General features: G+C 40.5%; 3 protein-coding genes across 8 annotated transcripts; 2 read left to right on the forward strand and 1 right to left on the reverse strand.

Moving 5' to 3' along the window:
* The first annotated feature begins 30,861 nt into the window (after window positions 1-30,861).
* Window positions 30,862-149,541, forward strand: GAB1 (GRB2 associated binding protein 1). 5 transcript variants are annotated; one of them, XM_070415233.1, is made up of 12 exons: window positions 30,880-31,911; window positions 116,857-117,151; window positions 123,765-123,984; window positions 124,351-124,431; window positions 128,070-128,671; window positions 130,069-130,154; window positions 130,349-130,652; window positions 139,248-139,337; window positions 140,999-141,092; window positions 143,734-143,857; window positions 146,290-146,412; window positions 148,553-149,541. In XM_070415233.1, the coding sequence occupies exons 1-12, from the start codon at window positions 31,840-31,842 to the stop codon at window positions 148,709-148,711; spliced, it is 2,250 nt and encodes a 749-aa protein (XP_070271334.1). In that variant the 5' UTR covers window positions 30,880-31,839; the 3' UTR covers window positions 148,712-149,541. The 5 variants fall into 5 exon arrangements, with proteins under 5 accessions (XP_070271338.1, XP_070271334.1, XP_070271336.1 ...); XM_070415235.1 differs by lacking the exon at window positions 139,248-139,337 and having other exon boundaries at window positions 30,882-31,911; XM_070415234.1 differs by lacking the exon at window positions 124,351-124,431 and having other exon boundaries at window positions 30,893-31,911.
* A 15,893-nt stretch (window positions 149,542-165,434) lies between these two features.
* SMARCA5 (SNF2 related chromatin remodeling ATPase 5) lies at window positions 165,435-202,785 on the forward strand. Its single transcript, XM_070415238.1, has 24 exons — window positions 165,435-165,846; window positions 169,730-169,804; window positions 172,488-172,654; window positions 174,920-175,020; window positions 176,754-176,854; window positions 177,584-177,763; window positions 178,894-179,049; window positions 179,137-179,268; window positions 180,358-180,426; window positions 184,624-184,733; window positions 187,363-187,589; window positions 189,284-189,405; window positions 189,490-189,642; window positions 190,983-191,115; window positions 194,059-194,207; window positions 194,396-194,515; window positions 195,011-195,121; window positions 195,663-195,776; window positions 195,975-196,097; window positions 197,201-197,333; window positions 197,912-198,030; window positions 198,408-198,620; window positions 200,329-200,436; window positions 201,548-202,785. Exons 1-24 carry the CDS (start codon window positions 165,670-165,672, stop codon window positions 201,611-201,613), a joined length of 3,159 nt encoding a protein of 1,052 aa, XP_070271339.1. The 5' UTR covers window positions 165,435-165,669; the 3' UTR covers window positions 201,614-202,785.
* A 13,581-nt stretch (window positions 202,786-216,366) lies between these two features.
* On the reverse strand, window positions 216,367-237,881 carry GYPA (glycophorin A (MNS blood group)). Of its 2 annotated transcripts, XM_070415239.1 has the most exons (7): window positions 237,778-237,881; window positions 234,142-234,207; window positions 227,551-227,640; window positions 222,857-222,895; window positions 221,160-221,245; window positions 219,251-219,329; window positions 216,367-216,786 (listed from the first exon to the last, which is right to left on the reverse strand). In XM_070415239.1, the coding sequence occupies exons 1-7, from the start codon at window positions 237,812-237,814 to the stop codon at window positions 216,779-216,781; spliced, it is 405 nt and encodes a 134-aa protein (XP_070271340.1). In that variant the 5' UTR covers window positions 237,815-237,881; the 3' UTR covers window positions 216,367-216,778. The 2 variants fall into 2 exon arrangements, with proteins under 2 accessions (XP_070271340.1, XP_070271341.1); XM_070415240.1 differs by lacking the exons at window positions 234,142-234,207; window positions 237,778-237,881 and adding an exon at window positions 227,991-228,098.
* Window positions 237,882-288,358: the final 50,477 nt, after the last annotated feature.

Below are 288,358 nucleotides of genomic sequence, written 5' to 3' on the forward strand. Positions count from 1 at the left end.
CTGAACGGGTCCAGTGTCCTGAAGTGTTCACCGCTGGACTGTCTTAGGCCTCAAAATTTTCACCCTGCCATCAGCCCACCAGAAAAATTAAAAATTATTAATTTCAAGAGCAAACTGGATTGGACGGGATATTAACCAATTAACTTGGGGGAAAACATCCTGACAGATACTTCAGTCCAAAGAGTATACAGGTGGCAACGTGAGGGCAATGGAGACCAGGAAAAAAATGGCCTCATGGCAAAGGTCAACCCAACTGTTGGACCTACAAGCATTCCCCATCTGATGCATGGAGAATGGCTTATAAAAGATCTTTCAACAAAGCAGTGCTTAACTGATCATATGGCTCAGAGACCCCAGCTGCTAGTACAGAACATATATTTGCAAGAGAGGGCTAGTATCTATATTGTGTCTTCAAGAAGTAAATTGAGTCAAAATCCTGATTCCTCAGCCACAAACTGCTGCTGTACCAAAAGGACATATAGAGTCATCGTATGCCCAGGTACTTTGTCACCCACTGAGGTTCCGACCCCAGATCTCTCTTCCTTTGTTGAGCTGGGTAGGCACAGCAGCCTCCAGCTTAATTAAGGCTTAGCCTAGAAGTAGGCAGAACTTTCTGAAGCCAGGGTACTAGCAAAAACCTTGAATTAGCAAAACCTTGAGTGCTCATTAAAACCTGGGTTGATTCCTAGGCTGCACCCTCAGAAGTTCTTATTCAGTAGATCTGGGGTGGGGCTGAGAATCTTGAATCTCTGGGGCTGGACCTGGGAATTTGCATGCCAAACTCTCTGGTGATGCTGAGGCAGCTGGTCTGGGAACCGCATTTTGAGAATCGCTATCAGAGATGCACACTCAGACTTGGTTCCCAGGGTCCTCCATCTCCAAAAGCCGAAGGAGACAAGACACATGCAAGGAAAGAGCACCAGGACAAGGACAGCTGGCTAGTGGCCCCTTTCCCAGAGCGCTACTCAGTCTTTTCTAGGACTACTTCAGTCCCACTTTTCTTTGAACCAACCACAGGGGAAGAAAAAGAAAAACAAAATTTAAGAAAACAATCTGAAGAGCAAAATAAGTTCTCCTCCCCTCTCAAAGGAATAGGAGAAAATGCTAACCTTGCTCCTGCCCAAGAAACTCCACTCCTTATCACAATGACCCAGCTATTGGTCTTCCTTTTAGTGGGGGAGCCCTAACAAGGTTTACAGTCACAGGCCGTATCAGAGGAACTACATTTTGCAGACAATTACCCTAAAATAAAGGAATTGACACATCTACTAAAAATATCCCACCAGAAATGGTTTTTGACCATTCCAGAGGTGCCTGCACTAAAATGAATCAACACACCAACACATGGTAACTCCTCAATTATTTTTTCTCTCTTTAGACCAATGGTTTCTGGAAGTAATTCAACCCAGCAAATTAGAGAGGCTGGAGTTAATTCTATAATGTATTAGGCCATTGCTGGGATCACTATTGATTCTTTTTCACCTCAAATGACTCAATTAGGGAACATGTACAATAAATTATCACTTCTTCAAGCTTGAATGGTAATTTATTACATCTTAGGGGTTAGGACCTGTAAAATATATTTAGCTTGGAAGATGTGTTACAGGCTGGAATGTTTGTGGGAAATATTCTCTACATGAAGAATTCCTGCTCCAAAATGCCTGGATTAATGAACATAAACAGCTTTGAGGAAAAAGGGAGCAGCATCTCACGTCTGGCAGGACCCTGGCAGGGTTCACTGGAAACTCTAATGCAAGCCAAGCACAGCGGAACCAGGCCTCTTCCATTCAGGGCTGGTCCAGCTCCAGGGAAATGCCCTAGGCTTGGGACAGTTCTAGAAAGGCTCTGCTCTAGTTGGCAGTGAACCAAAGTCCGTTTCTTCTTCTGCTCCCAGGTCTCCTGGCAGAATGAGTCAGCTTCAGGGCCCTGAAGGTGTGTGCTGCAGCAGAGGAGACCTGCAAGATCCTATCAAGAACAGCCCCAATGACCTGCCTGTTCTTCCCTGGGAGACTGCCCTTCCAGAATTCCAAAAAGGAATGGAGCATTATGGGAAAGAAAAGTAGTATGTACTATAATTATCCAGCTGAGCTTTTAAAGCATACATTATTTTATTTAGTTCTCACATTAACCCTGAAAGACAGGAATTATTGCCTCTTCTCTTATACATGGGGAAAGAGGAGGTGCTCAGAGATATTAAGTAATATGCCCAGCATCACACAGCACATTGATGACAGAACTAAGATAAGGACCAGAGCCTGTTTCATCCAAAGTAACCATGTCTACCAGGTCCTTCTAATTAACTATAGGAAGGGGAAAATTTCAGAACAGCTCAACAATATTTATTTTAAGCCATCCAGACAGAGTGGGGAACAAGTAATTTGCAGGTGTTTATCAATGTCAAGGAGTGATTCCCACCACCAGGCCTTGGGCAACATTTCAAAGTAGGTAATGTTGGTTTTACAACTTTGCCATCTCCCAACATCCGTTTCCCACCACGCAGGACCTGCATTATCCTCTCTGTCAGAGATCTCCTCCAGCTTCTAAAGTTTTCCAAAATCCTGATGAGGCCTTCTGTCCTTGGACCTTTGCTGAAGCTGTTTCTTCCTCCAGCACACACTCACCCAACCCTCATTCTTCCTCCCACTAATTAAATGTTATTCATTTCTCAAGGCCCATTTCAAATGTTATTTTCTTCTCAGTGTCTTTCCCAATCCTTCCCAACAGGGGCACGTTTCTCCCTGTTTGAGCCTCTCAAGCACTATCTTTGTATTTACCAAAAGGGCTTTGTATTACAGTTGTTTGTGCTACATACTTGTCATATTTCTCCTACTAGAACTCTCATCAGAAAGGGCTGTTCATCCTTGTATTTTTAGCAATGCTGGGCACAATTTCTTGAGCACAGGAGATATTCAATACATGTTTTTTAATGGAAGTGAAAAGAAAACTGTAGAAGCGTAAAGAAAATAAATGATCCTAGAATAGTCCCGTCTTTCTTTCTTGGAAAAGCAAAGAAGGGCACTTCTTAAACTCTGTCCATCCTCTTGGAGTCTTGTGCCGCTTTGCTTTGAATATGAAATTCAGGTTATTGTTCTTGCACTTTTCCTTCAGGCAGCTGTGATCCAGCCCAGAGATGAGAGTATTTGTCGAGGGATGAGTGGGCATAGGCTAGTGCTCACCAATCAGAAAAGGAAGTAATAGGAGACCCGATTTCAGATAAGCAGAATTGTTTGCTCATCTTCCATACTGAACTTGCTTGCCAATGTCTATAATAAAGCTTTATATTAGTTTTTAAAAAATGTTTTAAAATAGTTCGTTATTTTTTTCACGTCTGGGGCCTCCAACAACAGACTAGTAGCCTGTGGCTTTGTAGTCCTCTCCTAGCAACAGTGTAGACCAGCCTGATTTTTAAACCCCAACCAAAATGTTGGTTTAGGTAGCAATTAGGAAAGATTCTGTATGCTAAATTCTTTATTGTTGCCTGATCGCCCTTAGGGCATTTTAATTCTACGAACTTAGTAGTTCATGTTACAGCAAGGGTAGCGTCACCATGCCGGAGAGGCCTTTTTCCCACACCACCGCTGCCCGTCGGGGCCCGGGGCCCGGGGCCCGGCCTTCGGTACAGAGGGACAGTGCTCCCAAACGGCCTGACCTGCTGACAAGGAGGAGAAGTCCATCGGGGGCAGTGTGCACAGTTTCCAGGAGACTCTGGCCACTCTCCAGGGATGGTGTGAGGTTAAGGAGAGGCTAGCCCTGGGCTCCCATGCTTCTATCCTGAAGAGTTCTGTGAAGTATGTTCCCACACAGCTTCCCCCCTCTTCCTTCCCATCTATCCTGCTCACTCTGCCAACCTTGGTTCCAGCCAGGTAACTCTTCTAGTTCACCTTTGTTAAAAGCATAAACTCCATGGCAATCTAGTCCCATTATCCAAGGTCCCCCTTGGCAGTATAAAACTGAAGAGTACCTGTTTCTTCTTTAGCTTCCTCACTAAGTAGTCAGACTTTGGTTTGGCCCAAAACCTTTTCTTTTTTTAAAAAAAAAAAAAAATATTTTTATTGATTTCAGAGAGGAAGGGAGAGGGAGAGAGAGATAGAAATATCAATGATGAGAGAGAACCATTGATTGGCTGCCTCCCGCACGACCCCTACTGGGGATCAAGCCCGCAACCCAGACATGTGCCCTTGACTGGAATCGAACCTGGGACCCTTCAGTCCGCAGGCCGACACTCTATCCACTGAGCCAAACCGGCTAGGGCTTGCCCACAACCTCCTGATTTTCCCAGGGAAGAGACCAGTTAGAGGCTCAGGGAGCAGAGCTGAGACTCAGATGATATGATTAGTGCTGTTGGACCAGAAGATGAATCCTTCTCCAACCGGGTGTCCCTGGGGGCACCTCCTAGATGAATCAGACCTGAGAAAAGAGAAATAGGTTTCTTTTTAGGTAGCTTGCACACCTGCCTCTCTTGCAAACCTGCAACCCCACCCTCCTATCCTCAACACACACCTGGATCAGGCTCTGAACCTCCCGGCCTTCCCTATGAGACCCTCTTCCTGTATGCCCCCACCTCTGTTACCTAGCCACAAAAGCCTGTACAGCAAACTGCAGCCACTTATCTACAGATCAGTGAGAAGACACCCAAGCCCCCCATGTCAATGTGCTTTCATCTATGAAAAGAGTGGAGCTACCCACGTGATAATAGAGAATGAAAGAGAACTAACAATGTCTATCTGCTTTCTAGTTTTTCCTGGGGCCACCCTACATAATCCTCAACAATTATCTTCCACTCTTATCCAATAAAAAAAGCTGTTTCCAGAGGTGCTATCCCAAGCACATCCCATCACAGGTCAGTGGGCACACTGGCTAGCATGCACGGGGTTCCAATGTCTTAAAGACCCTCAGACACATCTCCTGGGAATTTTTCCCTAGGAGAGGGGGAAGGATCGTGGATCACTTCCCCATCCATTTTCTAATCCTATTTTCTTTGGCAAATTCTCAAATCCATGGGAGAGGATAAGTGTAGTAGTGAAGTACAAGGTCTTGAAGCCAGAATTGACTGGGTTCCAATCGTGAATCTGCAATTTGGGTTTTATGGCTTTGAGCAGATTACTCTGGCTTTTTTGGCCTTTGTTTCCTCAGGTAAATACCGGAGACCACATTGAACTTGCCAGGTGCTGTGAAGATAATACACTTCCTTAGCACAGTGAGGACGCAACAAAGGCAGGACTGCCAGTATTGCGTGAGCACTCAGGGCCACTTGGGGACATGTATGAATGGCACACCCTGGAACTGCTTAGTGTGACGCCCAGAGGGACATATTATCCTATATTTCTCGGAAAATGTTAAGTACAAAGGAGGACCTTTCAAATCCACATGAAGCAGAAGTCAGTCAGCTAGTGGGAGGTTCTCAGCAGCAGCCATTGCATTTTCAATGTTTCCTAAGTGCAAAGCTGGTTCAGGACAATTCTGCAGCCAAAGAGGAGGTCAACACTTTTTTAGTATTTTTTTTTTTCTGTAGTTCCTGTCAGGAAACACTAGAATTTCTGAGTAAGTAATGGGGCATTAGGCAGGAACAAGAGGGATGCTATGCAGATTAGATGTAATTAGACATAACAATAAGACTTAATTGTTACCATTGAGGAGCTTCTAGTATAAAGAGCAGGGATTCTTAATCCTGAATGAGCCTTGGAGGACCCACGAACCTCCTGAAATTGTATACAATTATGTGTATGTTTGTGGGCAATTTCTGGTCAGAAGGTCCAGAGCTTTGCTCAAATCCTCAAAGGGATCCAACAAAAAGTGTGTGTAATAGGGAATAGGGGGTGCTGGGTTGGGGTGGGGGGTAAGAATCAAGACTAAAGAATCATTTCATTGTAATTTTTCTATGGAATGCTACAAAAATAGACGATTCACAGTCATCTAATTCTGGGTTTCTCACACTGGTTTAGATAAAGGACAAGCTTAATTCTTGGCCTGCTGAATTTAAAGATAGCCTTGAGTCTTTCATTCCTCTGTAAACATGTGATCTTTCAATACATTTGGATTTCTCAGAAACCGCTCACAAAACCCGTGCCGAGATCTATGGGTCCCTCGGTATTACATTTGGGCTGCCTTGAGCCACACAGTAATTTATAACTAGCCCGCTGCGTTGAGCCCTCCTCCCTGTATGACTAACAGGAAGAGAAGTTTGGCAGCGACACAGCCTTAATGAATGAAAAATGCAAACCTTGCAAATCCCTCTGCATTTAAGTCCCCAAGAGTCCTGAGGCAGACACATTTCCAAAAAGCCTGCCTTTCCAAGATGCAATTTACTGCCCTTAGAGGTTTGTTGTAGGCTCCCCCAAAGTACATTGGCCCTATTAAAACAGATTTTAGCAGCCAAGCACAGACAGTGATTTTTTTTTTCTGTATGATAAAATGGGGACATTTGTTGAAATGAGGAGCTTCAGTGAGAATGACAAGTCACATATTATCACTGCACAGTCCAGGCTGATCTGCACACAAGCCAGGAGAGAGACAGCTGACCTCTGAGTCCACGCCGCCCCGCTGCATTCCACCACAGTTTCTCGAAGCAGGAAGGTGACTCCCAGCTAGTTGTGCCTTTGTCCAGGGTTTCCTCATAAAAACAAATGGGGCCTAGGAAGAAGCTCCCACTGAATTCTCACAGGGTGTAGCCAGCAATTTCTCCTCTTTTGTGGGCTTGAATTTAGTGAGGTACCGACTCTAGGGAGGTGCTGGATAGAGAAAGGCTGCTTCCTTGTTAGCATATGGAACACATGCTCTCCTGAATATTGTCAGTTAAGGCACTTTCACCCTAGGAATGGGATTTCATTACCCCAGGCAGGATGCAAATTATAGTACAGATCCAAGATCCATTATTCGAAACCCATCAGGCCAGATGTATTTCAGAATTTGGAATCGTTCTGATTTTTAAAAATTCATTATTTTTGTTTTGCTTTGTTAATCCTCACCCAAGGCTATTTTTCCATTGCTTTTTACAGAGAGTAGAAGGAAGGGGGAGAGACACGGGAGAGAAACATCCCTTGTGAGAGAGACACATTGGATTGGTTGCCTCCCGCACGCACCCCAACCAGAGCCAGGGATTGAACCTGCAACCGGGGTACATACCCTTGACTGGAATTGAACCTGGGACTCTTCAGTCCATTGGCTGACACTCTATTCCCTGAGTCAAACTGGCTAGGCCTCTTTCAGATTTTTAAAAGGTTAACATGGAGCATATACTGTACTACTCAGAGAGGATGAGGCAGCACACCATATTCAAACAGACTCCATTTTTATTGTCCTCCAACATTAAAGTGTTGATCATGTCTCCCGACATGGTCATCGTCCCAAGGGCGTATAATAACTACATGAGTATTGTTCTCGTGCAATGACAATGAAGAACAGAGAGAGAGGGACATGGCTTTCTCTCTTTGTCATCACAGAGAATGGTGCTTTCCTAGAAGCCCCAAGGAGACTTTCCCCAGGCACCATTACCCAGACATAATCTAATATGAATTCCAGGTGAAAAGTCATTCCCTGCAGTGGGAGGGGGATACCCTCCCGGAACACACTGCTGCCATAGCTGAACAAAAAAGCAAGAGCTCTTATTCAAGGAATAAGGGAGGAATATTGTTAGTTAACTAGTGGCAAATACCACCACTACCTAGATTGTATCAGAGTCAAGGCAGTGTCCTAGTTCGTAGGGAAGAAGCAGCAGAAATGGCCTAAATCCATGGTCAGCAAACCGCAGCTTGTGAGCCACATGCGGTTCTTTGGCCCCTTGAGTGTGGCTCTTCCACAAAATACCACATGCGGGCGAACACGTACAGTGTGATTGAAACTTCATGGCCCATGAGCAGAAGTCGGTATTTTGTGGAAGAGCCACACTCAAGGGGCCAAAGAGCCACATGTGGCTCACGAGCCGCGGTTTGCCGAGCCGCAGTTTGCCGACCACTGGTAAATGATGTCTGATTAAAGTATTAACCACCTGGGACCTTAATCTATCTGCCTCCTCGAAGAAGCCCCTGTGGACACTGAAACTTAGACTTGTTACTCAAGTACAACGACTAAGTTCTATTGTTATAACCGGCGGTAATTAGTGTCTATCTTAGGATTTGATATCAAGGCATGTTGCTTTACTCTCAGCAATATAAGGGAAAGGGATGAGAGCGGAGACGGGAGTAAGAGAGTGGAAGATTAAGCAATAAAGACACGAGTTATAGACTAGACCAGGGGTTATCAAGCTGTGGCCCATAAAGATATACTGGTGCACAAGTAATGCCCATTGGTTACACTTTGTCTCCGGTTGCCTGTGTGTACAAATAGTAGAACTGAATAATTGCAACATAGACCATAGGACCTGCAAATTGTAAACATTTGTTATGTAGCCCTTTAAGGAAAGTTTGCTGATCCCTGAGCTGGACCAACTGGACAAAGCAAGGTGATAAGTGAACAAATACAAGATGACACTCTCTGTCCTCAGATCAAGGGAGGATCCCAGAGGAATTAACAGGAATCCCAAAAGATAAACTAGCATAGCAACAGGGAATCTAGGTTAAATGCCCTAAAATCTAGGCACAAGGCGAGAGGCATGTGGGAACTTGCACGGCCATGGCCACTAGGAAGAAGGAAATAGCCACACAAGGCCAGATCCCAGAACTCACTGCAGGACTACAGGATTAAGGAATGTGTTGGATGGGAATTCAAAATGAAACCCAAAGTAGATGCACGGTTCTTGCAAATGGGCTTATGAATCAGGGAGTGGGGAAGGATGTGTGTGTGTGTGCATATAAATTCAAAAATTTGAAGGTAAAACCCCATAATTGGGGTGAGAGCCCCACACATGACAAATCATGAAACTTGGTGGTCAGCACAGCACAGATTTGTAGCACAGAACCAGAGTTTGGGTATAGTATATGCGATAAACTTGCACTGGTTTGAGGGAACCCGAGGCTATTGAAATGATTCCTGCCTTAAGTCAGAATTGTTCTGGGAAGCAACTGGAACTGAGCCACATGGAGGGAGAGATCAGCGGCTTATCTGAGTCCCTGAGGGCAGTAGAGGCAGGGACACTGGGTGGCTGAAAAATAACTATTTTCATTGGAAGTAAATACCGGAGACTGTTGATCTAGAATCACCACCCTCTACCTTAAATAACATCCCCCCCCCCTAAAAAAAACCACCCCACATTATTTTCCAACTCTCTTTTTTCAAGATTCCTTTTCATTTGTTTAAGTACAAGTACATCAGCTATCTCCCCCTTCCCCGCTCTGTACTTTAGTGATGTTACTGTAACATGATGCCAGATTAGATTTTTGGTTAATATTTCCTGGTGGCAGCTGGAAAGGAACCTTAACATCAATGTTCAACATACGTGAAAATTGAATTGTGAGATGGGCTTCCTGTAGACAGTGAATCCACCCCACAGAGTGAGGATTCTTGCAGCTCCGTTAAAGAGGGCGTTCCCTTCCGGGAGGCAGTGCCCTTGTCGTTTCCTGTTCTTCTACAGCCGAGCTCTTATGAACAAGTCTCCCTAACCCTTGGAGATTTAGGTAAACTTGGTTTGAATTCCCAGAATTACAGCTTGTATGAGCCCAGGGCCTCCTAACATTTTCCCAAGAATTCTTGGCCTTTTAACCTCCTAATCTATCTTTGCTCTTACATCTGTTTCTATAATCTGGTTTTCATCCTGTTGTCGGTTGAATGATGGCTCCCAGGAATGACATGTTGAAGTTCTCACCCCTAGAACCCTCAGAATGTGATCTTATTTGGATCTAGGGTCTTTGTAGATGAAGTCATAAAGATGGGCCATAATCCAGTATGACTGAATTATTTCTAAAAAGGGGAAATGTGGACACAGAGAAAGACATGCACAGAGGGAAGATGGTGAAGAGACAGAAGGGGAAGATAGCCATCTACATAAAAGGAACCCTTAAGGTTACCAGAAGCTAGGAGAGACCCTTCCCTGGTGCCTTCAGAGGAAGAATAAACCTGCTGACACCTTAAATTTGGGTTTCTGGGCTCTGTACCTGTGAGACTATACATTTCCTTTGTTCTACTAAGCCAGTGATGGCGAACCTATGACAGGCGTGTCAGAGGTGACACGCGAACTCATTTTTTTGGTTGATTTTTCTTTGTTAAATGGCATTTAAATATATAAAATAAATATCAAAAATAAAAGTCTTTGTTTTACTATGGTTGCAAAGATCAAAAAATTTCTATATGTGACACGGCACCAGAGTTAAGTTAGGGTTTTTCAAAATGCTGACACGCCGAGCTCAAAAGGTTCACCATCACTGTGCTAAGCCATCTAATTTGCGGTATTTTGTTACAGCCCTAGGAAACGAATACATGTGCCCTACAGGCATGGGCTCAAAAGTCGGTACCTTATCCAGGGAACACCAACAAATCTGCTCATGTCAGGCCTCTCCTGAGATGAGCACTTAGGGTTCCCCCAGCAGTGACTGCACAACCTCCGCACCGCCGCCTCGGCCTGCCTCAGCCTCCCCCTCACGCTCCACCTTCAGGGACAACTCACACTCCATGAAGCCTCCTGGGAAGTACAGCTGGGCCCCTGACCAGGCGCACCTGCCCTCCCCCAAACTACTGCAGTTCTAGAAAGCAAAATTTCTCCAATTCGTTTTTCTAACCTAATGTTAATTCCTGGGGTTCAGGTTGCTGATGAGACTTGCACCTTCAGGCCTTTCTCCACTTTCTCCACCAAAGAGCAGCAAGCAAGAAGATCTAGCTGTTACCATCACAAGGTGGGAAAAGGGGAAAGGCTGGGCCTTTTCTTTAACTCAGGACCTCAGAGACATAGCACATTGGCTTGAGCATGGCAGATCCAGGGGCTGGTCCTCAGCTTTCCACACAGTAAACATTCAGCACGATCAGGTGGGTATAATCTTGAAACCAAAGTGCTAATCTAAGCGATCTACTTAATTCTCAATATGAAATATAATTGCCAGACCTACTGAAATACTCACGTCCTCCCTAAAAAAAAGAAGGAAAGAAAGGTGTTTTATTTTTCTTCTCTAAGTAAAAGTGCATTGAGACAGAGCAAACAATATTATGATTTGGACTACTGATAAATATCAAATCAGGATAACAGCAGCTAGCATACCCTGGTACGGAGATAAAAAAGCATCACCTCTAGCCCTTATGAACAAGCCTCCCTAGCTGGTTTGGCTCAGTGACAGAGCGTCGGCCTGTGGACCAAAGGTCCCCGGGTTTGATTCTGGTCAAGGGCACATCCCTTGGTTGCAGGCTCCTCCCCGGCCAGGCTTAAAAAAAATAAAGTATGAGTTCTAGAGGCAGACAGAATTGGATTTGAATCACAGCTCTACCACTTATTGGCTATATAACCTTGGGCAAGTTACATAGCCTCAGTTTCTTCATCTGTAAAATGAAAATAATAATGGTTAACTCATAAGATTATTCTAAGAATTACATGAGTTGATGTAAAGTGCTTAGCAGAGGTCTATCTAATTCTTCAATAAATTACCTATTTTTTTAAAAAAATTTTTGGTTAATCCTCACCCAAGGATATTTTTCCATTGATTTTTAGGGAGAGTAGAAGAGAGAGGGAAAGACAGAGAGAAGCATCAATGTTAGAGAAACACTTCGATTGGGCTGCAGTGGAGCCTGCAACCAAGGTACGTGCCCTTGACTGGAATGGAACTCAGGACCATTTGTCTGCAGGCCAATGCTCTAGCCACTGAGGCAAACCCACTAAGGCCATAAGTTACCTATCCTATATAATAAAAGCCTAATATATGCAAAGTGTCCGGTCATTCAGTCATCCGTTCAACAAATCAAAGCGTAATATGCTAATGCTATGCTAAGGCCGCTCAACCACTCGCTATGACATGCACTGACCACCAGGGGGAAGACGCTCTGACCAGTAGGTTAGCTTGCTGCTGGGGTCCAGCCAATTGGGACTGAGCAAGATGGGCTGGACACGCCCTGGAACTCTCCTTCAGTCCCTCCTTGGCTGGCCAACCTCCTGCGTCCCTCCCCGGCCCCAATGGTGCACCAGTGGGGTCCCTTGGCCTGGCCTGTGCCCTCTGGCAATCCTAGACCCCTTGGGGGTGTCAAAGAGCTGGTTTCAGCCCAACGGTGGAACTACCAGTTGCTATGATGCACACTGACCACCAAGGGGCAGACACTCAATGCAGGAGCTGCCCCCTGGTGGTCAGTGTGCTCCCACAGGGGAGCACTGATCAGCTAGAAGTCAGGCTAACAACTGGCAAGTGCAGAGGTGGTGCAGAGTTAAGGATGTCTGACTGATGGCTTAGGCCCGCTCCACGCCGTTAGTCAGACATCCCCGAGGGCTCCTGGACTGCAAGAGGGCGCAGGCCAAGTTGAGGGAACCTCCCCCCCTCCCCCTGCAATGCATGAATTTCGTGCACCGGGCCTCTAGTTAGTTGTATAAAAAGATCAGCTGTCTGATTGGAAGGAAGGAGAGTGGCATCTGCAAGCTATTGCCAGGAACTACATTTGGTTGCTGATAATAGGGATTTGAAATACTACAGTTTAAACAAAATAGAATATTTTTTCTCCCTCTCCTCCCTCTCTCTTTCTCATTCTCTCTCTCCCTTCCCCCCATTTCTTTCTCTGAAAAGCAATGGGTAGCCAGGAAAGGTATTATGACTCATGGTCTAAGGGACCCAGGATCCTTATTCCTCTTTGCTCAGGCCTCTTTATCATGTTGCTTCTTTCCTCAAGTTCACTTCATAGTATAAGATGGAGCTCCAGCCATTACATCTGAACCAGACAGCTATCCATCTCGTTTAGAAATCTTCCCAGAAGAATCTCAACTAAAACCTCCTGTTTACATTTCACTAACCAGAATATAATCATATGGCCACACCTAACTGTAAGGTGGGCTGGGAAAGTAGCTTTTATCTGGGTACTTTGCTTTTCCAGATAAAATTACAGTAGCAGCCCATTATCTCAGTGGAATACGTTCCAAGATCCCCAGTGGATGCCTGAAACCATGGATAGTACTAAACCATATACTGTATATGCTGTTTTCCCCTATGCATGCATACCTATGATAAAGTTTAATTTAAAAATTAGGCACTGTGGGAGGTTAACGATAGCCAATAAATAAAATAGGACAATTATAATAATACTAGAGGCCCAGTGCACGAATTCGTGCATGGGTGGGGTCCGGCTGGCCAGGCCTCAATCAGGGCAAATCAGGGCTGGGCCTGTCAGGAGGAGGAGATGGCAGGAGGTTGGCTGGCCGCTGCATGGCCTGCCCCAGTTGGACCGGATCAGGGCTGGCTGGGGGAAGGGCTGTGGGTGATTGGCTGGTAGGCCCCACCCCCGATTAAGGTTGGGGGGCCGGTTGGGGGCAGGGCTGGCCATGGGGAGGGGCTGTGGGCAGTGGGCCAGCCAGCCTTGAGCCCGAATGGGGTGGGGGGGCTGATCTGGAGTGGGGCTGGGCAGGGGCAGAGGCTGCAAGAGATTGGCTGGCTGGCCCCGCCCCCTATTGGGGTGGGGGGGTGCGATTAGGGGAGGGGTGGCCTGGGGGAATGGAGGGGGTGTTTGGCCAGCTGACCCACTCTTGATGGGGGTGGAAGAGTCCCATCAGGGGCAGGCCGGCAGGGAGGGGGGGCCGTGAGGTTGGGCGGCCAGCCCCACCCCCTGATCGGTGGTTCACTGGCCACAGTGGGCGTCATAGCAACTGGTCATTACAGTCATTATGGCCGTTAAGGTTGCTGGCTTTTTATATATATAGATGCTATAATAAAAGCTATGTGAATTGTGGTCTCTCTCTGTCAAAATATCTAATGATACTGTACTCACCTTTTCACTTAAGGAAGCACTTTACAGTTTCTCTTTGGGAGATCCTGATTGCCAGCATCACTACTAAAGCACGTTGGGGCCATTAAGTAAAATTAGGGTGAATTGAACACAGGCACTGTGATACCAGGATAGTCAAAGAAGGTTAGTAAATGACTAATTGTAGGAAGTGTCTACAGTGTCTTACTCAAAACGGTGTGAAATTTAAAACTTATGAATTGTTTATTTCTGGAATTTCCCACATAATATTTTTGGGCCCTGGTTGACTGTAGGTAACTGAACCCCAGAACACAAAATGCAGGTAACGAGGGAGAGGGAACTACTATGGAGTTCTCTTACTGAGAAAGAAGAGGAAAATGGATTTTGACAGGCACTTTGTTCTCTGGAACAAGAACCTTTGTTTTCTAATTTAATCTTCATGTGGGCTTAGAGCTGTAAAGGACTTGAGGTTCTGAGGTCCAGAGAGAAAAAAAGGGGTCAAACTGAAGGGCCAAAAAGAGCTGAATCTAGGAGACCAGCCAGGATCTCTTTGGCCTAAACAGGTTATTTCTAGAGACAGAAAGGGAAGAGGACCGGGACGAAAGGAAGACCCTGATTTGACAGAGGTGTTCAACATTTTAGAGAATAAAACTTGAACACGTTTCAGTGTTACTGCCCATTAGGAGTTGGTGATTTTTTAATGCCTGTAGGGAAAATATTGTAAAATAAACCCTGGACAAGGAAACCTGGGTCTGAGAACTGGTGCCTTCAGGGTGGGGCTTTGACAATGTCACTCTCCTCCTAAAGGGAGGCAGGAAAAGGAAGTTACATTTACAAAATGCCTATTTTAAAGAAGATTTATGTACTGTCCTAACAGTTGTGAGGTAGATATTCTGAACTGCGGGTATAGAAGAATAAACTGAGGGTCAGAGAGGTTAGATAACTTACCCAGGGTCACTCAGCCAGGACTGAAGTCAAGGTCTACCTCACTCTGTAGCCTCAACTCTTACCTGCTCCATCCTCTTCAGCTGGTCCCTGGATGAGGCAAAAATGAGCCTGACTCATCGGAGGGTGAATGAATACAAAGGACCAGAAGCATCAACTAACTTGGTAATCACCTGGGATTCTTTCTCTACCAGTTTTGCTCAGCATCCTCTCTTCTATTTTCTGGTAGGTCTGTTGTCTCGGCCACCATTTTAGTTGATGTCGATGTTGATGTTGTTGTTGATGATGATGATAAGAGACAATGATGATGCCTTGCACCGTTGTTTATTCTCTTGAGAAAACAAAAAGGAGGGGGGTTATTCTGCCTTTAGAAAACATTGCACATTATACCCACTTCCTTGATCCTCTCTGTGCATAAAATCTTGTAGTAAATAACTTAGTTTAATCTTGCACGGTTTAAAATATTCCCTATTTCAGTTAGTGGCATTATTTTAGCTTCCATCCAATTACCCATATAAGAAACTGTCAGATACACTGCTCACTCCTCCCCCACCCCCACACACACTGAAGGACCTAAAGGGCCTATGCAGATCTTTTAGGAATGAAGGACATCCTAGTGGCACTCTATGTAAAAAAAACACACAACTAAAACAGTGGATGCCACATGACCAGATGATTCCAGGAACAGATGGATCCTTTCCCAACAACTTAGACAAACTGGAGATTAACCCTACTAGACTATAAGCTTCTTGATGGCAGAGCTTTCACAGAATTTCCTTTTAGTATTGCCTCACACAGGGGTGTCTATTACAAGAAATGCAAACAAGTAACTGAGTAAGTCCTGTTTCCTAGAAGGAAATTCCAGTTCTCAAACTGGAGTCTACAAAAGAAATATATGCCTCTAGGTCAGGGGTGGGGAACCTCCAGCCTGTGGGCCATGTAAGGCCCATGAAATCATTTGGTCTGGCCCTGCCAAGGCATTAGGGGTGAGTTAATGAAATGTCTAACCAGATCTAGCAGGCTAATTTTTAAGCTAATAATTCTGTATGGCCCTCGAATGATGCTATAAATATCCAAATGGCCCTGGGCAGAAAAAAGGTTCCCCACCCTTGCAAGACAACTGGTAATGTCCTAAACTCTATGTTACTGCACATAGCATATGGGAACTGGGGGAGGGGGGGGGGGGCGGGAGGAACACAACATACTTCATCCCACTGTGGAGGAAAAAAAAGGATCATTAGCACCTAAAAGGCCCACTGTTTGCTGTACGAACAGCGGCTGGTGAATGGGTTTCTGAGGGCCACATCTCACCTTCTCCTGGTTGTGCCTTCATTATGGTATCAACCATAAAACAAAAGACAACTAGGTATTCTGTCACCAAAAAGGATTTTTATTTGGGAACAAGAAAGGATTGCAATCTGGTACGTGCAGTCATGGCAAGCCTTGCGAACAAACTGAACAACGATGGAGGAAGCACTTTATAGAGGGGAAGAGAAAGTCAAGGGAAGGGGCTGTTACAACCTTAGAGCCAGGCTGAAAGCAGAGAGTCCTTCCTGTAGGACCCTGGTGATGACAGAGCATGGGAACTCCCACAGGTCCGAGCTCCTCCCACAGGCCTGCCAATTTCTGTCCTGGTTAAGGTCTCTGTTATAAATTTTTACAATGGACGGAGGCCATTGCTCTTTGTGGTGACAACCATCTCCAGTAGGCCTCAGAGACCCTACTTCTCTTAGAGGCACCAGAGGAGGTGTCTTTGTTGGCTGTTCTCTATCTTTCTATCCTGTTGGTATTCAGGCATCTAAATGCCAAGATTTTTTTTTTTTTAAGGGTCATTTTTGGAATATATTAGTGCTTAAGTTTAAATGACCTCAGAAAAATATTTATTTTTTTAAAAATATATTTTATTGATTTTTTACAGAGAGAAAGGAAGAGGGATAGAGAGTTAGAAACATTGATGAGAGAGAAACATTGATCAGCTGCCTCCTGCACACTCCCTACTGGGGATGTGTCCGCAACCAAGGTACATGCCCCTGACCAGAATCGAACCCGGGACCCTTGAGCCCGCAGGCTGATGCTCTATCCACTGAGCCAAACCAGTTAGGGCTCAGAAAAATATTTAAAAAGAAATTCTGAGAACGTATGAACAGGTAATAATAGTTTTCTAATCCACTACAAAATATGATGTCTTTGTTTAATAATTGCATAAAAAACCTTTTGAAATAATCAAAACTATACTAGAAAGCAATATCATTTTTTGGAAATCACAGTAGTGTACACATTTTAAACATATTAACGTCCTTTTTATTGAACCCAAATGGCTCACTATTGTAATAAGATAATAACTATGGTTTTTGTTTTATTCTTTGCTCATTGCCAGCTTTAACTTTTTGTTAGGCAACTCACAATCTGAAAATAATTAATCACTTACCCAGGAATTCAAAGATGTAAGTATTTCCAGATAAATACATCAATGTTTTCCAATGAGGAAATCTCTGGATTTAACATTTTATAAAAAGAAAGAAAAGAGAACCTGCAGTGAAACATGTGACTAAATCATCAGCTACAAGTTGAGCAAAATAACTTTTACGATGAACACAGACAGTGAGTTCAGGAAACCATCCTTTTCAAACCAGGAGTTGGGGGTGAGGGTGTTGAAAGTCTGAGGTGAAGGAGCTGGCACTCAGTGTCTCCATTACAGCCAAAGACTCTCGGGGTCTCCTGTGCCCACTTCTCAGACTTGAACCTTGGATTCTCATTCCTATTTAGATTCAGCATCTCCTTTTCTCTCATGTTGCTCACCCTCAGCTCTTTGTAGATTTCTAGGTCTAGCAAAATCCAGGTTTTAGTGGTTTTGTCTTTGATGCTGTCCTGGTCAGTGTTTTTATCAAACAACTTGGAGGAATACCGAGGTGAGGGAAAGGGCCAAGTCAGTGTGGCCAATGAGGCAACGAAGGTCATTCACTCACATAGACAACAGCAGTTCTGGGCTGAGACCTCTATCAGCATAACTGGGCTCCCTATCCTTCCCTGCTGGATTATTGCAACTCATACTTACAATTGTTTCCAATATGTGTTATTCCATTTGGTTTCCAATTCAGCTTGTCCCTGGCTGCAGATTTCTGACACCTCCTAAAACCCATCTCAGTGCCTCTCACAAAAATACCTGTTGCCAGCTCAGCTGTCTGACCACAGTCCAGCCTTCTAGATATTAGGCAACATCTAATACCCAGTTGAGACTCCAGTCACTGACTGAGTATGCCCCCAGACTGGGTTTCAGACAAGCCTAATCATGCTAGGGTGCAATCGAGCAAAGTTTTCGCATCTGTGGGTGACACAAAGCTAGGAGAGATGGCTATTATGATCTCAAAGCTCTTAAGAGGTTGGAACGCTGATTCAAAATCAACAGAATGAGATTTAATAGCCCTAAGTTTGCGTTCCAAATACCACCGCATAAATACAGGTGATGGAAAGAAATGGTTTGACTATTTTATGTGAAAAGACTGGGGTGGTTTTGTTGATCATAAGTTCAGTGTGATGTGACTTAGCTGCCTTAAAAGCTAATCCTCTTGTGGGCTGCATTAATAGGATCCTATCCAAATCACGCAAGGCAATAATCTCAGTAGACTCACCTTCAATGGGTCAGGCAACAGCTGACTACTCAGTTGTGACCTCCCCATTCTAGAAGAGGGTCATTCACAACCACAGGCAATTCAGAGGAAAGCAGACTAAGAGATCTGGGCTCACCACTGCACAGGGAGCGTTGGGGCATTGTTAACATTGTTGGGACAACTGTTTAGCCAGAGCAATTGAAACGCCTTTGGTTCAACAGAAAACTCAGCTAGTTTAGGCAAAGAGGGGGTTATGAATCCTAATGATATAGACAGGGAAGCCATTCAGATGAGATGCATAGGTTTGGCTGAACTAGTTGTTTATCTCTAGCATCTGCTCTGATTCATTGGTTCTCATAGAGTTCTGGCTTTATTGATTTATTTTTTAATAATATATCTTAAAATATTTATTTATATTTTAATTTTTTTGAGGTGACATTGGTTAACAAAATTATATAGGTTTTAGGTGTACAATTCTATAATACATCATCTGTATATTGCACCCCAAGTCAAGTCTCCTTCTACCACCACTTATCCCCCCTTGATCCTCTTCTACCTCCCCTCACCCCCATTCTTTCTAGTAATCACTATGCTATTGTCTGTGTCTATGAGTTTTGGGTTTGTTTGTTTTCCTTAATCCTTTCCCGAAACCCCCATCCCTTCTGACAGCTGTCAATTTGTTCTCTACCTATGAGTCTGTTTCTATTTTCTTTGTTAGTTTATCTTGTTCCTTAGATTGCACATATAAGTGAACTCATATAGAGTACTGGCCTTAAATATTTTGAATATCACCCCTGGAAACAGGAGTGCCTCAGGATCCAAGGGTTAGAGCGAGGACATGGACTGTCACTGGGATATATATATTGGCTCTCTGCTTCTTCCTTCTTCTTCATTATTTTCTCTGTGTGCGACAGCTTTCTCTAATCCCTAATCCACTTGACAGAAACTGGCTTTCTCATGATCCCAGATCCAGGTCCCCGGTAGAAAGAATTCTGCTTAGTAGAATGGGTCAAGTGCCTACTATCCCTATCAACAGTGACCAAGTGAATGGAGAAGTTTAGACAAATATGGTTGCTAGAAATCCACCCCTATAAATTAAGATAGAAATGATTAATGAATCATTCTGTGGCAAATAAATACCCAAAAAGTTTTGTATCAGTTTCTTAACTTTCTTTGATGTCACAGGCCCCTTTGAAAAGTTGGGGAAACTTATGTTTTTCTTTTTTTATAATTTTTTTTTGCTAGAAGCCTTTTGTTTTATTTTTTAATATATTTTTATTGATTTCAGAGAGGAAGGGAGATGGAGAGAGATAGAAACATATATGATGAGAGAGAATCATTGATCAGCTGACTCCTACATGCCTCCTACTGGGGATTGAGCTTGCAACCTGGGCATGTGCCCTGACCTGGTTCATAGGTCAACACTCAACCACTGAGTGATTTTGGCTGGGTGAAATTTATGTTTTTCTTTACACAAAACCACTCTTATGTTTTCAAGAGGTTCCTAAAATCTTGGAATATACCCATGAATCCCTAAATAAGAAACCCTGGCCTAGAAAATGAAATACTCAGGGGAGAAAATACGAATATCTGCCTTTAAATAGCTAAAGAATTGTTGGAGAAGGGTATTAAAATATGTAGATGTATGCATAATAAAAAGATTAGAATGCTATATAAAACTGAAAATGTATTTCTTTAGAGGTGGTATAATGGATGGTTCTTACTTTTTCCTGTATTTTTCAACTATCCTACCAGGAACATATACAGCTAGTTTTATAATCAGATAAAGCATTTTTCAAAAGCAAAAGTAATTAAGGTTTCAAATACTTTAGACTGAGTTTAGAATAATGTATGAAATTGACAAGAACACAGATTTTGACTCAATGGTGTGGGATAATCACAAGGTCCCTGAATCTATCCTTCCTTTCCCTTCTGTAATCTGTTCTCACGCTAGGAGCCAGTTGTGGTAAAACATAAGTCACAGTATGTCTCTCTGCTCAGAACCTCGTGATGGCTCCCCAGCTCACCGAGCGTAATGGCTACAGTCCTTGCATTGGCCTAAGAGGCTCCACATGAACTGGCCCCTGTTATGCTTCCCACCTCATCATCTCCTACAACTTTCCCTCCAGCTCAGTCTGATTCCTCAGTTCCTTAAATTCCATCACCTCCTTAAGTCCCTGCAAATGGCATGTTCTCAGTGAGGCCCACCCTGTTTTAAATTGCATTTCCCCTACCCCATCACCACTGTTACTCTCCACGCTCCTTACCCTACTCACTTTCTTTTTTTCTCAGAGGACTTATCACCTTCTAACATACTATATAAACTACTTATGCTCTTTTCTATTATCTGTTTCTCCGTACTTGAATATAAGCTCCATGAAGGCAGAGGATTTTGTCTTTGATTTTTCTGTCTGGTTTGCTTAATCCTAAGCATCCAGAACAGTGCCTGGCTAATAATTTGTTGAGGGAAGAAAAGAAGAAAAGCAGGGAGGAGGGAAAAAAGATTTGAAATGGTCAAGCAAAGATGAAGTGGCTAACTCACAAAATAAATTTTTGAAATGGGGGAAAAGTTTGGTTTGAAAACTTCAAAGTTTTATTGCAAACCTAAGATTCTACATGATAGGATTCTTCCTTTCTTCCACCATAACCCAGATTTTTACTTTGATTTTTTTACTTGCCACTTTTTTTTTTTTTTTTTTTTTTTTTTTTTTTTAGGCAGGAAGTATTTGGATGCAAAGAATAGAAACCACCCAGGTTACATTAAATTAAAAGGGACGTTTAACCCGGCCAGTGTGGCCCAGTGGTTGAGCATCAATCTATGAACCTAGAGGTTATGGTTTGATTCCTTGTCAGGGCACATGCTTGGGTTGCAGGCTCGATCCCCAGTGTGGGGCATGCAGGAGGCAGCCAATCAATGATTCTCTCTCATCATTGATGTTTCTATCTCTCTCTCCCTCTCCCTTTCTCTCTAAAATCAATAAAAATATTTTTTAAACAATAAAATAAAAAGGGAAGTTTTGATTTAGTGCATGGGATCTCATGGATCCCAAGGGCAAGAATTCCAGGGTGGCCCTTTTAGAGGTTGAAACCAGTATTGCCTCTCTGCCTTTCTGGTATTTTTTGAACATTCAGCTCTCTTTCCCTCAGCAGACATCTCATTTCTCCTTATAGGAGAACTTTAAGACCTCCCAGCTCCATGGCCCATCACTAACCAATTAGAGTCTCAGTCTCAAATTCTTTAAGAGTGAATCCAATTGGCTTGGAACAGCTTATCAATTGTTTTCCCATATGTCAAGTGGTATCACTAGAGACAATAGCATTAAAGAATGCAACTATGACCAAAGAATCCACACTGGTGGGCTTGAGAAGGGAAGAAGCACTTGAGCGGATCAGGCAAATTGGCTAGCACACCAAGGCACCACCCCACTAGAATCTAACTGCTTTAACATTCTGAACAATCTAGTTTCATTTCCCTAGCAATTTCCTGTCTGGAAGAGGTTGCTGATGTCTTTGAAGCTAAAATAGGCACATCCTTCACTTATAAAAATAATAAACAGCTTTCTGAGAAACTTCTGAGAAAATTTTTTTACCACCTGGAAAAGCACAGTGAGAGGATTCATCTCCCAAAATAAAAGTGGCGGAGACTTTATTCTGAAACAGAGCCAAGATGTCACAAAATTCTGCACCATGACAAATGTATATATAATTGTTTTTTTTAATAATAAATAAGCTTTTTAAAAATTGAAGTATAACATAAATGCAGAAATATGAACAAATCATAAATGTTCACTTGTACAATTCTTCTGCCCATTTTAATTAGGTTATTTTCCTATTATTGTGTTCTGATAGTTCTTTATATTACCTGGATACAAGTCCTATATCAAAAATTTTATTTGGAAATATGGCCTCCCAGTTTGTGGCTTCTCTTTTCACCCCCAACAGTGCCTTTCAAACAGTAGAGAGTCTTAATTTTGATAAAGTCCAATTTATCTTTTTTTTTTCTTTCATGGGTTATACTTTGGGTGTCATATTTAAAAGATCTTTACCTACGTCAGAGTCACATAGATTTTTCTCCTGTTTTCTTCCAGAAGTTTTATTTCTATTGGGTTTTACATGTAGGTCTATGATCCATTGTGAGTGCATTCGTGCCTGTGCTGCAGTGTGCATAGAAGTTGTTTTTTTGTTTTTGTTTTGTTTTGTCTTGTTTTAGAGTTTTGATATCCAATTGCTTTGGCATCAATTATTGAAAAGACCATTCTTTCTTCTTCGAATTGCCTGTGCACCTCTGTCAAAAATCAATTGACCATATAAGTGTGAGTCTATTTCTGGACTCTCTATTCTGTTCCATCAATCCATTTGTCTATCTTGATATCAATACTACACTGTCTTTATTATTGTGGCTTTATATACCTCTTGAAGTCAGATCATATAAGTTATTTAACTTTGTTGTTTTTAGTTAGCTTAAGTCCTTTGCATGCATTTCCATATAACTTTTAGAATTAATTTACCAATTAAAAAAAAAAGCTTGCTTAAGAATTGATTGGAATTGTGTTGAATTTATAGATCAAAGTGAGGTAAAACTGACAACTTAATGATATTGTCTTGTGATTTATGAGCTCAGTATATCTTATCCCAGTAATGTTGTGTCTTGAATGTATAGATTTACAGTTGCAACAAATTTGGATGACTTTTGGCTATTATCTCTTCAAATATTTTTCTATGCCCCACCCCTCCTTTGGAGACTCCAGTTACATGAATATTTTTTTAAGTTGCAATGTAAGCCGTTTATTGGGTACAGTTACATGAATATTGGGCCACTAAAAATGAGCACATTTTTATTGATGCTCTGTTCATTATTTCCAATCTTTTGTTCTCTGTTTCATATTGTTATATGTTCAAATTCAGTAAACTTTTCTTCTGCACTGCCTAATTTGTTGTTAATTGCATATAGTATATTTTTCATGTCATTCCTTGTTTTTTTCATCTCTAGAAGTTTCATTTAGGTCTTTGTAATATTTTTCACATCTCTGCTTAATACGTTAAGTCATTCCTCTAGTTTTTTGAACATGGGATATATAGTTAAAACAACTGTTCTAATTTTGTTAACTAATTTTATCTTCTGTGTCATTTCTGGGCTGGCTTCAATTGATTTTTCTCCTTATTTGGGGGTCATACTTACCTGCTCCCTTTAAATTTCTGATTGGATGTCAAACATTGCACATTTTATTTTGCTGGGCATTGGGTATTTTTGTTTCCCTATAAATATACTGAGCTCCTGTTTAGGAAATGGTTACGTTACTTGGAAACAAAAATCCTTTGGGGTGTTGCTGTTAAGTTTTCTTAGGAAAGACCACAACAGCATTTAGTCTAGGGCTAATTTTGTCACACTATTGAGACAAAAGTACTTTATAGTGCTTTGTGAATGATGATGTTTTCATTCTCGCTGGGAGAACAGGAACTATTTCTACCCTGTGTGATTCTCTGGTGATTTTTCCTTGTAATCCTTCCCAGTGGTTCTTTCCCCATTTTTAAGTAGTTTCTTCACCTGCTTCTGCTGAGCAATATTCAGCTGAAGACTTGAAGGGACCACTTGAGGGGGGATCGCCAGAGCTCTGATCTGAGAGCTGAGGAGGAGAGCATGATTCTAATTTTGTTGATTCTATAGAACCAAGTGGCATAAAAAGAGGGCAATTGGATTTATAAGTTAGTTGCTCAGGAGAGAGAACTAGGCTGGGGATAGAAATTAGTGAAGTGTCTATATATAGACAGAGACAAGATCTCACTATATGTGAGAAAGTACAGAATGAGAAGAGAGGTGGGCTAGACCTCAGAACGCTAAGGCCAGTAAAAGAAGAGCCTGCCGAGAAATCTGCAGGCTCAGATTCAGCATACCACAATGTCTAAGAGACCAAGAGTAAGACCGTTTTTTAAAAAAACGTTTTTATTGATTTTTTCAGAGAGAGAAAGGGAGAGGGATAGAGAGATAGAAACATCGATGTGAGAGCCCGGCTGGTGTGGCTCAGTGGTTGAGCGTCAACCTATGAACCAGGAGGTCACGGTTCAATTCCCAGTCAGGGCACATGCCCAGGCTGCGGGGCTTGATCCCCAGTGTGGGGCGTGCAGGAGGCAGCAGATCAATGATTCTCTCTCATCATTGATGTTTCTATCTCTCTCTCTCTCCCTCTCCCTTTCACTCTGAAATCAATTAAAAAATGGGTCCACGCTCAAGCACTGAGCCATACCGCCTGGGCAAAGGACAGAGAGTTCTGACCTTGGCAAGTATAGAGAGAAATTGGGATGGTATCCAGAATGAGACAGATGGAGAAGGGATGGAAGATGAACTAGGAATAGAAACTATGGTCTGGATGTGAAAGAAAAGTAAAAAGCTGAAAAGGAATATAAATGTCAGGAGTTTTTCATATGGTTTATTTTAGCAGAAGAGATGAGTGTACGTTGAAAATGATACTTTTAACAATAGAGGTATATGTTTAAAATGTTATGGATCATTTAATTTATTTTAAATTAAAACTGAAAAGAACTGGAATCTGTTGCCTATAATCCTTTTGTCATATACAAGGCAGCCAACTTTCATTTTCATTATTTGGTAGTTTATTTAGAAGAATAATGCTACCATTAGGGAAGAATTAAATAATCTGCAACTGCATGTTATCAGCAACTTCATATAAGATTCCCCCTCACAACAGCTACTTTAAAAGGCATCACAATGGTTCGCTTCCATTTTTTTAAAATGTGGTGCATGTGTGAATTACACCCAATCAGATCATGGTGGTGTAAAGCAAAATTTGGCAAACTATGGCCCCTAGCCAGATCTGGCTCATCACTTGTTATAAATAAAGTTCTATTGGAACACACACACATAAAGGTGATGGAAATAATTACATTGAGAGTAGAGTAGGTATATAGATAAGAGATCATTTGTAGGGTAAAGTTCATATATATATATTTTTAATTGATTTCAGAGAGGAAGGGAGAGTGAGAGAGAGATAGAAACATCAATGATGAGAGAGAATCATTGATCGGCTGCCTTTTGCAGACCCCCCACTGGGGATCGAGCCTGCAACCCGGGCATATGCCCGTGACCAGAATCAAACCCTGGACCCTTCAGTCCACAGGCTGATGCTCTATCCACTGAGCCAAACCGGCCAGGGCAAGGCTAAGGTTCTTGAGAAGGTGCAATGGGATGAAATCTAAAGCATAGGTGGAGTGATTGGCCTTTCATAGGAGGAAAGCATGTCCTCTATTTGCTGTAGGAAGGAGGGAGAGAAGGAGTGAAGATAGTATGCAGGTTTGCAGGTTTGATGTTTGAAGGCTAAAGGTCAAAGGAGTTTCCATTTGAGCACGTTTGTTTTCTGATGAAGCTATAAGAAAGATGATCGGGGAAGGTGGAGAGTTTGAAAATTTGAGAAATCTGAAGAAGGTTTAAGAGTTATTGTAAGCATCCTATATAATAAAGAGGTAATATACAAATTGACCCTTACCCCATCATGTCACCACAAGATGGCTGTGCCCACAGCAGAGGCAGGGTTCCCCTAACAAGTCATAAGGAGCGATCAGCAGGAACCTGAGGCTGTGTGGCGCTGGGCCGGGGTGGGGGAACCTCAGGCGTGCCCCCCACCCCGGCGCCGGGCCAGGGGACCTGAGGGTGCACTGGGGGACCTGAGGCTGCGCCCTCCGCCCAGCACTGGGCCAGGGGACCTGAGGCTGCGCCCCTCACCCAGCGGGGCTTGATGAGGGACCTGAGGCTGCACCCCGCCTGGTGGGGCTTGATGGGGGTGGGGCCAGCTGGGTCTGGATCTCACCCAATGGGGGTGGGGCCGGCTGGCTCTGGGTCTCGTGCGATTTCGAGGTGCACGTGGGTGGGTGAGGACTTGACTCTGGGTCCCGCAGCATGCCTCAGACTCTGACAGGAGGAAGATTTTCATATACATTTTACTAATTTTCTTTCATCTCTGACACTTCTGTTATAGAGAAAGGGCAAATAGCAATAATAAAATATTTACTCTAATTAATTCCCTTTTAATGTGTACAAACTTCGTGCACCGGGCCACTAGTTATTCATAATAGCCAGAAAGTCAAAACAATCTAAATGTTCATCAACTGATAGATGGGTAAACAAAATGTGATATATCCACACAATGGAATATCCTTTAACACTAGAAATGAAGTACTGATACATGCCACAACATGAGTAAACCTTGACAAAAAGTGAAAAAAATTAGGCACAAAAGGTCACAAATTGTATGATTCCATTTATATGAAGTGACCCAAAGAGGCAAATCCCATAGAAACAGAGAGATTAGTGGTTGTCAGGGGCTGAGGGGGATGGGGAAATGGGGAGTGACTACAAATGCAAATGGGGTTTCTATTTGGGACAATGAAATATTCTGATATTAACCAGTGTTGAAGATGAAGAATTTTGTAAATATACTAAAAACCACAAAATTATGCACTTGAAAAATGTGAATTTTATGATATGTGAATTAAATCTCAATAAAGCTGTTATTTAAAAAAAGAAAGTTATTGCAGAGAGTAGACTGTCCAGATAAAGTAGACTGTCCAGATATCTCCAAGGCTCCAGTAATTTGTTATTTTCTCATTCTAAATACATATTCACCCTAGTTTTATATTTGTGATTGTATATTCTTTTTCTTTAAAAGGACTCCCCAAACCATATAAGCTCCAGAAAACCAAGATCTGCCCCTGCAGATAGCTGAGGATCTATTTGAGGTAATTAAACATGAATATTTAGTGGATCACGCATTCTTTTGTATAACTTGCTCCAACATCACTTGGCTGCAGGGATGCAGAAGAACATGGAGTTGGGTTCATTCAGAGTTGGGCTTTTGTGAATTGGGAGCATGTAGTAAAAATGTGGACCATAAAATTTAAACTGGGTAAGAGGGAGAATAAAGAAAGAAGAGGTCTAATGGATCATGAGAAAATGGAGGTACCAACAGACTACAAAAGCTGTTGAGAAGAAAGATCACTTAGGAAGAACTTGAAAGATCAAGTTAGAAGATATATAAAGTGGGATGCTAGAGGTAAATGATAAAGGCCATATGGGTATTTGAAAGTCACTGGAGATAACATGGCCATTTGCGCTAAGGAAATGTCTGAACTCTGAGATTATCTCCATGGATCTGCACATTCTTTCCCTGGCCTGCCTCTAGAACCTCGCCTTGTCACCCAGTGACCCTCTCACTCACCTCACTGCTGCCTTCTTCATTCAGTACTTGGTTGCTCCTTCTGAGGAGACAGAAGAAAGCTAGGTAGATAGGGGAGGGATCACGGGAAGGGAAAGTAAAACCCAAGAACTCAACTAGGTGGAGTTACTAAGACACCCCAACTAGGCACGGAAGAAAGGGTGCACATAAGAGACATGAACTTTATATTATCTTTTTAAAAATATATTTTATTGACTCTTTTACAGAGAGGAAGGGAGAGGGATAGAGAATTTGAAACATCATTGAGAGAGAAACATTGATCGGCTGCCTCCTGCACACCCCCTCCTGGGGATGTGCCCACAACCAAGGTACATGCCCTTGACCAGAATCGAACCTGGGACCCTTCAGGACGACACTCTATCCACTGAGCCAAACCGATTAGGGCAGAGACATGAACTTTAAAATGTATGGATATTGCTAAGACAGACAGCATGCAGATAACCAATCAGGAGCTGTCTCCACCCCCTGAATTAAAAGGCTAGCGCTTCCTTTCGCCCTCCCTCTTCTCCCCTACATGCAATGAGTTCCTGAAGTTTCTTCCTGTGGTATGGGAGTGTTCCATGGCCATTAGCCATATGGACCTCCACACATAATGAACTTCAATTAGCTTGGATGCTGAACTACTACTGACTGTAACAGGAAAAGGAAGTTCTTGGACACTGGGCTACTCCTGGAAACCCAGCTACACCTTTTCCAGGACTGGCTTCTCCCAATAAAGCTCGGTCCTGCTGTTTTAGTCTGTGACTTCATTAGGACTCAACATCCCACATTTTGGGTTTCACTTCCAGCCTGAGGACTTGCATAGTTTCTCTTCTATCTGAAATACTCTTCTCCACTATTTGGCCAGGCCAACTTCTACTCATCCTGAGGACCTCAATGTAAAGTCTTTCCCAAAGGAAGTCTTTCCCAACCTGTCCATTCTCCTTCTAGGGGGTAGGTCCTGGTATACACCCAAATGAGATTCTGTTTTCTTTCACTGTATTGTGGAAGTTAAGGGGTTAATCACCTGTATGGTGTTTTTCTGCAGGATAGAGTAGTCCCAGAACACGTCGGACTTTTCCTCCCTACAGTATCTGGGGTCTTCAGGGACTTGATCATCCTAGGACATTTCATAAATATTTGTTGTATAAATGAAATTTAAGGTACTTATATTTAGTAGCTTTTTCCAGCATATCTTTTAAAAATGTATACATATTTTTTATTGATTTCAGAGAGGAAGTGAGAGGGAGAGATAGAAACATCAATGATGAGAGAGAATCATTGATCGGCTGCCTCCTGCACGCCCCAAACTGGGGATTGAGCCCGCAGTCTGGACATATGCCCTGACTGCAATTGAACCGTGACCTCCAAGTTCATAGGTTGATGGGCAACCACTGAGCCAAACTGGCCGGGCACCAGCATCCTTTTACGGTATAAAGGTATAAAATCTAAAATGGCATGTAATGTAAAAATAATGCAAATTTCCTTTCTAAAATACATACATAGAAACATATCTATTTTCAACCTCTCCTCAACTTTTATTTGAGCTCTAGAAATACTAATCTAAAACAATAGTCAATGGGAAAAATACTTAAAGATTTCTTATAAAGAAATGAGATGATTGAATCGTTTACTTGAAATATTAAAAAATATATTGGAACTTCCAAAAGCTAAACATATAAGATATATTACAAATTTTCATTGAAATGAATTTTATAACAGGAATGAGAGAGTGGTAAATTTTTGAAAGCCAACAGTGAACTGCCCAACAATGGACTAATCTTACTAATTCTAATTATAAATACTTTTGACTCAGTATGCTGACACATTACTTATGGGATAATAAGCAAAAAAACCAAATTTGATGACCTATTTTCATTTGGACACCTTGTGGCAAATTTGTATTCACCTTCTTAAAAAGAATTGCTTTGGTTTATCAGCTCTCATAAAAATGACCCTCACTTGTTTTCTAAAAAGCCTCTACAACAAACCCCCTTGCTGCTTCTTTCTTTTGCAGTCATCCTTGTGGTTATGCCTTTTATTCTTCCTCAAAACAAGTCTGCTTCTCCTCCCTTACATCTTTCAAATATCTGGCTAAATGCCTCTTCGAGGAATACTTCCCTCTTTTTCTATCTGACCTAGTCCTACTTCTTTATTCTTTCAATTTACTGTGTTTATTTCCCCAGGGCATATTTTTCACAATCTGTACTATGTAGACCTTATATTTGCTTACTATCCTATGTCACCATCGGAATGTTATCTCAGCGCAGGGACCTTTGTATGACACCACTCCCAGCATCTAATTTCCTGCTATAGTTGTACATTTTCAAACTCAGAGGAACTCCTGGATATGAACGTGTTAATAAGAAAATGCCTAAGATAATTGTTTCCAGAAATATTCATTTATTTCCTAATACTTATAGCAGTTTTATCTATTCTATTACCTTCTACATTTTCTTTTAGGGCTTTGTCTTTCATAAATACGTTTGAAAAGCTATTTCTGTTACAGGATCGTGTTAAACCCAGGATCAGGCACCATCATTGTAAAACACACACAAGTAGGCACACAGAACATCCAGTAAGTTTCCCTTTTCTAGTCCAACTTCTCAAGAGTCGATTTTTAAACAAATACAATCAAGCAGAAGAAACTGGGTACAAAGAGACAGCGTGAGGCTTTAGACTGTCCCAAAGGTAGACTCAAATCAAATCCTTTGGCCCCACCATATCCCGTGCGTTCCCAGCACACTGGCAGGGCTGCTCCGGGGACCATCCAACTCGAGCCCGGGGGGTTCGCCCCTCCAGGCCGGTATCAATGGCGCTCATCCCCGCGCCCTGCGCTCCCGGTCCCTGCCCTCCGGTTTCCGGGGCAGCCTCCCTCCCTCAAGGCCGGCTTGCCTTGCAGGCTGTCAAGTAGAGAAAACTCCGCAAACTTCAGATCTCGTGCACAGTACAGACTCCGAACAAACCCTATGCTCCAAGACTGCAAACCCGACAGAACATGCTGACGTTCCTCACTCCACCCAGCGCCCAAGCCCGGGCCGCGATGCCCGCGCCTCGGCCTCGGCCGCCTTCCTTCGAGGAACCGGCTGGGGGCTCAGCCGCCGCCGCCCCGCGGCCGAGGACCCCGCTCCAGCTTCCCGAACTACAAATCCCAGGGTGCCTCGAGGGCGCCGGCTCCCTCCCTCGCTCGCTCCCTCCTCCGCCAGGCGCCTCCTCCCCAGTCCTTGTTGTTTTGGCTGGGAGCGCTCGGGCGGAGTTTCAGAGAAAGTCTGGGCTGACACCGGAGCCGGCCCGAACGTGGGAAGGGGAGGAGGAAAGGGAGGAAGAGGGAACCCAGAGGCCGGGAGAGGGAGGGATCGGGCCGGGGGCCGGGCGGCTCAGAACCTGCCGCGCGCCCCGGGTGGGGGAGGCGGCGCGGGAGGAGCGCGAGGGCGCGGGACAGTGGGACCCATCCCCGGAGCCGAGCAGCCGAGCGCCTCGTTCCTCCGCCGCTCCCCGCCCTCCTCCGCGGCCGCGAGCACGAACCCACCCTTCGGCGGGACCGGCTCCCTGCCCAGCGCCCGCCGCCCGGCGACGCCCCGCGCTTCGCCGCGGACCCGAGACCTGCCCTGTGCCCGCTGTCCACGGGACGCTCGCGGCTTCCCCTTTCCTCCGGGCTTCCCGGGAGTGCGGGGAAGTGACCCACCCTCCCCCGGGGAGGGGGAGGAATAGGATCGCCCGGGGCGCACCCGAAACCGAGAGCGGGAGAGCCGGAGTGGGCGCCGCGCTGGGCATTGTGTGCGTGTGAGAGTGTGTGTGAGAGCGTGCGTGTGTCGGTGTGCGCGCGTGCAGCGTAGTGTCCGCTTCGGAAAACGCTCTGAGGAGGTGCTGTCCTTAGGGGGCGGAGCGCAGGGGGACCGAGGCCCCGGCTCGGCGCCGGGGCAGAGTCCCGCGGAGCCCGATCGCTGCTAAGGGCCGGCGGGACCGGGCGCCTGGCGGCGAGGCGGACGCACTGAAGGGAGGCCGAAGTGCCCTGGACGGGCGGCGGCCCCGGCTCCGAGGTGTCGGCCTCGGGGGCACAGCCCGCTTCTGTTCCCGTCCGCCGACCTGCGGAGAAGAGGCTCGGACGCGGAGCCGCGCCGCGAAGCCAGCCCACCCCGCCCACCCCGTCGGACTGGGGTGCAAAGCCGGAGCGCGAGGTCCCCAGCGCCGCTCTGCCCGCCGGCGTCGGCTGTGTCTGGAGCGCGCCAGCCTGCCCCTCGGCTGCCCGGGCCGGAGCCCGAGGAGCGCGCACCATGAGCGGCGGCGAAGTGGTCTGCTCGGGATGGCTCCGCAAGTCCCCCCCGGAGAAAAAGTTGAAGCGTTATGTAAGTAGAGCTCCAGGGGCTCCGCGAGCCTGAGCGCCGGCCCCTCTCCCCGGCCGGCCGGCTGGCTCGCCGGTGGCTGCCGCTGGCCGCGCGCGGGGCTGGTTAGTCCCCGTCTCCTTCCCCTCGGCCCCTTTGGGACCGATCTGTGCACGCACGCCCAGACCTCCACTTTGCTGGGTAACTCTCTTCGTCCAGGTTCCAGGCGCCTTGCTTTGCGGGCCCCAGCGGCCCAGAAGAGGGCCCGGGATTTCCAGCTAAACGCCCGCTGACTTTTATGACTTCTTGTAGCAGGGCCGGGGAGAAGAGCATTCTCCTTCCTTTACATTTGCATCGAATCGCCGTGGGGCTGCTGTGTACTAAATTCCCCGCAGCAGGAAAACCGCAGAGGGTGTCATAAGTCACCATCTCTCTGGTCCGCACACCCTCTTGCTTTCTCCTGATGTGGGTTCCGGGAAGAGGGCTGTGGACCTGGGAAGTTGGCATTCGACACAAGTATCTCAAATCTGCAAAAGGAGAAAGAATGAGAAGTGATTACGCGCCCTACCGTTTGCTTAGCAGGGTTCACATTTTCGCGGTTTGAATCCAGCGACTTTGGAGTTTGGCCCAAGAGCCTTGGCAGTTTGCTGCGGGAGGAAGGCGCTGGGGGGAGCCTAGTGGCTGGTGTTTGGGCGCCTGGGGCACGCCGTCGAGCCCCGCAGGAGGGGACAGCTGAGGCTCGTAAGGATTTCTGTGGTCTTTTCCCAGGCCACCGGAGTTGCTTAAATGGTGTTTGTGTAATTGGTACAAGATGCCGATTATGTGTTAAACCGTTTTAACTGTTAGGAAAAATATTCCTTGAAAGAACCAACCTACTTTGGTGGAAATCTGTGTCTTTTTCAGGGGTCTGGGATCTCCTCCCTCCTTGTTTCTTTGGTCATTGCTCCCCACCCTCCACCCCCCCTTGCAAAGGAAAGAAATGGCACTTCTGCCCTGGCATATGGAGCAAAATTTTCCTAGTAAAATACATTTCAAAAGCAAAATTTATGCCCCCTTAATTATAAATTTACTACCCAGGGGCCAACACTTTTAAAGGAACGTGTTCCTTGTTGAAGGATATCTATACCCTGTATCAGAATGAAGTTAATCCTTTTAGTAACTGCTTGCTTGCACAAAACGGGGTGAAGTGCAATACTTAGCTTCACTGACAACTGGCCAGTGAGTTTCTTACTCTCTGCCAGGATTTGTTATAGACACGTAATTCTCATTTAAGGACTTGATGCCACACATCCTAAGAAAGTTCTCCAGATATTTTTAATCCTTCTAAATTCTGTCTCTTCACCCATCACCTATTACAGTTTGCCTTAATATCCTGGTAGAGAGTCTAACTTTATTCCAAAAATGTAAGAGAGGCAGTGGGTATCCCCCACCCCCATCCCGTGCAAGAAGAGGGGGTAGAGAGATAAAGAGATGTATTTGTTTTGAGAAGGCACATTTAGGAAACACCTACGACGAAGTGAGTGGGTTCTTGGGGGAACTAACAAACTATACGTTTGCTGAAATTGGTAGTGATAATAGAAGTTTGATGCATTCTTTCACATGGTTGGTCTATGGCTCTCTCAAAAGATGCTGTGCACTGGACTAGGCACCGTAAGACCAGGAAACACAGTAAAAGTAAAGCCTGCCTTTTGGGCTTGCAGTTGAATGTAATATAAACCAGGAAGAAAATCGTCCAGAAAGATTGCCTTCACAGGAACCCCCCCAAAAAAGGAAAGTCCAAAAATTTTTAAAAGTTATTATTTCATTTGATCATTCCAACAGTTCTATGAGGGAGCTTTATTTCTGTTTTACAGATAAGAAAACAGTCTACATGACTAGAATGTGCCAGAGGCAGAATTTGAACCTGGATCTGCCTCACTGATTGGTTAATTCAGATTAGACCATCTCTAAAGGTCCTTTCAGATGATAATTTTCTAGGAGTCCATGTGAATATGAGCTCAGAGTGCAATGAAGAGGTGGAGTGTGGCGCAGGCGAGCATAGCTAGAGGAGCAAGACCCTTCAGGTGGCTTTCCGAGTCTACGGGAAGATGAGACAAGTATAGTGAGCAGACCACGCAGAGTGATTTTTGACTGTGTGCCCAAGCTGAGTGCAGTTGTTGTTTTTTTAAGAGCTGTTTGGAGGGAAAAGCTCAGTGTAGTCTGAAACCCTGGGAATACTTTAGAGACAGTGGGCTCCCTAAATTGTGTTTTCAACAGGGGGAACAATCTGCCTAACAGCTGGAGGGAGGCTGAGTTTTTCTTGCCTGGTGGAATATTAGTGTTTTCTTTTTTCAAAACATATTTTATTGATTTCATAGAGGAAGGGAGAGGGAGAGAGAAACATCAGTGATGACAGAGATTCATTGATCGGCTGCCTCCTGCACGCCCCCTACTGGGGATCGAGTCTGCAACCCGAACCCGGGCACGTGCCCTTGACTGGAATCAAACCTGGGACCCTTCAGTCCACAGGCTGATGCTCTATCCACTGAGCCAAACCGGCTGGGGCTAGTAGTGTTTTCTTTTCACACTAGCGAAGTACCTGGAGATGGCCCAGGAAGACAGTGGGTAGGCTGGCTGTCAGAATTGAGGGGTCCAAGAGGGTGACTAGGGTGTTACAAGTTAAAATGAAGCTTATGTGTGTATTTTAGCTGTCAAGTTTGTTGCCCAGAATATTTTGAAAATCTCAGATTATGGATCTTCTGGCTTTGGTATCCAGTTTAGATTGCTTTTGCTAAAGCAGCTTTGATCCTCACAGATATAGGCATGCATTTATGCATTTCCTATGCTTGTTTTCTTTTCGTGTGAAATCTTTGTTTTCTGGTTAGAAGGAAACCTTGTTGGCTACCGAACAAGTAAACAGTTGCTTAATAATGTTTTTTTTTTTTTTTTTTTTACTCCTCAGCCAATGATATGTTTATTGATTTTGAGGGGAGTGGGTGGGAAGAGATATGTGAGAGAGAAACACGATTGATTGCTGGGATTGAACCCACAACCTAGGTATGTGCACTGACCTGGAATCAAACCTGCAACCTTTTGGTGTCCTGAACAAAGCTCCAACCAACTGAGCTACCCAGCTGGGGTTTGATAATGGTTTTTAATGAATGGATTTGCTGTGAAAAGATACTAGGATGCATGGTACTGTAATTGTTAAATGAGATTTCAGGGAGTTTGAGTTTGAGCATTGATCCTTTTGGGAAACGTTTGGCCCATGGGACTTTTGACAGTTGTCTTGTTGTTTATAATATTTATAGGGTAGTCCCAACATTAAGATGATCTGAAAGGGCTGTGAAGTGACAGTTTTATCTTTAAAGTCATCTCAAGTTATGGCCCCAATGCATTCCATTTACAACTTCATTTTATGTTCACTGTTGACACTCAGGCAGCATTGTTTTTGCATACTGGTGTGTTCAACTGATAAGGAAGCTTTTCGTGAATTTCCTAAACTAAGTGAAAGTGGCATAAAAGGAAGTGAGAGAAAGCCTGGAGTCCTTATAGATTCCTTAGCCTTTTTGTCTCTTTGTAACCTTTTCTATCTTTATTTGAAAAAGCTCAAGAATCTCTTATATGTGTTTTATTCTCTCTGAATTTTTCAGAGTTTAAGATGGAGGTGAAATTTTACATGCTTTTTTTTTTTCAGTTTTGCTGCTACTGTGTTGTTTTTGTCCTGCATTATATATTAAACAGCTGCTTTTTTACTTTTAAGGACCTGAGTGGAATCATATACAGATCACCACCACTCAGGGTTACAGAAGACAAACTCTTGGTAGTATGCATTCAACAGATATGCTCAGATTTTTAAAGAGTTATTTAAAGGCAAATCAGCCATTTGCCTGGCTGGTATAGCTCAGTGATTAAGCATGGACCCATGAACCAGGAGGTCATAGTTTGATTCCCAGTCAGGGCATATGCCTCGGTGGTGGGCTCGACCCCCAGAAGGGGGCGTGCAAGAGGCAGCTGATCCATGATTCTCTCTCATTGATATTTCGATCTCTCCCTCTTCCTTTCCCTCTGAAATCAATAAAAATGTACTTTTTTAAAAAAAAAGTCATAAATAAAGACAAACCAGCCACTTGAAATAATGATGGACTTTTCGTCAGAACTTGAAATTTTAGCTGAGATAAAATGTAAGTCTGGAAACAAAGGACTGATTCACGCCAGCTGGCTATCACCATCTCTCTGCAGGAGGAGCTGCCCTCTGGCCTGCCTTAAGCCTGGACACCACGTTTGGGCTCCTCCATGGCCCAGCTGTCAGCATTGGGCAGGTGTGCAATCTCAGCAGGAGAACCTGCTTCTGAGGCCTGGACAAGGTGGCCTGTTAGCTGCCAGCCAGCCTGGGAGCAAGAACTCAGCCAGTTCTCGGGTATATAATCTGCACTGAGCTTGGCTTCTGCTGCTCTTCACTGTCATTTAAGAGGATGGTTCTTGTCTGGTCTTCCAAAACATATCCCCTCTCGCCCCAGTACTGGAAATGGGCCTAGAAACAGAAATAGCCTCTTCCTCTGTTTGGCACCTGACATCTTACACGGAGAGGGACATGGGCAGCCAGAGTAGCAACATCTCTTTGTTCAAGGACAACCTGGGACCTGTGCTAAGCATTAAGTCTCTGTTCGGTAGTGTCACTACAGCCAAGATGTCTGGAAGCCCTTCCTGCCCCTTTTGGTGGTTAACAGAAGCAGTCAATGGATTCTGAAACTTTTGCTTACAGTGAGTGAGGAACAAAATGATTCCGTTGAAGAAAATTTTTTTTCTTGCAATCCCCATGTTAGTAAACATTCCATTAAAATTCCAAATGTGTTGTTTTTGTTTTTACCTTTTCCATTGTGGCCGGAACATTGTTTCTATTAACAAAGATCAACAACTACCAATTGCGTTAAGCCTTTATGATAGTTAATGATAGCTCATTCTTTCATTGTGCCCGGGCTTAACGATGAGTACAAAACTCCTTGTGAAACTGGCTGAGTTCCTAAGTCTGCTTGTCATTTGGGATTCAAAATTACCATGAGGAAGGTGTATCCATTTGGAAGGTAGCTTTAGAGTTCTGCTGTTCTAAAAATTTGTTTTTAAATTTTTAAAAAAGATCATCTTTGAACAAAACATAATATGGCAAGAGTGTAGGATAATCTGGCTGACAGCTGAATTGGTTCTTTCAGTGTTTTGTTATTATAAGTCTGCTTTAAAAATCTGAAGGAAATATAATAACAAAGCACTTTTTAAGGCCAAATAAAATTCCACCTTTTGGAGTCAACATGAAGAATATAAATGAGGTCTTGACAGTTTGCAGATTGAGGAATTTTAAGAGGTGATAGGTTCAAAACATTAAGTGCCGGCACTCTAATTTTCTTACAGGTATTAATACAGGAGAAAGGAGGCAACGGGTAGACTTTATTTTCAACGGTTTTGGGTAAATTGTGCTACCGTGTAAGAAACCCCGGACTGAGTGTCAGGACCCAGAATTTGACTTGACTTTGCCACTGCCCAGGTGATCTTTTGCCCCGTCTAATCCTCAGTTTCCTGTTCTATAAAATGGGGAGGGGTCGGTCATAGATCTACATTCTAAACTCTTGCAGGTTTTACATTCGTCTTGTCAGATATTTCCTTGGGAGATAGAGGCAGATGAGGAGCTTCTCAATAGGCCTTTTGGGGAAATAAATATTATTTATTGTTCCTTTTAAATAGTTTGGTAACTCTATTAGGAACTGCTCAAGCAGAGGTTCTTTGGGGACTCTGGGTGTTTTGCTTAATAGAAATGCAGGCTCACTGAGCACCAGGCAAGCAGTTTCTGTGCTGGGTGCTGAGCACCAGGTAAGCTCAACAAATCTCTGTTGACTGAATAAATAAATGAACAAGTATTTCTGGAGCTTTTGCGCTGTGCCGTGTGTGGAATACAATGGAGGGAAAGGCCCACTCCCTGCCCTTAAGGAGTTTCTAATCTGTTTTGAAGACAAACTGTAATTAATGCACGTACATATAAATCATTTTATAAGACATGTTATAAAGCCATATATGATTAACCACCAAATGAAACAATACAGATAATAATTGCTTAACAGTTCAGGCTGAGGGGGTAAGGGGTGGGAGGCTGACAGGGAAACTTCAGAAATGAATTTCAGGCTCAGTTCTAGGAAGAATTGAGATACTGCTGGTAGAAATGGCAAAATCATAAGCAAAATCTGATTTTCAAGGAAGAATGAAGAATTTGTGTTGAGATCAGATACGCTCATGAGGAGAACGGCTTCAGGACCCCTCAGGTTCATACATGGGGTTTGGACAGGGCTGTACTTGTGGTTCCAGAAGTTTCTGTTTCTGCTGTGGTGACCTAATGCTCCTGATGAGATCCGGACCGCAAGTGAATTTTATGTCTCGACTAGAAACAAACAAAGCATCGTGTTTGGTCACCTGAACTCATTAACATGCCAAGGGACATGTGTTAGTTAAGATTTCTTTATGTCTGTTTTGAGCTAAATAATTCATTCTGGCAAGCGTTTAGTTTGCAACAGAGAGGGAGCATGTTCTGGTGGGAGGGAGAATAAAAGAGCCTTTGATTCATTTGCTTCTGAGTTCCAGCAGGAGGGCCAGCGCCCGCCTTGGGCTAGCCTCTTATTTTGGACTTTGGAAGCCATCTTAGCCCAGCTGTGGGAGTGCCAGCTAGTGCTGGAGGAAAGAGAATAACCCCATTGGATCACATTAAACCCCCAGCTGACTGTGGATGGAGGGGTTTCTCTCATTTCACATTCCTTGCATTAACACGGTGGCTAATTTCCACGAAGTTAGAGCTCCATTTGAATTTGCCATTTGAACTTGAATTGCAGTCACCACATTTTCGTGACTCCTTTTATCTCTGTCCACTAGAAAAAAAGGAAACTTATCAAGTCCCAGGTCCCCCTCTCCCCCGGGTCTGCTACAAGCACAAATAACGTTAGCATTCTTTTCTTCTTTCGATTACTCCTGGGGGAAAGTGCCTCTTTGTACTGATTTCTACATCTATTAAATAAGTAGCCTCTTCAGTTGCCAATGTAGTGGCTGAGGAACCATAATGAATTGTAGTTGGAATTGAAGCCTGTGGAATTACTGGGAAAAGTCACTCCATGAACTGGAAGTTTTTGACCATTCCAGGCTTGTATGTATATAACACGAGAATGCCTTACCTGGGGGGGGAAAGGGGGGACTCTTTTATATTTTAAGCAATTGTTTTACTCATAGGAGCAAAATTCTCCCTACCTGAAGAGAAAAATTCTCATCGCTGAATGCGTATGAAGTTGAACAGAGCCGGCTGTATAAAAAAACAGTTGAGCCTGTGCACTGAAATGCATGTGAGGTCGTTATCTCTGTTACATTAGCTCTCGAAGCATTCTGATTACGACTTGTAGCTGCCAAGCCCCGTCCTGCAGTGTTATCTGGAGCAAAAATTTTCCATGTGGTTTTTTTAGCAGAGCTACTATATGCAAACTGCACATGAAGCTGTAAGTTGCAAAGAAAAGAGCTTCTAGAAAAGGAAATGTGAGTTATCTTAATTTTTTTCTACCATTTAATTGTTCTTTCCTGAGTGCACGTTTCAGACATTTTTACCATATTTCTGAGCTGAGTTTTGTTTTTACGTGTTGGAAAGAATGCCAAATTTACCATGAGTTTTCTTACGGTGGCGTTTTTGGTTTTGTTTTGTGTTTTTTTCTCCCGGCTTTTTACTTTGAATTTGAACTTGGCCTAGGTAATTCCCTGTGTGTTAAAAACAAAACAAGACATGTCCCAAAGGGAAAAAAAAAAAAACATGGCCACATTGTTCCATGAATTAAAAACAATATACTGAGAGTCCAAACATTTCTTTTAAATGTAAAAAATTTTAGGTCATTATTTTTATAGGAAGAAAAATACTAAACCTTGCTTTAACTATCCTGTTCATTGGTTTCCTTTTCCCTTTTTTATTTATTTTGCTTTGTTTTGACTCATGTAGTTTAAATGTTTTTGAAAACAGTATTTATATGTTCTTCTTTACGAACATGACACGTAAAAAGGGAAAACATCAGAATTCCATTCTACATTTGAAGAGAAAAGTGACAGGAAGACATGTAGTCTAATGAGGGCAGGACATGTCCGTTAACATCAAGGCTTTTTAACGCTCACGTTGCTTGGTTGCATTGCAGAGTTGTCATTATTGTTCAGCTAGTACACACGAAATGGGCAGGTGAATGCAATGTTAGTTAAGACGTTCACTTTCGTGAAGTGAAAATGTAGGACAACAGCATCAGGAGAAGGTTGAGAATTCAGTCTGTTTTTGTTGTCATCTTTATTATTTAATGCACCAGTTAGCCAATTGCTATAAAATTCTAATTGCTAACTTTTTAAAGTGGGTTAAAGGTAAAAGCATTCTTTGTCCCCTGGATCCCTACCCTCTGGCTCTTTTCCTCTGTTTCCGCGTCTTCTCGGTAACATAAGCCTGGCCACCAGCATCACAAAGTATGTGTGTCAGAATCTGGACACACACATTCTTTCACCTTTTCTCTAAAAGGGGGAGGCATCTCTAGCCCGGTAATGTGGTAATCGAGACTAGGAATAATCATGTTCCACAGGCGTGTAGGTTGTTTTTCTCTCCTGAAATTCAGTTTTAAGTTACTACTGTCTTGGGAAATGTGGTCAGGGCACTTTCTGACGAGCAGAACTCCTCCCTGAGATGACTACCTGATTAAAGAATTAAGTACCTGGTTTGTTTTCTCCCAGCTCCAGCCCATCACACATTCCCATCAGTGCCTTGGCCAGAGTCTCCCAGTAGCCAAGATGAAAGCGCTTCTGGTTGGAGGGACGACCCATTTGACTGGCAGGAGAGAAGTGCTTTAATCTTAAGTTGACTCTGGGTAGAGACGTTGGGAAGAGAAACACTTGGTAAAAGGATACCTTCTGTTGTTTTGAATGCCAGTGCTGTTAGTTGAGCTTGATGAGGAATGATCCCCTCATTTCACTTAGGGAGGTATTATCTGAACCCCCTTCTCTGTGTTAAAGTTATAATTGACCCTGAAGTTGTGGAAGAGTATTGGATTTTACACGTTCTCCCGGACAATTTCAGGTTTAAATGCTTGAAGTGCTGAGAAAAGGTAAAAGGAAATACTGAACTAGTCAGAATGCAAAATATTTGGGAAGCTAATTTGTTCCTAGTGATGCTGTTACATACAGCCAAAGCTTTCTGAGTAACCTTCACTGGATATATAGGTCATTTATTTCCAAAGAAAGTGGCACAAAATTAAATCGGTGCTGTCGAATAGTATTTTTTTTCTATAATCTTCATTTAAACAAATAGTCAAAACAGGAAAAGCAATATTTTAAAAAATATTTTTGTAGATGACTTTTATAATGACCCACAGATTGCAAAGTAGAAAGCGTATACACATGCTTTGTTTACAAAGAAAATTGGGGCTTCATTTATCATCCTTGGGTGTTTGTAATAGGGTATTAATTTCCAGAGGACAAAGATGGCGTTTGTCCTCTGTGTCTAAAATGTACTGCAGAGTACCTTGCACAGTCTCTTGAACCACATGACCAAATAATTGTAGAGCTTTAAACCTAAAAGCATAAATCATGTTGTTCAATATTCTCAATCTTTTGTAACCCATTTCTCTCTAAGGTACTGTTTGAATGTCCTTTTTTAAAATTTTTAATAATTTATTATTTTTTAATCCTCACCTGAAGATGCTTTTCCGTTGATATTTAGAGAGAGTGGAAGTGAGGGAGTAGACAGAGAGAAATATCTATGTGAGAGAAACACATTGATTGGTTGCCTCCTACACGTGCCCCAACCAGGGCCCGGCCAGGGAGGAGCCTGCAACCAAGATACATGCCCTTGAACAGAGTCGAACCTGGGACCCTTCGGTCCGCAGGCCCACACTCGATCCACTGAGCCAAACCAACTAGGGCTGAATGTCTTTTGACTTTTAATCCAGTTTTACTTTCTATGATTTGTATCACCAAAACAATAGCTATATTGAATATCTTTTACAGTTTTACATATCTCCTCCTCCCCTGGTTGAGTCCAGCCTCCTCATTTCACAGGGAATGAAACTTTGCCTCTGGGAGACTAATTGATTTGCCCGAGGTCATACAAGATAACCCAGTGCAGGACCACATGTCTCATGGCTCAGGTCGGATCTTTCACTCACTAAGGGGATGCCTGTGGAGAAGAATTCAGAAGAAGAGGACCAAGAGGGCACTGTCTTCACGCTTCAGGAGTTTATATGCTACTAGGGACTTAGGATGCATTCAGTGCTGCAAATTATATTATGATCAGGAGTGTGTAAGACAAAGCTCCAGAAGAATTCAGCAGAGGGAGGTGAATTCAGGGACTCTCTGAAGGCTTAACGAAGGCGGTAAGAGAGATTTCACCAGGACCTTAAAAGATGGATTCAGTTTTCAAAGATGCAGCTGGAGGGAGACTCTATTTCTCCTTTTTCCAGCCAGATTCTCGAGCGAGTTTTATGCACTTGGCTGTCCCTTCTTCCTCACCTGCCACTCATTTCATAATAGAATATAACCTGAGTCCTTCTCCACCACTCTTGTTGCCAAATCGAACAGAGCTAGATTTGAGCTTTTTGGTTCTTATTTTTTTTTTTTTATGAAACTCCTGATGGAGCCAAACCGGTTTGGCTCAGTGGATAGAGCGTCGGCATGCGGACTGAAAGGTCCCAGGTTCGATTCCGGTCAAGGGCATGTACCTTGGTTGTGGGCACATCCCCAGTGGGAGGTGTGCAGGAGGCAGCTGGTCGATGTTTCTCTCTCATCGATGTTTCTAACTCTCTATCCCTCTCCCTTCCTCTCTGTAAAAAAATCAATAAAATATATTTAAAAAAAAAAAAAAAAAGAAACTCCTGATGGAAATGACCAACCCCTCTTCTCAAAATGTGTTCTTTCCTGTGCCTTCCTGATGTCGGGCTCTGGTTTCCTTAATGTTGGAGTTCCTACGGGTTCTGGTGGTCTCCCTGGATGGTCTCTTCTCCCATCTCACACTGTTAGTGGTTCTTCATCTGTTGTGAGTTCACGAACTCTGAAAACTTGATAAAAGCTCTGGGCACACAGTTTCTGCAGAATCCTTACAAACTTGGATGCAGATGTTATTATAACCTTGCACATTTTCTAACCTTTAAAGCCCATCTCTGGATCTGAAATGCCTCTGAATCTATACTGTGTAGGCTGATGATTTGAAGGTTCTGTCTCATCCCTTTTCACACTCCATGTCTATGGATCTGCTGAGATCCGTGTAACTGCTTAGAGAGCCTACAGCAACTCAGTCAGCATGTCCACAGCGGGTCTTCCCAGCCTGTCCCTAAACCTGGTCCTCTCATTGCTCCCTCTCTCAGTCGCACCACCATCTCTTGTCTTGTGGCTTCAGCCAGAAGGTTTTCTTTGTTGTCCCTTCCTCATTCTCCACACTCAGTGACCAGATTCCGTCAGTTTACCTCCCAAATATCTCTATGCTTACTGACCCTTCTGTTGCCAAAGCTATTTTTGCCTTTTTTCTGGATTGTTGTAATAGCCAGTTGGTCTTCCTACTTCCATTCTTGCCACCCCTCCGCCCCCAACCTGCCCTTATCAAGGCGTCCAGAGTGGCCTTTCTGAACACAAATCTGATAATACCATTCCTCAGTTTGAAGCTGTTCTGCAGCGTTCCTTTGCCCCCCAGAAGGCCCACCGAGCATCCCCTGAACTCCCGCCACCACCTTCAATCTCACACATACACACAGTGGGCCGGAGCATCTGTATTGTCCTCCTTTGATTCTCAGCACAACCCCTGTCACACCGGATTGTACTTGCTGCTTTTAATTGCTTTTTTCCCCATGAGCTGGCGGGGCCACATTGTGAGGTTTTCCAACCTCTGGTACTTTTGCCTTCACGGCCCCCCAACCCCTAAAACGATAGAATAAACATTATATTTTGCAACCGCACTAGTATGAAGATGAATATATTCCAAGCTGGTTTTATTATTATAACTTTATTATTATTATACAGGTGCATAATAAATCAGGTTAAAATAATTGTAGGTTGAAAATGTATTTAATTCATCTAACCTACTGAACACCATAGCTTGGCCTAGCCTCCCTGAAACGTGCTCAGAACGCAATATCCAGAATCACGGGCAGCGCAGCCCCCTGCAGAGTGTGGGGTGTTCACCCTGCTGACCACCTGGTTGCCGGGTTGCTGCGCTCGCTGTCGCTGTCCAGCATCATGAGAGTGTATTTTACCGATTATCGCTAGTCTGGGAAAAGCTCAAAATTTGAAATACTAAAAAGGAGACATATGTAAAACTTCAGAATAAAAAAAAAAGAAAAGAAAAATATTTCTTCTTAATTTTGCTTGCTGGCATACTAAACACATTTACTGATAAAAGATGTTTTTCAATAAAGTGCCAAAAGTAAAAATGGAAAAAAAAATTTGAAGTACTGTTTTTACTGAAGGTGGGTAGCTTTGCAGCATCATAAAGTTGAGAAATTCAGAGTTAAGCCATCATAAATTTTGGAGACTCTGTATTCATTATTAATACTGATTTTAAAAGAAATTAATATTAAAACTTTTTTTGTGGGCTCCTATAAGCCTCATGGGCCCTAGCACTGTGCCTCCTGTTAAATGGACATAAATTCTTTGGAGAGTCAACTGATTGATTGTGACCAGGAAGGGTGAGGAGCCCACTCAGTTATTTTGTAATGTGGCATTTCTGTAATTGGGTAGCTTACTAAAACAATAGTAAGATTTTGCATTTTAGACCCTGGTAATGGAAAATAGGGTGATAAAAGGTGTTTTATATATATACACACATATATATATTTAAGAGCAAAAATCACGATGTGAAAAATATGTTCTATGAGCTGTTTATGATGTTTCTGCGTTGTTTTTTTAATCTTTATTGTTGAAAGTATTACATAGGTCCTCCTTCTCCCCCCCACCCATTAACCTCTTCCAGCCCTTTCCTGTCCTCTCCACCCCCCTTCCCGCTCCCCCCCCCCACACACAAACCAGACCAGACCCTCACCACCCCATTGTCTGTGTCCACGCTCTGTGTTTTTTAATGGGAGCGGGGAGGTGATTTTGCCCCTACTGGGGACATTTGGCAAATGTCTGAGGCATTTTTAGTTGTCACAAATAGGGGTACTACTGGTTGTTAGTGGGTAGAGGTCAGGGAGGCTACTAACCCTGCCACAGTGCACAGGACTGCCCGCACAACAAACAGTTACCAGGGCAGAGTGTCGACGGTGCTGAAGTTGCGGAACATTTCTGTAGGGGGATCCTTCATAACACTTGGTTCCTGTATCTGTATTATGTATTTAGTTTATTTCCCTGTGTTGCCTTTGAAAGCCATAATCCAGGTACAGGATTGTGTTGTAACACTGGAACCGAACATTTACTTTTCTGACTTCAGTAAAGTTGCGAAAAGCGGTCATCAAGGTGACTGAGTTTTTGAACACCAGAGGTTAGTGCTGTGTGACCCTTTCACACGGGCTTAGGTGATCGACAAAATCTCTCTCAACCCGTCTGTTGTCATTTAAATCACTACCCAAGTACTCATTTTGCCCTTGCTGATTCTAGCTGGAGTACAACCAGTTGTTGTCTGGGTGGGGAGGGGGGATGCTGAGTCATTTCTTCATGTTTTTTATTACCTCTTGGCTTGAATATCACCATTCATTGTTCACAAGCCACCCAGCTTGTTTACTTTTTATAAATTACATGTACTCACTCCTCCTGCAGGGCTGGCTACTGTAATTGGCAGTAGCCACAGAGCAGGGCTGACAGGTCTGCATTTATGCTGATGTTTCACATTCAGTTCCTGATGTACTCTCTCTGCTTTCTTGCTTCTTCTATCTGTGTTTTAAAAGGAAAGCGAAGAGAGAACCACCACCATGCTCTCTCTTTTCAGATGCTCTGATGGTACTTATTTACAGCTTGGCAGAGTCCCTATGTCCTTTGGTTTGGGGAGGAGAGTCAAGGTTTTGGGTCAGTAGTCCTCAAATTTCAGTGTGTATAACAATCACCTGGGTAACTTCTAAAATGAAGATCCTGCCCCCCCCCCACCCCCTTCCAGTTCTTCTCATTCACTTATCTTTTTAAAAATTAAAGTATACTTGACATGCAATAGTAAATGAGTTTCTGGTGTGCACATAGTTATTCAACATTGATAACCCTTTGAAGTGATCACTGCAATAAATCTAGTAACCAGCTGTCACTGTATAAAGTTATTACAATACTATTGACTATAGTCCCTAATCTGCACGTAAAATGAAGGTTCATGAGCCTTACCCACCTTCTGATATTTTTAGTAAGTCTTGGTAGAAGCCCAGAAATTACATTTTCTAATCCACACCCCTGCTGATTTCTGATGTAGGTGGTCCGTAAATTATACTTGGAGAAATCCTGAGTTGAGCGTGGAGGGAAAAAGAGAGAAGGAAGAAAATCTAGTAGAAGCAGATTCATACAAAGAGTGGAAGAGGGAGATAAGAACCAAAATTCAGAAAGTAATTTAGCCTCTCTTCTGTGAGATACGGGAAATATGCTATAATGATTAACAAGATATGTGCTTAATGTTTTCTAGCGGTGATTTAGATCAAACTGTCTCCTAATGACATATTTAGAGGATGACAAAAGTGAAAGGGAATTTTTAGAAAGTTTAGACTATGAAAAAATACCTAACTATTGGCAAGAAAGTCAAACGGCTTTATTAAATCAAGGAAGGTATTATGTAGGTATTGATTTTAAAAAGAGTGTATGTTCCTGGATTGAGCTTATGATTGACTTAAAAATGAAGAGGAGAAATGAAAGGGGGTTGATTAGCTCTTTACCAGATTTCTGGCTATTGGATCTGAAAGCATATTATTGAAATACAGTCCAGATTTCCTGTAACACTGGAACCGAACATTTACTTTTCTGACTTCAGTAAAGTTGCGAAAAGCAGTCATCAAGGTGACTGAGTTTTTGAACACCAGAGGTTAGTGCTGTGTGACCCTTTCACACGGGCTTAGGTGATCGACAAAATCTCTCTCAACCAGTCTGTTGTCATTTAAATCATTACCCAAGTACATTCTTTCCCCATTGTCTTTATATTACACGTCTGGTTGGCCCAAATTTTTGGTTAGTTGAGATGTTTTTTATTTGTAAGAGCACCAAAGTAGTTGTATTTGACTAAAGAAGTTCTCTGCACCCCCTTTCCTACTTCCCCCTGTCTCTGTCTACTTATTTTACCTAGCATAACTTCTAGGTCAATCCATGTTGTTGCAGATGGCAAGATTTTGTTCTCTTTTATGGCTCAGTAATATCCCATCTATATATAAAAGCCTAAGCGACTGTCTGTTTGACCATTTGACCAGTAGCTATGATGTGCACTGACCACCAGGGGGCAGACACTCAACACACAGGCATGGAAACATGGAATCTATATATATAAAAGCCTAAGCGACCATCTGTTTGACCATTCGACCAGTAGCTATGATGTGCACTGACCACCAGGGGGCAGACGCTCAACACACAGGCATGGAAACATGGAACAGACTGATGAATCTCCGAGGGAAGCGGGGAGGAGGGAGGGCAGGAAGAGATTAACCAAAGATCTTATAAGCATACTAGAGGCCCGGTGCACGGATTTGTTCCTCAGCCTGGCCTGCAGGGATTGGGTGAAACTGGCCCAGTGCACATAATTGTGCACCAGTGGGGTCCCTCGGCCTGGCCTTCAGGGATCGGGCTGAAACCGGCAGTCCGACATCCCCCGAGGGGTCCCGGATTGCGAATGCATGCACCGGGTCTCTAGTTTTATATATATACCACCTCTTCTTATCTATCTCTTTTAACCTAAACTTTGATTTTAAAATCCGCTTTAGAGAAAGAAAGCAAAAGAGACAGGCAAAACAGACTCTAGTTTAGAAAATTGGTCAAGACATGGAACCAAGAAGGAATGGTTATTTAATTCCAGCAGGGGACTAAAGTAAAGGGTTTTATATCCAACTATCCACTGAACTTTGTTTCTAGAAAGCTATCATATTTTTCGACATATTATTTCCTTAGTGGTACTTTACGGTTTCTTTTGGTTACCTTGCAGAAAGATCTTGACACACTCCTTGCCTAAAGTAAGAGGAATTTGGGGGGTTTCTTATAAAAATGACTATCATTAGCTTTCATTAAATCATTCACTGACCTGCTGTGTCTCTTCGTCGAAGTGTTCGTTTTTACATTTCCGTTACCCTCACCATCTCTGTGTCAAAGTGTTCCTTTTCCATGCTAGGAACCTAGATTATACTGCAGACCATTTCACCACTAGTTTGCTAATCTTTCCTTCCTCCCTTCCTATTTGCAATTCTCCATGCTCTCGCCCTTCTCCATTTCTTTTACTTCAGCCTCTTAGATACTATGCTATGCCCATCTGCCCACAAGCTCTTATGGGATCTTCCTATCTCCTTTGTAAGTGGTGAGTATCATTATTGATATTATTTTTTATAACTTTATTTCTTAATTACAGTTGATGTACATTTTTATATTAGTTTCAGGTGTACAACATAGTGATTAGTATTTATATAACTTACGAAGTGATCACCCCAGTAAGTCTAGTACCCATCTGACACCACACATAGTTATTATAATATTATTGACTATACCCCATATGCTGTACTTTACAGCCTGTGACTGTTTTTATAACTGACAGTTTGCACATCTTAATCCCTTCCCTATTTTCCCCATCCCCCCAGCTCCTCCTCCCATCTGGGAACCATCAAAGTGTTCTCTGATTCTGTGAGTTTGTTTCTGTTTTGTTTGTTCCTTTATTTTGTTTCTTGGTTTTCACAAATAAGTGAAATCATATGGTATTTGTCTTTGTCTCACTTATTTCACTTAGATTACTTTCTCTAGGTCAATCCATGTTGATGCAAGTGGCAAGATCTTATTCTCTTTTACAGCTCAGTAATGTTCCATTTGATATATGTACCACCTCTTCTTTATCCATTCCTCTATCAATGGATCCTTAGGTTGCCACCACTTCTTGCTACATTGAATGTAAGAATGTACATGTCTTTCGAATTGGGTTTCTTTGAATACATACCCACAAGTGAAATTGCTAGTTCCTTTTTTTGTCTCTTGTTACAGCCTTTGTTTTAAAGTTGATTTTGGCCAGAACCGGTTTGGCTCAGTGGATAGAGCGTTGGCCTGCGGACTCAAGGGTCCCAGGCTCGATTCCGGTCAAGGGCATGTACCTTGGTTGAGGGCACATCCCCAGTGGGGGGTGTGCAGGAGGCGGCTGATCAATGTTTCTCAGCGATGTTTCTAACTCTCTATCCCTCTCCCTTCCTCTCTGTAGAAAATCAATAAAACATATTAAAAAAAAAAAAGTTGATTTTGTCTGATATAAGTACAGTAGGGCCTTGACTTACGAGTTTAATTCGTTCCGAGACCGAGCTCGTTAAGGAGCTCTTTAAGGAGCTCGTTAACTCAAATTACTCTTATCAACTCAATGCAAAAAATCAGCCGAGAGACAGCTGGAATCTCAAAAAACTCGTTAGTCGGGACACTCGTAAGTCAAGGCCCCACTGTATTGCTACCCCAGCCTTTTGTTTTGTTTGCTTTTCATTTACATGAAATATCTTTTTCCATCCCTTTACTTTCAGGCTGTGTATCTTTTGATCAAAGTGGGTCTCTTGTAGACAGCATATATAAGGGTCTTGTTTTCTTATCGATTAAGCTACCCTAAATATTTTGACTGCAGTATTTTATTCATTTATATTTAAAGTAATTATCAATGGTATGTAGTTGTCATTTTATTACTCATATTTTAAAATATTTTCTCCCTTAAACAAGTTCCTTTAACATTTCTTCCTTCATTTATTTTTATAAATGTATTTTTATTGATTTCAGAGAGGAAAGGAGAGGGAGAAAGAGACAGAAACATCCATGATGAGAGAGAATCATTGATCGGCTGCCTCCTGCACACTCCACACTGGGTGGGGATCAAGCCCGCAACCCAGACATGTGCCCTGACCAGGAATCAAACTGTGACCTCCTGGTTCATAGGTCAGTGCTCAACCACTGAGCCACGCAAGCTGGGCAACATATCTTGTAATACTGGTTTGCTAGTGATGAACTCCTTTAGCTTTTTCTTGTCCGAGAAACTCTTTATCTGTTTTTTCCCCACTCTGCCATCTTGACTGGAAGTCCTTCATTATTGTTATTATATGAAGTCTCTACCACACCCTCTTATTACACTGACAGTCCAAGTGCATTTGGTTAGTAGATCACTTCGCTCCTGAAGTGGTAACAGAAGGGCTGTTGCTGATGGTGGTGGAGACCCAGAACCAGCTGCAACCATTACTCTGGCAACCAGGAATGGCTAGATTCCTGTGACTTCTATCCTGAACACAGAATGAAGGCTAGGCTCACGATTAACTCCCTTCATTTCCGGTAACCTTATTTTCTTGCTTGCATATGTTTTTTAAATCATACATTTGGTAAACCTCTTTTTTCTTAATATTTCTAGTTATTTTTCTACAATTTATTCTAACCCATATGTTGTTTAACATGGTGGTAGATGTTTCCAATGAATATTTATATTGGCTAACAACAAGTGTAATTGCTTTGACGGAGAACCGTACGTAAGTAGTCATCCAAGTGCAGCATAAGAAATACAGCTTAAAATTTTCGGTGGGAATATTTTAACTTAACATATTCTGGTTTGGGTTTAACATACAGAAAAAAATTATAAAATAGGTGAGCAGATTTATTGCTCTTTGCATAAGTTAATAAAGGGAAATGTTTACTTAATAATTATGTAAGGTTTATCATTAAAGTTAATACGCATATTTAGCTTTATAATAATTGTATTTTCACTTATATTTGAATAGAAAATAGACACAGGCTCACTTTAAATGCTTAGATTTTGGTACTTTGATTATTCCTGTGTTTCAAGATAAAATTTTTAATGTTCAGAACATATAAATGTTTAAGATCTCCCTACTACTTATTTCAGCGATTTTTAAACAACTAAAAGGTAGTCTTTTATGATAGGTTGTCTGCATACTAAATTTTTTAGCAGATGTGGTTTTTATCCCCAAGTTGGAGAAATAGTTGTATGTTGAGAAACCCATGTTTTTTACTAAGGGAAAGTGTATCATGGATATTAAAATACTTTCATCTTTCAAAAAAGGTTCTAACCTTGAAAGCATCCATGTCTGTTTTCAAACAGAATCTGTTGTGTTTCTAAACCATGTATTTCCAAAGCAGGATAAATTTTCATAACTTTCGAGGTTTTTATGGAAATAGTTGAGAAGAAAATGACTTAAGGCAGTGGTCGGCACACTCACTAGTCAGCAGAGCCAACTATCAACAGGACAACGATTGAAATTTCTTTTGAGAGCCAAATTTTTTAAACTTAAACTATATAGGTAGGAACATTGTTATTAACTTAATTAGGGTACTCCTAAGGCTTAGGAAGAGCCACACTCAAGGGGCCAAAGAGCCGCACGTGGCTCGCGAGCTGCAGTTTGCCAACCACGGACTTAAGGAAGATAAAGACCAGTTTTTCTTAAATGAATGAAAAGAGAAAAACTTTCTTTACTGTTCCTATTCTTTTTTTTTTTTTTTTTTTTAGTTTTTTTTACTGCTCCTATTTTTAATAGCAAAATGAGGCCCAAGGGAATTGAGGCCTTGGAATACCCTGAGTCCAGGACCAGCTGTTTTCAGCAGGCAGATGTGGATGTGAACGCAAGCTGCCTGCCGCCTAGCCCTATGCCATTCCCAATCTGCCACACCCACCTCCTTCTTCAGTGGGTTGGTGTAATTTCTAAAATTCAGACACCTGACATTATAAAACATTCTAACTGCTCCTCAGAGCAATGGCAATATGGTAAGTTCACGCCAATCCCTCTCTTTTTTATTTTTAATTGTGGATAAAAGCACATAACATGAAATTTACCAACACCTATTGGGAAGGTATGCACCGCACCTGTTTTTGCTTCGGTCCTGTCGTAGGAAGTTAATTATGTGGGATTGGCTCACCTGGTCCACACAGAAGATCTTACTTTAGTGCACATTTGGAAATCCCACACCCCTTTCTGGCCCCGAGGAAAAATTCTTTCCTGATCTTAGGTTCAGTGCTCAGTTTAATCTTGAGCATATGAGAATGAGTCACCCTGGGTAAGCATGCAGTCCCATTTATACCTTCCTTCCAACCTCCCTTTAACTTTTAAACCTAAGATACTGGATCCTGATTTCCTTCATAAGGTCTGGTAATCGGGGGGCTAGTTTAGGAACTGGAAGATATTTAGGAACTGGGAGACGTTGAGGTTTTTTTGGGACCAGCACTTTCTGTTCCACTGAAAGTGAAGCTGCAGAGCCTGAGTTTTAAAATTCAGACTATGTGTGGAATGTCTGTGTGGATGAAGAAACAAGTAAATGCTTTTGGGGGGAGGCAGGCAGAGAGAGGAAGGAAAATTTTAAAATAGTCTGATTTTGTGGGAAATTTTTAGAATATGTACCCAAAACGAGTAACTGGTTGCTTTGTGATTTCTTTGTGGTTCACCAAAGAAATACTTGACATTGTGCTAAAGAGATAATTGCTGAATAGTTGTGTGAAGTGATTGGATATCCGAGTTCTGCTTTTGATTCCAGTTATCATTGTCTGCACAATGTATAACTACTGCTTCTACTGCTCATTTGTAGACTGAAAAATATTTCACTGGGGAATTATTTTTAAAAGAATACTTGTAAAGGGGCTTGGAATTTTTAAGGTACTTTGAATATGGTACTTAAAAATGTAAATCACCAATGCTGATGTTTTTACACCAATAGAGTAATATGGGAGTGGGAGTGACTTGACCATCACAACATTCATTTTTGAAGACAGCATACATTTGAGCAAAGCCATTCTCCGTAAATGCTTATTTAAAATTGACAGTGTTTGAGCCAACAGTCAGTAATCTCACTTAGCAAGTGCTTTAAGCTGCACCTGTTTTAACCTGCACAGGTTCAGTTCACACGAAGAAAGGGAGGGTGGGGTTACGTGATGGGAGCGCCCTGTTCACTTTATTAACATATTTTGAATAATGGTATTTGAATATTTGCCAACTAAGCTAGGCTATGAGGAGGCCTGCCAGTGAGCAGTGGGAATTTCTGAGAGGAGTGTAGAGATTTGAACCTATAAAATGCTTACTTTTTCTTCTGGGAGGGAAAGCATTTTAAAAGATCCTAGTTAGGATATTTTCCTTACTCTCCCAACAACATTTTTTAAAATTCTGCAGAAATCTTGGGCCTTCCCTTTTCACCACCTTTTGGTGTTTTTTAGAATATGTACCAGAAGACTTGTCTCAAAAACAGCTTTTGGTAATCTCTCCTGGGTGAGTGTGAGTTCCTACGCAGCCGGTTTTTTGACTTTGCAGAATTAGTCCTGAAGCTCTTTCTGTGAGCCTAGCTAGGGAACCTCTTCTGCAAGCCTATCTTGTGAACACAAATGGTTGGAACAGGACAGACAGGCTAACCTAGGGTGCCTGTAGAGTCAACTCCTACCTAGTAGATGCTCAGATCATAAAGATGCCAGCCTGGCTCAACTCTGTAGAAATGCTCTTGACAAGGTTCTAGTTTTGTGGCCTGTCTCTGCATCTGTCAGAAATATTCTTTTGACTTTGCATTGACACCTGCCTGGATGAAAACCACAACTTTAGATCCTAGAGCGAGTGGAAGGAGTAGCCATTAGAAACCAGGGGTTCTCGAATATTCTGGTGTTAATCGGGTTTTAAGAGTGAGAATTAGAGGCAGGGCATATGCTTGGTTCTCGAGTTCTCCTTCGAAGGCAAGTCAGGGGAATATCAGAATCACCAGGGAGCTTTCTAAAGAACCATGCACCTTGATCCCCCCGCCCCTACTCACCTACTGCAGTGAGGGGTGGGTAGGGGCGGCAGAAATGTAATGAGGTGGCATTTGAATCTAGAATCTGTGGAAGCCTTGGGAGCTTGCCACCCTGAAGTAGTTTCCATAGTTTAGGCTGGTTTGCAACCCCTTCTCATGCTTAGTTTTTGGAATCTAAAGATACAGCTTGATGATACCAATTCTCACTCCTCCTATCAAAGATTTTGAAATGATGTTAAATATGCATTTAATAAGATTGCCAAAAGAGGGTCTCCCTCCCCCCCCCCGCCCTCCCCATTGGAGCTTTGTTTTTTTTCTTTGTGTCTTTAAAGGTAGTTCTTAAGACTGACTTTTTATTTTTTAATCAGAAAAATGGGAGTATCAAAACCAGGAAAGAACAAATTTGATCATAGCTGTTAAAAACTTATTTTTAAATGCGAACCTAAGAAAGAACTCTGGTACATTAAACCAAGCCCTAAATTTCTTTAACAGGTATTGTAATGAGCATATACTTATATTTTATATGCTAATCACATACGTATATAAGTATATATGCTTTTAACTTTCTAATCTAGACTGAAGTTATTAAATTTCAGCTAGCTTTTGTTCAACTTCACTGATTAACTTGTAATTTTATGTGTGATTATTATATTTACACAATCATTATCTACTCTTAACTAATTACAATGGATTCTTTTTTTAAAAATATATTTTATTGATTTTTTACAGAGAGGAAGGGAGAGGGATAGAGAGTTAGAAACATCGATGAGAGAGAAACATCGATCAGCTGCCTCCTGCACATGTCCTATGGGGGATGTGCCCGCAACCAAGGTACATGCCCTTGACCGGAATCGAACCTGGGACCCTTCAGTCCGCAGGCTGATGCTCTATCCACTGAGCCAAACCGGTGCTGGCACAATGGATTCTTCATAACTTTTCCCCCCAGTTAATTCATAGCAGCCTGTATATAAGAAAAAAATTTATAGGTGATTATAATCATATAATTCATGAAGTATTGTAGGGTTAATGAATAGCTTTGATACCATTTTAGTATTTTTCCATTTTTATTATAAAATGTTAAATATTGTATTTGTGGAGCTTCTCTGTTGTATCAGTTTATTGTATTATAGGAATATTTACAAAATGTTGACCAGTTTCACTATTTAGTACATCTTCAACATTTCTGAGGGTGGTAGATATGAAATCTGTTTCTCAAACAAGTACATGCAGGAAACTGAAACGACTTATTCAAGTCATACAACCACACTAGTAAAACTTGAATTCTGGCACTCGGCCCATATTTAAGCTGATAGCATGTTTGTGTGGGAAGATGATACTAATTACTGATAACCTCTTTATAATGCATTAATATTTTTAGGTCCAAATATGAGTTATTCAATAGGTATACCAGATTAAAGAAAAACTAAATGAAATGTAAATATTGACTTTTGTGTCCCTTTTAATGAACTTTAGTGACTTAGTAAGTTGGTACTTGTGGAAATATGCATAATAAGAACTTCTTTATTGGTTTTTGTATTCTCCCTATTTTATTCATAAAGTGCTAGGAGAGTAGAGTGAATGAAGAGGCTGCCTGTAAGTGTAGTGAGGTTTAACTCATTGTACCATTGTTCCGGCTTGTCTGCCTGTCAGCTGGCTCCCTAGCTACCTGGCTTATTTCCATATTATTCAATCCAGACTGGCTTGTCCTGTTTGCTAGGTTTGTTATAAACTGCAGAGCGGAGTAAATGTGTGATAACATTTAAGTGGCATTAGAACTTAAACAGTACTTGAGGAATGATGTAACACAGGGCCCCAGCTGTCAGGTGTCCCGGGCCCGCTTTGGGGTCATTTCCCTTTTCTCTGAGTAACAGGAAATAAACGTGAAACTGTAGTAATGCCTGGCAGGAGGACCACTCCTTTATCCAGATGATATCAGCATGCTACGTCTGATACTGAGAATGTTTGATACTAAAAGTAGATGTTCACTATCTGTTAATGAGTTCTGTACATACTCAGAAATCAGCAAACTGAACCATTTTCATCTGTCTGTGCCCAACATGACAACAGTGAAGGACAAAGGTAACTAGATGAATCCAGTCCCCTCCTACCTCGGTGTACAACGAGAGAATGTTTCCACCTGCTTTGCGATGAGCTTTTCTGTTAGCTGCACAGTACCAGGTTAAGCTGATAGACTGTGCCTTCACTCATCCCCAGTTCCTGGGTTATTGGCTTTTCCAAAGCATCCTCATTCTAACTTCATGGAGGGTGTGCGGAACCCTCTGTAGGGCTGTGTGTCCCCTTCAGTGTTGAGTATGTCCTTCAAGATTCACTTTTCGTCAGGCCCCCAGCTGGGAATTGAATCTAATGGTGGGTGTGGAAGCCTTTCCTGGAAAGCCTCCCCCCACCATACCGGCCTCTCTGAGATCTGCAGGGGTCCCAGTGTCCAAGGTTGCTTGGCCAACCTAGAGTGATGGTCATGACCTCCTACTGCCATGTGATGCTCTACCAGCTCTCACTTGTTCAGTCTCAGGGCTTCTCTTTGAGCAAAAAATCTGGGGAACCTTCACTTAGAAGATCTCAGTTTAGCAGCAACCTACTCCCTCCCCCCCCCCCCCCCCCCCCCCAGTCACTCTTAATTTGAAATATCCTAAAAGAGATTGTCATTTCTGTAGGTCAGGCAGGTTGTAGCCTGATTTATTTATTTACTTACTTACTTATTTTAGTATCTTGGGTTAATAATGATTTTAGAGGGTAGACGAGGAAATGGCTCTTTTATGAATGTTGCATAAAATGATATGGCCTTCAAGCTCTTCCTCCCAGGAGCACACCCACGCCTTTTCCCTTCCCCTTCTTCCTCACCCACAGGCACGCATCTCCTAAACTCTAAGGGACCCCAAGGAGACTCACAACCAGGGAGCAATGGGCAGTGGCAGTTCGTCCTGGGCTAACCCCTGAACTATTGGAATTTATAATCAGAAGATTGTGAGACCTTTAGAGGACAAAATGGAAAATGAAATTAGGTTTAGGACAAGGAATTCTACTTGGATATTGCAAAAATAGCAAACAAAAATTTTTAAGTGAATGAATAACTGGCAACACAGACTCTTTCCTGTAAGTTCCCTTTTCCCAAACCCTTGCCATCATACTAAAAAAAGTTTTCTTGTGAGTTGATTTTTTCTCAGAATCCTTCTGCTTACGGTTAGTAAGAATTCTCTCATGTGCCAAAGTTTTGTTTTTCAAGGGATTTCTGCAGCCATTTGGTCTTACTGAAAATATTTTTTAAAGTACAGAGGTAAAAGTTAATGATAAGAGGGCAAAAGGAAAATTTGATATATACTTCTATACAGTTTAGTTATAGTGACTAGGGGGAATTAAATGCATTACCCAAGGTGAATGAAGCTAGATTATTATAAAGGAAATACCAATTCTAACTAAAGATAAAGTATGAGTACTTATTTCCACTTTCAAAAGTTACATTTTTCAATTCCTATGTGGTCTTTTCCCCAAGGATATGTATATTTAAGATTTCTCTATCAGGCTAACACAAGGTGATGCCTCTGACTGAGCCAGCTTAATGGAAAGACATTACAGTTCCTTTGGGAATAATTAAGAAGGGAGATAAAAACTCAAATTTTCTGAAGGGAACAATTAGACCTCTTAAGCAAGAAAGTAACTGAATGCTTTTTAGGGGATAGTTCGTGTTGTGCATTTCTCAGTCTGATGGGAAAGAAAGAAATCATGCTAGGTACTACTATTAAAACAGCACAGTGATGTAGCCATCCTATTGTTCTTGTTAAGAAATGATTTCAGAAATGCTCAATAACATCTTGGCAGCTCTCTCTGACTCTCTGACTTACTGGGAGGATCTCGCTGTATTTGTTTGCACTGTAAATCTTACCGTGGCCTTTGACCAAAAGTAATAAAATGTTACCTGACTTGGTAGATGAGTCAGGATTCTCAGCTGTAAGCAACAGAAACCTTTGGCTAATTTCATCAGAAAAGGAATTTATTAAGGACCAGTTAGTTAGCTCACATTCTACTTGCATACAAACTTTTGGATTCCGACCTTTCTATTACTTGGGGACTGCCATTGCATTACCATGAGCTTCCTCACTCCCAAGCTCCAAGGGTCCTTCCTTTACCTCTATAACTTACATCCTCAGCCCATTTCTTCTACGAATTACTTCTTCTACCTCTGTGGTTTTATAAATAAATGTTCTCTTGTTAAAAAAAAACTTTCCTAAGATTTTTTTAAAAGAAGAGGAAACAGCAAAAGACACAGAGTGATTTTTACTTGGTAGGAGGAGATCTACAGTAGGGACCTATTAGGGGAGCCAAAGATCATAGTGTAAGAAAGAAGGTGTGGTTGGGAGTGAGGTGCTGTGGGAATCAAAATAAGATGGGATGGAAAAGTGGCCATTGGAGTGGACTGGCCAAGCAGGGAGTTATGGTTGGCCTTTTGCAATTTAAAAGAATATTCTCTGAATCTTTCCCTTCTATAAATCTACCATGAAGTGCAGTGATAGAGCAACACCGGTATTTTAGGTTTACATATTCAATGGATACATACAATTTGTCTATTTGTTTTTTAAATTTTAATTCTTTTTAAAAATATATATATTTGTTGAATTTAGAGCGGAGATGAGAGGGAGAAAGAGATAGAAACATCATTGATGAGAGAGAATCATTGATCAGCTGCCTTCCCCTGGGAATCAAGCCCGCAACCCAGGCATGTGCCCTGAGGGGGAATTGAACCATGACCTCTTGGTTCATAGGTTATCACTAAACCACTGAGCCATGCCATCTGGGCTTAGTTCCTTTTTTAATGATGCTTTGGTTTGGGGGGCCACCCCCATACAGTGAACAGTCAAGATGGATTAGAGTGTTTCTTCCCATTCTGGAGTCACATTTGCTGGTTTTGATGCCATTGTCCTTCAAAAAAGACTTAGATTGATCCCCACTCAGTCGGTTATTTTATGTCTACCCACATGGAAGCTAATCTTCCACTTTCCTTGTGAAATCTTCTAACCTATTTGTCTTTATGCAAATCAAAGAGCCTAATGTCATCTTAAAGCATCCTTGTAATTAAACTTTAGAAAGTATGAGTGATTAAGGTGTGGCTATTTACAGTTTAATTTCTCCTTCTCCTTCTTCCAAGTACATAGGCATGGGAGTAAAAGTATTCCTGGATAGATTATAGGAAACTAGTGGCCTGGTCCATGGATTCGTGCAAATTGAAAGGAAATTAATTAGAAGAAAGATTCATGCGGTTATTACGTTACTGCAAAAAATTACATGTCAAAATAGTATATATAATATCCTATATAATAAAGAGGTAATATGCAAATTAACCCTCATGCCCTCACAAGATGGCTGCCTCGACCAGGCCAGAAGGGGGGTTAGTGAGGGACGACCAAACGACTGAACAAGCAGGCTGCATGGGGCGACTAGGCCGTCAGGGGGGTTAGTGAGGGACAACCAAATGACTGAACAGCAGGGTGTGGGGTGACCAGGCCGGCAGGGGGGCTATGAGGGATGACCAGGCCAGCAGAGGGGGCATTTAGGGGTGACCAGACCAGCAGGGGGGGGGCAGTTAGGGGCGACCAGGCAGGCAGAGGGGGGCAGTTGGGGGCAATTAGGCTGGCGGGGGGGGGGGGCAGTTAGGAATGACCAGGCTGGCAGAGGGGGGCAGTTGGGGGCAACTAGGCCAGCAGGGAGGGCCAGTAGGGGGTGACCAGGCCGGCTGGGCAGGCAGTTAGGGCGATCAGGCCGCCATGCATGGGCAGTGAGGGGCAATCAGGTCGGCAGGGGAGGGCAGTTAGGGGCGACCAGGCAGGCAGGCAGGAGAGTAATTAGGAGCCAGGGGTCCAGGATTGTGAGAGGGATGTCCGACTGCCGGTTTAGGACCGATCCCCGGGATTCCCCCGAGGGGTCCTGGATTGGAGAGGGTGCAGGCTGGGCTGAGGGGAACCCTCGCCATGCACGAATTTCATGCACTGGCCCTCAAGTAGTATTATAAAATTAAAACATGTGTGCGATTGGCACCAGCAAGAGCTTTATATGTATTGTGCATGCGCGAGTCAACGTTTATTTTTAAGTTGTCATTGTGTGTCATATGTACCAGCCGGTCTGTCAGATGGACGAACGGTTGGTCACTTAGCCTTTTACTAGTAGATAGATAGATAGATAGATAGATAGATTATGTGGGAAACTGGAGGGGTGTCAGAACAGATTTTAAAATCTATGAGGTTGTATGTCCAGAGCAGCCTTTCTTGGTTGGGCTGGAGCAGGATGACTTTCTGTGATTTAGTTGCAGCCTTGTGCTGTCTACTCACAGCATGATTTCTCCTTTCTTCTGGGGATGATGGGATTCCTCTCAGTCCTTTCTCCTCATTGCTGTAGTCACAGGGTTTGCTAGTGCACTCCCCCACTCTGCATCAATGCCAGTCATCTCTGCCCTGCATTAGTTGGCACTGGGATGGAAGTAGGGAAGATGAACATGTAAGCTCTCCATGCATCTGCTTTTTAGTTATTGGTTTCTGGCACTCATCGCCTTTCACCTCAATGATGAAATGAATGCAAGTGGAGGGGGAAATGTTGCCTGACATTTCTAATATTCTTTTCCTTTTCTGCTCATGAAACCTCCTTCCCCCACTCCCACTCACCCTCACCGCATTCTTCTTTCTAACCCTTCAATGTCTGTCTTCCTTGTTGGACAATAAGCTCCAGAAAGAGAAAAATCATGGTGATTTTTGTCTCTGTTGTGTCCCCCAGTGCTTTGTATAGGGCCTAATGTATAGATCTCAAAATATGCTTGCTTGGTGAATGAGTGAGGAATGGAGGCCAGTAGAGGGAGTAAGCTGTTATTTCTCCCTGTATCATTCTTGACAACTTTACCATGGTCTGATTTCTTACTCATCCCCCGATTCTCTAACCTGCTTCCTGGGAGCCTGCTTCCTGGGCAACAGCAAGAAGATATTTGCCATAATGGGGTGCTAGACACATGGTCCCAGGGTGCAATTTCTGCATGGTGGTTAGTCTGTTGGAACTATATACTTAAGGAAGCTTTTGTGGGCTGGCCAGAGAAGTGAACCATTATGTACAACATTGTTTCTACGGGAAAATGCATTCTGAATTCAAATAAGTCTACTTGCATACAAACTTTTGGATTACGACCTTTCCATTAGTTGGGGATTGCCATTGCATGATCTTCCGTTCAGGCTTTTATTCATTACCAATATATAAATGAACAATAAGCCGTTTCTTTGTAGAAGGAGCAGAGCCAGGAATCTTTCCTTCTGAAATTGTAAACTATTACATTAAAATGAATTTCATTCATCCAACAAACATGGTATCTTATTTCAAATGTATTTATAGAATGCCTGGCATATGCTGGGGTTCATGGAAGGATTCACACGTGAATAAAATAGGGTCTCTATCTTGGCGAGGTCACAGTCAGGTTTCTAGTTAAGTGGGAATCGGATTCATATAGTACAAAGTCACTTCTAGCTCTGAAATTCAGTAATTCTCTGGTTCTGAATTGCTCTATTCATTTGCTCATTTTCCTTGTCATATATGGTTCTGTTATAAAATGTATTTTTAGATAATACAAGAGGCATATTCACATTCATGAGTAATAATAGCAACAACCTCACCTTTTTTTTTTTTTTACCACTTTTAAGTAATTCTAAATTTGATCTGTTTTTTTGTTTGTTTTTTTTGTGTGTGTTTTTTTAAATTAAGAATGCATAATCCAGGAACAACCATTTACTTAAAAATTTTAAAATTGAATTTATTGGGGTGACTGGTTAATAGAATTATATAGGTTTCAAGTGTACAATTTTACAATACATCATCTGTATATTGTATTGTGTGTACAACCATTTACTTTTATTGTGGCTTTTTATCATAAAAAGAATGAAGTCAGACACATCATGAACTAGACATAAATATGGAGTGGTAGGGGCTATTACTTTGAAAGGAAAATATTCCACAAAGGTAATATACATGGGTGTTGGATTAACAAATAATTTTGTTTGTTTGTTTTCTGCATGCTTTTCTGTAGTTTTCCAACTTTTTTACAGCAAGTATGTGTCACTGCCATCATCACACACACATGCACGTGCACAATATTTCTTCAGATCAGTGAAAGCATTTCGGTGAGGCTCCCTTTTTCTCCCCCAAATTATTTACCCATGTGTCTTAATAAATACTTGATGAACAAAACCTACTTTCTGGGAGTTGGAATATGGGCAATCTGGATGTTTATATAAAAAATTCTACAGACATTTATGAAATATACTTAGAACTCCCTGGAATAAAAAGCCTTTCCTGCACTTTCTGAGTTTTGACTTAGGTTGTGTGGAAATAGTCTTGTTCTGCCCTGAAACTTGGAAAAGTTACCTGGTAGTTGGATCGCTTTCATTTTTAATAAAGGCTGTAATTCAAGTTATACATTAACTGTTTCTGTCAAGCAGATTAATGGCTCTTTCCTCCCAGGACCTGGAGAGAAACAGGTACTATGTCTAGCTTCTAAAATTCCATATAGTAATCAGGATAACAGGATAACCCCTGAATTTGTACTTAAATTAGAATTTGTAAATACACTTTAGAGTGTTATTTTTCTTTACAATAACTCCCAATAAACTGCATATTTTATTGCCTTGTTGGTTTCTTACTCATCATTTTAGCAGTTTCTTCCAATATAAAAATCGATCTTTAGCTGGAATTAGCTCCCCATAATTATGGGAAATTGAAAACCCACATCTGAGAAGTAGTTCAGCTGCAGTGAAAGAATAGTTCATAAATTATTCAGTAATTTGCTTTGGTGATCCTGTAAGTATTCTTACTGTTCTGTTTAATACAGAATGATAACTCATGCAGGTATTCATCACAGTGCTTCCACGGACAAAAAGAGCTTATGAGCTAGAGTTGGCAAGAATCTTGAATTATTCAAACAAACTGGACTATCATATTAACTTGGTTAGTCCATACTTATTATTGTTTCACTATTATAGCAATTAGAAGTAGAGATACTTTGGCAAGTTTATTGGAAGATTGTTTTGTTTTGTTTTTTTTAATTTTATTTATCTTTATTGTTGAAAGTATTACAGACGTCCTCTTTGTTTTTTTCCCATTGACCCCCATTACCCGCACCTGCCCCTCCCATTGTTTTTAAAGTTTCCATTTTTAGGAGAAAATCACATTATTGTAAAGTAATGAATCAAATTTAAAATGAGGGGAAGGCTTGATCACTGGCACATAATAGGTACACGATAAATGCTAATAATTTCATTTATGACAGAGACATCAATATTTGGATTTAGAAAGCTAAGGACACCTCACAATCCACAGATCTGCACGTTGGGAGGCATTTTCCTTCTATTTTGCCTCACATGTGGGCACATGGTTCAAAATTGGTGAGCTTCTTAAGGTTTTATGAGCCGTTAGTTGTATTACATTTTTCAGTTTCGTTTGTTTTTACTCTTAAAGTGAACATTTACTTAAGCTATATTTTTGCTTGTGATGAACCAAGTTTTGCTTATACTTGAATTTTTCTAAGTTCATGTGTATAGCAAAATTAGAAATTTATGGTAAATATAACCCAGAAGAAGACACTGTTAGTTTTCTTAAGTCTTTGACCCTTTCTTAGCAGAAGACACAATAAATTAAATACTAATATCAGGCCCACTTTGTATAATTAAGAACAGGTAAATGAACCACCAACACAAAACAAAACCCAGTATCTGAAAATGTGTGATTATTGATTTTTACATCATTTTAGAAAACATATACAATGGCATATAGCCTCAGGTGGTTGTTGTTTTTTTAAAAGCCATTTGAAAATTAAACTTGATACCATATAAAGAACACTAATCATTTATACTAATGACTTTATTTTGTGTTCAAATATTAAGATTTACATGACTTCTGGTTATTTGTCATTTATTTTTAATACTTGAAGTGAACCTGTTTTGGGGGTAAAGAAGAGAGCAGATTCATTTTTTTTTTTTTTACAGATTCATTTCTTTTAGGAAAGTTCTAAGGCAATGAATCTTAAACTCTTAAAAAAGATGTCAGCCTGCTTTTTGGTCCTATGTTCTGTACATATGTGGTATTCTCTATACATAGTTAATACATATGTCTAAGTGAAAAATATGTGTAGGACACTAGGCTAGCTATTCACATTCTTTATAAAGATTAAAAAAATTAATTTTATTTTTTATAGTAGTTTTATTGAGCTATAAATCACACACTATAAAGTTCACCCTTTTGTAGTGTACAGTTCAGTGGTTTTCAGTATATTCACAGAACTATGCATCCATCACCACTATCTAATTCCAGAGCATTTTTATCACTCCCAAAAGAAGCCCCAAATGCATTAGCTGTCACTCCTCATATCGCCTAAACAGTCCCCTACCAGCCTTAGGCAATCCCTAAGTGTACTTTCTGTCTATACGGATTTGCCTATTCTGGATATTTCATATAAGGGAATATGTAGCCTTTTGTGTCTGGCTTCGCTCACTTGTTATGTTTTTAAAGTTCTTCCATGTTGTGGCATATAGAACCTAATTCTTTGTTACTGCCATTCCATTTTATGGCTATATCACAATTTGTTTATCCCAAATGGATTAAATTTATTTTTGATTTAAAAATTTTACAGTCTTCAAGGCCCTTCATAATTTTCCCAGGCTTTTTTCTCTTACCTCTCTTTGTGCATGTACCACACCTTTCAATGCAACTTTCTGAATTTTTCCCTTGGTCCCTTGAGTAATAAGCAGTGTCGCCGAAACTGGTTTGGCTCAGTGGATAGAGCGTTGGCCTGCGGACTGAAAGGTCCCAGGTTTGATTCCGGTTAAGGGCATGTACCTGGGTTGCGGACACATCCCCAGTGGGAGATGTGCAGGAGGCAGCTGATCGATGTTTCTCTCTCATCGATGTTTCTAACTCTCTATCCCTCTCCCTTCCTCTCTGTAAGAAATCAATAAAATATATTTAAAAAAAATAAAAAATAAAATAAGCAGTGTCTTCCTTCAGATTCTCACGGTTCTTTGTCTTTCCACACTTTCAACTTCTGCTTTTGATTATCTCTCATGTCATTTTTGAATAGATGAGACGGGGACATTTCTGTTGCTATCAGAAGTAGCTTTGCAAATAGCCAAAAATCAATAAATAGTTTTTAAAGTAATGAATGAAATCATTGGAGATCACCTAGCTGTCATAAGGCTAAGGCTGTAATTTATATCTGGTTGGATGCCAAAACACTGTCTTAGGAATTAAGGAAAAATAACTCCATTTTTTGGAAAAAAACAACTATCTTTTTGTTATTAGTGCAGTGACCTAGTGTTTGGCACATAGTTTGAACTTAATAAATGTTTGCTGAACTGGACCAAGTATTCGATAGCAGGACTGGGGAAATTTTCAATGTTTCTAGAAAGAAACTTCTATAGTATTTCTTTATAAATATACCAAGAAGTCCCAAGTTTAAAAGAGAGAGCGTGAGAGAGTGTTTGGAGAGTGCCTCTTCATAGGAGATCCCAGGGCAATTGCTTTTCACTTTTATATTGGATGTGTCATATTTGGATATGTCAGCAAATGTTTGCTTTTTTTTCTTTTCTCTTCCAGAAGAATAAATTTCAGTTACACTGAAGCCTGAATAAAACAGACTATAATAAGTTCCCCTCTAAGAGCAAGGGCTTGAGGGTACAGCTCTCATCTTTTTTGTAGCTATTTGGACCAGCCTTAAGTCTGAGGTAGAGTTGCAAATTCGGATGAGGGTCTTTAAGTTCTGGTGATGGGCCCTTCACAGAGTGCTCCTCTTGGCTGCAGCATGGACTTTGATTCTGGGCTAGTGTTTTCAGTCACATCCACAGGGCTTTGAGAAGGAAGAAAGAGGTATTGGTAAGCCCTATTTTTTGAAGGAAAAAAAAGTGAACAGGGGTTCTGCTAGCATGACAAAGAATTCCTTATATTCTAGTGCTAATTTATATGGTCAAATATGAGAGAAAGGTCAGGACAGCTGCCCAGTGTTGGAAGAGGTACGCACCAAATACTTGGGGTTCTCTTAGTTTCTGTTTTCCTCTAACAGTTGTCCCCCAAACAGGACTGTGCTGTTTTGGAGTAGATGGTGCTACTCCATCATCTTGTGATTGTCTAAAACTTAGATATTTAAACAGTTTGAAAATTTGTTGCAGTAGGAATTGTAAAAGTCTTATGACTTCCACTTTTATCATCTCCATTCTCACCTAAGTTACCAAAGATAGGACAAATTTCTATAAATATATGCAATTAAAATATTTTAATTATAGTCCATAAATAGTTTTTCTTGGCAGTAGATTCCTATGGAAATTTTTCTTCATATTTTGTGCAGTTCTCAAGGTTTTGTTTCTCTTTATGTAATAATTTATAGTCTTTGCTTTCCTTTGTCTAAATTCATCTGGTTTTATGTCTACTTTTCACACCCGATCTTTGTTTGCTTACTGCTTGCTATGTCCCTAGGCCATATAAAGAAATACTGACCCTTACCAAGCATTTTTATTCATTCTATACCACTGTGATGGCAATGAGAAAACAGTATTTTCCAACATGATACATTCTTTTAATGTTTTATGAGATAAAAATCAATGCACAGTGAAAATACCCTATTGCTCTAGTACTTTCCACAAAAGGTCAGCCTCCATAATAAAAGATGGAAAAGAGAAATTTGGTGGTGTTTGTTCTTTCAGAAACTCGCATCTGGAGAAAGAACATAGCATAGACATGATTTCCTGATAACTGCCGTTGGTGTCCAAAATCTGATATTGTTGCGAGATAACCTGACATTGCTTCCTGTTTCTGAAGAAATGATTGGATGTGAAGCCAAATTGCTTGCTAAACCGGGAACTGCTCTTACGGAAGCACAGGAAGTCCAGCTGCTTGAGCCGTTCGTTGTGCTGAGACACAAGACTAACTGTAAACTGCACGGGCTGCATGTCTTCCACTCGCGTGGCTGGTTTTGAAAACTGGCTTCAAATAAGCGAAAGGCCTAGTGTTATTGTCATAGTCGCACTAAAACTTATGAATAAGAATGATAGAGTTGGCTGAATACGAAGGAGACACATGTAACCATTACAGCTGTGCAACAGAGTTCTCTAAAACCTAGGGTGCTCCCTCCCTGACCTGGAAGTGTTCGAGCAGAAACTGGGTGAGTACCCGCTTAGATGGGGCATTGGTCAGGGGCCTGGTGGGAAGCAGGTGGCAACACTCAAGTTGGGTATTTTGAGGAACATTCAGTAAAAAGACTACTTACCAATATATAGAGTCTAGTGAGCATATTGGGGCAAGTAACAGGGGTGGGCAAGGGCCAGTACCTACAGCTGAAGAGGAGAAAAGAGTTGCCTTTCCCATTTCGTTACCAAATGCCAAGAGAGAGAGGGCTGTGTAGAAATGGCTGCCTTGCAGGAGCTGAGGTCTCCATTCAAGGGGAATGACCACCTATTGAGAACACATAGGGGTGCAGCCAGGGGATCGGTCACTTGATCCTAGGCTACTCGCCCTATATTCCCTACAGCCAAACCCAATCAAAAACCAAAGAGTGAGAGTTTGGTGCAGTCCTTAACAATTCAGCCTCCCCAAGGCCAGAGCGGAATGGAACTAGGTGGAGCGTGGATCTGGAGTGGGTTGTGGAAACTGTCCAGTATGGATGCTGTGAAGGATTCCTGTTTTGAATGGGACATCCCTGTCATCCCCATTGCTACTACAGAACTCATTTCTATGAAGAATCATTGAGTCTCAAAAATACTTGGTTACCTAGTTCATCCAATATCTAATTTAACATTTTAGTTAAGGAGAAGAGTCTTACTTCAAGAAGCAGCTTGTTCTGTTTTGAACAGCTCTAATATTGGGAAGGTTTCTCTTGCATTGATATTGGCCTTCCTCTAACTTGTAGTGGCTACCAGTTCTCTCTTTTGGAGCCATACAAAAAAAGGCTACTCTTTTTCCCTTTAGCTGTTATCTCCGGTATAGCCTTTTTGTTGTCGTTTAATGGTCATGTGTTTATTCAATATGTATTTACTGAATGTCTGCAATGGATCAGGACTTCTTGGTGCTGGATAGTCAGCTGTAAACAAGATAAAACTGTTGCATTCATGGAGCTTCCAGTCTAGTGGGGAGAGACAGACATTGAGCAAACAAATATATAGTATGATGTCCAGGAGTGATAATTGCTGAGACCAACAGCTTTGACTGTCTCCATCAGAGAAAACAATGGTTTTAGCTTGGTCTAAGTTCATTATGAGTCAACTGTGTAATGCAGTTGCCAAAAGGCCTAATTCCATTTTAGGCTGTTCAAGTAGAATGCCCAACACTAGAGAGGTCATGTTTCTCTGCTTCCTATTGTCCAGCGCTAGAATGTAATGCATTTACATTCTAGAGGGACATTGACAGGGGATGTTTCATCGGGGGATGTCCCATTATGGCCTTGTAAATAGTTGAAAAAAGCCATCCCATCCCCCACAGAGTGTTCTGTAGGCCAAACCGTCAACAGTTTCTCTTGTGGTGTGATTTCTATACTCTTAATTGACCTGATCTTTCTGAAATAATTAATTTTCTCTTAAAATGCTGCTCTCAGAACTTAACTCGTTTCTCTAGGTGTGGTTTCAACCTGGGTAATGCCTAGTGGACTGTTTCTTCCCTTGATCTGGTTATTTAATTTTAATAATGCAGCTGAAGATTGCATTTTTTAACAGCTGTGTTACTTCTCACTCTAGAGCACTGTTAAACCAGGTCTCCAGCATTTCTCTTTGTACAGTTGATGCTTATACTTAAATATGGGACTCAAAAATTGATCTATGTCTCTATTAGAATGCCACCTCACTGCTGTCCGTGCAGAATTCTACGTTCTACAGTAAGATTCTTTTGAACATTGTCTTTCATCTAACTTTGTGTCATTTACAAAATTAATAAGCATATTCTCAGACTTCATCTATGTGATTATTATAATCATCAACTAAAAAAAAATAATAACACCAGACCTTTTCTTCAGATTACAGCCACTTACTAATTAATCTTATAGGATGGCCTTTCAAAAAAACTGGGCACACTTAAACTATGTCATCCATCTCACATTTCTTCATTTCATCCAGACAGTGTTGGGATGATGATATGTTCTATTTATGTCATTTCTCTAATACCAGGCTTATCAAAAAACATGTTAGGGTAATTGACATGAAATTGGAAAATACAATAAGCCATTGCTGCTACCCTCCTTCCCCCAAGCCTTAATAGACCATGGACTTGAAAACTGAAAGGTAGGATTTTGTTTGAATTGATCCTAGCTGACCCGTTTGGTTTACCCTTTTTGTATGTATCCCTTTCTTCTATGGAACCTCCACCTTCATGTGTAGAGAGCGTGTCAGTTATCATCCCCTTGGTTCCTGAGGATGAGATGTGGCTAAAATTTAAAAGTGACCTTTGTTCCCTCTTTTTAGGATGGGCTACCATTTCCAGTTTTAAAGCTCTTTCTTGATCAAATCTAGAACACTGAGCTAAAATAGAAATTGCGTAAACTGGCCTTCTGACTTTTGTGAAAGTTGTGTCATCTTCCTCAGGATTTTCCTCCTGCTTCTCATAAGCTCAAAAGAAAGTGAGAGAATGGCTGTGTTGCCACTGCTGCTGGCTGTATCTGAGGTCTTCCCGGGCCCCTCCAGCCTCCTAACGCTCAGGCGGGCACTGAACTCCTGCATTCAGCCTCCGGTAGTTGCCCAAAGCACTAGCACATGATTTTGGTTTGGTTTTTCATCTACGAGCTCCCTGTCTGACTGTAGTGTTTTCTTTAGAGACCTCCATATTTATGAGTTGGAAAAAGGACAGTATTGACTTCATTCTTCCTGGAAATATTTTTGTTTTCAAGAGGTTGGTATCTTGTTTTCTAGGATTCTCTAGATTAAACGTCTAACATCTTGGATCCGCTCGAATGCCCATGACCCCATACATCTTGCCGATAGTGTAACTTGAAAGGGAAGCGTTACGGAGGGCGTCTCTTGACTGGTACGGACAAGTGTCCATGGACCGGGATGTGGTTAAACATGACAACCCTGTAAAGTCAAATGACTTTTAACAGGGTTTGCGTTGACTGCAGGTCCCAGAAATGTGCGTGTGCTGATTGGAGGGTCAGTATCCTAGGAGGGTCAGCATATCAGCTAAACTTAAAAGACCAGAAGCTGTTTAACAGTTGTTCTGACTCCCACCTGGTGCCCACTGCTGTGGGAATCTCATACTTGAGATTCATAAACAGAGTATCTTCAGCCTTTTCAGACTTGGCACTTGCTTGGGTGTGTTCCGTGTTGATTTTATACTGACTATCAAGTTTCTTTCCTTTGGATTATAACAGATTTTTAGTTGACTGAAAAAGTTGAAGGCCTATTTATGTTTGGTACCTGCAGCTATTCCCAGGTTCATGTGGGCATCATTGTCCACCTGACTTACTTCAGAAGTGCTGCCATAGCTGTGATGGCTTTGGTGAGCACTTGTCTTGGTTTGTACTGTTGTCCCGGTATAACTCATTCTTAAAAGTATCTTGGTTCCGAAGAAAAATTGTACGGTTCCCTTGGCTCCATCCCAGAATATCCTAGAAAGCAGGTGGTTCCCACTGTGCAGTCATTGCTCTGCCATCTGGGCCTTCTTTACTAACCTCTCCCTACAAAAAAGAATCCAGTGACTTGCAGGACCAGAAAACCCAATAATCCTTTGGATACTGTTGTCTTCTTGGAGGGACATCTGATTTCATAATACCTTAGAACAGCGGTTCTCAACCTGTGGGCTGCGACCCCTTTGGCGGTCGAACGACCCTTTCACAGGGGTCACCTAAGACCATCCTGCATATCAGATATTTACTTTACGATTCATAACAGTAGCAACATTACAGTTATGAAGTAGCAATGAAAATAATTTTATGGTTGGGTCACAACATGAACTGTATTTAAAGGGCCAGAAGGTTGAGAACCACTGCCTTAGAAGGACAGAGATGATATGCATAGCTCAGGAACAGTTTCTAGTGGGATTGATCTATGTCAAAACTTGCCAGTGAAGGCTTCTTGGTGATATCTGCCGAATAAATGAGGTTTTGATATCTAATGGGTCTTTTAAAGAACCCGTGGACTTTTTGCAAACTGCATTGCATCTTTCTCTATCCAAGTTCTGATCACTTTGATTTTTCTGTCTCCTTCACTAGATGGTAGCACCTGGAAGGCAGGGACCATGGCTCATTCATCTTGCATTCCACCATTGATCATTCAGCAGTATGGGTAAGAGAAAAAGGGAGGTAGTGCAAGAAAGGGTACCATGAATAAGTCCTGTTGCTTTCTGCTTCCCTTTTAGGAACTGAAGTGTTTGAACTGCCTGTCTAGGAAAAGGAAAGGGAGTAAATATTTTAGGAAATGGCCTCCACAGTTTTCTGAATATGACACATGATTTAGTTTCCCAGGTTTGTTACCCTACAGCAGTGGTCGGCAAACTCGTTAGTCAACAGAGCCAAATATCAACAGTACAACGACTGAAATTTCTTTTGAGAGCCAAATTTTTTCAATTTAAACTATATAGGTAGGTACATTGTTATTAACTTAATTAGGGTACTCTAAGCTGGCCTTTGCTAAAAACGTCCTCAATCTGATTGAGGTACGTTCGATGAGGTCGACCCCTTCTAACTCTCCCACCCACACTCGTCTTGTATACTTGTTTCGTCTATCTCCTTTCCGAAAACCGACTTCTGCGCATGGGCCAAGAAGTTTCAATCACACTGTACGTGAGCGCCCGCATGTGGTATTTTGTGGAAGAGCCACACTCAAGGGGCCAAAGACCCGCATGTGGCTCGCGAGCCGCGGTTTGCCGACCACTGCCCTACAGCAGGACTTCGCAACCTCAGCACGATCGGCAGTGCTGGCCAGGATGATCCTTTGTAATGGGGCTGCCTGTGAATTGTAGTATGTTTAGTTAACAGCATCCTCAGTTTCTACCCAGTAGATGCCAGTAGCACAGCTCACCCCCAGCTGTGATAACCACAAGCGTCTCCAACATTGGCAAATGTCTAGGGGGCAAAATAGCCCCCCCCCCTTAAGAACCCTTGCTCTACAGGAGTTCATGTCTGGGATAGAGGCAGACCAGAGAAAACAGCAAATGATAGAATTTGGGGGTTGGAAGGGAAGGTGGAGATCTTGGAGCATGTTGCTTCTTCCTGGTGCTTCTTGCCCACTTCCGCTCCAACACGCACCACCGTTTTGTACCTGAAGAAACTCTGACCTGGGGGATTGGTGAATACAAAAAAGAAAAAATACAGGTATTTGAGGTAGTGTTGGTTTTGGACAGTAGGCTTCTCTATTTTAAGTTTGTTCATAGATTGGGCAAGTAAGTCTACTTTCAAGCAACTCAAAATAAGAAAACAGGCTTATGGAAACAGATGAGGGGGGTTGAGAATTATATCACAGAAAAGGTAAAGGCTAGCACCACTAAAAAAAGAATTTAATAAATGTATTACCTGTTTTTCAGACTTAAAAGATTAGAGCAAACTAGAATATGGCTGGATTTCTGGCCCAGCCCTGCAGAGCTGTAGCGGCCTCACATTAGACTATTTTAAGTGCTTGTGTCTAAAAAAGAAACAGAAAAGAGTATTTAAAAAAAAATAATTTGCCTTTTTTTTAAAAAAATGACTTGCTTTTGATATCTAGATAATCGAGATAATGGCCTCCCTGATATTTCCACTGTAGGTTATGTTTTATAAAGGCATTTTGTATCTTACTGAGAATTCTCACTGAGAGGTAAGAACACCAAATTAAATATTAGCTGCTTGTGGTTATTTTAAGACTCATCTCAATAACTGAGGGAATTTGGTTCTCACACTTTGTACCTTTTGATTGCAAACAGCTTTAAACAGGTTTATGTTGTCCTTCATCAAAAATTATAGAGGATCGGCAGACTGAGACGCTTTGGGATTGAAATGAGGCCATTCAGAGTTGCTCATGCGTGGTGGCTGCCTTTTGTTTTGATCCCTATCATTCTTAGTCTGTCTTTTTCAAGAATATCCTGGAAGGACTGTCCTGAGAGAGGGCACACGCGAAAATGGCAGGATACTGAGCCACCGGGTGCACACAATACCTGCTCTTTGAGGTAGGGGGAAACCCAACTGGCAGATGGTTGTCAGGACTATGTTCTGGTCACCAGTGTCCTTTCATAGCCACAGTGATCACAACTCTTCTCTTACTTATCTGTGTATATATGAGCTGGAATTTGTATCTTCTTAAACCTGGCACCTCAATTCTCAGTGAAACAACTTTCAACCATGTATGTGGATGATTGGTTGAAAATTCTAACTGAAAACATGCCATTCTGCTTTTAGTACTTGAAATCCCTTGGCCGGGAGACATTTTTCTGAAAACAAATCTGGAGGGCCTCAAAAAGTTAATTATTCTGGTAAGACACGCTTTCTAAATCATTACAGTATTATGCTGATTTATCTAAAAGTGGGTTCTGAACTTGACTAACTGCGGAGTCCTGGCAGACATGAGCATGTCAGATGTCTTGGCAGAGTGTGGGGCCTGAAGGGGACTTTCCCACTCCTTTATGTTATCCACAATCATAACATGTGGGAGTTTTATGAAATTTCTTCTGTTATACTGAAATGCTTAGCTTTTCATACTGTCCGTGCAGCTCAGTGAAAACAGGCTCTGTGTGTGTCTGTATATATTTAAATGAAATGAAAAAGAAAAGTGAAATCCAAGAAATTCCTTCAGTTTGCAGTGGTAATTATTTTTAGGCCAGTGTTCATGTGTTTCAAAAGATCTCTTTTAAGTCAATTGATTGGAACTTGGAACAGAGCTGCCTATGGAAACAATAGTGTAGCATATGTGGTAGTAAAGTTTCCAGACTAGCCCTCAAAATGTATTTAACCCATCAAATGCTAACTTGCTTTGCAGTACAAGGGACAGCGGTGAGCAGCCTATCCAAACACTGTTTAATGATATTCAACTTGCAGCGTGTTTCAATGCTAGCGATGAAATAAAATTGAAATTTAAAAAGATGAATAAGGAATAAATTTTATTTATTTTAAAGGGGGGGGAGCGGAGTTGCAGGGTAAGTAGTTTTAAGACGTGGGTGTGGGGTTGAAGGGCCCCAGGCAGACCTAAACAGGTGCTATTAGCAGTTTGAGCATCTTGGACAATTGCATCAACCTCTCAAGCCTCAGTTTCTTCAGATGCCATGAAGTTGTTTTGAGAATCAGAGCAGAAGATGCACATGAAGGTGATTTGTAATCTGTGGAGTTCTATACACATATATAGTGTATGTTCCGGTTCCTTCCTTAATATATGAGAATTCTGTCATGGCCTTTCTTTTTCTTGACACATAGGTATTAGTAGCAAAACTCTTTATGCTTACAGCAATTAATAAAGTCCCATTTAGCTCACAGGCACAATATATGCATGCTATTTTGACTCACTTGGAAGACAGTAACATTTGCTTTTTTGAGACGGTTGGAATTTCCAAGGTAATTTCTCACACTCCTCTCACTCATGCTCTCATTTTTCTAGTCTCCAAATCCCTTCTGTTCTTCCCTTGTCTGAGTATTTCTTTCTTAACCACCTCCTCGAGTTTTAGATTACACACCAGGGCTCACACTCCAGGCTGGCCTCCCAGTGGCCCTGGCCTCTCTCTGACCTGTGCCTCTGGCCTCAGACCAGCTCCACAGTCCTGGCCGACCCTGACGAGGGGCCCTCTTCTGCTCAAGGTCTCACCAGATACCAAACAGAGGCAGCCTGTCTTGGGGGAACGCAGCTTGTCTGGGGAGAGCGCAGCCCGGCAACAGTATTTTTGATGTAATAGGCCCAGCCTTGGGCCCTGATCCAAGAGTAAAACTAGAAGTGCAGTGGGCCTAATCCCCTAGACCCGAGGATCTTTTCTGGTAAACGTGTTAGGAAAGGAAATGAGGATTCAGTGGCCACCGTGGAGAAAAGCTTTCCCATTCCCTGCCTCATTCATTGGGGCAGGTGGGGTGGGGACTACTTGTCTACCCCTAAGATTCACAGTAACCCACCAAACAGGCAGATTGGAAGGGGCTTACTAAAATATTTGTGTGTGTGTATAAAAGTTATACATTTAAGGACTAAATGGAATAATGACATTTAATATTGCAAGAGGCCTCCTTAGCCGGCAGAAAGTACAATGTATTCCTTTTAGAGCAGAGGAGTCTTAAACTAGACAGGTGAGTGATTTGCAAGTGTCTGTGCCTTCCAATCCTGAGTCCTTTCATAGCAGGTCCTTAAGACACTACATCTGGATTTTGTGCCCCTCTTTCCTTGTGTAAATTTGGCACTGATCTTGCACAGCTATGTGCTGAGATCCTAGAATCTGCTAAAAAGACCCGAAATGAAGTAAGGGGTAGCATACTACACCACCTCTGACTTCTTCCTCCCAACACAGGAAGAAGTAGTAATATTTATTAAGCAAGGCAGTTTGTAGGATCTTAGAAACAGAAAATATGACACAATTTCGGCTCTTTCAGAGCTTACAGTACTGTGTTATCTTAGTCATTAGAGGGAGCCAATTCTGGACCATGGAGCACACACCGAATTGCATATTAGTGCATGGGTTCTAGTTTTGTTTCTTCCACTGGTTCTCGTTAAGACTTAGAAAAGATTGTGTACTTCCTGGGGCTTAGTTTTCTTATCCATCAAATGAAGAGATTGAATCCTAAAGCCCTATGTCTGTTCATTTTGTGAGTCATAGTTTCATGATCCTTTTTTTTTTTTTTCATCACCGGGCTTTTGATCCCTATTACTCTTTTTATTTCAGTAAATTATTGGCCAAGATGTAGTAGACACTAATGTATTTGTTGATATGATAGGCAACTTAGCAATTTATTGACCCACAGGCTAGAAAAAAGAGTCTGAAAATGTGTGATGGTCCATTTCTTCAATTTTGAGGCAGAACTAGATCCCAAGCCTGTGTAAGATCTTTGGGTTATTATATACCTCATTAGGTTTGTAAATTAGAACATACCTGCTTTTGGATATTCAGGATCTTAGAAAGTACATTAGAGGGTGATTATTGTAAAAGAACTTTTGACTTTACAAAGGGATTGGACCACAGAATTCTTTTTAATAGTGAGTTTCTCCAGTGCATTTAAAACATAGTATGATTAACAGAAACTTAGTTTATGTACATCAGAAATACACGGTTGTATTTACAGCTCATAATTTTCTGCAGCTGTACTGAGCTTGTATGCACCAAATATGCTTTCTGTTACCTAATTGGGAAATTTCGATGGTTTGAGAGTGGGGGTTTCTTTTTTTGTTTGCTTTGTTTTTTGCTCTCGTGTTGGAATTCCACTGACCTTTCTTCCCTCACTGCCCATGTTCTTTCCAGTTGTTCAGGCAGCTCAAATATGGGAAGTCATCTCCGGCGGTTGGATGGGTTGCCCATGTAGGGGATGAGCCTGTGAATGGGGCGGAAGGATGCTTTCTTCAGGGGCAGGAACATGGACTCTTAAGAACAGATGTAGGTTCAGATACCTCTCACTAGCATTCAGCAGGGTACTAACCCTTTACATAGTCTCAGTTTTTCATCTGTAAAATGGGAATAATCATCATAATGCTGATATCGCATGATAAATGAGTGCATTTATCTTTTATGAAGGGGCTGATATAAAACAAGGACTCAGTGCAAGGTAGCTCTCTGCCCTTCCCTTCTAATCCAGGGAGTAGCCCCAAAATGTAGCCCTGGGAGTAGCAGTGACTGAGGCCTCCCTAAGGTTTAGTCGGAGGGGGCTGTGTGCACTAGCAGGATTCAACATGGGGTAGTCTGGGTTTAACTGTACTAGCCCCCTGATCTTGGAAAACTAACTTACATGTTCAGTACCTCAGTTTCCTGAACTGTAAACTGAGGCGAATAGCACTTATCTCTTCAGGCTGTTGGAGAACCTCTATTGCAATTTGTATAAAGTGCTCAGGACGGTTCCTGGCACATACAGTCTGTTAACTACAGTCCATTACAGTGAAAACCCTTTTTGTTAGAATTTAATGCAAACTTTAAAAACATGGCATGGCCCTGGCCAGCTGGCTCAGTTGGTTAGAGTATTATCCCGTACACCAAAGATTGGGGGTTCCATTCCGGTCAGGGCACATACCTAGGTTGCGGGTTCAGTCCCCAGTGAGGGCATGTACCGGAGGCAACTGATCGATGTTTTTCTCTCTCTAAAAATCAATCAATAATTGTTTTTAATTGGCCTGGAAAAACTGTAGGCTTTGTAAAGAGAACTGATTTTTTTTTTTTTTCCATCGCGAAGGCTGTTGTTTCTGAACAGTGCTCGGCCAGTTTCTTTCACAGGAGATAGATTTGCTCTTAGAAGTCTGCACCAGTCTTTCATCTCTTCCTCTCTCCCTGCCTGTCCACTCTGTACAGCTTTTGTTATTAATGTGGAGCAGTTGAAGTCACTGACTTGGGTGCAGGCCAGGCCAGCGTTTCTGTGGGCATATCTATTACTTTCCTAGACTCTGGTCATGAACAGGATGATGGAAGGCAGAGGTACGGGGACGCTGTCCTTGTAGGCAGCCTGCGTGAAAGGTGTGTTCGTTGTCTTCGTCACATTGATGCTAATAGATCAGAATCTTACTTTGTATCTTAGCACTGTTTTTCTTCTCTTACCCTACAACCTTTATCTCTTTGGACTGTCATTTTGCTTGCTCTCTAGTTAGACAGACGAATGCTGTTTTGTTATGTCTTTCTCCGTTGTTGTTTCATCGTTGAAAAGCTTTTCTTCACTTAACTAAATATTTATTTAAGGCAGGTAAGTTTTCTCCATGAAACTGTATATTTCTGTAGGGTACACCCCCCCCCAATCCCCCTCCCCCCCACATACACACTTGGGGATTTTTCAGTCTATATTGTCTTTTTTCCTCTGTAAATAAAATAACCCTATGGAGTTATTCATTGAACTAGCAAGTGAAGTGTGTTTCCCTTAGGAATAGTGTAATTTGAGAACACGCTTTGATTTTCTGCTCTGCTTTTGTATTAGAGGCTTGGGAAACTAGTTTTTGTTGTTTTGGAAAAGCAATGGAATTTTATCACACATTTTCCTGAAACTCCCTAGCTTCACCTTTTCCTGAAATATTTCTTTCAAAGGTCTGTTTTCCTCTGTTAAGAGGTTCCATCGTTTAAAAAGTAAAGGAGCTTGATTAACTTAGGCCTTTTTACAAGCTGCTGGCTTTATAAAAGAAGAGACTGTTTGTCTGAGAAACAGTACTTGAGGGATCATATGACCATTAGTGTGAAACTTAGGCCAGTGATATGTTAGCTTGAGCCATTACGATTTTCCCCCCAGTATCTGCAAATAAATACGTGGCCTCGGACCCTGTTGTGCCTTGTGACTGGTGGTAGGATATACTTAGTCCGGTTTTAGACTTTATTCTCACTTCTCCCTAATTGTGGGTTGTTGTTTTTTTATGGATTTAGAAATCTTGTGAAATAACTGATTTCTAGTTGATTGTAGCCATTGCTAAATTGTGACATGCACATATTTCTATTTAATTTAACAGTTGTTGTTTTTCTTTCTTGCTCTTTTATCAGTTTGAAAGCAGTAATTATGAATTAGAATTCCTGGAAATATTTGTCCATAATGATATGTCACAGATGTTTGAGTGCTCTGCACGCTCCCCACTCCATTTAATGTCAATTTAGTGAAGATGAAACGTGGATAATAGCTGTGTGTTGTAGTGAGTCTGGACCCTCTCCCCAGTGGCTCTGCTTCTCCATATGTTATGGTACCTCTCTGATCTTTCTGAAATGTGCCCGTCAGACACTGAGACTTGAGCCGTTTAATAGGTGAGTGTCTGAGATTTTTATATGATTTGGACATAAAGTAGCTTGCACCATTTCCCAAACCACATTCTACATCCTCTTACAGAACACAGTGAAAGGAGAAAACTGCCTTTGGTGTCATGATGGTCTCTATAGAGTCTAGTGCTTTTAAAAACATACTTTTATGATATGTTATAGGACATTTTGAAAATGCTGGGAAGAAAAGTCACTTGTAATTTTACCACTCAGAGGAATACCGCTGTTGAAATGTTAACAGATTTATTTCCAGACTAATTTTCTATGCATATTTATATAGATACATAGTCATTCCTTTATAAGAATGTTTACGAAACTTTTTGAAACCTGCTTTTTTTTTTTTAACAAAACAGTGTATGTAAGAACATTTTCCATATCACAGTTTATTCTTTGACAATATGATTTTAAATGGCTGCATAGTTTGGCATCCATTATGGTTTGGCTCTGGAAATACTTAGAGATGTTCCAAATAAAAAAGACCATTTTGGGAATGAGGTCTTCCTTCCTAATTTTAATATCAACAGAGAACATGTTAATTTCGTGCTTTACTCCAGGTAGACTTAACTGTTCTTTGCTATGTTTCTGTAACAAAACACTTTCTTTAAATATACTACAGTCTTTGGTATAGCAGCCACTAATTATAATTAATTTTTAATTAGCCATTTATAGCAGATTCAACAAATGAAGTTTTCAAAAATCAGTATACTATTTAAAGAAATCAAATTAATTTTGAAGTAGATTAAACTTTTCACAACTGAATTTGGGGTGTACCTGTCACGATCAGGTGCCGTAATTTCGGGGTGAACTCGACTTTCCTTGAGCCTCCAGGCTGGAGGCTCCAGGCAGGACAGGAGAGGCCGTGCGGTCAGGGAGACGGAGCCAGATGGTCCCCTGATGGGTGCCAAGCTCCCAGCAGAGACGGATGCTACACCTGACAGCCCGGAGTAAACAGCAAATGTTGGTGGCATGGCTCACCCTTTCCTGGAGAGAAAAGAAGCTAAGCTCTTTGCCTCTGCTGGCATAGTTTGAAACTGCTTTGCAGGCTCTGTTCAGCCTGGAGTAGCAGGTGTCCAGGCAGTGAACTTCTAATGGGCAGTGGAGGAGGAGGAGGAGGAGGAGGCCAAGCTGGGGCCGAGTTGGCAGCCCCTGTGGCTGTCTCATGAAATGCACTTTCTGGCATTCTCAGAGCCTTTCAAAGGAATCTGGGTAAGTCATTTAACCTTGTGTCACTTTGGTTTACTTGGCTTTTAGAAGGGAGTAGTAATTAAACCAAATGGAGCCGTCAATCAGTGGATCTCTGTGGTGCTTTTCAGTTTGAAAAGCGCAGAGCCATCTGGAGTCACAGAGCCATCTCGAAGTTTCACCCTAGCATTGACTACTGTGGCTTGTCCTTGACACGAGGGAGCTGATTTGGGGGGAAGAACGTGTTTGAGAGTCATATATCCCCAAGTTAATACATCTGGGCAGCTACTTAGGAGCAGGGTGACTTGGGGCACATTGATCTCTCTGGGCCTCATCTGTAAAAAATGATCATCATAATAACTGCTTTCAAGATAAGTGAGAGCTGTACTTTATAAGTGCATGGCACAGAATAAGCTTTCAGATGTTAGTTCCGCGATGAAGGTAGATTCGTGCCCAGTCATCTGACCACAGTGTGGGTTTGAGATTGATCTTCGATCATTGGCTAGCCCTACAACAAAGTGCTTTCCCGTTATGAATACGGCTGCATGCACTGAGATAAACTGGAAAATGCAAAGCTTTATAAAAAGGTCCCCCAAAATATATTGACCTAAGCAGAAGTGTTGGGGGCTTTCTTTTCTCTCTCTCTCTCTCTTCCTGTTTCACAACAGTCCATTTGGCCCCCAACTAGGACAGGGCCCCAATGGACAGGTCCCTTCCATCTTGTTTCTGTGCTATCCTGAGGGTGTTGTCCCACCTTCACAGTCTAAGTCAGTGGTTCTCAACCTTCCTAATACTGCGACCCTTTAATACAGTTCCTCATGTTGTGGTGACCCCCAATTTCATTGTTACAAATTGAGCATAATTAAAGCATGGTGATTAATCACAAAAACAATATGTAATTATATATGTGTTTTCCGATAGTCTTAGACGACCCCTGTGAAAGGGTCGTTCGACTCCCAAAGGGGTCGCGACCCACAGGTTGAGAACCGCTGGTCTAAGGTGACTCACCATGATCTCTTTTCATCTGAGAGAAGGGGGGTGGTCTGGAAGTCCTACAGCCATTTTCACTCACGTTCTCTTCATCAGAACAGTCACTAACCACAGCTAGCTGTCAGGAAGGGTGGAAATTGTCATCTTTAGCAAGCCAGACACCCTGTGGAAGTTTCTGTTACTGTAGAACAGGAGTCTGAGCGACCATCAGCCTGTCATTGTGAGTAAAATTGTATTGGGACACGGCCACTCACTTAGGAATTGTCTGTGGCTGCTCTCACAGTGGGCGGAGTTGAGTGGTTGTGACAGAGACCATATTGTCTGCAAAGCCTAAAGTAGTTGCTCTCTTTCCCTTTCCAGAAGTTTTCCTAGAGAAAACGGGGAAATGAGTATCAGGGGAGCAACAGGTAGTCTCTGCCACCATCAGGGACCTGGTGAGCAGGTGAGTCACTCGCTGCCTTGGAAATGCAGCCTTAGGAGGTTGTCCCTTTGAAGACTAGTGCCCCATGGGAGAGTGAGTTGGTGTGCGAGCGATTGTTGAAGAAGTCATGTTGAAGGGAAGATTTGAGGAGCATGCAGTGGCCTGGTGGAGATGGAGGAGCGGGAGTTAGAAAGCTGCTTGCTGAAGTGAGCTTCCATCTTTAAAGTGGAGCACCACAGTGGAAGTGCTTCATCGTCCTGCAGCCCGCACTGTCTTGCTTTGACACTTGCTGCAGTCCCACTGTGATCAAAGGCTCTTAGCTGATGGCCTTCTTACTGATCTCCCTGCCCAGAGCCTCAGCCTCCTCCAGACCCTGCAGGGTAACCTCCTGTAACTCCCCTCAGAGGACGTCAGTGCATTCCTGTGACCTACTCAGTAAAGGCCCAGCTCCTCGGTCTGCCCCTCCAGGGTTTCTCCCTGGTAACTTCTGTTTTCCTGCACGGTCTGACACACGCTGGGCTCCTGCCTCACGGAAACACCTGTCCTCTCAGCACTTTGCTGTCTCCGTGCATTTGCTCCAGTGTCTCCTGAGCCTCCCTCTGTCAAGGTGTTGGGGACCCAGGACTGCACAGGCACAGGATAGACACATCCACAGCAGGGCACCTGGGGATGCTGGCTTCCTTTTGGTACTGCCCACATTTGTATTTCCTCTTCCACCTGGTCCCTTTCTCCCAACCTAAGGATTAGCTCTGCCCTCTTGAATGCTTACAGGGTGTTGTTTGTATCATGTGTAGCCCTCGTGGCTTTCCGTGGTGTTAGAGCTGTTCCGTGCCTGTTTCCAGTCTTGTGGAGACTGTGAGGTCTTGGAGGCCGGGTCCAGATCTGACTGAGCCGCTCAGCCTACACTTTGATCTAGTAAGTGTTGGCCAGTGTTACCAGGATGCTGTCTACAACCATCGCCATCCACAAATGAATGCCTCTCAACTAAAAATGTAATTTACAACCTGGAGGAATTTCAGGGCAAATGAAAATAGAGTGCTGGTAATTGTGCTGAAAATGAGTGTGGCATGTAAAGGCTTCGCCCAGAGCAGTTTGTAGCTAGTTTTTAGTGAAGGCACACTACATTTAAAAATACTTTCTTAAGATCTGAAGCAGTTTTTGAATACAGTTCAATTTGGAAATTTTAAACAGTTCCTTGTACAGGAGATTTGATTTTGGGTGGTGGGCACACGGTGCAATATATAGATCTTGTAACATAAAAACCCACACCTGTAACCTATATGCTCACGTTGACCAATGTCACCACAATAAATTTAATAAATAAACAGTTCCTTGGAAAACCAAGACTGAGTCAGAAATCAGCACTTTTGTGGGGCATATGAGCGGAACTCCTCGAGTGCAGAGATGGGCCACCTGCAGAAAAGCCAGGATTGGAGCATTTTCTAAAAGCTACTGATTGCCAGAGACATCACTAACTACCCAGAACAGTGATTTTCAACCGGTGTGGCGAAAGAGGCACACTGCTGTGCTGCAAGAACGTTTAAAACATGCAATACCTGACTACTTAGGGGCACTGACCTCTTTTCCCTTAGATTGTCAAGTAAAAGAATGACAACTGCCAACACAATAGCTGTCCGGTGTGAATGAATCAAAATTCTACCTATTTTTTTTCAGAGCGGCAACAAATACAATATTTTAGTAATTAGTTTATGGGCGCCAAGAGATGAAAAAGGTTGAAAATCGCTGACCTAGAAGATCCATCTAAAATTACTCACATTATACTCACAAAGGTGGTATTTTCACAGCTTCGTCTTTCCACAGTCGGTAATCAAATGTAAGAAGAGCTTTTATTTTTATAGAAAAGTTACCCGATGGAGTGCCAAGTTCTTTTTTACCAAGCATACAATGAGGAGACCAATCTAAATAATGAAAAACTTGCTTATGCTGGCAAAGAATTCCCGATGTTCACTCATCTCCTGTTAATTAATACCTAGCGAAGTTGGCGACGATGTTGGGAAGCAGATGGATGCACATGAGTTTTAACTGAATATTCACAGCTTCTGAAAGGACTGGAAGGAGAGATGCTACCTAGACAGGAGTTGTAAAGCTTCACATTTGAGTTCACTAGCTGATGTTGGGAACATAGAGTGCTTATAGCTCCCTCCTCCCCACTCCCCTGACAGAGGGCTGTCTGACAGGTAAGCACAGAAAGGAAAGGTTTTCTTTCCTTGCAGTCTATGTGTTTTGCAGTTGTTAAAGAGCAAGGCAGTTCGGGAGTTTTATTCAAGCATAAGGTAGGATAAAAACCAATACCATTATGTGAAAGTCACTGCTTTGCCCCCGTTCCTTACCTCTGCTTGTACATACTGTTCTGTGTCCAGTGTCTGGCATAGTACTCAACCAACAGTAAATGCTCAGTTCGTGTTTGTTGAATGAATAAGTAAATGGACTCTGGCACTTCATTATAAGAGGTTTCTGGAAGAGTAAATGGATTCTTAAGCAAAATGATTTCTTTAAGGGGTGAAATGTGAAGACAAAAGAAGCTCATGTTTCCATCCCCCTTCACCCTGTCAAGCCCCCCAGTACTGCACCCTGGCAGCTCTCCGCGTGTGAGTTTTAAACGTTTGGGAGGAGTAAAGGTGTGTGGCCTCATATTACTGAAAGGAAAACCCCAAGGTTGTGTAAATGTTTCTTGGCCCATTCATAATAAACATACTATGAAACACAGCCAAAATGAGTTCCTTTTGAATTAATCCTGTTTCTTACAGTGCTTGATTGAGGTACAGACCTAGGCTTTGTGTGTAACATAATAGAATTTTGGAAAGGGAGTAAAAAGTTTTATCCAGAAGGCTGTTTCAACTTGGCCCACTGTCTTTTATTCCTTTGAAGTTTGGGGGTATTTATACAAATTTAGATCTTCAATAAACAGATTAAGGTTATTTATGAACAAGCCAAATATAATTTATGTCCCTTAATTTGAGCTCATAATTTCTACTCTAGGTAGATAAGCAATAACACGGAAGAAAAATCTCAATTAGGGTGAGATTGTACAATTGCAAAGTGATTAGGCTTCCTTCTAAGAAACACCGCCTGTGATCGGCCTTTGAACTTCACATCACCCAAATCTGAATTGAAGAATTGTTTTGCCACTCTTTGTCTCTGGGAAAAAACTCTGTCCTCCAAATCTGTGTTTCTGATTCTGGAAAATGGGAATAGAGGCACATTAATGAGATAATTCAATGTAAGGCACTCAGAACATTGCTACGTGTAGTGCTTGGACCGATTACAATAAAGAGCCTATATTGCTGGAACAGTGACCCCAAAATGCAGTAAATTAAGGGAGATACAGCTTCATTTACTCTAACAAGGCAAGTATTCTAAGCTTGCAAGGCAGTCATGCTCCTTGCAAAAATTCAAGGACCCAGGTTCCATCTACTTTGTTATTCCACCCTTTCAACATGGAAGAGTCCATCTACATAGTCAAAGCAAGGTCATGGGCACTTCTGTGTCCCAGCTTGAGGGGAGGAAAAGAGTCCAGAGACATCATGCCCCGTGTCTTTAGGCCTAGAGGCCCAGGAAAGGTATCCATTCCTGCCACTCACTTTCCTTTGGGGAGAATTAAGTCCCTTGGCCACATCTGTCTATGAGAGAGGCTGGGAAGTGGGGTTTCTAGCTGGACGCCATGTACCCAGTTACAAAGCCTTCACTGTGGAAGATGGGAAGAATAGATTTCACTGAGCATCTAAGGGTCTGCAGCACCATGCTTAGTTAATGCAACCATTATTCACTTATTAGAAAACAGTAGTTCAAGTGAGGGTTTAAATGTCCTTGTTCTAGGGGTAGAGGAATTAAAGAGCAGCTGCAACTCAGAAGTTGTGTCTCTAGTAAGTTGTTAATTATTGTGGGGGGAAAGGGGTCCCTTAAGTATTGAATCACAAATCTAAGTAAGCCCTGAGGGAGAATAGAAAGGGTGGCAAGAAGCAGGAGAAGGGGTGGGAATGACCCTGATTAGCTATGCTCTTCCTGCTTCTCAGGCCACCTGCTCTGTAAATTAAACTTAACCCCTTATCTGACCTGGTGAGGACAAAGTACACTAGCTTCTAAAGAAACTTTTCTAGAAGCAAGGTTTTTGTTTCCAAGCACAGAAAAGAAGGCAGAGAAGAGGGGAATTGTACAGGGTAATATCCACCTTGAATTTTCTCTTTGAAAGACATGCTTTGTGCTATAGAAAGGAGAAAATTATATAAATACTTATTGAGACTATCTCTGACTTGACACCATGGCCAAAGAAAAAACAAAGGCTAAACACACGAGTCTCTGCATGTAGACGTACCCCAGGTAAAAATTAACTATTAAGTAAGCAACTTTTCTCAACAGGAGAAGTGCACAAATTCTTAAGGACATCCAAGTTGGGGGTATAGCTCTAGGGTTACAGGAAATATTTTTAGCCGCTTATAAAATTACTCCTCACAGTTACTTTATTCTTCTGTATTTAGCAATTGCTAAGAAACAGTAAGAGGGAATGAAATGATGTCCTGAATTGCTCCATAGTATATGAAAAAATTTACAGTTTCAGGCTTGGCGAGGAATATATACTGGACTTGTTTGTATGCAAGTCATGCTCATATGTTTGATAACGGGGTGATCTTAAAGAGCAGGCATCTGTTTTGGTTTTTATAAGTAACCCATTGCCTAACTGCTGAAAATAGCTGCATTTATTTTAAACAGGTGGTCCAAAGTTGATAGGAAAGAAAGTAGAAGTGAGTCTGTTTCTCAGTTTTGATTTTTTTCCCACATCAAAAATCATAGCTAACAATATATACTCTGAACCAAATGTCGTCTAAATGTTTACCTGTAAGGAGTAAATTGCCTAAGAGATGGGATTGTAGATTGAGCTGTTTGACTTGTGGAGTCAAAAGCCAAAATAAAGGGCTTCACTTCTTATTTTCTGAATGGGTTTATCAAAATGATCAAGGCATTGTTGAAACAGAGCTTTTGATTCTTAGAAGAAAATTAAGTTGTGGTGAAATATACTGAGCCTATGAAAACTTCAAGAAATTCAGGTGGTAAGTGGTGATGACTTGTTCAGATTTGATGTGAGTAGGACCTGGCCAGAGGACCAGGAAGAATACAGATCGAAAGTTCACATTTCCATGATTTCCAAGTTCCACGGAGGTCTTAAGCCAGTAATTAATTAGCTTCTCTCCTTTGGTTTCTGACATTGAAGATAATGAATATTTTGGTAATGCAACAATTAATTCGTATTAATGAAGGACATTGAAAATAAAGCATTTCTTTAATTTGCAGATGCTGTTTTTAGACATCAGTGAGCAGGTTACGATAGTAATTCTGTCCACTGATAATGTAAGGAACATGAAAATCTAGAGTTTTCTATATGTGTGAAATACTAGGTTCCTGAAGTTCACTTAGATTTTTGGTGTTTTTTTTTTATTCATTTACATTTGTGATAATTCCACCTGGGTCCTATCTATAAACTTTATGCCTGTGCATGTCCACAAAGCACCTACAATTCTTTGGTTTGATGTTTGCATTTTCTTCACTATTTCCACACAACTGAGAGCTCTTGGGCGCTCATAGACTATGGACTGTAAATTCACCTATCATCTTTCGCTTTTGCTTCTATCTCAGTTTGTCTAAATGAAACATAGTGGGACTGGCTCATATTAAGTAATAAAATCATAGCCTAGCGGTCAGCAAACTATAGCCTGTAGGCCTGGTTATGTCTAAGACAGTTATTTACATTTTAAAAATATTGTAACAACAACAAGAAGACTATGAGATGGAGACCACTGTAGCCTGAAAGACCTAAAATATTTCTTATCTGGCCCTTTACAAAAAAGTTTGCCACCCCCTGTCATAGACAGATAATATAATGTTAAGTGGTTAAGGGCACTGGTCTTAGGGCCAGACTGCATTGGTTCAAATCTTGTCTTTACCACGTTCTAGTATGACCTTGGGCAAATTACTTAATCTCTCTGTGACCCATTTTCTCATCTATAAATGGGCATAATTACAGGGCCTACCTCATAGGGCTGTGGTGAGAACTTTGATAATATATAAAGTGCTTAGAACAATGCCAGGTACTTAGTGAGTACTCAATAAATGTTAATGATTATAATGATTATGGTGGTTGAAAGTTTTGAAAGACCATTTGAACTAGTCCTCACTTTCAACAAACAGGTGGACTTCCAACTTATCAAAGACTATTTTCTGTTTCTTTCATCAAGAATGAAGGCCCGTTTTCTTTTCAGTAGTGCCTGCTTTACTGAAAAAAGTCAAGACAGACCTATACTCAAATATAAAAAAAAATATGTTTGAAAGTATAAAAGGAAATGATAAAGATAAATTAAGAAAAAGACATTAAATGTGACACTAAAAAAAGCAAATTCTGGGGTGTACTTATGATAACGTGCAAGAAGAAATAAAGTGGAAATGAGAGACATAGAAGAGGGATAATGGTTAGAGAGAGAAGGAAAAGGAAACAAGAATAAGAAAGTCAGCAGAGCAGGAGAAAGATGTAGACCGAAAGGGAGGCTGGAGGTTACTCCAGAATGTCCAGTGTTAGCATCTCTCCTTCCCCTGGGAGCCCGCCTCAGTTATTGTGTCCAATATAATTGCTTCCATTTGAAAGAAAGCATGGCTCCTTTTGTGTGATTATTTTCCATTGCAGAAATAATTTTTCGGCATCAAGTGTTTGTTGGACACATGTTGTGTGTAAGATATGTTTCCTAAGAAAACCTGTCACGTAGTATATCTACAAAACCATCTTCTTTTGTATGTCTTTTTTAGGTCAAATAATTTTCTTACCTTTAGTCACTTGCCTTAACCATCACAAACCATGTGTTGACCCCCAAATACCTTTCTCTTCTTTAATACCTCTTTGTTTGCTCCATGTGCTCTTTTAAGTAGGGGAAGAATAGACGTAGTTGTTTACAAAATGTAGAAAATGTTTTAAAAACCAGAAAGTGTAATGAAGTATAACTTGTTCTCTTTTTTCACTTGAGTTGTTTATTCTGTTTATGTACATTGGACTAGAGATGAATGTTCCAGGACTGGCATTTGCTGATGTCCAGGGACCGAAGTAATGGCCTCACGTGGCGCTTTTACTGGTTTAGTTTTCCTCCACTAGAATTTAAGTTTGCTGAAGTTGCTGAATTTTTGTTTCTTGAACTACTATTCCTCCAGCAACTAGAACAGTGGCACATGTAGGTGCTCGATAAACATTTTTGGAGGAGCGAATGAATGAATGAGTGAAAGAATGAATGAAATATAGCTACTCGTTATTTCCACTGAAATATCTTCCCCAGGTGCATATAGCTTTCCAGTTGATATAATTTTAGATGCCTTTATGCTAAGAAGAATATTTTAAGAATGAATTCTGTTTAATAAATATGCAATTGAATACATAAAAGGGAAATTGAACATGAAATCCACTCATGGATTCATACTAAATTAAATGGTAAACAGTAATATTATTAGATGCACATGACTCAGACAGTTAAGGCCTTTCGGGGAACTCAGCATTTTTGAGAGGGCTTTACAAAATATTGTTCCCTTTATTCTAAGAGAATAGCCTAATAAATACTAATTTTTAAAAACAATGCTCGTTGGAATAGAAATGAATTCTAAAACATAATTAACCTCTATCCTGCCTACTTTAAAGCATGCCTTCCATGTACTCTTTCTTAGGATGTGGATGTAACAAAATGAGGAGTAAACTAAGATAGAGGAAGGCATGGCATGCAGGGGTTGGTGGGCCCACCCTGGGAAAGCAGTGTAGGAGATGAATGGGTGAAAGCCTGAACCAGGCCTGTCAGCACCATTCCTAGGAAAGGGGAAGGGCGGGGCAGGGTGGGACCCAGAAGAGGGCACCTAGAAAAGGGGAAAGGAAGGATAAAATGGGAGGCTTGGGAAAAGTTGACAGTCTAATCAAGGTAATTGATGAGATAGAAAACAGAATCCATTCTTCCTCATGTGACCTGGGAGATAGGGGGTCCTGGCACTGGACAAATAGATACGTAAATGCAATCCTAGCTTCTACTTGGGACTGTAGGGGACAACACATCAATGGTTGTGATAGTGTACAGACAGTCCTCGGGTTCCCTCGGACTCAACGTACATCATTTCGTGGTTACGTCCCCATCTCCCATCCTATCTAATAAAAGAGAAACATGGTAATTAGCTGTACCTCCACTACCCTTCCCATTGGCTAATCAGGGCGATATGCAAATTAACTGCCAACCAAGATGGTGGTTAATTTGCATATCCTGCAATGATGGGAAGCGAAAGGGGAAGAATGGAAAAATGGTGATCAGAAACCCAGGCGGCAGGTAAGAGATGGGGGCGGGCAAAGGCGGCCATCAGAAAGCCGGGCTGGCCTGTGGCCTCATGATCCCCGCAGCGATTGGGGTGAGCGGGAGCCCGGGCGCAGGCTGGCTGTGTGATCCCCGCGGCAATCGGGCGAGCAGGAGCCTGGGTCGCAGGCCAGCTGCGTGATCCCCAAAGAAAGCGGGAGCGGGGCACAGGCCGCGTGATCCCCGCGGCAATAGGGGCGAGCGGGAACCCGGGCGCGGGCCGGCTGCGTGATCCCCTCGGTGATGGGGGCAAGCGGGAGCCCGGGCGCAGGCCGGCTGCGGCAGCCCGGCGTGATCCCCGCGGCAATCGGGCGAGCGGGAACCCGGGTGGAGGCTGGCCGTGTGATCCCCCGGCAATCGGGGCGAGCGGGAGCCCGGGCGCAGGCCCGCCGCGTGATCCCCGGGGTGATCGGGGCAAGCGGTTCCCCGAGCACAGGCCGGCTGCATGATCCCCGCGGCGATGGGGGCGAGCCAGGGCGCAGGCTGACTGCGTGATCCCCGCAGTGAGCGGGAGCCCGGGCGCAGGCCGCATGATCCCCGCGGCAATCGGGGCGAGCGGGAGCCCGGGCGCAGGCTGGCCATGTGATCCCCGCCGCAATCAGGGCCAGCGGGAGCCCAGGCGCAGGCTGGCTGCGATCCCCGGGGGGATCGGGGCAAGCGGTTCCTGGGCGTAGGCCGGCTGCATGATCCCCACGGTGATGGGGGCGAGCGGGAGCCCGGGCGCAGGCTGGCCGCATGATCCCTCGGCAATCGGGGCAAGCGGGAGCCCGGGCACCCCAGCACCTGACATGCAAAGGTCAGGGATGAAATGACTTTTCCCAACCACATCTGCAAATATCCTGGAGAAGGCATCACTGAAGAGTTCACAACTCTCTTACTTGGCAAGGAAGAAAAAATTTGGCAACGGAAACAATCCCTTAGATCAAACTTAAGGTCCCTCTGGGTAAAAAGAATATTTCCAACGTAAAGTAGGGAGCAGGCAAAAATAATAGGTTCTCATGACTTCCTCTGAAGATTGAGCATATGACAGAGTCAAAACGAACATACAAATTAAAACAGACAGTGGACATTCAGATGACCCGAATCAACTGTCACTGTTTGTTCCAATAGCAGCAATGCTTATGTGATAATATAGTTTAACAGACATACAAAACAAGTCACATGATAAGAGAGGTTCAGCTTCTAAAGTAAATTGAATATGTTCTTTAAAAATTCTCATGTCCTCCCCTCTGACTATAATTCTTAATTTTCCAATCAGAAAATTACCCCAGGTGATCCAGTAACATGTAGAACTCTAGTAACCTAACTTATTTAAAAAGCGAACATCCAAACCATTTTAAAAATATTTAAATTGATATTTTAGGGTTAAAATTATAGAAGCTATTTAGATCCAAATATATTTTCTGAATAGAAAATATTTCAGTTTTTGATCTTAAAAAAATAAACATAAAAAATATATAAGTGACACATTTTCCCAAGGAACTCTGAATTAGTACCTTTCCCTCTAACTTTCTTCAAATTAAGAGAACCTATGGAGTTCCCTATACTGCACAAGTTTTAATGAAAGAAAATAAGACTTTCTAAGAGCATCAAATACATGTTTTCTCTCTCTCTTTCTCTTTTTAAAATATATTCTTACTGATTCAGAGAGGAAGGGAGAGGGAGAGAGATAGAAACATCAGTGATGAGAGAGAATCATTGATTGGCTGCCTCCTACACACCCCGTACTGGGGATCAAGCCCACAACCTGGGCATGTGGCCTGACCTGGAATCAAACTGTGACTTCAGGTTCATAGGTCGATGCTAAACCACTGAGTCACACCCGCCGGGCTTAATCCTTATTTATAAATTAATTCCAAGGACATATATAGCTTGAAAAGCTTTGGAAGCAGTTTCAAAAAATACTATCTTTTAAGTAACAAGAAAACAGTTATAGAAGAAAGTTTAAATTAAAAGAAAAAAATTGTTTTAATTTATTCAAGAGTGGGAACATCCTCCATGAAAATGTGTACCTTGACTGTGGATGGCTGGGTGGCCTTATCACACCTTAGAAATTCAAATGCCTTTTACAATGACAAGAAAGAGAGAGTTTCATCTCATTTCTCTCCCAGGGTAGATGTCTGTCAGCAGAAGGTGGACATCAATAAAAGGAGGGGCTTGCACAATCAATCCAGAAAGTCAGCAATCTATGAATAATCCAGAACCGAGTATTTACCTCCTCTGCCACACACCCTCCCTCCCAGCCAGTGAGCAAGATAATTACTCTCAAGTCAAGCTAAGTGCCCCCCAGTCGCAGAGGCCCAATGCTGACATACAAAGTATACAAATAATTCTCACTCTGGCATAAAAATGACAACTTTCTTGGAAGAAAAGCAGATACTGTAAATTTCTCAAAGTCTTCCTGAAACGTTTTTTAAAGTAATTTTTACTTCTTTAGAAAAAATGCATACATGGCAAACCATCTGTAATAAAAGATGGCAAACCATTCTATAAAATTTTACCTGGTCCTACTCATATCTGCAATCATAATCATATTTACAGACAAATGTATCTATACTAATAAAAGAGTAATATGCTAATTAGACTGGGAGACCTTCCAGATGTTCTTCTGGACAAAGCCATGGTGGCGGGGCTGAGTCCAAGAGGGGAGGGCAGTTGTGGGTGATCAGGCTGGTGGGGGGTGGGGCCATTGGGGGTAAGCAGACCAGCAGGGGTGGCAGTTGGGGACAAGCAGGCCATTAATGGGGGTCAGTTGGAGGTGATCAGGACAGCAGGGGGGCAGTTTGGAGTGAGCAGGCCAGTGGAGAAGGAAAGTAGGGGCGAGCAGGCCAGCGGGGGGGGGGGGAGTTGGGGGTGATCAGGCTGGCGGGGGGGCATTTGGGGGCAAGCAGGCTGGCAGCGGGGGGGCAGTTGGGGGTGAGCAGGCCAGCAGGCGGAGTGGTTAGAGGCAATCAGGCAGGCAGGCAGGTGAGCGGTTAGGAGCCAACAGTCCTGGATTACGAGAGGGATGTCCGACTGCTGATTTAGGCCCAATCCCTGTAAACTGGCAGGACATTTTTCGAGGGGTCCCAAATTGGAGAGGGTGCAAGCCAGGCTGAGGAACATACCCTCCCCTGTGCACGAATTTCGTGCACCGGGCCACTAGTTTATTTATTAAAAAAAAAAAAAAAGTTCCATCATTCCAGCGTATGTACATATGTGCTTTATGTTTTTTATTATTTACCACAAGTAAAGGTCAGGAGTCGTTATCTTTCTTTTGAGTTTTTTTTTTTTTTTTTTTTTTTTTTTTTACTGTTTCACTTCATTACTGCTGTGTATGTGCTCCGTGTGAGTGACGTAGGTGCTAATGTAGGTGGGTTCTGACTTATGGTGAAAATCACGTTACGTCGAGCCATAGACATAACCCGAGGACCTACTGTATATTCATTCCCTTGATTGGTTTTAGGCTCTTAGACTCAACCTTTAGGGTAAAAGAAAAACATAGAAAATTGAGGTGGTTATAGAACAGAATGTAAATGTTATTAACCTTGACAGTGTAAAAGTATATGCACAACAGATGAAAAGTAGCCAGTGGAAGGGTGTGAGGGAAGTTGAAGGGAGAGAATGGAAAATAACACACAAGAAAAGCACACAAGAGAAGTCAGTGGTGCCTGCAGTCACTCTGTGGCTGGCCAACTAAAACAGCAGCTTAACTATGTGGCTTGAAGTCCCTCTGGTTGAGGGACTGGTGGTGTCACTGCCTTGGGAGGAAGGAGGGAGAGGCATTGGGGAAAGTGAGCCGACCGTTAAGGCTGAACGTCAATAATTAATGTCTAAAAAGGATGTCATATATAAGCATAGAATTTGGAAATGTGAGGTGTCTTTTTTAGTGTCCTGGTAGGAAATGCTGATTTTAATGAAGAGACTACGTATGGTGCTTTGGGCTGGGTTTAGATTAGGGTCCTTACACCTTTAGGGCTGGAGTGACTGGAGGAAATTTTAAAAGGTAATTTTAAAAACTGTGTACACTAGACCAGTGATCCCTGGAACAGTGGAGGAGTGACGACGACCAAGGGTGCTGTGGTCAGGAAATTGGCAGCCACTGCTGGAAACTGGGAGTTAAAGCCAGGAGAGAGGGAATACATTCATCTCTCCCCAAACACAGAGAATGGGTGGGGCTGGGGTGCAGGGGTGGGGGTGGGGGAGAGGGTAAACCACCAAGAGGAGCCCAAACCAGGACTTGCTTCTCTTTGGAGTGGAACCAGGGGCAGGGATACCCAGGGTAGGTTTATTGTGTTGCCTATACGCTCTTCGGTACAATTTGATGTTTTAACCTCCTGCAGGTATGAATTTAATAGTGTTTTAATATAAATACTTTTTTCAGCACCTGTTATTTCATCTAATGGGCTGGAAGCTTGGTGGGCCAGAGTGACTCAAACAGAGAGAATCTCTGTCCTGAAAATGCTTTTGGTTTCCTTGGAGAGATAGGATGCTAAACACACCAGCAAAAACATAATAGGTGTGATTACAAATGGTGATTAATGCTTAAGTTTAATGTCATAGCACACAAGAAAAGTCAGTGTTGCCTGCATACTCTTAAGTCTTTAGTAATGATGTAACCCTAATTTTTAAAATATCATTATTTGGGAGTAGAAACAATTCTTTCTTGAGTAGCCTGTTTCGCTCTATTTAACTATAAATACACTACATGCTCTAAATCAGATATACTGATGAAACAGCTGCCTCTTCATTGTTTTGTTCCTTTGTTACTCAATTTAATGAATAATTTGAACAGATTCCAAAACATTAAGTTAGATGTATACGCATGCTTTAAGAATTATATCATGATGTTAGTGTATTTAAAACTCAGTGATATCATTGTCTAAATATAGTAAATAAGAAAGTTAATTATTTGAGCCACTTTTACCCTCTATAAATAATCTGGCAGTACAACAGACAAGAGATAAAAATTAACCCAATAATCCATATCTAAGTATAGAGTCAGGGAAATTCCCCCCACCTTCCTTCTTCCTGACATATGAACCTTGATGATTGCAATAAATCTTTTGAGGCCCTTGATTGAAATTTGCCCTTCCTTGCTTTTCTAGTAGAGATCTGAGCAAAGACAGACATTGGGGGGAAACATTAAAAGCACAAGAATTTTATTCTGTCTTCCTTGATACTTCCGTTGGCTGACCGTTTTGTCCAAAGGGAATAGATAAGTGAACAGAGGAAGTTGGTTGTCATCTGTCTCCTTATCCCTCTCACCGTTCACAGCACTCACAATAGCCTGAGAACAGAAAACCTTAAATCCTGTGTTCCTATATCCTGAGCATTTTCTTGTTAAAATAAACCGGTGAACACTTGATCTCCCCTGATTTAGTTTATTCTGTTTCCTCCATGAAAAAGTTGCTAAAGGTGTTTTAAGCTGATACTGCATACATGTAAAGTGTAGTCATAAATCACTGGAAGCTCACTGCTTTTAGAACCTGCCAGAATTATCATACTAATGCACTTCCACAAATGGTGTTAAAAATAGTAATTAAGTAAATTCTATTTATTTTAGTCCCTCTTTTCATCTCAACTTTTTTTTTTTTTTTTGGTATGGATCCTGTCATTTGATTTTTATACAGTTCTGGGAAACAGAATTCCTGCCAATACAGGAAGAATTTTATATGTTTAAGTCCTTAAACATGGGAGAAAATCTAGAATTGCCCCTCTAGAAATCATTTTGTTTGCAATAATCATGAATTACTATGCATTCTGATTGCCCTAGAAGTTAAGAAATGAAACCACTGGGTCACTGAAGATCCGGAAACTATGCCTAATGCTTATATTTCTCCTTCAGGGATAATTTTCTGATGTCTTATTCAGGTAGTATAGTTTGTATAACCCTGGCTGACTGTCTTGCAAATGTGTGTCACCAGTCACAAGGGGAGGGGTGTCACGTGATTGGTTGTTTACATAAGTCACAGTAGCCATGTCTGTCATCTTCATATTTAAAGAACTGTGCATGTTGGTGCAAAACTGTAGTTTAAAATGGGCAGCCGGTTTAGAGAGTCGGCTGTTGCTGATGATGAGATCATAGACAAAACCCACACCCCTTTCTAGACAGAAAGATTCCCATGGAGATAAGCATGCCTTCTGAGAGGAGTCACTCAGCCACGCCTGCCCGCCTGCCATCACTGAACCACTGTCTCCGTTTCACTTTACCTCTTCCTTGACTTGGAGTATTGTGGAAATTAATCCATAGATTTCCAGAATCTTCTTCATGGAAATGATTTTTTTTTTTTGCTATACATACACCTGAAAACCAAAAATAAAGTGGCCAGTCCATGTCAGCTTACTAGCAGTCAGTAAATTATTTGTCTGCTTAAATATTAAGAAAGGCATATACTACCTAGATGCAATCTAGAGGTGCATACTTTTCCTTAAAAGGCAATGATTAAAAGTCCAAAGGTGCACAAGGAAATGGTGAACCTAAGTTGATACAAAGTTTTGTCTTTGGGACAAAAGTGTTAAATAGGAATTCATAAGTTAACTTTTCTGTTCTTGAGTGACTGCTTTATACAAGTCCAAAGTTAGCTCTCTGTGCTTTGTGTTCTGTTCTGTTCTATTCTTTTTATTTGTTTTTCCTGATTTTTATAGTGCCTGCCTATCTTATGTTTTCTATATTCATAAGGACTCCACTAGGGGGCAGACAAAAGAATGGAGATGATAGGAAAACCACATCAATGCGTTTACTTTATGCCTTATGTTTGCTGCTCCTTTTGCATACCTTGCGGAAAACTTTTTCTATTTAGTTGTAGTTCGTATAATAGCATCTAACGTAGTTTTTAGTATGCTTATTTCTACATCTAAAGCGTAAACACTTATACTGATCTAATGGTAATTTTTCAGTTAATTGTCACAATATTTCTTTTGCTTTTCTGGCATGTTTCCACCATCAAACCACTTAATAATAAACACTTACTTAATAATTGTTTGTGGATGACTGTAATGCTGATCCCCATAGGGTTCACCTTACACTGTGCATCAAGACTGAGTCATTCCTCCACTCTCTCAGTCACCACTTGCTGAGTCTCTACTTTTTGTCAAGCATTGTGTGTGTTAAGTTTTGAGAACAGAGCCTTGAAGAGAAAGACCCTAAACAATTGAGTATAAACAAATGATTAGTTATAGTTGCCCTCTAAAGCCATTTGGTGAAAGACTAGGCTAAAAGGAACCAGAAGGGATTCTTAATGCTACAATGCTGGATAGTTTTTATTTCTGATTATTCTTTTCAGACTGCTCATGAAGATTAAAATGTCATATAGGGTTGGCTTAGGGACTTCAATTGGAAGTGAGTGAACTAGCCTCTCCCTTAATTTGGGAGGCTAGCTAAAGATGTGTTTTTTTGTTTTGTTTTAATTTTTTTCTTCATTTTTCAATTATAGTTGACATTTCATATTACATCACTTTCATGTGTACAGCATAGTGATTAGACATTTATGTAACTTATGAAGTGATCCCCCAATAAGTCTAGTACCCCCTGATACCATACATAGTTATTACAATATCATCAAATATATTCTCTATGCTGAACTTTATATTCTTTTTTTAAAATATATTTTATTCATTTTTTTACAGAGAGGAAGGGAGAGGGATAGAGAGTTAGAAACATCGATGAGAGAGAAACATCGATCAGCTGCCTCCTGCACACCTTCTATTGGGGATGTGCCCACAACCAAGGTACATGCCCTTGACTGGAATCGAACCTGGGACCCTTCAGTCCGCAGGCTGACGCTCTATCTACTGAGCCAAACCAGTTAGGGCAAGTACTTTATATTCTTGTGACTATTTTGTAACTGTCAATTTGTTCTTCTTAATCCCTTTACCTTTTTCATCTAGTCCCCCAACCATCCTCCCACCTGGCAACCATCAGTTTATTCTTTGATTCTATGAGTTTGTTTCTCTTTGGTTTGTTTTTTTGTTCTTTAGGTTCCAAAAATGAAATTGTATGCTATTTGTCTCTGTCTGACTTATTTCTCTTGGCATAATATCCTCTAGGTTCATCCATGTTGCAAATGGTAAAATAATCATTCTTTTTTTAAGGCTGAGTTGTATTTCATTGTATGTATTTACCACATTTTCTTTATTCAGTCATCCATTGATGGACACTGAGGTTTTGTTTTCTTATTCATTTAGCCACTCTATGTCTTATATAAAGCATTTAGTTCATTTACATTTAAAGTAATTATTGATAGTTATCTAGTTATTGCTATTATAGTTCTGTTGTTACTGTTTTTTTCCTCCTTTTTCTCCTTCATTCCTTTAACTGTTAAAGTTTAACATGTCTTGTAATACTGGTTTGTCTTTAACCCTTGGTATTTTTATTATGACATGTCTTGGTATGGTCCTCCTTGGGTTCATCTTGTTTGAGACTCTGGCTTCCTGGACTTGTATATCTATTTCTTTCATCAGGTAAGGGAAGTTTTTCATCATTATTTTTCAAATACGTTTTCAATCCTTACTCCCTCTTTCTTCTCCCTTTGATACCCTTATGATGCCAATGTTGGTATGTTTGATGTTGTCCCAGAGGTCCCTTAAACTATCCTATTTATTTTATTTTATTTATGTCCTGATTCAGTGATTTCTACTACCTTATCTTCCAAATCACTGATTTAATCCTCTGCTTTATCTATTATACTGTTCATTCCCTTTAATGTAGTCTTCATTTTGGTTACTGTATTCTTCATTTCTAACTGGTTCTTTTTTATGTTTTCTATCTCTATTTTTATGTTTTCTATGTCTTTTTTTTTTAAAATATATTTTATTGATTTTTTACAGAGAGGAAGGGAGAGAGACAAAGAGTTAGAAACATCGATGAGAGAGAAACATCGATCAGCTGCCTCCTGCACGCAACCCAGGTACGTGCCCTTGACCGGAATCGAACCTGGGACCTTTCAGTCCGCAGGCTGACGCTCTATCCACTGAGCCAAACCGGTTTCGGCGTGTTTTCTATGTCTTTGTTAAAGTTTTCACTGAGCTCATCTATTCTTCTCCCAAGTTCATTGAGCATCCTTAGAATCAATGTTTTGAACTCTGTATCTGTTAAATTGATTATTTCCATTTTGTTTAGTTCGTTTTCTGGAGTTTTGTTCTGTTTTTTAAATTTGATTTGTTTTGTTTTGTTTTGTTTTCATTTGGAACATGTTTCTTTGTCTCCTAATTTTGGCAGCCTCTCTGTATTTGTTTCTGTCTATTAGATAGATCTGCTACATCTCCCAGACTTGGCAGGGTGGCCTTACCATATATAGTAGCTGTCCTGTGGGACCTAATAGTGCAGTCTCCTGGCCACCTGAGCCAGGCACTCCAGGGGTGTGGGTTGTTTGTGCCCTTCAGTCATTGTTGAGCCTTGATTGCTGTTGGCATGTCTGTGAGTGGAATTAACTCTCAGGCTGGCTGGCTTTGAGGATTGGTCATGACTACAACGGATGAGTTGTGTGTGGGCTGACCCCACAGATTGGGATTCACGTAGCAGGTCTCTTGCCTGCTTACTCCGCCCTTTGGTGAAACTCATTGGGTGGTGCTCTGATATGGTCTGAAACCGGTCACCATGTGTGTTGATTCTGGGGCCTCTTCTTGGAGGGACTCTTTTGCAGGCCCAGGGCAGCCACTGTCTGTGCCCTACCCAGGCCACCTAGTAGGAGCTACAATGAATCTGTGGCGGGTAGCTGCCTATGCTGGGCTTCAGTGTGCCTGGGAGTGGCTATACTACAAACCAAGGTTGGCTGCTACTAATGCTGGGCTTGGAGCTGCTTTGCGAGAACTACAGGGCACCCTGAGGCCAGCTGCTGCTTGTTCAGAGATCTTAGGGAAGACCACAGGGTACGCCATGGTCAGCCACTTGTGAGTAATAGCTGCTGAAAGAGGTTAGGGCCTGTGCACAAGTTGGGTGGGACTAGTTCTCAGGGAATCACCAAGGTGGGGCAAGTTTGATGGAGACTCAGATGTGGTGCCCACCACCTGAAGCCAGACAGTTCAGTTCTTCCCCATATGTCCCTGGTGCTTAGGAGCAGTTGCTCAGTGCTGGAGCTCAGAGCAGGTGTATCTGTCAGCGATACATGGGCCCTTTAAGAGGGATGCCTGGGGAGCCCAATGTGGAGCTGGGATCGCTAGCTTCTCAGCTGGGATCTCTCACTTCTCTGCAGCTGAGACATCCCTTCAGATTCTTTACCACTACACGTGTGTGGAACCAGCCTGTTTTCAGTCTCCACCTCTCCTACTAGTCTCTATGTGGCTTCTTCTTTATATCCTTAGTTATTAGAGTTCTATTCAGCTAGTCTTTCAGGTGATTCTCAAAGGAGGCGAGTACAGTGTTTCCTTACTCTTCCATCTTGTCCAGAAGTCTCTAAAGATGTGATTTTTATTGTCTTTGTGCTCCACCAAGAATTGGATCTAGTTACCAAAAAGTCATTTATCTCAGTCAGCCTAGGGTTATATGATCTTATTCTTTAAATGAATATCTCATTGCTTTGCCTTTTCATGGTCAGTTATTCAACGAAGTGGTGCTTTTGTTTTTATTTCTTTTTAAAAGCATAGTCAAATTTTAACTTGAGTTATTTTGTTTCTCTTCAACTTTCTCTTTATTTTTGGAACAAACCATCATGTGTTCATTGTAGATAATCTATCAATAGATTGCCTAATATTTTAATTTTGAAGGCATAAATACTTAAGTGGCCAAAAAGTAGAGATATTTATTCTAAGAATGTCTTCAGGTTACAATGCCTAACATAAGTTGGAATATCAAATTATTTTTTTTTTCTGGAATAAATTCTTTATAGATTTAATAAATTATTTTATATAGTGCAGTTATTGCTAAACAAGTATTTCTGTTGAGAGGATTATATACACAGTAGTTCCCCTTATCTTCGGGGGATATGTTCCATGCTTTTTTATATACATACATATCTTTTCACTTAAAGGAAGTACTTTATGGCTTATCTCTGGCATATCAGAATTGTCAGCATCTCTTTTGTGTTGAGGGGACATTATTAAGTAAGATAGGGTTATTTGAGTATAGGTATTGTGATACCATCTGATGACCAAGACAGTTAGTAAGTGACTAACGGGAGGAGACAGATACAGCATGGAGACTCTGGACAAAGGGATGACTCACATCCTAGGCAGGACAGAGTAGGACGGTTCAAGATTTCATCACACTACTCAGAAAAGCATGCAATTTAAAACGTATGAATTGTTTATTTCTGGAATTTTCCATTTAATATTTTTCAGAACATGGTTGACTATGGGTAACTGAAACCATGGCAAGTAAGACCGCGAACAAGGTGGAGACTGCTGTACTTGCTTCAGTCATTATTTGCTTAGAGCATCAACTGCATACACAGGACAGTCTTTGAGTTAATTAAATATTTTAATTGCTAGAATATATCTGGGATACTGTGCTATGTAAGAAATCCCATGGTGAATAAATGTCTTGTATTTTTACAGTCATCAAATGTACCTTCTTTTTTTAAAAATATATTTTATTGGTTTTTTACAGAGAGGAAGGGAGAGGGATAGAGAGTTAGAAACATCGATGAGAGAGAAACATCGATCAGCTGCCTCCTGCACACCTCCCACTGGGGATGTGCCCACAACCGAGGTACATGCCCCTGACTGGAATCGAGCCTGGGACCCTTCGGTCTGCAGGCCAAGGCTCCATCCATCCACTGAGCCAAACCAGCCAGGACCAAATGTACCTTCTTAATTGGGTTTCAGAAAACATAAAAGTGAGGCGTTCATCTTTATTTGTATAATTTTAGCATGATAAACAATACTTAGAAAAAGTCACACTGTGAAATATTAATGAATTAAAATTTTAAATCTGAGAATTTTAAATCTCAGAAAGTTAGAAGTGTGGCTCGTGAAACCAAAGATACATTTAAAAGTATATATGTGTATGAATAAAAATTAGATGAAGATATTAAAAACTATTCTTTATGGTAGTGGGATTATATATAATTTTTCTATGATTTTTCAGTTGAATTTGCTCTTAGTAGTTTATTAAAAAATAAATTTGTTAAGAAAATGCCCATAAGACTTACATGATTTTATTCTGGAGAATACTTCACTTGGATATATTGAATAACCTCCAGAAATACAGATTTTATCACAATACTATAAATTAAGAGGCACAGACTTTTGATGTTTATGACATACAACTATAGGGGTAAATCTGTTGCTGCAGGTTTCTTTCTGTTATGTTTGTTTGTTTATTTAGTTAGTTAGTTACTAGAGGCCCTATGCATGAAATTCGTGCAAGAGTAGGCCTTTGCAGCCCTGGTTGCCTCGGCCCTTGCAGCCTGGGCTTTGTCCGAAAGGTCGCCCAGAAAGACGTCCTGGCAGTCATTCCGTTGTTTGGCCGTTCAGTCGATTTGCATATTATGCTTTTATTATTATAGATTTTTATTGATTTCAGAAAGGAAGGGAGAGAGAGACAGAAACATCAATGATGAGAGAGACTCACCAATCGGCTGCCTCCTGCACACCCCCAGTGGGGATCGAGCCCGCAACTCCGGCATGTTCCCTTGACCCAGAACCCTTCAGTCCACAGGCTGGCACTCCATCCACTGAGCCAAACTGGCCAGGGCCTTTCTGTTACGTTTTTAACAGCTGCATATGGTCAAGATTTAGAATTAAAGGCAGAGGGTAAAATTTAAACCAATCCTATCCCAAAGTCAATTTTCCCTGACTGATGTGGCTCAGTTGGTTAGAGCATCATCCCATGCACCGTAAGGTTGTGGGTTTGATTCCCAGTCAGGGCACACACCCAAGTTGGAGGGTGCATAGGGGAGGCAACCGATGTTTTTCTCTCTCTCTCCTTCCCTCTCTGTGAATCAAGAAAACTTAAAAACATAATAATAATTGTACATACTTACAAGAGACAACATAGACATTTTTTTCAATGCTAATAAAATACTCACTTGAATTCTTAATGGTCTTAGTACAAGTGCCCCAAGAGTTCCAATTGATATGAGCATTATAGTTTTTAGTTGGAAAGTTTTCTCTTGTTTGATTTAGATTTATCTCACTCTTCAGGAACAGGATAACAATTAGAATTATTGTTTTCAAAATGCCTGCACTCATGTAGCAGTTGGGATGTGGGGAAGTTACATCTATGTACATGTCCCACTTGACTTCCTGTCTACAGTTATCTGTTGCAGCAGTGCCTACAGGTTTGAGAGTGAGGAAAGGGAAAGGGACAGCTACACTGGGAAGTGGATGTGTGGAGTGGAAAACACAGACAGGATATCCCCTTTCAGACTTTGAGGAAGGTCTGGTCCCACCACAAAGAGTTAGGGGTTTGCGGTATTCTGGAAGCCCTCTTATTAAATGGGGGAAGGGTACCATCTGTTCCTTTCCTGCTCGCCTTCCCCATTCCAAATCCACCCCTTCCTCACTGTAGTTAAATACCACCAACTGTGTATTTAAAGTAAAACACTGAAATGTGGATTGCTGAGGTGAAGTGTGGGATGTCCTGATGACGCTTCCGAAAAACCCAAAGCCAATCCCTGTCCTCCGAACTCACGGTTTATATTTAGAAGACAGTGTGGATCCTGTATTTTTAAAGTGCCGTAAACATGTTTGTGTGGTTATTTTTAGCTTTCACAGACTTTAGTGAATGTCCAAGTCGGCAAGTCAGACACAGTCAGTTGTCTGTTACCTCAGAGGCCAGCACCCTGAATGACTGATTGTCTCACAGGGTTTCTAGCCTGAGTAACGCAGATAAGTGTGTAAGTGATCAGTGTCAACTGCATGTGGTGTATCTACATATCTGTTATCCCACATCCTGTACATAGTCCTTTTAGCCTTTATGGATGGTATGACTTGGATAACAGTGTTGTTTGGAGTTCAAGATGAGTTGGTTTCTGCCAAATGGCACTGTTATTCCTCTGGCAGAAATAGTCATTTTCTCTCCCCATCCCCGCAACCCTCATCTCCTAGTCCCCAAGCATTAAATTATGCATACACAAGTCCTTACAGTCGCTGTTATCTTTAGTCCATTGTATCTGCTTCCTGTGGGTCAAAGGTTATGAGGCTTGGGTGCCATAGAGGGAGGTGGAAAGTTGGCCTCAGGTTAGGGCAGACACACCATAGAATGGGCAAGATAGCACTCCATGTGCTGAGAACAAAAAGAGGTAAATGGACAACAGCTTTTCTTGGAGGATGAGATTAGTATCTGTAATTACATGGATGAAAAAGCATTTCCCCCCAAAGAATCATGTTTTGCATGGAGGGGTCAGGAGGTCATTAGCAGCAGTGCTTGAGCTAAGGCTTCCCTATTCGCATCGGAGATCTTCTTGATGTCGTATCGGCGGAGTAATTTTTGTATCAGGTTCAGCTGTGTACTCAGTGCTTCTCTTTGGATGAGGTTCTTCTTCCTTGCATCTTGAACTTAATGTGTTCTGTAGTCAAGTGATTTCAGAATGCATAATTTATCTCATTGGAAGTATGTTTTGTTTTGTTTTTAAGGAAACCTTTTATTGCCACATATCTTTTGTTCTAGAAGCTTTAGACTGAGTTTTATGTTGAGAAGAAAATTACTGTACTTAGGCATTATTTTGGCTTATTGCCTATAATTATGTAATTATGGAAATGTACTTATGGAAATTTGAAATTTCTTTTTGTAGCATTTCAGTGCTTTTCCTTTAGTTCCTAATGTGTAAGTGTTGTTTTTGAAATGTGACCCAGATTTCCATGTATCGTTGTTTTACTTTATTGTAAATTGTGAATGTTCAATAAGAAACTTAGAGGATAAGATGAGAATGTCTTTATATGTTTTGCCGGAAACTTAAAACACTATTTCTACCCTAGAATTCTTTTGGATTAGATAACTGAACAACAAATAGAGTTTAGAAATTTGTGGGTTTTATGAAAGATAAATTTTTAAAAATATATATTTTATTGATTTTTTTACAGAGAGGAAGGGAGAGGGATAGAAAGTTAGAAACATCAATCAGCTGCCTCCTGCACAGCTCCCACTGGGGATATGCCCACCACCAAGGTACATGCCCTTGACTGGAATCGAACCTGGGACCTTTCAGTCCGCAGGCCGACGCTCTATCCACTGAGCCAAACCGGTCAGGGTGATAAGTTTTTATTTTAAAAAATCCAGATTGTTATTAGTGTTATGTGTGTGTTTTTTAAATCTATTTAAGCAAGCATGTTTTTTCCCCCCAAAAAATAATAACAACAACAACAACCCATGTGACATGTATTTTGGGGGCAAAGTAAGTTTGTGGAACATAGTAAATCAGGAAATAGGTTCACGTAATTGTTAGCATCTCAGACACATCAGCTTATAGTAGCACTACAGAATTTAAACATTAATTTTATTTTGTTTTATTGTCATTTAGAACTACAGTTCTTCAGGGATTAGTATTGCTTTTCCCTCAATTCAAATAAGTGGCCTTTAAAACTGTACTGTTCAGATGATAGCTCTAGCCACACATGACAAAATTAAATTAAATTAGACAATTGATCCCAGCCACTTTTCAAGTTCTCTATAGCCACATGTGGCTAGTGGTTAGTGTGATGATCAGCACAGCCACTTTCATCATCGAGAATGTTCTGTTGGACAGTACTGCTTTCAAACTGCAATTAGAATTGAAATTTGCATCTGTGCTAGAAAATTGTGTGACTTTAATTTGAGATATGATGTCGGTTTCCTATCACTTAAAACAACAATGTTTAAGTAAACTTCTCACACCTTGTTCTTTAGTTAAACATTTACGCTGATACCATAGTTCATAACACATGGCATTTGCCCTTATTCTCTCCAATGGTATTACATTCTACCCTCAGAGACTGGAGTGTCCTTACACATACACACACACAAAACAATGTGGAATATATATCTGTCTCAGAATCTATATATACATACAGAGAATATATCACTATGTATATATAAATAAATATGCTAACATAATGTTATATAACTAAACACTTGGGTTGCGGGTGAATTTCCCGCCAAAATATAAGATGGCGCGTTAAAATGCCTATATCTTTTGAAGTATGGGTTCGATTGAAATGAAATATTTGGTAATACGAAGTTACAATCGGCCCGAGTTTACACGTTTCCAGCACTCCACCGCAAATCTATATGAACCGAGTTTAAGACGGCTCCCGCGGAGTACGCGCAATTCATGCGAGCCGACTTAACTCGTTTCCCGCAACCCAAGTGTAAAATATGTAGACATTCTCATAGTACTATAGGTACTGTCTGAAGTTGTAGGTTCCTAATGTTAGCATACTAGAGGCCTGATCCCTGCAGGCCAGGCCGAGGGACCCCACCAGTGCACGAATTCATGCACCAGGCCTCTAGTATGCATATAAGATATTTGGTTAATCTCTTCCCGCCCTCCCCACTTCCCCCTGAGATTCATCAGTCTGTTCCATGTTTCCATGCCTGTGTGTTGAGCGTCTGCCCCCTGGTGGTCATTGCACATCATAGCTACTGGCCCAATGGTTGCTTAGGCTTTTATATATATAGATCAGCGTGGTATCATATTGACTTGTTCCTTAAGTTTCACTTTTTGTTGAATGAGCCTTGTGGAGTTGGAGATTTGGCAGGGTTTATGGCTGAATTCTTACAGCAGTAAGAAGCTCCACTATTGGTTTGGTCTATCGTCCATTTATAGTATTAAATACTAAGTTAGTGAAGAACAGAGACCACATCATCAGGGTCACCAGGAGTCATTAATTTGTTCATTTATTCAAATAACACACATGCCTTTTAAGCAGCCAAGTCCTTTTGCAAGCTCTACACTATACTCAGCACCAAACATGGAATAAGACAGGGTCTCGGGGAGGAAAGCAACTATACGAAGGATTGATTGACATACAGGAGGGGAATACCTTGATGGAGGTGTGCACAAGGTGCTGTGGATACCTGAGCTCTATCTGGCATAGCGGACAGGAGAGCCAGAAAAGATAGAAAAGAAGGTATAGCCAGTATTCCTCTACACCAGATTCCATTTAACTCCAAATGGAAGATTAGTTCATTGCCAAGATCTCAGTATTTTGGAAATTTTGCAAACCATGGAGACCTACGGGAAAGAGGGATATTTTTTAAATACCATTCAAATGTGTGTTTTTTGCCCTAGCCGGTTTGGCTCAGTGGATAGTGTCGGCCTGCAGATTGAAGAGTCCCAGGTTTGATTCTGATCAAGGGAACATACCTCAGTTGCAGGCTCCTCCCCATCTTGCAGGAGGCAACCAATCAATGTGTTTCTGTCACATTGATATTTCTGTCTTTCCCTCTCTCTTCCACTCTCTCTAAAAATCAATGGAAAAATATCCTTGGGTGAGGATTTTAAAAAAAAGTGTAGTTTTAATGACTGTAAGTAAGACTCCCTTGTGGAGATGTATTATAATTTATTTACTCAGTCCTGGTTTGCGCAGGACTAAGGGGTTTCTCATGATGGGGAACTGTCAGTGCTAAAATCAGGACAACTGGGAAAACTGGGGTGGTTGCACCGCCTACCTACTGTCGAATGTTTAAATTGTGTCACATATTTACTAGTATACACACTGAGTTGAGTATGTTGAAGCCTACGTGTTTAGCTGCATTTTGCATTATTTCCTTAGGTGGGATTCCTGGAAGAGGAATTAATGGCTCAGTGACCCTGGGCCTGCATAAGAATGCTCTTAGTAATGCTCACAGCCCTTTATTGTACTTGTACTGTTTACCTCTAGATGGGTGGAAGACTGCCTGGACATTTATGCTACCTCTGCTTCCACAGGTTCTTAGGGAGATATACAGAAGGTAGGGCCAGGTACATACTTGTCTATCACGAGCAGTGGCTCCCGATCTCTTAACTGGCCAGATTGCATGTGACTCTAACTCTCCTTTTCTCTAGGCCAGAGGCAAGCTGACTCCGATTCCAAAAGATAGAGTGGACCCCCTGACTCCATTTTCCTCTGGCCACACCCTAATGTGAGCTCACTGACCTTTAACTACCTGCACGTGGTAGGAAGGAAAGGGTGATATCAGATGAAACACAAGGCAGGTGGTCTTTCTTCCCAGTACAGCCTCAGCTGTGCATCACCATAGGTCTCCGTTCCCAGTCACACAGGACAGTGCAAGCCGGGCTCCTGCCTCCCTGCAGCCTCGTCCTGGGCAGGGTGAACACACTTAAAACCCTCGAGTTAAGAGAGTGTCTCCATAGCCTGACAGTTGGTAATTTTGGTGAGATATGAACTAGTATTTACAAGTAAACGTACACGTGCCCCATAATGCTCTGAGAGCGACCTACTTTCCTATGGACTTTTAGTAACTAAATTTCCCTGGTTGGGGGTCCAAGGTCTCAAACCACACTGTTCTTTGCAGAAAGAAGTATTAAGTATAGTCTGTTTCAACTGTTCTTACCGTGTGCCGTGGGAGTACTGTGATCCCCTGAAACTGCGTACAATTTCAAAACCGTGCCTTTTTTCCAAGAAAAAGTTTCATTGCTTTTATCAGATTTTCAAAGCAGTTCTATGACCCAGAAAAGGTGTAAGAACTATGTACTTTGCATATACTAAATGCTAGGGAGTGTTTGTCATTACCTTTTTGTTTGGTTTCTGCAGGGCTTAGGCGGACGGAGCTTTGGGGTGGGCATCAGTTTAGCAATGATTTCAACAAGTAAATTATATGCACTATTAAATCATCATTTAAAATTCCCACATGTTTCCCCCCAGCTGCGATGACACTTCTGTTGAATTTGATGTTTTGGTTAGTTTTGCTGTTAATGAAATCGTTTCAGGTGCAGCTGATTTGTTTTTGTCCGGGCCATGTATGTAAACTCCTATTGAAAAGGTCTGTGAATCAGTTGTTAGCTTCCATCTAGGCATTGTTCTGCATTATTTTTGGTGTATTCTTTTGTTTATATTACTAAGCTAAAGTTAGCACAGATAACACTAGGCTAGAAAATGGTGACAATCGTTTGAAAACAGGAAATTTTAGGCTTGTGTGTGTGTTTGGAACAGATGATCATAATGATAGAGCCGGTGGAGTGGAAACTTCCACCGAGCCTGTTTTTTCCTTATTTTGCTCTATGAGAAAAGATGGTGCTTCCTGGAAAACAACTCAAGTGTTTTAAAGCAAATGGTTTTCTTTTGTCCCTGCTGCATGGTTAATTTGTTTTTCTTTATAGTATTTACCCTGATAGTATTATTATGGAAATGTAATATTTTTAATAGGTAATTCCCAAAGTGCTTATTTTAGATATTTAAATAGCTAAGTATGTTACCATTTACTGACATGCTTTGTAAAGAAAATTAAAATAGTATGTATAGTATAACCACCAGACTTTATGGGGAAAAGAGGAGAAATTTGTTCCTCTATTTTAAGTGTTCCCAACTTTCCTTTTTTTTTAACCCCCAAAATTTCAAGTCTTTAAAAACAAAGTCGTTCTACTTTATTTGTGTAAGCTATTTCCTGACTGAGACTCCTTCCAGATGTATCCTGGAATTCTATATTTAAAAGAAAGGTTAAAGTCATTCATTAGTTGCAGAGTAAGAAGAGAGGGTGCATTTCCATATGTATATGAACGTTTTTGTTTTGTGTACATCATTTCTAGATTAAAAAAAAAACACTTTCTTTTTTAGAGCATTTCTAGGCATGCGCTTTTGTTTTTGTGAATCCTCACTGGAGGATTTTTTCCCATTGATTTTTAGAGAGTGGAAGGGATTGAAGGAAAGGGAGAGAGGGAGAGGGAGGGAGAGAGAGAGAGAGAGAGAGAGAGAAGAGAGAAATCAGTGTGAGCGGCACAGCAATTGGTTGCCTCCCACATGCACTCCAAAATCCGACCTGGGCTGGGATTAAACCTGCAACCTATGTACCTGAGCTTCCCTGGGAATGGAACCAAATCCTTCCCCTTGGTGCAGGGCCAATGCTCTAACCCCTGAGCCACATCCACCAAGTCTAGGTATATTAGTAAGCTTTTAAACATGTGGTTTTTTTAAAAAAAAATTACAAGAGTAATAAATGGAAGTTCTTGAAAACTCAGACTATAAAATATATATATTTTATCTATATTTATTATATAATATTATATATATTTTATATGTATAATAAAAATATGAAACGTCTGACCTACCATTCCTGTTCATGGAATTACCACAGTTAACATTCCTGATATGTCTCCTTCCAAACGTGTCCTCTAAGCATAGTTGGTGTTTGTTGTGTGTATACAAAAACACAATCACTCAGACAGAGGAAATTATACACGCACAATTCCGCAACATGCTTTTTTTCTTATTCAATAATTATCTTGTGGACATTTGTCATATATATAGATTAGTCTTGGTTTTTAAAGGTTTTGTATCGATTTATTATTATATAGATGTCTCATAATTTATTTAAATTTAAGCTTACCCTGCTGATGGAATTTACATTAAAATCTGTCTTACTAAAAAATAGCATTTTCATCTAGCAATCTAATTTTGTCTATTGATTGGATAGTTGTTCTCAGTCTTGGTGACACCTTAGAATTACCTATTGAGCATTTAAAACTACCTATGCCTGGGCCAAGGCTAAACCCCCAGACTAGGCTTACAGTGCATCTCAGGTGAGTCCCTTGGCATCTTTTCTTAAAAAGTCTCCAGATATACAGTTAGGGTTGAAAATCACTGGACCACCCTGACCTCTCTTTGCCCACACAAATATTGGCTATTTCTTTAGTGATTAGCTCTTCCAGTAAAGATATAGGGGAGAGATTAAGGGGCCTTGGCAAGTGTTACACCAGGCATGAGCCCCATCAGTAACACCAGAGAGAACTCAGAAAACAAGTATAAAGAAACATAATATCTTCAACCCTAACATTCTTCAAATTTCTGAGATGACACATACATTTGAATTCTACCAAAGAATTCACAGTAATGATCTTCTTTCCTGAAATATCAGTTGTGAAATACCGTTTAAGAGATTTCAAAATAAGAAAGTCCCACTGCCCTTTTCCCCCCAGTTCTCTGGGATAATGTAGGGTTATTAAGATTACAGTGCTGATGTTTCATAATGGAAGGGCTGTTGGCTCAAGAATGTAGAAAATGCTGTTCTCCTTCAGATTATCAGCTCAAACTCCACTATATAGGGTTTGGCAACTGAAGACCTATGTGTAGTAGTCATCAGAGTTCTTTCTGAAGTGCGTAAGGGAATAGATTGTTAACAAGCTACTGGGAACCTGTGTGCTGAGAGCTCAGAGGAGTAGCAGCAGGTAGGTGCCTTAACTTGGAGGGGGCCAGTTAAGGGGGGATGCTTCAAAGATGAGTCCTGGAGCTAGGTCTTAAAGAGTGAGTAGGAGCTCATTGGATGAGAGAGAGGATGGGTTAGATTCAAAATAAAACAACAAAATATAAAGCCATGGAGAAAGGAGCAAACCACGTGGGTGCTTGCTGCAGTGGAGGTGAGAGATGGGAGACGTGAGGCAGGTAAGTATGGTTCTGAGAACCTTGTATGCCATCCTGTGAAAGGAGTTTGAACTTTACCCTAATAACAACTCTAGACTTCACTTTCTCTTCTCTGAGATCCTTTCATGTAAGATCACTGGCTTCCCATGATCATTTGGATGAACAGAAAACTTTAAAAGCATTCCGCCCAGGCTTTGAGGCTTCACACTGTGTGAAGCGCTGTCACAGATACAAAAGAAAAATGTAAGGAATGGTCTCGACTTTCAAGGAACTTGAAGTCTAGTTGGGAAAATAATTCACAAGCATTTGGAACTTTGGTAAATGTATTTAGTAAAAATAACAGATGGTTTCAAACTGTTCCGTAGCAATGCAAGAGGCATTTCAGGGCAGTAGCTGGTGGGTTGCCAGGAGCCCAGAGGGAAGGTGTGGCAAGGAAAAGAGAAGGTTTGGACAGAATATTGAAGACTGGATGAGGTTCCCAATAGTAGAAAGGAGTTTAAACATTCGCTAATGGGATAAATATTGTGAACAAAAACAGGGAGGGGGATATAAACCACATTGGGAAGAGCTGAAGGCAAGAGAAGATAAGGAATTAGATATGTGCTGAAAAGGACATCTGATCTATTTTTTAAAATTCTATTTTAAGGAGCAGTCTAATTCTGTCTACTGATTGGATGGTGGTTCTCAGTCTTGGTGGCACATTAGAATTACCTGTTCAGCATTTAAAACTACCTATGCCTGGGGTCAGGGCTTGAGCCCCCAGGTGAGGCCCTGGGCATCAATTTTTTTTTCAAGTTCTCCAGATATTTGTTATGTTCAGTTAGGGTAGGGAATCACCGGATCACCCTGATCTCTTTTACCCACCCATATACTCGCTATTTTCTCAGTAATTAGTTCTAATAGTAAAGGTACAGGGAAGATATTAAGGGGCCTTGGCTAGCGATACACCAGGCATGTTCTCCATCAGTTATACCACAGAGAACTCAGAAAACAAGTATGTAGCAGTTTTCTTTATGACTGAGCCCATTTGCCGTTTAGGCAAGCTAGGCACATTTTGTGAATATGTTAATATTATTGCAGATATTGGATTGAGACTAATGCAGGTTGAATTTATTTATTCGTTTGTTTATTTATTTGTTTGTTTGTTTGTTTATTTACTTATTTTTACCACTAGAGAACCTCTGGGTAGGGAGGATAGGACTCCATCTGTACTTCCTTGCCGATATGTATGTACATATCCATTCTCTATAGGGTGTGTGATAAACCTATCTTAAGACCTCGATTCAATGTGACAAGTCTATTTTCAAATTTAATATATACAATTTGCTTAAATGCAGAAAGTATTTAAAAGAAATGTTTTTTTAGTGAAGTTTAAAAATACCCTTCATATCTGTAGAGGTTTATTATTATTATTATTATTATTATTAATTTATGGTTTGTACCCCTCCGCCTTGCCTGACAATTCTTGTCAGCTCAGTTGCAAACCGGCTGGGCTGGTGGCAGTCGTGTCAATACCCCATAAAGCCTGGGTCGTGTGAGAACTCTATCCTCGCCTCTTTGGTTGGCATGCTCAGCAGACTGAGTACCTACTGGGGACTAGGCAAGGGGGAAAAGAAAGATGAAAGGTGAAGAGACACGGATCCAGTCCTCTTTTTAGGGGTGTCAAACTCCGTAAACCAGGAACAAGGCAGAAATGAAGAGCTTGGAGGGGCCCGCCCAGGAACGGTGCCCCGAGGAGGTTGAGCTGAATCCAGGGGCTGGATTATGTGCCGAGGGGGAGCCGGTGTCAGGGCCAGAGGCAAAAAAGAAGCTGAGTGTTAGGGGAACTGCAGGCCTTTCCCACGTGGGTGGAAAACAGAGAGGCAAGAAGTGAGGTTGGAAGAGGTAGGGAAGACTTGGGCCCCTGTGACCTGCCCAAGAGTTAGGTTTTACCCTGCAGACACTAGTACCCGCTGAGCTTAGGGAATGTGTCAGTTGCAGTGCATATACTCCAAACATTATAGATATTTATTTAGTTTGGCAGCCTGATCTAGGTATATTTTCATTGGGATCCGTGGACTTTGCATGCTGTTCTCTTTTGATGTTAATGCCGTAGCCATTGTCAATCCTGAAATCCTGAGATGAGGCACTGGTGTCAGAGTATGGTGCTTTTAAAATGCACTCCAGCTGATGAGGTCTTACTTAAAACTGCAGTGACTATTACATATAGAAAATGACCACAAACATTTTTGCACAGTTCCTCTCAAGCAAACCTGCCTGTAATGGGAGTCCAGTAGTTATAAAGATTTTTTTTTTCCACATGAATTTTGTGGAAAATTGCACTGAGGGCTTGATTTTGAAAGTTTCTAGAAAACGTCTCCCCTTTTGTCCGTTACTGCTCTGCAGCACTGGTGAGGCAATGCACAGTTTCCTCTGGGGCTACCAAGGCAGCAGGGATAAAAATAGGGCAAACTGTAAGAATCCCAGATATTTTCGGATAACAAAGACCGATTTATGTGGACCCATTTTGTGCTCTGACAAAACATAGAGAAGCTTTTGTGCTGTGATTAGCAAGGGTGCTGATGTCAGTTCTCTCATCCAGCATCCAGCTTTATTCTGTGGCTAAATTGTGCTTTGTACCGTAATCCAGAGAACCTTTGTATCTGCCTTATTAAAGTGTGTAGTTTATGTAATTGCTTTTGTTTCCCAGTTTAATCTGTGCCAGATTCAATGAGAGTGACTCATTTTGTGACCGATGACAAACATTCCCATTTGGACCATGTTAAAAATAAATAAATAAGTGGCAGGTGCTGCTTGGCTAAATTCTGTGTTTTAATGCTGTAATTTCCTGCTGTAAAGAGTTCCTCTCTTATATAATGTCTACTCAGGCCTCTGTAATCACTAGCCCAATCTGTCTGGTGCACCTCGATTCATTGCTACTCATTTCTTGGCAGTTTGTTTTCGTTTCCAGGGGCCTTGTATATTTTAACTATATCTTTTCAACAGATAAGCAATGAAATGAATGGGAAGCGACAGTTAACCAGAAAACCAAAGAGTGACACATAAGCCATAGCAAAAGGACACATTTCCTTCTTTTCTCTTTTTGTCATTTCCCAAGGTTGCAGGTTGGATTCCCAGGTTCGATTCCTGGTTGGGGCACATGCCTGCATTGTGGGTTCCATCCCCAGTCAGGGTGCGTGCAGGAGGCAACTGATCAATGTTTCGCTCTCATATCTCTCTCTCTCTCTCTCTCTCTCTCTCTCTCTCTCTCTCTCTCCTCTCTTTCTAAAATCAATTTTAAAATATATCCTCAGGTGAGGATTTGAAAAAAAAAAAAAAATCCAGCTCTTATCCATGTAGTCTGAACAGCAGTCTAGCCAAAAGGAAGACACAGTCCACTTATTTGTTTACTTTATTTGCTTACTTTCCAGTTAAAAAACCAGAAACATTTCTACACCCATTTTTATCCTCCCTACTTCTTACCTGAGCCCCCCCCCCCACCACACCATACACACACACACAGCCAGAGAGAGACCTATCGCTTAAAATATGAAGTGTTTTGAAGAAGCACCTTTGTGTGTACTCTTTATGGCATGATGTTAACACATAAAAAATTGCTGCTTTAAAAAAATTGTAAGATATACATAGCAAAATTTACAATTTTAACCATTTTTAAGTGCATTAAGTACATTCACATTGATGTGCAGCCATTGCTACCATCCATCTTCAGAACGTCTTCATCATCCCAAACTGAAACTCTACCCATTAAGCACTAACTCTTCCTCCTCCCCTCCCCACAACCCCTGGCTTTCTGTCTTTATGAATTTGGTTATCATAGGTACCTCATATAAGTGGAACTGTACAATTTTTGTCCTTTTGTGACTGATTTATTTCACTTACCATAACATCTCAAGGTTCATCCATGTTATATAGCATGTGCCACAATTTTCTTCCCTTTTAAGGCTGAATAATATTCATATATATATGTGTGTATATATATGTATATATATGTGTATATATATATGTATATATATATATATATATATATATATCATTCTATTTATTTCATCAGTAGACACTTGGGTTGCTTCCAATGTTTGACTGTTGTGAATAATGCTGCTATGAATATAGGTGTACAAATACCTGTTTGAGACTTTGATTGCAATTCATTTGGTTATAGACCTATAACTGGAATTTATACCTGCCATACTGTTTTGTACAGCAGTTAGGCTGTTTTATATTTCTACCAGGAATATAAAACATTTCCGCTTTTTCGATAGTAGTTATTCTAATATGTATGAAGTGGTATCTCTTTACGGTTTTGATTTGCATTTCTCTAATGATAGTGATATTGAACATCTTTTCATGTATTGGCCAATTGTGTATCTTCTTTGGAGAGTCTATTGAAACACTTTGCCCATTTTTTAATTGGGTGTTTTATTTTTATTGTTAATGAGTTATAGGTGTTCTTTATGTATTCCGGACATTAATATCTTATCAGATGTATGATTTGCAAATATGTTCTCTGGTTCTTTTTTTTTTTTTAATTCTTTTTTTTAATATATTTTATTGATTTTTTACAGAGAGGAAGGGAGAGAGACAAAGAGTTAGAAACATCGATGAGAGAGAAACATCGATCAGCTGCCTCCTGCACATCTCCTACTGGGGATGTGCCCGCAACCCAGGTACATGCCCTTGACCGGAATCGAACCTGGGACCTTTCAGTCCGAAGGCCGACGCTGTATCCACTGAGCCAAACCGGTTTCGGCTGTTCTCTGGTTCTTTGAGTTGCCTTTTTACTCTATTGATCATATCCTTCAATATATAAAACTTATAAATTTTGAAGTAGATCAGTTTACTCTTATTTTTTCTTTTGTTTCCTGTGCTCATAGTGTCATATCTGTCAGAGACTATCTATCGTCTTCACTAGCAGAGAAGAGTAGAGACCCCCAAAAGCTAGTGACCTTTGAAGCCCTAGCAAAGGTCGGAGCTGTACACCACCCAGTTAATCTAGATAATGGTAGCTGAAGCATCATCCCCACCTTAATTCACTTAATTCCTTAGATACTCATGTAAATCCTTGTTGATTATTGTTGATTAGATATTCTGCCTATTTCTGGAAATTGTCTGCTGATGAGCTAATCTTTGTGTCATTGAAATCTCCTTACCTAAGGGCTACCCCAGATCAATAAAAGGTTGGAGCGGCCTGAGCATCAGGGGAAGTCCCTCTTCTTGAGTTGGACTTGCCCGCCTGGTCCCCCAATATTTCCAAATTATCTCGTGTCTTTTCTCTTTCATTTGTGTGCGACTCCTCTTTCAGACCCGAACCCTGAACCACGCAGGACGTGGAGGGAAACACACCCGACATCATCCAAGAAGTTATTGCCAAATCTAATGTCATGAAGCTTTTGTCACGTTTTATAGTTTTAGCTTTTACATTTAAGTCTTTGATTCATTTTGAGTTAATTTTTATATGATGTAAGACGAGACTCAAAGTCCAATATTTTGCATGTGGATATCTGTTTTTCTAGCATCATTTGTTGAAGCCACTGCTTTTTTAGTTAGTAATACCTAAATCTTCCTTGTTTTGTTGACTTGATATCACATATTGGTGTGATATCTTTTAATATCAATCAATATCTTCTCATATTCTATGAGGAGCCCTAATAGAAAGTAATAAACATGTATAGATACACATTATTAAGTTAATTTGGGCATCAGTAAACTCCACTGGAGCGGTAGATAAGTCTGTGGAAACAAAACATTGTATGTGACTTTCTGTAGACAATGCCTTTGTAAAATTGATTTGATAAATGCGCATCTTCTTGAAAACTTTCTCAAGTTAACACGAGGTGGATATTTTTGTTTTGTTTCTAGGCGTGGAAGAGGAGATGGTTTGTGTTACGCAGTGGCCGTTTGACTGGAGATCCAGACGTCTTGGAATATTACAAAAATGATCATGCCAAGAAGCCTATCCGCATTATTGATTTAAATTTATGTCAGCAAGTTGATGCTGGATTGACATTTAACAAAAAAGAGTTTGAAAACAGCTACATTTTTGATATCAACACCATTGACCGGATTTTCTACTTGGTAGCAGACAGCGAGGAAGAGATGAATAAGTGGGTTCGCTGTATTTGCGACATCTGTGGGTTTAATCCTACAGAAGAAGGTAAGTTCAAGATTCTCCTGTTCAACCTCTTTCCTTTATTATTGCATTTTTAGAACGGTTATAAAATTCTTTGTTATTTCAGTTACACAATATAATATTTGGGATTTTCTTATAATAGTAATAACATTTGGAAAAAGCAACTGAACCCTTTAATCAGACTGGGCTGCAACTTTTTATAGGTTTTAGAAAGAGAAATTTAACCATTGTGGGACAGTGTCTAAATAATTGTCCTGAAGAAGAAGGTGACAAGAAGACATAGTATTTCAGAGCCTTTCTTGAGTTCCTGTATGAATATTACTTTGAACTTATAACATTGCTGATATTTGACTATTTTTGACCAATTAAAAGCAGCATTTTCATGTGGCTCAATGTAATTAGTTATTTTTAAAACCAAGTTGCCACGGCAGGTGTCAATAACTATGAAAAGCAAATGAGAATTAATCACAAAACATGATGAAAAAGTACAATGAGTTCACTTACCACAGAGGTAAGAGGGGGCTCAGGGTTCAGAAAAGAGGTAGTGAAGAAAGCTCAGAGGAAAACACAGGACTTTTGGAGGAAGTAGTATTTCTACGTAAGTGAAGGGAGGGGTGCAGAACCCTCCAGTCTTAGGGGCTAGAAAGAGGAGGAATGGAATTCTCCTTGACTCCAAAAGGCCAGGGGAGAGTTGCTTGAGGATCTGAGGTTTGGGGTGCTTGTCCTCGGAAGAGGCCTCAGGAAGAGTTTTAAAGTGGAATTCCTCTCCAGGTGCGTGTGTATGGCTGCCCTGACCATGTATCCCCTGTCCACTTCTCTTCCTTGTTAAACAAACACTAAGAACCTATGTAAGGTTTGCAGAGCCAAGAATCAGGAATAATGTCTTTGACCCTATTGTCTTCACATTTATACTCACGTTCACAAGTGTGCATTTCCAAATATCTATATTTAGGAGTGCTGGAGATTCATTGAGGGGTGGAAAAATTGTATTAACAATCAACATCAAGTTTGGGATTGAAATGAAACAGTAATCATCTCTAATTAGCTTAGGTCAGCATGCTGTTTCCTCTCTGGCCAGTCAGCAGGCCAAGAGAAGGGCCTTCCAGGGCTGGGATTGGCCCAGCGGGGTTGGGGAAACCCCTTGGTAAGGATTGCAGAATGCCCAAGGGAGCAGTGCAGAGAGAGGGCAGGAGGCATCCCGTTTAAACAGGAGGCGGCTAATGAACGAGAGCTCTTCACCAGAGCTCTGGTGATTAAAAGCCTCAAGACAGGGCTTCATGTGGGGAGTTAAGGCTTCAGTTGTTTTTGTGAAGTTACTAAATATGTTCACATTTTAAGTAGGCCAGGGGTATTAGTTCTAACTCGAGTTAAACTCCTTTCCTGTCTTGTTTGCATATACAGTCAATATTTGAGTGCAGTGGGGGATTTTAAAGTTAAAGGCACAAATGAGATAGCTTTTTATTTAATGGTTACTTAACAGCCACTCTGTAATGATAATTACTGGATTTGGATACCACATCAGTTTTGTCATGTGATGGACTTTTAGTTAAAATAATTTAAGTCACTGTATAATCTTCTTGCCGATGTTCTTTTTGCCTGCTGCCTTCCAATTTAGAATTTATTGGGGGAACATAAAGGCAGACTTCCATCCGCATTGGTTGCCTTATTTTTTTAATAGATTCGACTGATCTGAAAGACTGAGTAGGTGTTCTTCCATCTCTCTTTGTTTTCTTTATAATTCTCCTAAATATATTTAACAAAAGAAATGAGATGCCCCTCTTAGAGGAGCTACATTTTTCAGTTAAGGACTATGAGTGTCTAACTTTCGGAAGCTCATTTAGGGGTAAGCAGTGTTGAGAACCCCCCAAATAAGAATTTCTAATGCTCACCTTGGCTGGTGTGGCTCAGTTGGTTGAGTATCATCCTATGCATCTAAAGGTTGCTGGTTCAGTTCCCCGTCAGGGCACGGCCCTGGGAAGCAACCAATCGATGTGACTCTCTCACATTGTTTCTCTCTCTCTCCTCCTCCCTTCCACTCTCTCTAAAAATCAATGGAAAAATATCCTCGGGTGAGCATTAGCAACAACAACAAAAGAAATGTCTGGCTATACGATGTTGAAGACATGAGTTTCTTGGAAGAAATCAGTAAAAGAGGAACAATTCTTCATTGTGTAGTATCAGGGAGCCACAAAAATATTTCACGCTATAAGGTTTTAAAATCAACCACTGAATTTCCTTATTCATTTGAAGTAGCTGACTTTGCTAGGTTCTGTTTTAAAAACGTCTACACACTTAAAGATTTGTATCCAAATAACCTCCAAGAACTGCTATTATCCTTTATTATCACATTCATACAATTTAATGTGACCAGGTAAATACCAATACCATTACTACTTGCTTTATATGCTCTTGCTTCCAAATAGATCTTCCCCTCCCCTCCAATCACTAAGTAGGTGTTTTTGTTTTTACCTACATCTGTCCCCTTGAGAGTTGAAGATGCCCCCACTCATGCCTTAAAACTGATAACACAAAATGATATTTAATTATACTAGTTTCGGGCTAGACATGAGAAGAAATAGACTCTGCTTAGATATTGTAGTCTGAGAAAATAACTATCCCCAGTCCCTAGGAGAATAACTAATTTTCTCCTGAAAACAAAAGGAAAGGGGAAAACTCTGACCTGTGTTTTGATTCCAGGAACCTCTCAAAATATCGTTACCATGTTATTTCCGCTGCCCCAGGTGACCACTGCTATTATTGAATACCCAGAATGCTGGCATGCTGAATCTGTTTTTGAATTCTAAGCTGGTTGAACTGTGTGTGGTTCCTATGAGTGGCTTTTATTTAGTAGATTTGAGGATAGAAACTAATTTCTTTTGTTTTTCTTGGAAATGGGCAGATTTATTTTTGTTTCTACACCGACTTGGAAGCTGGTAAATGTGCTGAACAAGTGCCGGGAAACACAGCCTAAGTGTTGTATGCAGCTAACTAACTTGGCACAAAGGCTCCTGCTCTAATTTTAGGATGCACCATAAGAAAGTTGCCTCTTATCAGTTGAGATACTTTGCCCAAAATGCCCAGATAATAGTGGCTTAAAAAAAAAAAATAGTGTGATTCTCTGTTTGTTTTTCTTCTTTTTGGGAAAGTAGGTTAGTGATTGTCTGACTACTGTGTTGTACACCTGAAACTAATAACAAAAAATATGTAAAAAAAATAATAATGAAAGTAGGTTAAACTAACATATAAGAATACACATATGCTTCCTCTCCCGATTCTTAATTAGGGAACTTTTAAATTTCTTTTTATTCACTTTGTATTTGGGTATCACTTACTACTATTAAAAGCACAGAACTTAAGTGTACAGTTCAATATAGTTTTATATATTCATCTATATCTATACATAGAAATCTGTGTAATTGGCATACTCAGGTTAAGCAATGGAAATTTCCAGTCCCCAAAAGGTTTTCTCATGCTTCTTCCCAATAACCACCCTCCCCCTGAGAAAGCCCAAGTATAACCATTATTTTGCATTTATAATCATAGATTAGTTTTGCCTAGAGTTGAACTTCATATAAATAAAACCTTTGAGTCTGGCTTGTTTTTCCCAATCTTAAGTCTGTGGGATTCATCCCTGTGGCATGTAGCAGTTCTTCATCCTATGTAGCATTACACTGTGTGACTGTATAACAAACTTTTGACCAATTTGAATGTTGATAGACATTTGGGTTGTCTATAGCTTTTAGTTAATATAAGTAAAGTTGTTGTGAACATTCTCACACATGTCTTTTGATGGACATGACACTTAGTTTTTGGGGTATATACCCATGAGTGGAATTGCTACATCATAGGATATATATATATACATTTAGTGTTAGAAGATTTAGTAGCTTTAGTTTTCCAAAATTATTGTATTAATTGCTTTTCTACCAGCAGTGTAGGAGACTTTCAGTTAGTCTGCATTCTAACCAACACTTGGTATTGTCAGTCATTAATTTTAGCCATTCTAGGGAGTGTGTAGTGGTATCTCACAGTGGTTTTAATTTGCATTTTCCTGGGGATCAAGTCAACCAGAGAGTTTATTTTGTTTTATTATACATTTTCAAACTACTGCCCCCGAGATCTTGATTCATTGAGTCTCCTGAGATGGAGACCAGGCACCTAGATTTCTAACATACCCCACAAGTGATTCTGATGTCATGACACCTCTGGGATAAGAATTAGGCATTTATCACCACTTCCTAGAGGTTTAGTTTCAACGTCTCCAAGGAAGTTTTCACAGTCTGTGAAGGAGATGGTCATGACAAATAAGATTAAAAAAATTTTCTACTTCAAACACGTTAAATAGATTGGGCTTTGATTAGAGGTCTTCGCTATTTGACTAAATAAACTGAAGAAACTGCAGGTTGCTTCACTGGAAATGGCAACTACTGCTGTTTCTTGTTTGTATCCATCTGTGAAATTTACATTTATAAAATGTTCTTTCATTAAAAAAATGGTCTGTTCAGAAGTGAGAAGATTATTTTAGCATTAATGATAATGCATACTCTTTGTGGGCTCTTATTTGCTAAGTTATTTAGACATAGATCTATTCAAAGTGCTTCTCTTTACAGGAAAAAAAAATTTTCAACAGACCAGATAAGTCAGTAATCAATAGAAACCGAGTAACCTTGACCTATTTACCTTTAATTGTGAGCATCAAGGTAACACTTTTGCAATAGAAACCCAGAGCATATTCAGTTAGCAAATGTCGCCCATCTTCAGAGAAAAGGATCTCCTCTGGTCCAACAGGGACGTGAGCAACACCACAGTTTTACTACCACATGCTCAGATACAGCATGTTAGTGTCACAAAATCCACAGACCTATGGCATCAACTTTGAAATATTCTCCTTACCAGTAAGAAAGAGTAGAATTGCTTCCCTGGGTTTCAGCTCTTGAGCCATTTGATTAGAAAAACATGTATATTCTTTTGAATATTTAGAGGCATTATCAGGGCAACCCAACTTCTGTGACGGCAGTAGGGTTTCAAATAGGATAAAACTGCGTTAAGCTAGGGACAGTTGCAGACCAATTTATTATTTGCGGTTCTCCTCACATACCAATCTAATTCTCTCCACTGAAAGCTGGTGGAGACTTTCCTTAACGGTGTTCATTCATTTTCTAAGTGAAATTCTATTAGGAGTTTGCTCCAACAGCTTATTAGCCCTTTAATGAATGCTAATTATACTCTTCATGCCTTCTAAATTAAGAAATAACTCAGAAAATAATTTTACACACATAAGCAAACCCTAAACTGATATTTGGTTCTCAGAAACTTGATCCCAACATTACTTGGAAAGAGCAGTAAGTTAGAAACCTAGGTGAGGCAAAAAGCAACAAACATGGTCCATTGAACTACTTGTAGAGTTGAACGAGGGCAAATGACATGTTTTTATAAGACAGAAGTTTCTTTTTTAGGTCAGTTGATTAACTTTGGCCAGAAATTTTATTTATAGAATATTAAGACAATGCAGTGCTTACATTAAAATATGAAGAGCTGAGTAAATGGTCAGATTAACATGAGTAAAACAATCCTGAAGACGAAACTTTGAAAATAGTGCATTTTCTGAGCCAAAGTGGTAGGGCAGTGTCCCCTTCCTTTTAAAGAACCTTGCTCATCATGTCGTTTGGGAGGGTTGGGCTTGCTTTTTATGGCTGTTGGAAGGTCTTTTCTTTCATGAGCTTGCTAATGAACATAATGGAAGTTTCTTTCTAGTTCCTGTCCCTTAGTTAAGTGCTTAATTAATTACTTCTTTACTTGCTGACACCTTTTGCATGAAAATCCTACAGAAATCCAATAAATGGCAAATGAGATGATGAGTTGAGGGAAGGAGGGATGCCTTAAAGAAAAGCTCTTTCCCTGAATGTGAATCCCCCAGTTAGAACTAGTTCTCCCTAGTCGGCTGAGAAGTAGAAAGATGAGCAGCAGAATAAAGATGAGGTCAAGAGCTGACCCTGGTACCCGCAGCTCCATGGACCTGTAGGCGCCACGTAATAACATGGCCACCTGGGAAGGTTGGCTTGGCTTAGGAAGCACGTTATCATCATGGAAAAAATCTGCCTTTTGTGCTAAAGAAGGTAGAATATGGTAGATCATCTTCCTTTCCAGGAGCCTCAAAGCTAAAGACTATTCAAGGCAAGGTTACCCATGGCTCTTTTACAGCCTCTGGAAGAAAGATCCCTTCTCTTCAGATCTCTTTAATATGAAACAATGATCTTCTGTATAAATGTTGTCACTTAGGTCGTATTTGTTTTAACTGACAGGATCATGCCTGTGGTCGGCAAACTGCGGCTCGCGAGCCTCATGCGGCTCTTTGGCCCCTTGAGTGTGGCTCTTCCTAAGCCTTAGGAAACCCTAATTAAGTTAATAACAATGTACCTACCTATATAGTTTAAGTTTAAAAAATTTGGCTCTCCAAAGAAATTTCAATCGTTGTACTGTTGATATTTGGCTCTGTTGACTAATGAGTTTGCTGACCACTGGTTTAGCCTATTTCCATGTATTTAAACAACTTACCTCCAAACTTTCAAGTGGCTTTGCATCAGAAAAAAATTCTTAACATGGAATAGAGAATGACAGCCCTACTTTGGTGTCGCAGATCCTGTGAAGCCCCCTGGCAGCTCCTTACAAGTGGATTTACCGTCGGCTGTCATTACAACACCACCGTCCGCCCAGGTGGACTCATCCTCTGGTGCCCAGCCTCCTCCATATCAGCTCATTAACCTGCCACCACATCTGGAGACTCTTGGCATCCAGGAGGATCCTCAAGACTACCTCTTGCTAGTCAACTGTCAAAGCAAGAAGCCTGAACCCACCAGGTAAACCACATATGCCTGCCTCTGTGTGTGTGTATGCGTGCGTGTGCGCGCACGCGCACTCATTTAGGAATCTTACCTGTAAACTTTTTTAAGGTTTGAAAGAAACCATTTATATAGGTTTCTATTTTATGCATATATTTCAAGTTTATATTCCTCCACAAATGATCTCTGTTACTCATGAGGTTTTGTTGAAGAAACACGTTCTCTAGCATCTTTGGCAAGGAACATTTTTATACCGGAAGCTCTTTGGGAAACCTGTCTTCCGTTTCATAGTCTTTGTTACAGACTCACAGTATTACTTGCTTAACAGATTTCACTGATTTAAAATGGTGATCTTGCTCCATTTCTTATGTGATTATAAACCAGCCAAGGGTCATCTTTTGTTTCTGAAGAAGGAGAGGAATACCTACTACTAGAAGATTTTGAAAGCAAAACGATTCCATTGCAGTGAGTGTGTTGTGGTTGCTTTGGATCTGTGTGAGAAATCATACAGGTAAAATCCCAATATAGCAAAACCTATGGAAAATACAAATTGAGCTTTAGTGAAAGTGGATGAAATCAAATATATTGCTAAAAGCTATGGAAGGTGGATTTTCCTACATAACAGTGAAGTGGAGCTTACCCAAGCCTTCACTTTACAAATTTTAAGTAGAAAGGAGTATGTGGATTTCGGTGCTTGACCAGAGGTGTCATAAAGGCTTTCCCAAATCCTGCTTTTTTCCGTCATCTCCATCCCTGCTCCAAGACCCCTCTCTTCTAAGCTGTAAGATATTTTAATTTGATATTGAGTAATTGGAAGGCTTGAGGTCATGGTAAGTGTTGGAGCTGAAAAAATAATGATCAGGAGGCCTGTCAATGCCATTAACAGCTGTGACAATTAATGATATTGGGTATATTTATTATCTGACTTTGTAGTATAAATATGGGCATAAACTGCATAGTAGATGTGAAAGATTTTTAAACAGGGTTATTGGATACTAAGCATTATTTTTTATAACAAAAAGATTTTTTTTCATGTAGACAGCGACTGGGCTAGAAATACACAAAGCGCTTGTTCAAAAAATTTTATATAGAATTTTTAAGATTCACAAATTCATTTCTGTGACCTATTCCCTAAGATAATGGAATCAAACACTCATAAGATGCATTTCTATATATTTGTTGTAATGGGATTTTACCTGTAAGAGAAAATAAAATAATTTATAAATCAACACTAGTTAATAATACCAAATTCTAACTTGATTTTTGCTTGTTTGACGTGAGTATTTAAAATTACACACTCGCAACTTTGTTACCTATGCTACTAACTAAGATTTTATTTTATGGAGAGTCACAATTATTTTTCAGTATCAACTTTTTAAAAAGCCAACAGTTAAGTGACAGTTTTCAGTACATTTTCTTTTTATATAAAATCTTTCATTGATCTCATTGTTATCACAGCTTTCCTGTTGTGATCAAAATTATGCTCAAATATATTTTGCATCTACTTTTTTGCAAAAATGACAGTTAACAAATATTTATGATGTGCCCACTATTTTGTTAAATGCTCTGAAGGTACAAACTAATTACATACTTCACAGCCCCCTCAGATACAGTCACCTTCACAGTTTACAAGTAAACCTGTGAAAAAGTCAAAACATGTAAATATTTTAAGCATTTATAGATGGAGGCAAGATAGGAGAATTGCAAACCCTTGTTCAGACTGCAAGTCTCAGCTCAGACACATGTAGAAACATTTCCCCAAACTCCACGGCTGGATTAAATGCCACTGTGGGTCTTTATAGCATCCTAGTTGTACCTTCATATCTCTGATTTATCATAGAATTGGAAATAGATTGATATTTTTTTACATTCTCCCCTAAACTATAAGCTAGTCAAAGGTAGGAAGTTTATTGCTCATTGTGCTTCTGACATCTTATAACTCACATGTTTGAATTCACTGACAGTGCACATTTTTAGAAAATGTGTAAATACGTTGTAAATTCCTTCCCAGGGAGGAGTAGAATTTGAACTACACCTGGTTGGTAAGAGAAAGGGAGGCTATCATTAGTAATTTGCATAAAAATGCTTGAGGGATAGGAGAGGTGAAAATGAGAGTGCTGGGTTGGAGATAAGGTGGAGGAGAGCCTGCTTTGGTTTGCGGAATAGTAGGACATAAAATAGGATATAAAAGGTGGAGCCAGGTTATTAGTAAGCCTCAATGCTAAGGGGAGTAGTTTGTGGGCTTTTTGTAGTTCCCACACCCATAGAGATCTTAAAACGGGATTTTCTCTGGGTATATAAGTGATATGAAAATCATGTTTAAAAAAAAATTTTTTAATCCTCACCTGAGGCTATTTTTCCATTGACTTTTAGAGAGAGTGGAAGAGAGAGGAAAAGACAGAGAGAAACACCAATGTGAGAGAAACACATCGATTGGTTGCCTCCTGCATGCGCCCCGACGAGGGCCCAGGCCGGGGAGAAGCCTGCAATCAAGGTACATGCCCTTGACCAGAATCGAACCCGGGACCCTTCAGTCCACAGGCCGACGCTCTTTCCAAACTGTCTAGGGCTGAAAATATTGATCTTACCACAGCATAGTAGTATCACCCCATGCATAGATTGGAAGAAAAAGAATCTAGGGTACAGAAGTTTACTCAGGAGGGTTCAGAAGTATAGAACTTAGCAGAAACCTGAACTTGGGTTGGTGACAGTGGGACTAGGGCAAGGGATGTACACTTGGTTAGGAAGAAAGACTTCGTGACTGAGTGATGGTGGTGATCAAAGAGAATGAATTAAAGCTGATTGGGTTTTGAGCCTAGAGAACCTGAATGAGGACATTTCTTTTAAGGATAAATCGGAAAGGGCTGTCAAAGTTGAATTTTGTTTGATACACAAAAGCTACTGGAGTAACCAAGTAGAAATATCAACAGTTGGAAAATATGGGACTCATAGATGGGAGTTGTCAGCATTCGCTGGAAGGTGACGATAGGAGACAGGAGGACTCTTTAATGGTGTGTGCGCTCACGAATGAGAGGATTGAATTCTGTTGGCCATTCCTAGGCAGAGAGACAGGAAGAAGGAACCTGTCAATGAACAAGGGGATGATCAGTGAGGGACAAGGGAAATTAGGATATCACAACATGGGTTCTTTATAACAGCAGAGGAGAATGCCAAAACATAAATGGAGTACGTAGAGCCAGGTGTTACTAAAATGTCAAGGAAGAAAAGCCCTTAAAAATCTCTGACAAGTTCATTTTTAAAATTAGTAAGTTTAAGTTCCTACAGGACTTCAGACAGCATGCATGGGTAGCTAAGGGATCCTGTTTAACATTATGGAGTGTGCTGGTATCCAGATCGTAGCTTCATTTTGCCTTCTACCCAAATTTTGTGATACGACAAAATGCAGAGACGGAAAATGTACCCAAAGCATAAAGTATACTCTAATGAGATTCCTCAAGGTTAATTTAGTTTGGAATTGGCTCACTCTGTGACTTGTGTTTTGATCCTCTTTACAGTATTAGCTAAATGCTTGTTAAAGAAAATTAATAGAAAGGAGGATATACCAAGCCTTTCAAGTTGCCCCCCCCCCCCCCCCCCCCGTAGATCACACTGAATTTATTCAATGCCAGGTAATCATTAGACTTCCAGTGGTACAGAACAACAGATTAGCCACAGGTGGGCTAAAGAGCAGTGGATCACCTTAATAAGTTGTGTTGGCACCACATTTTTGCATGCTTTTCAGAGGAAATGCTTTTTTTCCTTGTGTCTGTGCCTTAATCATTTACCTTTCTAATTCCAGTACTTCAGGGATTGTGGTTTTATGTGTGAATTTAATAGGTGGAGTTGAGGGTGTGGGCGGGTCCAGGACAGAAATTAGGAAGAATGCTTTCGGTGGTTTTGTGGTGGCGGTTTTGTTGTCTGGTGTATAATCATAAAAATGAGCAGCATTTGTGCTTTCAATCTCATGGATCACACCAAAAAAAAAAAAAAATCTAATGAAAAAAGCCGTGAATTTTGATTGCTAAGCTGTAAATATATTTATTAAAAAGCAGTCTTATGTCCTCACCCTGTTTTATTTTCTGTCATTAACAATTTTTATTTAGAACACATGCTGATTCGGCAAAATCCACCTCTTCTGACACAGACTGCAATGATAATGTCCCTGCTCATAAAAACCCTGCTTCCTCCCAGAGCAAACACGGAGTGAACGGCTTCTTCCAGCAGCAAATCATGTATGACTCCCCGCCGCCTCGCGCCGTGTCTGTTTCTGTAGACTCCAGCCTCTACAACATGCCCAGGAGTTACTCCCACGACGTTCTTCCAAAGGCGTCTCCATCGAGTACCGAGGCCGATGGAGAACTCTATGTGTTTAATACCCCCTCTGGGACTTCGAGTCTAGAGACTCAAATGAGGCATGTGTCTATTAGCTATGACATTCCTCCAACACCTGGTAATACTTACCAGATTCCACGAACATTTCCAGAAGGAACCTTGGGACAGACGTCAAAGCTAGACACTATTCCAGATATCCCTCCCCCCCGGCCACCAAAACCACACTCGGCTCACGACCGATCTCCTGTGGAAACGGGCAGCATCACACGCACGGCCTCGGACACCGACAGCAGCTACTGTGTTCCCACCGCAGGGATGCCGCCGTCGCGCAGTAACACCATCTCCACCGTGGATTTGAACAAACTGCGGAAAGGTGAGCGCTCCTTGGCTTCTACTCTATTAGAGGTTCACGATGGAAAATATGTTGTTCTCAATATTGGTTCTTTTTTAAAAAAAAATACATGCTTACTGATTTCAGAGAGGAAGGGAGAGGGAGAGAGAAACATCAATGATGAGAGAGAATCATGGGTGGGCTGCCTCCTTCATGCCCCACACTGGGGATGGAGCCCACAACCTGGGCATGTGCCCTGAATGGGAATTGAACCGGTGACGTCCTGATCATAAGTCGATGCTCAACCACTGAGCCACGCCTGCCAGGCTGAATATTTATTCTGTTAAGCATAATAGGATACCAAATGATAGTCCTTTGTTTCTTCAATCCTGCAGTTACCCACTCATGTAGCAAAGATACCAGGGTCTCAGTAGATTCCCGGGAGAGAGAGAGTGACAGACAGACAGACAGACAGGTGTGCCTGTGTGTGTGTTCTGCCAGAAGGGACAAAGAGTTGGAGTTTTTCATCCCTGAAGAAGTATAGCCTTAGCAGTTCTTTCCTGCCTCAGGAAGTCTGCACCCCTCTCTCCCTCTTTCTATATATCATGGAGGGATAGTCCCTGATGGGGCAGAGGAGCAGGAAATGGGCCAGCCACACAGCTTCCGAGACTCATACCCTTTCCTGGATTTGTGCCCTTAGGGCCACTTCTATGTGTCACATCTATTGGGCTCCATTTCCTTCCTTGCTAGATAAGCAGTGTTTACGTTGTGTCTACCAGGTAATCATCAGTCCCAATCAAGCCACTCTGATTTTTGTTTGCTGTTTTTTATTTTTAAAGCTCTGAATCTTCTCTCTCCTTATTCCTCGTCACTTCACTTATTCCTGCTCTGTCTCCTTGAGCCTTCCAGAAGTTACAGACCTTGAGAGGAGAAAAATTGAGTCTGGGTTATACCCTAAGATTCTTAATATTCTAAAAATAGAAAGTCAAAGTGTAAAATTCTCACACCCTAAAAACTATGGTGGAGTTACCCAGCTGTCTTACAGAAGATAAAGATTTAATGCATCTAATTCCCTTGAAGTGTTTGTGTAATCTGGGTGTAAGTTAGTGAGATATAATTGAGGCCCAAGGTGGTGCAAAAGGTAAGAAAATAGAAGTATATCTTTCTCCATTTTTGGATAACCCACCACGACCCCAGTCTTAGACATCACTCACTGTCATAATCAAATACTGGTACTGGTTAGCATGTGACCGAGTGCCTGCATTTTCTAACGTACCAATTCAGGATACTATTCTGTGAGCATCCTTTTTAAGGTCTGTGTGCATATGTACCTGCATGTGTGTGTGTTTAAAGAGAGAGAGAAAGAATAGGTCATTCCTGACTACCCTGAGAACTGGCAAATGTGGGAAGAAATGTTTATAGTTTGTTCTTTATTTTAGATGCTAGTTCTCAAGACTGCTATGATATTCCACGAACATTTCCAAGTGATAGATCTAGTTCCCTTGAAGGCTTCCATAACCACTTTGTAAGTATAACTGACCTTGGCATGATCGAGTGTATATTTCATTGTCAAAAATCTTGATGCTTGGTTCCCTGAGACTAAATGAGATCATGAAATAAAAGCCCCTTCAGATCCGTAGGAATAGGTGTGACGTACAATTGTGTTTTCCTGTTTGACAGCAGTTTTTGTTTATTAAAAGAAATGTATGTGTGTTTTAGAAAATCAAAAATGTATCGACAGTGGGAAGTGTATCAAGTGAAGAGCTGGATGAGAATTACGTGCCGATGAATCCCAACTCTCCGCCGAGACAGCATTCCAGCAGTTTTACAGAACCCATTCAGGAAGCAAATTATGTGCCCATGACCCCAGGGACGTTTGATTTCTCTTCATTTGGAATGCAAGTTCCTCCTCCTGCTCATATGGGCTTCAGGTCCAGCCCAAAGACCCCTCCCAGAAGGCCTGTCCCCGTTGCAGACTGTGAACCACCCCCCGTAGATAGGAACCTCAAGCCGGACAGAAAAGGTAAGCAGAGCAGGGCATAGGAGAAGGGTCTAGCTCTGCCTTGAACTGTCATTAAATCCAGAACAGGATTGGGACTAGAAATTCTGAAGTATTTCCTATTACCTTAGTTAATAACTTGTTTAAGTGATATTGCTCTTATAGATTAATAATCATTATATTATATGTTGATGCCTACATGCGATTTTTAAATCTCCTGTCTTGACAGCAGAGGTTACAAACTAAAGCACGCACAAGGATTGGCAGGGAAGAGGAGGAGGGAATTAGGAAAAACTCGAGTGCCCTAATTGGAGTAACTGCTCCTGGACCACAACCCTTTGTTGACTTGTGAAAATAATATAGACCCGTACATGCAAATCTTCTGATGTATCAGGAGAAACCAGAAATTTCACATTTCATGTATATTATCTTTTGACTTTTAAGTTCTAAGAACTGATTTAATTATTTTAAACGAACAAAACATTGCAGATCAAACCAGAGTATATAGTATCAAATCAAACTTGAGATAATTAATGTGCCTGACAGTGAGATTGCTTGTATAATCTTTCCATTCTGTTGTACAACAACTTCTTAAAAATTATTCTTCCTTGCTGGGATATAAATAAGTGCTTCTAGTTTTTTCTTTCGTGCTGGCCTTCATAAGTAACATTAATTCTCAAGTAGCGTGGTTTGTCAAGAACTCCTTGGAAAAGAAACTTTTCAGCCAAATGGGTGATATGTACTAAAGGTTTACAATTTGGGTTTGAGTGGTCAAGACCCTCACCGCTAGCTGTGTTGCAGCATTGCTGTTAATGTGACTTAATCTGGACCACTGAGTAAGTTATTAAATCTGCTGTGACCAGTGGCACAACTTTTGGGGTATTCAGCACATTTGAAAAGTCTCATGTGCTATACATCGCTTTTATCTTTTTCTTTTTTAAATATATTTTTATTGATTTCAGAGAGGAAGGAAGAGGGAGAAAGAGATAGAAACATCAATGGTGAGAGAGAATCATTGATTAGCTGCCTCCGGCATGCCCCCGACTGGGGATCGAGCCCACAACCCGGGCATGTGCCCTTGACTGGAATCGAACCCGGGACCCTCAGTCCGCAGGCCAGCGCTCTATCCACTGAGCCAAACCGGCTAAGCTATACGTAGCTTTTTAAGAGCATGTAATGTCTGTGTAAATTTCTCATTAGCCTGGGCTTAGATCATTAATATTAATTCTGATTAAGTACCAGCTGTGGGGAAGGGAGACAGACTCTCACTCAGAGTAACTGAAGAACGTGAGTTTTGTTTCCTTTGGCTGTAAGTGAGGAAACTCCTGTGCTGAAGTGAGAAAGTGATTGGGAGCCGAGGCACCCCTAGGGTACTGGCGCTTTGTCCTGCCCTCTGCATGTTTGTCCTGTGGGAAGTCTGCGTCTGCTTTGCTCTCTCTCACATTCTTTCCTTCTTTGTGTTCCTCTGCTCTGTATCCTCTACTTGTCTTGGTTTTCTGCTTTCCCAGAGCTCTGGCCTGCAGTGCCCCTCGCTGGGCCCCTTTTTACATGCCCCTGCAGCTTCCACATCTCCTAATTGCCTCCTTCATTATTTACGCACTTCAGATCACTCGGAGAGATGGCTCTCACTGGTCGTTCACACCAAGCCACGTGATAGATTGTAGGCCAGGCCATAGTTTGGCTGCTGTTGGGTCCAGGGTCCACCTTTGGTCCAACCGCTGGGAAGATGGTCACGTTTAACATCCATGCCACCCAGACAGCCCCGGAAGCAGGGCCATGATCCGGATGGTTACCTTACAAAGGGTGTGAGCACCACTGGCTTTTTATTTAATAATTTTTCCTTCTGTTACTCTTTGTCCTCATTTGTCTTTAAATTTATGTAGACGCTATTGGTCGTTTTCTTCTTTGCCTGCAATGTGTGAAAGCATTTTTGGACATGCGTACATTTATCATTGAGCTCAAGGTCGCTGAAGGATTAAAAATACAAGTGTCACGAACTCTTTGCAATTATGAAATATTCATTTTAATGCTACACTGGTTCTTCTCTTATTTTTCTGTAATTAGTGCATGGTAGCAGCAGAGCTACAGTTTTTCAAACGTCACAGTTGTATATCTTGAGGTCTCCCATAAATGTGGAGGTGGTACAGGTTGGATAAAATACAGGCTTCAACTCCCACCTGTTTTACTTCCCTGCCTGTTCCTTCTTCCCCTCGGGCTGTGCGGAACGCAGTTTGAAAATTCCTGGTCGATTTCACAGTTAATAATTCTATGTGGTAAGCTTAATGCGGAATCAGAAAAGACCCTTATTTATATGTTAGAACAGTTGTAAAATAATGCTTTTAGTATCATCTAGATCTAACAGAGCTCATGTACCCCATATTATAATAGACAGTATATCATAATAATATGGCATGAACTAGTATACTATATATGATATATTATATATATATATAACATATTTGTATATTTACTCCTCCCTATGTGTATAGTGACAGTATATTCTAGCACATGGCAGAGTAACCTCCATAAAGTGACTTCACATTAGAACAGAACAAAGCAGGTTTTTGGTGACTTCTGGAGATTGTGTTCAGTCTTTTACAAAATTAGCTGAACTGTTGAGATACAATTCTTAGCTCATGGGCCAGAATATTTATTTGGTACCTTTTCTTAGATGCAAAATGAACTGAGAAAGCACCCAGAATAAATAACCACATAGTTTTTGGCAAAATCAAGGAGAATGGGTTTTGCAAAATAATAGTTACTAAAATCATAGTAATAAAGAAAATGTTGACCTAGCCGGTTTGGCCCAGTGGATAGAGCATCGGCCTGTGGACTGAAGGGTCCCAGGTTCAGTTTCGGCCAAGGACACATACCTTGGTTGCAGGCAGGATCCCTGGCCCTGGTCAGGGCACATGTGGAAGGCAACCAATTGATGTGTCTCTTTCACATTAATGTTTCTCTCTCTCTCTCTCTCTCTCTCTCTCTCTCTGTCTCTTCCCCTCCCTTCTACTCTCTCTAAAAATCATTGGAAAAATATCCTTGGGGGAGGATTAACAAAAATAATAAATAAATAGTAAAATATTTTTGCTTTTCTTTAGTACTGTCCTACTTTTTCAGTAAATATGATACAAGAGAGGATGCATGAGAAGGTATTTAATATTGCAGGACAAACATTGTCAACCTACTTTAGAAAGTTTTAACTATTCAAGAAAAACACATTTTAAACCTAAATTTAGATCTTGAAGCAAAGTTTATTCTTCAGAACTTAAATTGTAAAACAAATGTCTTATTTGGTCATGAAATTCTTTTCATTATCATAGCATCAGATGAGTCTGTTGTAAATTTTTCATTCTGTGACATCAGATACATGACTCAATCTATTATTCTAGTATCTCTTATTAACTAAACATAATAATAAACAAACCTAATTCTATCATATATGGCTTGATTATTTTCAGAGCCTGGTTCAACATCCAGTATAGCCAGTTTCTGGAGTATCTTTGGAAGGGTCTGTAATAAATGAGTGACATTCTAGTCTTATTTATACCCCCAATTATAGATCTCAGCTGCTGTAGTTAGTAGTGCAGATGAGTTTTTGAAATATCTCTGAGTAACTGAAGCTGCAGAAATACATAGATATTCTAAACTCATATGTTTAATGTATTTTCATGGATCCTTCGCCAATCCCCTAACCTGTGGTAGCTATATTTTTACCCGTCCCATTTCTGTCATGATAGTATTTGTTTTGAGCCAAGTTTTATGTATATTACTAGAGGAAAATACATCATTCCGTGTGTTCTATTAAGTATTAGGAAAGCAGATGAGTCCTTGGAAATGCAGCACAAATTATGTTTTGATTCTTTTCACTGAAACGTTTATGTTTTCATAGAAAAGTATTGCAAAGTTTGAGAAATTCCTGTAACATGTCTATCGTGGCTTCTCTTAAAGTCAGTCTTTATATAAATCTACCATATTTAATCACGGCACTTGTCTAGACCCCCTCCCCCATTCAGTCTCCTTCTAACATGATGGAGCAGCTGTTTGAGCCTCAGATGCTGTCTTTTTTATTTTGTTTTGTTTGGCTTTGTCCATTCATGGCTTTCAGCAGTGGTTCTGACCATTCGCTATGGTATTGGTTTGGAAAAAGCGGTGCAAGGTTAGTTGCTTCTGGCGTTTTGGTACATGAGTTTGGTTAAAGTGCCGTCAGGTCTGGCTCGTCGCTTTGGTGCAGGAAGCATCGTGAGGAGCTTCCTTGGGTGGGTCTTTTCTGGGCACAGTGATACATTTGCTCTAAACATTTTTTCAAGACATTTTCTAAAGAAATTTTCAATGTAATTAAAAATTAGCATGCTTTCTCAAAATGGCTTTTATGCTATAATAAATGGAAGATGGATGAATGACACTGGTAAAAATAACTAGATTTTAATAAACAAGTGTTAAAGTTTGACTTTCAGTTGGGTTCCTGTTTGGTGTTACAGTGTAAAGGGAGTGAAAATGGAGTGTATTTTTACGGCATAGCCTTTACATGTGGGGTTTTTCCCCCCCTAGACATTCTGGACCTTCCAGTATAATTACTATTATTCTCTATACAGTGAGACCATTAAAACAAGTGGGAAAGTTTTTCATATGCTGCCTTGATTACTTTTTGGAATTAGCAGAGAATAATAACGTAAATTATTTTTCTTTCCTGAATTTTGAGATGCCTACTGGAAATAGCATAACCTGTAAAAGTTCGGAGGAGCATAAATAATTCCACTTTGAGTTGAATGCATGTAGAGGCAGTACCTATTAAAATGATATTTGAAAGTTCATGGATTTTGCAAAAAAGATGGCATCTGCTTATTTGGAATGACCTCATGTGACTGCCGTGACCGTATTTGGGGATGACCAACTTTTAAAACAACATTCATTCACTCTTTTTTACCTCTTAAAGGACAAACAAAAAATTATGACATTGATCAGATTACACACCACAGCTTTTAAATATGGTAGGTTTCAGTGCCTACCAGCTTACCCATGCCCTCTGCTAGGTCTTGTGGGGGAAGGAAAGATGGCTTCCCTGAAGAAGCTCACCTTCAGTGGAGGAGGGAGAAAAGTAAACACATTATCATAATTAGCATGGAAGGGGCTGTGGTTGAGGTAAGCTCTTGGCACTGTTAGCTAAGCTCCCCTGAGGATAGTCTGAGTGGGTGAGTGGCAATTAAATGATGGTAGAGGAGGGGAGGGTGGCAGAGGATCTCTAGTCAGAATAAACAGCATGCCCAGATCCTTTAAAAAGAGGGGAGATGGGGCTGGCACAGTCGTGGGTGGGAGGGAGGGAGGAAAGTAAGAATGGAGGAATGAATGCCAAATGCCTTGCAGGTGCCTGATCCTGAGAGTATTATGATCCACGCTAATGAGTTTGGGCTTTATTCTGAGTACCTCATGAAAGGGTTTTATACAGGCGAATAATATAATCAGGTTGGCCTCTAGAAAGCTCATTCTAAGGTTGAATGATCAGACAGAAAATATTGTATTTTAAAATTATACCTTTTTCAGCATCTTGGGTTCTTGAAGCCTTGATTTAGAGATGATCAAATAAGAAAGGCCTTTCCTGGCTCTCAGTGCTCCCTCAACGTGGGGACTTACAGTGATTTTTAAAGTTTGAGGGCACGTGCAGTATAGGTGGAGGTCATTTAGCCACACAGTGTGTGAGGTCCGCTCCCCAAAAAGCATGTAACTGACGTGCACATTAGTAAAGGAAGGAAGGACTTCAGACTTTCAGATTTTTTTTTTAATTCTTGGGTGAATGAAAACAAACAATTACATTGTCAGTATAAGTATAAAGTAACCCTGATATAGGAAGGTGAGAAAGTGGAATCTGGAGCAACTCCTGAGAGATCTGCTATGGGAACCAGGAGTATAGGAAGCGAAGCAGGTTGGTGGTGAGTCAAAGGATAAATTCCTTTCTGAACATGTAGTGCCAACGCCTGCAGACCATCCATGCGGGTGGTTTTGTAGATATGTGGATTAGGATCTGGAGCAGAGATCTGAACCAGAGATTAAGGTTTACCAAACTGTGCTCCAAGTAAGGAAGAAACACATGATCCAGAGATTGACAGTCTGGGGGAGATAAGCACGATAGGGATTTCAGCAGTAGTTGGCACTTTTTGCCAAGTGAAAAAAAAAAGTCACTTTTTTTTTCCAACCTCATCCAGCTAAAGCCAAGTCATAACTGCCTTGGATTTAAAAGTCGAGGCTCAAATGAGTTCCTCTGTTTACACTCCGAATTTGAGAATCAGTCTATCTTCAGATTGGTTCATTTTTGCCTTTCTTATTTCTTACTCTTTATTTTCACACCTTTCTTCAACGGTCAGAAAAGCATTCAAGTATTTGCCTAGAAGGAGAAGAAGACATTACGAGACAAGCATATTTACACCATGCGGCGTGACTTTTATTGAGTTTGGAAGGATAGAGAGAAATAAAGCTAACAAAATGTCTCAGTGACTCAGCACAGTTCAGTACAACCTATCCACATTCCCACTTTTCTCCTAAAATCAACCTCAAGCTCTGGATGCTGAGAAAATACATGTAAATGTTTTAAAGGCACTTGAAAAATCTCACTCAATATCATATTTTTCTATTAAAAAAAACAAGGAGTACCCTTGAGAGTACTTGAGAGATGGCATTGGTTTGGAGGAGAGATGATGATGACCTCAGTGTCGAATGTTGGAAGGATAATTGGAGGTGACCTGTCAGACAGCTGAAGTGTGGAAGTACGTAGATCAAAACTAGGTAGATTTAGAAGTCATGTGACCTTGATTATTTAACCACAAATATAGGTAAGATGCCAAGGGTGAAAGTTGAGAAATGTAAGGAATGACCCACTGTTAGATAAACCACAGTGAAAAATCAGGCAGAAGCTGAGAGCTAATGAAAGCGGGTCTTTTAGAAAAGGAGGCGGGCAGAGAACACACTGAGTAAGCAACAAACCAAAAGTAGCTCTAAAAGCAATTTGTAATTTTTAAACATCACCACGCTAAACACTGATTTTCTAAGATTCTCTATTTCCCAAAAGGATAGAGAGGTACAGCAAAATGGGATCGTACAGGAGCATGGTGTGACCTGAGCAAGTCACTTAACCTCCTTTCATTCTTCAAGGATATCTCATCCCTAAAATGAAGAAGCTGGGTTTGGGCTGTAAAGGCCTTTCAGCTCTAAAATAAATGTATTTTCTTATGGAAATACACTATTTTGGAGAAGTATAAAAAGCTGGCATGCCCTTTTGTTTTAGAAAAGTGCCCAGCCAGCATGGGCCCTGGATAGGTCAGTATTAGGGGTAGGATCATGGCCCAAAATGTTAGCACTCACATCTTAAAGTAGGCCTGCATCATTTCTGAATTAACTCAGTGTATTAATTGCATAACTCAGAAAATTGGTTAATTAGAGAATGTTCATGTTTTATAATCTAGATAATCACACTTTTAAAAATATATTTTTATTCATTTCAGAGAGGAAAGGAAAGGGAGAGAGAAATAGAAACATCAGTGATGAGAGAATCATTGATTGGTTGCCTCCTGCACATCCCCTACTCTGGGGATCAATCCCGCAACCCAGGCATGTGCCCTGGTTCATAGGTTGACAACCACTGAGCCACACCAGCTGGGCTCTAGGTAATCACATTTTAAGAAACTTAGATTTGGGTAGATAAGGTGCAGATATCATCAATTCTTATTTTGCCATCTAATAGATGTCAACTCAGCTTTGTAAATGCCATGAAAAAAAGAAAATTTGGTACCATTGAGAATAGAGTAGTTTAACTTACTCAAATAATACTGCTACTCTGACATCCAGGCTTCATGTGAGAAAAAGGATGAAGCTAACTGCTGGGTATTGACCCTGCCTTTTCCAGGTTTTTCATCATTACTTGTATGTGCCAGAGATTCCATGGAAAGAAAATAATGGCGAACGAATTTGTGTTTTTAAATCCTTACATTGAAGCTAGACCCTCGGCAGTTCCAGAATGTAGACATCTGATCCGTGCAAAATGATGTCACCAGACACCCACTGAGTGTCCAGGGGAAACAAATGTTGGTCTTGGATTAGCAAGCACTGCAGCATCCACCTGCTTCTCTAGGAGGGGTTTGGTCAGGAGGTGAAGGAATAGTCAGATTAGACTTTTGAAAATACCTCCACCAAATTAATATTGAGGAAGGAGGTAGGCCTCAGTACTTTATTAGGACACCAAACTTTAAAGAAAAGACATACTTGAGATCTGACTGAGGGATTTAAAATGTTTTTTATTTGACCCAGTTTTCTAAGGCATGTTAGAAAAGCTAACATGGAACGTCTTTTTCCTCCTTCCCACAAATAAAGATAACTAACTGGGCCACTTATCCCACTAAACCCTGCCACCTGTTGTAACACTTCGCATATTATGTTGTTGCATGCAGCTTTCTCTTTTCCAGTGGACTGAGCATGAATGATGCGTAGCAAGATTGAAATAGTCTCCACCAAGGAACTTTTGTTTATGCTTTTGAGATGTAACATTTCTGCTCAGGGCTCTGTTGCTTTTTTACAGAATCCATTTTTTCCCATTAAAAAATAACATATTAAGAGAGTCTTCTTTTTACCAATTAGGTCAAAGTCCTAAAATTTTAAGACCCAAACCCCATGGTTTAGAGCGAACTGATTCACAAACCATACGTGACTTTGCTACGAGAAGAAAGGGTATGTACTTTAGCACCGCATGCTGGATGGGGCGTTGGGGATTTAATTATTTTGTGAAAAGTAAAGATAGAGCCTTAAATCCCACTGCTTTTGTAAATAAAGCTTCCCAGCATGTTATTTCTAATGAATGCTTCCCGTAATATAAAATGAGTCTCCTTGTTATGCCATTAACAGCAGCACGTTAAACACTTGATAATATGTGATAATCAGTCTTGTCCTTTTGCATTCTTTTAACCCTTTAGGCTTCAATACATTGTTTTCTTTAAGCTTGTGAGCTGCTTGTGAATTCCAATCGTCTCCTATATTTATATATAATGTATGTTTTCTGTTCTGAGCTAGAATGCAAACTCATTCCCATGGATTAATTGTTTTATGCCATGACTTGGAATTTGACAACTAAACTGCTATTAACCTTTGGGTTTCAAAAAAAGGGAAATATAAGAGTTAAAGAAATACTTTCAGTCAGCACAGTATTCTGTACATGTCCATTGTAAGTGTATAGATGAGCAAAATCATTTTAACTTGAACTTAAATCAATCTAGTCTTTAGAAAATCACATTGAGTTTTTTGTATTTGAGTTAAAATACTTCGTTATGAGCACCAGTGAATCTACCTAGCCCTTTAAAATGACCACTTATTTTATTGTTTAATGGTGATTATAACATAGTTGGTTAAAAGTACACATATATGGACAAAGACTAGGAGGAAACCTGGAAAAATGAAAAATTTTAATTTAAAATGGCAGGATGAAAGGTGACAAATACTTATCTAGTATATTTAAATAGTTTCCTAAAATATAATTAACATTAACAAATAATATTATTTTAGTTCTTCAGTTCATTTAATTAATTTCTGAAGTGTTTCAGTCTTTATGTGAAGGGCCGAGAGCTCTGTGGTTTATACTAGCATAGCTATTGTCACTACAATAATGAGGTAAATAAGCAAAGACCATTTATAAATAAAACAAATAAGAATATTAGCATTTATTTATTTTTACTTAATTTGGTAGAGATAATTGCTTGATTATGACCTTTTCTCAGAGCTGAATTTGAGTCTAAAGATATAATTATCGCTTTGTTTTCTTTGTTTCCAGACTGAGCATGAACTAATTTAGAAAATTTAGTCATTCATTTTTTTGTTTGTTTTTATTTTAACAAAATTTTGTATTTAATGCTTTTCATACATTATTTTATTGTATAATTATATAACTGATACTTTAATATTGAAGAATTGGAACATTTTTACATAGATGATTAAATTTCCATATTTAAGGATAAAATTAGGTAAAAATAAAATAAGGAAATCATGGAAAGTATAAATCAAGTAACTGTGAAGGAATTGCATCACATTACTCTCTTTTGTTATCATTTAGTTTATCTTCATAAAATATTTACTTAAATTAAGAAGCAACATGTTTGTAATAGAGCTTTAGGCTTTCAGTCAACAATCATGAAACATTATCTGATTAACTTTGTCACTAATTGTTTAGCTGTGTAATCTTGGGCAAATCATATAAACATCCACAAACATTGTTTCATCTGTGAAACTAGTTGGTCTTAGGTGTACTCTGTCTATAACGTATAAATATATAGGGAGAGGATCTGGTTTTGTTTTCCAAATTTCTGTATACTAAAAATCTCTTTTTCTCTCTTTTATTCCAGCCAAGCCAGCACCTTTAGAAATAAAACCTTTGCCAGAATGGGAAGAATTACAAGCCCCGGTTAGGTCTCCCATCACTAGAAGTTTTGCTCGAGAGTAAGTCTTATTTAAATATATAGCTTGATTGTTCATTATAATGGAAAATACAGTACCTGGCACAGTGGTTTTCAAAGGATGGTCTGGGAAGCCTCCTTTTGGGGGTTCTGTGAAATCAAAACTGTTTTCATTAAGATACCGAGATGTCAATTGCTTTTTCCACTCTTCTTCTCTCATGAGTGTACACTGGAGTTTTCCAGAGGCTGCATAATATTAGATGAGATTGTGTGACAGCAAATAGAATGTGTATTTGTGTACTCTTATGTTTAAAATTTTTTATATTTCTTGTAATATGGTAAATATCAATAGTTAGAACCCATATAAACAAAAGTTCCTTGGAGTTCTCAATAGTTTTTAAGAGTGTAAAGGGTTCATGAGGCTAGAAATTTCTAAGAACTAAGCGATATAGAAAATATGGTAGTTTCTTGTGGAACTTATTTAATTAAGATTCATTTAAATGTATATAAAGAAATGAATATATGAAGTTACCAACCTGTGTTGAATATGTGTTCATGTTTCTTGGTATACATAGTTATTTTCAATGGGAATTCATAAATCTTTTCTTTTTATATCTTTTGACTTTCGAGTTATCCTCCAAATCCCTAACAATACTTTTTCTTTGTTTAGCACAGATCATTTGGTGCCCAAAATATACATTTGCAATGTAGCTATAAATATTGGTTGTGCGTTTGAATGTGTGCTAAAATTGGATTATAATAAACTAGAGGCCCAGTGCACGAAATTTGTGCACTCGGCGGCAGGGAGGGGGGGGAGTGTCCCTCAGACCAGCCTGTGCTCTCTCACAGTCTGGGAACCCTCGGGGGATGTCTGACTGACATGGAGATGGGAGAGGCTCCCACCACCACTGATGCACTCACCAGCTGGAGCCTGGCTCAGGGCTTCTGGCTGAGTGGCACTCCCCCTGTGAGAACATACTGACCACCAGGGGGAAGCTCCTGCATTGAGTGTCTGCCCCTGGTGGTCAGTGCACATCATAGCAACCAGTCGTTCCACCGTTCAGTCAATTTGCATATTAGCCTTTTATTATAATAAACTAGAGGCCCGGTGCATAAAAATTTGTGCACGGGGGCGGGGGTCCCTCAGCCTGTCCTGTGCCCTCTCGCAGTCTGGGACCTCTCGGGAGATAACAACCTGCTGGCTTAGGCCTGCTCCCGGGTGGCAGAGGGCAGGCCCAATCCCTAGGTGCAGCCCCTGGTCGGGCTCAGAGCAGGGCTGATTGGGGAGTTGGGGCACCGCCCCCTGTCATGCACAGAGCAGGGCGGATCGGGAGGTTGCGATGCCACCCTCAGTCATGCTCAGGGTAGGGCCGATTGGGGGGTTGGGGCACCGCCCCCTGTCACACTCAAGGCAGGCTCGATGGGGAGGTTGCAGCGCCACCCCGTCACGCACAGAGCAGGGCCGATCAGGGGGTTGGGGCGCTGCCCCGTCACTCACAGAGCAGGGCCAATCAGGGGGTTGGGGCGCTGCCCCCTGTCACTCACAGAGCAGGGCCAATCAGGGGGTTGGGGCGCTGCCCCCTGTCACTCACAGCAGGGCCAATCAGGGGGTTGGGGCGCTGCCCCCTGTCACTCACAGAGCAGGGCTGATCAGGGGGTTGGGGCGCTGCCCCCTGTCACGCTGATCCCGGTGCCGGGAGCCTCGCTGCTCCGCTGATCCTGGTGCCGGGAGGCATATTACCCTTTTACTATATAGAATAGAGGCCTGGTGCACGAGTGGGGGCCAGCTGGTTTGCCCTGAAGGGTGTCCTGGATCAGGGTGGGGGTCCCCACTGGGGTGCCTGGCCAGCCTGGCTGAGGGGCTGAGGGCCGTTTTCAGGTGACTGAAGCTCCCAACTGATCCTTTTTTTCTTTTTTCTTTTTTTTTATTTTTTTATTTTTATTTTTTTAAATATATTTTATTGATTTTTTACAGAGAGAATGGGAGAGAGATAGTTAGAAACATCGATGAGAGAGAAACATCGATCAGCTGCCTCCTGCACATCTCCCACCGGGGATGTGCCTGCAACCCAGGTACATGCCCTTGACCGGAATCGAACCCGGGACCCTTCAGTCCGCAGGCCAATGCTCTATCCACTGAGCCAAACCGGTTTCGGCTTTTCTTTTTTCTTTTTTATTCTGGGCCAGCTTTAGCTCTGAGGCCTCTGCTGCTGAAAGCCGGTTTCTGGCCTTTGTTTTTCCTTCTGTATTTGATACAATGTTGCGGTCAGGCTGGCTGAACCTGGCTGACTGAAAGCCGGTTTCTGGGGTTTTGTTTAGCTTCTATATTGGCAACATAGTTGCTTAGAGTTGCAGCTCAGAGGCCGGCAAGTCAGGCGGGGAACGTTGGAGTCTGCAGTCACTGGAGCAAGCAAGCTTCCCTGTTCGCTTCAGTGCATGGCTGCCGGCCGCCATCTTGGCTGTCAGTTAATTTGCATAAGGATATGCTGATTAGCCAATGGGAAGGGTAGCCGTCGTACGCTAATTATCTTGTTTCTCTTTTATTAGTGTAGATGTGTAAATAGATTATTATAAACTTAAATGGGAATTTCTGAAAGAATGGAAACTGTCACTCATTTTATTTTGGAAGTGATATTAGAAACTTTGTCAGGGTTTGTGTTTGTAATGATAATTTTTGTAATTAGTTCCTCTAGGTTTCCCATGTCTCCCCGACCAGGTTCAGTGCATAGCACAACCTCAAGCAGCGACTCACATGATAGTGAAGAGAATTATGTACCCATGAACCCGAACCTATCTGGTGAAGACTCGGTATGTAAAGTCTTCATCTTAACTTCTCTCTTATTTCTCCCAGTCTATCAGTCTTATTCTTACATCTTGCTTTATACCTAAGGAAAAAGGATAAAAGACAATTTGTTAGTGCTTTTTAAAAATAGTATGCTAAAGTCTAAAACCAGTAGAGGGTCGAAGTGTAATATCAATATCTAAAAAGTAGAAATAAAATTAATTAATTTTAAAAGGCTTCTAGTTGTAATTTTTATAGGATGTACTTGATTTTTGAAACTATCCAAGAAAATACTTTATACTGGATGCTGCCTATTCATTTATACACAGATCCAAAGTCAAGCATTCGTGAATTGAGCCCTTAATGTGACTCCTGAAATTTGAATGACAAATACATCATTACTAAAGACAAATATTGTTATGTAACAATAACAACAAAAATATGTTCAATAATTTTGCACACTTTTAAAATAATTTTAGGAAAACAAAGTTGTTTTTATTTTATTCTTCTAATTCGCAGAACACTCATAATAACTCCTAGAATCTTAGGGTTTTTCTAAATTGTTTTGAGAAAACACTGAGCTAAAGGCTAGAACACAGTGACAGGCTGTTCCCAATTGAGATTAGATCAGGAGCAAATAGGGGCATAAATTTTAACAATACTTCAAGATGAAAAAATTTCCAGTTCTAGTAATAATTAGAAAACAGTTTACCTAGCAATTCTGAGAAATTCTTTTTGGGAACAACTTACTGACATTAAACATGTACATCAAATGAACTCTTGGGTCCTTTCATAGCCTTGTGATACTGTGAATTCTAGGTGTTTCCAATTAGGGAAATTCCAGGTACAGGTTCTTCCACTGGTCACATTTGAATACAAAAAAAATTTCACACATACACACACCTGCTTGATTTTTTATGGTAGAATGAAATATCACCTCACTTAGAGGAAAAAATCAGTTTCGTTATGAATTAGGGAAAAAAGGCAGGAGGGAAATGGCTGTTTGTACTGAGTACCAAAACTTGCTTATTTTTTTGTCCCCTGCATGTTGTATTAGGAATAGTTGATAAATTTGGTTTAAAAATTTGTTCCTGCTAATAGAGCCATCACATTCGGTGGTGCAGATTGGTTACTGCATAATCACCCTGCCTACAGTGTGTAGTATGTACAAAAGGCTGCACTCAACGAACTATCGAGCAACCCAGACCATGTCCCGTTCACCCGCGGCAGGGCCTGGCACAGAGCCTTGACACCCCAGAGGAAGGAGAGCATCTTTTTCTAATTCACAAAAACATTGCACACGGCCTGTCAGCAGCCCTGCTTATGAATGAGGGGTAAACTGTTTTCCTAGCAATTGTCTTTGCCCTAAATCACAGCTTACTCTGTTTAACCTTAGCAAAAATTGCTGTCCACTATCTCCCTTCTTTATCTTTTTTTTTTAGAGACTAGGCCTACTATTGTACAAATCCTATTAGGATGGAAGGGATGAGACCAAGAGAAGACAGGAAATTAAGTGGTAAAAATTCTAGATGGTAGAAATAAAATACAGTTTGCCAATAAGGTCATTATTCTAGAACAGCGGTTCTCAACCTGTGGATCACGACCCCTTAGGGGTTGCCTAAGACCATCAGAAAACACATATATAATTACATATTGTTTTTGTGATTGATCACCATGCTTTAATTATGTTCAATTTGTAACAATGAAATTGGGGGTCACCTCAACATGAGGAACTGTATTAAAGGGTCGCGGCATTAGGAAGGTTGAGAACCACTGTTCTAGAAGCTTTCATTAACATACTTATTCTAAACTAATTTCAGTGTGAAAGCCTTTCAATAAAATATAGAACTTTTTAAAAAATTTAATTTGAAGGCAAGGTGCATACGAATCCTGTAGTTTAAAAATATAATTGAGCCCTAGCTGATTTGGCTCAGTGAATAGAGCGTTGACCTGAGGACTGAAGCGTCCTGGGTTCGATTCCAGTCAAGGGCACATGCCTGGGTTGCAGGCTCAGTCCCCAGTAGGGGGCATCAGGAGGCAGCCGATCCATGATTCTCGTTCATCGTTGATGTTTCTATCCCTCTCTCCCTCTTCCTCCCTCCCTGAAATCAATAAATATATATTTTAAAATAAATAAATATGTAATTGAATACATATATCATTTTAATATATTCAGGTGAGCTATCAAAACTTATAGTAGCTTGACATCCCAGTCTTGGTTTGAACCAAGTTTGACTTTTGACACTACTTTTAGCTTATTCTAAAGTAAGTTTTGATCAGTTTTTTTAGACATTACTTATTTTTCCCCGATCCTAAAAAGTTATTTAGTTTTCTAAGCAGACATTTTTCCAGCTATGTCCTCTTGGAATAAATATTTAGGCTTTAGTAGATGGCAAGTGAGAAAAGCAATATGTCTCCTGAATGTTTGGCAGTTGATTTTGTTGTATTGTCCTTTCAGAATCTTTTTGGCAGTAGCAGTCTTGATGGAGGAAGCAGCCCTATGATCAAGCCCAAAGGAGACAAACAAGTGGAATACCTCGATCTAGATTTAGATTCTGGGAAATCCACACCACCTCGTAAAGTAAGTGAAAGCTCATTCTGTAAATACGGGGTGGGGGGAAGTCGGTTTACGGTTGTGAATACATGAAACATAGAGTTTATTCTTGTATTATTTATTAGTTACTGTGTTATTTTCCATATGAAAAACTGTACCAATTCACTTCTTTGAGGTTTCTGATTAGACATTAGTTAGAACTTCTCATTCTATCTTTTGTACCTCTTACCCCTCTTTCATATTTTCTCTTTCTTATTTTTAAATTCCTTTGAGCATTTCACACATATATATTTTATAATGTTTATGCAATAATTTCAATATCTGAAGTTCTTGGAGGTCTGAATCGGTGTGCTTATTGTTTTTGCTAACTTGCACTCCTGATGGCTTGTTTCCTTGTGTGTTTTATTTTTATTTTTTTTAATCCTCACCCGAGGATGTTTTTTCATTGCTTTTTAGAGAATGGAAGAGAGAGGGAAAGACTGAGAGAAACATCAATGTGTGAGAAACACATCGATTGGTTGCCTCCTGCACGAGCCCTGACCAGGGCCCAGGCCTGGGAGGAACCTGCAACTGAGATAGGTGCCCTTGACCGGAATCGAACCTGGGACCCTTCGGTCCGCAAGCCAATGCTCTATCCACTGAGCCAAACCGGCTAGGGCCCCTTGTGTGTTTTATACATAGTTATTGTGAATTCATTTTGCTGAGGCTATCTGTGGGAATCTTGCATTGGCCTCTGCTAGGAAGCAGTGGTGCTCCCATGCTAGGACCAAGTCAGTTTCCTTCGGGCTCCCGAACTTAACAGAATAGACGTGGTTCAGCGTGCCCTCCCACCCAGTGCCTCCTAACCTTGCAGAAATTGACATCCATCCTAAAGACAGCACTGCCTTTACCATTAGCAGACCTCTGCTGCCTCTGCTTCCCTCACACCCTGGGTATTTTCCTTATTGTCTAGCAAGCCCAACAATGCATTCATAATTGTTTTTGGCCCTAACTGGTTTGGCTCAGTGGATAGAGCATCAGCCTACGGACTGAAGGGTCCCGGGTTCGATTCCGGTCAGGGCCAAATGCCTAGATTGCAGGCTTAGTCCCCAGTGGGGTGCGTGCAGGAGGCAGCCCATCAATGATTCTCTCTCATCATTGATGTTTCTATTTCTTTCTCTCACTCTCTCTTCCTCTCTGAAATCAATAAAAATATATATTTTAAAAAATAATATTATTTTTGTTTTAAGTTAGTTAGTGTTTAGTTGTATTTTAGGAGTAAGAGGGCCAGCCCATCTGCCTGTGTAGTTAGTCATTCTTGAAAATACTGCTTTTCAAAAAAACTTTTTTTCACTTCTGAAAGTAAGCACTGACACATGTTCTCAGGACTTGAAAAAGTTAAGCTTAAGCTAAAGGCTGAAGGGTTCTAGAAGCAAATTGTGTGTCTTAAGATGAACCAGGTGTCTGCTATCCCTACTTTATAAGAATTTCATCTGTGGTGGGGAGCATTAGTTTGAATTCTTATTATATACTAGAGGCACAATGCACGAAATTTGTGCAAGAGTAGGCCTTTCTTCCCCCGGCTGCCAGCACCGGCTTCCCTCCGGCACCTGGGACCCGGGCTTCCCTCCGGCTACCGGCAGGCACTCGGGACCCGGGCTTGTCCAGAAGGACATCCAGTCTAATTAGCATGTTATGCTTTTATTGTTATAGATGATAATTTTAAATGTAAGGAAAAACAATGTACAGTTAAGAGAGAGACAACATTGTTAAATTGAGGTGATATTTTTGTGTGTGACCAAATAGAATTCAAGAGTTATTTATTCTGCATGTTTATCTGTGTTTTAAGACTGAATTTTTTGTTATTATTGTTAATCCTCACCTGAGGATATTTTTCCATTGATTTTTTAGAGAGGTGGGGAGAGAGAGAGAGACACAGAGAGAGAGATTTCGATGTGACAGAGACACATCGATTGCCTCCAACACACACCCAGACTGAGGCCAGGGACTGAACCTGCAGCACAGGTATGTGCCCTTGACTGGCAATCGAAACCACAACCTTTCAGTGCACAAGCTGACACTCTAACCACTGAGACATACCAGCCAGGGCTTAAGACCAAATTTCACTCAGAAGCACTCCTTTCTATATGGAAATTTATGAGTTTTTTTTTAATTTGCATTTTTCTAGCAAAAGATCAGCGGCTCAGGAAGCAATGTAGCAGATGAGAGAGTGGATTATGTTGTAGTTGACCAACAGAAGACCCTAGCTCTGAAGAGCACCCGAGAAGCCTGGACAGACGGGAGACAGTCCACAGAATCCGACACACCAACCAAGAGTGTGAAATGAATATATTGCTCTGCTGTGTCTGAACAAAAGAGAACGGAATTGTAAAGATAAATCCTGTTTGAAGACAACTTGACACTGAAACTCCAGGTAGAACCAGGAAGAGTTTACTCTAGTTGAAGTCAAAGGACCTTTCAGACATAATCAAGCAATTTACACTGTCACTGGTGCTTTATGGTATCTGAACAGTTCATAACCTGTAAAAAAAAAAAAAAAAAGTGTAGGGAAATGGTATTGTTTAGCTCCCAGAAAAAAAATTGGTTCCATAGTTAAAACACACTTGTAGTATTACTGTATTTTTGCACTTTTTCATTTAAAACATTGGTTGGGGTATTCGCAAATGTACCTTAACATAATTCCCTTTGGGAAGTGTTTGTTTTTCCTCACACTACTCTAGATGGCAATACTAAGTTAACTAAGCTACTTGTAGGTTTGTAAATTTCTCTTTAAACTTCAGTGTAATGTTAAGATGAGAAAGTAGATTCACAATTTGCCTTTCTACCTGAAAACTGCAGGTGGTAGTCATTAAACTACAGAGTACAGTTGGACTCATCATTCATTGCTTTCTCAAATGCTAAGGATAATATGTATACTACTATTAGGACCTGGTTCTCTGGTTCATGTACAGTTAGTTCTCAGTGTAGAACTTTATTATATTTTGTTAATTACAGTGTTCTTAGTTCACTGAGTGAAGATTCTGCCGGGTGGGATCTTGTACCTCGGAAAGACTGAATAATTACACTACCATGTAAGCCTACAGATCACTGATGGCACGAGGTGATGATGTGCTCTCACACTTGTTAACATGTATTAAACTTTATATTATTTGCAAATTGTAGTTTATGTAACTAATCAGGTACGTACCAGGCACTGATGTGCTAATACACCAATCAGGTTTAGACAGTGAGCTTTAGTTTGTTCTTGTTAGTCCTGATTTCCAATTTGGAATTAATGACATAGTTGACATTCACTGTTAGTTATAGCAACATACTGTGATTTTTTTTAATTAGACAGTAATTCAGATTTATTACTCTAAGAATGAAATTCTATCTTTTGACACCATAGTGCCCTTTCTATGATTTTTTAACTTTACTTAATATTCTTCTTAGCCTTATATTTAAATTCCTATGCAATTAATATTTTATACCTGCATTTAAAAAAAAAGATGTTATGTCAGTGATTCTCATATGTAGCACCTATTGCTTTTCCAGTAAAAAAAAACAACAAAAAATAAGGATTTTGTACTGTGATTTATATTCACTGTCCCCGTTCAAGAAATATTAGAGTCTTGCTATAATGTGAAATCTTATAGTCATGGACCTCTTTCAACCAGATTTCTGAAACCACCAGAGGAATCATATAATTCTGTCTCACCTATACATGATATCAAGACCACAAATTATAGTGAAGCTACAATTATATGTATCTGTCTTGGCTTTGCTACGTAATTTAGAAAGCAGATAGAGTTGTTTGTTTTTTAACTAAATGACATACAATCTCTTATGTATTGATTTGAGATCTACTAACAGTTGTTAGAGGGGGCATAGAGATTGCAGTGCCGATGGCTGAGGCAAGACCCCCTCCATTCAGACCTCTGTTGCCCGAGTACACAGATGTGCCCTGATATCTGGCCTCTGGCCATAGTTCTGTGCCTAATCGATATAATGGATTTGTTTCCCCAATCCACAAACTAAAAATGTGCATAACAAGATGATGAATTGTAGATTAGTAACAGTTGATGCTTTTAAATGTTTGCTTCTTTTTCAAACAAAGGCTAAAACCCAGAAGTGAATTTTGAGGTGGCTTTTTAAATAAAGAGGTTGTTTGAGTTTGGCGTGCGCAAGCTGTTTCATACTGAAACCACAACATAAAATCTAAAATCATTGAAATGTGCCTGAACACAATGCAGTTTGGTGTGTGATGATTGGAAATTGTGTTATGTGGAGCAGGGCCATATTTTGAGATTAAAACACAATACACATATTAATTAAAAAATAGAAATCTTGTTTAAAGCTGCCTATCGAAAGAGTCTAAGCAGTTACGAATTTTTTAGTGTAATTTTTTATTACAAGTTACCATTTTTGAAGATCTGTAGCACTCTGATTTGTAGAAATGTTCCCATTGTGCAGAAGAATTTAAGGATTGAAATGTCTTAAGTTTGTCTCAGACGTTGAACGTTGTATTAACAAATTAAATTAAAAGGCAGTTTCTTGTAGAGCACTCTTTTCCAAACATTTTTAGCCTAGAATCTTTTTTAAATAAAATTTTGTGTACCCCCCAATACCAAAAGCCTGAAAAGTTTATTTCATCAGTATAAATGCGTTTGAAGTTCACATTTATGTTCATTTATTTTAGTCCATTTCTGAATAACACGGATATGAAAGTGGGGTTATCAAGAGCTGGTGAAAAGCTTCAGCAGTTTCTATCCCTTGTTTTATTTGCATGCTGTCAAAACTTTGATTCACACAAACGTATGTAAGTGCAAATAATAACAGGTTCTAAGCATACTTATCAGGATGTTCTTAAAGGTGTATTCCAAGGTTGATACCAAAATAAATTATCCTGGTAGGGGAAGTTACTACATAAGCAGTCCCCAGTATGGAAAACTCGGGGTATGTAACAAATTAGGATGTACATTTTTATTACATTTTTTAAATAGCTAGATATATAAAAGGCTAATATACAAAGTGTCCCCTTGGGAGTTCGACCAGGAGTTCGATTGCTCGCTATGACGTGTGCTGACCACCAGGAGGTGGCATGGAACAAAGGAAGGCCCCAGCTGGCAGCCGGTAGCTGGGGAAGGAAGGCCCTGACCAGCAGCCAGAAGACCCCTATCATCCCTGATCACTGGCCAGGCCTAGAGACCCTACCCGTGCACGAATTTCATGCACTGGGCCTCTAGCGTACTTACAAAAAAAAATTTGAGTCAAACCCTTTTAATAACCGTGATCACCTCCAGGAAGCTGTGTTTGGGCCAGGCCTCGGTTGAAAACCACTGGTTTAATCATGTGACAGTTATAAGTCAGAAGTCTTTTATCTCTTACATGTTTGATGTTGTCTACCTTTTATTTCTTATTTTGAAAAACTAAAATTTCACACAGATATGAATACCAAAACACAGCTCTGTTTTCAAAAATCAAAATTCACACTTGAATAATGTAAGCTATGTAACCCACAGAGGGTATTGCTTAGTAAGCTATAAAAGATGGTTTTGATCTACATTTTGGTTTATACATCTTCATTTTTATTTCTATCAGTACCATATAAGCTACTGTGAGCATTTTAGAGAATTGCATAAAGGTACTAGGAGTGTGTGTGTGTGTGTGTGTGTGAATATAGAGCATTGTATTTAAGCATTGACTGAAAAGAAAGTACTGTTTCAGATTTTTATGCTAGTAGATGGTGGCTTATTAAAAAATTAAGTCATTTGACTAGAATAACTGCTACATATGTGGCATCATGCAAGGTGCTATGGAAAACACAGAAGAAACATCATCTTTTATCTTTACAAATAATACGTGTAAATAAAAACAAATGATATGGGGTATTCTGATGTAACAGCAATAAACTACTGAAGGAAAATAAATATATAAATAATAAAGTAAAATAACTACTGAAGAAAAGACTGTCAAAGAATCATAGTCAAGCCCGGTTGGCATGGCTCAGTGGTTAAGCATCAACCTATGAACCAGGATGTCACAGTTCGATTCCCTGTCAGGGCACATGCCTAGGTTGCGGGCTCAATACCCAGTAGAGGGCATGCAGGAGGCAGCCAATCAATGATTCTCTCTCATTGATGTTTCTATCTCCCCTTCTCCCTTTGTTTCTTTGAAATCAATTTTTTTAAAAGTAAACTGTAATTGAAAAATAATAAATAAATAAAATATTTCATAGAGATTGAGCAGGACTTTGGAGAATAGGCAAGAAGGAAAAAGGAAGGCATCCAAAAAAGAATAACATGAACAATTTATTTATTAGTTTGCTATTAATTTAGTTGTTTTATGAGGAGTGTAAAAAAGAGAAGAAAAGCAGAATATAGAGAATATTGGGTGGAAGGTTATAAATATTGTATGTATCTAATGCTGTGTAACAAGCCAAAACGTAATGGCTTAAAAAAAAAAAAAATGGTGATCTATTCTCAAGAGTTTCCATGGTCAGTAATTAAGGAGTATCTTGGTGAGACTCTAATGAAATGACGGTCAAATCAGCTGAGACCATAGTCATCTTGGGGCTGAAGGCTCTGTTTCCACAGTGGTCCGCTCACATGGCAGAAAGCCTGTGTTCCCCTTCATGTGGGTTCTTCACAGAGATGCCTGAGTATCCTCACAGCATGGCATCTGGCTTCCCCCAAAGCTAGTGATCCCAGAGGCTCAGCTGAGCTGTAATGCCTTTTATGACTCAGGCTTAGAAGCCACACACTGTCATCTCTGCTGTATTCTAGTGGGTCCTACAAGCCACACACTCATTTCCGCTGTACTCTAATGGGTCCTTGTAAATCCTTGTGGAAGCAAACTTACAAGGACATGAATAACCAGGAAAGATCACTGGTAGCATCTTTGAAGCCAGCTATCACACAGGCAGAGCTGAGCATTCTGAAATGAGGTGGTATATTCTGCATCTTCCCGTTTGCCGGGAGCCGGTCCATCCTTGCTGCTTGACACAGTCTCTGCAGGAAAGAAACATCTGCACAGCATATGTTTCAATGGACCTGGCATATATAGCATACTGTTCTTAATATGTTTGCTCCCTTTAGTGCCATGTGTTTTAACCAAGGTCACCTCTCCGAGAAAGGTTGTTTCCCCAGGTGGGGATTTTTCCCTGAGGTTAGGGAGGGGATACAACCCCTTAATTAAGTGCCAGGCGGGTAGTTAAGCTACATAATCTTTACTCCCTGGAATGGAGATAAGAAACGCCCTAACCTTTGTAATAGAAATTGACAGGATTAAAATAGGCTGGTATAAATACGGATGTAACAAGGCAATAAACATCAGATCCTGATCAGTTCCTAACCAGAACTCCGACCAGAACTTCGGCTGGAGATCCTGGCTAGAGGTCCTGACTAGGCTGCTGATCAACTGAAGGCTGTCTTCGTGTCATTCCTTCTTCGCCGACTCCGTCCACACCTTTGGGGACCCCTGGACCCTCTGGGATTGGACCCCAGCACCCGTTGCTATGAGAATGTGATCCTGGGTTCAGCCATTGGGGTGGCGGCTTCCTGAACTGGATTCCTGAGTGTCTCCATCTTTGGCAGTACTGTGGCATTGTTCCGAGAACCACTCCTAAAGACCCTTCACACCCATCGGGGATTGCAAATTCCTTAATTCTCTATATTCCTCTTTGTTTAGAGGGGCTTAAGTCTGTTTGAGAACTGACACAGGGCCCAGCCCTCTTGCATTCTGGAATATTTTTCTTATTCCCATGTTGTAAAACAGTAATTAAAGAACATTTCGGAAGAGGAAAAAATGCCCACACACTGTTACTTCCCTATCTTTGACTGTAATTGGATCCTGCTATTTGCATTGACTACTGTCATAAATATTTCCCCAGGTGTTAAGCATCTGAATTGTCATCTTTTCAAAGACTGCATAATATTCCTTCAAATATTTAAAAATACTCAGTGATCATATCCAATACAGGTGTGGCGAGTAGAACACTATCATATATTATCAGGGGGACCATCAGTTGGTACAACTTTTTAAACTGTACTTGATCAACACAATCTTAGTCTTGAAACTGTACTTAACCTTTAATCCAGCAATTGCATTTCAAGGGTTTAACCCTAAAGCATTAGTCAAAGGTGTTCACAAAAATTTATCTCCAAGGGATTAGAAGCATATCCAACAATGGAGAATTGGTTAAATTGTACATGCATATGTATATAGCCATTCATAACATAGACCAATAATCTTCAAGTGTGTTTCTCCATGAGGAGAAATCTCTGGAACAAAAGGGAGACCAAGTATTTGGGAGATCCAATCCTCCTTCACTTGGTTTATTTAGAGCATCTCCACATTTTCTTTGGTCTGAAGTCTACTTTATCTGATAATGATGTAGCCACTCCTTTCTTTTCAATAATGTTTAAGGTATATCTTTCACCTTCTTAATTCCAATCTTTTGAACAAAGGCACCCCCAGATTTCTCAGCCTTTAATTGAGCAAGTGCATTGCTACAGCTAATTCTTTTTAAAATGTTTCAGGGGTGATGGCAGTACATTTTAACTTTGGATCATAATATCTGGGTCCCTAGAACCAATTCAATAAAGAAGAAAATATTTTCCACAAGCAGGAAGGAAATGCCCAGCACAGCACACATATGGACACTTGGTTTATGGCAAGGTAGCTCTGCAACCTGTGTGAAAATAATCTTATTTTCAATAAATTGTGGACCAACTGGATATCCATATAAATAAATAAAAGAACATTGACTTCTAGCTCACATCATAAACAAATATCAATTCCCTGTAACTTGTAGACATTGTGGAAGGCAAAGAACACAATTAATATAGGATAATTTTATCATGATTTGGAGTAAGAGGAGATTTCTTAAAGAGTACCAAAAAAAAGAATGAGTCAAAAAAGAAATTGATTGATAGATTGGATTGGATTATATAAAAATTAAGAATATCTATTCATCAATAGACACCATTAAGATAGTCAAATCAAAACATTCTGGGTTATGTTCACAACCCATTTAACTGATAAAGGCCTATTGTAACCTAAATATATCTAGAATTCCTATAGATCAATTTTAAAGATGCAATAATCCAAAAAGGAAAAGAGACAGAAATGAACAGAATTTTCACCAAAAATACATTAAAAAGGCTCATATATGAAATGGTTCCACATTCCTCATAATAGGGAAATGCAAATTAAAATCATAATATCATAATACTGTATATCCACCAAAGTGATTAAAATTAAAAAGACTGCCAATACAAGTGGTGACGACAGGTATTTTCATATGATGCTAGTGGGAGTTCAAACTGATACAACTACTTTGATTCATTTTTTATGAAAGTTGCACATATGCATACCCTAAGCCCAATAATTATATTCCTGTGTATTGGCCCAGCTGATATGCAGGCTTGTGTGTACAAAGAGACATACACAAGAAGGTCCATGGTAGCATTGTTTATAAAAACCAAACATGCAAAGCCCAGCTGGTGTCTCAGTGGTTGAGCATCGACCCATGAACCAGGAGGTCATGGTTCGATTCCCAGTCAGGGCACATGCCCAGGTTGCAGACTTGACTCCCAGTAGGGGGCACGCAGAAGGCAGCCGATTGATGTTTCTCTCTCTCCCTCTCCCTAGCTCTCTGAAATCAATAATAGTAATAATAATAATACATTGGGAAATCCTTGAGCTCATTAGAATATGTTTTTTAAAAACTAGTATACATTAGCAACCATTTTTAAAAACATTTTTGAATAATCTCTTTATATTTTGTATATGTTCTCCACAACCCTCTTATTAAATTTATATTAGTCTAAATAAGCACAAAATAAATTTCATTATAGCGTGCGGTTTTTTTACATAACATTTCTCAAAACATAAAAAGCATAAAATATTACATTACAAAAAGTATCCCTCTCATCCATGCCCATGTCGTTTGTCCTTCCAGATCTTGTGTATTCATAAGCAAAATCATATATATAGACTTGTAAATGTCAATTTCATGTGTGTGTTTTAATCCTCACCTGAGGACATTTTTCCATTGATTTTTAGAGAGAGTGGAAAGGAGAGGGAAAGACAGAGAGAAACATCGATGTACATCAAATGGTTGCCTCCTGCACGCATCCTGACCAGGGCCCGGGCAGGGTAGGAGCCTGCAGCAGAGGTACATGACCAGAATCAAACCTGGGAACCTTTCGTCCTCAGGCTGACGCTCTATCCACTGAGCCACGCTGGCTAGGGCAATGTCAATTGTTTTTTATACTTTCCCCCCTGAGCTTATATTTGCATATTTCCAGCAGCTATGAACAAATTTGTTATTTGGTGGACATCGCCCTCTTGTGTATAAAACTGAATCTGCAAGTTTGTAAATCCTGGCAAAAAAAGTGGGATAAATTTATATGAATATTCTTTCATGGAATTACAGTCTACTTTTGTCTCTATAGATTTCCCTTTTCTAGAAATTTAATATAAATGGAATCATATAATATGAGGTTTTATTGTTTTTGACTTTCTTCTTTTCACTTAGCTTAATGTGTGCAAGATTCATTTGTGTTGTAGCATGTTTCAGTATTTCATTCCTTTTAATAACTAAACTAGAGGTCTGGTGCACGACATTCGTGCACTGGGGGTGGGGATCCCTCAGCCCAGCCTGCACCCTTTCATAGTCCGGGACCCCTCAGGGGATGTCCCACTGCCATAGAGGTGGGAGAGGCTCCTGCCACCCCTGCTGCGTTCACCAGTCATGAGCCCAGCTTCCTGTGGGAGCACACTGACCACCAGGGGGCAGCTCCTGCATTGAGCATCTGCCCCCTCATGGTCAGTGCGTGTCATAGTGACTGGTCATTCTGCTGTTTGGTCGATTTGCATATTAGAGTTTTATTATATAGGATAATATTCCACTGTAGGGATGCATTACATTTTGTCGGTAGACATTTCCACTCTTGCTATTACAAATAATGCTGCCACAAACATGCAATTTTCCTTTTACAGTTGCAAAGAGAGAAGCCTTCTGAACTGAATAACTCAAAGGCTTATAACAGGAGGTAGGAATTGTCCTACTCAGGACGTCACTTTGCCCATCACCAACATCACTGCAAACACAGTGGCAGCCACTGCACCTGAGGGCTCCTCACATCCCCAGTCACCCCAACCTTCACCCAAAGTCCTGTCACCTACCACTCCAGTTCACCAACTCCAAAAATGACCATCCTGTCAGCTGCCAGTCTCCCACCCCTTTCCCTTTCCCAAAACTTTCTTCTGGTTCTCTGCAAACTTTATTTTGACTTTATGCCAAATTTGCCTTGATGGAATGTGGGCTCCCCTGAGGATACCACTTCCCCAAATTCTCTCATGTGGAGCTATTTCCTGTCATACTCCAGGCCCTGGGAGGAGGAAGTGAATCCCCTTCTTCTGCAACACTGCTTCAAATTAGTTCTCCTTTCTCCTCCCCAAACCCTGGCAATTGGGGAGCTTCAGGCACCACCCTTCTTGTCACTATAATCCAGTGACTCCCGGTCACCTGTTCTCATTCAGTGGTCACTCCCTCCCACACCCCACAGCTCACCATCCCTCGTCACCTCTTCTCCATTCCTTCCAACATTCTGGATGATGTTAATTTCCTTTCTGACTTTTATGCCCTCCTGAGCAGTTCTGACAGCACACTAGCTTCTCTCAGTTTCTGAATTCCACCTGCTCTAGCCATCCACCATCAAGTGTCCACCCTAGATCTTGCAGAATCAGGTCAATTCACAAAACAAAACAAAACAGTTGGCAGAATTTACCTAACTCTTGTTACTATTAATAAAATTAAGAATTCTCTGCCCACCAGAAAGAAGAGTAGCTCCTTATATCTGGACTGGGGATTTATTGTGTTGTCGTCTTTATGCTTGCTTGACCTGTGACTGAAATTTTAAAATTGAAACTATAAGTGTTTTCTATCTGTGTATGTAATGCAGAAAGATCTTTACTATTCATTGTGTCATTGTATGCGGTTTTTCCATTTCAGGATGTGATTGATAGATTATACAGGTTTTTTCAAATTTGTTTTTATTGTTGAGAGTATTACAGATGTCCCCTACTTCCTCCCCATTTGCTGCACTCCTCCTGGTTCCCACCTCACCCCAGGCCTTCACCTCACTATTGTCTGTGCCCATGGACTATGCATATACGCATATACGTCCTTTAATTAATTTCTTCCCACCCACCCCTTAACCCACGTCCCTCTGAAATACGTCAGTCAGTGTGTTTCATGCTTCCATGTCCATGGACTGATTGTGTTTGTCAGTTTATTTTGTTCCACGTGTAAGTGAGATCATGTGCTATTTGCCTTTCTCTGACTGGTTTATATCACTTAGCATAATAATCTCCTGGTGTATCATGATGTCTCAAAGGGTAAAAGATCCTTCTTCTTCTTTATTTTTTTTTATAACTGCATACTATTTTATTGTGTAAATGTCTCCCAGTTTTTTTTTTAATCCCCTCATCTTCTGCTGGGCACTAGGGTGTTTCCAGATCTTAGCTATTGTAAATAATGCTGCGATGAACAGAGGGGACATATATTCTTTCTGATTGGTGTCTCGGGTTTCTTTGGATATGTACCCAGAAGTGGGATCACTGAGTCAAGGGAAATTTCATTTTCGATTTTTTGAAGAAATTCCATACTGTTTTCCACAGTGACTGCACCAGTCTGCATTCCCACCAGCAGTGCACGAGGGTTCCTTTTTCTCCACAGCCTCGCCAGCACTTGTCGTTTGTTGATGGTAACCATTCTGGCAGATGTGAGGTGATACCTCACTGTAGTTTTTATTTGCATCTGTCTGATGATTAGTGACCTTGAGCATTGTTTCATATGTCTCTTGGCCAGCTAAAAGTCCTCTGCAAAGGAACCCATTGTATGGGAGAACATATTCCTCAGTGACACATCTGATCATGGGTTAATTTCTAAAATATATAAAGAACTCATATAACTCATCAAGAGGAAGACAAACAGTCCAATTAAAAGATGGACAAAGGACCTGAATAGACACTTCTCCATAGTATATAGTTTTAAAGGGCCCTGTTCTGATTGGCTGATAGGGGTAAATACGCACCTGCATGGATTGAAAGTTCCTAAAATTCCCAGAAATTAACAAACTTGTAAAACTTCAAGTGTGCTAGAATCTAAAGAGAAATAAAAGCATTCTTAACAAAATTAACAAGTAATGTTTTAAGAAACGAAGTTCATTAAATTTAGTGAATCTTTGGCCAACACAAATAGTTTAATATTTGTTTTAATATTAAACTATTTAATATTAAAACAAATATTAAACTATTTAAAACTAGCTATGTCTTCTCTGGCTTATCAGTGTTAACTATAATGCAAGACTATATTCTGTTCAATTTGGGAATGTTCTTCTTCATAAGTTTATATTGGTTTATTGATCAAATAAGCTAATATTACTGCCAGTTAATTCTTAAGATTATAAAAAATATAAATTAGTGTTTGTTTATTTTTGGTAATCCTCACCTGAGGATATTTTTCCATTGACTTTTAGGGAGAGTGGAAGAGAGAGGGAAAGACAGAGAGAAACATAAACACATCGACTGGTTGCCTCCTGCATGAGCCAGGGTTGAGGAGGAGCCTGCAACCAAGGTACATGCCCTTGACCGGAATTGAACCCAGGACCGCTTGGTCTGCAGGCCGACGCTCTATCCACTGAACCAAACGAGCTAGGGCATAAATTAATGTTTAGATAAATTGAGTCATTATTCTGATTTTCAATAGTAGTTGCATTTTATGACATGTGCTAACTTGCTCATTTCTTTAGGTAATTTTGGACTTACATTAAATTAATTCCCAGATAGTCAGTGGATGCCTACGTCATTTCTAAGTAAGAAATGACACTGAAACATTGATTACTAAATAGAATTTTCAGTTTATATGCTTTTGGTTTGTATTTTAAATGCTACAAAGAGTCTATTTCTTTGGACTGTTAATGAATGGCTTATTTTGCCACTTTGAGGCACCTTATTAAGGATGTGTACAGCTATAGAAATTATGTGTATTCATGAGCTTTGCTAATCTGCAAAAATGCCAGTGCATGACAGTTTACAATTATCCACCCTCTAGCGTTCTGTGAAATCAAGTTCCTTTGGTTAAAAGTTACTATTAATACAAATGATTGAGACTATACTTAGGAGCAATAGTTTCAGAAAAATACAACTGTGTGTGTGCTTTGGCTTTTCAGGGAGAATACTAGTTTTTCCCCTAAAGCAGCCATTCTCAGGGTTTGTTTGTTTTTAATATATTTTTATTGATTTCAGAGAGGAAGGGAGAGAGGGAGAGAGAGAGAGAGAGAGAGAGAGAGAGAGAGACATCAATGCTGAGAAAGAATCATTAATTGGCTGCCTCCCCACACTGGAGATTGAGCCCGCAACCCAGGCATGTGCCCTTGACCAGAATCAAACCTGGGACCGTTCAGTCTCCAGGCTGATGCTCCATCCACTGAGCCAAACTAGCTAGGAATCTCGGGGTTTTTTGGTCTACAAATTCCTTTGCGCCACATCTCCATCAGCAATGTATGAGTGATTTAGTTTCTCCGTATATTCACCAGCATTTGGTGGTGTCATTATTTTCTATTTTAGTTATTCTGTTAGGTGTAAAGTGATATATCTCATTGTGGTTTTAATTTGCATTTCTTTTATGACTAATGAAGTTACACCTTTTTTCATGTGCTATTTGATATCTGTATATATATTCTTCAGTGAAATGTCTATATCTTTTTCCCACATTCTAAATAGGCTGTTTTTCCTGTTGAATTTTTTATATTCTAGATACTCATCCTTTCTCTGATATTTTGTAAGCATTTTATCCCACTCTATAGTTTGTCTCTTTGCCTTCTTGACAGTCTCTCACAGAGAAAAAATTTTAATTTTGTGATATTGTTTATCATTTTTTTCTGTAATCATGTTTTTTGTGTGTGTGTCAAAGGGCAACTCTATTATCTAGCCCTAGATCCTTAGCATTGTCTCCCTTTTTTCTAAAATTTTTATAGTTTTCTGTTTTACATTAAATCTATTATTAATTTTGAGTTGCTTTTTGTACAAAGCATGAGACTTAGCAAGGTTCTTTTTTTGTTTGTTTAAACATATGTTTTTCTAGGACCACTTGTTGAAAAGCCTATTTTTCATTGAATCCACATGTTTATTGCTAGTTTTAAGAAATACAGTTGATTTTTCAATGTTTATCTTGTATCCTGAAACCTTGCAGAACTCAGTTACAAGACCAAGGAGATTTCTTAGAATTTTCTATGTAAATAAGCATGCCATCTGCAAATGAGTTTTTTCTTTCTTGCACTGTGTTGAATATCAGTGGTGTGAGCAGAATCCTTGCCTGTGTCTGACCTTAGGGAAAAAGTAGTCTCATTAGGAATAATGTAGGGCACCTGGCTGGTGTGGCTGTGGTTGTGCATCCACCTATGAACCAGGAGGTCACAGTGCAATTACCAGTCAGGGCACATGTCCAGGTTGCAGGCTCAATCCCCATTAGGGGACGTGCAGGAGGCAGCTGATCAATAATTCTCTCTCATCATTGATGTTTCTAGCTCTCTCTCCCTCTCTGAAATCAATAAAAATATATTTTAAACAATTTTTATCAAATGCTTCTTCTACATTAATAAAAGCATGTGTTTTCTTCTCTAACCTGTTAGTATGGCAAATAAAGTTGATTTTCAAATATTGAATCAGTCTTGCATCTCTGGAATAAATCCTATTTGATCAGGGTACATAATTCTTTTTACATATTGTGTAATTGTATTTGCTAATACTTTAAGAATTTTGCATCTATATTTTTCAAGAACATTGACCTGCCAATTTTTATAGTATCTTTGTTTGGTTTGATATCAGGATTATAGTAGCTTCATAAAATGAATTGGAAACAGTAACCTCTTCTATTTTCTAGAGGAGATTGTATATAATTGATGTAGAATTGTGTAGAAATACTCGGTAGAATTCTCCTATGAAACCACCTGGGCCTAGAGATTTCCTAGGTCGAGGCTCAATCACTGAGCAGGCTGGGCTGCCAGTTTTTGCTTTACATATTTTGCAGCTCTGTTGCTTGGTGCATGCACATTTTGAAATTTTATGTTTTCTTGGTGGATTGACACTTTCATCATTATAGAATGTTCCTTTTTAATTTTCTTTGAAGTCTACTTTATCTGATAATGATGTAGCCACTCCTGCTTTCTTTTGAATAAGGTTTGAGGTATACCTTTTGCATCTTCTTAATTTCAATCAGTTGAACAAAGGCAAACCCAAATTTCTTAATCATAGCTTTGGCTACGGTTAATTCTTTTGAAAATATTTCAGAGTTGGTGATAGTTAAAATTTGACTTCAGATCATAATATTTGGGTTCCTAGGAGTATTTAGCCTAAGAACCAAAGAAGAAAATGTTTTTAAAAAGCCGGAAGGAAATGCACAGAGAACTTGAACCTTTAAGTTATAAAGAGTAAGGAAAGGCAACTCTAAGTGACTATACATATATATATATATTTTTTTCCAACAGGTACTAACTCGTCCAATGATGTCAGTTGGTGACCAATTATGAAGGGAATGTATTTAAGCCTTATTTATTAAGAGAATAATGTTTTTCTTTAATTGAAATCCCCTTACATGGCAAATAACCTACCTAGGAGAATTCTGAAAAAGATACATAGATGTGATCATCGATATCCAGTGTTGGACAGTCCCATTCTTAGATACAAATGAATACTGCTTTATTGTTGCAATGTAATAGCCAGCCTTTATTTTCCTAGGCTTTCACAAAATAAAATAAGCATGCAATGAAGAGGCCCAGCATTCCTACTCTGTCCTTGATTAACTTCACTCCTTCCTGTTACTATTCAAGGACAAAATGCTGAGACAGTCCTGGTTCTTTGGCATCTTTTGTCCCCTGGCAATCTCTCTTTCCCTCCCTATTTGTACTTATTCAGTACAGCACATGTGGTTTGTTCTAGCACACTAAATCTAATGAAAGGAATTCTAGATATAAACGTAAGTATTTGCATATTTGAGATAGAACATTGTAACATTCTATTTCTGAGATCATGCTTAAAACACTAACCCTGGTAGTGTTTTCTTGACACTATTCTCCGTTATCCTTTCTCCTTATTAAAAAACCATCAGATTCCCCTTCCTCCCACTACTCTCTAACCTTTATGCTTACGATTCTTCATGACAAGAATATTTAACACTTGAATCCAGAGCTCACTATATGTTGGGTGCCATAGTAAACACCCTACATGCACTATCTTATTTAATTCTTATGACATTATTAAAGAATATTATCCAACATAAAGTTGGGATAATATACAGGCATATGTTTATTGCACTTCACTTTATTGTGCTTTACATACACTGCGTTTTTATTTTGAATTTTTAATTGAGGGTTTGTGTCAAGCCTGTGTGGAGCAAGTTTTTCAGTGCTATTTTTCCAACATCATTTACTCACTTCAGGCCTCTGTGTCACAGTTTGGTAATTCTCACAATATTTCACTATTTTTACATTTATAATAGTGAATATTACATGAATATTACATAAACTTAGTTGATAAAACGGCAGCAGGGTTTGAGATTGAAAGTTCTTTGAAAAAAGTTCTACTGTGGGAAAATGTTATCAAAAAGCATCATATGCAATCATTCCTGAAAGGAAGAGTCAGTTGATGGGCAAACTTCATTGATGGCTTATTTTAAGAAATTGCCAGAGCCACCCCAACCTTCAGTGTCACCCCTCTGATCAGTTAACAGCCATTAATATTGAGGCAAGACCCTCTACTGGTAAAAAGATTGACTTGATTAAGGCTCAGATGATGGTTAGCATTTTTTAACAAAAAAGTAATTCACAATTAAGGCATGCAAATTGTTTTTTAGACATAGTACTATTGCAGACTTAATAGACTAGAGTACACTGTAAGCCTAACTTTTATATGCACTGGGAAACCCAAAAATTTGTGTGACTCACTTTATTGCAATAATCACTCTATGGTGCCTCTCTGGACTGAACCCACAATATATTTGAGGTATGCCTGTAATAATAAAAAGATGAGAAAACTGATTTCAAAATAAGTTATACAACATCTGCATTCACACAGATAATAAGTTCTGAAGTGTGCACTGGAATCTAGGGTGCACAAGGTCATTAGGCTATGCAAATAATTAATGTTGATTATCTGTTAACATTTCTTGAGAAGAACGTAAATTTTTATTTACTATTTGAAGGTTGAGGAAAAGATATGACCCATGGCCTCTCTTCCTTATCTATTGGTTACTCATACACTTAAGGTAGCCTGCACTTAATTTGCTTACTTTTAGCATATAAATTAAGAGGAAATATCATCTAAGTGTGTATCGAGGGGAAATAGAATGTATTTTGATATGACTGACATAAATAACGTGAAAACTAAAAATAAAAAATCACACTAATGGGTACTTTTTCCTCCACAACAAAAAACTGAACCGTCACTTGGGATAACCATAATGTCGTCACGCCGTGACGTCACGCCGGTAGGGGGAGACAGGATAGGGGTTAAGGCCAGCGCAGTCATCCAAGTTTCATTAGGCGGCACAGGAGCTGGGCACGTTCTCAGCGAGCGACGCAGGGACAAGAAGACACCGCGGCGGAAGACACTGGGCGGTTAAGAACACGTGTAAGCCTGCGCTCGCGTCCAGTCCACGGATCCCACACACAAACCTAAACCTAAGCCACCACGCTCCGCACCGAGGCCCCGCCCACTCATCCCGGAGGGGGCGTGACCACGAGGACGGCGTGGAGAATGCGCATGCGCACCCTAAGCCCAGCCACTTCGCCAACTATCAATCTCGCGAGGGTTGAAAGTCAGTGGCGTAGATAAGTCCTGGATCCTGGCGAGATCGATGATAGCGACCCAAGAAGACGAAGCGGCGAGTCTCTTTCCTCGCCTCGGTCTTTCTTTGGCTTTCTTTCTCCTTTCCCTCAACTCTCCCCCCTCCAGGAAACCAGCCCGCCTTTCCTGACCTCCGTGACCCGGTGGCCCCGCCCACTCCCGTCGACGTGATTCCCGCCGTGAGGTCAGCACCGGCCGAACCTCAGCCCGGCGGAAGCGGCGGACGAGGAGAGCGGTCCTCAGCTCAGGCTCACCGCGGATCCCGGCGCTCGGGGCATCGGGGTTGCCCGCTCGTCCCTCCCGTCAGTCCTTTGCGACGTAGCCGCCCCGGCCTAGGCCTCCTCATCCCTGCGGCGCCTGGCCCCCAGCGGCTGACGCAGACGGGACATCATGTCGTCCGCGGCCGAGCCTCCGCCACCCCCGCCTCCCGAGAGCGCGCCTTCCAAGCCCGCAGCCTCGGCCGCCAGCAGCGGGAGCGGCAACAGCAACAAAGGCGGCCCCGAGGGCATCGCGGCCCAGGCGGCTCCCTCGGCGGCCGGCGCCGGCCCCGCGGACTCGGAGATGGAGGTGAGAGTGCGGCCCGGGGAGGGCGCGCAGTGGGAGAGGAGGAGCTGGTGCCCTGCGCGCATTTTAGCGGTCGGACCCCTCTGCACCCAAACTCGGCCTCGGGCCTTTGGACCTGAGATGATGCTTCCACCTTCTGTGCTTAACCTTTCCAGGCGGACTGTGGCTTTTTGGCGCCGCACATTTTTTTTTTTAAAGCGAACCTTGCCACATCTTCCAAGACTCTTAGGAAACAGATGTTCTTGGTTACTGAGGCGGAGCGGGACCTTCCCGTTTGTTTGCCCCAGACTCCCATAATCCCCTCCCCATCTCGGAACCAAGGTTTTAGTTTCACTGAACTTGGGGGAAGGGCGAGAGTGCGTCCCCTTCCAAGTGAGGGATAGACGCGGGGAGGGGGGGAGGAGGAGGGGGTGCATTTAAAAGCTGCGCATCGTCGGACTTGGGCCTCCTCCTCTTAATCCCGGTTCTTGCGGGGGCGGTATCTGCTCCGGGGAGAAAACAATGGCGAGAGCTGGGTGGCCGAGTGCGCAGTGGGGATGAGCGAGGCGCAGCTGCCCTGGCGGAGGGAATGGTGGCCCCTCCCAGGCACTGTGCCCCTGGGGAGGGGAACGACCCGGCGGTGGCAGCTGTGTCTTGGACCTCCTCCTCCCCCCCTAATGTGAGGGAGGAGTGGGTGGGTGGGTGAATGAATTAGTAGGTCAGGGTCGGTGGGTTGGCTTTCAATCCAGCTCAGTTCCTCCTTTGGGGCCTTGGCCTTTTTTGGGGGCGGGTTGGGGGGTGAGGGGTTGCTGCTTGCTGCTGAGCCTGCCTTCTGGGCTGTTGTTGGCCGGGGGATGGTGAGAGTCCTGCGGGGTGGGGTGGGGTGGGGTGGGGGAGGGGGTGGACAGATGAGGGAGCGCCAGGCGGGTCTCTTGGGTGTGCTCCAAGGTTTTGCGATGTCTGGGAACAAAGTGCTTCTTCCAGATTTTATTCTTGGCCTTCAGTCTGTGTAGGCTTTAGGCCCAAAGGTTTCTGGGATCCTTCCATCCTTGGATAGGCAGCATGAAGGTATTGCTGCTCTCAAAATGAACCTTAGTGCAGAGCTGACACAGTAAGGAACCCGTAGCGCAGTTGACCATTGAAGCATCTGGCGCAATAGTTTATTTTATTTGGTCACCAAAGGTCTAGTTTGGGGTGAAGTGACATTGTGTTACTCGTTTTTGTTTGTTTTGTTCATCCTCACCCGAGGATATTTTTTCATTGATTTTTAGAGAGAGTGGAAGAGGAACACATTGACTAGTTGTGTCCTGCACGCGCCCTGTCCGGGGCCCAGGCCAGGGCAGAGCCTGCCACCGAGTTGCGTGCCCTTGACCAGACTCAAACCCAAACCCTTTGGTCCACAGGCGGACGCTCTGTCCACTAAGCCAGACTGGCTAGGGCTGTGTTATTTTAAAGAGAACTTTGAGTGGTTTAGTAGGTTTTGGTGGAATAGGATACCTGATATTCTGTAGTTCTAAGTGATTTGAGATTTGCCTCAAATTCCTATCTACTGATGCCTATTTTTTCCCCCCTTAAGGTTTTAAATGGTTCTTTTGGATCACCAGGGCTGTTTAATCTGCTCCTTGGCGTAAGGGGGGTTGAAAATCTGTGACACTGAAATAGTGTATCTAAATGAGCAATTCTTTACAAAGTGATGTTCATAGTCTCCATTCGCTTCTCAAGAGGATCTGTCATTCAAATTTTGGAATAACAACCAATGTCTCACTAGAGATCGTATTTAAACATCAGAAAATAGTAATTTAGAGCCTAAAATAAATATTTTGTTCAGTTGCTGTTTTTAAAGTTGAGTTAAAGTTAGTATGAATATTGATCTGATAACAAGTACCATATGGCCGAAACCGGTTTGGCTCAGTGGATAGAGCATCGGCCTGCGGACTGAAAGGTCCCAGGTTCGATTCCGGTCAAGGGCATGTACTTGGGTTGCGGGCACATCCCCAGTGGGAGATGTGCAGGAGGCAGCTGGTCGATGTTTCTCTCTCATCGATGTTTCTAACTCTCTATCTCTCTCCCTTCCTCTCTGTAAAAAATCAATAAAATATATTTAAAAAAAAAAAAAACAAGTACCATATGAAGTCAGTGATATTTTTCTTTGCCCAATGGGAAAGTAGAACCTGTCATAGAAACTAGGTCTGGCTATGAAACTGACCCTTTTCCAACATGTGTCCTGTCATATTCTTTTAAAAAAGATAGTTGACAGTTTTATTTACTGAAGAATGACTTAGTTATTTCAAACTTCTCAGTATAGGAATATTACTAATTTTATCTTTTATTAGTCTTTCACTAATTGTTTTTTTCATATTATAGTGTGATTTTTTGTGTGTCTTTTAAAATAAATGTACCTTCAGTATTTTTTTTTTAAACAGAATTTAGAAATCATTGAGGTTTACTGGTAAAAACCAGGTTTGAGCATAAATGTGTTATAATTCCTGACAATAATGTTTCACAGTTGAAAAAAATTTTAATGCCCTTTTCGTGTTTGAACATAGAATATAAAGCAGGTTTGTTGTGGGGTTTTTTTTGACAAAGCTGACTGTCACAGAAATATTTTTGTTTTTAAATATGCTTTTATTGAGTTTTAGACGGGGGGGGGGGTGGGGGGGGGGGGAGGAGAAACATCTATAAGAAACATCACATCTATCTACTGCCTATTGCATGCTGCCTGCTGAGGATTGAGCCCACAACCCAGGCTTGTGCTCTGACCGGGAATTCAACTGTGGTTCATAGGTGGATGCTCACCCACTGAGCTACCTTATGGGCTGGACCTTATGTTTTTGAAATAGATGATTAGAACTTTGCAGTGTAGAAGTTAGTACTGTATTGTTGTTTTTTATGTGGTTTGTGGCATTTTTAATACCAGGAAGAATAAATTTGCAAGAGTAACACATTTATTACCAATTTAGGAATCAGACTGTATTCAACTTAAGCAACATGAAAAATTTTTTGCAATATTCCGAAAGATAGAAATCAGGGTGACTAAATAATACTACTTCCCAGGTGTACATTTGTATAGTAGCATAGTTGATACTGCAATTTTGTGATTACAGTGGAACCTTGTTTCTCGAATTTAATTCGTTACAGACGGCTGTTTGAAAACTGAAGCATTTTTTCCCATTAGAAATAATGTAAATGGAATTAATCCGTTCTGGACCCCCAAATGATTCCCTTTTGTAACCTTTCTTATATACACTACATGTCTACTGTACTGTTTGATCTATAAATAATACTTTAAAACAAAAAGGACATGAAATGTAATTGAAAATTTAACAAAAAGGAAATGTACAGTAAAAAATGAACACTTAATAATCAGCAACAAAAGCAAAAAAAAAAAAACCCCACAAAAATATTCACAGCAATAAATTGACGCATACTCGAGAATTCTCTCCTTTTTTTTTTTTTTTTTTTTTGCCTGAGAGATGCGTGACATCATACAGGTATAAGCATGAAAGGGTTGTCAAGTTGAGAAGGAATTGTTCAGGATGGGAGATGTTCGAGAATTGGGGTTTGACTGTAAAAGGCAACATTTTCTTCACTTTTTATACTGTTTAATTTTATCTCATTTTTATTAGAAAAAGAAATAGATTTGCTGAAGATAATTTTGTTCTAGGATGTTGTAGATAATAATCTGTTTTATTGTCAGTAGCCATGCTGTTTACATATGTGTGTTAATATATAGGTTGTATCATTTTGGTGTTACATTTCATCAAGGTTTTCTATAAGGTTAGTGATAGCCATTTAATTATCTGGGACAAGAATGTATTACTTATAATGTGTTTCGGGCAGAAATCAGTCTAAAAATGGTGTGTTGACTATTCTTGAAAAACAATCCATGATTTTTCCCTCCTACCAGGAAGTATTTGATGATGCATCTCCTGGAAAGCAAAAAGAAATCCAAGAACCAGATCCAACCTATGAAGAAAAAATGGTATGTTCTAGGTTATATGAATAAAGTCTATAATAATAACTTTTTATTAGGTGATTGACTATACCAAACTTCTGTTCTATTTAATTTAGGCATAGATAGCCAATTGAAATGTATAACATGGGATTCTTTAACCTGTATCTTATTTGCCTATATAGAGCAAATATAGAAGTCTTACATGAATTCACATAATACTATGTAATTATATGGATTGTGTTAAAACCCCCATTATTTTAAAATTTAGCATCAGTGAGATGAGTTAAAGACTAGAGAAATTGTTATTAAAGTGAATAATATAAGCTTGCTCATAGCATTCAATATGCATGGGATCTTTACAAAAGAGGACATGATGTTATAAATGAATCCTTGAAAGACCCAGCTCACATTTCATATCCTCTAGGAAACTTCTGTTGTATGTCATTTAATCAGTATTTACAAAAAGCCTTAATTTTAAATGTGTGTGTACCTGTAACTGTTCCATCTCCTTTATTTGTTGTCAAACTTATTTACAGAAAAAGAGATAGTTGCCAGCTCTACTTTTTCCATTCATTCCTTTAACTGTCACAATTTAGATTTTGCTATTAACACTGTGTTAGTGATTCTAATTGCCAGTTCTGTGGCTTAATTTTAGCTTCATTCTCCCTGATCTCACTTGACTTTCACATTATTGACCATGCCTCAGAGATTTTTACTTGCCTGAGAGACCCTTTTTTCTTTGATGATATCCTATTTACTTGACTTTTCTGTTGTTCATTACTTTCTGAACATTTCTTCCTAGATTTTTTTTATCCTTATCATTGGTTTTCATCTGCCATATTTATTTGTAGCCCAAATGCCTCCAACCATTTTACCCCTGAGCATTTATTACTTTCTGACAATTTAACATAATTTACCTATTATGTTATGTTTGTTTTTTAGACTATAATGAAAACTTCATAAAGAGACGAAGTACCTTTTCTGATAGAAGTATTTGTTGAACAGCTACTTAAGATGATAATGTGAAAGAAGTGAAGAATACTTACTCAGTGATTTGAAGAATGTAGAATAGTTTTTACCTTAAAATGGCTAGGTTTTAACCTATCTAAATTTATTTCCAGAGCGTATTTCTCTTGATTTCAAACAATTGCAACAATTGAATAGTCTTTTTTTAGACCCGGTATCTTCTAGTTGCATGTTCTTGGCTTTTCTTCGATTATATATGAATTAAGAAGACTGTCATTTTTTGACTTAACGAAACATTCTCACCATGTGCCTTGCTGGTAGCAAATTGGCCTTCAGGTTTTTTAAAAATATATTTTATTGATTTTTTACAGAGAGAAAGGGAGAGGGATAGAGAGTTAGAAACATTGATGAGAGAGAGAAACATCGATCAGTTGCCTCCTGCACACCCCCTATGGTGGATATGCCCGCAACCAAGGTACATGCCCTTGACCAGAATCGAACCTGGGACCCTTCAGTCCGCAGACCGACGCTCTATCCACTGAGCCAAACCGGTTAGGGCTGGCCTTCAGTTTTTATATTGGTGTGATTTTTTAAAAAATTACATAGCTTTTACAATGCAGTGGTATATGGATGCCTCTGGTGTTTGCTTGCTAGGTAAAAGGTCTTTGTAAAATTCATTGTAAAACTGATATTTAAAAATTAACTGGTTTCTCTATTTGTTGCTCTTGTTTCCCCTTTTTATTGTTATTATTTTTTTTAATGTATTTTTATTGATTTCAGAGAAGGAAGGGAGAGGGAAGGAGATAGAAAGATCAATGATAAGAGAGAATCATTGATCAGCTGCCTCCTGCATGACCCCCACTGGGGATTGAGCCTGCAACCTGGCCATGTACCCTTGATAGGAATTGAACCCGGGACCCTTCAGTCCACAGGCAGATGCATCCACTGAGCCAAACCTGCTAGGGCTCTTGTTTCCCCTTTTTAAAACCAAAATACTAGTGTGTCTGCAAAGGGTCTGTTGACGACTTTAGATTTCATTGTTTATTTTTATAAAAACTTGATTTCAAGGATCTTAAATTTTTCTGTTCAAATTATTTCATTCTTGGTGTGATACTAGGGACTATTGAAAATGACAGATGTTAGATATGAAAGGAAGAAATAGTATTAAACCTTCATTGGGTTAATGGATAATTAATGAACTTAATAGGTGCTTTCCATGCTTGATACCTTTTTAAAATTGGCACAGCCTAACTGATTAATGACCAATGCATTTTTCTCCACTTTTGGATAAATTAACTTATATTACATTATGTCTTCTAAATTTGCATTTGCTATTTTTGGTCAGCTCTGTTGGAGTATAATTTTTACACAACAATTTCAAGTTCTTAATTCAAGTTTTGGTACACATTCATAGTCATTTAACCACCACTACAATTATGATGTAAAACAGTTCCATCATCTCAAAAAAGTTTGCTCCTGCCCTCTTCCCCTTGCTACTTCAGATCTGCGTTCTATCATTAGTTAGAATTTTATAAAAGTAGAGTCATACAGTATGTATAGTCAGTCATATGTGATTGGTTTCTTTTATATAGCATAAAGCTTCTGAAACTAATCTATGTTGTTGCATGTATCGGTAGCTTGTTCCTTTTTATTGCTGTGTTCATTGTATGGAGACATGTTAAAACTTTGATTTCTGAAGTAATTTATATTAATCTAACAAAATGTGTCTCAAAATTTTTTGCAGCAAACTGACAGAGCAAATAGATTTGAGTATTTATTAAAGCAGACAGAGCTGTTTGCACATTTCATTCAGCCTGCTGCTCAGAAGACTCCAACCTCACCTTTGAAGATGAAACCAGGGCGCCCACGAATCAAAAAGGATGAGAAACAGAATTTGCTATCAGTTGGCGAGTGAGTAATGGTTTATACTTCATAGTTGGACTCAGATTTATTTTTATAATCTTTATTAGAAGCTTAAAATCATTTCATTTAAAAAATTGTTTTAATTCTTTTATTTATTTGGCCCCCATTGGTTTGGGCAGGATGTATTCATACATGTATAAATAAAGAAATATATCTTTATAATGCCTTATTTTTTATAGCATTATACAGTTTGTGGATTGCAACAACTATATTGAGTAGGGAATTCAAATTTTATGCTATTTATGCTGTTCCTTGGAGAGGAAACAAATGCAGAGGTTAAGTCTCTGCTGATCTGTGGAATATTATGATGATTTTTGCCACAGCAATTTGTTTAAAATTTTTGTTACATACTTAGTTGTCTTTACACGATTGACATGTCAAGATATTGTTCAAAGTGTGAAATAACTCTTTTATGTTGAATTTATTAATTCTGCATTAGAATTTTTGTGCTAGTTGGATAACTAAGATGTTTAATTAGTAATAATTAATAGATATATGGCAGTCTCAATTCCCTAGATCAGCGGTTCTCAACCTGTGGGTCTCGACCCCTTTGGGGGGGGGTCGAACGACCCTTTCCCAGAGGTTACCAAAGACCATCAGAAAACACATATATAATTACATATTATTTTTGTGATTAATCACTATGCTTTAATTATGTTCAATTTATAACAATGAAATTGGGGGTCACCACAACATGAGGAACTGTATTAAAGGGTCGAGGCATTAGGAAGGTTGAGAACTACTGCCCTAAATGGTTGTGTGAAAAATGAAATGTGATAAGTAAGGAATGAAAATACTCAAGGTTATCTAAAAGAGGAAATTACAAACTGTTATCAACCATCTTAAACTTACTACACAATTTGCAGAAGCATGGGAAGTATAATCTCTGTCTTAAAGGGATTATCATTGAAAACATAAGCATAAGACCTCATTTTATTTGGATTTTCTTTTCTTTTTTTTTTTTTTTTAAACATATTTTATTGATTTTTTAGAGAGAGGAAGGGAGAGAGATAGAGAGTTAGAAACATCGATCAGCTGCCTCCTGCACATCTCCCACTGGGGATGTGCCCGCAACCCAGGTACATGCCCTTGACCGGAATCGAACCTGGGACCTTTCAGTCCGCAGGCCGATGCTCTATCCACTGAGCCAAACCGGTTTCGGCATGGATTTTCCACTCATCCAATTTATTTTGTTCCTTATCCATTGTATACAACTAGAATGCTATTGTTTTAATACTTATGAAACTTCATAAGAGAGAACATTATACTTCAGATGTGTTTAAATTGCTTCAGACTTAAGTTTGCAGCTGTTTAAATGGCATCGGTCTCATCCTCTAGAAATATGAACTATAGTGGATATGTAATAGGGTAGTCAATATGGTGTCATGAAAAACACTTCTATTAAGATGAGATCTAGATATTCTATAGTAAATACAAAATTGTTTAGCTTGGTCTACTTGTTAGGGTTATTAGGGAAAGGGCACCTCAGTTAATAGATTTCTTCTCTTCCCTTGGTAGAAATTAAGCTATAAATTAGATTTAGAGGTCATAATAGTGGCATAATCTGCTATTTTCTAATTTAAGTGAGAACATTTGGAAGTATAAAGGTGTAAAATTGTATGCTTCAGAATTGGAGAGTAACTAGTTTTGCTAACCTAAAATTTACTTTATTTCTTAAGCCCTTTCAGGATTAAGACATCTGGCATTATTATGACTTAAGAAAATTAGTTTGTAAAGGGATGTACTAGTATCTGACTCTTGGGATATTGAATCTGGGGTTGTGTATTCAAAAAGCTTTGCATAATTCTGATGAATCTATGGTTAAGAGTCATTGCTTAAGTTCCTATGTGTCTATTCTGCATATTCTGCAGCTTTTGGTGAAAATGGTAGTTTTAAAAATGCGATTTCTGGAACTATTTTTTTCTGATAAAAATACATAAAAAGGTAACTTTGAAATACAAATTATGAGGTTTAACTGACTGCATATTTCCTTGAAAATAAATTATCACATTTAAGTTTATTGGTTCTGGTTAACTTAGGGTACTACTTTGTTTAAACAATTCTATATTTTAGAAAACCTTGTAAAACATTTCCAGTTTAAATTTACTATTTCGATTGTTCACTTAAATACTATTTTTAATTACTATTATGGGATCTTGGTCAGCCAACTTAACTGTTAACATTGAAATAGTTGCAGCTAGTTAAAATTACAGCCAAAACTGATAACACTTGGTTTTATTTTAAACTTAATAGTTATCGACACCGTAGAACTGAGCAAGAGGAGGATGAAGAACTATTAACAGAAAGCTCCAAAGCAACTAATGTTTGTACTCGATTTGAAGACTCTCCTTCATGTATGTATTACGAACTTAATTACTTGATTTTTTAGAAAACTCCCTCACCCCCCTTTTTTTGTTGTTAATTCTCACCTGAGAATATTTTTCCATTGATTTTTAGAGAGAGTGGAAAGGAGGGGAGGAGAGAGAGAAACATTGATGTGAGAGACACATCAATTGGTTGCTTACTGCACGTGCCCCGACCAGGGCCAAGGTACATACCCTTGACCTGAATCAAACCTGGGACCCTTTAGTCCTCAGGCCAATGCTCTATCCACAGAGCCAAACTGGCTAGGGTGAAAAATCCCCTTTTGAGACATCCTTTGGTTAATGTTTTGGATTTATCTTGGCTGTAATTTAGAAAGGGAATGTTTAGTATTCTTTTGAAATTTATTTCACTGGTTGTGAAATAAACTTCAGATTTTTTTTTAATGGAAATGATAGTATATTGTGATAGAGGTGCTAATTTCAAAGGGGCATAAAATGCCATTGTGTTAATTGTTGCCTTAATGAATATATAACACTAGAAATAGTTTTTATATTTATATATAAATATATAAATATATATACACACACACACACACACACACACACATACATACATATATGACATGCTGTTTGGATTTGTTTTTTTATTGCTGTTAACTTGAATTCTTTGGAAATTGAACTTGAGGCAAAACAAAATCTGGTTAGAAATTCAGCAATTTGTGTAGTGTGTACTTGCACTTTTTAAGAGGGGTTTATAGAGTACCCAGTTTCATTTCTTTTCATGATGCTAGAGGCCAGAGACAGTTGTATGGTACAAGGGGGAAGGAAATTGAATTACTTGGGTTATTTCTTTCTCACATTCCTACATTTAACTAGTTTTCCCAATATTGGTTAGCTTTTCATCCTGAAGTAGTGTTTTTTGAAAGAGGATGGGGGTACTGAATGTACTAATTTTAAAAAAATCAGGTGATTGGGATGTATATACAGTACTTGGTAATGGAGGGGGGAGGGATATGTAGTAAACCCTGAAAGAGAGATCGTCTCTCTCTCTCTTTTTTTTAAATCCTCACCCGAGGATATGTTTATTGATTTTAGAGCGAGAGGAAGGTGGGGGGGGGAGAGGGCGGGGAGAAAGAGAGAGAGAGAGAAAGAAAGACATTTCATTGATGTGAGAGAAACATTAATCGGTTGCCTTCCATATGTGCCCTGACTGGGGATTGAACCTGCAGCCTTTTGGTGTTGAGATGACACTCCACATGAGCCACCCAGCCAGGGCGATAGTATCTCTTTGTAGGAACTATTGGAAAAGTAACTTAAAAGGATAAAGGAAAAGCAGTCTTTTTATTTTCTATTTTCCCTTAGTTAGGAAAATAAAATCCTCTGAGAACCTCTATTTGGATCATCATGAAAGGTAAAAACACTTGGTTAGAAACATTTGTGATGACATTAAAAAAGGAAATAAGAGCCTCCAGGACCAAAAAATGGGTAGCACAGGAACCCGAGTGGTGGGTATTGTGTCTACAGTCATGTTTCCTACATCTGGTTATCTTTCCTATCTATCTATTCCTACTTCACTCAAGACCACAGTCACTGCCTCCAGGGACTTGCAAAATTAGAACTTTCAAATTTCCCATTCTAAAATCTAGTAAAGAAAGAGTAAAGACATGTAGGCCCAAGTTAAACCTCTAGTATCAGATGAAGGGTACTGCCTACCTATATTTCTTGTCTTTAAAATATGTATTTGTTTTCTCTTTTGTTTTTAGATGTAAAGTGGGGTAAACTGAGAGATTATCAAGTCCGGGGATTAAACTGGCTCATTTCTTTGTATGAGAATGGAATCAATGGTATCCTTGCAGATGAAATGGTATGTGTTTGGTAGTTTTTTAGAAGGTGTTATTTTGCAATTTAAAATTTATACCATTATGTTTGTAAAAGTGAAAACAGTATAACATCGGTTTTTTTTATTACAATCTAGAACTGTTAGCAAACTAATTCTCTGACAAACTGATATAAGCAGCCTGCTTTTGTTCATAAAGTGGGATCTATATTTCAATTGTGAGGAATTTATTATTATCTATGAAAGTAATACATTTAAAAAATACATTTTGAGAAACATGCTTTTGGTTGACTTTTGTAATGTAATGATTTTGCCATTTTCCCCCACTTCTATAGAAAACAACTGAGGTCATTGAATGTTTAATTTATCATCAATAAATATTTTTTTAGGGGGGCAGTTTGTGCAGTTCTGTCTCATAAAACATTTTATCTCTTCTTTACTTACTAGTTATGTAGTGAATGTTTAAAAACATTTCCATATACCTATAGTGATAAAACATTCAATTGTTTGGAGAAAGTATGGAGTCAAAAGAAATGGGTTTCCGTAGCTCTGTTTGGTGACCTCCTTCACAGACTTGTAAAGATTTAAATGACACAACAATCATAAACGTGACACATATCAAATCTTTGTCATTTGTTAGCTATTAAAAACACATAGCTTTTCTTTTAAATGAATATGTCAGAAAGTATAAATATGGAAGTCTGTTTTTGTTGTTGTTGTTTTTAATTACTTTGTGGTTATTCTGAAATCTTTCAGGGCTTGGGAAAGACTCTTCAAACAATTTCTCTTCTTGGATACATGAAACACTATAGAAACATTCCTGGCCCTCACATGGTTTTGGTTCCTAAGTCTACATTACACAACTGGATGAGTGAATTCAAGAGATGGGTACCAACACTTAGATCTGTTTGTTTAATAGGAGATAAAGAACAAAGAGTAAGTTTCTAGTATTTTTGATATTAAAATAATTTAGGTTTGGTGCAGAGGGAATAGCTAGAGGAGGGATAAAAGAGCAGAGGTCCATAATAAACTTGGTCTTTACAAATATTAGTAATTTACAAATGTAGTATTGCCTTGGGGGTTAAGAATCATATTGGGGGAAAGGATTTATAGACTAGAGAGAGCTGTGAGAATATAGTTTATTTTTCCTGCTTTTGGGGGTGGTTGTATAAAATCAAAGGCTGTGTTCTCATTCTAGAAGCATTTTCTTGTTTTTAAAAGAAGATAAGTGTGTGAGGTGGTTGGAAATGTAAGGAGTCAGTTTTTTGGATTGGAGCATATAATGTTAATAGTCAGAATAGTAATTTTTTAAAATGGACTAAGTCAATTATAGTAATTTGGTGAGTTGGTATGATAGCTATCGAAATAAAGTTAAAATGTTTATCAGTTTGACATCCTTTTAGAAGAAGAAATGGAAATAATACTGTTAAAAACATAAACCTTAGATTTAAAAATTTACTCAACCTGTACTGAAAGATTATATGCTTAATTTTGTTTTCCCTTTATTTGGTTATCAGTGATGATTCTTGATATTTTTTCCTCCCTTTAGAGATACTTTGAGTATTTTAAGTTACCAAATTGGTTTTTATGTTTTGGAGCCCAATTGTTTAACCACTATTTGCTTCACTTTCCTTACTTGTAAAATGAGAATAGTAATACAGTGTCTTACTACAGTCCATAAACATGAAAGGCGTGAAAATGCTTACTGCAAACTATCCTTTAGTCCACTGTCTTTCTGTATGTCAGACCCATCCCCCTTTTTCCTAAACCTGTCTTCTAAGAATTTCAGGACCTAGTGGAATCTGAGAAAGAAAACATTTTAAGAGTTAGTCTGTTGAATTTTGCCCTGATTAATATTGTCAATTATTTTTTACTAAATGGCTTCAACACTTAAATGACTAATGAAATTAACTTTAGTGATAAGAAACCTTGCATAATATAGATAACTAGCCCTTTTTAATATTCCCACCACTTTTGTGTATTAGATTACTAGTCACCAACAAATTTGATAAATAGTTTATTTCTGCATGATTTATTTATTTATTTATTTTTGTCTTGCTACACAGGCTGCTTTTGTCAGAGACGTTTTATTACCGGGAGAATGGGATGTATGTGTAACATCTTATGAAATGCTTATCAAAGAGAAGTCTGTTTTCAAAAAATTTAATTGGAGGTACTTAGTTATAGATGAAGCTCACAGGATCAAAAATGAAAAATCTAAGGTAATTTGATATTTAGATGTGAAAATTATTTGTGCCATTATGTGATCAACATGCAGAATATACTAATGATGATCTTGGTTCTTTCAGTTGTCAGAAATAGTGAGGGAATTCAAGACTACAAATCGACTATTACTAACTGGAACACCTCTTCAAAACAACTTGCATGAGCTCTGGTCACTTCTTAATTTTTTGTTGCCAGATGTCTTTAATTCAGCTGATGTAAGTATTTCTAATTGTTCTCTGGTTGGACTAATAATGTTTTTATTTAAATGTTATACATTTTCTTGTAATAGAATTGGCCTACTTTTCAGTACTCCTAAGGTTTTTAGGGGAGGTGACAGGGGAAGAGCTCAATAGAATGAATATTCAGTAGCTTTCCAAGTCTATCCTTTCAGGGTAGGCACCAGGGCAGGGGGTCATTATTCAGTGCAGCTGTTCCTGAGGTCATCCTTGGCCATGGTGTTGCTTGTCTGGTTTTGCTGCTTTTCTGTGCCTGGAGCTGAAATACAACTGAGGCCTAGATGTTATCTCTAGGGAAAAAAGGTCAGAGTGCCAATCCCATGACCAGGAATATGCTAGGGGAAGAAAGATCACCCTGGGGATGAGGTCCCACCCTGTAATTGCCCTTTGCTAGGCACCCAGGGGTTTTCACCCTGGTCACCTTTTGTACCTGGCCCATCGTCCTTGCTCTGCTCCTCTAACTGCCTACCACAGTCCGTGTGGTCTTAGAGAAGAAACTGAAGCGATTTTATTTTATTTTTTTAAATATATTTCTTTATTGATTTCAGAGAGGAAGGGTGAGGGAGAGAGAGCTAGAAACATCAATGAGAGAGAATCATTGATCGGCTGCCTCCTGCAATGCCCCCCACTGGGGATGGAACCTGCAACCCGGGCATGCGCCCTTGGCCGGAATCGAACCTGGGACCCTTCAGTCCACAGGCTGATGCTCTATCCACTGAGCCAGCCCGGCTAGAGCGTGATTTTAATTTTTAAGCTTTTCTGAAACAGGATATATTTCAAGAATATTAATTTTCTAGTTATTTTTATACTTAATTTCCGACTATTTTCACTGAAAATTGTCATCTTAATTTTTTTTTAAAAAATGGAAATAATAGGATTTTCAAACTAGTTATAAAATTATTTGCTAACAATAGTGCACCTATGAAAAATAGGGGATTAAAACGAAATGATTTTTGTGGTTCACAACTCAAATATTAAACAGTTCTAGAAATCAGTGCTATAGCTAGCATAATAGGATATTTGTATTATTAACTCTGATTTTAGCATATGTTTTGTTTGTTAATCTAGGACTTTGATTCCTGGTTTGATACAAACAATTGCCTTGGGGATCAAAAGCTAGTTGAGAGGCTTCACATGGTAAGTATTTACAGTATGATTATAACACATTTCTAAATGGGAATAATGATAGAGATTTAAATTAGTGGATTACTTCTCTGTTAACAAAATATAGTGGCTTTAGAATCCGGTCTGTTTGAATCCTGCTACTTAATGATTTGATCTTATAATGGGGGAAGGAGTGATGTATGGCATTTTTAGTGTTAGGACCTGGGATGCAATCCTGGATTAGTGATTGGAAAAAGTAATCCCTTAGGGTTAAAAAGAAGTACAGTGGGGGAAAAGAAGAGTTGCATAAAGATTAACATAGACAAGTTTTCAAAGGATAATTCCATTTACATTCTGTAGAAGAATCTATATCAGGTTTCATTCTGAAAGGCTTAAAGCTCCATCCGTTCAGTTCTTAAATCCAATGACTGTGTATAAGCAATTGCTCATGGTGCATTGTGAGCAGAGTTTTCCTTGCTATGAAGATTCACAAGTGAAAGCTGGTAGATAGAAAAATTTATCTAATAGACCCCCAGATAAAGAAACCCTGGCCAACAGGATAAAGCCAGACCTTGTAAGCAAGGTATATAATCAACTTCTATTGACATTCCAGTCAGGATAATTCTTTGGGGGAGGAGGAAGCTGATTTTCCTGTGTAATGGCATCCTGACACTTCTATCAGAGATACCAGTAAGCAAGCTCCCGTTTGTGACAAGCAAAAACGTCTGTACGCGTTGCATATGTTCCCTTACATATGTTCCGTTACATATGTCCCTCTAAGGCTTAGAGCAGTGGTTCTCAACCTTCCGAATGCCGCGACCCTTTAATACAGTTCCTCATGTTGTGGTAACCCCCAACCATAAAATTTTTTTCGTTGCTACTTCATAACTGTAATTTTGCTACTGTTATGAATCGTAATGTAAATATCTGATCTGCAGGATGTATTTTCATAGTTACAAATTGAACATAATTAAAGCATAGTGATTAATCACAAAAACAATAAATATGCAATTATATATGTGTTTTCCGATGGTCTTAGGCGACCCCTGTGAAAGGGTCGTTCAACCCCCAAAGGGTCGCGACCCACAGGTTGAGAACCGCTGGGTTAGACAATTACACAATTTACGAAGTGATTACCCCAATAAATCTAGTATCCATCTGACACCATACATAGTTATTATATTACTAGAGGCCCTAGTGGTAGGGTCCCTAGTGGCTGCTGTCTGCTGGCCAAGTGCTCCCTCCCTTCCCCTGGCCAGCCTGCCCCCTGGTCGAACTCCCAGAAGAACTCCGGTCAAGCGGACAGTTTGCATACTATGCTTTTATTATATAGGATTGACTATATTCTCTATGCTGTACTTTACATCCCCATGATTATTTTGTAACAACCAATTTGTAGTTTGTAATCCCTTCACCTTTTTCACTCAGCCCCCACCCTCCTCTCTGGCAACCCTTGGTTTGTTCTCTGTAACTATTAGTCTGTTTCTGTTTTGTTTGTTTAATTTGTTATTTAAATTCCACATATATATGAAATTATATGGTCTTAGTCTTTCTCTATCTGACTTAAGTATAATACCTTCTAGATCAATGGTTCTCAACCTTCCTAATGCCTTGACCCTTTAACACAGTTCCTCATGTTGTGGTGACCCCCAATTTTATTGTTACAAATTGAACATAATTAAAGCATAGTGATTAATCACAAAAACAATATGTAGTTATATATGTGTTTTCCGATGTTCTTAGGCGACCCCTGTGAAAGGGTTGTTCGACCCCCAAAGGGTTGAGAACCACTGGCTTAGAGGGACATAATCCCCCTCAACCCCCTTTACATGATCTAATATTTCTCCAACTTCTATTTCACATCTTTAAAAAAATTTTTTAAATTACAGTTGACATTCAGGTGTACAGTGTAGTGGTTAGACATTTATGTATCTTATAAGGTGTTATATTCCACCCCCACCCCCTCTTGCTAAGTCTAGTTATTTCACTTCTTAGGTCAAGCTTTAATTTGCTAGAATTGCTGAACCCATGTCAGTTTTCTGTAAACATGCTAATTTCAGTCTCTCTGTCTGCTTATTTTCCAGTTACATCTGGTATCCCCTTTCCTGCCTTCTTGATTAGTACCTAGCCTAAGACTCATTGATTAAGTCACCTCTGTTAAGAATACCAAAGCCGAGGCCAGCCAAAAGACGCCTGTGTATTCCATCTTTGATAATCTTGGCATTCTAACATATTAGGATTTGCACAGGGTATTGAAATGACTAATTTATAAGTGTTTTCCCCGATGCATTGTAAACAAAAAGGCAGAAAACATGTCATATTTGTTTTTCTTTTATATACATATCATCTTATTGATTTCAGAGAGGAAGGGAGAGGGAGAGAGAGATAGAAACGTCAATGATGAGAAAGAATCATTGATTGGCTGCCATCTGCATGCCCCACACTGGGGATCAAGCCCACAACCAGGCCATGTGCCCTGACAGGAAATTGAACCGTGACCTCCTGGTTCCTAGGTCATTGTTCAATCACTAAGCCGATGCTGGCCGGGCTGTCTTTCTTTCTTTTTTTTTTTTTTTTAAAGTAAAGTATAGCTAGCATACAATGTAATGTTAGTTTAAAGTGTACAACTTATATTCTTTGTATCCGCCTCGCTCATAGTGGATATTTGAACAGCGGGGAAAATTAAGTCTGAATGTTCTGTTACTATATAAATTAATGATATGGTACTTTAAAATTCTTGTGCACTTAAATTCATTTTGTTAGATATTTAAAGGTGATAATCTCCTACGTACCTTTGTTTTAAACATGTAAGACCTCAATTTAGATTTACCCATTTGAAGGATTATGGAGTATATATGTATACTTTGCTTTATTAAATAGACTAGAGACCAGTGCATGACATTCGTGCACTTGGGGGGGGGGGGGGGCCCTGAGCCCTCTAGAAGTCTGGGACCCCTCAAGGATGTCCACCTGCTGCAGAGGCGGGGAGAGGCTCCTACCACTGCCGCTGCACTTGACAGCCATGAACCCGGCTTCTGGCTGAGTGGCACTCCCCCTGTGGGAGCGCACTGACCATCAGGGGGCAGCTCCTGCGTTGAGCATCTGCCCCCTGGTGGTCAGTGCGCATCATAGCCACCGGTTGTTCTGCCGTTCGGTCAATTTGCATATTAAGGTTTTATTATATAGGATAAGTGCTTATAGGTAAAACAGTCCCCACAACAGAATCAACCAGTTTTGCATCTCTTTATATTCAGAAAAGTAGTACAAAGATGCTTATCAAATCCATAAGAGGAGGTCTGGTAATGATCTTTCCACTCTGTCTTAATTTTTGCTCTGAAATTCCTGTGGTCTTGAAAGAGGATATTCAGAATTTGCATGGGTATACTTAGGAATGAGATAATTCTTACTTGATGTGTCAGTTTTCTAGTACTGCAAAACATCCCACCCCCAGAAAACCTTAATAAGCATATATTTAATAACTCCAGAATTTATGGGTTGGTTGAGTGGTTTCTTTGGTGGTTTTACTTGGATTCATCCTGCTGCATTTACATGGACAATTCTGGAAGAGGGCCAGTGGGGAACATAGTGTTTTGATAAGCCAGTATAAATAGAACAAGGGAAGATACAAATAAAAACAGGGTTTCTTTAGTTTCATATTTGACAGTTTATGAAAATGAGTTACACACAACATGGATATGTCTGTAAGCATGATGTTGAATAAAACAAACTAGACATAAATGAATCTATGTATATAAAGTTAAAAATAACAGGCAAAACCAATCTACTGTGCTAAAAAGTATAAAAATATTGCTTACCCTTTGGGATGAAAGGGGGACAGTGACTGGGAAGGTTTTAAAAACTGTATCTGTAAAGACATCTTAATGTGGATCTTGCTATTTCTTAAGTAATGTTAGACAATCTTTATGCAAGTAACTAGTTCTAACCTGAAACGCAGTGAATGTTGAAAACATCTTTAAAGCTTATTATTTTTAGTAATTTATGACACTATAACAAGATGTACTCATTACATATATTAAATAATGATTTTGTACTACCCTTCAGTAACTCACTAATAAATTGTTATATATTTGGAAGGGAGAAGTCCTAAAACTCACTTGATATTTAAACAGATAAGTTTCTTTCCCATGTACTTAATAGGCAATTTTGAGATCCTGAAATTAAATACTTTGGTTACAGATAAGGTCATCTGTTGTTTTTTATTCTTTTAAGGTTTTGCGTCCATTCCTCCTTCGTCGAATTAAGGCTGATGTTGAAAAGAGTTTGCCCCCCAAAAAGGAAGTAAAAATCTATGTGGGTCTCAGCAAAATGCAAAGGGAATGGTATGTGATATCACTATTGATTTTTCACTAATTTTCATTTATATTTTGTTTGCCTAATTTATGACTTCCAGGAATTTCTGTTGGCTGGATTGAACTCAGCATGAAGAGTTTTCTGGTCATATAACACAGGGCTTGTCAATCAAATGTATGATACGAAGTCTTAGAACTATTGGATGATGGAATCAGGATGGGAAGTTTATGAATCTGAAAATCAAACTTGGGATTTATTAAACAGGGATACAATATAAAGTCCTCTACTTGAGTTTTTTTAAAGAGGATGCTTTGGTTGCACAGACATGAGATACATAATTAACTTAGTAGGTTGTAGATTCTGGGTTAGGGATTGGTGCTGGTCTCTGAAGTTGCAGATTATTTGTATAGATATGAGAAAAATGCAGTTCTTTATTTTATTCCATAAAGCTGCATTTATTTAATTTAAAAGATTCCATTCTTTGTTGATGTCTTATTTTAGACAGGATAAAATGTCTTTTTGTGAAATTATGGTGATGATACATGGTGGCTATTTTTTAAAACACCTACATAGGACAAAATAAAAATCTTGAAAACCTTGTAAGCTGCTTCTCCCCCCCTTCCCCCCAAGTTTTGTTTTTTTAAAAATATATTTTATTGATTTTTTTTACAGAGAGGAAGGGAGAAGGGAGAGGGATAGAGAGTTAGAAACATCGATAGAGAAACATCGATTCAGCTGCCTCCTGCACACTCCCTACTGGGGATGTGCCCTCAACCAAGGTACATGCCCCTGACCGGAATCGAACCTGGGACCCCTCAGTCCGCAGGCTGACGCTCTATCCACTGAGCCAAACCGGTCAGGGCCCCCCCCCCCCCCCCGCCCCCCCATGTTTTATGGGTGTATAAAATCCAAAAGGCTAGAAACCTTTAAATTAGTATTAATTTGTGTGTGTGATAGAAAGCTCAACTTGAACCAACAATGTGAGTTAGCTACACAAAAAGATACTGTAACCTAAACACATCCTATATAATAAAAGTCTAATATGCTAAGTGTCTGGTTGTCTGGTGACCAGTTGACTGTTCAACCAATCAAAGTGTAATATGCTAGTGATATGCTAAGGCCACTCAGCCGCTTGCTATGACTCGCACTGACCACCAGGGTGGCAGACAGTCTACTGGTTGACCAGTTGCTATGATGTGCAGACACTCCGACCGGTAGGTTAGCTTGCTGCTTGGGTCGGCTGATGAGGACTGAGCGAGATGGGCTGGACATGCCCTGGAGCCCTCCCACAGTCCCTCCCCACCCCTAATCGTGCACTGGTGGGGCCCTCGGCCTGGCCTGTGCCCTCTCGAAATCCAGGACCCTTCGGGGGATGTCAAAGAGCTGGATTCGGCCCAATTCCAGGCTACTCCCCTCAGGAGGGTGCCAGACGCAGGGCTCATGGCTGGTGAGTGTGGCTGGCGAGCACTGCTGCAGCGGCACAAGCCTCTCCTGATTGGGACTGATCGAGTGCGAGCCCGCGGCAGGTGCAATGGGGCCCGGATGAGCGGGAGTATTAATGTAAGTGTAGTGTTTAAGGGCAGGAAATAATTAACCACCTTGTTCTTTACTGGTTACACCACATCTCAAGTATATTCAATTCTGTACTTAATATTGATAAGTATTTTCAAGGGGCTGGAGTAGTTGGGAAACATAATGAAAGGCTGTGATTTAAAGAAATGGATGTGTTAATGGAAAAGAACCACCATAGGACTATGGTAGACCACCTTAAATATCCTCAAAACCTTTGAAAGGCTTTTATAAGGTAGCAAAGATACTAGGCTTATCTTGTATGACTCTACAGAACTAAAACATGAGTCTGTGCTAAAGGACGACAGATCTTTTTTAGCTAAACATACTGATAAACTATCTTAGAACTGTGATGGAAAGGACTGCCTTTAATAATATTTTGTGCCCCATAATTGGAGTTGTTAAGCATAGATTGCGTAGGTTATTCAGCTTGCTTTGTTGAGGTTTCAAGGTCCTGAAACTTTGCTATTTAGACAGATTGCTCTGTCCTGCAGGATAATGTCTAAATACTTAGTGTGTATTCAAGGCTTTTTACAATCTGGCCTGTGGCTGTAGCTTATATGACCTCTCCCATGTACTTTTATTTGTATTTAAATCATGTTGTATTCCTCTTATGCTCCTCATCATGCCTCACCTCTCATGCTTCTTCCTCCCTCCTCAATTAGTGTTTGTACCCAAATGCTGTACTAGCTACAATGGATATGAAATTCTTCTCTTAGAAAAGATTGAAAATTAAAACCATGTTTAAACTTAGGTTTTAAGTTAACGCTTACTAATTATTTTTTAAATGTGGTATTATACTGTTTTAATTTATCCCAAGGAGATGAATTTATGCTATTTTGGGCCTCAATGCCCAAGGCACAAGCGTGGACATAAGAACACTGAGGGCAATAGAGAAAAACAGGAAAAAAGAGATTATATATGGGAAATTCCTAACCACACTTGAGAAGTTGATGGGTTGTTTTTTACAGGTTTTTTGTGGGTGTTTTTTTTTTTTGGATTGAAGTAGGGAAGGTGATTGAGTGTGTAAAGTGGCAGGAACTGATCAGGGAACATTTGAGCCCTCTCAATATATTTTTCTCCCAATAGGTATACTCGGATATTAATGAAGGATATAGACATTCTGAACTCTGCAGGGAAAATGGACAAAATGAGGTTATTGAACATCCTGATGCAGTTGAGGAAGTGCTGTAATCACCCATACCTCTTCGATGGAGCGGAGCCTGGACCACCTTATACAACAGATATGCATTTGGTCACCAACAGTGGCAAGATGGTAGTGCTAGACAAGCTGCTTCCTAAACTAAAAGAACAAGGTATCTGTGTTACCTGTATCATAATAAGAAGTAATGAGCCCTGCCCTGGCCAGTGTGGCTCAGTTGGTTGGGCATCATCCCATGCACTGAAAGGTTGCCAGTTCAATTCCAGGTCAGGGCTTATACTTGGGTTGCCACTTCGATCCCCGGTAGGTGGCATGCAGGAGGCAGCTGATCAATGTTTCACTTTATATCGATGTTTCACTATCATATCGATGTTTCTCTCTTTCCTCCCTTCCTTTCTCTAAAAATCAGTTTTTTTTAAAAAAAAAGAAGTAATGAAAATTTTTTTAAAGTTTGAATGTCAAGGAGCACTACATGAAAAGATGGGATTTCCTAAAGTTGAAGTGTAGAATATTTAAAAACTTCTATTCATTATTTGAGCTCCACCTTCTTCCAAATTATAGGCTTTAAGTCGTTTAGAAAGTATCAGGAGTTAAGGCAACCATACTTCTGGATTTGGGGGGGAAGAGTTCTTATTTTATATATGTTTTCCCAGAAATACCAACTTTTTGTTATAAAATGCTAAGAATGCTCTCCCCACCTATAAACAGTTCCTAGATACTTGGGTAGACAGTGATGGTGTTTGTGGTATTGTTATTCAATTACTTAAATATTATGTATATGGGTCCAATTTTATGAATTTACAGCTAACTTAGTATAGATCCAGCTTTAACAATTATAAACTCATGGCAAAACTTGTTTTTATCTATATTGTACCTGCTTTTCTCCTGTCAGATTTCAGATTTCTCCATTTGTTTCTCTATTTTTTTTTTTTTATTGTTTAAAGTATCACAAATAGTAGTACATATGTCTCCTTTTTTTTTCTCCCAATTGACCTTCCCCCAACTGACCCCCCGGCACATGCCCTTACCCCCCTCCCAGTGCCTTTCGTCCATTGGTTATGCTTATGTGCATGCATACAAGTCCTTCTCTCTATTTTTTTTAATGTATGTTTTTATTAGTTTTAGAGAGAGGAAGGGAGAGGGGGGGATAGAAACATCTATGAGAGAAACATCATCCATCAGCTGCCTCCTGCATGTACAACTCGGGCATGTGCCCTGACTGGGAATTGAATCAGCCACCTCTTGGTGGGTGTCATGATGCTCAAACAACTGAGCCACACTGGCTGGGCTTTCTCTGTGTATTTTGATAAGAATGACAGTTACACCAATAGATGACTATATGATAATGACTATCAAAAACAGTCAATCGATGTTTCACTCTCACATCAGTGTTTCCTCCCTTCCTCTCTCAAAATCAGTTTAAAAAATAAAAACTGATGAAAACTTTTTAAAAGTTCAAATGCTAAAATGAGCACTACAGAAAAGAAAGACGATTCTGGCATTTCCTAAAGTTGAAGTGTAGGATATTTAAAAGCCAATTCACTAACAACTTTTGTCCCACCCTATATGTGTGATTAAAAGGTAACGATTCAGCCTTTGGGGTGGCAAGACCTTCCAGAGTAGACACATATACCCTTTCCTATTTACCTTAGTGTGCTGTACAAATGTTGCCCTTTTCTATATATGTCATAATGGGGAAAAGATGAGGAGTGACTGACTCGGTTAATAAATAATGTAATTTTTCTTGTAACCAAGTAGGTAACTTAAAATTAAGGAGTAATTGGTTAGCTTTAAATTTTTAAAGAGGGTTTTGTTTTTTTTATGATAATGTGCTATTATATTCAATAGGTTCACGTGTACTAATCTTCAGTCAGATGACAAGGGTATTGGACATTTTGGAAGATTACTGCATGTGGAGAAATTATGAGTACTGCAGATTGGATGGGCAGACACCCCATGATGAGAGACAAGTGAGTAAAATCCAGAAAGGGGAGATAAAAAATAAATATCAGATAAAACAGTTGTCTGACATTTCTTTTATTTTATGTGTATAGGACTCCATCAATGCATATAATGAACCAAACAGCACAAAGTTTGTTTTCATGTTAAGCACACGTGCTGGTGGTCTTGGCATCAATCTTGCCACTGCTGATGTAGTAATTTTGTATGATTCAGATTGGAATCCCCAAGTAGATCTCCAGGCCATGGTAAGAGATAAATAAATTTATTATTTTATACTTACAGATTTTTTAGTTAAAGCAATATAATAATCTACAAATGCCAGTGATTTAACTGATTAGAATGTTATTTTCCTCTGACCTGATAGTTCAGTGATACTTTACAGTTGCTCTTCCATCTATATCAATATACACATGCTCTTTGACTTACAATGGAGTTATGTTCTTGGGACATAATCTCATCATTAAGTTTAAAATACTGTAAGTTGAAAAGGCATTTAACCTGCCAAATATTAGAGTTTAGCCTACCCGGTTTCTACTGGTGTGACACCATCGTAAAGTCGGAAAATCATCAAACCAGTGTAAGCCTGGGACCATCTGTATTTCCATTTTACAGCTTTGTCATATCTTAGGACCTTGGAGTCCTGCTTTGTGCTCTGCATTCTGGTGGCAGAAGGGGGAAGAGAGAGAGAGAGCTGAGGAAAATTTTTTATGGGTGAGACCTGAAATTGCCCTAATATTCCTTGGGCAGAGCTAGTCAAATAGCATACTTGACTGCAAGGGAATCGCTAAATGATCATGTAGTTGTGCTCTAGAAGGACAGGAAATAGGTTTTGTGAACTACAAACTTCCTGCCACATTAGATGCTTAAAATTTAGGCCCATGTGTGGGAATACCTTGGCTAGATCAGGAAGATGATTCTTTTTTGAGAAAGTTTATGATCTGTAGATTAAATAGAAAACTTAACAAATTCTTAAGACTGATACTATTGCTAGAGACTTGACCTATGATATTGGTGAACGTAGACCCAACTGTTACATCTCTGGTGTTAGTCACTTCTATCCTATATTCTTCGGAAGATGAAGCAATAAGATGGGGGTGTTTGATAGGAATGTGGTTTGTTGAACTTACCAGACTGGGATTTTTATATTGTTTGTAGAGTTCATAGCAGTTTAAATTTATATTTGACTTAGGTAGAAAAACATTTTGAAAAAGATTTTTAATAAACTATCAAACCTAAAAACTATAGTTACTTATTGCCTTGAGACATTATGTGTAGTTTATCTCAGTATAATTTAGTAAAACTAATCTGATAGTTCTCACAGATTCAGCAGCTATGATGTGTTCTATACCTCCTAAAAGTTTTCCTTGTGAGATAACCAGTTAATTTGATTGAAACTAAGAAACTTTGAGAATTTAAGAAATGTACTATAACATACTGTGAATCTATTTTTAGTATAGTTTTTTGTTACTAATTTTTAAAAGTTTTTGCTTGAATATTTAAATTCCGTTTCTTAGTATACACACATTTTTCAAATGTTATTTGTGTGAATTTTTACCTTATTCAAAATATATGGTAATTTGCCTAGGACCGAGCACATAGAATTGGACAAACCAAGACTGTCAGAGTGTTCCGCTTTATAACTGATAACACCGTAGAAGAAAGAATAGTGGAACGTGCTGAGATGAAACTCAGACTGGATTCAATAGTTATTCAACAAGGTGAGCCTTAGACCTTAAAAAAATTTACCCAAGTTGTATTGATGGATGTTTTCCCCCTGGATTTTGAAGGAGATTCCTGTTATTAAACATCTATTGACTCAAGCTAGCATCCAGAGATAGTAAGCTTTAGTTTTGCTAAAGGGATATATTAGGGCTCAGAAAGGTTTATATTTGAATATTGACTGCCAGTTAGCAATTCTTTTATACCATCTGAACCTGTTTTTTCATCTAGTAAATCAGGATAAAGGTAACTACTATTTAGGATTTTTAAGGATTAAGGAATAATATTCATAAAATACTTAGCATTCAGTGTGGTGCATATTGAACAGAGCTATGGTGATTATGATTTACATGTACTAGCACTCCATTGATGACTCTGAGGGATACTGAAGAAAAAAATGAAACTCAAAACTGATTATTAATACTCTTTGTCTAGTCTGCAACTATTTATTGAGCTCCCAGCAGATGCCAGGCACTGTTCTTAGTGCTGACAATACACTGGTGAATGAAAGTGACCAATGTTCTTTCTTTCAAGGAGCTTAGTGAGAGGGAGAAATGGAATAAACATTTATGGAAATAGGACTAAAGGAAAGTGGAATTTTATTTTGAATTAATTGAAGGAAATTTCAAGTTCTTACTGTAGATCACCTTTTAAGGAAGAGATTTATGTTTTCACGAAGCTATTGATGATGATGAGACATGGAGAAAAGCCTGGCCAGCATGGCTCAGTGGTTGAGCATTGACCTACGAAACAAAATGGAAAAAAAAAATTCTCCATAATTTTAAACCGACATTAGTTATTTTCCTTCTCATAATGCATCATGAGCATATTTTTTCTGTCTGAAAAACTGAGAGGTACACTGTTACCATGTTCACTGATAATGTATGTATCTTGGTTTTGTCAACCAGTCTCTAATTTCTATATAAATGTCACATTTCTTTGCTATCTGTCTCATAATGCCAGCCATAGTGTTGGTCACACGTCTGAATACCTGAAGACAGTAAATGATTGCTTATTTCTAGTTGTTTTTGTTAATAGTAGTTTAACATTGAATCTTGCTTTGTGCCAAACAGTCTTTACATCCGTTATGTCCTTTAGTCTTCATGCCAGATTGAGGTTAGCATCAGGTAGGAGCAAGTCACTTGTCCACCGTTTTATACCAGTACAGCTAGAAAGTGACTCAGACATGGGTTCAGGAACTATAGTAACTATTAGAGTGAAGTGTATAATTAGGAAAATCTCTGGGAACTTAAAGGGACTTGCTAAAGAGTGAAGTTTCTCATGGGTGATGTAATGATTAGTTGTTTTTTCCCCTCACAGTTATCCATGTGTTTAGAAAACACCTGCCATGTGGCTCTTGTTCTCAATTATTCTCACCTATGAAACATGTTTGTTTTATATTAAAATAATATTAATTCCTTTACTTAGAAAATCTGTTTGAGTTTTTCAGCTTATTTTTTAAAGTTATTTACTGGGGCAGATTTTGTGCCAGTAGCTTTGTTAATCGGGTGCATGCCTCTGTTACTGTCTTGTGGACTTAGGGACATAATATGAGAACCCCCGGAAGCCCTGTATTCTGAAAAGCTCCTTCACAAGGAAGTAGTTTACATAAGCCTAAGGACAGTTTTGACAGCAGTGTGGTGGGTTTTAACCCAAAGAAAAATGCTCTGTGGATACAATAGTTCCTTCTTATTCACAGTTTTGCTTTGTGTGGTTTTGTTATCCATAGTCATCCACAGTCTAAAAATGCTTAAGGGCTATTTTTAGAAAAAAACAAAAACAAAAACAGTTCCTTTTAAATTGTGTGCTGTTCATAATGTAGCATAATGAAATCTCCCGCTTCCGTCCTACTTGGGACATGAATGATCCCTTTGTCCAGTGTATCTATGCTGTATAGCAAGCATATCAATCTCTCCCGTGGGCCACATACCTCGTTTATTTGGCCCCTGTTAGCCTTTAAGTTTGACATGCTTGCTGTATAGGCTACCTGCCCATTAGTCACTTGGTAGCTGTCTCGGTTATCAGAGAGAGACCACATTCACACAACTTTTATTATAAATATATTCTAATTGTTCTTTATTAATAGCTATTGTTAATTTCTTACTGTGCCTTATTTATAAATTAAACTTTATCATAGGTTTGTATGTATAAGAAAAAATACAGTATATGGAGGGTTCGGTACTATCTGTGATTTCAGGCATCCACTGGGGGACTTGGATCTTTAGCTACTTATTACAACTTGAATATTAATTTGTATAAGTATATGTGAGTTGCCCTTGAGGTTGAAAACAATTCTATGTAGTATTTTGTTTTGCTTTGATGCTATATTTTTGAAAACACAAATTACATAGTTGGCAAAATTCTTGCCAGTTGGAGATCTTAATAATTACTTTTCTGGTGTTTATTTTTCTCTGTGATCAAGATAAACTTTCAACAGTTTCAGTTTTTAAGATTAGGGAGTTTTCAGAAATTGATGTATATTTTGGTCCTTACATAAAATTTGGAGATTTGAAGGTTTTTTTGTACTCCACCATTCTGAATAGGAAAAGTTGATTTGAGAGTTTTAGTATTAACATCTTTCTGCTTTCAGAAACTTCTTGTGTTTATAATGTTCTCATCTCTTGATACTTTTTTTATTAATCTTGCTAATAATTTCAGTTTTACATATCCCAAATTACTATTATTCGCCCAATACAAGAATATATTTTATTGAATATAAAACAGGCTTCATTACATAATACGTAAATAGGTTTAGAAACATTTCAAAGCTTACCAAGTGAAAATTTGGCTTTAAATTTTATATAAAAATGAAAAGTATATGTGACATATGAAATGACTGATATTTGAAGCAAAATGATACACTGTTAGATCTGACATTTAAAATTTCAGGTTTCCAGTAAAATAAAGTTCAGTTAACATTATACAACATAATCTTTTTTCAGGAAGACTTGTGGATCAGAATCTGAACAAAATTGGGAAAGATGAAATGCTTCAAATGATTAGACATGGGGCAACACATGTATTTGCTTCAAAGGAAAGTGAGATTACTGATGAGGACATTGATGGTATTTTGGAAAGAGGTGCAAAGAAGGTGAGATATAGATTAAATGATAATGTTTTCATATGTGAAATATTTTAAACCCAAACTGAGGAAAGAATTGTTACGTGAATTATAGTGTTATTTCCATAAAAGTTTTTGTGTACTGTGAAGCCTAAGCCACTTGACCATAGTTCTGCTTTTTAAATTCTTAAACTAAAAGGTGTTTCTTTTGTTCCTAGACTGCGGAGATGAATGAGAAACTCTCCAAGATGGGTGAGAGCTCCCTTAGGAACTTCACAATGGACACGGAGTCGAGTGTTTATAACTTCGAAGGGGAAGACTATAGAGAAAAACAAAAGGTACTTAGAGGCTTTGCTGACTCAAAGGCTTTTTTTACTTAAAACTTGGAATTTTCAATGTTAGTTGTAAATTTATTAACATTTAGACATGATATCCTCTAAATATTGTCTAGGCTACATATGTATCTACATTTTTCTTCTAATTTGAGTTGTAGTATACATTTTGTACCTTTTCCCCCCCTCACTGAACAGAATTATTAATTCGGTCAAAAAATACTTACTGAATAGCCTGTTCTCTTCACTAGACATTATACTACATGTTGATTACAGTGTTGAACAAAGTATCACAGTCCCTGTTCTTGTAGAGCTTGTAGTCCAGGATTTTATGAATATCTTTCCATTTGCAAGAAGTAATCTAAATCAGCGGTCGCCAATCGGTGGTCCACGAGGTCCGAAAGGTTGGCAACCGCTGGCCTAAATGATGTAACTAGCATTCCTGTAAGATATGCAACTAGATATAAAAATCTGTGATTTGAATTGTTTCTCATCTGCTAGATTGCATTCACAGAGTGGATTGAACCACCTAAACGAGAAAGAAAAGCCAACTATGCCGTTGATGCCTATTTTAGGGAAGCTCTTCGTGTGAGTGAACCTAAAGCACCCAAGGTGAGTTGACAGAGCAAAAAAACTTGGATATTGGAAATGTGAATTATTTTTTTCTCCTCTTCTTTTTTTAAGTATGTTTTCATTGCTTTCAGAGAGAAAGGGAGAGGGAGAGATAGAAGCATCAATGATGGGAGAGAATCATGGATCAGCTGCCTCCTGCATGCTCCCTACTGGGAACTGAGCCTGCAACCCAGGCATGTGCCCTGACTGGGAATTGAACCCTGACCTCTTGGTTCATAGGTCAAAGCTCAACCACTGAGCTACACTGGCTGGGCTCTTTTATTCTTACCAAATTTGCCAGGAAATTTGCATTTTGTGTGATTTCTTATAGTGTGCCTCAGTCAGTTTTTAATTGCTAAAAGTTTTCTTAAAATTGATTTTGGATCTGCATTTAAATGATTGTTATTTCAGTTGTATTGAAATATGAATTTTCTTGCTTAAAAAATTGGTTGCCATGGTTTATGGACTAAAGATGATTAGAGATAGATTTAAAGCAAAATAGTTTATTCTTTATGGACAATATAATTTTCTTTTTCTTTAGGCTCCTCGACCTCCAAAACAACCCAATGTTCAGGATTTCCAGTTCTTTCCTCCACGTTTATTTGAATTATTGGAAAAAGAGATTCTGTATTACAGAAAAACCATTGGGTACAAGGTAATAACAAATGACACTTTGTTCATAACTAATCTGGTTTGTTTTTAACTTAATAAAATAAATAGAAGCTCTTGGTACGTTTTCTTGCATGGTTGGATTAAAATTTGTGAAATGTCATTTAGTTTAAGAGTTAATTAGTCCATCACATTTTTTGTAAATTTTACTGATTGATGACATAGGAAAATATATTTTTTTTAGGTACCTCGAAATCCTGACCTACCAAATGCAGCACAGGCACAAAAAGAAGAACAGCTTAAAATTGATGAAGCTGAACCCCTTAATGATGAAGAGTTAGAAGAAAAAGAGAAGCTTCTAACACAGGTATAGTCTTCAATCAATACAAAATTTAGTAACTGTCGTTTTGTAAGGTATTGTGTTGGGGTATACAAAGGAGTACAAGTTTTGGGGATTAAAAATGGTGGCGGAGTAAGTGGACGCTGCATGGACATGCTCCTAGGACCAAACTATAATTGCAACTAAAATACAGAAAAACTTCCTGAACAAAAGAGTACAAATTTTTGTTTCAAAGTGGAGCAATTGAAGATGATAAAACATGGGCATACGGGTTAAGGCTATATTTTGATTGTCACTAGTTAAGGTAGTTGAGAAGATGATAGATTTTCACCAGCCTTGGTTAAGTGGGTGTCCTTTTGATTACCTTTCTTCTAGTGTTCTCATCTTTCCTTTCTTGTGAATCTTCCACATTGCTACTAAGTTATAATTGTCAGTTATACATCTTTGCTTGGTACTTTTTGCTTATCGTCCTTTAGAGTTCAATAAAAGTCTTTCAGAATCTGGCCTTAATCTAACATTAAAACTTCGTTTTCCCTTTTCTTATGTCTCTGCTCTTTAAGTTATGTTCATTCTTCCTGGCGAACGAACTCCTTATCTGTCAGAGCTCAGTGAAAATGTCACCTTTACATGCAGCGTTTCTTAGTCTCTTCCAGTTAGGTTGGGTATTTGCGCAATATATGTGTACATGCAAGTTACCACTGAAAAATATTTAATTTAAAAAAAGATAAACTAGAACCCTGGCCAGGGGGTGTGGTGGTGGTGGGGGGAGGGGCTGAATGTCCAGAGCATCCACTCTCAGCACCAAGGGGTCACAGGTTAGATTCCCGGTCAAGGGCACATACCTGGGTTGCAGGTTAGATCCCAAGCCTGGTGAGTGTATGCATGCAGGAGGCAACCAATCGATGTGTCTCTCTCACATCGATGTTCCTAACTCTCTCCTCCCTCCCTCCCACCCTCTCTAAAAAGCAATGGGAAAAATATCCTCGGGTGAGGATTAATAATAACAAAAAGATGAGGAACAAGCAAAAATTAGTATTTCCTGTAATACTTACAAGCATCGATAAAATGTAAATAGCATCTTTTCTAAGTTCATTGTGCTGTGATTAAATATTGTTTCTGTTGCTTTGAAGGGATTTACCAATTGGAATAAGAGAGATTTTAACCAGTTTATCAAAGCTAATGAGAAGTGGGGTCGTGATGATATTGAAAATATAGCAAGAGAAGTAGAAGGAAAAACTCCAGAAGAAGTTATTGAATATTCAGGTAACTCTTACTTTAATCGGTATAAGAATGTTCTCAGGCTTTTGGAGAGCTGCTGGAAAGTTCAGATTTTCTTACTCTGAATTTCTGTGTTTTGATAAGCCAAATTTTGCCTCAACTTCTTAAAACTGAGTTAGAAAATGTTCCCTTCTTTAAAATGACACAATTGTTTATTTTTTTACCCTAGCTAAATAGCTATAGCCAAGAAAGTAAGAATAGGTTGCTGAAAAATATGCTGTCATTAGTACTTTATCTCTCTCCATAACTTCTCAATTAACACCTGTTTCCTGAAGTCAGTTGGATTGTCAAGTGTATATGTGTAGTTGGGCTGTGATGAGTCTGCTTAGAATTTCAGAGCAGCAGAAATTGAAGAATTGGGAGATATTTAAATCATCCAATTTATCTCTTTATTTTTTTTACAGTTAAGGAAACTGAGAAATTATAAATACCTATTTACTTTCCAGTATTATATTTGGGAGAACTGGAAACATTTCTTAGCGAATAAAATAAGAGCATTAATACTAACAAGTTATATTTCTCTCCCTCCCACCCATCTTATCTGTCCAACTTTTATTTTACAGCTGTGTTTTGGGAAAGATGCAATGAGCTCCAGGACATAGAAAAAATTATGGCTCAGATTGAAAGGGGAGAGGCAAGAATTCAAAGAAGAATTAGTATCAAAAAAGCACTTGATACAAAGGTACTTTGCACATTAATGTGGTAGTTAGTAACTCCTACCTGTATAAAAATTAAAATAACTTTTAACAAAGAAAAGAATGATGATTTAAAATTAGAGTTTTCTTCAGAGAAAAACATTCAAATGTTACAGGCATTCTCTCAACTGAATTTACCTCAGATTTCAGTTACTGTATCTGGGTCTGAGGCAGTCAGCTCTTTCTCTTTAGAACAGTAAAGACTAAAATTGTTTTAGGACAAAGAGGATATAATGCAGTTGAGGTGTTATGGGTAGAAAATTCTGATTTGAAATATAGTATAGCTAATTTTACTAAAGCTGAGTTTGAAATACAGATTATATAGGATTTAGATTTTATATAATGTAAAATCTGACTTTGCTAGATTGGACGGTACAAAGCACCTTTTCATCAGCTGAGAATATCATACGGTACTAACAAAGGAAAAAACTATACTGAAGAAGAGGATCGTTTTCTGATCTGCATGCTTCATAAGCTTGGATTCGACAAAGAAAATGTTTATGATGAACTGCGACAGTGTATTCGCAACTCTCCTCAGTTCAGATTTGATTGGTTTCTTAAATCCAGAACTGCAATGGTGAGTGCTTGGGTCTTGTGTAATGCGCAAACGGTTACTATTCTCTAACTAAGGTAACTTCTTTTCTTAGAGAAAATTGTGCTTCCACTGCATCTTTGAGGTAAATTTTGTTAAAATATTGTTGGTGTCATAGGTTAAATCAGTTAAAATCCCAGTACCATCTACAACTTGAGTTTATTGGTCCTATCCTTTACTATTATAGATAGTAACATGTCCAAAAGTTTTAAGTTTGGGAAATATTGGGATAAAAAAAGTTTAAACATCTTTATATTTATAATACGATTTCCTTAGGTATACTTAAAACGTACCGTCACTCTTCAAAATGTGGGATAGTGGGCAATCTTTTCATGTTTGACGACTGAAGAATTTTTCCCCCCAGTAAACATCCAGAGGGGTTGCTGTTTTGTGAAACCCTAATTTGGGAAATGCTGAGGTGCAAATGCATTATAATGTAATTAGAGGTTATAGATTCAGTTGCTAACAGCTCTACCATATGCCCTTTCAAGTAGGAACTATTTATATAGTTCATAAGCACGGTTTTGTGCTGAGTACAACAAGACACGTAGGGTCACATCGATTTACCATTACAATGCCATGGTGTAAAACTGTGTATTAATTTTCTATCATGTTTTATGTTAAGTCACACATAAAAATTAATAATATGTATGGCCCCTTATAAACAGTTGAGGTGTAATCCTTTCCTAAGAGCCAAGAGAATTCATACTGCAGCACATCTGTAACACATCCTGGCATATGTGCCTCACAGTGCCCCTGTTAAGGGAAATACAGTGTTCTACCTCCTAGCTCTATGCTATTGCAAATATTTCTAAACCTTGTATGGTATATTCTATAAAACAGTATTTTAAAATGATTTTGCTGTGATTGTGTAATAGTATCACTATAAGAAAATAATTTTTGCTCAGGAAGGAAGGGAGCTGCTAGCCAGCAACAAGTAGACTCCTGTTTTTTGGGGAGGATTATCTACTTCTACACTATACTCTAAAATCTTCTCTGGAGGCTATATAGGTTACTGGAGAGAGATGAGGTAGAGCTCATCGTAAACTTCATTGCCTATAATTTCAAAATTGGGAAGGATGGCATGTGGTACTGATAATGCTTTTAAGGCAAAGATTATATGCACCTCTTACTAAAGTTAGTTATAGTTGATTTTTAAAAATGTATTTTTATTTCAGAGAGGAAGGTAGAAGGAGATAGACAGGAACATCAATAATGAGAGACTCGTTGATTGCCTGCCTCCTGCACACCCCCCACTGGGGACTGAGCCCGCAACCCGGGCATGTGCCCTTGACCGAAATCGAACCCAGGGCCCTTCAGTCCACAGGCTGACACTATCCACTGAGCAAAACTGACTAGGGCTCTAGTTGATTTTTTGACCCTCAAATATGCACACTATTACCTAAGTTTGGATATAAATGACAGTTCTCAGGCATAGATCTTAGTAGCAGTGTTGCATATATTATGAGATATTCATTTTCACTGTTAATTCTGAAGTGAGTGAAGGGTTTATAAAGAATCACAGTAGTTTGGCTTTAAATAATAGAAATATTTACAAATACATTTTTATCCTTATATTTATTGCAGGGGTGTAAGTGACTTTATATTACTCTATTTAAACATACTCTAACTATAATCATGAAATGTATAATGAAAAATACAAATACTGTATAAATTTATGTTTGCAACTCAGGAGCTCCAAAGGAGGTGTAACACCTTAATAACCTTGATTGAAAGAGAAAACATGGAACTAGAAGAAAAGGAGAAGGCAGAGAAAAAGAAAAGAGGACCAAAGCCTTCAGTAAGTAGTCACAAATATGTAAATACGAGAGGCCCGGTGCACGAAATTTGTGCACGGGTAGGGTCCCTAGGCTTGGCTGATGATCAGGGCCAATTGGGGCCTTCTGGCTGCCGGCTGCCAACTGGGGCCTCCCTTCCCTGGCTGCTGGTTGCTGGCCGGGGCCTTCCTTCATTCCATGCCGCCCCCTGGTGGTCAGCGCACGTCATAGTGAAGGATAGAACTCCAGGCTGAACTCCCGCAAGGGCACTTTGCATATTAGCCTTTTACATATATAGATTTGAGCACTTAATTTTTTTCTTTTTAAGAATCTGTGCACTACTTGGCTATCATTGATATTAGGTTCCTTTTGTTTTGGTTTTGGTAAATAATATAGCCTTGGGTCACTTAAAGTATAAATTAAACTTGATTGCATTGTGGGTGAAATCACATTATGATATGATAGTTCATAAATATGGGGGATTTGTGAAAATCTGCAAAGTATGAATGCCAGGAGTGTACATGTGACCTTGGGGAATACAAGTTATAATTTAGAGTGTTTAAAGAAATATTAGGATTAACTTAAGATGGCCAAAGCACTGATATTATATATTTGCTGTAAAGAGAATTATAAGCGTTTTATTTTCTGATATTAAAAGTTACTTAATAAAGACTTGTTTCCATTAACTCAAAAAAAAAAAATAGTAAGAAAGCAATGGCTTTACAACTTCACTATGAACTTGATTTATTGTCCTAGTGATTGATATCTTAGCAATGTGAAAGCAAAACTTGTAAAGAAGCCATCTTGTTATTTAATAGTTTATAAAATCATGAATAAATAAATGTTTCTGGATAATATCTAATATATACATAATCTCACAAAATACTTATTATTACTGCTTTCTTTTGGTAAGAGGGCATTTTAGATATTTGGTGTATTTACCTGCTGCTTATGAGTTATTTCATTAGCATTAAAATTTTTTTATTTGTTAGCAATATGAGTAGATAAGATTCTGAGTAAGAGCATCTAATACCTATTACTATGTAGCAGTTATTAGTAAAGTGCTATGGTGTGTCTGTTAATACACTTAACATTAGTCTTGTGATGAAAAGTAATCCTTCTGTTTGTTTATAGACACAGAAACGTAAAATGGATGGAGCACCTGATGGTCGAGGAAGAAAAAAGAAGCTGAAACTATGAATACACATTTGTTTCATAATCACTAACTTTAAACCAGTAGTTCTTTAATTTACGGGTCTTCATAAGATGTACTGTACAATGCTCAATTGTTATGTCATTCAAAGACATCAGGTTCATCTGTTTATTGAGCTAGAAACATAGTATGTAGTTTCACTTTTTTAAATGCAACAGCTGTGCTGAAATTTTTTTTATCATTAACACTTGAAATAATAAAATAGGCTTCATTTATTAATAAATGTTTCATTTGATTTATTTTTCTATTATAGTTCCATATGTGAAGATTGTGCCTATTTGTTTGTCAGCTATAGTTTCTACACTCACAGGGCTTAAAAAAAGCAAACAAAAAAAATTGCAAATGACATTTGTCCCTTCAGTTTTCACTTAGTTCTGTAATTGTTTTAATTCACTTGCCTTTGCAGAAATTTGGGTATCATCTTTGTAGTGCTATTTAGTCTCATCTGGAAAGATTGTATAAATTCTCCTTGCTTATTACATGGGTAGAATGGGAGAAAAAGGCAAGAAAAATTATTATATTCTATGCATATTTCTGTTATGCTTTCTATTTCTGTAGTTGGTTGTGAGGTGAATATGCCCCATTCTTTTGGGAAATGGCCTTTTAGTTGTATAGCCAAAGACATTTAGTATCTTCTGGTTCCTTAGGTGTTACCATTTTATAAGAGGAATATTATTTTTTTTAATTGTTTGGTGAAATTTTGACTAAATACCTTCTAAAGCAGCCACAACTTAGAAAGATAATGTCAAAACTAAGGTGATTATTTTCCCAGGCAAAATAAGGTTGTGAATTTGTCATGCTGTTAAACTGAAATTGGTAACAAAATGTATCCCCTTCCAGTTTACCTTTTTTGAGTTTTAGAGAATTGAAAATTTTATTTTATTATATTTTAAAATAATTTTTACATGTGAGCAGCAAGACTGACTGTAATTCCAGTTTTTAATTTTCTATGGACAGACTTGACAAACTGGAGACCCTGCAGCAGGATTACCCAAATTGTAGTGTCAGGATTTTAGCTGTACCAGAAGCCTTTATGTGCTACACATAATTTGTATAAAGTTTTATATGTACAAATTGGGTACATAAACAGTTCTCCATTTTTCTAAGGGAATGCAATAAATGTAGCATCGTGAATAAATATAACTTTTATAATCCTTAAGTGGTCTTTTCTTTCCATTTCTTTATCTTTCTTTTCTGAGTTGATTTTTATTCACTTATTTCCTTAAGACATTATCTTTTCCCTTTACTTAGTTAGACTTCTTCCTTTAAAATTTCTGTGTGTTGAACAAAACAATGTTTATGGCAGATGTAGAGTAATTTGAATTTGTTTTGTGTTCCCCCCAAAGTGATTTCTATACTACCTTGGATTCTTAAAATAATAGTCATAGATCTAATGTATGGAAAATTTGAGGAAAGCTTACTCTTTTTCATGGAAGGAGCTACTAAGAGTGGTGACCTCATTTTGGAAGAAATAGTAGGGAAAAATAAAAGCCTGAGGAAATGTTACAGGGGACACACAAAGAAGTGATGTTTTCTAAAGGAAGAGAAGTGGTCTAAAGCTGGGGTGGGAGTGGGGGTGGGGGAATAGACAGTAGAAATGCAAAATGAATCAAATATATAGTGCCAGCCCCTAAGAACATGTGGACTCAAATACAAAAGAAAGGGAAACACTTGAAAAAAGTGTGGAAGAAACAATACTCAAATTTAGTATATCAGTTTAGCCAATTTGTGAGACTGGTGTTTCCCAAGTCAATTTGGCTGTTGCTACTGTATGTTTACCTAGAATAAAGTAAAGCCATGTTTTTTATATATACTGTTAAAGGAAGGAAGCATGGTCAGACCATGATTTAAACAGGAGAAGATAGACTAAAAGTTGAAAGTATATTTCCAATTTTTTTTTCAATTTCCATTGAGGAAGAAGAAGCTTTAAACGTAGAATGGTGCCTGAGGCCAACCTAGAAGATGGTGCTTACATAGGTGAACAGGGTTACAGTCGTTTGTTATTCAGAATGTTACATTTAATAACTGAGTAAGGCTGTCTCTCTATATAGGAAGATTATATTTTATTGAGATCCAGATAAAACTGATAAAAGGTAATCATTTTCAACGTTAATATTTTAAATACTAACATTAAAACCTTGAAGAAATGATAATGGAGATTTTTCTGTGGAGGCAGACAAGATCAGAGCAAAGAGGAAAGGCAGGGTACAGAAGGTTATCATGGAAAGTTGCAGGTGCCTAGCAACAGGCAAAACTGGGAAATCAAGGACCTCACCCCCAGGGTAACATTACTTTTTCCAACTATGGCATGTTTCTAGTCATATGCATTAGACCCTCCCCCCCCTCCACCCCCCTTAGAGGGGGAACGAACAAGGGAGCTGGAGAATAGTCTTTAAGCATTAAGCCTCCAGGACATTGAGGTTCTGACACATCAAATACATCTAGGCCTCAGTTGTGTTGTCAGCTCCAGGCCCAGAAAAGCAGCAAAACCAGACAAGCAACAACAGGCTACCTCAGGACCAGCTGCATTGAATAATGACCCCCCACCCCCAAGGACACACCTGGAAAAGCAGATGAATATTATATTGAGACTAGAGGCCCGATGCACAAAATTCGTGCACTCAGTGGGGGGTTCCCTCAGCCCAGCCTGTGCCCTCTCGCAGTCCCAGAGCAGGCCTAAGCCGGCAGTTGGACATCCTTAGTCCTGCCGCAGAGGCAGAAGAGGCTCCTGCCACTACCACTGAGCTCGCCAGCCATGAGCCCGGCTTCTGGCTGAGCGGCGCTCCCCCTGTGGGAGTGCACTGACCACCAGGGGGCAGCTCCTGCATTGAGCATCTGCCCCCTGGTGGTCAGTGTGCATCATAGTGACCAGTCAGTCTGCTGCTCAGTCGATTTGCATATTAGCCTCTTATTATATAGGATTCTCCCCTAGATCCTCCCCTAAAATCCCCTGCCTTTAAAAGCCCTTAGGATGTTCCCGCACTTTTCCCTTCTTCATTGTTCCCCCTACTTCCAGAAGTGATAACTTCATCTTTCTCCTATGCTCCAAAGGCCCCTTTGCCTCTGTAACTTGTTTCCTGAGCCTGCTTCTACTTCTCCCTCTACTTCTGTGACTTTTTTTCTTGTTTTTAAATTTCAGTCACCTTTTTTTTCTTTTCCCCCCCTATATCCTCTTCCACCTCTGCCCATCCCCCTCTGCCTGTGATTTTCTAAATAAATGTGCTCTTATAGTTTGAGTCTTGGCTCTGAATTCTTTCTTAGGCAGAACTCAAGTATTGAGGTTCTGAACCAAGGTCCCATCTGATCCCCCTGGTCTAATATCTGGCGCCGTTCTCGCTGCTGCCAACATTTCCAATAGCAAACTTATTTATTTAGGGTACTTAACGTATAGTAGATGAAGTGTGCCTAATTTTATAGCAGTGCTTATACTTACTACAACATATTAAAAGTCATATTTACCTCGGAAATCTGAATGAAACAGTCCTAATTTAGGGTAGTTGCATTTATATGCACCTCTAAATGTTGGTCTTCCTTAAAGGAGACACAATATCTTGTTACATGTAGATATATCATAGCAAAAAAGTAAACTGGTCAATATTTTAGTATTTAACACTTTGCTAATTAGCCTATCTGTTGATAGGTTTCAAATATTTTTCTCAAATAGAATTATGCTTTATAATATTGTGTTTATGTAATCTTAAAAATGTTAATTCAGCCCAGCCAGTGTGGCTCAGTGGTTGAGCATCGATCCATGAACCAGGAGATCATGGTTCAATTCCTGGTCAGGATACATGCCTGGGTTGCAGGCTCAATCCCCAGTAGGAGGCATGCAGGAGGCAGCCAATCAATGATTCTCTCTCATCATTGATGTTTCTCCCTCTCCCTCTCTCTAAAATCAATAAAAACATTATCTTAAAAAAAATGTTAATTCAGTGAGCAATCTTGAGCCAGGCTAGTAAGCCAAGACAAGCAGAATAGGGAAACAGACGGTTAAACAGCAGTTTGCAGCCATATAGAAAATCTAGATGCAAGCAATTTGCAGCCATCTATTAAATCCTATCTTCCCTAAACCAGGGGCATGTAAGAGTAAGTGAGGGCAAATAGCTTAAATCACCCTACTCAGGGAGACAGCAGAAATCTAATTAGTGCCATTTGCCAACCCTACCCAAGGACAGATGAAGTTAAAAGAATAAACCTCATTTTGGTACATAAGCATAAAGCTGGTGAATATTCTATTGAGATCCTCCCCTAAACACCCAGCCTTTAAAACTTTAAAACCCCTCAAAACAAAGCTCCCACCTCACTCTCTCCCTGCCAGGAGTACACTGGAGCCTTCACCGCCCCCCTCTCCCCCCTGCCTTTTTCCCCCCACAGGCACACATCTCCTCAATTCTAAGGGACCCCAGGAGGCTTGCAACCAGGACAGCAATGGGCAGTGGCAGTTCATCCCGGGCAAACCACTTGAATCTGTCCCCAAGGCCCCCTTTTTTTCTGACTTAGTGAGCCAAAGCAGCCCAGCCTAGGCTCATTTCCCCAGCCCTTTCTTGTTTTACTGCCTCCAGCTTTCATAAACATCCTCTAAAATTCTCCTGGACGTGTGTCATCCTTCCTGCACGAAGTCCAGAACTCACACACTACCCACTGGCCTGAGGCAGACCCGTTCAGGACCAGGTCCCCTTCCCAGTAACAATCTCAAGTTGAAAAAGTATGAGGAAGTTGAATCAAGTTCAAAATATTGCACTTGCTCCAGGCATAGAACACATTCCTATTGCCATTTTTAATTTTTATTGATTTTAGAGAGGAAGGGAGAGGGAAAGAGAAACATCAATGATGAAAGAGAATCATTGACTGGCTGCCTCCTGCACACCCCGCACTGGGGATCGAGCCCGCAACCCTGGGCATGTGCCCTTGACCGGAATCGAATCTGGGACCCCCGGTCCGCAGGCCGACGCTCTATCCACTGAGCCAAACCAGCTAGGACCCTATTGCCATTTTAAAGAAAGGGGCAGGCAGCTCTTTTAAATATAATAATGATGTAACCTATTTCAATGTATCTATCCAAAACAGTGCATGGGCCCCACATTCAGATTTATGCAGCCAAGGTTGAGAATCTGCTCAAGGTTAGGCAGTCACCCATCACCGGTGAACCTCAACAGCATAAATGTGGTAGGCAGTTAGACAGACATGAGCAGAGCAAAGACGATGGGCCAAGTACAAAAGATCACCAGAGTGAAAAGCCCTACGTGCCTAGCAATGGACAGGTGCAGGATGGGACGTCATCCCCAGGGCGACCTTTCCTCCCCTAGCACATTGCTGGTCTTGCCATTTGGACTATCCTACCTTTCACATCACTGATCATGACCCCCTGACCTTTCTTCCCTAGAGACAACATCTAGGTAGGCCTCAGTTGTATTTCAGCTCCAGGCCCAGAAAAGCTTCAAAACCAGACAACGCAATGGCCAACTGCATTGAATAATGACCCCCTGCCCTGGTGCTGGCCAATCAGCCAGTGGAGACCACAACCCTGAAAGGACACACCTGGAAAACTGTTGAACATTCTATTGAGTTCTTCCCCAGTGTCCTCCCTTAAAAACTCCACCCTTAAAACCCTTAGGAAAGGGGACATGGCTCACTCTTCCTCCTCCCTCTCCCCAGCCCCCCAGGCTCATCACCTTTACCTTTCTCACTTCTAAACTATAAGGGCCCACCTTTTGCTTCTGTAACTTGTTTCCTAAACCCATTTTTTTTTTTTTTTTTCCCATCACGTACTTCTTCCACCTCTGTGATTTTCTAAATAAATGTTGTCTTATAGTTTGAGTCTTGGCTTTGAATTCTTTCCTAGCCAGAACTCAAGTACCAAGGTTGCTGAACCCAGGTCCGGTCTGACCCCACCAGTCTAACACCTGGTGGTGTTCCCAACAGAAACATTCTAATGTCCTCACCATGGACATGCAGGTCTCTTACTCTTGCCTGAAACCACTTTCTTTCTGCTGTCTCTCATCACTGAGCACTGCATGTTTTACTTGAAAAACCTGTTACTCTAAGTCTGATGTAGTTTGAAAATTGAGATCACAGTAAACTCCAGGCCTTCAGCTATAAGCTCAAAGCCTTCACCTGGGAGCTAGTTAGAAAAGCAGAATCTAAGGCCTCCTCCCAGAACTGCTGAATTGGAATCTGCATTTTAATAAGATCCTCAAAGGTGATCCATGAGAAAAGCACTGTTTTAAAACATGTTGCCAAAGAAAGTAAAATTAAACTTTAACAGCTATTTAACATACCTTCAGATTAAGGTGACCTCCCAGTAACATGGATTTTATTTTAAAGTGTAGAGTTAGGAAGATTGTTCAATAGTATTTCAGAGGAAATGTTTTTATCTTGAATATTGGATATGCAGATAGCTTGCCAGGGGTTTCTCTGGTTGAAACTGGATAACCAATGGGTCCAGGCTGCCTGTCACCACTTGAGCCAATTCAGCAGAGACAGGGTTGAATCATATATGAGTGTTTATACCAATACTGCCAGCAGTATGGGAGAGCAGTTGGTCACCCACAAAAATCTGCTCTGACCCCCCTTGCCAGTTGGCTGGTTATAGCCACATGAGGGAGAAGATAGCTACGTGCAGCTGTGAGCTACAAGTGTAACATGGAAAGGCAAGGGTAGAGTCTGTAGTCCGGCCTTCAGGAGCTCTAAGTTCGATAACAAGGTGGCTAATCTTCTATGATGTTACAAACAGCTCAGCCCGTTCCTGGGACCGGAGAATGGTCAGCGTTCCTGAGAAAAACTCCTGGAGGGGGTCAGGGTCCAGGTGCAGCGACCAAATCAAAGCGTGTCCTGTCCTTGGTCTGCTCTCAAAATGTGTTTCTTTTCTGAGTAATGGACCCATCTGGGCTCTGAGGTGTCTTATCTTTTATAAGCTGTTTCATCCTCCAGTTTCCCAGGGTCTGTAAGAAAACTTACCTATAGTTAGTAAGGTGAATAATTATTAGACAACTGTGGCTCTGTTCTCATTACATGTCCTTTCCCACTCTCAATTTTCACCATTACAATCAAAAGAGAAGACTCAAGTGATTTACATGAAATCCATTGGTGATAGATTAGGAAGGCGGGAATTGGAAAACCTCTGGAATTTGATGAAAAGTAAAATGGCCCTGGTTGGTGTGACTCAGTTAGATGAGCGTTGTCCTGTGCACTGAAAGATCTTGGGTTGTGGGCTCAATCCCCAGCTGGGGAGCATATGGGAGGCAACTTATCAATGTCTCTCTCTCCCTCTCTCTCTAAGAATCAATTAAAAAAACATATTTAAGAAAAGTAAAATGATAGACACATACATCTTTTACATAGATGGGTACAGGATAGTTAACAGTCAACAGTTAACATGATAACAATAACTGGGAGGATTTATAGGGTCTGCCCTAGTGCATTGGCGGTGCCCTGAGGGGTCTGGAAAAAGGAGTTTCCCTGCCATTCCAACGTAAGTTATCTTAGGTGCAAAAGACAATAGACAAGCTCAGTCAAGGTAAAGACTGACCTTTGTCATGGAAGATTCTAGCCTAGGACATGACTACCTGCCATAAACTGCTTTTAGTTAAAAAGTTTTAATTTCAGACCATCCTTTGTGGTTACTTTATTTTATTTATTTATTTTTTTAATATATTTTATTGATTTTTCACAGAGAGGAAGGGAGAGAGATAGAGAGTCAGAAACACTGATGAGAGAGAAACATCGATCAGCTGCCTCCTGCAAATCTCCTACTGGGGATGTGCCTGCAACCCAGATACATGCCCTTGACCGGAATCGAACCCGGGACCCTTCAGTCCGCAGGCCGACGCTCTATCCACTGAGCCAAACCGGTTTCGGCCTTTGTGGTTACTTTAGGTCCCTGAGTTTGCAAGCCCACCATGCAGGCCTTCCCTGAGCATATCCGGTTAGCGTGTGGCCCCTTTTCATGCACAGTGTTATAGCAAACGTTATTTGGGAACCTGCTGTTGGTAGTATTGAAGTCACTATGCTACCTGGCGCTGGGGTTCTTGGGTTCCCTGAAGCATAGTAACTTCTGTTTTGTAAAAACTGCTGTTTGAATTTTCCACTAAGCATAGATAGTTCTTTGTTCTGTGAATTAACCCTGCTATTGGCTTCTGTAAGCATGCTTGCTTGCTTGAATACAAGGGAGAATGAGCTCACTTTTCTGGTCCTGCAGGACCTGTTTACTTCAGCACTGCTCCCATTTGGGAAAGGCCATAAACCATACAACCCCCAGACGAAGTTATCAATACTGGCGCTGAGCAGGCCTTGAGATATAGTCTCACTGCCCCCACCCCAGCACATAGGGCTCTTTGTAAAGCCTGCAAAAGATCCAGAAAACCCATATTTGGGGGACAGAGACACTGGGAAAGTATAAAGGGAAAACTTCCTCTGTGCTTTTTGCTCAGACTTTGAGAGACAACCCCTCTGAGACCGCTAGTGTAATAAAAGACTCCAAATTTGGCTTACTGATTAATTAAGGCGTCCACTCTTTAGCTCGCTGATTTACAATATAACATCCCCAAGATAAAAATGGAGGAGAAGCCCCAGAGAAATTTCCAAACAGATTTTATTAAGCTTATGCTCCCGCACAAAGGAGGGAGCACAGAGGAAAGGAAGGTCCACTGTGCTGGCGTGAAGGCTGTTTCTGCTTGTCTGCTTTTGTAAACTGGGGACAAAATGGGCTTGCACACAGAGGTGGGCTTTCTGAAAAAGTCAGAAATTGTGTAATTTCCATCTCAGGGCCCAGTGACTTCCTTTTCCAGCTGTCTTGCCTGGTAACTATGTTTGTGCCTGCACTGTGGAGGGAAGATGGCCAACGACTCATTACCACCACCCTTTGAAGGTCATGTAGCGGTCAAACCCTGATCAACTTCACATGTGGGCCAGTGGTTTCAACATCTGCAAGGAAGCAGACAGTTAGAAAGGGAGATAAAATCAGCTACCTCTGCGTTTTTCAGTAAGGAGGGCAGGGTGGGTGACATTCTTGTGGTCAGCTTCTCCATGGTTCCTTCTGACAACCTGGTCTTGGCTTCCTGGCCACCAGTATTTTCCATTCCCAGGCCCAAGTCCTATGCTCACTCAAGTACATCTCGGTTATATTAGAGCAGTGTTACTCCAGGGTGTGCCCGAGGACCAGCAGCCGAGACAGCACCGACAGCTTGTAAAAATACGAATTCTCAGCCGTAACCGGTTTGGCTCAGTGGATAGAGCGTCGGCCTGGGGACTGAAGGGTCCCAGGTTCGATTCCGGTCAAGGGCATGTACCTTGGTTGCGGGCACGTCCCCAGTGGGGGGTGTGCAGGAGGCAGCTGATCCATGTTTCTCTCTCACTGATATTTCTAACTCTCTATCCCTCTTCCTTCCTCTCTGTAAAAAATCAATAAAATATATATTTTTAAAAAAAATACGAATTCTCAGATCATGCTCCAATCTACTGAATCAGGGTCTCTGTGGGTGGGACCCCACAATTCATGTCCTACGCTTTCAGGTAATTAATTCTTCAGTCACACGGAAGTTTGAGGTGCACATTGTTAGTACTCCTCAATATACCTGTTGGTTATCATTTTCCTTTAAATGGACTGTTACAGAACTTTTGATCATGACTTGTTTTTTCCTACTCTCAAATTTATAAATCTGCCCAGCCAGTGTGGCTCAGTGGTTGAGCATCATCTATGAACCAGGAGGTTATGGTTCGATTCCTGGTCAGGGCACATGCCCAGTTGTGGGCTCCATCCCTAGATATTTCTATCTCTCTCTCCCTTTCCCTCTTCCTTCCTTTCTGAAATCAATAAAATTATATATCTAAAATTTAAATGTAAGTTGTGGGATATAAACTTGGAAGAGGGCAGCAGAAGCCTGGCTGAAACCATCAGGTCCTGGCTGGTTCACTAGAGGCTGTGCCTCCTTGTGGTTTGTGGCTAATCGAGCATCAATATCCACATTGTCAAGTTTTCTAACTCGAGCCTTTGGCTGTGCTCTATCCTAGAAGATGACATGAGATATTTGGTATTAGCTTTTAAACCTTAGTATTATTAAAAAGTAATCAGTTTCTCCCTGACTAAAGCATAACTTTTAAAAAAAAAATATGTTTTTATTGATTTTAGAGCAAGAGGAAGGAGAAGGAAGAGAGAGATGGAAACACTGATGAGAATCATTGATCGCTGCCTCCTGCATGCCCCTACTAGGAACTGAGCTCCCAACCCGGGCATGTGCTCTGACTAGGAATTGAACCAGTGACATCTTGGTGCATGGGATGACCCTCAACCCTAAAAGGAAGTCTCCAGTGGGCAGGCAGCTCTTTGAGCTGCCCTGGGGTGTAGGCTAGGGGTCCTTTTATCCCCTTGGAGGGGGCTTAACTGCTTTGGGCCTGTCCTGTCATCTGTCCTTGTAGGAAATTCAGATGGGGCTTTTCTCCATTTTCTCTAAGGGTCGGGGGCATGGAGAAGGAGGGTCTAAGAGGAAGGAGAATATGCCAGGGGAGAAAAGGTCAGGGGGAGAATCTGGCTGACGAAACCTGAGACAATCTAGGGGAGGAAAGGGTGCCTTGGGGTGAGGTCCTGATTAACAATATTTATCTCACCCTAGCCGGTTTGGCTCAGTGGATAGAGAGTCAGCCTGTGGACTGAAGGGTCCTGGGTTCAATTTTGATCAAGGGCACATGCCTCGGTTGCAGGCTAGATCCCTAGCTCTGGTCAGGCGCATGTGGGAGGCAACAAATCAATGTATCTCTCTCTCTGTCTCTCCTCCTCCCTTCTACTCTCTAAAAATCAATAGAAAATTATCCTCAGGTAAGGATTAACAACAACAACAATAAAGATGAATAAATTAAAAACTCACCAAAGGCCTAGCTGGTTTGGCTCAGTGGCTAGAGAGTCGGCCGGCCTGTGCACTGAAGGGTCCCGGGTTAGATTCCAGTCAAGGGCACAATGTCCAGGTTTAGAGTTCCATCCCCAGTAGGGGGCGTGTAGGAGGCAGCCAATCAATAATTCTCATTGATGTTTTTATCTCTCTCGCTCCCTTTCCCTTCCTCTCTGAAATCAATAAAATATATATTTAAACACACTCACACACTCATACACACCAAGAAACAATGCTTCTCTTCAAAACTTGCTCTACCATTTCTGCCCGTTGTGTCCAGGACTTTCTGTCCAGGGGACCGTCTGTAAACTGGCCCATGGTTTTTGCTCTGCTCAAGTCTGCCTAACTGCCCACCACAGAAACACCTTCTCAATGTTGCAAGTGGAAGATTCACCTAAATTTCGAACTGGACCCACTATTACACAATCATAGGTCATTGAACCTGAAAGAAAATACGTAAGTCTGATGTCATGTTGATGTAAGGGAAAAGTCAGATTAGATAAAGTGTGCTCATGAGTTTGGCATCCTATGCTTTCTTATTTTCAGATGCAAAATTAGTGATTGCAAATGTTTCAGAAGAATGAAAAAACTCATAAAGACCTAAAGGAAACATTATCCAGATTTTGTCAAAAGCAGCCAATATTTTGGACGCTGAAAAATAGGGTCTTCCTAGAATTTCCTAATAAAATTATGAAATACTATACAAGTCATTGAAATAGATGACAGCATTGCTCTCTCAAGGTTTCATTTAAAAAAAATAAATAGGTTACTTATCCTGAAGAAATGAAAGACTGTCAAAGTCTACTACCAAAAGTGCTATTCTTGCCTTAAGTTTTCTTTTAGCAAAAATGAAAAAGAAGGTCACATGACCAATGGCGGCACCCTCATCCCTGCTGCTTGTATTTTAAATCAGAAATAATATTGGATTTCATCTTTCATGACCGTTCTGAGAATTAGTAGTAACCACTTGGAGTACAGACTTGGGGAGTTCAGCAGAAACATACATCAGTCATTGGTTCATAGAAATGAGAGAATCTGATAGACGAGAACTGTGAAGACTTCTGCCCAGAATGTAAAAGTGTTCGTTGTCCTCCGTGCACTAGGCTTTGCACTTTGAAAGGTTCTTCCAAAAGTAGAAAAATGAATAGAATTCCAACTGATTTTATCTCATCATACTTACTTGCATCAAAGTCGTGGCATGTGACTCTTTGACATGTTTTTTTCTGTTTTGTTTTTGTCTCCTAGAGGCTGTGGGATCTGTGAGGACTGATGATTGTGACAAACACTCAGCTCACCCAGAGCTGGAGGAGATAGTAGGTGTGGAGGCTGAAGCATTCTTAGCTTGTTCTTTCATGCCTCCCTCGACCCTGTCCTGCACTTTGGGGACCTCTTATCTGTTTTCATTAAGAGATGTTTTTACTATATTAATACGTATTTCTATCTGTCTAATCCTATATAATAAAAGGCTAATATGCAAATTGACTGAACAGTGGAACAACCGGTCACTATGATGTGCACTGACCACCAGGGGGCAGGCGCTCAATACAGGAGCTGCCCCTGGTGGTCAGTGCACTCCCACAGGAGGAGCACCGCTCAGCCAGAAGCCCTGAGCCGGGCTCAGGGCTGGTGAGTACAGTGGCAGTGGCGGGAGAGGCTCTGTGGCAGTGCTAAGGATGTCCTGACTGTGCTAAGGATGTCCCCTGAGGGTTCCTGGATGGTGAGAGGGCACAGGCTGGGCTGAGGGCCGCCTCCTACCACCCCCCCCCCCCCCTTGAGTGCATGAATTTCACACACCAGGCCTCTAGTGGTTTTATATTGAGTGAACAAGGCTCATAAGATACAATGAAAAATAACTTTAGTTCTGTCTCCTGTGTCCTTTAAAATATATTCTATAGAACTGGTTCTTCTCTTCCCTGTCAAAAGCTGGGTAGATCCCATTAATATCCCCAAGTGTCACTGTTAGGTAACACCAATGGTACAGGTATGTGCATGATATGGGGTGGAATTTTATATTGATTTTTATGTAAATGATTTGGCTCTTAAGTTTCTTGTGAGAAATTTGCTACATTTGATAAGATAAATGCCTAGAATAAACCAGAAGGCTCTTATTCAGTTACTGTATGTTAATATCACTAAAATACCCCTTTCCCAGGTCCTCCCTTGGCTTCCTATAGCCTCCCTTCAGTGTCTCTCACTTTCCCCCCTTCATTTTCTCCCTAGTTTAGGCCTTTTGCTTACACACAAGCAGACACCCACGCCTAAAGGATAAAATTTTCTAATCAGCTTCACTCCCATCCCCACTCCAGTCCCACATTTTAAGAAATTCAGCATGAACCTGTCATCGGATCATGTTAGCTTTATAGGTCGGATTTCTTTACTATAACCTAATGCTAATTTAATAAGAGAATAAAGGTCATTTCTTCCCACAAACTTTATTTTATTTTTAATCTTCTTTTTAAAAAATATGTTTCTATTGATGTTAGAGAGAGAGGAAAGAGAGGAATAGAGAGATAGAAACATCCATTATACCTCCAACGTGCCCTACACTGGGGATCAAGCCTGCAACCCAGGCATGTGCCTTAAGGGGGAACTGAACCGGTGACCTCTTAGTTCACGGGTCGAGGCTACACTGAGCTACACAGGCTGGGCTCTTCCCAGAAACTTTAAATTCAAATGTGAGAAGTCCATAGACAGAAGTACACAGAAATTAACTGAAAAAGTTCAAGGAAGTTGAAACAATTCTTGCTTTAATTATTCTCTGAATTCTCTTGCTCTGGTTTAGACGGCACAGTCACTTGAATCCTACTGTTTTTGACTTGTAAGTTACTTCAGAGACAAGGTTAGTGTCATGTTCTCTTTTGGTTCAACATTTCATTTTTATTGAAAAATATACATTTTAAAAAGTACATTGTCTTGGTGCTTGGGTCATCCATGTGATTAGATATACACAATAATACTGTTAAAACTACTTTAAAAATACATACCAAGAGAATTGTGCTGTTTTTATTTTTTTATTTTAAAAAGACAACTTAGTAAGAACATTCTCTGAACATACAAGCAGGTTAAGATTTAAATTTTTTAATTTATTAAAAAATAAATTCAAGTTGGCAGGTCAGATATGTACATAATATTCCTTATTATCGCACAGCAATGGAAAGCCACATGGATTTTTACTAATGTGGAAGTAGAATATCACAGGAAGGTACTTCTTTGTTTTTATACTGCTACTTATGTTTCACTATAAATGAGTGACAGCAGAATAGGCACAAAGCCTGAGTCTCATATCTAGAAATTTCTTTTAGATTATTTAAACCAATTTTCAAAACCTTCTTAATAAGAAAACCTATGACTGGATGGATTAAAGAATTTATCTGAGAACACTAAAAAAGAATGCAACAGAAACCTATTAAAATATTCACCTGCATGTCGAGTTCGCACATCTTGTTGCATTTACAGAGTTAAGTTTCTTTTGCAAAGAAAAGTCATTAATTCTTTTCTTTCTCAAGATTCTCTGACCATTTACATAAGTAACTCTTCCAGTGGAACACAATGAATGCATCAGAGAGTGGCCTGGAGAAGTTAATGCTGTAACATCAGACAAATTTAAATGAGCCATTTATATGTATGTAACATTTCACTTTTTTTAATGGAAAAAACTTTTTGTATTGATTTATGCATTAAAGGATGAATGCATGTGTCATTTATATATATCTATGTCTATGCCTAAGCCTATGCACATGTGTCTGCATGTATATATGAATGTATGTATGCAAGGCATTTATTTCCAAGTACACACTTTATTATTGGGACTAAAGATATCTTCGCCATTAGTGTATTAGCATATCTTGCTTATTCAGTAATGAAGGAAATGGTAGGATTTTATTTAAAATGAAAATAGATTCAGAAGTTTAGAATGCAAAAAGAACTTAGATTTTACCTATATTACAAGCCTTTCACTTGACAGCACAATTATTAAAATACAATAGAATAGAATTCCAAATCAATTAACTATAAAAATTATGTTAACACACAAAAGCAACTATTTGAAATAAACTATTTGTTCTTCATTTTGAAATATTGACAAGTAGAGGCATTTTCCATCATTGAGTCACAGGGCTCATTATGATGAAATTTTCATCCTGAAATTGTACAATTTAGGAATGTATACAATTTATTAGCGTGTCCAGTTTACATGTTAACTTTTCACTTGACTGAAGTCTCATGTCCTTTTAGTTCTTCCAAAATTTGGCTTGGTGAGCAGATTCTCATTGATTATATTTCTGTAGAAGAATTATAGAGGGGGAAAAAACCCAATAGTATGAGACATAGTTTATATTTAAATACAACAGAAAATTAATACATAAAATAAATTTCAGAATTCTATACTCTTACAGTGTTGTTCTTACATATAATTGTTGGGAAATGAAAGAAATTTCCTTTCAGACTAGCTTTACTAGAGTTATGTGCAAAGATATGGAATTTCTTAGAAAATCTATTCTAAATGCTTTAGGTAAGAAACAAACATAATTGCTCTGCCCCTACTTTCTGCAGAGATGAGAAACTAACATAGAACTTGTGCAGGGGCAGAATATAGTGGGAAGGCAGTAAGTGATAAGTGAGTTGAATTACGTATGTGTAACTTCAAAAAGTTAAGGTGAGCCTGGCTGGTGTGGCTCAGTGGTTGAGCATCAACCTATGAACCAGGAGGTTGCAGTTTGATTCCTGGTCAGGGCATATGCTCAGGTTTCGGGCTCAATCCCCAATGGGAGGTGTACAGGAGGCAGCCAATCAATAATTCTCTTCTCATCATTGCTGTTTCTATTTCTCTCCCTCTCCCTTCCTCTCTGAAGTCAATAAAAAACTTTTTTTTTTATGATTCCCAAAGTCTAGAAAACCTAGGTAGTCCTTTGAAGGTAGGGGCTTGGTCCAGGGTTAAAACTAGAAGCTGAACATTTACAGGACCTTGGTTCTGTCAGGATGTATGATAATCATAGGAAAACCTTCTATCAATGCAGAATCAGATCCTTTCCTTTGAATGCTGAAGCCCATTCCACAGAGACTTGTTCTTGGTGGACATCTCCCAAAATAGATGCCACTTGGGTTTATGCTTCGGGCAAAGTTTAATAGGCACTAGATATTTAATTAGTGAGGTCAACTAAGAGGCCACTATGAATGAAATACATGAAACTGACTTGGTATTTTAATAAATATTTGAGACAACAGCCACGACTCAGCTCTTATGAATTGCTCTCATGCTGGTATGGGGGCTTCACATTGTTTTCTGTAAGGGTGTTCTTTAATGTAAAAATCTCCCACTTTTTAAGGCTGGCAATAAACACTCTTTTAAAAGACAGCACTGCGTGGGGAAATAGTATTCTAGATGACGAACAACCTGTACTCAGAGTTCTCCACATGCTGTGTATTTACTTTGCAACTGGGAGTGAAAATGAAAACTACTATGGCCATAACTGTTCTAGATGCTGTAGCTCATGTATTTCTCATGAAACTCTACATGATTGACACTATCATTATGTCCCTATTAAATTATCTTTGTGTTAACTATCATTATCTCCCTATGAGTAGCTTGCTCAAGGTTGTAAGTGTTGAAATATGGACTCAAATCCAGGTCTGGCTCCAGATCAGGGGCTGTTAAACTATACCTATTGCAAGGTCTCCTTGATATAACTTTATAGTTTGGAAAATAAGTGGACTAAAGAATTTTGTTTTTGTGTTACTTACAGCAAGCATGTCAAACTCGTGGCCCGCTGGCCACAAGTTTGACATGCTTGACTTACAGTATTTGTGTTGCTTAAAAAAAAAATCCTTTATGCTCTGGCAAGTTTTCTCAGTGGTTAGAGCATTGGACTGAACGCTCAAGGGTTTGATTTCCAGTCAAGGGCATGTACCTCGGTTGCAGGTTCCCCAGCCCTGGTAGGGGCCTGTTCGGGAGGCAACCAATTGATGTCTCTCTCTCACATCGATGTTTCTCTCTCTCTCTCTCTCTCTCTCTCTCTCTCTCTCTCTCTCTCTCTCTCCAACCGATCGCCCAGCAGAGGGAGGCCCAGGCCACCGGCCTGCAGGGCAATCGACCGGGGGTGGTGGGGGTGGGTGGGAGATGAGGCTGACTCTGAGATTGCTCCAAAGAGGGAGGCCCAGCCCACCTCTGTGTGGAGATCCATTATGGAGCTCTAGCCAGGTGGGCTGGGCCTCCCTTTTCTGGGTGATCAATCATCCCAAAGAGGGAGGCCCAGGCTACCTGGCCAGCGGTGCTGTGGCGGGTGGGCGGGGCTGGCCAGCGATTGCCCTCTGAGTGAGGCCCAGGCCAGCCAAGTGATCGGACCCCATGCTTGTCGTGAGCAGAGAGAGGTGACCAGTGGCGGAGGGGGTGGGGGCGGCAACACCACATAGATGGCAAGCAGTGGCAGTTGCAGGGGTAGGGCCAGCTGCTGGCAGCTGGGGGAAGGAAAGCCCTGATAGGCCCTGATCACCAGCCAGGCCTGGGGACCCTATCTGAGGGATCCCAGATTGCAAGAGGGCACAGGCCAGGCTGAGGGACAACCTCCCCGCCCGCCCCCCCCCCCCCGCCCTGTGCACAAATTTCGTGCACTGGGTCTCTAGTAGAATATACTGGTAAATGATTCCCAATTGGGCACACCCTTCCCAAATCAGAAAGACGTAATTCATTAATTTATTTCCCTTCCCCAAAGGCAAAAGGCAATAGGCAATAAGAATAGTCACACCAACCTGGATTTCCTGTTTCTACAGAACTTAAAGGAGCGTCTGGGTCATGTGAGAATGTAGATTGCACATTAGGTGAACGTTTCTATAAGTAAAAGGCAGAAAAATATTAATGTCAACATTTCCTAAACTTAAGACACTATAAAGAAAAAGATCTCAGATGAAAAATTTTTTTGGCTAAAGTTGTTCTCTTTGTAATTCACTTTGTAGAGTCTTTTTCCCCCCCTTCTTTTTAGAAAGGTTATTATTTCATAGATACTTACAAACTTTTATAAACTTGTATTTGTACTTCTAAATAGTAAAATACTATTTGTCATTTCCATAGCTGAATTATTACATCAAACATTGACTGCCTTACTTCCTGCTATAATAAAAAGCTAAAATGGAAATTTTATAGAGAGATAAAAATCTCTTAGTCATACTGACCATGACCCAATTTTACTATATGCATGTAGAAGATTTTCTCTGAATTTTGTCAACGAAGCATTTCATTGATTCTTTCAGATTTTAGATCAACTAAGAGAAGACAAAAACGTAGTTTGTCATATATGCTCAAACACAAGAAGAAAATCTCTTTAATATTTATTCTGCAGACAAGAGAAGACTGCCTGTATTCAAGTCTTCACAGAATCTCTCATATTAGTTCAAACACTCCATTACTTTACTTTTGTGTGGGGAGCCGCTATAGGGTTAAACCTCGGATTGACCTGTTGGCAAAGTCACAAACAAGTCCCAGCTTAGAGGGCACAGTCCTCTTAAGCATAATTAGGCTTGACCTTATGACGCTCCCTAGATCTTATCTGGGAAGCTAATGGGCTGAGGGAAGTGCAGCAAGAGCAAGAACAAAAACAGGCGAAACTCAAAAGAACAGTGTAACTATGTTTACCTCTGACTATAAAATAAAGGCTCAGCTTGCCTCGGGATCTTTCTCTGTGGCCTCAGCCAGGCATAAGAAGATCCACGGAGACTAAAGAGAGCTAGAGAGTTCTGAACGCTGTCTCCATGTAAAACATTCTTCACCGACTCCGTCCACACCTTGGGGAACCCCTGGACTCCCGGGGCTGGACCCCGGCACTTTTGTTAAGAAAGTGTTCTTGCCAAAACCGGTTTGGCTCAGTGGATGGAGCGTCGGCCTGTGGACTGAGGGGTCCCAGGTTCGATTCCGGTCAAGGGCATGTACGTTGGTTGCGGGCACACCCCCAGTAGGGGATGTGCAGGAGGCAGCTGATCGATGTTTCTCTCTCATCGATGTTTCTAGCTCTCTGTCCCTCTCTCTTCCTCTCTGTAAAAAATCAATAAAATATATTTAAAAAAAAAAAAAAAAGAAAGTGTTCTTTAGAGAAGATCCATTTACATGGAGTAATGACAATCAAGCATAACTCTAGGTGATTAAGTCACATAAAAGAAGTAGTTAAAAAAAGAAAAGGGCAAAGGAATTTAGTGTAGATTTACCATCAATCTTGCTATAGCTTCCCCATTGCAGTGTTGTTACCCCACTAAACAAGCCTTTTAAAAATTATTTATTTATTTAAAAAATTGATTCTAGAGAGAGGAAGAGTGAGAGAGAGGAGAGAGGAAGAGTGAGAGAGAGGAGAGAGAGAGAGAGAGAGAGAGAGATATTGAGAAACAACATCGATCAGCCACCTCCCGCAGGTGTTCCGACTAGGGATTGAACCTGAAACCCGGATACGTGCCCTGACTGGGAATCCCCCTTTTGGTGTACTGGACAATGCTCCAAATCAACTCGTGTGTTCCATCCCCAGTCGGGCCTTTGGGAGGCGGCCAATTGATGTTTGTTTCTCACATGGGTATTCCTCTCTCCTTTCTCTCCGTCTCCCTCTCCCTCTCCCTCTCCCGTTCCTTCTCTCTAAAACCAATAAACCCAATAGCATCAATAGCCAAACTAAATTCTCACCTTAGTTAGTTTGCCAATAACATAAGCAAAAAGGAGTATAGTTCCAATGACACCAGCCAACACCCCAAAAATAATGACTATTATCACTATGGGAGAAAAAGAGAGCAGAAAATTATAAAACTGTGACATAAATGACCGCATATCAATTAAAGAAACATTAATATATTTTATCTTTTAAAAAACAGGATTTTCCAAAGTAACCACGTGATGAACTGAACCTGTGAATAGTAAAGTCTTTTGTCCAAGGTCACACATCTGACAGAACCAAGACCCCAGGGTCCCAACTCCAAATCCAGGGCTCTTCACAGGCAGCTGTGTGGATGTTCTGCCCCGACATGGGAAAAACCAGGAAGTGTTTCACAGGCTCAAAGTGATGAGAGAAAATAATGTCTTGACATAGAAAGGGGTATTGGACAGATCATAGAATCAGAACTTTGGAAGGAAACTGGTATAAGCAGTTTGCAAATGAAGAAAAGAAGCCCAGTGAGTTTAAGTTACTTATCCTAGGTGAGACAACTAGTTAGAAGGAATGTGACCATAGTTCGGGTCACCTAGATTCTAAGCTTCTGTTCCTTCTACATTATCCTTATGCATACTCTATAACATACTCACTAAGAAGATTTTTTCAAATCTTACATGCTGGGAAGAAAACAAAGTTTACGCTAGTGGTACTCTCGCATACTCATAGCATATTTGTAGAGATTCCAAGTTAAGTAAATAGAAGGCAAAACATATGGGTAAATGGCTTATTTATTTGACTAATTTACACTGAAAAGTCTTATTATTGATTAAAAGAAAACAAAGTAAAAGCCCAGCCTTTCTGTCTACCTAGCTTTAATGCAATAGTGATTCAGTTCCACAAGTCATTGTGTGTGTGTGTGTGTGTGTGTGTGTGTGTGTGTGAGGTTTGGACACAGGTCAAGCGTGAAGGGCAGCTCAGAAATGCAGACTAGTAAGTAAGCACATAAATGACTAATGTCAGATCTACAGCAGCAGCTGAGGGAGAAAGTGTCAGTCCCCAGGTGGAGAGGGTTTGGAAGACAGCCCCACAGTGGTAGCATAGGGCCAGACATGAATAGAGATTGAGACATGAATGGTCTGTATTTATTCTTGATAAGGGGTCAATTAGTGAGATGACTTATTACTCTTTGCTTTCTTCATGGTAGGGATAAGAGAAGTTCAATTGTTTTATAAGCTCTTAAAGAGACTTTTCTCTAGTAACTACGGTGGTTAGAAAGCTAAAAAGGTCTAACTTAAAAGAAAAATTACTGTTGGCCTAGCCAGTTTTCTCAGTGGATATAGCATTGGCCTGCGGACTGAAAGGTCCCAGATTCCATTCCGGTCAAGGGAATATGCCTGGGTGGTGGGCTCAATCCCCAGTAGGGGGCGTGCAGGAGGCAGCCGATCAATGATTCTCTCCCTCTCCCTTCCTCTCTGAAATCAATGAAAAAATATATAAAAACAGAAAAAATATTATCAAGTTATGTATTGCTATTTGCAAAATGTTTAAGAAAATAAGACATGCCTATTTTAATTTTAAAAAGAGCATATTTTGTTTGCCTTTACAATATTGTGTGATTAAAATTAATAACATATGCTTTTGTTTTTAAATGTGACGCTTATTTTCTTAGGCATTTGGAACTAGCAACACATAACTAAACTGGACAGATTGTTAGTCCATGTAAACATTAACATACCTGGTTCTGAGAACAGGTGCTTAATTTGTCCACTTCTTACTAAAAAGACAAAATTTCAAAATAAGTCAGAATGCATACGTTACCATGTCTAAAATATACCATTTTGGAATTAGATTATTTAGTGGGTTTCTTTTTTAAAAAATTGTGTTTAGGGAGCTATTGTTCAAATTTCAACAGCTGATAAAACTTATAAGATACTGTCTTACTATTAATAATTCCATATCTACTTTCAACTACCCAACAAGCTTTCAAGGGTCAGAAATTAGCAAGCAGTCTTATTGACTTAAGTGCAGAGTATTACAAAATATTGAAAGAACTATCTATTGATTTCCACAAGAAACAGGGCATAAAAAAAAGTAAAAATAGTCCTGGCCAGGTGGCTCGGTTGGTTGGAGTGTCGTCCCGTAAGCCAAAAGGTGACGGGTGCAATTCCCATTTGGGACTTGAACGAAAGGGAACTGATTGATGTTTTCTCTCTCAAATCAATAAAAACACATCCTCGGGTGAGGATAAAAATAATGTAAAAATAAAACACTAAAAAATTTTTATTTTAAATGTAAAAACGGTGAGCAGAAAGGAGATGCATGGAGCCATCACCCCACATGGACTTCAATCGAACCCAAAAGAGGTACATTGCTATCTATTTTCCAGATTTATGCCACAGCCACTAGTTGAGTCCAAACTCCTGTTGTGTCTCCTCTGAGCTTTTGTCCACAGTCCCCCTAAATGCTTTGTCTGCAGACGTTCCCAGCACAACTGCCCTAATGCTTCGCCAGTTACCTCCCCCTTATCAGTCCACAGTTTACATTTCTTTTTCTGCTGTCTCCAAATACCACTTTATGTCATGAAGCCCTCTTCCCACTACAACCACATTTTCCTGCATTTAATTATTACCAACAACATATTGCACTGTATCATGTCACATCGCCCAGGCCTCGGGTATGTCCCTCCTTCTGGAGCAGTCATTTACTAAGGTTAACGGGGGCCTGTCTTCTCTGTGGTAGGTACAGCTGTGGTGGTGGGTGAGCTCTGGCGAAGAACAGATGGGGTTTCAGCCTCTCACTGGCTGGACGGCCTTGGGCCTGTTATGTCATCTCTTTGTGCTTTAGTTTTCTCTTGAGCAAATGAAGACTGTAACACCTATCTCTTTGGGTTCCTATAGGGATCAAATCAGGGAGTGCATGAAAACGCTCAGCACAATGCCCACCGCGCTGGCTGTTATTTCACAGCAGGATTCACAGCAGGATCCACAACTGTCTGGAGTTGGCCTTTAAATGCTTTCTGGTTTGACACCACCACATCGACTTCACGTTTGAAAACTGGGTTGTTTAATTGGACTCAGAAGCCCAGTAATTAGTTCCAAGCCCTTAGCATAATTTTCCTCTCTTGGTCGCTGTTAAAATGTGTTGCTTCCATTTATCTTGCTATATTTTCTCGATGATTCTATTAGCCAATGATCCCGTAGCCACTGTAAGTCTTCTCTGGGGCTTTATTTTGAACCTGGAGTGTCCAGCTTCGACCCCATCTACAAGGACCCTCTTTCATTCAACCTGCTCTTGCAAAGTCATCTTCTCCCGAGAAAAATCACCGGAGAGTGGACGCCGCCGAACCGCCCTTATCTCAGCAACCAGCTTGGCTCATAGAGATAGTGATTAGGCACTTCTAATGTGTCAGGCTCCGCCCTAAGCAATTTTACACACATCTTCTTCGTCTTCAGAGAAACACCACGCGATAACTATGATGGGCCCCATTTAAAAATTTAGGGGACAGACACCCCTTGGGGAAGAGTCTCCCACGGTCAGCAGCACGGACAGCCTAGCCAGACACGGATTCACCACAACCCCTCCTCTCCCCCACTATTCCTCCTCTCCCCCACAACCCCTCTTCCCCAAAACCCCTCCTCTCCCCCACTATCCCTCCTCTCCCCCACAACCCCTCCTCTCCCCCACTATCCCTCCTCTCCCCCACAACCCCTCTTCCCCACAACCCCTCCTCTCCCCCACTATCCCTCCTCTCCCCAACAACCCCTCCTCTACCTCACTATCCCTCCTCTCCCCCACAACCCCTCTTCCCCACAACCCCTCCTCTCCCCCACTATCCCTCCTCTCCCCCACAACCCCTCCTCTACCTCACTATCCCTCCTCTCCACCACCATCTCTCCTCTCCCCCACTATCCCTCCTCTCCCCCACAACTCCTCTTCTCCCCCACAACCCCTCCTCTCCCCCGCAACCCCTCCTCTCCCCCGCAACCCCTCCTCTCCCCCGTAACCCCTCCTCTCCCCCGCAACCCCTCCTCTCCACCACTATCCCTCCTATCCCCCACAACCCCTCCTCTCCCCCTCAATCCCTCCTCTCCCCCCACAACCCCTCCTCTCCCCCACAACCCCTCCTCTCCCCCACTATCCCTCCTCTCCCCCACAACCCCTCCTCTCCCCCACTATCCCTCCTCTCCCCCACAACCCCTCCTCTCCCCCACTATCCCTCTTCTCCCCCACAACCCCTCCTCTCCCCCACTATCCCTCCTCTCCCCCACAACGCCTCCTCTCCCCCACAACCCCTCCTCTACCTCACTATCCCTCCTCTCCCCCACAACCCCTCCTCTCCCCCACAACCCCTCCTCTCCCCCACTATCCCTCCTCTCCCCCACAACCCCTCCTCTACCCCACTATCCCTCCTCTCCACCACCATCCCTCCTCTCCCCCACTATCCCTCCTCTCCCCCACAACCCCTCTTCTCCCCCACAACCCCTCCTCTCCCCCACTATCCCTCCTCTCCCCCACAACCCCTCCTCTCCCCCACTATCCCTCCTCTCCCCCACAACCCCTCCTCTCCCCCACTATCCCTCCTCTCCCCCACTATCCCTCCTCTCCCCCACAACCCCTCCTCTCCCCCACTATCCCTCCTCTCCCCCACTATCCCTCCTCTCCCCCACTATCCCTCCTCTCCCCCACAACCCCTCCTCTCCCCCACTATCCCTCCTCTCCCCCACAACCCCTCCTCTCCCCCACTATCCCTCCTCTCCCCCACAACCCCTCCTCTCCCCCACAACCCCTCCTCTACCTCACTATCCCTCCTCTCCCCCACAGCCCCTCCTCTCCCCCACAACCCCTCCTCTCCCCCACTATCCCTCCTCTCCCCCACAACCCCTCCTCTACCTCACTATCCCTCCTCTCCACCACCATCCCTCCTCTCCCCCACTATCCCTCCTCTCCCCCACAACCCCTCTTCTCCCCCACAACCCCTCCTCTCCCCCACTATCCCTCCTCTCCCCCACAACCCCTCCTCTCCCCCACTATCCCTCCTCTCCCCCACAACCCCTCCTCTCCCCCACTATCCCTCCTCTCCCCCACTATCCCTCCTCTCCCCCACAACCCCTCCTCTCCCCCACTATCCCTCCTCTCCCCCACTATCCCTCCTCTCCCCCACAACCCCTCCTCTCCCCCACTATCCCTCCTCTCCCCCACAACCCCTCCTCTCCCCCACTATCCCTCCTCTCCCCCACAACCCCTCCTCTCCCCCACAACCCCTCCTCTCCCCCACTATCCCTCCTCTCCCCCACTATCCCTCCTCTCCCCCACAACCCCTCCTCTCCCCCACTATCCCTCCTCTCCCCCACAACCCCTCCTCTCCCCCACTATCCCTCCTCTCCCCCACTATCCCTCCTCTCCCCCACAACCCCTCCTCTCCCCCACTATCCCTCCTCTCCCCCACTATCCCTCCTCTCCCCCACAACCCCTCCTCTCCCCCACTATCCCTCCTCTCCCCCACTATCCCTCCTCTCCCCCACAACCCCTCCTCTCCCCCACTATCCCTCCTCTCCCCCACTATCCCTCCTCTCCCCCACTATCCCTCCTCTCCCCCACAACCCCTCCTCTACCTCACTATCCCTCCTCTCCCCCACAACCCCTCCTCTACCTCACTATCCCTCCTCTCCACCACCATCCCTCCTCTCCCCCACTATCCCTCCTCTCCCCCACAACTCCTCTTCTCCCCCACAACCCCTCCTCTCCCCCACTATCCCTCCTCTCCCCCACAACCCCTCCTCTCCCCCACTATCCCTCCTCTCCCCCACAACCCCTCCTCTGCCCTACTATCCCTCCTCTCCCCCACTATCCCTCCTCTCCCCCACTATCCCTCCTCTCCCCCACAACCCCTCCTCTCCCCCACTGTCCCTCCTCTCCCCCACTATCCCTCCTCTCCCCCACTATCCCTCCTCTCCCCCACTATCCCTCCTCTCCCCCACAACCCCTCCTCTCCCCCACTATCCCTCCTCTCCCCCACTATCCCTCCTCTCCCCCACTATCCCTCCTCTCCCCCACAACCCCTCCTCTCCCCCACTATCCCTCCTCTCCCCCACTATCCCTCCTGTCCCCCACAACCCCTCCTCTACCTCACTATCCCTCCTCTCCACCACCATCCCTCCTCTCCACTGCATCTGTGGCTCCCTCCATGTGGCCCCGTTTCACAGCCACATGCATCCTTCACATGCTTTTGCTGGGTGGCTTCATGCCTTTAACCTGAAGTATTGTTTCTGTGAGATAGTCCAGAAGTGATACCTTTTGGAAGTATAGGGACTGTGTCTAGTTATTAGCTTCCGTTTCTTAGTCACAGTTTTCTCGCACCAACAGGTCCCATGAAATAGTGTTGTGTCCTAACAGTAACTCCAGGGCAACTATTTAAAAATATGGACAAACCTGGTGTGGCAGGTGGATCTTTTCTTGTAACTGGAAGTTCCGTTGTTCTTTGGTTAGCAGGAGTATGTTCAACTGGTAAGGGAGTCCCAGCTGTGAAATAGAGGTTGAGAAAGGCAATAAGAGTGAGGTGATGGCGGAGAGCACAGAGCACTCACAAAAGACAGATTTAGCCCATGTCTCTCCCACGTGCATAGCATTTTTCAAAACTCGGGGAAATTGTCTGTTCCGTGCCTCCCTCGCTCCATTTCCCAGATACAGTCCTATTTCCTCAGTAAAAATTAAAACAAAGACACTTTAAATTCAGTTTTCTTCTGGCCTCATAGGAGGTAAATCAGTTCTAAGGTTCCTTACCCACACTTCTGTTCTTTCTTTATACTCCTCAGAGACTTAAGCTACTTTCAAATTTCAAGGTAAGGAAATGAAAATTCCACAATACGTACCCCCAACAGCCACCAAGAGAGTTCTAACACTACTGATCATAGCCAGAGCCCTCAGGGCTATCTGGGCCTCCAGGGTTTCTCAGGCCCTAATCAGCTAACAGACATCTGTGGATATAGTTATGCAAAGCTGTGAAATTTCTCTTGAATAAGTGGATTTCAAACTGGGCTTTTTACAATAGACTCCTTAGTTGGGTCTACTTGGTAGAAAAGATCCAAATGAACTTATAACCATTAAACAACAGGTGTGGTTTGCCTAAACCTCTTAAGGACTAGATTATGTGAAGGGTCTCTCTTCAACCCTTCCTCTCTCTCTCTCTCTCTCTCTCTCTTCTCTCTCTCTCTCTCCTGTGCTCTGAGCCCATAGCTTTCTGTATCTAGATCAGCTTTCACTGTCTGTTTGCATTGTTTTCAGACTACAGGTTAATTTAAGTATTGTCCTATTTCATTCACAATGCATTTTTATGTTTTACATTACAAGGACACTTGGAACTTTAAATCCAACTACCTTACCATACAAATAAGAAATTTGATATCATCAAAATTAAATGATTAGCTCAGGTTAACACAGCTGGTAAGGACAGAAACAGAGACTTAATTCTGCTGACTCCCAATATTACTCCCACCTCCCAGATCTCTGCCTGATTGAGATCTTGTCAGCAAGATGCCTTTGATGTTTTAGCTTACCGATTGGTGGACACTGGGGTGCGTTGTACACAAAACAAGACAAGTAAATTTCTTGAGAGGTTCTAGAATTTTAACAATGAGGTAGTTTTCATTTTGACGATTTTTTCACACCAATTTATTGTGCTATTTACATCACATCTCTTAGCCCTCAGTGTTCTCTTGCTACTAAGAGAAACTGTTTTCTGTCCTAGCACTATTGACATGTGGGTCATTTTCTTACTCCCTTCACCTCTTCTAACAAGAACACATCCATTCTATACCTGAATAATGCCACCTCTCTCTCCAAGAGAGGTATGTTGACCTTGAGGTATAATGGCAGATGTGTCCAGCATCTGGCTACCCAGCAACAGGTGGGCTATGGGACAGCACTTCACATTTCCTCAGCTGCTCTGGGCTCTGGACAACTTACTCTATCCTATTTGCAACTGGCTGGACCTTGAAGGGAGGGTAGAGTTTTAAGTGGAAATGGGGAGGAGGGGGAATTGAGGTAAAGAAAGGGCATGGGCTGGGCTAACAGGGAGAAGGGAGAGGACGCGTGCAATCAAGCGGAGACCGGGGGCAGTGTGCAGGCAAAGGGAGGCAAACCTCTCAGGTTGACAAGAGTTTAATGTTCACATGGAAAATTAGTGTAAAATAAAATAGAAGGGAAGGTTGGGCAAGGCCTCAGACCCCTAGTTTAAAAATCTGTTTTCATTCCCTAGACACCAAAATGCCATTTGCTACGGTGCTTTGTACAAAGTACGTATTTGTGACCTGAACTGAATACCAACGTTTTAAGTTTGGGAAAGGTGGAATGAATGAATGAACGAATGGATGAATGAATGACTATACCACCCAGAATAGGAAATATTCCAGATGTGCATACAGTTTACATTTGCATAACATTTAAATTTTTTCAAAACATTCACCTCTTTCCTCTCATCCTCACCGCCCTGACCTCGCAGTTGCTCTGGAACACTCTACCAGCCTGCGAGGTCTGTGTGTTGGGGGAGGGCCCTGCCACTGCTCCTCTTGCACCAAGGAGGTTGGGCGACTTGTGGGCCCAGAACACAAGGGATATAATTGGGAATAGGAGGCTAGCCTCCCAACATGCTGCTCTATGCTCTACCCATGAAACCCCCGCTCGCCCCAGCAGTGGGCACTTCTAACGCGGCATGTTATTAGAAAGAACAGCAGTAAAATGCAATGTTGGGCGAGGACCCTGCAGTTTTGCTCTGTGCCAAAACTTCCAGTAGCTGGGCTCCTGTCACAAAGTGATAAGTCAGTTCATGCAGCAGCTGGCTTGGTTTTGGTTCCCTCCTGACTTGCAGTTGATAGAAGTGTTATCTTGCACAAACAAACTCTTACAAGGATACACCCTGCCTATGAAATATTTGACTTCAATAGTTTCCAAGTCAGAAACCTAAGTATTCTGAGTGTTATAGTTTTGGGCATTGTGATGACCGTGAAACCTGATAGATAAATTTATTTGTGGAAGTTCTGCACGGTTAATTTGTGGTAAAACCTGGGGCAAGAACTCACATCTGCTGATTTTCAGTCAGTGCTTTTTTCTGCTGAACCGTACTGTGTTACACAGAATGCATGTGTGAATGTTCCAGAGAGTGTTTGGAGAAGGCTATTGCTGTGAAGTAATATTTTTTTAAAATATATTTTTATTAGTTTCAGAGAGGAAAGGAGAGGGAGAGAGAGAGATAGAAACATCAATGATGAGAGAGAATCATTGATTGGCTGCCTCCCCCCCCCCCCCCCGCTACTGGGGATCGAGCCTGCAACCCAGGCATGTGCCCTCGACCGGAATTGAACCTGGGACTCTTCAGTCCACAGGCTGATGCTTTAACCACTGAGCAAACCAGTGAGGGCTGTGAAGTAATATTTTAAGGGAAACATTCAGTTTTGCTGTTGAACCAAAGGCTGAAAAACTCAGCCCAGGTTAAGGTGTGATAATAGAATCGTATGTCCATCTTTTGTCATTCACTGTGCATTCTTGGAAGGGTTTTAATAAGCTAAAGTAGCCACTTAAAATTTAGAACAATTGAACTTTCTAATGGATTAAGTGTTTGGTGTGATAACATTTGAACCTAGTCTTTGTTGACTTTTCCCCATGGGTTTAAAATATTTCCAAATAAAAATTTGGGAAAAGAAATACAGTAATATAGTGTATTATATTCATGTATACACAAAGAAAATATTTGTTTTACCTATTCTATTATTATTATTATTTGGTTAATCCTCACCTGAGGATATTTTTCCATTGATTTTTTAGAGAGAGTAGAAGGGAGAGAGAGACAGAGAGAAACATCAATGTGAGAGAGACACATTGATTGGTTGCCTCCTGCACGCACCCCGACCAGGGCCCAGGAACCTGCAACCAAGGTGCATGCCCTTGACCAGAATCAAACCTTCAGTCACCTGAGACAGTCTATCCATTGAGCCAAACTGCCTAGGGCTTTTTCACTTATCTTGTGTTTTTGTTTTTGTTTTTTTAAACATCTCTTCTACTATAATTGGAATAGATAGCTACTTCTTCAAAATGTCTTCCATGCTTAAAATTGGCATGTAGTAGTGATTAATACATTTTAAAAAATAAAGTGGGCAAAAATTTATTTAGCTTTTTGGTAGCCAATGCACATGTATATACACACAAATAGATTGCAGAAAAATTTTATGTACCACAAATATAGATATAAAATTCTTAACACAAATATTAAATGCAGTACGATATTAAAAGAATATTCTACAATAGCCTAGTGCAGTGATGGCGAACCTTTTGAGCTCGGCTTGTCAGCATTTTGAAAAACCCTAACTTAACTCTGGTGCCGTGTCACATATAGAAAGTTTTTGATATTTGCAACCATAGTAAAACAAAGATTTATATTTTTGATATTTATTTTATATATTTAAATGCCATTTAACAAAGAAATATCAACCAAAAAAAATGAGTTCGCATGTCACCTCTGACACACGTGTCATAGGTTCGCCATCACTGGAGTGGTTTATGCCAGGATGGAAGTAATGCAATATTATAATGTTCATTGATATGAATCATCATTTCAACATATTAAAGAACAAAAATACATTCATATGAAGAGAAACTAATAGGATTAACAGACATTCCTAAAGAAAGGAAACAAAAGCTTAAAAAGTGTTCCTGGCCCAGCCAGCATGGCTCAGTGGTTGAGCATTGACCTATAAACCAGGAGGTCATGGTTCATTTCCCTGTCAGGGCACATGGCTGGGTTGTAGCCTCGATCCCCAGTAGGGGGTGTGCAGGAGTAGCTGATCAACGATTCTCTCTCATCATTGATGTTTCTATCTCTCTCCCTCTCCCTTCCTCCCTGAAATCAATAAAAATGTATTAAAAGAAAAAGAGAAAGAAAGGAGAGCTCTTCATGGGTCACTTTCGGCCTTTGTACTCTACCGTAACTTATGGCAGTTTCCATTCCAATTACAGATTTTCCACTTTACCTTTGTACCACCTATGTCCTTAGGCACTGTGAATCCAGTGATACAAACATTTATCCAGTGATAAAGAAAAGGAGTTCTGTACTTCCAAAAAACCATACGTAAAGAGAGGGTCATGGCATATATTTTGTTTTTACATCTTCATTAAAGAAAAATGAGAATTTGACGATGTTCATAGTTCTTACTGAATATTTTCTATGTACCAGGCACCATGCCAAGCCCTTTACATAGATTTTTTCATTTTATCCTGATAACTTCAATATGGAGTAGGTATTATCCCCATTGCACAGACAGAAAAACAGAGATTCACACAATTTAAAAACACAGTCAGTGGGCAGTGAAGCTAGATGCCAACCCAGGAGGTTTGACTGTAGGGCCCTCGTCCTTAACCAATATTTTCTACTTCCTTCCCCAGGAGAGGATAACAATTCATCTCCCACTCTGCTCTCCAGAAATCTGCACTGTTGACATTTTTGTGCAAATCTTTCAGATACTTTTTCTAGATATGTTTATAAATATACACTTAAAAATTACTCTGTGTAATATTCTGAAACCTGCCTTTTCCTCATTCAAAGAGCATTTTTGTCCATATTAGGGGAAACACTTGTAAAACATTTTAATGGCTTCATAATGTTACATTTGATGCATAAACCATGGTTTACTTAACCCCTGTCATGCTTTTGATTACATAGGCTGTTTCTGCTTCATATTAAACTTTTAAAAAATATTTTTTTTTATTGATTTCAGAGAGGAAGGGAGAGGGAGAGAGAAATAGAAACATCAATGATGAGAGAGAATCATTGATCAGCTGCCCCCTACTGGGGATTGAGCCTGCAACCCAGGCAGGTGCCCTTGACTGGATTTGACCCCCAGGACCCTTCAGTCCGCAGGCCGAAGTTCTATCCACTGACTCAAACCAGCTAGGGCAAGAGGTCTCCTTTCAGACTGGACTGGAAGAAACTCAGCCGACCACCTTTAACTTGATCCCTTCTCATTTACTACCAGGGATCTAAACTTCTCTTCCCCGAGGCAAGAGCATTTGTTTTTCTTGTTCTACCTAATTCACTGATTAACTGTAAGAACACCTCTGTGGGTTTATGCACACCTCCGTGGGGAGAAACCCAGACCCTTTGCGTCGGACCTTCAAAGCCAACTGCTGAGTTGATGTCTGACCTAAAATGTCAAGGGGACCAGGTCCTCCACGCCCTGAGGGTCAGACCCCTCCTCCTGCTCTGTGCACCAGGGGTGCTAGGGGGCTGAGAGAAGAACTACCACGTTTACTGCTTTGGGGCTTACAATGCTTTTGAACTCATTTACTTTTCTGAGGGAGGGATAGGCTCGAACACTGCCTGACTCCCACGGTGTGACAGAAGTCTCCCAGTGACGGAAGTGACCAAAGGCCCTATACGTGGCCACTTTTTCCATACTCTTAGCTACTGAAGCATGGTCTTTGGGGACTTGGGAAATCATAACAGGAACAAGCCATATAAAAAAAAAGAAGATGGGATACATATTAATGGTGGGTTATCACATGTTCACCCTCAGTTGTTGCTCTTTTCTCTACCAAATCCCTGAAATCAGTTTCAGCATACACCATAACCAAGTGTTCGAGTAGCAGTAAACCGTGATGAAATGAACGCTGGTATCTTGGTTTTCCTCCACTAATGTTTGTTGGCATTCTTTCTAAGAAGGAGACCTCTTAGAAAGCAGAGATTGTATTTGTTCAGTTCACTTGTAAAAATATTTTAAACTTTTCCTGATTACAAATTATGACTCTCCTGGCAGAAAATTTAGAAAGTATTAAAAAGCAGAAAAAAGTGTTCCCCACACCCAGAGATAGCCCTGGGATGTTTCTTTTCTGTATTTTTCTTTAGTTTTAGTTTAGTTCATTTATCATAGAAAACTACACAGATAGGTACTTATTAAATGTATGGATATGATGATAAAGGCTGGAAATCTATTACCCACTTGTAGGTTTAAAATTAAAACTTGGGAAATCTATTACCCACTGATGTTTGATCAACGCTGTCCGTCGGAGTTTCAGAGGTGGCGGTTGATGTCAAAATATAACCTATAACGACAAGTTGGGAAAATTACTTAAAATGTGCTTCCCAAGTAGGTTCATTGATGTTTTCAATAATCCTCTAGAAAACAAAGTAGAAAGAAACTTATCACAAGTATGCTAATTTTTCAATTTAAAATTAGTGTAAGTTAACTTCAAGATTCCATCCATTCTTTCCCCTCTCTTAGGATTCCTCCTTCAAAGAAATTCATAATAGAGTGCCTATTTCTTTCAAAACCCAATTTCACACCGAGCTAAAGAGATGTGTAGGTTTGAGAACCAGACTCCAGTCATCTCAGGCTGACCTTTGAGGACTCATTGAAGTTTAGAGATGAAAAGGATTTTAGATGCCATCTATTCTGTACTTTATTTAATGTATATAAGGAAACTGAGGCCCATGGAGGCTCATTGATTTTGCATAATTAAAGTAGTCCACAGCAAAATTCTGGTTATTTGTCATTTGTGCCACTATTATTTATTGAGTGCCTTCTGTGTGCCTAGCAATGTGTGGGATACAGAAATGAAGACCCAAGTTTTAATTTTAAAAAATGTATAAAGTCTTGTGGTCCCTGAAATCCGACTTAGAACTCTTTCCTAAAGAATTAAATGGGCAGAAAGGCGCTTTTCTTGGGTCACTGAAGAAAAAGAGCTGCCTTGTTTCTTTGTCATTCAGTCACACTGGTGTGCCTGCAGGTGTGTGTAATCAGATGCACAGGTGATCATTCTCTACCTACATGAGTCCTCATTATGCGTAAACAAATAAAAACAACATTCTCTTTTTGCCTTCTCTTCCCTCCCTCTACTTCCTTCCTTGCTGGTTCAACCAATATTCTACTACAGGTCATGAGCTGGGCTAGATTCTGGGGCTACGCCAACGAATAATTCAGGAGTGATAATACCTGTCCCTTTGGATTTTCCAATTTTTTTTTTTTTTTTTTTTTTTTTAATATATTTTATTGATTTTTTACAGAGAGGAAGGGAGAGAGATAGAGAGTTAGAAACATCGATGAGAGAGAAACATCGATCAGCTGCCTCCTGCACATCTCCTACTGGGGATGTGCCCACAACCCAGGTACATGCCCTTGACCGGAATCGAACCTGGGACCTTTCAGTCCGCAGGCCGACGCTCTATCCACTGAGCCAAACCGGTTTCGGCGGATTTTCCAATTAAATCAGCATATTATGACCTAGAATTCAAATTTTGCATGATTTTTAAAGTAAAATCAGGAAACTTTAGAGGGTGCTGGCTTACAATATAATTTCCTAGTTGAAGTGATATAATACTGTATTCTCAAATTCTTAGCATCGGAAGCTGATTTTTAAACAAAAGCTTGGCCTTTCCTTGAACACACTGAGTTCTCTCCCATCTCAGAACTTCCGCCCTCTACCTTTCAGTGCCGTTTCCCCAGCTTTTGCAAGGTTGGCTTTTTCTCACTGTTCACCTCTCAGCACAAATGTCACCTCCTGGAGAAAAACTTCCTGCTCCCCATTTCCAAAGCAGCCTCTGCTTATGTTTACCACCTTACCTGGTTTCATTTTCTTTGTCTTATTTTTTGTTGTTGTCAGTTATTTTAACAGTTTGCTTGTTCTGTTAATTGTCTGTGGACCTTCCCACTGTTTCCTCCGACCCCCTCACTGAATGTACCCTTCCCGGGAGCTCATTCGTCTTACTACTCCGGCCTCTGTGTTGGGCACCTGACATAGAATTACTGAATGAACAAATGAGGGAAGATTGGAAAGAAAATCATTTGCAAAAAACTAACTCTCCATGAGGCAGATGATACTTGAGGTTAGAAATACTGGCTTTAGCCTTAAGATTACTGGAGGAAGCAAAACCATCATTTCTTTTTCCCTTGCCAATGATGTCTACCCTTCCTCACATTTTTTAGGTTTCCTCTTCAACTAAAGTCAAGGGGGGCCGTTTCCATACCTGTCTATGATTCTGTAAAGTAGTCACATTAAGAGACTTTCCTTGAAGGGCTTCGGAAGATGCAAAGATGGTAAGAGCGCTAGCCTTGAAGGCCTAGGGAGCCTTCCGAGTCATGTGGCCTCGCTGACCTCCCGTGAAGTATCATTTAAGGCACGACTCCACTGTCTGCTCGAGCAGTTGTAGACATGCAGAATTTATTTCTTTTCCAGGCATCCTTCTTGAATTGGGGGCAGCTCGAAGATGCATCCAGTTTTTCCAGATCTTGGGCCCCACCCAAAGGAAAGGGTGGTGTCTACTTTGAGTGACCCTCCCTGGCCCTCTGGGACAACACAAAGGAGACCTCTCCTCTCTTCTTGTAAAACTCTACAAATATTTGAATATATTTAAATATCACACCCTGTACCCTCCATTTATTTTTTTCAAGAGGAATGTTTTCATACTTTGCTTCTTAAAAAAATTTGGAGCAGCTTCATTAGTCTTTGGTTTTCCTCTTCTCAGAAATCACCACTACATATCTAGGTTTGTTCCCTAGTCTACAATTATTATCATTCTTACATACTTATTTGGTACTTTATTATGTGCTAGGCACTGGAGGGAGAACATTGGTTACTTTCTCAAAGTCCTCACGTGATCACTATGGAGCAGATACCAACACTGTCTACGTTTCATAGATGAGGGTGTTGAAACAAAAAGAGGTAAGCAACATGACTTCATTGTTCTCCAACCTTTCAGACGTGGAACCAGATTTGAACCCAGCTCTCCCTGTCCCTCAGGTCAGCGCTTTAACTGTTACACAATTTCCCCCCTGAAGTCCCTTAGCAAACGCTGGCTCTCTTCCCTGCCTCCCACAGGGTGCCCAGGAGGTGCCTGCTACTTGCTCTGACTCGAGTTAGGGCAAAATATCACTGCTTCTCCTTCTCTACTTGCTGGGCGCTAGTATTTCTAACACACAAACACTGCCTTTTGAGAAGATGATCACCATAACATTCTCAGGAAGAGGCCAAAAATAATGAGAATTTAATATGACGTAAAAATACCCTTACATTATTTCTTTATTTTAATAAATTGATTTAGTTGTGTCCCCAAACCGAGTAACACCTAAGCCAAGACAGCTGTTATTTCTTTTTCCCGCCTCACACCTCAGTAACGGACTCACAGAGTGACCCCTGTGGTTACTGAGTTCATGCGTGTGGCTTGTGCCTTTCTGACAGGAGGAGGAGGAAATGATAATATTCTGGGAAACTTGTTAAAAATGGAGGACCATGTATCTATCCTCGTCCTCATTAATGACTCTTTTATTTAGAAGTTCACCTCATTAAAACGTAAACAAAGCAACTAATGTATTTGCACAGAAGTAGTTCTCATACTAGTTGATAGAATTCTTTTAACCTAGCGAGGCTGAGAGTTAAAGCATGCGTCTCACACTGGAAAACGGTGATCCGGCCACAGTTACTGGCTCCCTCGTGCTATTTCCTCCACTTTGACAGCCAAGTCCCAATAAAATCCCTCCAAAAAACTGGGATCTGAGATGGTCCTCATTTATTTAGTCATTTGAATAAGACAGAACTAACGTGGGATAGTTTATATTTTAATCTATAACCTTATATCCAATACAACAGCCTTAGGCTAAAGAAAAAAATTCCACTTACCTGACAATAGTAATGCAATTATTATTTTTTCGTACATCCTGAGATCATGAGCTGGCTCACAGACGTCAGGGCAGGAGGAGCAGCTGGGACGGTGGAGTGTCAGCCTCCAGCCCCAGCCTGCACCCTGTTATCTGCCAGGCCCACCTTCCCGCCGGCATCGCTGATAGGCTGGGGTGGCATTTTAAATTATGCAAAGTTGTCAAATGCCTGTCAATAAAGGTGCGTAGGTATGTGCTGAATTGGGATGATTAAAATGTTAAGTAAAATCTCCACTTCGAGGAACTGGCTGCTCCATGTTCATTTTACTTTACATAAATGAAGTGGGCATGGCAAGGTAGCAGAAGGCAGGACCCGCCCCATTGGGCAAACAAGAACTGGACTGTGGAGGCCTGAGGCCAGGACACCAGCAGGCTGTGGTGACTGCTAGGGAGTTAGCAACCTGTACATTTTTAATGTGGAGATTCTTGGGTGCCAGGAGGAAAGAGGCTCTTTACCTGTAGAATAAATGAATTTGAGAACCTCAGTGATTATTTGAGTGCTCTGAGGTTTGAACAAACTCTCGCGACAGGCTACACAGCTACAGAAGAATACAGGAGACACAGGAAATCTCTGATTCGAAACAGAGTTTGAACTGAACAGCTGCTCAAATAGGTGCACAACCAGTGAGACTTTCTCTCTAAAACGTGCCCCACCAGGCAAGGGTAAGTTAATGCCCAAACAATAAATTCAAGTGCTCAACACCGAAAACAAACAGGCAAACCAAAGCCCTTGTTGCAAAGAGGGTTAAAATGAGGGGCAGGGCCAGCTGAGGAAGATCAGTTTTAAAGGCAGGCAGAACAAAAGCAACAGGAATTAGATCTGAAACAGCTCAAAAGAAGGGGAGTGGACCCTTCACCTAAATTGTCCTACTTCCTTAAGAGTGTTCGTGAAAGTTGTCAAATATGTTGTATTTACATTTTTACCCCAAAATATGGTTTTTAAAAATTATGAAATGATGTTTGCAACTTCGGAAATTGAGTCACAGACTGAAAAATCACTTAGGGAAAAGGATGGAGGTAAATATCAACTAACATTCTAAGAGGGGGAGCCTGAGGCTGAGGAGGAGATGGGGAGCTGAGATTGGGGGAGATTAAGACTGAGGGACTAGATTTCAGGGACTCTGAGGGAGAGTGGGAGGATCTTAAAGCCCCAGAAGCCTTGAGCCCCTCTTAAGACCCTGACAACTTATGCAAAACAGTGCAGCAAAATTTACAAATAGTTAAATTGAACCAATATTTTGTAAACCAATACTTTGCTTAAATTCAGTGTTGTGGCTGGATATCAATCAGTTGGGTTCAGAAATTGTTCTCAACAGACAGCCAAATGAAGGAGATTTTGTGGATATGAATATAATCATTTTACATGATTTTATATTGATAAGGGGAGAGCAATTAGCATGAGCCTTAAAAATGTTATTTCCTTTTGAAAATGGGTAAATAAATTAGTCACTATCCTCCCAATGGACTATCAGGCAGCCGTTAAAATCATGTTTTTGCCCTAGCTGGTTTGGCTCAGTGGATAAGAGCATCGGCCTGTGGAGTGAAGGGTCCTGGGTTTGATTCTGGTCAAGGGCACATGCCTCAGCTCGATCCCCAGTAGGGGGCGTGCAGGATCAATGATTCTCTTTCATCATTGATGTTTCTCTCTCTCTCTCTCTCTCTCTCTCTCTCTCTCTCTCTCTCTCTGTCCCTTCCTCTCTGAAATCAATAAAAATACATTTAAAAAAATCATGTTTTCAATAATAGTTAATGATATGGTGACTCAGGATAAAATAGGTAAGTGGAAAGCAGCAAAATACAAAACTGTCTATACAAAAATAAATACCTATTTGATTATTTTTTCTTTCGGGCTGTGCTATCTCTGCCTAAAACACTCTTATTCTCTTCTTATATGGCTACTTCCATTCTGCTTAGGGTCTCAATTTAATAACTTCTCAGGAGGCCTTCCCTGACTTCCTATGTCTTCATCAGGGATCCCTGCTCTGTACTCACATTGTACCCTGTTCTTCCCTCATCATAGCACTTGTCGCACTGCATTGCACTCATCTTTGTGTCCCCACTGGACTATAAGTTCTAAGTGGGCACGCCCTGCCGGTGACTATCTTATTTGGCTGCGAGTGCTTGAGGCGCAGTTAACAATAAATATTTGTCAAGTCAATAAATGACAAATGAATATTTCAATATAGAGGAAAGCAACTTCTCTTGGGCAGTCTTGGGAGGGGAGTGGAGGCTGATCCGCTCAGTGTCAGGTTACGCCGGTATGGAGGTCTCTTGCTAAGGCAGGAGGGAGAGAAGGAAAATCAGCCTAAAACCCAGCTTGAATGCCTGCTTCCGCCTGGAGTGACTGGACTGTGAGCACACATTCTTCCCGTGACCCCTGCTTTCCTACGGAATCACTTCCTGAATCCTTCTTGGGACTCCCGTGGCAGCCACATGCACTCGTTCACTGACTGTCCTGCACGGTCCTGTTCCTTGGATGTGCGGTCCTGTCTTCCTTGGTCCATTTCAGCATCAGGCGGAATGCCCTACAGAGGCCGAGGGGCAGTTGGCAACTTGTCATCTGTGCTGGCAGCCAGATGACTTGGTAGTCACCTTCATGAACGCGAGGCCACAGGAAAGGAATGGGCGCTTTGCTCTTGGTCTAGAAGGGCTAGTCCGATCTACTAACGAGGGAAGTGGGGACTGACCTGGGGTCGAATATGGGTTTGGAGTTTCCCTCAGGCAGACGTTTTGATCTGATGGTTGGTGTTACGTGCTGTTGAGTCGGCTCCAGTTCCTGGCAACTTTATGATGAGTGATGTTTACCATGTCCTGTCTCAACAGCCCTGCTCAGCTCCTGTAGACTCACACCTACGCCTTCTTCTATGGAGTCAATTTATCTTATATTTGGTCTTTCTCTTCCTGCTGCCTTCTGTTTTGCCGGGCATTATTGTTTCTTCCAAAAAACCCTGTCTTCTCATGATATGCCCGAAGTAAGAGAGCTTTAGTTTTGTCATTTCTGCTTCCAGCGATGTTTCAGGCTTAATTTATTCAAAACCTGTAGGGTTCTCCGTGTAGAAATTGGAGGTCAGACACGTACACACAGGGTGTGGATGCAGAACTCTACAGTGACCTCTAGTGGCGTATCTGCATAATGGAAGGAAAACTGTGAGACCTGAAAATATAACAGGAAAAAAAAAAATACACATCAAACAACAGGTTTCTGCTTCAGGCATTTCCTCCATCCTCTTTAGATTCTTACTGAAACACATGTTCAGTATCACCATCATTTTTCCCCAAGTGGTTTTTAAAAACATTTTTATTTAGTTGCCAATATTTTAAAAAAGTGTATATTAATTAAAAATCAGGAGGGGATTTAATTGAAATCTAGCCCCTCTTAAACAACACGAAGAAGACCTGTGAAGAGAGCTTGGGTTCCCACGTAGTGACGGTCACTGGAGCTGAAGACTGGCTGTCCCTTGGGGCTTTCTTGAATAAGCTAAATCCTCCACCAGATGTCTGCAGCAGTCAGCTGAGATTATGTTAAACTCTCCTAAAAACCTCAAAACCTCAGTGTTTTACAGCAACTTGGGTTCGTGTCATGCTTAAATGCCATTGTCTGTGGTGGATATAGGTTTCGGGGTCCTGAATGAAGGAGCAGCCCCTGTTTGGAATATGCTGTCCTTGCTGCAGAGGGAAAAGAAAAATGGTCACATGGAGCCAAGGCTTCGTGCTTCTGCTCACACATGATAAATGTTGTTTCTGTTCACAATCTATTGGCCAAAGCAAATCATGGGCCAAGGTGACATCAGTGGGGCAAGGAAGTCTACTTCCTCCAAAGGGAAGTCCTGCAAGTCATATGGCCACGGTGAGAACATAGAAAGCACTTATGGGAAGGGCAGTGAATAATTGAGAACAAGAATGTAATTGGCCACATTCATTTACTCTTGCTGTCTGGCTCCTTTCTGCATTGGGTTTGCAAATCCAATTTAGGTAGATATCAGTAAAAGATAAGGGACTAATCTATAGTAATTTCTTAATTTTAGTTTTTATTGAGATGTAATGTACACAGATTTTAAGTGTGCAACTTGATGAGTCAGTTGCACACACCACACACATATATATACAGACACATGTGTGTGTGTAACCACCACTCAGATCAGTATGCAGAACATTTTTAACACTGCCAGTAATTTCTTTCTTGCTCCTTCCCAGTCAATACCTATCCTGCATAGAGGTAACCACTACTCTAACTTCTAACGCTGTTGAAGATCACGAGTATCGGTAGGATTTGTTGAATTTGAGGTTTCTCTGGAAGATTCCAGTGGAGAGGTAAAGTAGGAAGATGGATGATTGAACTCAGCACTTAGAAGAGGTATCTGGACTGGAGATAGAGATGAGGCAGTTGTGAGCCTATACATAGGAGATAGTGATGGACAGGAGACAAGGGCAGGTCAAAGTGTCTTCAAGCTTGATGGATAAGCCCCAGAATATGTCTATCCTCACCCTGGGAACTGGAGATGCAGAGGAGACCCAGGTCTATTGTCTCAACTACTGGTAAGTCGTAGGTTCCTGAGGCATACATCTGGAGCCTTATAAAAGATACATTTTGCCTGGAATTCACCCCTTTTCTTAGAGTATCTCTCTCCTTTTCAGAGGTAGCCCACAGTAGACATATATTATGTGACCATTTATTTTGACCATGACTGATTAGCTCCTACATGGATAGCTGATACAACTTGAGCCCATCTGGGGAATGTTTTAGTGAGAAATACAGATGATGGGGAACTAGAAGTTAAACTCTACAAATGATGGAGTTCTTGGGTGAATCTCAACAAAAAATTCCTGAGCTCCGTGGAACTGCCTGGGCTCCCACCCTTTCTGATGCCTGGAGTCCATGAGGTACCCCGTGCCTTTTCATTAAATCTCTTGTTCTATGAAGCTATTTTGAAGTGGGTTTGGGATATTGTAACCAAAATAGTCTTAATTAGGATGGGCCTTGATGTGTCTAATTAGGGGATCATTAACAGCATGAAGCGAAGACTGAGGCTGAGCTGAACTGGCCAGGGACCAAGACAGGCAGCTTTACAAGTCTCCACGACAAGAGCGAAGAGTGTGGTGACTGTGCTCCCTGAAGTCATTGCAGATCATTTGGCATCAAATGACTAAAGGGCCCTTTTGTGCATGGCTAATCATGTGGGGATGTTTAGCACCATCCAATATGCCCCTTGGTCCTGCCGCAACACTCCATAAGTGAGATGTGAGCCTGCACTGTCTCTTCCAGACAAACCCTGCTATGTGTGTGTGTGTGTGTGTGTGTGTGTGTGTGTGTGTGTGTTTTACTATCTGTCTAGTGGAGAAGGGATTCAATTACCCCTTTAGCCTTAAAAAATATGCCAAAGGATGGTGCTGGCCTTCTGTGGCTTGGAACTAACTTATATTGCACAAATCTGTTTCTCATTTATGTGGTTCAGCCAAATCACCAGGGTTGTTTTTCTCCCCATAGAATGTGATAGCACAGAAGGCTGGCATCCTTTTTATTGGGCATTCCATGCAGATCCTGAGCATATAGGGGAATATAAGACATTACTGGAAATTTTTTGATGTCTGTCTTTATAGGATAGAAGCTCTCAGAATAAATAATGATGGAAGAAGGCATTTTCAAATACCCAATTAATTTCTGTTACTAGACTCACATTCTATTAGCTGGTGTGATTCCCTAAATGAGTCTTATGGTGATGTTTCTAAAGCACTGCCTTTATTTTTTTTTTAATTTTTTTTATTGCTTAAAGCATTACAAAGGGTATTACATATGTGTCCTTTTTTTTCCCCCGCCCTTGACAATACCCCGGCTTCCCCTACTCCCCAGTGTCTTATGTCCATTAGTTATGCTCATATGCATGCATACAAGTCCTTCAGTTGATCTCTTATCCCCCTCCCTCCTGCCCCCCAACCCTCCCCGGCCTTCCCGCTGCAGTTTGACAATCTGTGTGAGGCAGCTCTGCCTCTGTATCTATTATTGTTCAAAAGTTTATAATGGTCTCTATTATCCATGAATGAGTGAGATCATGTGGTATTTTTCCTTCATTGACTGGCTTATTTCACTTAGCATAATGCTCTCCAGCTCCATCCATGCCGATGCAAATTGTAAGAGTTCCTTCTTTCTTACAGCAGCATAGTATTCCATCGTGTAGATGTACCACAGTTTTCTAATCCATTCATCTACTGATGGGCATTTAGGCTGTTTCCAGATCTTAGCTATGGTGAATTGTAAAGCACTGCCTTTAGTACAAAATTGTGACTGATGCGACATAGAGTTTAAAAGAATATGAAAGAAAATACTATGCCCTAATAAGGTAAACAAGCGTTCTGGAATGTAATACTTCCAGAGAACTGAGGGATTTATTTGTTTAAATTTTATATATAGAATGTCCCCCCAAAAGTATACACACTCTTTGAATAATTATAAAGGCAGTGTTTATCAAAATACATTTCATTTTCAAAATTGAGCTATCAGCTGTTAAAGTGTGTATACATTTTTTGGGGGGAGACACGCTGTATTATGATGATTCTGTAAAATGCCATAGCTAGTAAAAAATGAGAACCTAGACATAACCTAAAGTTATTTCTTAAAAAGAGACGCCTAGCCCTAACCGGTTTGGCTCAGTGGATAGAGCATTGGCCTGCGGACTGAAGAGTACCAGGTTCAATTCTGGTCAAGGGCATGTACCTTGGTTGCGGGCACATCCCCAGTAGGGGGTGTGCAGGAGGCAGCTGATCGATGTTTCTAACTCTCTATTCCCTCTCCCTTCCTCTCTGTAAAAAATCAATAAAATATATTTAGAAAAAGAGACACCTAATGGATGTCATTATTTATCTGGGAGAACATGGAAGTACAACATAAATGTCTCATTTAGTAAAGAAATATGACTTTGATTCTCTACACAGTCTTTGTCCTGGGTGAGCAGGGCTGAAGAGATACCCATGCATCTGCCACAGGGGATTTTATGAGGAGGGACTCAAACACAGAACATGGTTTGAGCTGGTTCTTCTTAACCAGCCCCTGGAGAGACGGTCCTTTAAAACCCTTTTCCTGGATCCCTCAAGCTACTTTATTTATTTATTAGAGGCCCAATGCACGAAATTTGTGCAAGAGTAGGCCTTCCTTCCCCTAGCTGCCAGCGCCGGCTTCCCTCTGGCACCTGGGACCCGGGCTTCCCTTGCAGCCCCGGCTTTGTCCAGAAGGTCATCTGAAAGGACATCCAGTCTTATTAGCATATTATGCTTTTATTACTATAAATTTATTTATTTATTCATTTTTATTTTTTGGCTCCCGTTAGCTAGCATTGATTCATTTTGCTTGCAACCACTTAATCCTACCTAATACAATAGAAGGCATGCTGCAGAGAGAAGTAGCCCGGGGTTCACCATCCGAGTCGATGCCACACCTGGGGACCAGGATGCACAGCTTCAGCCTGCATCCTCTAACCAGTGGTTTTCAACCTTCTGGCCCTTTAAATACAGTTCCTCATGTTGTGACCCAACCATAAAATTATTTTCGTTGCTACTTCATAACTGTAATGTTGCTACTGTTACGAATTGTAATGTAAATATCTGATATGCAGAATGGTCTTAGGCGACCCCTGTGAAAGGGTCGTTCGACCACCAAAGGGGTCGCGACCCACAGGTTGAGAACCGCTGCAACCCAAGCCTGGGTATCTGTGGCATCTGGGTTTTGTGCTGGGGGAAGGCGAAGGAGCCAGGCTGGGCAGCCCTTCTCTTTCTGGAGGCCGTGCTTCTGCTTTAGTCACCTCACTTTGGGGAAATGCCCCAGTGTCTATTTGGAGCTATTGGGAGGCCAGCAGTGCCTTGAGAGTGTGACTTGAGAGCAAGGCAAGGGTCTGAACCTTGTAACACATTCTTCAACGTCACCAAATGATGCCCCAACTGCAAAGACCCGGCATGCATGCATTGCATGTCTTTCAATCTTTTTTTTTTAAAGATATATATTTTTATTGATTTCAGAAAGGAAGGGAGAGGGAGGGAGAGAGAGATAGAAACATCAATGATGAGAATCATTGATCAGTTGCCTCCTGCACACCCCCTACTGGGGAGGGAGCCTGCAAATGGGTTATGTGTTCTGACCTGGAATCAAACCGTGACCTCCTGGTTCATAGGTCAGTGCTCAACCACTGAACCACGTCGGCCAGGCTCTTTCAATCTATTTAGCTCCTGTCACTCATCCCTTCCATCTTTCCTTAGTTTTAATAAACCCAAAAGATGACTGATGTTTACTTTCTGTATTTGGTATTAAGAAACAAAGGGTATGTGGACATATTTTTAAAAAATGACAGTCTCATGATAGCCAGCATTGATTTAATACATCTTCCTGGGAGGGGGCTGAGTGTGCAGAATGATTGCTGAATACAGTACATCTGTTAGACAGTGTGAACTCAGAAAGCAGCATAGCCAGGAAATTAATGTATACAGTTGGAAAGCATTTCAGAATGTGCTACCCTTACTCTGATAACTGCGAAAACAGATGGCCCGGCTTATCCCTACATTGCAAACTTTACCTGAGCATTATTTATCTTATAAAAAGAAGAAAAAGAGAACTGCATATTTTTCTGTTGAATGCAGAAGCCATAAAAATAAAATTGTCTTCAACAAACACTCTCCATATACGACTTTCAGCTGATAGCTAGTGAATGGATACTTTATGTAAGATTAGCACTAGCTCCTGATGGGGAAACCATATATCTACATGTGTTTACAAAACAGAGCTCCTTGGCCTCTGATAGCTCCCTACAAATTTATTTTTTTCAAGCGGCATAACCTGGAATTAATGGACAAGGGCTGTCATGCAGCTCACGCACAACATTTTGGATTATTCTTGATTCCCTCTTCAGCCACTGGCCCTTCGAGAGCACTGAGGTTTGGCTGTGTACACAGCTTGTCACAGAGCTCCCAGCTCACCACATGCTCCCTTTTGAAGACACTATAAATGCGTCTAGGTGAACATCTCTCTCTTCCAGAATTACTCAGAAATTTGAGACTATGTATTGAAAACCAAATTGTTGTGCATATTTTTTGAACCTGAAATTTTATTTCTAAGACTTTATCTTAATGCCATAATACCAGAAGGGCTTAAAGATATAGCTTCAAGGATAATAGAAAAAAGTAAAAACAATTTCAATAGCCAATGACAGGGAAATGTTTAAAATAAACTATAATGAAATAGTAAATGGCCAGTTAAAATAATATGGTAGAAGGGCATGAAAAGATACTCACAATATACTGTTAAAAAGTACAAGTTGCAAAATAGTATATTAGTTTAATATGCTATTAAAAGTACAAGTAGCAAAAATAAGTGTCCTGGGTGATTTTTTTTTGTGGAGAAGTACTTTTTGTCATGTTGGGCACCTGCATGTAAGTGCATGAAAACAAGGCCTGAAAGAGTATACTCTAAAATAATGATATTTTGTCCTTCTTTTGCTTATTGAATATTCTACTATGATACTGCATTGGTGTTTATTAATAAGAGAATTCAATTACAGTCATTTAGAAGCTGGGTAGAAAATTACCTAAACAAGTCTATAATTTCTGACTTCGGAAGATTCCTCTCTTCTAGAAAAACAAAACAAAACAAAACGTGGTAAGTTTGTTCTCAGTTTTGATCACTAGAGGTCACCAAAGTCATAAAAATTATTAGTAATTTTTCTATGGTCTTACTTTTGAGTCACAGAGGGATGTTTCTGGCCCCTCGTTAGGCAGTTTTGAAGCAGTTACGGGAAGACTGCTTGCTGCTTAGTCTTAAGGGGAGTAAACTGTTTGGACTAGTTTTTTTCTAACATTAAATATTCCCTGGAACAGGCAGCCATCTATCTATGGGACTATTCAAAACAGATGGGTGTTTCTGGAGAATGTGATTTATTTCCTCCTCTGATACCAAAGAGCCTTATTGGCCGATACCCGGTGAATGTGAGTTCTGAGCGAAGTTGTTGAGACAGAACCACAGAACACCCAGCAGCAGCACACACCGTTTCAAATGAAACAGCATGGACCATTTCAAGGAAAAAACGCCGCGCCTTTCCTGGTAACACGTGTGGTGTATGAGGGCTTCAGTGAAGCAGAACATTCAAGAACACCCATTGCATCTTCTGAATAACAGGCCACACTACCTTTTCGTAAGTGAATAATAATTCTGCATTTTTAGAATTCAACATAAGCCAAGATCCCAGATCCTAAAATTAGAGAGAGGCAGGGAAGATTAAAAAACTAGATTGGAATCCTGCAAAGAAACGATATCACTCCAAAGGGTTCATCAAGCAGAGAAAGAAATCTATAATAATAAAAGCATAATATGCTAATTAGGCCTGACAGCCTGATGACCTTCTGGACGTCCTTCCGGACGACCTTCCGGATGAAGCTGGGGCTGCAATGGCCGAGCCCCTTGCACAAATTTTGTGCATCGGGTCTCTAGTATATAATAATTTCAATGCTCATGCTTTAGTGATGTGTATTTATGTTATAAGATGAGGTTGCTGTAATTAAACAAGATACAGCATGTGGAAGGTGTCATTTGTCAGGTCAAATGCGATGGGCAAAGACACAATAGATGAGTAGACTCATCTTTTCAACGTTTCAAACACCAATAGATAATGAGTTACCTGGCCATGTAGCTGAGTCTGTGTTTGAATCTGTCTTCCGAAGAAACAAAGCAAATCATTCTTTTCCATAACAATTCCCGGTGCTTAGATACCTGACAAATCCAAGGCCAAGGCTTTAGTACAAGCCCTAAACTAAGAGATTTCAAGCCAATATCAATGTGACACGTTTTGCACTTGGACTTGCTCCTTAATTCAGCGGACTTTACTTGACTTTGACCTTGGTTAACTTTGAAGTATTCAAGGTTCCCACTTTCCATAGAGTTGTGTGTGTGTGTGTTTTTTAAGTTAAATCAGATAGGTAGGCAAAGGAAGTCTAAACCTCAAAAGAAATGAAAACAACTAGATACAGTCAGTTATATGTTTTCACTGCTTTGTTTAAAGTAGCGCATTGCTGTACCTAAAACACTTCACATCTCTGAGTTACTTATTAAGTTGTAAATAAAAGTCACCTTTTCCTCTGTATCTTAGAAGAGAGGTTGGGAAACAGGTTGTTGGGAACCTGTTGTATGAAAAGTTTAGTTAAATGCTCAACTGCAGATTGTTGTAAATGATGACCTAAAAACTATTGCCACCAAATAGTTGTTAACTTAAAGGAAATATTTGTATAGGAATTCTAATATTGGGGATCTTATATCTGAAAATTGGCTCTTTCATGGAATTTTACAGACTGTGTGTTCCAAAGTCTACTAGAAACTTGGATTTGCATTTGTACTTATTTATAAAGTGATTCAGACCCACATATCAAACACTTATTAACTTTATTTCATTCTAATTATGCTTCAGATATATGGGACTATTTTTCTTAAAATCATAAAGGTAATTTCATTTAATAATGAAGTACATATACACAACCACACACATATGTGCATGTGTGTATGTGTATGAAATTATAATTTGACACAAAAATAGAATCAGTTATGTATTGTTTATAAAATTTGTCTTAGAGAGTATTAAGCGAGAAAAATCTCTTTTCTTGAGAGGTTTTAAAATTCATCCCACCCAGGTACCATTTATCTCTTCTGTGACCCTTCACTCAACCATCCTCCTTTGCCTAAATCTGCAAAGTGGAATGTCCTTCTATTAAAGAAAACATCAAATTTATGTTATACCAGGTCATTAGCAGAATCTGAACAGTGATGCACATTGAACTTGATACTGTTGAGTTACCCAGGGGCTTGAGAAAGATTTTGGGATGGAATAAAAACTCTTCATATATCTGGAAACAAGAGGCCTCATTCCCTCACCAGCTCTTTACCTTCCCATGGACATCCAGGGGAGAGCCAGAAAGGAGTTTATTTTCTTGTCTATAGTTGAGAAGTTCAGGGATGAAACTTTAAAGAAGAGAATGTAGAGACATAATGGTGATGTGGATAAAAACGTGTCAGCTTCTCTTCTTATTTTCCTGGATGAAAATTGTTACCATAGAGTGAGATCTATGTTAGACGCTCAGGCTCCCACGGCTTTGATCATGTCCTTTGGGATGACGCTGGGAACCACCCCAGTGGACTGGGATGTCAGAGGCAGGAGCAGGCACTGGATTTTGGGTGTCAGTAGTCTCAACTAGAACCCTAAAGCAGTGTCAGATTGGACGAGATGCTTAATCTTTTTACACCTCAATTTCCTCAATTACCTGTGAAATGGAAATAACATGTGCTTTGAAGGACTGTTGTGAAGATGAAGGGAGAGTCTAAATGTAAAGCAGTAACATAATGTGTAGCTCAAAATAAATGTTTAATACAAGCTTTTTTCCCGGCCCGTGTGGCTCAGTGGCTGAGCATTGACCTATGAACCAGGAGGTCACAGTTTAATTCCCAATCAGGGTACATGCCTGAGTTTCCAGGCTCGATCTCCAGTGGGGTGCATGTTGGAGACAGCCTATTGATGATTCTCTCTCATCATCGATTTTTCTGTCTCTCCCTCTCTCTTAAATCAATTTTTAAAAAGTATTTTAAAAAACTGTTCATTAAAAAGACACACAAGTTTGTTTTCTTTCACAGAAAATTGCTGTGGGATTAAATGACAGCATTTGTAAAAGTTTTGTAAACTACAAAGTGTTAATCAAATATCAGTCAATATTAATATTCTTTTAAACCTGTATTTGGTACACAACTTAGTTCTTTTGGGAAACTTGAGGCAACAAAATAGATAGCTTAGAATTGACATGGAAATTCTACCAGAGAATCTGAAGGAAAATTGAAGAGTATCCATTTCCTTTCAAGAAAAATCATATGATAATTACAAAGAACAAATTTTATTATTTGGAGTAACTACCATCTTTCTTCTTCAAAAGGCTCCGAAGGTAGGTAAAAAAATGCAGAGGGCAGGGTGGGGGAGGGCAAGAGAAAGGAAGGAAAGAAGAAAAACAGGAGTGTGTTAATACTACCACAAGGATGATTGAATATGGGATGCGATCCTAATTACTTAAAGGAATGAAAAATCATTTTAAAATGTAGTTTATTTTGAAAGACATTTTTTTAAGAATCTACAATCAGATAAATATCACTAAATAGGACAGTACAGAATATATACAGGTTTCTCCTGTGAGCAGGAAGCAATTGGAATTTGTTAAATCCAAGTTAATACTCTAAGGCAGTGGTTCTCAACCTTGGCTGCACATTAGAATCACCTGGGAATCTTTTTAAAATCCCGATTTCTGGGCCTCATCCTCCGGAAATTCTGTTTCTTTGTTACTAATGTTGTGGCCTCACCCCATAACAAAGAAATAGAATTTCCGGAGGAGGAGGCCCAGAAATCAGGATTTTAAAAAGATTCCCAGGTGGTTCTAATGTGCAGCCAAGGTTGAGAACCACTGCTCTAAGGGGATGTTTCTGCATTAATCAAGGTCCTAATGTACAGTGTTTTTTTTTCAAAGTCTTAAAAGATACCTTGGAAGAATGAAGGTCGTAAGTCAATCTGATATGGCACCGAGCCATGAGGGAATAAACAGCATCAAAATGAAGAGAACTTGCTTTGGAGTGAAACCAGCCTGTTGTTGTCCTGGACATTGTGACTTTGGCCAGCTTGCTCAAACTATGAGCTTCAATTTCTTTATCTAGAAGATGGAAATAATAATAGATACCTTGAAGCAGTGGTGTGAGGATTAAATGAGAAAATGTGTGTAAAGATTTGAGCACTGTATCCAAGAAATAATTAGCCATGATCATGAGTAATATTATGAATAAAATGCTCTAGCATGAGGACAGGGGCCTCCAACCAAGGCCCTTTGGGGAATTATGTTAGGAATGCAGGGGTTGTCCTGAAGAATGTTCTGTGCTAATTTTAACTGAGAGTGAAAAACGACTGCTTAGATAAAAAGAACCAAACAAATTGCGAATCTTTTTAAAAAAATCTTTTTTTAATAGGTTCTGTGAATGTCTCTTCATATAATAGTTACACTAATCTATTAATCTCTCCATATAATAGTTACACTAATCTAAATAGAAACAGCCTCAATGTAAAAGACACATCTTTTCAACTATGGATCAAGAAATTATACTTTGATTTCTTATTGAATAGGTCCAATATACTTCCGACAGCCAGTATTTTATAGGAATTCAAATGCAATAGCCAGGCTCCTACACTGATGCCCATTAAGATGTTTTTGCTTTTTAGTTTGCCTACTTTATCAAAAGTACAATGTGACTAGGCTAGACAATCATTAAGGACACTTCTAAAATCCATTGATTTTTATTAAATACATACTAAGGACAAGGCCTAGTGCTTTCTCAGTCAACTGTACTATAGTCCAAGAATCATGAGGAATCAGAAGGTGTTTTTGGAAATGAAAAGTTGATGCAAATGTCTATTTTTTACCTGCACCATGAAATCTAGGCCTGCCCCAACTCACCAGAGGTTGGCATTTGGAGATGTAAAAAGCAATGGGAAGTTTTATGGAGTTTCGGCAGCTCGCTGCATGGACTGAGGACTATTTGTGGGCTTCCTTAGTCCTGAGGAGTGTCTGCAGATTCCTCAACAAAGGGCTTTCCTGGTGTTTTAATGTTTACTGGCATTTCCTCTGCAGGATATCCGCTCTGCTTGTCTTCCCGCATGAGAGAGTGCAGATGTTCCTGAAAGCATCTTCGCGTGGATTGACTTGAAGCAAGATGCTGAGAAAAGGGGGAGAACTCAAAGGGTGCTGTTGGGACTGGGGAGAGGGAGGCAGCTGGGCAGGGCTTTCCAGGCTGTGCTAACATAAGGTCTTCTCTAGAAAACAGCCTTCTCCCCTTCCCACTCCTATTTTTAATAAAGAGAACAGGTTCCTGCTGTGACGGCAGAGATGTCTGGTACTCTTTTGAATTTTCAGTATCCAAATAGACTCATTATGATAACAATCTTGGATGTTTTGTTTTCTTCACTGAGGGCCCAAGATTACAATGCAATCTGTTTTAATTAGTGAGTGTTTTAAAAAGTGAAATTACTAAAACGTTTCTGAGATACAGGAGACCTGGAGATAGGAATTGTAGGTCCAAGGAGAAAGAAAGACCTGATTTGACTCCAAGTAAGTAACATCAATGGGTGATGATAAAATCTAGTCAAAAGGACTCTATAAACATTTCTTAAAGTGCTACTCACATGATAAAGCTATTGCCACTGTGAGAGAGGAATTTGCAACCAGGCATCCAGGATGTAGGTGACTACTAGTGTGAATCAATAGTTAAATGTTTACTAATCTGTGGTAACTGGACTCTGGAGCGTGACTAGTTACTTCCTTGAAGGTAGAAAGCACTGAGTTCTGCTCTAGGGAGCTGAGGAGTTACTAGAGAGGGAGAAATGACTTGTGGGTATTACTCTCAAACTACTAAGTCAAAGAGACAAATCTGGGACTATGTGTATGCACTGGGATGATGAATACATTCTACAAGAAAGGGGGACCGTACTCTCAAAATGGCACGTAAGGCAATGTGCACAACGTTATTTAGAATCCAGTTTGTGTGCTAAGACAGATTTGTCCCAATGGAAGCCTAGTGGGGCTTTTCGCTACGCGTTTGTACTAAATCAAACCAATTCAGTGTGCCAACGAATGCAGAAATGCCTTGGCCATGGTCAAGTCACAGGGCAAATGGAGAACAAACCATGAAGGCTTGTCTGAGAAGAAAAGAATAACCTGCTGATAAACACTTTCTCTAACAATTCTCCAAAGTACAACAGCCTGCCCCAGAGCTTAATTAAATTAAATAATGAATGAATAATGAGCACAGATAGAGCAATATGGGAAGGAGGCCTACCTTCAAACTGTGGTTCATAGCCATGAACTTCTGGCTTCTCCCAATCAAATTCTTAAATGTGTAGACATGGCAAGAATTGTAAAGGAAGGGTCCATAGATGGATGGACAACAAATCGTATCTCCTTTTAGAACAATTGGTCACTCTCTCCTCCCCCTCTTCATCTCTAATCTGGCCAAACTGATTCTTGTCTCCATGATAGTATGCCTGGTGCTTCCAGGAATTAAGGACACATGTGTGCTTTCCCGTGAAATTGACATCATTGGACTCAGCTGTCTGGGAGCCCCCCTTTACAGGGCCCCCAGAACCTGGTTGTCAGGTTATAATCTTAGTGTAGTAGGTCCTCTGCACAATTTGCTTTGCTGCTACTTCTATTATTAACCTTGAAAAGAAGTATATTAATTTTCTGATACTCATGCCTTGCCTTTCGGTGAAAGGAAGTATTACTCATCTTTGTGTGGATTAATTAGGTCCATTGAGAAAGAAGGCATTAATTTGGTAGATTCCTTGTGTTAAGATGTTAGGGGCTCTTTATGGAACAAAGGTATTCTCCTTATTAGTTGTAGAGACACAGAAAAATTTCTATTGCAGCTCTGCTTCTTTGTCATATCCTTCATCACAAGCATTAACCTGCACTTCCTGCCTGGCTTGAAACAGCAGCTAGTATATGAATGATTAACTAATTGAATTAATCTAGGTAGGAGAGTTGGTACAATGTTGTTTTCCAGGATTAGACAAAATTTGTTTAATGTTGCTCTTTCCCTAAGTAAACAAATAAAATAGGAAGGAAGGAAGGAAGGAAGGAGGGAAGGAAGGAAGGAAAGAAGGAAGGAAGGAAGGAAGGAAGGAAAACAGGAAGCAAAGAGAGAAGCTGGTTAAAGAAGAAATGAGCCAGAAATCAATATGTTTGATTTTGTCAGCTATAATCAAATTCATCTTTCATGATTATTACACTGATGATATGAAAGCTATATCACAACTGTTTTCCTAAGCAATAGACCTGAACAGACAAAGCTTTTTAAAAAACATTATTGCTCTAAAATACGTATGTTAAATTGCGGTATTTATTTATTTAAAATATTTTTTATTGATCTCAGAGAGGAAGGGAGGAGAGAGAAACATCAATGTGAGAGATAATCATTGATTGGCTGTCTCCTGCATGCCTCACAGGGGGATTGAGCCTGCAACCCAGGTATATGCTCTGACCAGAAATCAAACTGTGACCTTCTGGTTCATAGGTTGATGCTCAACCATTGAGCCATGCCAGCAGGGCAAATTGTGTATTTATTTTAAGTGTACACCTGATGAATTTTTCACAAACAGAACAGACCTATGAAACTAGCACCCAGATAAAAAAACAAAACAAATATAACTAGCACCCCAGAAACCCTCCATGTTCTTTTCCAGTCATGAGATAAAACACTATCCTGACTTCTAACACATAGGTTAGCGTAATCTCTTTATATAATTGATGCAAATGGAATCCTACAGTGGGTACTCTTGTGTCCCACTTCTTTCACTGAATATTTCTTTGCAAGATTTACCCAATTGTTGCATGTACTTGTACACCAATCCTTCTCAATGCTGTATAAAATTCCATTGAGTAAACATGCCACAATTTATTTATATACTCTACAGCTGATAGACATCTAGATAGTATCCAGTTTGGTTTGGGGGCTATTACAAAGAGTACTGCTAGGAATATTCCAGTTAAGTCTTTTTTTAAAAACAATTTAGTATGTATATTTGTTGAGAAAAATATATATACTTAGAGAAGAATTTGGGATACCACTAAACAGTTTTACAAAGTGGTTGTGTCCAGTTCACAGTGCTACCAGCAGTGTATAAAGATGTGAGTTGCTTCATATGTTTGCCAATACTTAGAATTTTTTGTCTTTATTGTTTTAGCCAGTCTGGTGGGTTTTTAGTGATATTAAAGTGTGGTTTAATTTGCATTTTCTTGATGACTAATAAACTTGAGAATATTTCCATTTGTCTATTGGCCATTTGGACATTCTCCTTTATGAAGTGCCTGTTCAAGTCTCTTAACCTATTTCTCTATTGAGTTTTCTGCATTCTTCCTACTGAGTTGTAGGAGTTTTTTTTTATAGTCTAGCTAGAAAATAATTATTTGTGAGATATATATATATATATATATATATATATATATTCCTACTCTGTGGGTTGCCCTTTTCTTCTCTTAATGTTTTTTGATGAACAGAAGTTCTGAATTTTAATGAGAAAAAATTATAAAGCAACAATAGTATTATGTTAAGCTTTAAAAAGAGGTGGTATGATGTCATTGACATAAGAGGGGTTAGGATTCCCAGCATTACTGGGCCGTGTATCAAACTCCCAGAACTCACGTGTCATCTTTGTGCAACTTGCTGTATCCAATCATAATGTTGGAAAAGCAGCAGTTGCACCCCCACCTCCTACCTCCTGGGAATCCTGGGAAAAATGGGCAGAGTTTTGAAACTGTATTCCCATCAGAGGATTCCCATCTGAAGATTTAAGCAATGGGGATATCTTAGCAAAGATGGTTAGAACAGTAAGGGCACTAGACTGCATTTTCCATTGTCAAGTTGATACTAGTCACAGACTCCTTCAGGAAACTGTTAGTCTTCTGAAAATAATAAATCAGAAAATTAATTTTAGTTTTTGATAGCACAGTAAGTGGTACTATTTTAAGTCCAAAATTGTATCTATAAGATTTTTTTTTCAGGCCCTCAGTTGTTAAGTTCTATAATCAGTGATATTTTAAGTTAAAGAAAATCAGGACATGAGATAGTATTATTTTAATGCCTAGCATTGGTTTATAGCCAACATTCATGTTAAAACAACAAACAAAGCAGATTACAGCTCTCTATGCAATAGCATTAATGAATGGACATAGTCCATGGAAAATGGCATTTACTATGTGAAATCTCATAAATAGGGCATATTTTTTTAAAAAAAATCTTTAAAGTGATTTGGTGAAATGAGTATTTCCCTCATAAAACCAAATAAATTCTTGTCATATTATTAAACATTTTACAACCTCAAAATGCTATTTAGTGGACCAGCTAGGAGTTAGGATTAAAGCTGACTGCATCATGATCTGGTCAGGGTTTAAGCAGAGGACACAATTTCTAGAAATTCTCCTCCAGGCTTGTTCAGCTGTTTTTCACCTTGAGCAGGCCTCAGGCTCATTGTCTATGTGTGCTGCCTGTCCTATTCTCTGTGCTATTCCCAGTCATCCTAAATACTTTTGCGTGCCTTTTATGTTTTCATCATAGTTAATTACAGAAATCTTTGTTGAGCACAAAGCCCTAGTCAAAATGAATAAACAAGCAAAACTGTCACCGGAAACGCCTCCAAGAAGTACAGATGAGTAGAAATAAGAGATTGAAATATTACTCCTCAAACATTATACAATTTGTTTATGAACCATTAAGTGTTTGTGCATTAAAACTTTTTAAAAAAATAGATTTCAGAGAGGAAGGGAGAGGGAGAGAGAGATAGAAACATCAATGATGAGAGAAAATCATTAATTGGCTGCCTTCTGCATGTCCCTACTGGGGATCCAGCCCACAACCCAGGTATGTGCCCCTGACCGGGAATCGAACTGTGACCTTTTGGTTCATAGGTTGACACTCAACCACTGAGCCACGCCAGCTGGGCAGATATTTGTGCATTTTGCTAAATCATCAACTCCTTAAAGGTAGATGCAGTTTTATTCACCTCTATGGCTGGCTCTGTGCCTAGCAGATTGCTGCATATGTAGCACATGCCCAATTTATGCTGGTGGACTAATGGAAGGTCACCTTGAACCTTTGAAAATGTAAAGTGAGAGTTTAACGAATGTTGTCTCATTCTTCATTTTCTAACTACTTAGAACTTGGAAAGTGGATCTTTTAGTAGTAAACTTTTCTTTCTAGATAGGACTCTTTTTTTCTTTAAAGATGGAATAGAAAGAAAGGAAAACAAACTGGAGCCATTAAAAAACTCTTCAAGTACCGGATCTCTCTTCTAGGAATGTGTAGAGATAACTTAAGGGCAGCCCACCATAATTTCCTTATGGGTTAAATTTTCTCTAAATGTGACCTTGTTTCATTTTGAAATACACATATTTTCAAACGCATACATTGTAAGCAACTGGAAAATTGGGTTTAAGCACATGTGATATAAGATTTCACAAATGTTTAGGGTCCTGGTGTTATTTCCATGACTATGAGATTTCATAAACACGGCATATAGCAACCATTTATGGTTCAGTACCCTTCTGCATAACTGAGGTGGCTTATTGAACACAAAGGCATTTTCTATCCATTACTGTAGATAGCAATGTTTTGTATTTAAGTGAACATTTTACACAGGCCTGAGCAACAAGTAAATTTTATAAGGCTATGTATTTGCTGTAAGTGCATATGTAGCTTGCAGTCTTTAATCCCAACTAACCTTCAGACAGCCCTGTGAAGGTAAAAAGAATCATTTTTTACCTTCAGAATCAATCCTTTTTTGTGTGTTGCATTTAGAACCTTTGCTGCCCACACTATTGAATTAATAGAATTTGCATTGCCTGTTTAGCCCAGCGCAATGTTAATTCTGTTTACTTATCCTTACCGTACAGTAGAATTAAAACTATAGAGGAAAATCTCTTTCTGTTATTGGACTGTTGAAAAGAAATCTCCTATTCCGTGATATCTGTTTCTAATTTGTCTTTGGGGAAAGGAATGCCAAATAGTTGCCTTGTTTCCCCCTTCAGACATTCAGAACCTCACCAAACTGCGGTCCAACCAGGATGCACACCCCAGCATGGGACTGTTCCCCCCTCAGGATCATAGTCAATAAATTTGATTAGTTTGTAAAGCATTCCAAGCCGCCAGCCCACAAAGCAGGTTGAGCCAATACCTTCACTCACGCCCTGTTCCTTCTAGACCACCAGGGCTCTAGTTTGTATTTTTAAACCTGGGTTAAATTGTGGCATAACCACAAACCATTGTATGCTATTAACAGTGGGGTTCCAATGAATGACTGACAAACAAAATCTTAGCACACGAAGTCTAGCTCTCTCAATGGTAAACACATGTTATTAATGAAACGTTTCTAACTGGCCCAGGCAGTTTGAAGTCTGCCTTGACTGACAAGGCTGTATTTTGCTATCTGGGCTAAACAAACCAAACAAAACATTTTAAAATCATATATTAGGATATGTTTTGCCGAATCACAAAGGTATAATTTGCAGCTGTGGATTCTGAACTTAACTCCCCTTTCTCCAAACCTGGATGATTGTGTGTCATTCCTCCAGGTTTGAAAGACAGCTCTTCGTTCCTGGATCTTTCTAAAGGTCTGGGTGGAATTCAATTCAAACCTTGGTCCAGCCTCAAAGATGCACAGAGGACCCAACACAGGTGTCACCTGGGTTACCTAGGAGGATCCAGGTGAACATCTGTTTTGTGTGCAGTGCTGGAGCCCAGCATCTGGTTGCTCAGAAAGAATCGCCGCTGTGAGGTGGGATGCTAAATAAAGGTCAGATGTGATTCATCCTCCGCTTCCTCTCAGTTCATGAGGCAGACAAGTGGAGACTTCATTCATGTATATTTCATGTTTTTCTTTATCAGTAATACTGGCTACTTAGCATGTAGGCATCCATGAAAACAGACAGTGAGTCTTTTGTGCAATTTTTCCAAACTCCCGCTTAACATAAAGGGATAGCAAACCCCAAACCAAATAAAACAACACTGGCGTTGCATTTTAGATGTCTTTGAAACATTCCAGTGTTTTGGACCACCAAACTCGAACCCACGATGCTTGCATTTCGTTTTGATCAAATTGGGCAGTGCTGCCTCAAGCTGGTTTGCATTTCTTCCCTTCAAATTTACCCCAACTCTGTTAAAGAACCAGAGAATTACAGGGGAACAATGTACTGTCAATCTGTTCTGTAGAGTTCTTTTAAAAAGGAACTGAGTAGCGAGGAAACCAGTATCATCAAAACAGTTCCTAATCACAATGCTTCTAGGAGTGAACTTTCACCGTCTCTCACAACATCAAAGTAAGCAATCAAAGGCAAGACTTTACACAGATCACATATCCATGCTGTAAATTATTCTTTCCTCTGAATTAACTGGGTTGCGTTTCCTTCACTGAATCGGCAGGTTAATTCATAGATATGGTCTAACATTAAGCTGAGATAGTACTCCCTAAAACAATTTAAGGGCAATGCTGAAGACAAAATGTCTAGGCTATGCACGAATGACAAGTTGCATCCATGGATGAGTCCAACCAATCCCACTCATACTTTGTACCACTCTTTGTTTCTTTTTGATTTATTCCAAACAGCCTTCTTCCTAACATTGTCTCCACAGTCAGCCCTCCTCTGGCCCAGTTGGTTTTCCTGGGATCTCTGTGGTCTCCCCCCTTGCTGCAATGGTCCTTACTGTTTAACTTTCTTTGAAGGATGGCATAGCCAGGAGCACGGCGGTCCTGGCACCATTGTTTTGGTGCCCAGGATCTTCCTCTGCTCTTTGAGGGCCCTTCAGGGACCTGACTTGCAAGGCAGATTCCTGTCACTCTTCTTCATGAAAACCTTCCTACTTGGTTATTTGTGTCTCAAGCTCCTGGGAGTGGACTTGATGATCTAAAAATATTCTGTCAGGCCCAGGTGAAAATGAGGGATTCAAACTCTCTCATACGCATTTCAAAATAGAATGCTTGGAGAGGTCATGTCTTGAAATTCATTAATGAATTGCAACTGGCAAACAACGAAGATGATATTAGGTAGCAAAGAAAGGCCACCTGTTATTCCACTTCTAACTCCATAGCTGAGTAGCTGCTCTAATGATCTGCTAAGTGCTGCCTGGAGCCCATTTAGTCTTCTCTACCTGAATGCTGGTGTTTGGAGACTATACCTTACAGTATGGTGACTCACATTCCCGTTTCTCAGGTTAAATAAGGGTCAATTTTTTGGAGTTTAATTAAAGAAGCTTGAGCTATATTAATTTGATTTGACTAGTAGGTAGAGAAAAATAAAAGATACTTCTAACATATATGTTATGATAGAGAATTAGAGAATTCTAAAATTTCATAGCTGGTAGGGGATTAAAGGAATTAAATCCAGAGAAATTGAAATGATTAATAACAGAATGAAGACTAGAACCCAAGTCTTTGTTTTATTGTTTTGTTTTCGTTAATCCTCACCTGAGGATATTTTTCCATTGATTTTTAGGGAGAGTGGAAGACAGAGGGAAAGACAGAGAGAAACATCGATGTGAGAGAAACACATTGATTGGTTGCCTCCTGCACAGCCCTGACCAGGGCCCGGGCCGGGGAGGAGCCTGCAACCAAAGTACGTGCCCTTGATTGGAATTGAACCCAGGACCCTCTGGTCCACAGGCCGACGCTCTATCCACTGAGCCAAACTGGCTAGGGCTAGAACACAAGTCTTTTTAGCTTTTCAATTCAGTGTGCTTACTTCATATCATACATAGCAGTGAAAATTATGTTGTATGGATTTTCTACTATATTACTTACTTTTAACATATTTCATGTGGAAGTGCTTAAATTTGGTAACTGCTAACTTGGTTGAATAGTAATTATACTAATTGATACAATACATATGTGTGTATGCCCACACACATGTGTAAAGACTTGGAGACTCAGGAACCACTTTAAGTATACTTTCAATTTGTTCTTTTAAATTTTACAGTCTTACAAATTTCAGGATAAGAAAAAAGCTATATGCCATCACCTCAGTATTAGGAAACCAGCCAGAGTAAAGCATCAACATCCATTTCTTGCCTTGGTTCCTACATTGGTGAGTCTCTATCATCAAATTAGTGCTTCCAAGATTCAGGAGAAGATGCACCTGGATGACACAAATGTTCCTTCATGCATAATTCTCAGGTCTTATCCTAAACAAGGCACTGCGGCGTCAAGGAATATTTCATTCACTCATTCGTTCCACAAGTACTTATGAAGTATCTATATTAACAGGTATGGTGCTAGACACTGGAAACACCACTTCTGCCTGTGGCAGTGTCCATGAATACTTCCCAATCTTACTGTTCTCTTCTCTTTGTGGGGCACATAGCTAGACTGCATTTCCCAGTCTTCTTTTCCATGTTCTGGCCAGTGGAATAAAAGTGGAAGTGCTATGTGCCTCTTTTAGACCTGCCCCATCAAACCCTCTCATGTATGTCTCTCTCTCTCTTTCCCACCTGCGACATAAATGAAGGGGACTCAAAGAACCTAGAAGAGAGAGGAAACACAAGAAGACAGGGGCCTGGGTTCCTGAATGGCCGTGTAGAACTGAGAGTTCTTCCAGCATCATCAGCCTATGTTGAACTGTGACTCAAACAAGAAATAAATGTCATTGTGTGAAGTTACCAAGATGCTCTGTTTTCTTAAAAAAATATTTTTATTGATTTCAGAGAGGAAGGGAGAGGGAGAGAGAGATTGAAACATCAATGATGAGAGAGAATCATTGATTGGCTGCCTCCTGCACGCTCCCCACTGGGGATTGAGCCTGCAACCCGGGCATGTGCCCTGACTGGGAATTGAACCATGACCTCCTGGTTCATAGGTCGATGCTCAACCACTGAGCCACGCCAGCTGGACAAGATGCTCTGTTTGTTAAAGCAGTTAGTCACGGTATCAGTTTTGCTGTATAATAAAGAGCACCCAAGCTTAGTGGCTTAAGACAAAAACCACCCTGTGTTGGCAACTGGGACATGGCTCAGCTGGAATGGCTCATCCCTTCTCAAGGCTCTGACTAGGCTTACTCATGGGGTCATGGTCAGTTTGCAAGTCAGGTGGAAGCTGGCTGGTATCAAATGGTCTCTCACACATGTTTGGCAGTTGGTGCTGGCTTTTGCTGAGCTGTATTTCTAGCATGCTAACCTGGATTCCCAGAGGAAAGGCTCTGCTTCCTAGGCATTTACTAGTATTCTACTGCCCCCCCCCCAAAATCATATAGCCCAGCTTAGAGTCAGTGTGGGAGAACTATACGAGGTCATGGGTAGGGAGAGGCATGACTCATTGGGAGCTAGTATTTTAACAATCCCCACACCACACTTGATGAATGAATTGCTCTTAAGGAACTCAGCATTCTAAGAGAGAGGCATATAAATAAATAATCACAGCTCTGTGAGAAGTGTTAGAAACAATGCTATAGGGGCACTAAAAGGGAAATAGTTAACTCTGCTTGCCCTGGGCATAATGGCAAACATTTCTCTTTATAAAGGAGTGGAATTTTGTTAGGAGCACCAGGAGCAGATGATGTGGTTGTGGGAAAGGAGGAAGGATGGTCCAGAAAGGGGAAATAACAGCACAGGAGAAAGCATGAAAGTCAGGAAGAGTAAGGCCTGTGTGGGAGCAGAGAAAAGTTTAAAGCAACTGGGGATTTTGTAGAAAGTATAAGGAGATGGGCCAGGTGGTGCTAAAAGTTTATGCCAAGGAGTTAGGAATTTACATTGAAAATGTTGGAATGTTGAATGTACTTTATCAGGGAATTCATACTACTGGTAATTAAACCACAATTGGTGACACTGGAAGACTAACTTGAATTAGACTTTTGGTAGAACAATAGGTGAAGGGGATACCCGCTGGCACAGGAGGAAGAATGAATCTCAGTGCACACGCTTGCGTGTGCAAGAAAGGTTGTTTTCTTTTTTCTTTATATTTTTATTGATTTCAGAGAGGAAGGAAGAGGAAGAGAGAGAGCAACATCAATGATGAGAGAGAATCATTGATCAGCTGCCTCCTGCATGGCCACACACTGGGAATTGAGCCCGCAACCCGGGCATGTACCCTGACCAGGAATCAAACTGTGATCTCCTGGTTCATAGGTCAATGCTCAACCACTGACCCACATCTGGCCGGGCTGTTTTCTTTATTTCACTTATAATTTCATTATACTTATTTTATTAATCATTATACTTAATTTTAATATAATTTGACATATTTTCTGTCTTACACCTCCATTCTACAGGGGTGACAAAAATTGATCAGTAATTTTAGGGCTACCTCTTTACTTCAGAGGTACAGATAGGCTTTGCAGGCTGACCGAGTACGGAAGTCTCCACGCCTCTGCTGGGCACATCCATAGGCTCTGAAAAGGTCTGCAGTTCTCCCTCTTCCTGCCATGCACTTTGGGGATATAGGGGTCACTCTAGGGAACATGTGCCATAGAGAACAGGGTGGTTCTATGAGTCTATACCTGACCCTTTGTGCCTGGACACACTACAGTGTTTCTTCACTGGGGACTTTTATCTTCCTGGGCTCCACCCTGGAATGGACAGAAGTCTTCTTTGCTCCCCGATTCTGAGGTGGACCTGTGAGGTTGATGCTCCACGAGGAATTACTCAAAGACAGGGAAGCCATCTCCTCTGTTCCAGTTACTATTGCTACATAATAAAGTAGCTTAAAGTTAGCAGCTTAAACAAGCTTTCATTTTTTTGTAGAATTTGGTGGGTCCAGAATTCAGGCCAGGCACAGGTATGCCGGCTCGGCTCCACAATGCCTGGTCCTCGGCTGGGGGGCTCCCAGGCTGTGGGCTGGACTCACCTGTTCTGAATCAGTCACAGCAACTGGAGAATTTGAATATAGTCATCAGTCCCACATTTGACGGGTGTTGGCTTCCTGGAAGACACTTGGCTGCAGGACAGCGGCGAATATCTGGGGATTATTAGGATTCTGTTGTGGAGGAAGAAGTATTCATGACAAAAAAATGGAAAACTTGAAGCGTGTAACCAAAGGGCCAATATCAATGGCAAGTGCCTATGAGCCTAATATTAATTCAAGAAATGGCCAGCCATTGGGTTCAAGGACTGAAAGACTAAGCATGTTGAGAGTGCTGCTAATTGGATTTGACACAACATCAAGGTAAGGGGCAAGGCAGCCGGTGTAGACAGCAAAGTGGCCATCCCTCCGCCAACTTGTGAAGATTACCAGGAGAAAGAGCGAGCTTCCACAGACCGCCCATATAGTCAATACTAGACTCTTGAAAAACGGTGCTCACTAGATCCTATATCAGCACTAGATCCTATATCTTTTAAAGATACGAAAGATTCACAATCCTATTTGGTAGAAATACAACAATGGCTACAAGCTTTAACCTATTTTAGGCAACTGGGACTTAGAAAGAGATTTGAAACAAACGGACGAATGGCCTTTGGGAACTTGACGTGAGCTTTTGTATATTCAGGGCACTTTTCTCTGCTTCGGGGCTGAATGGCTCTTTGAAATCCCAGGACCTGTTGGCCAGCGTCAAGCACAGCATTAAGAGGCTAATGTTGGGGAGACATTTTTCTTTTGAGCTAGAACAGGAGTTTGAATAAAATCCAGGCTGAGTCAGCTTCTAAACAAGGACGAAGTTCAAGTTTATGAAGCTAACTTGCAAGCCTGAAGCAGCATATTTATATATTTTTAACATTTGCCTTAAAAAGAAACATCGGTCTGCATCTTCATGAAATGCTGAGCTAATTCCCCAGCAAAAGCAAACTTAAACCGCTTTTAAAACTTTTTCTAAGAACCAGGGCTGGTAGCAGTGCCGTGGTGACAGCACAGCGAGCAGGACCCCGGGTGTCAGACAGGACCTCTGAGAACCCTCCCTGCCTGGGCACCAAGGAACCTTTGACCTTGGACAAGTCACTTCACTTCTCTGGGTCAGAAATAGACTAATTTATTAGACAGGATGCCTAAGGCACTACAACATGTTAATTGCTATTTTTCATCTGACTTTAGGATTGAGGAATCTGAGCACAGTTAAGCCACTGGTCCCCAGTCAAACATTGAGTCAGTAGGCTAGGAATGGCCTTCGTGCCCCTTGTGTCTCAGGCTGCGACTCTCTCTTTCTCCTCCACTGCTTTCTAGAACGCAGCGGCAAAGCTGGCTGTGTCTAGTGAAAGGGCTCCCACTGCTAGTGCCGCCCACAGAGAAGCACCTTTTACTCCGGAGCTCCCGGTCTTTCTGGCACTCAGGTGGGCTTACCCCACCAGCTCCACCTGCCTCGGCGTCTCTGAAGCACAGTCTATAAGCAAGCGCAGGGCGTGAGGATAATCCTTTGCAGTGAACAAAGATCTTCACAAACCCCGAGCATGCTCAGAGGAGCATCACTTGGATTAGTGGATTAAATACATTAGCCTAAATGATTTTACTAATTTTGCATTATATAATACTTGCCAACCTCAGAGCAATGGGAATGTTACTTTGAAGAACCAGCTATAGCTTTCTAAAGGAAAGTTTAGAGAGAAGAGAGGAGACTGTGACATAAACAGCATTTAATCCTCTGGCCATTGCAATGCCTCTAATGCAGTGTAAGAGATTGGAAGGCAAGGTTGTGGTGTACTCAGGTCGGTGAGGATAAAGAAAGAGGCACCTGGCGCCCAGACCTGTGACCTCCCTGTGCAGTTCCCTCCAGAGCAGTTTATGGTTCACGTTACTGGGCCTTGTAAAGCTATCTCCTCTCCTGAAAAACCGTCAGTTATGGTAAAATGCTCATACCATATATGAAAAGCTTTCATTTTATTTTTTTAATGTAGAATACTAGAGGCCTGGTGCACGAAATTCATGCACAGGTGGAGTCCCTAGGTCTGGCCGGCAATCAGGGCTGGGCTGATCGAGGCCCAAAGGCCCAGGCGGGGTCGGGAGAGGAGGCGATGGTTGCTGGGCTGGGCGCAGAAGGAATGGACGCCTGATGCTGATGCTGCCACCGCATGGTTCCCTGCCCCCCTCTCCGCCCCCCCCCCCCCCGCCTCCTCCTCTTGCTGCCTCGCTGCCACCGTGGTGGGTGGGCAGTGGGCCAATCGGGGGGAGGGATGGGGTGCAGGAGGTTGGCCACCAGCCCTGAGGAGGGAGCTGGCCCTTGGCCCCCCTGGAAAAGGGGCCACATCCACCACCACCCACCCCCGATTCCCTGTCCCAGTCTGGGGCCGGGGGGAGGGACTGAAGGAGGTTGGCCGGCTGGGGGAGGTTGGCTGTGGGAGTGCACTGACTACCAGGGGGGCAGCTCCTGTGTTGAGCGTCTGCCCCCTGGTGGTCAGTGCTCGTCATAGCGACTGGTCATTCCGATCGTTGGATCTTTATGGTCGCTTAGGCTTTTACTATATATAGAGATATTTTTTACGACCTCACAGTTGAGAGTATGATCTTAAATGCTTGTCACCCAGGATTATGACAACCCTCTATTTCATTCACTGAGCGGACACTCAGCCTATTAGGTTCTTGTGGAGATAATCTCAGGATAGCACAGGCCCTTGGCTTCCATAACCTTGGATCCCGAGGAGAGAGGCTCAGTGTGTCAGACCCTGACTGCTTCTGGCTTCTCTCTCCCTCCTCTTCATACATCCAGGGGCCAACTCACTCCTCTGACAGGCTTAGGATTGCCTCTGCAGAAGTTAAGTCTTTTTAACCAAAACAGTTCAGAACTGTGCCTGGATTCACATTGGCCTGGCCCTGACCTTGCCTCCCCAGCTGAATGATGGGCTTTGACTTTGAATCTTGGACATGAAATCTCCTTTGATTTTGCTCCCCTGGGATCCTAACACCTTCTGTCTTACACCTGCTAGTCCCTATCCCCCCGTAGCTGAGGGTGTGGGCAGAGGAGTCAGGGAAGCTTAGGTTTAGGTCTTTGCTTTATGTTTATTAGTAGAATAACCTTAGGCAGATTGTCCCTAGGGCATAATAATAATTAAACCTATCTCCAAGGGTTGCTATGAAGATTAAATGAGATACAGTATGTAAAGCACTTAGCACAGAATCCATAAAAACTGGTCAGTAATTTTAAGCAATTAATATTAACATCAATCAAATATATACATCTCTGCTCCATTTATGTAGAATAGGAGTCCCCCCCCACCCAACTGGATTTTATGTATTTTTTAAATCATGGACTATGTTTGAAAGGGTTTTCAGATCTCCTTCAGAACTGAGCCAAAGTAGGGTACCTGGTGGGAGTGAATAGAATTTTTGATTGATTTGAAACCAGAGCAAGATAGAAAATAATATCCTATCACTAGAGTTCAGATTGAACCTTTGTGCATGAATACTGAGAAAATGCAGAGTAAGTCAGTCTTCAGAAAGCAGGAGTTGTGAGCCCCATCAATACAGAGCCCCGTTACCTACATCATGTCATGATCCCAGGACACACCAACCACAAAGGACAGAACCGGGTCTTCCGTTGGCCCGCAGTTACTAACCGCTCTGCACAGAAGCCTGCATTAACATTGAGCTGTTAGACTAGACACTCAGGAAGAATTGCTCAGTTTATACACTAAATTTTCTTTCAACTGGTTTAAGTAAAACACTCTTGCTCGTCACCTTTGACTCCTAACCAGCAGTTCTCAACCTGTGGGTTGTGACCCCTGAAAATACATCCTGCATATCAGATATTTACATTACGATTCATAACAGTAGCAAAATTACAGTTATGAAGTAGTAACAAAAATAATTTTATGGTTGGGGGTCACCACAGCATGAGGAACTGTATTAAAGGGTCACGGCATTAGGAAGGTTGAGAATCACTGTTCTAATATATCAAGATCTGCCCTCCTCAGATAGATTTCCTCTCCCCCTCCTCTTCATCTGCATTAGGAAGGTTGAGAATCACTGATAGACGATCTAGCATTGTAAAACCCCAACAGGTATTGCTTCCCTCTGTCAGAATTCACTGGAAAACAGCTCTCAGGGTAGTAAAAGCAACACACATCAACCATCATCAGCATAAAACAACTCTTTGGGTGTTTATGTGTGTGGAAAGTTTTTTGTTTAAACACAATGTGGTTAATAAACACAGATTTATGAAGTCCTTCCTTTCATCAATGAACTATGGCAAACTAGAAATACATGGATTATATTTCTGAGTGATGGAATTCAAAAGACAGGAAAATGTCCCAGGAGCAGATTCTCAACAATAATCACAATTTTTACTCATTTGGAGATTTAACCCTGACATTTTTTCTCAGTTGTATTTAGGTATCTAAGCATGGGTCTTCTTCTTGACTTTTAACTAAAATAATCTTCCCAGTCTATGTAGGTTGCCTTGGAATGTAGCCAGAGAAAGGAAAGGTAAAACTATCAGGCATATTGCAAGGATTGTAATCTATTAGTAATTTGGGGAGCTTGAATATGTAATTAGTCTCAAAGATGATAATCACTAGCATGTATTCTTTGGAGTTGGAATTTCTCATGAAATTGAAGGGACAACACTGTAAATTCTATAGAAAAAAATATTTTGCTTGGCTTGTTTCACTGCATGGATAAAGCAACAGAGCCTCTCCAAGCACCATTGGCTTTACGATTAATTATGAAAGGGGAAGAGTGGACTTTCTCCCATGGTTTTCTTTCTTTCAGTTATTTGTTCTGATATTTCCCAGGTATTTTCATCTGCCCCTGTCCCTTTTAATGGTAATTGTTGCGAGGAACACTGGGCAGTTTCTTTCTATTTTAAAATATATTTTTATTGATTTTAGAGAGACGAAGGGAGAGGGAGAAAGAAAAACATCCATGAGAGAGAAACATCAATCAGCTGCCTCTTGCACACCCTTACTGGGGCTTGAGCCTGCAAACCAGGCAAGTGCCTTGACCAGGAATGGAAGCTGTGACCTCTTGGTTCATGGAATGATGCTTATTCCACTGAGCAACACTGGCCAGGGCTGGGTAGTTTCTAAAATCAGGTAAAAGACAACTTTTTTTTTAAAGTTATTGCCTGATGGTGTTGCTCAGTGGTTGAGCGTTAACCTGTGAACCAGGAGGTCACGGTTAGATCCTCGGTCAGGGCACATGCCTGGGTTGTGGGCTCGTTCCCCAGTGTGGGGCATGTAGGAGGCAGCTGGTCAATGATTCTCTCTCATCATTGATGTTTCTATCTCTCTGTTCCTCTTCCCTCCTTTCTGAAATCAATAAAAATATATTTTAAAAAGTGATTGTTCAAATAAACGAAAGTTTAGCAGGGATTAAATCAGTGTATGCTTTGGAATATCAGAACTGTTTGTCCAAAGAAGAGTTTTACAAACATGGTTCTTTTGAGCTGATGTGTTTTATGGACTTGCAAGGTGCTGTATTGGATGTAAGCACGTCCAGGTAATATTTTTGACATAAGGGAAGCAAAGTTCAGGACCCTCAGCCTGCTGGTTAGGCACTGGGTACCAAATGGAATATGGACTCTCCAGGAGGCTCCCAGATCATTATGTGTGAGTTTCCATGCGTGCAATTGTGTGCATTCAATTTTACTTCCTGTAGAGCAGTGGTTCTCAACCTTCCTAATGCCGTGACCCTTTAATACAGTTCTTCATGTTGTGGTGACCCCCAATTTCATTGTTACAAATTGAACATAATTAAAGCATAGAGATTAATCACAAAAACAATATGTAATTATATATGTGTTTTCTGATGGTCTTAGCGACCCCTGTGAAAGGGTCTTTCGCCTCCCAAAGGGGTCGCGACCCACAGGTTGAGAACCGCTGCTGTAGAGGCTATGTGTTCTCCACGCCATCTTTTCTCTGTGCTGCCACTCTGCTTCTTGTCCCTTCCTCCCTTTGGTTGCTGTATGGCATCTATGTCAACATTTCTGAATCAGGAAGGCAAGTCTATTAAAAAGCTGTACATATTGGGAATTTCCTCTTGTTTCTTCCTTATCTGCACAGCCCAGTGCAGCAATACTAGGTATTGTGGATCGATTTTTTCACAAGGCCTGGATTCAGGATGTGGGGCATGAATGGTTAAAAAAATAAGCCATGGGCTGCATATCTAAGCCACTACCTCTGATTTAGCTATTGCACAAACTGGCATTTTAATCATTAACTAACTGACTCCTCATTCACATATTCAGAATGTAGGCAATTGTTGAGAACCCAGACAGGGAAAAGGAGTGTCATTCACTGGGCACCCTCAAATCCTCACAATTATGTGAACAACTATCATTCAAATTTTCCAGTTATCCCACTGGTTTACTCAGCCTAGAGATTTTCTCAAAAAAGGAACTGTTGAAAATAGTTCCCAGGTGGAGGTGGCCTCAGTCCTTGGCAAGAATGTGAAGGTGTTTCCTTTTGCATTCCTACAATTTTTATTAGGTGACTTTTTAGTAGCTGTAAAATAGTTGTAGTTTATATCACTATATGATTATTTTATCAGAATTAGGTCCCTTTAAAAAAATCTGCAATTTTCTACAATGTAAAATTTCCCAGAGAATTTCTAGAATTTAAACTATTTATAGATTGCCAACATGTGTTTGCAATTAAATTCTTATAAACAATGGAGTTTAATCATACCCAGGGAAGTTGATTTCTGACAGCCTTGGGATAAGCAATGGTTTGTGAAGCAAATGAACTAGAGTCAGAGCATGTGGCTCCTTAACACATAAGCTTGGACCATCCCTTAACTTTTCTGGATGTGTTCTTCCTACCTGGACTTTGAGAAAAATAACATCTGTCTTGCCTACCTCAGAAGACTGATGTGAAGGTCAGATGATGTGAAAATTGGATAAAACATGAAGTGTTTGCAACTTTCTGCATTTGACTGGTCCTCTATAATTCGGCATAGTTGACACCCTCCATTTTTCCTCTGGGCATTTGTGACACTGGTTTTCTGTTTCCCCCTACTTCTTTGGCTTTCCTTTCACATCTACTGACCTAGCTCACCTGGTCGTCTTCTACCAGACCGTCTTAGCCTGAGTTTCCCAGAAAGGAGAAAAGCTTGCAGACAGAAACTTTTTTGGGCAGTGATCCTAAAAAGCAAGGTTGAGAGAGGAGAGAACAATAGGGGCAAAAAAAAGCAAAGATGAGTTGACATCACTTTGGGAAATTAGTCCTGAATCCTGCAGGATCTTTTGAGGAACCTTATGAAATGCATCTCAGAACTGTCTGGTGGGGATGAAAAGCAGACGCATCGATCCATCATCTCTTGACCTCCTATTAGTGATCCCATGGGCAATGACTGTTCTTGACTTTCAGGTTACACTTGCATAAGTGTAGAGTGGTTCCTTAGAGTGTCCCTGGAAGAACAGCACAGAAACTCCAGTGTTGATTAGAAGCTCCAGGGCTGAGAAGAGACCTTGTTAATTTGCACCATAGAGAGTGCATGGCACCAGTCACCATAACAGTGGCTGAAATAGGGGAGGATCAAATGGACTAAAGGGTGCAAAAGAGGTGCAAATATACAGACACTAGAGATTTGGGTTTCTGGATCCCCTTCTTAATATATCAAACTTTTTCTTGGTGATCACATCTATTCTTAAGGTTGAAATAATCAGCTATAAACTTATTCCCAGTTTTATACCACTAGCTCAAATCACATTTCTGATTTTCATATTTGTTTATTCTGTTTTCCACATGGCATCAACTCTAGAATATTTCAAGGAATACAGAGTTCTATATGTGTAAAACTAAATTCTTGATCTTTCCCCACAAATCTATTCCTTCCATAGTCTTTAGCAGGTTAGTACATAGTACCCCCGTTGCTTAAGCAAATGCATTACTTATCTAGTGGTTTTAAAGAACAATTAGTTGTCTTCCCGTTTCTGTGGGTAAGAAGTTCAGGAGCAGCTTAGTTGGGTGATTCTGACTTGAGGTCTCTCATGAAGTTGCAGTCAAGATGTTGGCTGTGCTACAATCATTTGAATGCTTTACTAGGCCTAGAAGTCTCACATGGATATTAACAAGAAGCCGTAGGTCCTCAATGGCTATTGGCAGGAAGCCTCAGTTTCCTGCCACATGGGCTCTTCATAGGGCTGCTTACTCAAGAGCAAGTGATCCAAGAGGGAGGGAGCCAGGCAGAAGCTCCCATAAAATGTCTTTCATGACCTCACCTTGGAAGTCACATGTCATTACTATTGCTTTGTTCTCTTGATCACACAGACCATCCTATTACAATATGGAAGAAAGTTACACAAGGGTATGGTAAGGAGGTAGGGAAAATTGGGGGCCATTATAGAGGCTGTCTATCACCACAAGAAACTTCACAGTAATCTTGAATCTTTCTTCTTCCCAGATTAGTTTTGTCTCAAAAAGTCATGTTGATTTACCTCCAAAATATATCTCAAATATGTTTACTTCTATCTCCACTGCCATGCCACCAATTAAGTCCACCATAATATCTGGTCTTTTTTTCCCCCTCCACTCATGCTCCCTTATAATCTCTTCTTCAGAGTAGCCAGAGTGATATTTTTTTAATTTAAAAAATTTTTAAAAATATTTTTTTATTGATCTCAGAGAGGAAGGGAGGGGGAGAGAGAGATAGAAACATTAATGATGAGAGAGAATCATTGGCTGCCTCCTGCCTGACCCCTACTGGGAATAGAGCCCACAACCTGGGCATGTGCCCTTGACCAGAATCAAACCTGGGACTCTCTGGTCCTCAAGCTGATGCTCTACTGAGCCAAACCTGCTAGGGCCAGAGTGATTTTTGAAAATATACCACATTATATCACTCTTGTGATTCCCCAATCCTGTCACATTACTCTTAGAATAAAATTTAAAACTCTTACTGGAGCCTGCAGGCCCTCTGGTTCTGAACCCTGCCCGTTACTTTGATCTCATCTCTCACTGCTCACTCCTAATTCTTTATGCTACAGATCCCCATCTCCCCCTCCCTACACACTTCTTCACCAGCTACCACCACATCCACTCTCTTTCTTGGACTAACTTTGACTAATCTTCAATTATCAGATTAAATTTTAGGGAGACTTTTCCTAGCTCCTCAATTGTGTTCCATCCTCTTATCCTCATCCCTTGTTTAGGAATTGCTGATATTTATCATTGGAAATGTTGCGATGTGATTGTTTGATATCAGTGGTCAGGAACCATGTCTATTTTGCTCACACATGTTTATCCACGGACATGCACAATACTTAGCATAGCATAGTTATTAATTAAACAGTTGTTGAGTAAATGAATGCTATACCAAAGAAAGTCTTTCTGTTGTCATAGTTCAAACAAGACATAGTCCTGCCTATGTCAAAATTTCCCACAAGTTATGAGTGACTGTTTATTAAAGAATAAAGAAGAATTCTACTAAAGGATATAAAGGATGGGTCACTGTCCTCATTGCTATAAACTTCATGGAACCAGATACAAGCAACCAGAAAGATAACAAATACAGAGAGAAACAAACAAAAAGTTATTTCAAATGAGGCCATAGAACTCATCAAGGATGTTGTTATAAGTGAACATGCCAACGTAGACTTGCAATATAGTTAGAGTCAGGGTCAAACTGAAAAAGAAATGACTTTACATGTAATGTTTTGCTTTTTAGATGATTAATCTCCTAATAGTGACAAAACATGGAGATAAGGCTAACATCTTTTTAAAAAGTTTCTTTATTGTTTAAAGTATTACATATGTCTCCTTTTCCCCCCATTGACCCCTCCCTGGTGGTTCCCACCCCCCAGCACATGCCCTCACCCCCCCTACTGTCTGTGTCCATTGGTTATGCTTATATGCATGCATACAAGTCCTTTGATTGATCTCTCCCCCACAACACACCCTCACCTTCCCTCTGAGGTTGGATGGCCTCTTCAATGCTAACATCTTTGAAAAGTTTGCTGTTCATATGCTGTACCCTGAGCATGATGAATCAAATGTATTTTTTATACAAAACAATCCTTTTTTCATTCTTAATGGTATCAAGCTGAAGCTTATTATACATAGAAAAACAGAAGTGTTCACACATGATCTTCATACAATAGGCCACTCCTTCAGACCAGAACATTTCAAATCTTTATTAAGTTACAGCTTTTTGAAATTATTTCACATTCTCTATCATGACTTGTCTTTCACCCATAAACACTTGTGTTCTGCATTATGCATCTCTTACTCCTTTTTCAGGAAAACATTAAGTATTTTTTCCTTTAAAATTCAATTGTTAATTATACAATATCTATTGTGTAACACCCAAAGGCATTAAAATATTCTCTACTCTCTTCCCTTCCCCTATATTCTCTTTCCTCTCTTCTCCTCTTCTTTCCTTTTTAACCACCCACACATCAACTCAGGGACCCATAATAAATTTAATTATCATTTTCAATTTCATCCCAGTACAAATTGTTTTTTCTATAAACATTTTAACAAACCTAGCTGACGAAGGGGGAAAATGAACTGCTCTAAAGCTGTGAAGGGCCAATCATAACCATTTCATGTACATATATAATCAAAAGAGATTTCCAATTGCTGAAGTGAGAACTGAAGCCTCTTTGAGAATATGAACTTTCAGGGTTGCCTCTATGACTTCTCTTAGCTTAAAGAAGCAAACTTAAAAATTACCTTCCCATGGTCGGTTGAGACCTAACTCCTTGGAATGAACATATAATTTCTTAGAAGGTGATGAAAGAAACAGTAAAAAGAAAATGAATTTCAGCACTTGGTCATTTAAAACATTTCTGGAAGCTCTCACTACATCTGCAAAGTTGATCTGGCCTAATGAGCAAGTAAATGTTTCCTTAAATAAAGGGGAATATATTAAAAACACACACCTATGTACCATTTAATTTGAGTTACAAATATCTTTGGATGATGTTCCAAATCGAAATTGTTTTTATGCATTTCAGAATTATTGATACAATGAGACCTTAAGAAATATGAAGGGGGACTTGTTGATAGAATACACATGTTACTATGGTGATATTTTTGGATCGTACTGTTTGCCAGGAACATGGTGTAATTCTGACTAATTTCAGTTAACATTAAAGGCTGTTGTGACAAAACAGAAATGTCTCTAGGTCACATCAGTGTGATTTGCAGTGGGAAATTAGATTAGCCTTCATTGCAAACATCAGCAACAAGGCAACTCTGCACAGCCACATAAATCTTTCTGATTTAGAAATGGAAAATGTGCTCTTGTAATGTAATCATTATTAATAAGTGTTCTACATTCTCAGGATACTCACTAGAAAACAACTCGGAATGTCACCCTTCTAACTACTATTTTAACAAGTCCTTATCAGTGTTCCGATTATTAGCTGATTGGGTATAGAGCTCGCACAAAAAGCAAGCACAGATGGAATCTGGATCATAACTTTCCCGGATCACGTGTACAAATTTTTTGTTTTTAAATCCTCACCCAAGGATATTTTTCCCCCATTGATTTTAGAGAGAGTGAAAGGGAGGGAGGTGGAGAGAGAGAGAGAAACATCTATGGGAGAGAGATTGATTGATTGCCTCCCGCACATGCCCCAACTAGGGCTGGGGATAGAGCTTGCAATCCAGGTAGAGGCCCTTGACCCTCAGTTGAACCATAATCCTTCGATCCATAGGCTGACGTTCTATCCACTGAGCACACCAGTCAGGTCTCATATACATATTTTAATGCACATCCCAGCAACTTCTGTTTCATAGTATACTTTATAATAGATTCTGTAGGACCTTGCTTAATTTGATGTCTTTGTGTGGATTTGCAAAAAGCTTTTGGAAGATAGATTTATTGTTTCTGTACCGTGGAGGATCGAAACAGCTGGCCCCACTATTTGCTATGTGACATTGGGTGTCGGTGGGTACCTAGGGGCTAATCCAAATGCACACTTACCTGACATCAATCAATGCTCAGAATGTTCTGGTGTTAGGAAGAAGATAGAACAAACGTTCATTTGAATAGTATTTTTTGCTTACCTTCTGAATATGGGCTTCTAAGTTGTCCGTTGTATGTCTCAAGTATAGATTAAACTAGTGCTTCCCAACCGTCTGCAAATGGAACACAGAGGAGTTGATAAGATGTGTACAACACATTGAGGTGGGTGGATGGGGTTGTGTGAGGCTGAGGTAACCTACTGAGACTCTAGGCCCGACCTGCTGTCAGGAGGGCTGAGGTGATCGATAACCTGGAATTCCCACGGACTGTGACACCTGAAGGTGCCATGGCTGAAGAATGAGAAGCTCTGGAGAACCAATCTGTTTCTCTATTTTCCCCACAGATGCCTGCAGTGAGTCCCTCTGACTCCAATCTAGTCACCTGTACCAATTCAAAGTGCACAGCCCGGAACAGTATCCAACGTAAGGAAAGTAATGTGATAAATTTGTTCAGATATTTATCTTTTAGTTCCTACAAACGATGGCTCTAGGTTAAACATTTTAGTGTCACCTTTATTTTTCTAAATACCAACCATAAGCACCAAACAATAACAGTAGAAGTACATCCTTTAATGCAGTTCTTTTGTCAACTAAAATCCCTGGAACTTTAAGTCAAGTCCCTATTACAATTTCCCAAGGGCCAATAAGCGTGAGATACATTCTTAAGAGTCAAAATTTGAGAAATACTAAATTGTCTTTAAACATAAGCCATCAATTAGATATTTGATCCCCAAATGATACCTTCAATATGCAAACAACTGGCTATTTTTCTGAGTCGAATGAGACCTGTTAGTGACCATAATTCTCTCTTTGATTTGGTAGGTTTCATATCCCCACTGGTGAAGAGTACTTTATTGGACTTTATTTTCTATAATCTGTGCATACCGCACTTTCTCACACCTACATTGGGTGTGTTCAGTTTCTACACATCTGTGTGTATGTATACGTGTACATACATACCGTATGTATATACATGCTTATGTGTATATATATCCTTAATGAAAAAATATTCTCTGAGCAGAATTTGTGGAAACAGGATTCTATAGGTTTCATGAAGATTAGATGTTACAAGTTGCACTTTATTTTATTTTAAATATTCTTTCCTTTAGCACAGCGGTTCTCAACATGTGGGTTGCGACCCCTTTGGGGTTTGAACGACCCTTTCACAGGGGTTGCCTAAGACCATCGGAAAGCACATATATAATTACATATTGTTTTTGTGATTAATCTCTATGCTTTAATCATGTTCAATTTGTAACAATGAAATTGGGGGTCACCACAACATGAGGAACTGTATTAAAGGGTCGAGGCATTAGGAAGGTTGAGAACCGTTGCTTTAGCACTTGTCTACATAGATTCAAATGAGATTTAGTACATTATTTTATTGGGAATGCTTAATTCCATGGGTTTCATCTCCTGAATAAGGTTGAAACCAACTTGTCAAAATAGCTACATACAAAAGTGAAAAGAAATAGGCCATGTTTCCCAAAGTTTTGTAGACGGCTTCATTTCCCCACCCCCTTCCCCCCAAGGTACTTTTATCTCTGACTACCTAGAACCAATAGTGAAAAACTCATCCAATGCCACAGGACCAAGAAACTACAACTGAAGAATGTTAAAGCTGGGGAAAAAAATCTTAGAGGTTAACTTGTTTAATCCTATAACTAAAAAATAAACCTTAGAGATTGACTTGTTTAAGCTCATGGAAGGATTAAGTGATTTTCCCTCTCAGGTACTAGTGGCCAAAGTAGGACAGGAACATATGAATTCTGTGCTTCTGCTGGTATACCGGCTAATTATCAGAAGAAAATAAGATTAAATGAAATCTCAGGAAATGATCATTTAGTCTTTCATTTTATGTATATTTTCTAAGTCCTCTTCTTATTAATAGAAGTGCCAGCAATATTTGTATATTTGTTCATCTGAGTAAATAAATGGCATTTAAAAAAAATACATTCATTATGAAAATACACCAAAGAAGTTGAATATCAAGCGTTTGTGAGTTTGGTTTGTGTATGAGGACGGGTCATAGAATTCATACCTTGAAAAAGCTGCGGGATTTCCGGTGACCTTTTTAAAAGCTTTCATGTCGCTTACACGATGGTCTACTACCCTCTTTTTGAAATTCTCTCCTCCCCTTGTATTCCTGGGCAGTTAATTCTTAGATCTGCACTCTCGCCCTTTTGCTGTATACACTCCTCATCCCATCTCCTAAGGGGAGGCTGCTGTTAGCTTGACCCGTTCAGTGTCCACCAGCTCACACAGGCACTCGATGGGGTGGGAGAAACGGCTTTGCACTGAATTCTGGAACTGGTGCTGTCCCTTCTCCAGTTTGTAAAAGGTTAGAAGACACGAAGGTAATTTCCATTCCCTTGGCTCTGCAATGTCTCAGAGTTCATGATTAGAGTTTTGCCCGGACAGCAGGAACCATGTGCCCACTATCTGATGTTAGTCTAGAATCACCAACCTTCTTTGCCCCTTCCTTTTGCATCTCAGGCCTCAGGCAGTTGGGGCCTGGCTCGGTCTCCTCCGTGGTTTTGCTAGGGGGTGGTGGGAATTTGGCGTGAAGCCTTTGATGGACTACATTGCCACAGTGACTCTGGGTCTCTGTTTCTCCCTGCTTGTCCACATGAGGAAGTAGATATTGACACACCGTGACTTTGCTCTGTGTCCCTAATCAGATTCCAAACCAAACTGGGCTGGTGGGGAAAGGGTATGGCTGTCTGACTCTGCAGTCAGCTGGACCAGGAGGAACCAGGCAAGTGAGTGTGGTATGGGGTCATCTTTCCACCATTTCCCCTGTGACCTCTCTACACCTTTGCTCATAGTTTCTCCCTCAGATGCAATAGCTGATCACTTTTATGTCATATTGAAGATGGATTTTGGTTCTACTCCTTGGAGTGAAGCTGTTCGGCCAGTTTGAACTATCTTCTACTACATCCTTGGTCCTAAACACACACCCCCGTATACTTGCTCTTGTGTATTCACGCACAACCTTGTTTAGAGCAATGTCTTAAAAATGATGCTCATTTTTCCTTTTAAATATTCATGACCATATAAACTTGAATAGATATCTATTACAGCATTTAAAAACAGTATAGAATGATTTAACATTCTGAAAAATGGGTAAAGTTATGAGCAGCTCAGCTGAGTTAAGATGCCTTTATAGCGCGGCCGGCATGGCTCAGTGGTTGAGAATCAACCTATGAACCAGGAGGTCCACGGTTCAATTCCTGGTCAGGGCACATGCCTGGGTTGCAGGCTGGATTCCCAGTGGGGGGCGTGCAGGAGGCAGCCAATCAATGATTCTCTCTCATCGTTGATGTTTCTATATCTCTCTCTCCCTCACCCTTCCTATCTGAAACCAATAAAAAAATATTAAAAAAAGATGCCTTTATAAGGTGGTATAAGATGATAGACTCCAACTTAAGGCAAATATCAGACTTAATACATTACTCTTATGTAATGATTTTATGTTTAATATTTCATTTAAATGTCCTCCATTTGTTACGCAAAGATTTAAATTTCTCTCTCTTTCCTTTAAGGATAGGGAATGCACGGGGAAATGAGTGTTAAGAACAAAACAAGAAGGTTACTGAAAATGATTCCATGTAGTTTTAAACTGTGACCATGCTATTCTCTGGTGTTTTAAAACACAACCCTTTTCCACATTCCAGAACATATGTGGTTGTGTTTAAGTTCATAAGGATCTAGGACATTTTTTCAGCAATCTGAGACCTGCAACCTATGTGCTTTTTGAAGAGATATGGCCGCACAAATTTAGATTCAGAGAGGGGCCCACCCAAGTGTAAATGTAAGTAAACAGTAGATTTAAAAAAAAGGCAATCCAGATTTCTGTAAAGAATTCTAGAACCCCTTGGCCAGTCTCCCATAATCTATGTGAATCTCAAATAGTTTCCTGACTTTGTGTTTGAACTTTAGTGGTAAGTTCTGGTTTTCTAATAGTGAGGCATTAAGGGAATTTGGCTACCATCTCTTCCCAAATCTGGGATCTTTGTCCAGCAGATGTTTTCAGTTGTGTTAATGGTGTTGAGTTGTGCGTGGGGTATGGTCATGTGGAAACCCAGAGAAACCCAGAGAAGAGTTTAAGAACAGGCCAAACATTGTTGCTTACAATGGGCCAAACTTGAACTCATGCTTCCAAAGGTTCAAAAGCGAGCACATTTAGCTTCTCCTGGAAAATACAGACTCCAGAACAATAAATCATTCTCAAAAGAGAGCTCAGTTATTTTTGTACACCAAATGATTACTACACGAGCCTATTTTAAAAGTGGAAAGATACGTAATGTGTCAACTCTCCAAAACCCAGAAAGCAAGCTCCTTCTGCAGACTGAAGAGACTATGTCCTAATGAGGCAATAGCCTAAAAATATTGTCAGTGTAAAATCCATAATTGAGAGACCCGGTAACACATCCAGTATCTACAGGGAGGATGAAAAAAAAATTGAGCCAAGTGGTATTATATTTCTTTTGGGGTTTTCCTTTCTCTTGGTGTGGATGGGAGCTTGAGGTTTTATCATAAATGGATAAAATGGCAAGAAATCGTTTACTGGCTTGCAGTCATGGAGAAAAGGCATTCACATCTGTTTCTGGTATTCTGCTAAAGAATCTCTCCAGTTGATAATTTGGATTGGAAGCAAATTGGTTTGTTTTCATAGGTCCTTTTCTTCCAAGCTCAGATAAAACAAACCTATCCTGTGGGTCCCATGGTTTGCATTCTGAATTCTCTTGGTTTACATGGCACAAAATCCCTCTATTATATTGCTAACACATTATCTATCTTGAGGAGAACGAACTGGCTAAGTTTTAGCAGGACTTATATTACATAAGCTCCTGTGTGTGTGTGTGTGTGTGTGTGTGTGTGTGTGTGAAATTACAATTCTTATGGATTCCTAATGTAATTCTGTCCGTTAATTTTATTTTTTGCTTTAAATGATGACATGCGCCTTTAATAGTTATTACCTCTTGCTTGGAAGACTACCCTAACGTTTACCTTGCAAGATGAAAATGAGAATGCAGTCACGTGATTAAAGGTGATGATAACATTTCTTGTGATAAGGTGTGTGCCCTTTTCCTTGTTTGACTTCTGCTACTTGAGGAATATGGGGCATTTTTTCTTATGTTTTAGTCGATCACTAATAGATAAAGAGAATAGCATTCATAGACACGTTTTCTTTTTCTTTCTTTCCTTTTTTATTTTTTGTTAATCCTCAGCCGGGGATATTTTTCCATTGATCTTTTTCAGGGAGAGTGGAAGGGAGAGGGAGAGACAGAGAGAAACATCAATGTGAAAGGAGACATTCATTGGTTGCCTCCTACACACACCCCAACCAGGGCCATGGAACCTGCAACCGAGGTACGTACCCTTGACCAGAATCGAACCTGGGACCTTTCAGTCCACAGGCCGATGCTCTATCCACTGAGCCAAACTGGCTAGGGCCATGGACAAGTTTTCAAGCTTAAGTTTTTAAGGACAAGAAAAGACAAAGTCTATGTCTTCACAGACAATCAAATACACTAAAGGGGACAAATTGAAAAATAAATGAAGAAAAAGTGAAAAAATATGTAAATACAAAAATACACAAGAACATGCATAAGCATGCTAAATATATGGCTGTTTATGAGGTTTGGTGGATAAGCTGAAATGACTGAGCCAAATAGAAGCAAACTAGGGAGGTAACAGGAAGTGGTATTTTTCAAGGAGCATTAGACCAAAAGAGAAGCCTGCTTTACAGGGAGAAAGGGGCAATGTCTTAGTTGAAAGATGCTTTAATGAATATCTAATTAATCAGGGAAGTTATCTGTACAGGGTTTGACTTGAGTTATGCTGAAATTCTGCTGTTGTTTCTGCTAAATAATGGGTAGAATGAAAATATTTTCCAAGATTATTACAAAATTGAGGGAAACTCTCCAATATGGTTTTGGTTCCTTCAATTAGATTTTTTAAAAAGAAATTCAAATTGGGTAAATGACAATTCTTTTGAAGTAACAGACCTTTTAAAAACCTTTACAAAAATAAATATGGGGAGTTCTAATAAGGACTGAAAAATGTGAAATGGTTTTAGAAAAAATGTTGTCTCTTTGTCTTTCCCAGGACTCCGCAATATAAACAAGTAGCGGATTTCCTGTGTGGCCCAATGAGACATAAACACAGATAGTAAATGAGAAATGAACACCAGAACACATTTTTTTTCTTTTTAATTAGGAAACCGGTGACATTCATATATATCTTGAGACATATTGTTTAGGACTACTGTATTTTTCTAGCTGAAAAGATACGTTAAAACTACCTCAGCCACGAGCAACCTGGTTTGCTGATGCCATTTGAAGTTGTTTACCATCTTGTCAGTGGACTTGGTCTGAGTCCCTATAATCTCTATTTTTCCTATATACATATCTCAAGGGGATATGTTCTTTTTTCTATTGTAAGAATGCATTCTCCACATGAAAATAAATAATTTTTCTTTTAGATCTCCTGAACTTCAGAATCTAAAAAATAACCCAAGCAGACACAAACCAGTAAAAAAAGAAAAAGAGCCCAGCTGGTGTGGCTCAGTGGTTGAGCATCGACCTATGAAGCAGGAGGTCACGGTTCAATTCCCAGTCGGGGCACATGCTCAGGTTGTGGCCTCGATCCCCAGTGTGGGACATGCAGGAGACAGCGGATTAATGATTCTCTCTCATCATTGATGTTTCTCTCTCTCTCTCTCTCTCTCTCTCTCTCTCTCTCTCAGAACTGAACACAATGGATAATTCACATTCTTATAAATATGGTATCCTAATAAAAAATCTCAAACCTGGCGTAGGAAACTCCTGCACTTTTAGAAGAGATATACTTTTTCTCCCTGTGTGAGTTCAATCGTTTCATATTTTTATTATTTTTTTTCCTGTCAAGACCAGCGGTTCATTTTAACCATTAAAAAAAAAATGTATAAAACATCAAATAAAAAAAATGTAGTAAAACCACCCTGAGTATTGTTAAAATTTATAACCTGAGTCACTCAGAGGAGAAGTGAAGATGAGTTTTATAAGGTTAAAAAAGTGGTATTACCCATCCAAAATATTTGGGAAATGTTCCAGGTTACGAAATATTCGTGTATCATAACAATATATTTAGGGCATGGAACTTAATTTTGAAAATGACTGCACATAAAAATACATGCAAACTGAATTATGACTACTCTTCCTGCTGACAGATCCATTTATTGGGTTCACATAACTCACTCTACCTCCTTCATTGGCAGAGACTTTCCTGGTGACTGTAAATAAATGATTCCTCCGCGGTGGCAGCTCATGGGAGGTGGCATCTCTCGCTCTAGCGAAGGTCTGCTCTTTCTAGGGGCATGCAATACTCTCATTTTTTGGTCCCTAATTGGTGTAGAGGGGAAGGTTGGTCCTAAGCAACACCACTTTTCATAGTTCTTTTAAAATCTCTGACTCATAAGTAAATTAGACTGTTGTAGAAAATCCCCAACCTTCTCATTCTTCTGGGAAAGATAATGATGGTAATAATAATAATCCTAATAATAATGAGGAGAAGGAGAAAGGAGTACAGAAGGGGGAAGAGGAGGAAGAAGAAATAAGAGGAAGAGGAGGAAAAGATGGCCAAGGCTCAGCCTACTGGCTCACTTTCAAGGTCACCTTGAGGATAAAAATCTCCAACTTTACACTGAAGGAGAATTGCTATATTGCAGGGAACTATGTTTTAAGTGCAGATTCCTTTTTAAAAAATATGTTTGTATTGATTTTAGAGAGGAAGAAAGGGGGAGAGAGAGAGAAACATCAATGATGAGAGAGGATCATTGATTGGCTGCCTCCTGCACACCCCTTATTGGGACTGAGTCTGCAACCCTGGCATGTGCCCTGACCGGAATCAAACCTTGACCTTCTGCTTCATAGACTCCTGCATGCAGCCACTGTCTGTGGCTCCGGCTTTTCTGAGGGCCACTGCTCACCTCATAACAATGGACCGCCTGACCATCCTTCATCTGTGCAAAGGAGTGTAGAGCTGGCCATGCATCTCATTGCCTCCCTGCCCACTATGTGTCTTCACTCCCCTGCCACACAAAGATATATGGTTTATAAGATGCCTGCTACCTTTTTTGCAAGAGTCAGAAAGCCTAAGGATTATTAGCAAACCACCGGAGGTTAGAAACAGGCGAGAAAAGATGCTCCCCTGCAGATTTCAGGGGAAGCACTGCCCTGCAGACGCTGTGACTATGGCCTTCCGGCCTCAAGAACTGTGAGACAATATATCTCTGTTTACACATTCTTAGAATGCGTGTATTTTCTTTTATTTTCTACTCCTGTCTTCCAGCCCCACTGGCTTTCCCTTTTTGTACTATCAATTCTTATTTAGACAATGCTAAGTTTAAACAATTCATTTGATTACCATTGCTTCTTTACTATTTTTCTTCATCAATTTGGTGTTCTAACTGGCAAATTTGTTACTTAGATGCACCCATGATGCTATTCAATCAGTCTATTATGTTTACATTTTGTAACTGTTGATTCTTCCTTCTCAAATAAAGGCAATAGCCTCTTTTCTCTCCAAAAATATTAATTCTCTCTATTTAAAGTCCAATTTTGGATGCTCTATTAACTGAGGTATAAGTTCTCATTTTTGGTTTTTTACTTTTATAATATTCATCATAAAATGATAAACTACATATATATTAAAATTGGTTCTGTCCCTAAAATGAGTGAAATGTATGTGTTTATTCTTTTTTTATTTAATTAATTATTTTTTTTAATTTTAGAAAGAGAGAGAGAAGAAGGGAGAAAGAGAGAGTTAGGGAGAGAGAGGGGAAAGAGAGAGAGAGAGAGAGAGAGAGAGAGAGAGAGAGAGAGAGGGAAATAAATATTTGTTGTTCCACTTATTCATGCCGGTTTCGGCTCAACATTCTATAATTTGAACTTTTAATTCTTTACTTTCTGATAGTTCAGCTTGCCATTTTGTTAGTACCTTTATTCAACTTCCTTTTTTATGAAAATCCTGTTCTATTACATTATCCATCATGGTCCATCAATACTCACTGAGCACTTACTGTTTAGAACCACACAGCCTGGCGGTAACAATGATGATAATAATAGCAATTTTATTTATTGAATATTTACTGCGTATATGCACTAAGCACTTTATAGGTAACATTTGACTGAATTCTCACAAAGGTTCTTCATCTTTTACAGAAAAGGAAACTAAGGCTAAGAAGTTTTAAATGACTTGTGGAAGTTGTAGGGACAGGAATGGCAGGAAAGGATTTGAACCTGAATCATTTTAACTCCAGAGCCTTGCATATAGCAGATGTTTAATAATTATTTTGTTTCTTTTTATTTCTCATTATTTTTTCTTTATCATCTAAGTTCAATTTTGGTCCCCAAAGTCTGTTATCATGTTAAGATAATTTTCGATTGTGTGTTTTCTTTCTGGACAAATTTCATTAAAAAAACAACTATGTAATTCACAAAATTTCAAAGTAAACATTTTTGTTAACAATCATGCTAACAAAACCTCAGGTTAGACCCTAGATTATCTTTCTAATTCTTTAAGGGATAAGACTTAATTCTCTAGGCTAAAATTAAACATCTGTGAAAAAACTATGGGTCACTCTAAAAGGGCAAAGTTTCTTGGTTAAAATGATATTTATATTGTTTCCAATGCACTTTCAGTTACATTATCTCTTTGATAAGCAGACTGTGTAATAATCAGAGGGGTTAACTAATGTGCCCAGGAGCAGGGAGAGTAAGTGGTCCTGCCGAGAGTGGACCTCAGGTCTTCTACTTTCATCCCATTCTGGGCTCTTTCCAGTGCGCATCATCACTGGACCCAAGGGGCTTGCTTCAGGGCTTATATTGGGCACATCCATTTGTCTCCTATGAGTCACCTCAAAACTCAGTGATAAAAACCCACTGTGAAATGAGAAACTGCTTTACCCATGTCATTATCCATCCATTATCCAGTGTTTTTGTTGTAAAAACATGGTTAGTCTATGTTCTGTTCTAATAGTAGTTCCAAACAGTACAGCAAAAATGGGGCAAATAAGTGTGTCCAAATATATGTTCTCCTTACTATTATTTTCTACTTAAAGGATGTATTTGGTGATATCAATGTTTTTGGTTTATCACAGACTCTTGCAGATCTGATATAAAACTCTATATTCCCCTCCACAATAGGCAGACATTCCTGAGGGGAAATTAGGGGGGCACTTTTGCATTATCTCTGGAAGTAATAGGTACAATTGCCTGCGAAACATACTTTATCAAATAGTGCTGAATGAAGGTGAAATCACATTTTGCTTAGAGTTAAATTTCTGGTTCAGTGCTTTTGACAAACTATTTCTAAATGGAAAACAAATGTGTTTTAAATGTGAAACAAAGGGGAAGTTACAAACTATTTCCCTAATAAAAGAATGGTTATCAAGCATGTGGTGTTTTCCATTGTAAATAAATCTAGAAGATACCTTACTGAGCTGGGTTTATTTGGTCTTGCACATCTTGGGTGAATTTGCCTGTGACTGGTAATGAAATAATATATGTATGACTAGAGCAAGACACTAACTTTTTTTTCTTACACAGTGATAATCATGATCTCTTCTCATTAACATTCCTACAAACTTCAAACATACAGTGAGATTTCTTTGTTCCACTTCATCAGAGTTTTTCTACACATGGAATGGTCTTTGAAGTTAATTGGGGCCCTCCATGTTGAAGCAAGATGAGGGTAAAAAGGGGAAGCATGAATATGTGAGAACCTCTAATGTAGGACCAGATACATTCCATTCACTGTACAGAGAGCCCTTCATGCAGTTGACGCCTGGAGCTCAATATGTTACAAAGACGACAGCACTTGGCTGCTGTAGGCAAGGACAATGTTCTAAATGTGAAAAGTAGATGTTCTTGTTTCTCTTATGCATTTCTCTTGTTTCTCACTGAATATTTGACCTGAAAATAGAAACAAATCAGAGGAATCTTATTCACATGTAATCTAACAAATAAATAATACCCATCAGAGAGTTGGTTTAAAGCTATAAATTACTGATCATCTCATGTATCCATTCCTAACTAAATATTTGCTAAACTAAGTATTATCACATTAGAGGCCTGGTGCACGAAAATTCATGCACTGTGGGGGGTGGGGGGGCGGAGCAGTCCCTCAGCCAGGCCTGCCCCCTCTCACAGTCCGGGAGCCCTCAGGGGATGTCCTCTGCAGGAGGCAACTGGGCTGGTCAGGGGAAGGCACCGCCCCCATCACCCCGCTGCTGTTGCCACTGCCGGCCACGGTGGCTGCAAGGCCTGAGCCCCAGGCCTCGCAGCCGCTGTGGCTTTGTCCGGATGGGCGTCGGAAGATGTCCACCCTAATTAGCATATTACCCTTTTATTAGTATAGATGTTCCTGGGAGGAATACTGTAGTCTTGGAAGACTAAATTATCTTTCTAATTCTATTGTGCCCTGCTTTGATCAGTACTTTGTTACTTGCACTGAGGCTGCGTAGTTATAAAACTTGAGGTTTTGCCCAGCTGGTATAACTCAGTGGTTGAGTGTTGACCTATGAACCAGGAGGTCACGGGTTCAATTCCCCATCAGGGGACATGCCTGGGCCATGGGTTCGATCCCCATTGTGGGGCATGCAGGGAAGCAGATGATCAATGATTCTCTCTCTTCTTTGATATTTCTGTCTCTCTCTTCCTCTCTGAAATCAATAATATATACATAGTGGCATTTCTACTCTGCTTAATGTTTTTCTATTTCTTTCTGTCTCTTGATGGTCCCTCGAGGGCTTTGATGATTAGGGCAGAGGCAGAAGGTACCACTGCAATATGGGCCTGTCTGTTTTGAATGGTCAGTTTCACTTAATCCTAGGACCCTTCAAATCACCAGTTGCTTTGGTGATGTCATCACAAATCTTTTTTGAAGACAGACCCAGGAAGCCGATCTTGGGGGCCAGGGCACACACGGCACTGACTTCCCCACTGGTGCACCTCAGGTATATGACTTTGTTCTGGTTGAGGTCGAACTCCGGCGGCTTCTGTCAAATGAACCTGGATTCATGATGACAGAAGAAAGTTGCACTTAGGCCTCCTCTGAGCTGAGATAATGGAAGAAAGACTCTTCACAATAA

This window comes from Myotis yumanensis, unplaced genomic scaffold (genome assembly GCF_028538775.1).
Source record: "Myotis yumanensis isolate MYYU_CA2020_CCGP unplaced genomic scaffold, mMyoYum1.0.hap1 SCAF_5, whole genome shotgun sequence".
NCBI lineage: Eukaryota > Metazoa > Chordata > Mammalia > Chiroptera > Vespertilionidae > Myotis > Myotis yumanensis.

Excerpts from the sequence above, each read along its gene's own strand:
- SMARCA5 (XM_070415238.1), top strand. The coding sequence starts at position 165,670 with ATGTCGTCCGCGGCCGAGCCTCCGCCACCCCCGCCTCCCGAGAGCGCG. Across the intron at positions 189,643-190,982 it reads AAGTAGATCTCCAGGCCATG|GACCGAGCACATAGAATTGG; the intron begins GTAAGAGATAAA and ends TAATTTGCCTAG. Across the intron at positions 195,777-195,974 it reads GAAAAACCATTGGGTACAAG|GTACCTCGAAATCCTGACCT; the intron begins GTAATAACAAAT and ends TATTTTTTTTAG.
- GAB1 (XM_070415233.1), top strand. The coding sequence starts at position 31,840 with ATGAGCGGCGGCGAAGTGGTCTGCTCGGGATGGCTCCGCAAGTCCCCC. Across the intron at positions 139,338-140,998 it reads CTTTGCTACGAGAAGAAAGG|CCAAGCCAGCACCTTTAGAA; the intron begins GTATGTACTTTA and ends CTTTTATTCCAG. Across the intron at positions 143,858-146,289 it reads ACCTATCTGGTGAAGACTCG|AATCTTTTTGGCAGTAGCAG; the intron begins GTATGTAAAGTC and ends TTGTCCTTTCAG.
- GYPA (XM_070415239.1), bottom strand. The coding sequence starts at position 237,814 with ATGTACGAAAAAATAATAATTGCATTACTATTGTCAG. Across the intron at positions 222,896-227,550 it reads AGATCCACCTGCCACACCAG|TAAGAAGTGGACAAATTAAG; the intron begins GTTTGTCCATAT and ends TTGTCTTTTTAG. Across the intron at positions 221,246-222,856 it reads GCACCTGTTCTCAGAACCAG|TGATAATAGTCATTATTTTT; the intron begins GTATGTTAATGT and ends TTTCTCCCATAG.